Genomic DNA, 267,072 nt, shown 5'->3' with positions numbered 1-267,072 from the left:
AAAATCAAAGCACTTAGATGTACATGTTAAATTTATGAAACGTAGTTTTAAGAATCTGGTATTCTAGGGGCGCCTGGGTGGCTCAGTGGGTTAAAGCCTCTGCCTTCAGCTCAGGTCATGATCTCAGGGTCCTGTGATCAAGCCCCGCATCGGGCTCTCTGCTCAGCAGGGAGCCTGCTTCCTCCTCTCTCTCTGCCTGCTCCTCTGCCTTCTTGTGATCTCTCTCTGTCAAATAAATAAATAAGGGGCGCCTGGGTGGCTCAGTTGGTTAAGCAACTGCCTTCGGCTCAGGTCATGATCCTGGAGTCCTGGGATCGAGTCCCACATCGGGCTTCCTGCTCAGCAGGAAGTCTGCTTCTCCTGCTGATCTCTCTCCTCTCTCTCTCTTTCACTGTCTCTAAAAATAAATAAGTAAATAAGTAAATAAATAAATAAATAAATAAAATCTTTAAAAAAAAAAAAAAAAGAATCTGTGGTATTCTAGAGTCTGATAACACTTTGGTGGATACCCTTAATTCCTTTTCAACTTCTTTCTGCAGAGATGTGAAACAAATGCTCTTGAAGCTTGTAGAACTCCGGTCAAGTAACTGGGGTAGAGTTCACGCAACCTCAACATACAGAGAAGCAACACCTGAAAATGATCCTAACTATTTTATGGTATGCCAGCATTTACATTTTAAGTTTTGTTTATTGCTTGGATCCAATTTCAGAAACTTCTGGATGAGGTACATAAAGGTATTCTCAAAAAAAAAAAAAATCAGAATTTAAGGCCAGTAATTCTTTTCATTGGCTTAGGGTCACATGGCAGCCAGGAGGCCAGGTAAATAGAGGAAGAAACATGGAATCCTCTAAGGAAAAGGTAGATTAGAGAAAGATCCATCCACTGGAAAGGAAAATCGGTGACTTGAACAGAGTTGTCTGGGATTGTGGAAAGAAGTTTTCCCAGGGAATTTATAATCAAAGAGCTGCATCTCACACTTTGACTTTGCACTTTATAGTAAATTAAGAAAATAAAAGTGATCCCCATACCAGTAATGTCCTGAAGCTCCTGACATGACCAAGCATAACACAACAATGGAGAAATGCTCCTAAGACCCCAGCTTTGGAAATTCCTTAAAAAATGGTGGGGAGGGGAGAATCACAACTAAAAATAAGCTGACACAATGCTAAATCATAGCACACAGCAAAACAGTTCATCATGAGTGTGACTGACTAGATAGCAGGGTTACAGCCACAGGAACTTGAGAAAATAGAATAGAAATCTGAAAATCATACACTTTCCCAGTGAGATGAAAATGGCTATCAGGAAGCTTGTTTCTTGTGCGTGCTTACATTATTGAGTGCAGATGAGTGACCTTAGCCATGCCTCATTAATTAACGTGCTTTAAAAAGTCAGTTTTGAAATGCTTACGTATTTGTATCACTTTGATCCATCCTAGAATGAACCAACATTTTATACCTCTGATGGTGTTCCTTTCACCGCAGCTGATCCAGGTAGGCCGTTTCACAGGCTTTGCCCCCAATTTCTTGGTAATCTCGTGAATTCCAGAAAACCATACCCTCGCCAGTGCGGAGTTGTAGCTTTTTGAAGTGGGCACATTGTTCTAAGATGAGGGTAAATGTTTTTCTCCTATAGAATATTCTTTACAAGGACAACCACTTTGAACCATTACAAATGGAAAGTCTGACTGTATAGTGTCTTGTCACCCACACAGTGGGTCAGTGGGTTGGAAGAATCCCTCAATTAAACACAACCATTTTTGTTTTATATTTTCTCTAATAATTTCATTTTTATACTGTAAACTTTCAGGTAGTTAAGATAGAAGGGGAAGATGGTTCTAGCTCACTACATAGAGTACAACAGTCATTACTGTGGGTTAATACTTGCAGATACTAAAATTAGGGGTTTCATTAATAGTCAGTAGGTCAAAGTTAATTAAAATCTAAATCTCAGCACACTTCCCCTTCCAGAAAATGGCCATTTATAGAAAGATTGCTTTAATTGTGATAAATGGGACTACAGTATGAGCAAGGGAAAATTTTCCCATTTGATGAAAATTAGAACCATTTGTTCGGAATTTTCCCATTAGCTTCTTCTGGATAGAAGGCACTGACTATCCGGTTCCTAAAAGAAGGTGGAAAGAAGTACTGCTTAACTTTCAACTTTAAATTCTGAAACATTCAAAATATAAAAATCACATGGGACACTTGGGTGGCTTAGTCTTTTGGGCATTTGACTCTTGGTTTCTGTTTGGGTCATGATCTCATGGTTGTGGGATCAAGCCCTGTTGGGGAGATTGTGGGATCAATCTCCTGTGGGGAGATTTTTAAAATATCTTAAAATATATATATTTATGTATATAATTGTTATATAAACTACAAAAAACTGACTTTGATTCACTATGAAGGATAAACCAATGTCATTTTGCCAGATTAATGCACACTTTGGGTGTTTTTAAAGAAATAAAACCCTACAGATAACTAGTAAACCACTCTGTCTTATGACCCAGCCCTCACCCTCCACCGCCAGTCCTTCCATTGCTTCCCTCCCAGACATAATTACCATCCTGAAGTTGGGGTCATTGTGATGTCTTTTTACTTCCTATGTGTCTATAAACAGTGTAGTATAACACAGTAGCAGTAACCTAAGTGGTATCTTATCGTGCACATCTTTTGCAACTTATTCAGTGTTTTTGCTGTTTATTCACATTGAAGTATATATAGCTTTGGTTCATTTTAAATGCCAAAAAGTACTGCACTCAGATGAAAGCACCGGTTATAGGTCCCTACTTAAGGGTTGTTGGGTGGCTCACACTCGTTACTAGAGTCAGTACTGTACAGACCTCTTTAAGTAGTCCTTGAGCTCGTGGGCGGGAGGTTCTTCAGGGTGAAGAAGTACAGTTGCTACATTGTAAGTTATGTGCATCTTCTGCTTCACTAAATGTTGCTAACATGCTTTCCTGTCTGTCTGTGCCACATGCTCTGTCCCCAGCAGAATGGGAGGGTTCCTGTTTCTCATCCTTGGCAACGGTTGTTACCAGACCTAATTGTTGTCAGTTAGATTGTACGAAATTGTAGATTTTCATTTCCTTTCCTGCTGATAATGAATATCTTTTCATTTTTCTCCTGACAGTTGTTTTCTTTCTTTTAAGAATTTGCCTAGTTGTGGTCTTTGCCCATACTTCTATTGGATCACATTTCATCTCTGAACTGTTTTGTGATTCCGTACATAGACCAGAAAGTGACTCTGGGCTTCTCCCAGTATATGCTGTCTTTCCATTATGTTTGTCTAGTCTTGTAGAAGCGTCGAGTTTTCGTGTAAGTGTATCTGTTTTGTTCCTGCTCTCTATGGCTGAGAATGTTTCCATATTACCATCAAATTCTGCTTTCTTCTTATTCTTTTTTTTTTTTTTGGAAGATTATTTATTTGACAGAGAGGGGTCACAAGGAGGCAGAGAGGCAGGCGGGGGTGGGGGGGCAGGTAAGGAAGCAGGCTCCCTGCTGAGCAGAGAGCAGGACTCCGGACTCAATCCCAGGACCCTGGGATCATGACCTGAGCCAAAGGCAGAGGCTTTAACCCACTTGAGCCACCCAGGCACCCCATAATTCCATTTTCTTCTAAAAGTCTTTGTTGCTTTTTGTATTTAGGTCTTTAATCCATCTGGCTATTTTTATGTGCTAGAGTAGGAATTGAATATTCCCTGTTCTCTCGTTGCGGCAACTGGTATTGAGTTACCCACCCTCCCTTCTCAACGTAATGTCCCTCTGACGTGTACCGCGCCCCTCCTCTCTAAACTTTGATCTTACTCCTGTGTCTGTGCATGTGGGCCTTTCGTCTGTCTTAATACCAATACTAGAGTTTTAATTACTACTTTCCTTTATATCTTGCTGTGTCTGGTGAGACAAATTTTCTTATTCTTCAAAGTTACCTTGAATCATTTTGGTTCTTTGTTCTTTGTGTCTCATTTGTTTAACCTATTTGTGTTTTTGTAGGCTTTTTTGTAACTCTTGTTTATAGAAGTTTCTAAACATGCTTCTTTTTGTTTCATGTTTTTGTTATTTTAATTCTAACCCTGCTGTTTTTATTATCACATAAAATTTATTTTGATCTTTTTTTTATTGCAATCTGATATTTAACGGTCTTAAAGTTTTTTTTTGGAAGGGATCTCAAACTTACAGAAAAGTTACAAAAGTAAAAATTATACAAAGAATACCTGTCCACCCCATTACTCAGATGTACCTTTTGTTAACTTTTATTCTATTTGCTTTATGGCTTTTTCTGTCCACACTTTTCTAAACCATTTGAAGTTAAGTTATATATATTGTGGCCCTTTGTGACTAATCTCATGTTTTAACTGCTTTGCTTTTTTTTTTTTTCCTTCACGAAAACTCCTTATGGCTTGGGTTGTGGTAACATCTATCCCTGCCAAGGAGCCACTGGGGTAAAACTGATTTGGAACAAGTTTTCATTTGTCATATGTGGGTAGTAGAAATTTAAGGTGTGGGCCCATTATTACAAATTCTCTGAGGAACCCGTTTCTTCAGAGTACTATTGTTTCCACTTCAAACCCAAGAAAAGACAAGCAAGCTTCTTTGCTATCTCTCTTTGCCACCAGAGTGTTTTCCATTTTGTTTTCTTCCTGGTCCACCTCTTCCTTGAGATACCTACTCTTTGAAGGGCCACGATTCATGTAGAGAGAGGTGGGCATGGGCATGGGCATGAATTCCATCTCTGTTTCACATGGATCCAAGACCTTGCTTTCTGACCTTCTGTGGGTTTTTAAATCCAAGCCCCTTTGTTACCCAGAGCATGTGGTCTGCCAGCCTCCTGGCTGAAGTAGTTATGTATGATTTTCAGTTCCCTTTTTGTTGGTCATCAAGGGACTTGGTTTTCTTTTTTATGAACTCATCTGTGCATTTTAAAGAATGTTTGTCTTAATCTGTTACTCAAGTATTTGTTGCAGGAAGGTTCTACAGTTAAAATTGTCTCCAGATTGCCAAAATTGGATGTCAGAATATCACCAACCCTTTAAGCTGGAATTAGCTTTATAGAGACTGGTAATCTTGGGGGAAATATGGTCTAGCGTAATTGTTGAAATTTGAGGTAGCTGTTCACAGGAAACCCAATTTTAAGGTAACTAGTTTTAATACATACTGATTGGTTTTATTATTCAGAGATAAGTACTCCATATGGACATGCTAATCTTAAAAGATACTCAGTAACTCTGCCTAAGACAGTTGGCAGATGGAGAGCTATAAAATTACCCGTATTGCCTTGGAAGAATCCAACCAAGGGAAAGTTTATATAGCTGAAACATTTATCAGGTAGCTACCTTCCAGCTGTCTCTGAGGGAAGAAAAGAAAATCCCCTGTGCTCAGAACCTTTGCTAGGTTAGCTAATCTGATTGAGAAACAGGGGCTAGTGGCTGGTAGCTTGTAGCTACTACCTAGCTCCATTTACTTCCGTGGGAAAGAGTAAGGAGAACTAGAGGCCAGCCTATTTGATTAAAATCCTTCCTTGTGGAAGGAAGAATAGGAATATGGAAAAACATGTTCTTTCCCAACAACACAGATACATAGGTAGATACATGTATGTAGATACGTGTATATACATATATGTATAGTGTATGTATGCATGTGTATACACACACACACATACATATATATATATGTATAAATATATATTTAGTTTTATGGAAAGAAGCAGCAGGGAGTATCAGTGGCATACACGTTGGCTGTGACATGTGCTCTGGTAGATCTACAGTGGCCTTGAATTGTAGCGTTTAATTAGAATAGTACAGTTAAGATTTATGAGCACACAGGTGCAAAAGCAAGCCGATTAAAATATAAGTTTTGTAAAAGCTATTAAATATGCAGCTGGAAGCTTCCTGCTATTTAAACGTTGGATTTACTTAAAAATAATATTAAAAAGCATTTTTAGGATAACTGGCTATTTTACGACTTTTGTCAGCATTCAATTTTTAAAATTTTTTTGTAGATTACCAAGAGAAATACCAAGAGTTACTTGAAAGAGAAGACTTTTTTCCAGATTATGAAGAAAATGGGACAGATTTATCAGGGGCTGGTGATCCGTAAGTTCTTTTTAGCTATTAACTTTCTTTCTATGACCATAGTGTGTCGATGGAGTTTAGATTAGAAAAAGGCAGACAAAGAATGTGCATTTTGATTTGATGGTGTTACAGTAGTATGTATGTGTACTTGCTTGCCAAAAATTTTCAGGAAATTGTATTAGAAAACACAGACTATGATTCTGAAAATGTATATATATCTGGAGGGGGGAAAACTAAAATAGTGGTATACTCAAGCTTAGTTTTGTAAAAAAGATTCAGTTCAGCTCTAGTACTGCCAGATCTTAGGCAAACTATGCCTGTTCTTCCATCTGTAAAGTAGAAATAGTTGACCCCTCCTTGAGTTCTTTTCAGAACTAAGTGAAAATACATATATACTTAGAACCACCACCTGGCAGACAGTAAAAGACTCAGCTCTTGGCTGTTGAAGGATGAATTAAGATTAAAGAGAACATGGGTCACCACATAACAGTGTTTGGATTGATGGAAAGGTGTGAGTTACAGTTCCATTCACATCTTTCAATCCCTACCCTACCTGCCATTCTTTGTAATAAAGGAAACTTTTGCTACTCCCTTACCATCAGATTGCATTACACCGAGTTATAGAAGAACCAAGAACTTACGAGGTTTAGCCCCCCAGCTTTAGCACTTTATGTGAATTTGGACCAGTTACTTAGGTTCTCTTTCTTCTAAGTGGAGGAGGGAATAAATTAAATCTGACTTAATTTTTCTTACATCTCATCTGTCATGTATGTTGTAGGTTGAAAAAGTGAACCACTTTTAGTCTGTCTCCCATCTAGGTACATTTATAAGTCTGTTTGAGATCTAATGTTACCATATATTTTTTTAAATTATAATTTAAAGGTTTATTTATTGTCAGAGAGAGCGAGAGAGAGAGCGCATGCACAAGGAGGCAGAGAGGCAGGCAGAGGCAGAGAGAAGCAGGCTCCCTGCTGAGCAAGGATACCCTTGCGGGACTCAATCTCAGGACCCTGGGATCATGACCTGAGCTAAAGGCAGAGGCTTAACCGACAGCCACCCAGGCATCCCGTAATGTTACCATATTTTTATATTAGTTTAATTTAAAAAATATATGGGGATGTAAGGGCTCAAATCCAATTAAGAAAAAGGTTCAGCCCTGTCAGGTATACCACTGGAAGTTCAAGCTGTTCTTGGCATTGAATTTCAGGTTGTCCTCTGAAGTTCTGCTTGGTAAACATTACATGCTGTTGCCCCTGATACACTTGTGGCCATTTTAACACATGTACTGGAAATGGAGGAACAACGACAAAAAGATCCATCAGCAGTTGATAGGATTGTCAAGATAGTTTTGTCATACATGTAGATGGAAAGGATTATTGTGGGGTGGGGAGACCCTATAGACATCTTGTTATTGGAGAGGAAAAGTGTAGAAAAGGGAAATGATGGGCCCCCGGGTGGCTCAGTCATTAGGCACCTGCCCTTAGCTCGGGTCATGATGCCAGGGTCCTGGGATTGAGCCTCGGGCTCCCTGCTCCACGGAAAGCCTGCTTCTCCTTCTCCCACTCCCCCTGCTTGTGTTTCCTCTCTTGCTGTGTCTTTCTCTGTCAAATAAAGAAAATCTTTTAAAAAATAAAAGGTGGGGGTAGGATTTGGAGTCAGATTGTGGCTGTGCCACATATTTAACCCAAATCTTAGAGTAATCTCTTAACCTCCTTCCAGAGTCTTTTTTCTTTTATCTCTAAAATGGGGATGATAGGAGCACCTGGCTAGTGCAGTCAGTAGAGCATGTGACTCTTGATCTCAGGGTTTTGAGTTCGAGCCCAATGTTGGGTGTAGAGATTACTACCTATCTTTTTAAGATGGCTATGGGTATTCAGTAAGAATACGTATGTTTAATCCTTAATGGGTTCTTTAAAATTTCTACCCATATTTAACTGTGGAAAGCTTTGCTTTTCATCATTTTAGACTTCCTAATATTTGGGAAAATTCTGAGATAGATGATTTTGAAGTTAGCTTCTTGTTAAGAAAGTGATTCCAAATAGATGGAATGTGACTAAATTGTCATTTCAGGAATACATCTTCCTTCCTTTTTTCCTTCATTCCTTCCTTCCTGATTTGACAGCACAAGCAGGGGGAGTGACAGGCAGAGGGACGGGAGAAACAGACTCTCCACTGAGCAGACAGCCTGACATGGGGCCCAATCATTACCTGAGCCGAAGGCAGAAAATTAAGTGACTGAGCCACCCAGGCACACCTATCATTTCTGATATTAAGTAGATATAAAATAGGGCACTTGGGTGGCTCAGTCCATTAAGCCTCTGCCTTGGGCTAAGGTCATGATCCCGGGGTCCTGGGATCGAGCCCTGCACTGGGGTCCTTGCTCAGCAGGGAGCATGCTTCTTCCTCTTTCTCTGCCTGTTGCTCTCCCTGCTTATGTTTTCTCTGTCAAATAAAGTCTTAAAAAAAAAAATAAATGAAACTTTGCATTATTGGAGGTGAATGGCATATCTGAAATTATGTTCTAATTCTAGTGTGATTAAGGTGAACTTATGAACATACTATCAGTCTTGAGTCCCCAAATTTATATATTGAGACTTTGAATTCACTTTTAGATTAGGTTAAGAATTTAACATATGGGGGGGATGGGGCGCCTGGGTGGCTCAGTGGGTTAAGCCGCTGCCTTCAGCTCGGGTCATGATCTCGGAGTCCTGGGATCGAGCCCCGCATCGGGCTCTCTGCTCTCTCGGGGAGCCTGCTTCCTCCTCTCTCTCTGCCTGCCTCTCTGCCTGCTTGTGATCTCTCTGTCAAATAAAAAAAAAAAAAAAAAAATTGAAAAAAAAATTTAACATATGGGGGGAAAAAAAAGAATTTAACGTATGTTGGATGCCTGACTGCTCAGTCAGAAGAGCATGGGACTCTTAATCTTGGGGTTGTGGGTTTGAGCCCCACATGGGGTGTAGAGATAAACCTAAATATTTTTTTTTAACGTATGTCTAAAAGGATAACGGAAGCTTAATTTCAAACACAAGACACTGAGAGTCCAGTGTAAAATATAACTCCTCAGATTAAGCGTTTGGTTGGAGGACTGACAGGTATATAATTGTGAAAAGTGCTTGCATTCTGTAACAGTCTAAGAAAGTTATGTCACTTTTTTGTGTGGCTTAGCATCTTTGATATTTCTGAATTGGAAAACATGAAACTTATGAGTCATCTTTACTTCTTTCATAGATACTTGGATGATATTGATGATGAGATGGACCCAGAGATAGAAGAAGCTTATGAAAAGTTTTGTTTGGAATCAGAGCGTAAGCGAAAGCAGTAAAGATAAATTTCAGCACATCAGTTTTATAAAGCGGTTTAGGTTATGGTGATTTAGCAGAACACAGGAAAATGTGTCACACTTATACCAAATTAAGGATGTTGAGTTATGTTACTAATGTATGCAACTTTAATTTTGTTTAACACTATCTGCCAAAATAAACTTTATTCCCTATAACTTAAAATGTGTATATATATATAATAGTTTATTATGTACAGTTAATTCCACTGTTTTGGCTGCAATAAAATCGATTTTGAAATAAATAAAATGTTGAAAGTAAATTTTGGTAGTTGGTTAGAAGCTTATCCTTTAAAATCTACTTTTCTTGAGGGGAAAAAGTCTTAGCCTGGAAATACATATTATTGCAAAATGTAGCATCCTTTTTTAGATGAGTATATAGCTTTCATTTAGTTTTATGTTGTCTCAATGAATTGGGTTTCAAATATGAATCACAGTCATGAAATCTTTAGCACTGAAGTCTTAGACTGTACCATTAACAACTGATTTACATATCCAGATGCTATTTGATACCAAGGGCTTTTAAAATATCATTAAAAAAAAAAAAAAGACTTGAAACTCCCAACTAAACAACCAGGATTCTTCACTTCAGATTTATTAGAGTTGTTCTCTCCCTCCCTACCCCCACCCCTCAACTTCATTACCCTAAAGCGTGGAACATTATTCTGCTTTATTTATGGCTTTCATTTTTATTTTGTAGCATGAGTTGCATTGACTTTTTTACTAGAGAATTTTACTAGATCTTTGTCACTCAAGTTTTCACCTGCTTTATAATTGATACACCCTGAGGATCACTTTTCTAATACTTTTACTATAATGTAGTACCACCTTTGCCCTATTTAAAAATTATTTGTACCTAATGTCAAAGCCTTTTTCCAACTAACTAAAAGTAAAACTTATGTACAAAAGGATTGCTTGTAAATATGCATGTAAATAGTTCTGTTAATAACCCACTGTTTTACATTTGGTACATCTGTGTCTGCTAATACAGTTAGTTTTCTCATTTTTCTGCTTGTTTGTTCAGTCTGGATTAAAATTAGACTTTGAAAATAAAATTTAAATAGTTTTGTTTTCCTCTAAGTTTTTGGAGTGGTATCCTGGTATTTTAAAGAATTTCTGTTGAACTTTGATGTGAGAAAGTTAAGTGTTTTGAAATCAAACTATGCTAGGATAGATGATGTCCTATTCAGTGTGTGTTGAGTAAGAATTCAATTATGAGTCTACTTGGAAAAATTAACAAATATAAAACAACCTTCAGATTCCTTATTGTAAAAGGGAATGATACATATGATTGGAAGTTTTGGAACTTGTAATAGGATTCTTTTTTTTTTTTTTAAATGGCTCCTGTAATATGGTGGATAATTACCTTAACCTGAAGTTCTCCAAAGACTGTGCTTATTGTAAATCTTGGGGGTGAGAGGGAAGAGGTCTAGGGAAGGGGCAGTACATTAGACCAGGGGCCAAGTATATGATAACTGAATGTGCTTTAAACTTCTCACGGTTGCTTTGTGAATTAACCATCCAGCTTAGTCTGCTAACTCCTTGTCACCAGTCACTGCTGTACTCAGCAGCTACCAGCAGGTTCATCATGTGTTCCAGTTACTAGAGCTGTTTAACCGCCCAAATTTAGTGTTTTCAAACAATAAGCGTTTTATTATGCTCCTGGGTTCTGTGGTTCAGGGATTTGGACAGGGCATGGTTTTTTCTATTGTGCAATGTTTGATGCATCAGCTGGGGAAACTGGAGGTGGTCAAATGACTGGGAGCTATCATCATCTGGGGGCTTCTTCACTCGCACAGCTGGCTGGGCCGAGATGAGTGGAAGCTATCACTTGGCCAGACCCACCTACACATGGCCTGCCCGTGTGACCTGGACTTTTCACAAACATGGCAGCTGGATTTTGAGAGGGGGCGTTGTAGAAGACTCAGGAAGAAGCTGCATTTGGAAGCTGCATACAGCCTTAATTTCCATTATAGTCTTAGTTCTGAGTCACTGAAGCCATATCAGATAAGAGGCCACCAAGAAATGTGTGGATATGTTTTAGAACTGCAACGGTATATCCTGAAAGGAAGAGCTAGGCCTGTGTTGCGTTTGTTGGCCGTATCTTCAACAGAAACATGTGTCCTCAATCTCTTGTAAAGATTACTAGTACAGTCCAGTGAGCAAGGACACACAGATGTTAGTGCAGGTCATAGGCTTGTGTTCTGGTAAAGTACAAATATTTGTTTGTACAAAATCTTGCACTTGTGTCATTAACTCAACCTTCTGTCTTTATGTTGTCTGTGCCCTTCCAGCCAAAGACTACCAGGAACATACATGGACCTGAGCAGGGTGGGCTTAGTACTTTTGCACTAAAGCAGAATAGGCACATGGGGAACTGTGGGCTTGTAATAGGACTTGGGCTTTGGTTAGATAATTTGGGAGAGGGTATAAGAAACTGGAGGCTCATGTGTCCAGGCTGACCTAGTCCAACCGTGCATGGACCCAACTCTGTTGCTTCAACCAGGCAGCTGGAGGTCGTTTCTGGTAGGTTTGTACCAGTGTAAATTCATAATTGCCACCTAAGCTACCAGCACTGCCAATAATGCTACTGTGTTTATTACTTTGCTTATTTCAAACCCTCCACTCTGTTCCTCATGATTCACAGAAGAAATCGGGCAAATGTACACAAATGCATCTGCATTCATTTTTTCCCTCCTCTTGTACAGGAAGTATCCCTCCTGTTCAGGGCCAGCTACTCCACTCGTTCTCGAATCCCATGCCCTCTCATGAACTCTGCTGTTACTTGGTCTGTACGTTTTCAAATCCCTCTATTGGCCCTTTGCATGAGCTGTTGAACATGTCATTCCTCTCATCAGGAGAAGTCTGGCCCTCACATTTCTCTGCAGTTCTGCTTCCTAGCCAGATTGTTTAAATGTCCCATATTCGTTTTCCATTTCCTTCCTATTTTGCTCTTCAGACCTATAGCTTCTGCCCCTATATACAACAGCCCGTGGTAGAGCTGCCAAGGACATTTATGCCACAAAATCCAGTAGATACCTGACTCTAGCTTGTTCTCTAAGCAATATCTGACACTATCAAGGGGCACCAAAATTGAAAACCTCTAGGAATCTGGAATAGAATAGCCTTTTTTTTCTGGCTGTTCCTCAGTTTTTGTGGGATTCTCTTCTCTTAACTAATGTGTAAGTATTGGTGTTCCTCAAAGCTCAGTCAACATTTTCTTACGTCACCTATATCCTTGGACTATTTAATCCTCTCCTAAAGCTTCAGTTAGCAGCTATCAGTGTTGACTTCCAGATTTGTTTCTAATCTGTTTCTAGACCTTTGTTAATATATTTGAACTAAGAAGACTTCTAAAATTGAAGCACTGCTGGGGTGTCTGAGTGGCTCAGTCGGTTGAGTGCCTGCTTTTGGCTCAGGTCCTGATCCCAGGGTTCTGGGATCGATCCCTGCATCAGGCTCCCTGCTTGGCAGGAAGCCTGCTTCTCCCTCTTCCCTTCACTCTGCTTGTGTTCCCTCTCTCTCGGTGTCTCTCTCCACCAAATAAATAAAATCTTCAAATAAACTAAAGTCCTGCTATTCCCTAAATTCTCTTGTGTCTGTCTGATTGATGGCACTGCCCTCTATCCACTCGCTCCAACCAGAACTCATGGAACTGTTTTTAACTACTTACTGTTCAGTTATCTCCAAGACTATTGAATTTGATCTAAATATTTCCTGGAGCTGTGCTCTCCATCCTCACTGTCTAATCTTGAGTCTGAAATGCCGTCTTTCCCATTGTTTTCAAAAGACTACTGGGCTCCCCACATCTCTTTGCATCATACAATCCGTTCTTCACTCAGACATTCCAGGGATCTTCTAAAGTACAGATAGCGTCACAAAACCCCTTAGTAGTAGACAGTTAACAAATAGAAGATTCTTAGTCATTAGAGAAGAAAAAAGGGAACAGGACAGGACCTAAGTCAACGCGTGTAATACAAATTGATGTTACTGATCAATGAAAACAGGGCATCTACGGGTGGCTTTATTAAGTTTTACATAAGATTGAGGCCAATTTGCTTATCAGACTTTCAAAAACAAATGAATTTAAGGAGTTAGATTTCTTCTCATTCCTTGGTGCTGCTACCTTTGCTTAAAAAGTCCTTGATTGTCAACAACAGCCAAATTATGGAGAGAGCCCAAATGTCCACTGACTGATGAATGGATAAAGAAGATGTAGTATGTATATACAACGCAATGCTACTCAGCCATCAAAAAAAAAAAAAAAAAAATCTTGCCATTTGCAACAGTGTGGATGGAGCTAGAGTATATTATGCTAAGTGAAATAAGGCAGTCAGGGAAAGAAATTACAATGCTCTCACTTGTGGAATTTAAGACAGAAAGCAGATGAACATATGGGAAGTGGGAATAGAAAAAAAGGAGAGAGGGAAACAAGCCCCAAGATAGTTTTAAGGATAGAGAACAAATTGAGGGTTGATGGAGGGAGGTGGGTGGGGGATGGGCTGGATGGGTGATGGGTACTAAAGAGGGTAACTGTGGTGAGTGTTGGGTGTTGTATATAAGTGGTGAATCAATTCTACTCCAGAACCAATATTGCACTGTATGTTAACTAAGTAAAAATTTTCTAAAAAGCCCTTTAATAGTTTGCCATCACTTTTTAAGACAAAGCCCATAATTCATAAATCCATAATCTGGCCCTTGCCTATCTCTGAGTCCCCATTCAGGCTTCTCTTTCCTAAAAGCCTCTCCCTCCTCTTTAACCATTCTTAAACTAGCCTTTTGAGGGGGCAAGATCTTTCCTTTGGGCCTCAGGGTCTTAACACAGGCTGTTACCACTGCTTGAAACACTTTCCCCACATTGTACTTGGCTAACACCTACTTGCCCTTTGGATTTCAGTGGAAATACTTCCTCAGCCTCAGGTCTGTGCACTACACGGTCTCACAGACCTCTGTATTTTAGTTTAGGAACATTTAGCCACTACTGTGATCAAATTAGTGTCTACTCCTTTCATTCCAGTTAATCTCCAACCCCCACCCCTCGACCCTAGATCGCATTTCCTGCTTTATACCCAAGGTGCCCAGCACATAGTAGGTTCCCCATAAACATCTGATAATAAATTTAGCAGACACGCTGCTTGCTATTTTAGAAAAGAAGTGCAGAGACAGACTTGGTACCAAGTTTCTGTTTGGCTGTTTTTTTAACAGCTTGTTTGGATTATTTAATAAGCATTACTCCACTAAAATCCACTCCTGCAGTTAGCACTTGGCCGAACTGCGCTACAGTCCGAATCACAACCTGGTGGGACCTGTCCCAACTCGATATGAGAAGTAAAAATCAAGAGGGAAGCAACCACACTCAGGACTGGGAAAGCCCGCCTCCCTTACTTCCGGTCCCGCCTTTCGCTAGGAGCGCGACGGGGACTGGCCGCCGGAGCGGAGGGCGCGGACCGGGCGGGACTTCCTGTCTTTTTCCGGAGAGGAAGGACGCTTCCCCAGGTTGCGGGAAGATTTGAACTGCTGTTGCTTTCCTGTGTTTTGTTTTGTTTTTTGTTTTTTACGGGTTCATAGTTGGCGCTGCCGCTTCTCTCCCGCTACCCAAACAGGACGGACGTCTCGGCCAAAACACTCTCTCTGTGGCCTTATTCCCTTGCGGCCGTGATTGTTTTCTCTCATCAAGAAACATCACTTGTTGGTAATTTGTCAAATTCAAGAAATAACCCTCGAGAAACAGTCTTGGGCAGGCTTCAAGCATTTTGGCAAATTAAAGGGGCCTTTGGCCTCATTTCCACGACTTTTCATCTCAGAACTGCCGTGTGAGTCCAAGACGTTGGTTGTTTTGGTGAGGCCTTTTCACTAAGTATTGCCATTTGGAAGAATGAGCGCCATTGATAACAAGTACAGACTTGTGGCTTTTTTGATCGTTAAACACTTTGATGTAATGTACCGGGTGGTGAAAAAACAAACAGGAATAAGATGGTAGACATGAGGCTGAGATGTGGGTTGGAGCTGGCTTATGTTTTCTTATAATATGCCGGGAACTTTAGATTTTCCGCTGTTTCTTGTGTCTGCTTGTTATTTAAAATAAATAATTATATCTCAGTAACCTCTTTTTTTTTAACTTATTTGACAGAGAGAGAGAGAGAGAGAGAGATCACAAGTAGGCAGAGGCAGGCAGAGAGAGGGGGAAGCAAGCTCACTGCTGAGCAGAGCCCGATGCGGGGCTCGATCCCAGGACCCTGAGATCATGACCTGAGCCGAAGGCAGAGGCTTAACCCACTGAGCCACCCAGGCGCCCCACCTTTTTTTTTTTTTTTTTTAATTAAAAACTTGGCCGAACATAAAGACCTTTTCCCAGTTGGCAATCAGAAAATACAAATTTTCCAGCCTGTTTTTTTTTTCTGAAATAGCAAGTGGATATCTGAATTTATATGTATATGTGTGTGTGTATGCATTTATTGCTATGTATAAATACATTTATTGTTATGAATATTTATTGCTTGTGAAAAGAACAAGCACCTGAACAAGTGATGTGAACTTGGTATGGTCTGGATTGTGGAAAGTTACATGTAACAGCAGTACTGGAAATGGAGAGGGAAAAAACTGAAGAAGGTGCAAGATAGCTGCAGAAATGGAGGGGAGGGTTGACGGACTGAAATGGAAAAGGAGCCAGGTTCATAAAAGAAACCTGCCAAATCAGCAAGCTATGTTATAGGGGTGTGGAGAAAAACAGTGAAAAGTCAAATATTGCTAGCATTGAGATGCCATTAACTCAAATTGCAAATTTGGAGGAGCAGGAATTTTGAAATTCACTTACTTATTCTTTCATCATTAAATAAATATTTATTGCACCCTTATTATTTGCTAAGTGTTGTTTTAAATGCCAGCGATACTACTGTGAATAAGACAGATGAGGTCTCTGGTCTGATTTGAGTTTATATCCTAGTGGAAAAAGACAAAAAGCGGAGAAATTAATAGAATCAGTTTTGATAGTGACAGATGGTATGAGTAAAAAAGATGAAATGAATTAAAACGGGACTGGGAGGGATGCCTGGGTGGCTCAGTCTATTAAGCTTCTGCCTTTGGCTCATGATCCCAGGGTTCTTGAGTCCTGTATCCCACTCCCTGCACCGAGGGCAACCTGCTTCTCCCTCTGCCTGCTGCTCTCCCTGCTTGTGCAGTCTCTCCCTCTCTTTCTCTCTGACAAATAAATAAAATCTTTAAAAGAAAAAAAGTGATTGGGAGGTGGTTGGAAACAACTTTAATTGAGATGAACAAGTTAGGCCTTTGAGGAAGTGATATTTAAGCTTAAAAGACAAAGATCCAGCCATGTGATAAGCCAGGGAAAGGACGTATTAGGCAGTAAGAACAGTGCAAAGGTTCTGAGATAGGAAACAGCTTGTTTTGAAAACATTAAAAAGTTCAGTGTAGCTAAAGTCCTGAACAAGGAGAAGACTTTAGGAGATGACATTTGGAGAGGAAGATGAAGCCAGATTGTGTGGCTGTTATAGGTCACAGTTCGGAATTTTATTTAAGTGCAAAATGGTAGATTGTGAGCCAGGATGTGCTAGATCTTATTTTAATTTTAAAAGATCCCTCTGGCTACTGTATGTAGACTGGACTTGAGGGAGTTAATAGTGAAAGTGAAATTAGGAAACGCTATAGAAGTCTGCTTTGGTGGGAGTGATGATGTTGCATTTTAGTCATATTGATTAAGTTTGGTTTATCTCTGGCACAAGGACATGGAGAGAGGTCTAGCAGGCAGCTTGAAGTTCTGGGGAGAGGTCAGGTGGATTTGGAAGTTTTCTAGAGAGGGGAAATTAATAAAATTGTATGAATGTCCTCAGGAGAAACCATATGCTTTAATGTGTACTTCTAACATATTTTACAAAAGATTATAGTCATATGCACCTGATTACATACATTGAAAGGGGGTAAGATTTTTTTTTAAAAAGCAGGAGTGGGCATAAAAGCAACACGAATGGTTATAGTAAGAAGAGACGAAATGGGACTAAGGTCCTAAGTCCTTGATTTAAGAGAATGGTGAAAGGAAATGATTACACTAAAAACAGAGGTAGGGGTCCCTGGCTGGCTTAGTTGGTAGAGCGTGACTCCTAATCTCAGGATCATGAGTTCAAGCCCCACGCTGGGTGGAGTCTACTTAAAATTTAAAAAAATTAAACTAAAAACAGAGGTAGATGTAGTGGGAGAAACCATGGCACTCACTCCTTTTTTAAAAAAATTAAAAGGCAGAGGAAAAGAGAATTTGGTGCAGGGGAAGGTAGAAAACATTGTCACAGAGTGATCAACTTAGTAGGATGAAGACTGAAGTTACTGGATGTAGGAAGACTTTGGTGACCATAATGAAAAATTTCAGTAGAAAGGTGGAGGAAAGCTGGATTACAATGGATTGAAGACAAATGGGAGAGAAAGTAGACAATGAGTGGATATCATACTCAAGTTTTTTTGGTAGGCAAAAAGAGCATACTGGGGGAAGTTACTTTTTTCTGTCAGGTGAAAGTTGATCACCTGAGTAATAGGAGATAATGTTCTAGAAGAAGATAGGTTAGTGTTTAGAAAGGAAAGTCTTAAAAAGGATGATGTTCTAAGGGCACCTGGGTGGCTCAGCTGGTAGAGCTTCCAACTCTTGGTTTCAGGTCAGGTCGTGATCTAAGGGTCCTGAGATGGAGCCCGGCGTTGGGCTCCACGAGCAGTGGGGAGTCTGCTTAAAGATTTTCTCCCTCTACCCTCCCCACCCTCCCTCTTTTCCTCTCTCTCTCTCTCTCTTTCTCTCTCTGATAAATGAATACATTTTAAAACAAAAAAGGTTGGTGTTCTAAAGGGAGATGGATAAGTGTCAGAGAAGGTGGCGATGGTGTTAGAAAGGAATCATAAGATTTATTGAGCTGCAGGATGCCTGGGTGGCTCAAGGGGTGCCTGGGTGGTTCAGTCAGTTAAGAATCTGCCATTGACTCAGGTTATGATCCCTGCATGCTGGGGTCGGGTCCTCACTGGGCTCCTTGTTTGGCAGGAGCCTGCTTCTCCCTCTACCTGCCACTCCCCCTGCTTGTGCTCTCTCTCTCTCTCTCTCTGACAAACAGACAAACAAATGAATAAAAATCTTAAAAAAAAAAAAGATTTATTGGGCTCCTACAAAGCAACATTGCAATTCTGGTACTGGGATATGTGTTGTCTCGTTTGATCCCTGCAACAGTCTTGTTTCTGTGCTCCATTTTACAAATAAGGAAACAAACAGCCTGAAGCTTTAGCTAGTAAATGGGGGAGTGTGAATGGAATCCAACCTCTAATTCCCTTTCGGTCAAACCTATATGGAAAACACAGGTGATAACAGTCATTTTAGAGATAGGGAAGAGAAAATTGAATTCATTGAAATAAAAGTAAGTCTAAGACACTAGAAGGTTATTTAGCTTGCTCAGTAGTGACACGGAACTACTTCCTTAATTTCAGACTAGGAACAAAAATCCAGGAACACTTTTTCAGTGTTCTTTTTTCTTAGGCCTAATAGTTACTTTTGGGCTGCCTTTTGCATATATTACAAAGGATTTGCTATATTCTTATTGCAAAGAGGGAATTTGCTTGCTATATGAAATGACTTACCGAGCGTATCATTTACAAAAGTTAAACCTCAGGAGAACTAAAGCTATTAAAATTATAAAGGCAGTTATAACTTGGTGGGCTTTTTTCTCCCTCTAGTTTATCTTCCCACATTGGAGTAAAGACCTAGGGGTTAATCAAGGCATTCTGTTCAGGTTGTTAATTTCAGATCATTTAGAAGTATGTAGTAAAATAATCACTTCTTAAAATTTTATTTTAGAGAGAAAGAGGGTTGGGGGGTAGGAGCAGAGGGGCAGGAAATGGAGCGGGGGCAAGAATCTCAAGCTGACTCTGGGCTGAGTGCAGAGCTCAGTGTGGGGCTCGATCTCACACACGACCCAAGCCGAAACCGAGAGTCAGACGCCAAACCAACTGAGCCACCTGGGTGCCCCAACAATCACTTTTCCCCCAACAAAAATAAACGCAAGGGAAATGCATCCAATTTTTTATGATAGAACTTTTGTACCTTAAAAGAACTATTTGTGCTACCCTATTTCCTATTTCTTTCAGTCGTTACCTTGGAAGGACATTTTATCCCTAGTCCTAGTAATGGCAGCTGAAGTGTGGATGGTACTTTATGAAGATGATTCAGTGCAAGTGCAATATGTTGATGGTTCCAGACTGCAGCTTTCTCCGTGTGGCTCTGAATTTTTATTTGAAAAGCCACCTCCTATTTCAGCACATCCTTTAGAACAACCAGAAAGAATTCGGCAAAGGACACACTTTGTTATTAGCACTTACCGAGTGAGTAAAGATGACACAAAAACGGCTCTTTCTGATATCAGAATATTGTTAAGGTGGTTGGAATATGGAAAGTAGTTAGTATTCCAGATTACAGTCACTCTAAATTGATGTTCAAGTTATTTTACATTTTTGAAGATTACGTTTTGTATTTCTTTTTGTAGGAGCAACTACAGCGAGCTCTAGATTTTCGAAATTCTTTTGCTGTTTGCCCTTTTTTATCTGAAAGCATCATACCTTCTGAAAGAAAAAAGGTAATTTTTTAAAGTTTTTAAAATAAGTAATATTTGAGGGCAAGCAAATAGAAACAGGTAGTTTCGTATTTAATCTTTTTCTTCATGAGACTTGGGAATACACACCTTGCTATAAAATGCATAGGCTTTTATTTTTCACCAGACTAGGATGTTCTGGTATGTTAAATACTGATTGAGACTCTGAAGGTACATAGTTCATCTTCCTGCCTTTTTCTTTGTATCCAAAGATTCTACTCAGAACTTTTTTTATTGATGACTTTTTGATTCTCAGAGGTATTCAAAAGTAAGAAATTATGTGGCCATTTTTAATAGTTTTATGTGCAGTTCATGTGCAGTAGAGATGTGTAATTTATAGGTATACACATTTTTTTGCTTGTATTCTCTTTTGAACTTTTATGAATAATAATACAGTTGTCATTTATTGAGGATTTACTATGTTCCAAGAACTAGGAATGATATTTAAAATATTTAATAAGACCAGTCAGTATGGCATGGGTTCCTAATCATCAAAATGGATGTCCAGCCAGTCAGAACAGGTATATTCAGCCCCTTTTTACAGGTGAGGGAATTAAATCTCAGAGAGTTTACCTAATCTTGTTCATGGACATTTTCTAAAAGGCAATCAGGATTTGAACCCAGTGTATCTGACTCTGAAGACTCTTTTTTTTTTTTTTTAAAGATTTTATTTATTTATTTGAGAGAGAGACAGTGAGAGAGAGCATGAGCTAGGAGAAGGTCAGAGAGAGAAGCAGACTCCCCGTGGAGCTGGGAGCCCGATGCGGGACTCGATCCCGGGACTCCAGGATCATGACCTGAGCCGAAGGCAGTCGTCCAACCAACTGAGCCACCCAGGCCTCCCTGAAGACTGTCTTTTAATCACTTTCCACTGTTGTCATGATGGCAAAGGAGTCGAGAAAAATTGTAAGGTGTAACCTAGCCAGCCTGTAAGTTAGTACTACTAACTTTTGAGTAACTTTTTTCATTGAAACTGTATAGTTTGCTGTAGTAGGATTACTAGGTAATCTAATTCTAGAAGAGAGAATTTTTTAAAAAAGATTTTATTTATTTATTTGACAGAGATCATAAGTAGGCAGACAGGCAGGCAGAGAGAGAGGGGGAAGCAGGCTCCCTGCTGAGCAGAAGCATGATCCCTGGGACCATGACCTGAGCCGAAGGCAGAGGCTTAACCCACTGAGCCACCCAGGCGCCCCGAGAGAATTTTTTTTTAAGATTCATTCATTTATATGAGAGAGAGAGACAGAGCGTTGAGTGAGGGGAGAGGCAGAGGGAAAGGGAGAAACTGACTGACTCCCTGCCGAGCAGGAAGCCTGATGTGGGGCTCAATGTGGGGCTCAATCCCAGGACCCTCGGACTATGACCTGAGCTGAACGCAGACACTTAATCAACTGACCACCCAGACTCCCTGAAGAGAGAACTTTCATTTATTTATTTTTTTCAAGGTTTATTTTTTATTGTTTATTTATTTGACAGAGAGAGAGAGATGACAGTTAGGCAGAGAGGCAGACAGAGAGAAAGGGGGAAGCAGGCTCCCTGCTGAGCAGAGAGCCCGATGCAGGGCTCGATCCCAGAATCCTGAGACCATGACCCAGGCTGAAGGCAGAGGCTCAACCCACTGAGCCACCCAGGCGCCCTGAAGGGTGAACTTTCTGAACTGACCATCCTTACAGCCCAGCTTTGCCATCAGTGAACACTGTACTAACATCTGTACACATAAATAGCATATAAGATTAAGAGGCTTTCTTGACACTAGTTTTTGTGAATTTAAGGTTTTATATAAATGGAAGCTGAAATGTTTAACTATTGCCAAGATTAATTGATTAAAAGACTGTTACATGACACCTACTGTTTTTATCTTATATGAAGAGATGCTGTAGGCACTGGCACCAGTTACAAGTCTATTAGCTATTGGTCAGGATCAGTTTACCTTTGAGTAATTCAGGGTTTTTTTGTTTTTAGATTTATTTATTTATTTGAGAGGGAGAGAGGGTACATACAAATGGGGGAGGGGCAGAGGGTAAGAACCCCCAAGCACACTCTGCACTGAGTGCACAGCCCGACACAGGGCTCGATCTCATGACACATGAGAAGATGACCTGAGCCAAACCTAAGAACCCAATGCTCAACTGACTGAGCCACCCAGGCGCCCCTAGTAAGTCAATTTTTAAAAAAACATTGCTCTTTAAACTACCTGGAATTTATTTTAAGTTATGGTATGCCAGGTGCTACTTAGGATAGATACTTTATACATGTTATCTTAGTCTATTTGATAGCCCTTTGAGATAGCTTTTCCCTCATGCTATTCAGTAATTCCAGTACAATTGATTAAGTCATTCTCCCCTTCTCTCCTTGTTTTGAAAAGTTTATGTTGTCACATGTAACATCTTAAGATATGCTTGATTCTGTTCCCTTATTATCTGAGTTGCTCTGTCAATGATTTTTATACTAGTTCTACACCATTTAAGTTGTGATTGCTTTTAATGTAGTACATTGTGTTGTTTGTACATTGCAGTGCTGGTCTTCCCTCATTAATATTCTTTTTCAGGGTAGACTTTTGGGAAGGGCTGAAAATCTATCTCTGATCCATTGTATGTATGTATGTATTTATTTATTTATTTATGGTGAGCAGCAAAGCAAGGTTTATTGATCATCATACATTTCAAACAAAAATATGTCTAACACTAAATATAGTCAGGATCATTTTTTTCTTTTTCTTCTCTTTCATTTTTTATATGTATGTGTGTGTTTATTTTACATCTCTCTAAGCGAGATAATCTTAACAATATAAAATATTCTGTGGAAAAATGCTTATAGACCAACATGTGGCTCTCCGTTTTTCATTCTCTCTAGGTAGTAAAACACAAACCCAGCTTCAAGAGATTTCTTGCCCAATATGTAAGCATCAAATGTATGGAAACATTGGACTGTTGACAAAATACTCCCCATCTCTCTTTCTCCCCTCCACTCAGCTTATCTTCGTTGACTTCTCAGAAGTGAGATGGCCCAGTCCTGACACCGATGATGGCATGATACTTACACAGAGCGGCAGCGTGAAGATAGTATCATTGGATGGACACGCATACCTTTGCCTGCCCAGATCGCAGCATGAATTTACAGTACATTTTTTGTGTAAAGTAAGCCAGAAGCCAGACTCATCTATAGTATTGTCAGAAAAGAAGAATCAAGCCAGAAAGGACAAGCTAGTTGAAAAAGCAGGCAAAATCTGTACCTATGGAAGTTCACCAAGACAGAGACTGAAGAATAAAGAGAATGAACTTTATTGTCCGCTCACGAAATCCAAGGAAACTTTAGAGAAGGAGAGCTGTGCAGACGGAGCTGAAGGGAAGGAGGAGCCACCTCTGCCTGGTACCCGACACAAGTGTGTATACACGTGGGTGAAGCAGCGCTGGCCTGTGGCCTCCTGTCCAGAGGAATGGAAATATCCTTTGTCTTTAGCACTTCATTTTCATAATAAAATCAGCAGTATGTCGAGAAGCGAGGCAGACACCACCCAGAGTAGAACATTCACTTCTGAGATTTCAGAGGAAAGAGGAAAAGAGGTTTCTGTTCTTCCCAGGGCCCTGCTACTCAGCTGTCCTGTCCCCCACCTGCACAGGTAATGGGAGAATGGCTCCTTTGTCATCAAGCTCTTGTCAGGGCCTGTCCTTAACTAAAGATAATTTTTCTTTCTCAGTCATCTGCTGCCATTCATAAGGGAAGTTCATTCAGTGGTCCAAAACTTTGCTCATAACCGATAGTAGATCATTTCCCTAGCCCATGTATTTTGTAGGTCCCTTACTGTCTTCCCATGCGTTGAGTTTGTGCAAGGCTGACTGTACACTGCATCCTCTGTGACGCACAGAGACTGTGGAGATGACCAGGACACAGTCTCTGCTTCTCCGGGAGCTTAGACTCTATGAAGGTCACCGTCACTGAAAAGATGATGAAAGTGTGGTGATGGCACAGGGCTCTGGTGGTGAGCACAGAGGAACATCAGCTGCCGCTCCGTGGAGCCCATCACATGGGGGGCTGGAGCCTGGAGCTGACGGTTTGTGATCCTGGGTTCGTTCTTTCATGCCTAGTCTCAGAGGCCACGCCTGTCTTTGGTGAGCTAACTATAAATCAATTCATTGAACATTTTTGAAAAAAGCAGTGAACATTCCATCAACTAAGAGGTCAATATCCTCTCTAAGGAGTGCAGTAGTGATGGTAATAGCTGGCGCGAGGTGCCTACGTGCCAGGCACCCTGGCACTGCACCTGTTGGGTTAGCATAGGAATTGCATGAGGTAAGTACTATTACCCCATTTTATAGAGGAACTTGAGACACAGGAAGATTAAGTAACCCGAGCAGAGTCACATAGCTAGCGTGTGCAGAATTGGGCTTTGATCCAGATTGTCTCTTAGGATATATTTGTTATTTAAAGCAAAACAGGGGAGTGATTTTTCAGGCTTGTCATGATTATCTAGTTAAAATTGGAAGTTCTAGTATTTTAAGTACACACTGAAAGAGATTTAGCCTTCTGAACGAACAGTTTTCAATAACTTGCCACTAACCTCAGATTAAAGTCCATTTTCTTTAAACCTGTCTAAACAGGCCTTTCATTTTCTGATCTCTTCCTACATCTGTAATCCTCACCACTTCCCTTGCTCTTTCTACTCTTGCTCAACTGGCCTTTTTAGAATTTCTAGAATGCCTGTCCAAGCTTTGTTTCACCGCTGCATCTGCTCTTTTCTCAGCCAGGAACACTGCTTTCTTTTTCCCAGCTCGCTAACTTGTGCACATTTGCAGGTCTCAGCGGAAGCCTTTCTTCCTTTGGGTGGTTGTCCTAAAGTCCCCAGACAGGATTAGGTTCTTCTACAAACCCATAGCATCCAGTAACTCTCCTTTCTTTGTGTTCTGTGTCTACTGTTTAACATCCCTACTTGATAGGCATCTTCACTGAGGACAGTGACTGTGTCTGCTTTTTTGGGTGTTATATCCCTAGTGTTAATGACATAGATAATGCAGTAAATATATGTCGTTTAAATCCTAAATTTTAAAGGTTAGTAAAACTGTTAATTTATAAAATTGTGCTGAGATCGAATAGGGTGATTGTTAAAAATACTGAAGACAATACATGGAAACGTAAGAAAAGTTTTCGATTTCCTTCCTATGCTTTTATATTAATTTTTACTTTTCTTTGACCTAACAAGTTAAGCAAGAAATACATCTTGTTACAGTAGCACTATTTTGTTGACTTCTAAAGGTAATTATGTTGAGTGACCAGAATTGCAAGCTTGTATTTTGTACTTCACAGGTGGAATTTTTGTGACTCACTTTCACAAAGACAGTTGGGTGAAGAATATTCCTATCCTGAGCTGGTGAAAGTGGTTTGGTACAAAGGTGTAACTTACCGGTAAGGCACCTGTGTTGGAGTGGGAGCTCTTTAGCGATGTCAGAGGGGAGGGAGGCAGACAGACTCCCGCAAAAGGACACTTAGGCTGGGGCCATCATTCTTCTCTTTGGTCCTAAATTTTATAGGTCTCAAAACGTCGTTTTATGAGTGCACATAGGGGTCCTGTGACTGATTCACATTAACCATATTCACAGGATTTTTGTGACAACTTCAGAGCCAGAGAGGAGTAGTTTTGCTGGTGAATGAAATACTCATGTCAGTTAGGATACCACTTCCTAGCATTAGGGGATCTAGTTGTCTGAATTAGTCACATCAAAATATTGCCTGTTGAGTGTGGAATTAGAGAAGATTAGAGGCTCCTCTGTGTCTGCATTATTCCACTGAATTATTCCTACCACACCACAAAGTGTACCTCTCTGGTGACTAGAATGCTAATATTGGCTAGATTCAGGATTTCACTACTATAAATAATGCTAGAAGAGCCCTGCACAATTTTGTTCTTTGGGCTCTCCTTTTTTAGATGAAAGCCCACTCCCTCCTGACAACATATTCTTCATATATTTTTTTTAAATGGACTTGGCTGAAGTTTTTACACATTATATACCCAATACCTTGAGTGTAGTTGGCTGCCTCAGATGTGATTAGTCACCTTCTCTCAGAGGTGGCACCTTTCACACATGGCTAATGTCATTCATCAGGTACTGATTCTGCTAGTTTCATTATTGAAGAGTAATCCTATTTTCAGGTTCTGAAGTTGTCATATTTAACTTCTTTGCAGTGGGCATTTCTTTGGTAATCAGTATATGCTGGCTACAGTGATTGGCAGTGGGGATACCAGGATGATAAGATGCCTGACTTCCAAAAACTAGGCTCAGTTGTTGAAATAGGTATATTAATCAGTTCTATGTGTTCTAATTATCGTTTGCAAAAAATTAATTTAGCTGGTTGGGTGCAGAGTATGAAATTATCCCTTTTGCTGGATAGGCAAAATCCCATACTACTCTGTTTGTTTGTTTGTTTGCTCTCATTTATGTTTTAATCTCAATTGGGAAAAAAATTTAATGATTATTTTTCTTCCTTAGACTAAACCATAAAAATGTGAACTCAATAGAGATTTATCCTGGAGATGGATCTGTTTTCAAGTCTGAGGGAGCTTATTTTGGGAGGTATTTTACATATTATTCCATTCAAGAAGGATCAGAAGAGGTAAGCTGACAATTAGGTCTCAGCTCAAGAATTTGTATATAGCTGTTTCTAAATAATTTTGAATATATGTAGGAAATCTGATCTTTATATAACATTGCTTGCCTCCCCAGTCTGGAGAATTAATATAACCTTTTGCCAACATTATCACAATGATTACTAACCACCTTATTTTTACTGCATTCTTACCCTCTATTCTGCCAGTCATTTGCCTAAGTAATTCATGTTAAATTTTTTTAAGATTTTCTTCTTAAGTAAGCTCCACACCCAAGGTAGGGCTCGAACTTACAACCTTGAGATCAAGAGTCACACATTCTACTGACTGAGCCAGGTGGGTGTCCCAATTTATGTTTAAATCAGAAGTTAAATTTGAACTTCTCATGTCATAGAATTTATCAATAAGGAAACACTAAAACCAGCAGCAATACTTTGAATCAGTATTCTTTTTTGAATTAAAATATGCACATTAAAAGCACATTCTTTTTTTTCCTACCAGGTAACTGTTTGCATATTTAAAATACCTCTCAGCTTCTAAATCTTTATATACAACTAGAAAGTTGAACAAGGGACACCTGACCAGCACAGTTGGTTGGGCCTCCAACTCTTGGTTTTGGCTTATGTTGTGATCTCAGGGTTGTGGGATTGAGCCCCATGGTGGGCTCCATGCTGAGTGTGGAGTCTGCTTGGGATTGCCTCTCCCTCAGTCCCTCCCCACCCTCTTTTAAAAAAAAAAAGAAAGTTGAACAAGATTGTCCTCTGTTTTGAAAACAGTGAAACATAACGATATATTTAATCTATCAGACCAAAATGTAATCAGTCATATGGCTATTTTGTTAATTGTCTAAATTTGCTTGTTCCCAATCTGACATGTGACATCCACCGTTATGTAAGGATCAACATAGGATCACCTGGCTTTGCTTTGCAGGACGGAACATAATGAATATGTTTTCTTTCCATATTACAGAGGGGAAATTGGAGTGATAAATTATTTGTCAGTTTTTCCATCTATACTTCCCACTGTCCCCTCCACTCCCTATTTATATTTTAAGTAAATCCCAAATATCTTTCCATTCATTAATATTTTTATATATATAACATATATATAGGAACAGATTTCCCACTGGGTCTATTTGTAGGAAAGTATTCATTTATTCAGTACATGTTATTTGAATACTCCTAGGCAGACACTCTGTCAGGCACTGGGTACAATGAAGAGCTCCTACACTGAAGGGTTCATAACTTAGTAGTCAGATAGGCAAATGAGTAAATGAAATGAAATGCAAGTGTGACCAGTATTGTGTGTGTGTGTGTGTGTGTGTGTGTGTAGTGCATGAGACAATCAAGTAAACAGGCAAGTAGAATAGGTATGTGTACCTCTACTGCTGACTGCTATGTACTGGGAGTTTGAAAATGTACAAGATAAATACGGTATATCTTCCTGGAGCTTCAGTTTTACTCAAAGGTATAAAGGAGAGGGATGATCTTTTTTTTTTTTTTAAGATTTTATTTATTGAGAGCAAGAAAGCACGAGTCGGGGGAGGGAGAGAGAGAGAGGGAGAAACAGACTCCTGCCAAGCAAGGAGCCTGACACAGTGCTTGAGTCCAGGACCCTGAGATCTCAACCTGAGCTGAAGGTAGACGTTTAACCAACTGAGCCACCCAGGTTCCTCTGGGATGATAATTTGTATACTGAAGCAAATATATCAGGGAGGAGAAACATGAGCTTTTGGGATAAAACAGAAGGTCCAGATGAATTGTGCTTTTGTGGTGGACCGCTTTGGGTGGGCTTCACTCTCACACCTCTGTGAGCAACACTTCACTTCACCTCTGTCCATTGGAGTGAAGAGATTTAGAAATCCTGTCTTTTCGGGATAAAATTGTTGGCTCCTTACTTTAACCCATACTCGAAAATAAATTCCAGATGGGTTAAAGGGCTAAATGTAAGAAACCAAACTTTCTCATGGTTAGGAAAAAATATGGAAGAACGGGGCTTATAATCTCGGGAGAGGAGAGGTCTTCCGAAGTACAACACAAAACACTGGAAGGCATAAAATAAAAGCTTGGCAACCATGAAGTTTTCAAACTTATGTTAAATTTTAAATATTTAACTTCTGTTAAATGAGATAAAGCCAAAAAGATAAGCAAAGGCCTAGAAGAAAATATTCTGCATTACAAATCAGAATAAAAAGACCCAAAACAAAAAAACCTCTCATAGAAAAATGAGTGAACAGTAAGAATGGTTAAGCCATAGAAAAGACAATATAAATAACTCCTAGTATGTGGAAACATTAAGGTTTACTGGTTGCATCAAAGAAATGCAAATTAAAATAACGTATTTTTCACTCATGGAATTGTCGAAAGGTTGATAGTGTCTACTGTGGGCAAGGGAGTGGTGAAAAGGGTGCTTTCATAGTACTGGTTGGAGTACAAATTGATTCTTTCCTTCAGGAAAGACAATGTGATAATATCAAGTTAAATTGGCTAGAAATCCTGCCTCTCAGTATCTATCCTAGCAGAATATTAGCACGTATACACATAGAAATACGGCCAGGGATGTGGACTGTAGCATTGCCTGTAGTAACAAAAAACTGGAGGCAGTCGAAATGCATCAGTAGAGAAATGGTGAAATGAGCTGTGTGGTCAGATTATGGGAACGCTGTGCAGCAGTTTAAAGGAATGAGGAAGATGTAGATGCAGAGAGAGAGAGATATTGAAAGATCTCCAAGACACTGTAAAAAAGGAAAGTTACAGAAGAACATGTACAGTGATATCTTTTGTAAAGAACAAAAACCCCAAACCCAAATATGACTGTATATAGTACACATGTAAATGCACGGGGGAAGATCTGGGCAGATAAAAACCAAACTGAAGGGATACCTGGGTGGCTCAGTTGATGAAGCATCTGACTCTTGATTTTGGCTCAGGTCATGACCTCAGGGTTGTGAGAATGAGCCAGCATCAGGCTCTGTGCTCAACAGGGAGTCTGCTTGAGATTCTCTCTCTCCCTCTCTATCTGCCTCTTCCACTTATGCTTTCTCTTTCTCTCTCAAATAAATAGATAAATCTTTAAGAAAAAAAAAATGAACTGAAGTGGTTACTTTTGGGGAGGAGCGGGGGATTTTGTGGGGGAGGGAGAGTAGGGAGGGACTTAAATCTTGTATTTTTTTTTGTTTTGTCCCTCCCCAAAATATTAGTGATATATTGCTACTTGTATACCTAAATTTTTAAATAGGAAAGATATAATTACTTGTGTAGAGATAAGAACTTGGTGCTCTGGAACCACATTAGGAGGGGCACCTGATCCAGAATGGGGGAAAAATCTTCTGGAGGATGATATGGCTGAGCTAGGATCTATAATATACATTTTATTTTATTTTTTAAGTAATCTCCACACCCAATATGGCACTCAAACTCACAACCCCAAGTCAAGAGTTGGATGGATCAAGAGTTAGATGCTCTACTCTGAGCCAAGCAGATATATATCCCTAGACTTATAATTTTAAAGAAGGAGTTACACAGAAGAAGAATAGAGGTTGGAAGAGTATATAGCTGAGGGAACATACTTCTTCATTCCTTGCATGGCTGGTTTCTTGTTGGTAAAATTGCTATTTAAGTGTCACCTCCTCAAGGAGGCTTTTCCTGACTATCCAAATTAGAGAACCTACCTATGACACTGTCATGCTTCCCTCCTCTTTTTTTTTTCTTCCCAGCAATTAATACTATGCGACATTTTCTTACTGATTAATGTTCATTTACTAACTAGCCCACACTAGAAGTAAGCCCTGTCTTGTTCAACACACCGTTACTGCTAGAGCATGAAAAAGATAGATAAACGTCACTTAACTAGAGGCTGGGGCGAGTGTGGAGTGTTGACGGAATTGAAAATGCTATACATAGATGGAATGCTAGAGAGATCTAATGTTGGGGGGAATGTCCAGGGAAAAAACTAAACCACGAAGTTGGGCCAGCTCATAAATGGGGCATGGGAAACCATATTGCTTTTGCAGAGCCGCTGAAGGATTTAAGTAGTGAAATGGCATCCTATTTTTGTTAGGTCGTTTCAGAGGAAGATAAACTGGAGTGGGGAAGGGGTAGACCAGTTAGAAGACATGTATAGCAGTTCAGGGAAGGAAGTATGAGGACTAGGCAGTGGTAATGAGAATGATGGTGATGGGAATGGACACAAGAAATATTAAGGAAACAGAACTGATGACTGGATAGTGGGGATGAGGAAGGAGTTAAAAATGATGACAGATTATTGAATAAATCAGTGAGTGGTGGTGCCAAGCACATTATTAAGCCAAAATTTTATCAAATCTAAATTGTTTTGATGATGGCTGCTTTTTGATCTTACCAGGAGTCATCAATAAAACATTTAAATTCTATTAGATCTCAACCCCATTTGCCTAAAAGTAAGATACTCTTAATTATAAGGTATATCCAGATTTCAGAGGTGTTAAATTGTGAAAAATGAGCATCTTAGAATTGATGAAATGGAGGAGTAGAAAAGACAAGAACTCTTGGGATGCTTGGGTGGCTCAGTCCATTAAGTGCCTTCGGCTCAGGTCATGATCCCAGGGTTCTGAGATACAGTCCTGCATCAGGCTTCTTGCTCAGCAGGGAGCCAGCTTCTCCCTCTCCTTCTACTTCTTCCCCTGCTTGTGCTCTTTTTCTTCCTCTCTCTGACAAATAAATACATAAAATCTTAAAAAAAAAAAAAAAAAAACAGGGCGCCTGGGTGGCTCGGTGGGTTAAGCCGCTGCCTTCGGCTCAGGTCATGATCTCAGGGTCCTGGGATCGAGTCCCGCATCAGGCTCTCTGCTCAGCGGAAAACCTGCTTCCTCCTCTCTCTCTCTCTCTCTCTCTCTCTGCCTGCCTCTCTGCCTACTTGTGATCTCTCTCTGTGAAATAAATAAATAAAAATCTTAAAAAACAAAAAAAACAAAAAAAACAAAACAAGATCTCTCAAGGAACTCAGTATCCAATAGAGAAAGATATAAATAGTTAAAATCCAATAGTTTGAGTGCCTATCATGTGCCTTAGCACATTGCTGGGGATACAGAGGTCAGCAAAACAGACACAGCCTCTAGCTTCATGAAGTTCTATCCTAGCAGGGAAGACAGACATTAAGTAAAAAAGTATTAAGTTGAAATCATAATGAAAACCAAGAAGCTAGAGTGGAGGGTACTGTGCTTGTGGACATAACTAGGTTTTACCTAGTCTGTGGACCTCAGTAATGGCTTCCCTGAGAGGAAGGGAAAGTAGGAGTTAGACAAAGGGAGATGATGGAGGAGGGAACTGAGTTCCAAGTAGAGAGAACACACCACAGGTATATACGAAGTATAGAAGGAGAAAATGTGGATTTTGAAATGAAGTTCATTCCATTTTTTACATGTCAAAGTGAGATATCGAGTGGAGAAGCTTAGTAGAGGTTTAGATACTCAAGTCTACAGTCCAGGATAAAAGAGGAGGGACAATCTTTTGACGACCTACTGTATACTAAATTCTGCCCTGGGTGCTTTATCTCTGAATTATATCATTGATCCTCAGTCTAGATGGTAGGTAGTATCCCCATTTCATAGATTGTAGGCGTCGTGGTATATGAAAGCCTGCATAAGGGGCACCTGAGTGGCTCAATTGGTTGGGCCTCCAACTCTTGGTTTCAGCTGGGGTGGTGGTCTTCTCTCCTGGTTGTGAGATTGAACCTGCCTGTGTGGGGCTCCTGCTTACTGTAGAGTCTGCTCCAGATTGTTCCTCCTCCTTCTCCCCACAATGCCTGCCCTCCCTCCCCCCGCTGCCATTCCCTGCTCCGTGCACTTTCTCTCTTAAATGAATAAATGGATAAAATCTTAAAAAACAAAAACAAAAACAAAAATGTTACATAAACCTGCCTGTCATTACAGTTAGTAAGAGACATACCTGTGATTTGAATCCAGCTTTGTTTTAACTTCAAAGCCCATCTTCTCTCACTGATGGTAAAGTATGGATGGGCTATATTCTTTTGTGGTTCAAATTAGATCTGTGCTACTTTTTTAAAAAATTTATTTATTTGACAGATAGAGATCACAAGTAGGCAGAGAGGCAGGCAGAGACAGAAAGGAGGAAGCAGGCTCCCTGCTGAGCAGAGAGCCTGATGTGGGGCTCGATCCCAGGACCCTGAGATCATGACCCGAGCCGAAGGCAGAGGCTTTAACCCACTGAACCACCCAGGCACCCCATGGTCTGTGCTACTTCTTGGCCCTCAAATTTCGGTTTCCTTATCTAAAAAAATAATAGGTATTAATAGTTCTTATCTCAGAGTTGTTTTGAGGAGTAAGTGAAATAAACCATGTACATTACATAGCATAGCACCTAGCATATAGTATATGTTCAATAAATGTTAGCTGTTGATATTATATTTATTATGCACACAACTTTGGACTCTGCTGGGATTACCCAGGAAGAGTCAGGAAATCAGAAAACAAGGCTGAATACAGAACCCCGGGGAAACACAAATTTAATGAGTCTGAGAAAGAGGGAATTCAGAGGGAATAACAAAATTTTTTTCAATTCAAGAAGCTGAACTTATAAGGAATACATCTTCCACAAATTGTAGCAATAGTTCTTCCATTAATAAAATATAATAAAATTATTTATTTGTTCAACTAAAATAGTTTTTTAAAAACTATATGGGCTTTTTTTTTTCCTTTTGGTCTGAGGGGTAAAGGGGGGAGCTTATATGATAAGTTTTCTGCTAATGTGTAGGAAAATTAATGTGGTTGCCATATTAAGTACAGCCAAAATTTAAAGTGTGCAGTAAATTATAGGGCATTAGAATGCAACTTTTGTAACTCTCCAGGATGAAAGCTAGACTTTAAAAAATGGGAAAAAAGAAAGAGCATAAAATACCTTTAAAAATATACCTTTTAGGGACGCCTGGGTGGCTCAGTTGGTTGGGCAGCTGCCTTCAGCTCAGGTCATGATCCCGGCGTCCTGGGATCAAGTCCCACATCGGGCTCCTTGCTTGGCAGGGAGTCTGCTTCTCCCTCTGCCTCTGTCTGCCTGTGCTCACTCTCGCTTCTCTCTCTATGACAAATAAATAAATAAAATCTTTAAAAAAAAATATATATATATATATACCTTTTAAGGGCTTTTGATGAAGTTAAAATAACTGCTTGCCTTGTCGTAATATAAATACAAAACTGAAAAAAAAAATGATGGCCAGGATTTATTATTGAGCTATTTCATTTTAAATTAATTTTCAGAGAGAAGAGAAGACTTATTCAGTAAATAACCTTCCTCCTGATAGACCAGGAAGTCTGTTCTCTGTGTGTTCTCTCATTAAACAGGCAACCAGGTAAGTTCTTCACATTCAGCTGACTCATGTGTTTTGTGTTTGAGAATCCTGATACATTTTCTGGTGGTTAGGGTTAGATTAAGAATTTGTAGATACAGTGGAAGTAAGTGTTTTGGTGAAATCGGTCAGTTTTTCTGGTCTCTTCATTTATAAAATAAGGTAATCACATCATTATAACAGTTCTTCTGGCTTTGAAATTTAAAATTAAATATGGAGAATCATCCAAATATGGCAAACAAGTGGTGGTAGGAAATGAGTGCCTTTTTTTCTCTGGGTGAGTACAGTGAGTGGATCGTCATTGTGCCTTGGAATCAGCTGAGGATTTCATGATGCCTTTTACATTTTCATGCTTTTTTATCTTCAGAGTAATAGAGATTCTGAAAATGAAGTGTAGTTTGGTACTTTGGCTCATATGTTTTTAAAATTCTACTAACTAATCTGTGGCAATCAGAACCATGAAAGTATATTGTTGGATTAAATTTTTTTTTTTAAGATTTTATTTATTTATTTGACAGACGGAAATCACAAGTAGGCAGAGAGGTAGGCAGAGAGAGAGGGAGAGGAGGAAGCAGGTTCCCCACTGAGCAGAGAGCCCGATGCTGCGGGGCTGGATCCCAGGACCCTGGGATCATGACCTGAGCCAAAGGCAGAGGCTTTAACCCACTGAGCCACCCAGGCGCCGCTAAATTATTTATTTATTTATTTATTTATTTATTTATTTATTTATTTATTTTTAAAGATTTTATTTATTTATTTGACAGAGAGAGATCACAAGTAGACAGAGAGGCAGGCAGAGAGAGAGAGGGAAGCAGGCTTCTTGCTGAGCAGAGAGCCCGATGCGGGACTCCATCCCAGGACCCTGAGATCATGACCTGAGCCGAAGGCAGCGGCTTAACCCACTGAGCCACCCAGGCGCCCCTAAATTATTTATTTTTACAAATGTCTAAGCAACTTGCAAGCTAGATTTGAAAGAGCAAGATTGGTAATTTGATTTCCCACAGACAGTTGATCCACCTCCCTAGCACTCTGAGACAATAGAAAGGAGCACCTGAAAATTCTCTCCATTTGGAGTCATTTCATTGCTAAAAAAAAAATCAAAGGAACGGGGCACCTGGGTGGCTCAGTGGGTTAAAGCCTCTGCCTTCGGCTCAGGTCATGATCCCAGGGTCCTGGGATCGAGCCCCGCATCGGGCTCTCTGCTCAGCAGGGAGCCTGCTACCTCCTCTCTCTTTGCCTGCCTCTCTGCCTACTTGTGATCTCTGTCAAATAAATAAATAAAATCTTAAAAAAAAAAAAAATCAGAGGAGTAACCTTAACTATGTAAGATTAACACAAAAGAAAGCAACCCCCTTCCAGGGGAATAGAGGATTTCTGGAAGAAAAGTGTTCTCAACATATTTTAGTGGAAATGAAATTTAGTGGAAATGGAAATTTACTTGCCTAACATGTTGTAGAGTAGTGAGAATGCATTGCTAGAATTGGAAAATGCCATTATTTGCAAATGTTTAAGTACTGTTTTTCATGTTCACAGAATTCTTCAACATTGTACCAAGACAAGGCTTTCTTTAAGCCATAATTATCGTATATGCTGCTGGAAAATGGTATCTTAAAATTATTATTCTTATTACTCTTTTAAAGATTTTTATTTTTAAGTAATCTCTATACTCAGTTTAGGGCCTGAACTCACAATCCTGAGATCAAGAGGTCACATGCTCCACTGACTGAGGCAGCCAGGGGCCCCTTAAAATTATTTTAAAAGCAAGATTTTTAAATTGTTTTATTGTTTGCATACATACCTCTAAGTTCAAGTTACTTTCATCTAAGTCAAGTGAGAAATTCTTTGTAACATTAATATTGTTTTATTAAGAAAAATATCCACTTACTAGGAAAACTCTGCAAAGTCCAGCTTTTATGTTACACTTTGTCTGTAATTTGTGTTTCTTTTTTCTTAGTGGAGAAAGAGGGCAGGGGAATTGATTGGATTTGAAGTATGTGGAAACGTAGTTATCTTAAACTATGATATTACAGTATTCTATTGTATTTCCATAACTGTAAAAGTAAATTCTTTAACATTGACTTAAAGGAAATGATTCTCAGACTTTGATTTCTGTATCTGTACTAATTTAGTTACAAACCTATATGTTGCTGTAGTTCCTAATGTTTTTCTGTGTTCTACGTAAAATTCAGCAGAACCGTGACTTTCCAAAGATATTAGAACTTAAACTGCTTGTCATAGACTAATTTGGGTATCCACTTCTGGAAAAGTCAAAATATATGTAAGAATTCTACAGTATCCAACTTCTGAATAAAGTTGCTTCAAAATTTTGTAATTATTTAAGTCAATAATGGATAACTCTCTTTCCTGCTATTTTTATTAACTTGGTTTTAGGTACCTGGGATAAAGGATAACAATATACTGCCTTTGCTTTTGAGAGAATCATTCATACCCAGTGTGGGAAGATTTCTTGCATACTCTGATGACAAAGTACATGCTCTCTTTTTAGATGGCATTACTCTAACCCTAAATTGGAATTTCAGCTCTTTTATGGAAAAGAGTCAGGTGATTATATTTCAGACTGAAATCTATTTTTCATTTTTTTAATCTGTGGAAATAGAACAAAGAAAATAAAGTACCATACTATTTCAATTTATTTTTTGAAGTGTAAAATGCATTAAAAAGTTTTAGTGATCTCATTGGATTTCCTAGCAAAAACCAGAAAGGTTGACAAATAATCATTGTTATAAAGGTAACTGATTATATAGAGAAGGACTGGTATAGAGGAGTGGTTAAATAATACCATAATCCTTGTAAAAGATAAATTTTAAATTAATTAAACCTTTAATGATTCATCTACTTATTATTTTTTAAATTGAAAAATTAGAGAGGCTTTTGTTACATTTTATGTTTGTTTCAGTTTTGAAATTATAAAACTTACCTTTCCTCCTTGCTTCTTAAGGTAGATCAAGGTCTCAACTTAGGTTGGGGTAGGTTAACTTTTCCTGATGGACAAGATCAGTTAATTCAGATTGAACATCCTGGACCATATAAAAGGTACTGAAAAGCAGTTTTAAAAATTCTCCCCACCCCCCCCTTTTTTAAAAAGATTTTATTTATTTATTTGACAGAGAGAGAGAGAGAGAATAAGAGAGAACAAGCAGGGGGAGCGGCAGGGAGAGAAAGAGGGAAAAGCAGGCTCCCTGATGAGCAGAGAGCCCTACTTGGGGCTCGATCCCAGGATCCTGGGATCATGAACTGAGCTGAAGGCAGAGGCTTAACCTACTGAGCCACCCAAGTGCCCCTAAAAATTATTTTTATGATAATAATAACTTTTCCTCTTAGAGGGGAAGCATATAAACATTATTTAAATGTTACAGATATTTTTAGTTTTTCCAGGTAGATAATGTGCATGATGTTATTCTAGCAGGTTTCAGAATTTACAATAATACTGGCATCTAGCATAACTAAATAAATCAAGTCAGCTTTAATCATTTCCATTTGTATTCAAGTGGTTTGTCAAAATAAATGTTTTCAATATAACTGACTTGCTGTGGAAATTGGACTGTGGAAAGCTGTGTTACCAATTAATTAATTCTTAACCAATTTGAGGTAAGGTTTACACAAATAACTAAACTTGGGTATATTTCTATAAAGTGTAATAAAATAATTTGCTGATGCTTAAGATGGAGAAGATTCCTGAAATCAGCTTTTTTTTTTTTTTAAAGATTTTATTTATTTATTTATTTATTTGTCAGAGAGAGAAAACACAAGCAGGCAGAGTGGCAGGCAGAGGCAGAGAGAGAAGCAGGCTCCCCGCTGAGCAAGGAGCCCAATGTGGGACTCGATCCCAGGACCCTGGGATCACGACCTGAGCCGAAGGCAGTGGCTTAACCAACTGAGCCACCCAGGCATCCCTGAAATCAGCTTTTTATGAAATGTTTTTTTGCTTTTGGTTTATGTAATTTGTTATAACCAGTCAACTTGAACATTCTCAACATGTTACTGATATTACTTGAGAATATTCACAAAAGAATTGCTTTTTTTAACCTCACGAATTTATTTTTCAGGAGGGGGATTGGGATTTATTGCATTTTGGTTTAAATGCTCCAATATTCATTGCTGGCTTGAATAATTTGCATCAAAAATTTAGTGTCTTAGGGCCCCTGGGTGGCTCAGTTGGTGAAGCGTCTGACTCTTGATTTTGGCTAAGATCATGATCTTGGGGTTGTGGGATCAAGCCCCAAGTCTGCTTGAGATTCTCTTCCTGTCCCTCAGCCCTTCCCCTCCCTCTGCTTGCATGCGCACCCAAGCATATACTCTCTCTGTCTAAAATAAAGAAATCTTTTTAAAAAACTACAGTATTTGGCAAACATTACTATTTGTTTCAGCTCATCACTTCAGATCATTGATACTTGTTTTGTATATTCATTGAGTTATATATAATTATACATTTATAATGTATAAATTATAAATTTATGGGTGTGTTCTGGTTATAATTATATTTATATAAATATAATTTATATTTAATTTATAAATTATAAATTTATATAAATAAATTTATAAAAATTTATATATAAATATATAATTATAATTATACATTTATAATGTATAAATTATATACTAATGGGTGTGTTCTGGTTTAAATTTTATTTTTTTATTTTTGATGGGTTTCTTTATTTTTTTTTAATTTTAGAAAGCAAATGCTCACTTGTCTTAATGTGTAAAGACATTTTCATTATAAAACATAATGAAACTCATTTTACTTTGTAAAACTAAAAGGAGACTTTAGACATTTAAATTTGAGTTTTGAGTGAAATCCAAGTATCACTTTGTTCTGATTCTTAAATCTCATCTTTATTAATCATGACTATGAGTAAATCATTTTATCCTTGATGAATAATGAAAAAAACTTGCCTTTTCCATTTCCTTTAAAAAAGATTAAAAAAATTGCCCACTTGGGAATTTATCCTTTTCCCCCAAGTTGTCTTAATAATTTTTCCTTTCTAAAAAATGCTTTTATAAATATTACACAAGCTCATTTTTCAAATATTTCTTTTAATGTTTTCAATCTAGATATGTGACAGCAGTTATATCATGGTGCAGAAGACTGACCCAAACTAGTCAGAGAGAGATGCCCACACATCCTTCATCTTCTCTTGTTGAAGAAAATTGGTATGTATATTTCTTTTAAATTTCATCTGTGTAGGAGAGACACAAAAATTAAAAACATCAAATGGTAAACTCTAAGACTTCCTGATAGCTTAAGCTTGAAAATAATTTATCTTTAATCAGATATTTATTACATTTCACCATATTTTATCTGAAGGTCAGAAAATTGCATTGAAAATTTCATATCAAAATGCGTGATTCCTTTAATGTGATAAATTCATCCTGAAAACTTTATGGAAAAATTTAAAGGGTTTTTTTTTTTTTTTAAGTTTTTATTTATTTATTTGACAGAGATCACAAGCAGGCAGAGAGGCAGGCAGAGAGAGAGGAAGGGAAGCAGGCTCCCTGCTGAGCAGAGAGCCTGATGTGGGGCTCGATCCCAGGACTCTGGGATCATGACCCAAGCCAAAGGCAGAGGCTTTAACCCACTGAGCCACTCAGGCGCCCCTAAAGGGTTTTTTTTAAATTTTAGTAATATTAAGAAAAGTAAAATGTTGACTACATAATAAACTTTCAGAAAAAGTTGATTTTGTAATCATTTCTATCGTATTAATTACCTATCCCATATTAATTGGAAAATCAACAAATAAAGTATTTTAGTCCCTCTTGTGTGCCTTTCAGTGAGCAGGGGATTGGGCTTCAAAGGAATATTTAGGGAAGTTAAGTCATTTCAGGGAGGGAACAAGGGCAGAGGTAAAAAACATGTTTTGTCCTGTGAAGACAGGAAGAAAACAGTTTTTATGGAGCAGATGCTATCTGTTCGATGGATAGGAATGGATCTTGTGATCAGTAGAGGAGCTCAGACTTGATGGAATTACTAGTTCGTAAGTAGAACGAATGGCAGAAAGGTCATTAGGAAGGTTAGTATCACTGAGCGGATAATCTGAGTACACAGGTATCCCCTTTTCGAAAGTTTGTGTTATTACACCACTGCGCTTTTACGAAAGACCTCCATCAGTTTGTTCCCGATTTTCTCGGGACCCACCACCCTGAACACGCCTGTTCTTGTCTGATCTCAGAAGCTAAGCAGGGTGGGGCCCCATTAGTGCTTGGATGGGGGTCTGTACCTGTTTTTGCTAACCAAAAGAAATCCAAAAATGATTTTTGGTTTTAAGAAAAAAGGCAAAAAGTGAAAGTAGCATTCAGTATTTTGCCGCGAGCTCTTATAGAGGCAGCTTGTACCCCGAGCCGGAGAGTGGCACCTCCGAGCTCCTTTCCTGGGAACTACACTCAGCCTCTCAGCTTCAAGCCGCCAGAGCTTAGAATGTGGCTGGAAGCCTCTGTGCTTTCTCTCAATTTATTTTGTGCATCTATCAGCAAGATGAGTCCTCAGGTCTCAAAAAAAGGCCTAAGAGAGGTTATTTTTTGGGTGTGGGAAAGATCAAAAAATTGTCCATAAACATTAGTGGTAATTATTTTTCAACTTTATGCCATTTCAGTGTATGATAGTTTTCATAGGAACTCTGTACTTTTGGATAGTGGAGGAAGCCTGTGTTGGAAAAGAGGGATACCGGGAATAATTTAGGAAGCTTTAAGGTAGTTTGTAAGGTGTCTTAGCATTGCATGGTGAAAAAAATATAAACATTAAGCCTGATTCTTATCAGCTTTTCCTAAATTACTTAGAGAAAGAGGTACAAATCAAATCAGTAGGTGTTATTGGAATGACTTAGGTATCCTAAGGATTCAGCTTTCCAGATCTTCCATTCTTCAGCTACAGCCCATTTGGGGGCAGAAGAGTTGCCCAAGTAGCTGGCAAAAAAATGTAGTTGGGATGAAAGGGAAATTGTATGTGACTATAAGATTGGTCACTTCATCATTGCTCAGCTGGCAAGGTTTCAAGATGCTAGCCTTTTCATAGGAAGGCTTTGAAGAGGATAACTATTGAGACAGATGCAAAGCGAGGGCTTGAGGGAAGTGCATACTGGTGATAGTAGCTCTGGGGGAAAGCAGCGAGGAGCAGCAGAAAAAAGAGGAACCGAGGAAGAGTAGAGAGAGGAGATGCAGCCCCTGACAGTAGCTAGCTCCATTTCCCTTGCAAAGCCCAAGACATCTCCACTGTGATTTGTTTTCTTGTCAAGGAAGTGGGGGGTTGAAGGAAGAGAACGGATTGCACAATGAAGAGCTACCAGAATTCATTTCAGTATTTTTTTCCCAACTCACCTTCTATTATTAATTTACTGATTCAACTTTTTAAAAGGGATGCTAGTCAAAACATTGAACAGCAGATAGTTCACAAGAAGTTGGTTCATCATGTGAGCAACAGCATTAAAGGTAGTTTGTATTGTTTGCTTATGGCCAGAAAAATATTTCCTATGTAGGGGGAAAAAAAGTGTTTTGCAATGATGAAGAATCAGCAGGCTTTGGAGTAAATCATATCCAAGACTTTACCACAGATGCTTAAAGTGTTACGAGATCTCTTTCATTCTCCATCCATAGACTGGAGTACAAGGAAAGAGAGCAAGTTGACAAGGAGGTATATGTGTCCCACTGTAGTAAAGCCAGTAAGAAGACAAGTTCTATACCCCTTTGTGAACTGTGAAGACTATTCTAGAGACTCAAATAGAGAGATCTTTTAGATATTAAAGTCCTCATTAATTTTGCAGAGAGCTAGTTGAGTTACAGTATTTCCTAGTTGTGTCCACTACTCATATTTCATTCTAGCTTAATGAGGAAAAAGAAAGAACACACACATAAAAGAGTCTGCTGGAGTTGTACAAATTTAATCCTTTGCCCCATACGAGTTGCTCCAATATCTGTTTCTGTGGAACATGGTTTAAGGGTTAATGTTCATCATGTTAACCATTCCAATCAAGGAGAAGAGAATGTTTAGTATGTTTAGTATATTGTGTTTAAGAAAACAGTAGGTAGTCTATTCCAGAATAAATTTAATAAGAACTACTTATTGTGTTTTGGGGCACCTGGGTGGCTCAGTCAGTTGAGTATTTAACTCTTGATTTTGGCTCAGATTATGATCTTAGGGTTCTGAGATCGAGCCCCGTGTGGGACTCCATGTTAGGCATGGAGCCTGCTTAAGATTCTTGCTCTCCCTCTGCCACCAACCCTCTCCTTCTCTAAAGGAAGGGAGGAAGGGAGGGAGGGAGGGAGGAAGGAAAGGAAGAAGAGAAGAGAGGAAAGGAAAGGGAAAAAAGGAAGGAAAGAAAAAGGAAGAAAGGAAGGAAAGAAGGGAGGGAGGAAGGAAGGAAGGAAAGACTTACTATGTTTTGACACTTAATTCAACTGTGTAAAAGCTTAGCTCTCCAAAATTATCCCTTTCTGAAGAGTTCCATATAAATGAGGTCTCATTATATGTGCAAAGTACAGAAGAACAAAAACATCTTTTCCTCCTGAAAAAGACAATCTAGGTATGAAGATCAGAAAATTAAAGAGTTCAAGAGAAGGTATTGCAAATCAGTATATGATTAGTTAACATAAGGCTATAGGAATTCAAAGGAGGGAGCACTCCTTTCATAGAAGTGATAGGATTTTACTAGGTTTTTTTTTTTTTTTTTTTTTAGATTTATTTATTTGAGAGAGAAGGGAGAGAGTACGTCCATGTACACATGTGCAAGTGTGGGAGGGGGGCAGAGGAGGAGGGAGAGGAACAAGCAGACCCCCTACTGAGCATGGAGCCTGATGCAGGGCTCCAACCCCCCAACCCTGAGATCATGACCTGAGCCGAAATCAAGGGTCGGCTGCTTAACTGACTGAGGCACCCAGGCACTCCTAATTTTAGTAGGTTTTTAAAGTTTGACTAAACTTTGAGGAGGAAACCAGAGGTTATGTCAGGTTAGTATTAAAAAGTTATAGCCAACAGAACCTGTGGGTGGACAGACTTCTAAAGGAATGGGGCCTGGCACTCCAGCAGCATATGGGAGAGGGAGAACAGAATATGAAGGCCCAAACAAAAAGCTCTGATTTTATTTATGCTTATTGTATTTATTTTACTGTTTGATGTGATATCTGGGATTTCATTCTAGTTTGCTTTTGTCTTTTCTTTGGTTAGAAAGCAGTCTTTTAAATTCTTGCATTTTAGTGAGAAAGCTACCTTTTATGGATGTTAGCAGTTTTTGACCTAATATTTGCAAATGGTCTGTTTGAGCAGGTAAAATTAGGTAATACAGTGTTTCAAACAAGGAAACTTTTCCCCCTTTTTATTTCCTTTCTTTATTAACTGTGCAATGTCCCTCAGGTTATGGTAGTGTACCGTGTACCACTGAATTTCCAAAGTGTACCTTTTTTTTTTTTTAACTGTGTTTCAGATAAATAGAAAAAATGGGTTATTTAAAAAAAAAAAAAAAGAATTTTAGCAAGAATGCCCATTACCTTCAAATGTCAGTACTTGATTTAAAAGTCCTCGAGGTGGGGACTTTTATTCATTTTCCTTTTTCATTAAAAGCACTCAAGTAAGTTATCGGTTGAGTCAAGTTGATGTGTTGCTAAATAAAGCCAATATAAAGAGAATTCTTTTTTTTTTTTAAAGATTTTATTTTTAAGTAATTACACCCAACTTGGGGCTTGAACTTACAACCCCAAGATCAAGAGTCACACACTCCACTGACTGAGCCAGCCAGGCGCCCCTATAAAGAGAATTCTTAACTTCTGGCTCTTCTATCTACAATTCTAAACTTTATGAAAAAAAAATCAAGTATGATTATTTGAAATATTGTAGCTATAAAAGAATCAGACAACTATCATGAACTTACTTTTTCTTTTTGCACAGGTCTGTGGCCTCTGAGCTTGAAAAAATAAAGAAGTTTAACTGTATCCTTTAAACCAAATTTATTGTCCTGCATAATTACTCCCTTTCCATTCTAGGCTTAATTCATGAGTCTGTGCTTTATATTATATATTCTGAAGTTTTCTTGAATAAAATTTAAGATATATCTTAGCTATAGAAGGTGCATCATGTCAATATTTATACTTTTGAATGAGTTTAAATAGGACAAAGGGCAATGAACTAGGGATAGGTCTCCTACGGAGACTTTTTCACTTATATAATTATATTTTCTCCATATCCTCACCAAAGCTTATTATCTATTGTCTTTTGGATAATAGCCATTCTAATAAGTATAAGGTAATACCTCACTGTGGTTTTGATTTGCATTTCCATAATGATTAGTGATAATAAGCACCCTTCCATATACCTGTTGACAATTTGTAGGTCTTTGGGAAAATATCCATTTAGTTCCTCTGACCATTTTTTTTTTAAGATTTTATTTATTTATTTGACAGACAGAGATCACAAGTAGGCAGAGAGGCAGGCAGAGAGAGAGGAGGAAGCAGGCTCCCTCAAAGCAGAGAGCCCGATGTGGGGCTCGATCCCAGGACCCTGGGATCATGACCTGAGCCGAAGGTAGAGGCTTTAACCCACTGAGCCTCCCAGGCGCCCCCTCTGACCATTTTTTAATCAGAATTTTTTGCTGTTTAATTGTATGAGCTCTTTATGTATTTTGCATATTAACCTCTTATCAGATATATGATTTCAAATATATTCTCTGATTCCATACATTGTCTTTTCATTTTGTTGATGGTGTCCTTCAATGTGCAGAAGCTTTTTAGTTTGATGCAGTTTCATTTGTTTATTTTTGCTTTTGTTGCCTTTGCTTTAGGTATCAGAACCAAAAAATCACTGCCAAGACAGATGTCAAAGAGCTTACCCCCCGTTTTCTTCTAGGGGTTTTATGATTTCAGGTTATATGTTCAAGTCTTCAGTCCATTTTGAGTTGATTTTTGTGTATGATGGAAGATAGGGATCCAGTTTTCCCAACTTCTCTTATTAAAGAGACCATCTTTTCCCCATTGTATATTCTTGGCTCCTTTGTTGTAAATTAATTGGCCATGTATGCTTGGGTTCCTTTTTTTTTTTTTTTTAAGATTTTAATTGAGAGACAGAGAAAGAGAGCATGCAGGCTGGAAGAGAAGCAGAAGGAGAGGAACAAGTAGAACTCCATACTGAGCACAGAGCCCAGTGTGGGGCTCGATCTCACGACGACCCAGAGATCATGACCTCACCCAAAATCAGGAGTCAGATGCTCAACTGACTGAGCCACCCGAGTGCCTCCGTGGGTTTATTTCTAGACTCTCTATTATGGTTCATTGATCTATATATCTTTTTTTATGCCCATGCCATACTGTTTTGATTACTATAACTTCATGATATAGTTTGAAATCAGGAAGCATGATGCCTCCACCTTTGTTTTTCTTGAGATTGTTCTGGCTAGGGGCACCTGGGTGGCTCAGTGGGTTAAAGCCTCTGCCTTCGGCTCAGCTCATGACCCTGGGGTCCTGGGATCAAGCCCCGCATTAGGCTCTCTGCTCAATAGGGAGCCTGCTTCACCCACCCCCGCCCCCTGCCTGCCTCTCTGCCTACTTGTGATCTATGTCTGTCAAATAAATAAATAAATAATCTTAAAAAAAAAAAAAAAAGGTTGTTCTGGCTATTTGGGTTCTTTTATGGTTACACAGAAATTTTAGGGTTGTTTGTTCTATTTCTTCTTAAAATGCTGTTGGAATTTGATAGGGATTGCTTTGAATTTGTAGATTGCTTTGGTTAGCATGGACATTTTTACAATATTAATTCTTCTAATTCATGAGTACAAAATACCTGTCCATTTATTTGTGTCTTCTTCAGTTTTCATCATAAATGTCTTTCAGTATACAGATCTTTCACCTCCTTGCTTAAATGTATTCCTAGGTATTTTATTCTGATATAATTATAAATGGGATTGTTTTCTTAATTTGATAGTTTGTTATTAGTTATAGAAATACAATTGATTTTTATAAATTGATTTTATATCCTGAAACTTTACTGAATTTATTAGGCTGGTTTGTTTTTTGTTTTTATTTGTTTGTTTGTTTTTTAAGAGAGAGAGGAGGGGGAGAGGAAGAGGGGGAGAGAGAGAGAATTTTATTTTAGAAGATTTTATTTGAGAGAGAGAGAATATGAGAGGACAAGTGGTGGAGAGGGAGAAGTAGGCTTCCCACTGAGCAGGAAGCCCAATGCAGGACTTGATCCCAAGATCATGACCTGAGCTGAAGGCAGACGCTTAATGGACTGAGCCACCCAGGTGCCCTGAGAGAGAGAGAATTTAAAGCAAGCTCCACACCCAGCATGAAGCCCAACACAAGACTTGATCTCACAACCCTGAGATCATGACCTGAGCCAAAATCAAGAGTCAGACGCTTAACTGACTGAGCCATTCAGGCGCCCCTGAATTTATTAGTTCTGAGAGTTTTTTTGGTGGAGTCTTCAGGATCTTTTGTATATATTATCATGGCATCTACAAATAGAAACAGTTTTACTTTTCTGATTTGGATGCCTTTTCTTTCTGTTTTTGCCTAATTGCTCAGGCTAGGACAGTTATGTTGAATAAGAGTGGCGATAGTGGGCATCCTTATCTTATTCCTGATCTTAGAGGAAAAGTTTTCAGTTTTTTACCACTGAGTATGATGTTAGCTCTGGGCTAGTCATACATGGCCTTTATTATCATGAGGTAAGTTCCCTCTATACCCAGTTTGTTGAGAACTTTTCTGCATCTATTGAGATAATCAGATAATTTTTATCCATTTTGTTAATACGGTGTATCACATTGATTTTCATATGCTGAACCATCCTTGCATTCCTAGAATAAATCTCACTTGATCATGGTGTATGATCATTTTAAGGTATTGTTGCATTCCATTTGCTAATATTTTGTTGAGGACTTTTGCATCTATATTCAGCAGAGATATTGGCCTGTAATTTTTTAAAAATTATTTTTAAAGTAACCTCTACACCCAGTGTGGGGCTTGAATACATGACCCTGAGATCAAGATCATATACTTTTCTGACTGAGTCAGCCAGGCACCCCTGTAATTTTTTCTTGTAGTGTTTTTATCTGGTTTTGGTTGTTAGGGTAATGTTGGATTTGTAAAATGAGTTTGGACATATCCCTCTTCTATTTTTGGAAGACTTTGAGAAAGATTAGTATTAATTCTTATTAAATGTTTGTTGGAACTCACCTGTGAAACCAACTGGTCCTGGGTTCTTATTTGTTGGGAGGTTTTAGATTACTGATTCAATTTCCTTATTAGTGATTGGTCTGTTCGGATTTTCTATTTTAAGATTCAGTCTTGGTAGGTTGTATGTTTCTAGGAATCTGTTTCTTCTAGGTTGTCCAATTTGTTGGAATATAATTTGACTCATTTTTCTTATGAAATCTTTTGTTCTGTACATTCCTACCCCATTCATCTAATTTCTTTTATCTTGTGATATATCTGTAATCCTATTCAAATAATAAAGTAGCTCTGCATCAGAGGACAGGTTTCTTTCCACTCTATATCATTCATTCATTCATTCATGCTGGTGAGGGGCAGAGGGGGAGAGAGAATCTTAAGCAGGCTTCATGCCCACTATCAGTGCCTGGGCTGGGGCTGGGGTGGGGGGCGGGTCAGTCAGTTAAGCGTCTGGCTCTTGATTTCGGCTCAGGTCGTGATCTCCTGGTTATGAGATTGATCCCTGTATCAAGCTCTGTGCTGGCATGGAGTCTGCTTAAGATTCTCTCTCCCTCTGCCCCTCTCCCACATCCCTCTCTTAAAAATTTTTTAAGAATACACGGCACAGATTATTTATATTCCTCACTGTTTCTTTTATTCTTTTATTCCCATATCACTCTTCACTTAAAGAAATGTTGAGATTTAGTTCTTTTCTCCTATCACCAAACCGCCATTCAAATACATGTACTCTTTTTCCTTTCTTCCTCTCTTACATATGAACCAGTTTCCTCATCTTTAAGGGATAGATCTTGATAAGTTCTGAAGTACCAGATCTATTATGAATCCTAGAAATCTTCCTAACAGAGAAATAATATTTTAATATGGAGACCAGTCTTTCTGAAATTAAATGTACTTATATAAAGAAAAATGTGGAGGAAAACTCCTTAACTAAGCAACTTAAGTGCTACTGGAGAACAGTGGTATCCTAAACCAGATTTCTAACAAAAAAAACAAACAGTCTTCTGATCATTATGAATCAAAATCTCCAGAAACCTTGCTGGAAGAAGTTAATGAAAAGAGAGTATCAGTGGCATTGAAAAAAACCTCTGAAATCCTTCAGGATATTGACTGTCTTCTATCAAGTTCTAAAAGATGAAAAACAATTATTATATACCTTAAGGATGTTGTTTCAAGTGACTAGTATAAAATTATTAGTAAGCCAAGAAATTATATATATTACTTCTTTGCGATGATATGAAAAATGACATTTAACTTTGGAGGTTACCTAACTTGTAAATTTAAAAATATCTATAATGTACTTTATTAATAAAGAACTGTTTCTTAGAATTTTGAACAATGTCCGATTTCAGATTTATGAGAACATTTTATAAAATTATAGTTGCTGTTTTATCTTATGGAACATTCACTATTAATCCTCAAGGTTTTTTTTTTTTTTAAATATGCAGAATTGTGTGCATTTGGTCATTTACTATTTCGACAGAACTACCAAAAGAGAATTTGATCTTTACATATGTATACACAATATCACTTCAAGCTAAGAATCGAGCTCTTCAGCAAAGACTAAATTTTATCTGAATTGTCTCATATTTTCATTTCTTTTGAACATCTGAAAAAAATTTATACTATACAAGTGTGTGAAACTAAAATAGCTCATCAGAAATGCTGTTTATTGCAACCTAGTGCTGTTTATTGGGAAAACACAGAACCACACAAATAAAGGGACTTCAAGATTAGACCAATATAGCAGAAATGTTCTAATTAACTTCCGATTTCTAGAAAAGACCTGTTTCTTGACATGAAAGAAACAACAGGAAGCAAGGAGAAAAAGAACAAAGCAAGCAGAGCATAGATTAGGAGTGATAATGTCAATGATATGAATGGGCACAATGTTCTCATGTTGGCTTTCTCACTCTGGGCTCCTTGCTACCTTCAGGTTTCAGCACAAATTACCATTTCTTCAGAAGGGCCTCCCCTACTTAGTCTCTATTACATCACCCTATTTATTACCTTTACAGCACATACTAAAGCCATCCAATTTTTCTTTGTGGTCTAGATCCTCCACTAGAACTTGAGCTCCATAAAGTCATTCTGTAGCCTGTTACCATGCATAGTGTTTGGCACACAGAGCATTCAGTATGTGTTGTATAAATCAGTCAGTGCCTTTGGGCTTTAGGGTGACTACAGAGAAAATTGTGACAATTTTGTTGTTTTGGTTGAAGGAAGCCATCCATGTTTTCTTCAATAGTTCTAGAAAGCTTAGAGTATAAGACATGTACAATGCTGCTAAAAGGGCAATGCGGAATTGTTACAGCATTCAGACAGACAAACTGTCCTTAACATGACTAAAAGCACCCCATATTGTGGTTAATGTATTCTTTTTTTTTTTTTTAAGATTTTATTTATTTATTTGACAGAGAGAGATCACAAGTAGACGGAGAGGCAGGCAGAGAGAGAGAGGGAAGCAGGCTTCTTGCTGAGCAGAGAGCCCGATGTGGGACTCGATCCCAGGACCCTGAGATCATGACCTGAGCCAAAGGCAGCGGCTTAACCCACTGAGCCACCCAGGCGCCCTAATGTATTCTTTTTAATTAGCTTTTAAACTATGTGGGTTAAAATGTCTATCATTTTCCATCTCAGTTGAGTCTTTTCCACTGGCTAAAGACCAAGGGTGTGACAAGCAATGAAAAGTTCTATCACTGAGAAACTGAGCCATACTTTAGGGTTCTGAGAGGACTAGGAGTGTGCTTGGAATTGAATATCTCACTTTTTACTACAAAATTGTCTTTCTTTTTTTTTTTTTTTTTTTAAAGATTTTATTTATTTATTTGACAGACAGAGATCACAAGCAGGCAGAGAGGCAGGCAGAGAGAGAGGAAGGAAGCAGGCTCCCTGCTGAGCAGAGAGCCCGACGCGGGACTCGATCCCAGGACCCCGAGATCATGACCTGAGCCGAAGGCAGCGGCTTAACCCACTGAGCCACCCAGGCGCCCCCACAAAATTGTCTTTCAACTGTAAAATATAATCTCACTACTGCCCTTGCTTTCCCTCTCACCCTTGTTTTGAGAAACTGTAGGTAGGAAGAAGAAAAGCAATGCACATTTTAGAAACTATTCTTTTGCACCGTGCTTCCTAGAGCCAATGCCAAGCTAGACATCTTGGTGCTCAATCGGGCAGGAAGGCAGGTGGGACCTGGCCATACTCCCATTAAGAAGCTGCATTTTGAGGCCGGTTAATTGGCGTTATGCAGTTTTTTTTTTCCCCAACTCCTGTGCGTTTAGTAGTCATGATTAAATGGTCCAGCCCTGTCACTGCCACCGCAATAAAGTGTAGCCCCACCGTCCGCCAACAAAGTGGCAAAGAATAATTATCAAGAAATCCCCAAGGGGGCGTGGAGCGCTGCGAAAGAGCGGCGGATCTGCAAGATCGCGGGGTCCCTCCATCTCGTGAAAAACTCCGGGGCCCAACCTCAAAGACCCAGTACAGGAAGCCGGAAATTCCTCTCCCCCTTCGAGACCCAAGATGGCCCTTGGCTCCTAGCTCTAGCGTCTGGGTATAGCGCCCGTGCATCCGACATTAGGTAGTTACTTCTCCATCCCCAGCCGCCAGTAAGATGCGTTGTGGATATGTCGGCTGCTAAGTCTGGGGCACGGCGCCGGCAAAGCCAAGAAGGAATGCCCAGGTTTGATAGAGGAAACCAACAAGGGACTTATTCCACTGTCCCAAAGGTTTCCTTATGGGGCACGACGGGGAAGAATTCGTGGCAGCCACCACCGGCTCCAAAGAACACCGAGCTATCGGTTCTCGTCCGTTAGGAATGGGGCCAGTATCCCGGCGTCCTCTCTGCCGGCGTTCGGGGGGGGCTGGAGCCGCTCTGGCCGGCGGCCGGCGTCTCTATGGTGCCGGCCGAGGGGCGGGTAAAGGGGCGGGGCCGCCGTTCGCGCTGCGGTGCTGGGTGGAAAGCCGAAGGTGGGCGCGGCAGAGCTCCGGGAGGTCCCGGGCGGGAGGGGGACTTGAGCGGACTCCGTGAAACTGCGTCCTGAGGTGGGAAGCCATAGCTCCTGGTTCCCAATGGGGAGGGCGTCAGGGGCGGCGAACGCGCGGGGCCTGAGAGCCAGTGGGGTGTGCTTGACGGCCGGCACTGTCCGGCGATGCCGGGATGTGCGCAAAGCCCGGCGTCTTCCTTGGGCTTCGTGGAGCCTTCGAGATTCCACAGGAACCCTGTCCTCGCCTAGGCTCTGTGTCCCTGGCGTTTCCCTGGCCCAGAGAGGGGTGACGGGGGTCTTGCAGGAGTTGCCCATTGCCCTCTAACAGGCACGAGAGTCCCACGCGCCCCGGGTCCCTGGAGGCGTGAATACTCTTAAGTGTGACAGAGTAGTACCTTGCTTGCATGGGAAATGCGGGGTTCCTTTGACGCCAGGGCTTCCTGCCCTGTTTTCTTAATCGGCATTTTAAAATTATTGCATCACACCAGCCCTGGGCAAGAATGATTTGGGAAGTTTGCCGAGACTTGATATATGTTTAAATTGAGAATTGTTTTATTCCTAATGGTACATGTAGGAACTAAACATTTTATATTCCGGCTATAAAAAGTTTCTGTGAAACTGAGCAGGATTTGTGTTTCTATCCTTTGCAAATTACTGCGTTATATTTGGCATCTGCTCTGGGCATTATAGAATTAAAAATTTAAATATATTAGGGGCGCCTGGCTGGCTCAGTCAGTGGTGTGTGTGACCTTTGATCTTGGGGTTGTGAGTTCAAGCCCCGCATTCGGTGTAGGGATTACTTTTAAAAATTAAAATTAAAAAAATTAAATATATTAATTTCTACAGCACTGGCATTGAAAAAGACTTACTTGGAAAGCAATACTATAGGTAATCAGATTTTGAACTGCTTTTATCTCAGGTTTTTGTAAATATTTGTGTGATGGGCGAGTGAAGCAGGTGTTTTGGGGGCATTTGTTTGTTTTGGCAGAAATATTTGTCCAAGATTATTAACAAACTGCACAATAGTGCATAATTAAAGTAACTGGCTAATTATGTTTGTGGAGTTGAAGATTACTACTATGTATACTTAAAAGACCCCATAGTTGATGACATTCTACTATAATGGAATGCATTGTGGCAGTTTGACCATTGTACAAAGTGGCTGCAAGTCATAAGGACCTGTTATGCTATTATGAGATAAAATGTCATCCCCAAAGTAGTTTTAGTTCATAAGCTGAGGGTTGCTTACCGGCTTACCCCCTGTTTTAATGCAATGAAATATTTATTAAATACCTTCAGCACATTAGATTTTATGCATGAGAGGCTTAAAAGAAAATTATAATTACTCTTGAGGGAACTACCCAACAAAAGTAAGTATGTAGACTAAACAAAGTTATTTTACAGTTTTTGAGGTTTCAGGGTCCATTCTGTTTGTAGGGGAGGGAAGGAAGTGGCAAAAAGAAGAAAAAGGTGTGAAGAAAAATGGGTATACTTGGGTGTCTTAGAGACAATAAATAAAGGCAGTACAATTATTAATGTTCTCCGCCCCCCAAAATGTGTTTTTTTTTTTTTTTCTTATCAGAATCTAAGCCAAAGATGTTAAATCTATGCACTAATAGAGTGGAATAGATGTCAGAATTATGTTTCTGGAACCACAATTATACCTTTATAAAAATGGAAAGAGTATTGTGTTAGATACCTACTACTATATAACAAATCACCCCAAAACTTAGAGGCTTAAAACATTTAACAAATATTATCTTATTGTTTCTGTTGGCTCAGACTTTGCAAGGGCTTAGCTGGGTGATTCCAGCCCAAAGGCCCATGCAGTTGTCATCCAGATGTTTGCAGGGCTCTGGGCACCTAAAAACTTGACTGCAGCTGAAGGATCTACTTCCATGTTCACTCATTAGCTTTTTGTTCCTCCCTCATCAAGCAAACTGTTTTATACTTTCCATTTATAAGATGCATTTTGTGTTGTCCCATTAGATGTATGTGTTCCTCTTCACAAAGCATGATATATTTTTTAATTTTTTATTATTTTATAATTTTTTTTCTAATTTTTAATTTATTTTATAGAGAGAGATCAGAAGTAGGTAGAGAGGCAGGCAGAGAGAGAGGAGGAAGCAATACTCCCTGCTGAGCAGAGAGCCTGATGTGGGACTCGATCCCAGGACCCTGAGATCATGACCTGAGCTGAAGGCAGAGGCTTAACCCACTGAGCCACCCAGGTGCCTCAAAGCATGATATATTTTTATAAACAACAAGGTTTTCTTTTTCAGGTCACTAAATTTGGATCACCACTTAAGTACTTGAAGTGATCTTTTGATGTTTCACTTTGCTCATAACATATCATAAGCTCCCTCATTCTTTTAGAATCTGAACTTATGTAAAACACAAGGTTAGTAACATTTAAATATATTTGGGGGTGATAAAAATTGTTCCAAGAGTAAAAGAAGGTGGATGTCATGCAGCGGCTTTAGCGTGACATCATGCAATTTGCAGTTAAGTGGATAATGACCTCTTAATATTTGTTCCTTTCTGGGATAAGATTTGAACATAAATTTGTAATAAATACAGATTCGAGCATAGTTTGAATGACAGCAGAGCTTTTCTGTTGGGCTTTTGCGTAAGTGTGTCCAGCCTACATTCTTAGACCCATCCACCTGAATGGCCTTCTTTCTTCTTGGGGCTAAATTGTAGGCCACAGCTTACTGAAGGAGGGGAATGTTGCTGCTAGTGTAGCACCTCTCCAGCATGGTCATTAAGTGAGATTTGTGTGTCCCAGTTCCCATCCAGCTGAGTGGATACTGGCATCTATCCTTGGTGCAAAGGGATATTTTATAAAACTTAAAATTATATGCACTGAACCTTTAAACTAGTTGACTAAATCCATGCAAGGTTCAAGAGTTTATTTTGTAAAGTAGAAGCAAATGATCCATAATTTATGGAACTGTAAATCCTGAGGTTTATAGAAAGGTTTCATGACTTGGAGGTATCTTTTGCATTTTTTCACTTTGGTCTTGTTTGAAAGTACGTTGAACTCACTCATTTCCTCATCCTAGAAGAATCTGTACACTTTAACCTAATCTTAGTGCTTTTCAGAACAATTTTCATTATTGCAAATGGCCAAGAATTTGAGGATTTTGTAGAATCCATTATCATTAATAAAACTGTTGTTCTGTGCAAAGCAAGTCTTCATAATATGAAAGAATTAAAGGAATCTATAAGTTTATTTCACCTGCAGATAGAGAAATCTTTGGTGCAGACTTTGCCTATGTCAACTAATACATAAATATAAAAATAATTTTTATATTATCAATTTGGCTTATAAGAATTACATAAAATTTTTAGTTTATTGATGTTATATATTATTTTTATTAATAGATAATTTATAATGTTATAAGTATACTTCTACTTTTCAAAAATTACACCTTTAAGGGACTGACTTTCGCATCCTGGTCTTACTAATTTCAGAGTAGCTCTATTTGCTTTGTGGTCAGAATAGGAAGACATTGGAAATGTTTAGGGAATTATGGGCCCCTGGGTGGCTCAGTTGGTTAAGTGTCTGGCTCTTGATTTTGGCTCAGGTTGTGATCTCAGGGTCGTGAGATCCAGCCCTGCTTTTTTTGGAGCCCAGCATCTGGCTCCACACTGGGCTTGGAGCCACTTAAGATTCTCCCTCTCTCCTTCCCCATCTGCCATCTTCGCCCTTGCCCTCCCCCTCGCCCATCGACTCAGGTGCTCTCTTGCTCAAGCGCTCTGTCTCTCTTGGAAGAAGGAAAAAAAAAAGAAAAGAAAAGAAAATGTTTAGGGAATCCAAGAAAGGGGGAAAAAGTACTAATCATATGTAAGCCCATGGGTGAAATATAAAGCAAGTGGACAGTTTTCTGTATTTTTAAAATGTGCAGTATATGTACATATTTTTTAACAAAAATTAACATTTTACATATTTTATAGGCTTCCTTTTAAATTTTAATATGTTGAGTATCTTTCCACGCCAGTAAAGATGGGAAGAGTTACTATAGTTATTTTTTTAATGGTTGCATAATATTGTGGCATTTATTTCACTAGTCTCATGACTAGTGACTTTGGACATAACAGTTTCTTATTTTTCCTTATAATGATGCCATGCTAAATATCCATATGTAACTTTTTGTATTTAAATCTGCCTATTTTCGGGTTGCCTGTGTAGCTCAGTCAGTTAGGCAGCTGCCTTCTGCTGCTATCATGATCCTGGGCTCCTGGGATCAGGCACCACCTCAGGCTCCTTGCTCAGCGGGGAGCCTGCTTCTCCCTCTGCCTGCTGCTCCCCGTGCTTGTACTCTCTCTCCCTCTCTTTCTGACAAATAAGTAGATTTTAAAACTTTTTCTAGAAAATAAACTAAAAATGATTTTGACCTCCTCTCTAAAAGTCAAGCTAGCTGAACTATGTAAAAAAGTCTATTTACAAATTCATGTAAATATGCCAAACTTGATAACCAAACTGATTACCAGAGCTATCTAATCAGAGATATTTTCCAGGCAGCTAGTCAAGAAAACTGATTCCTTTCTTATTTTAATCAGGGAAATGTTCTATTATATTGCAAAACTCTGGTCCATGTGGATGTGACATTTTAAAACCTAAAGTTGTTTTCTTTTTTCTTTTTTTTTAAGCTTTTATTTATTTATTTGACAGAGAGAGAGATCACAAGTAGGCAGAGAGGCAGGCAGAGAGAGAGGGGGAAGCAGGCTCTCTGCTCAGCAGGTGTGGGGCTCCATTCCAGGACTCTGGGATCACGACCAGAGCCGAAGGCAGAGGCTTCAACCCACTGAGCCACCCAGGCGCCCCAAACCTAGAGTTTGATTAAACAACTCTACTGTATTAAACTATGCATTGCAGGTTGAACCCATGATCCAATCTCAGGTTTCATCTGAGGATTGACTCTCTCCAGTACTACTTAGCAATTAAAGCCTAACAGATTAACTACTAGCATGCACTCCTCTTCCTGTCCAGCATAGTGTATTTGTGAGTATGCTGTTCTTACACGACTGAAAGAAACAGACCCCACTTGCTACAATATGTGCTGAGAAGGCCAAATACTCTTTTCCAACCTCCCTTGCAGCTAGTCATGTGATGTAGGCTCAGCCAGTTGGACACATACCCTGTCCCCCTCTAAATATTATATGAAATCAAATAAGTAATACTTGAGATTTTACTTATTTATAAAACAGACAGAGATCACAAGTAGGCAGAGAGGCAGGCAGAGAAAGAGGAAGGGAAGCAGGCTCCCTGCTGAGCAGAGAGCCTGATGGGGGGCTCGATCCCAGGACTCTGGGATCATGACCTGAGCCAAAGGCAGAGGGTTTAACCCACTGAGCCACCAAGTGCCCCAAAATAAGCAAATACTGCCAACAGTCTTCCAAGGCAGCAGCAGACAGCCCTGTCTGCACTGGTGCAATGCCAGGGGTAATATCTGGTGACAGGTTAGGCAGTGGAGCTGGGCTCGGTTGTGGGGAGGTCTTCATGGGACGAGTTGTTAATGTCCTTTTCACTGAGGCGCTTGAGGCATAGCACTGAAGCCTGGCAAATCTGTGATTTCCCAATTCCTTTTTTTTTTTTTTAAGATTTCATTTATTTATTTGTCAGAGAGAGAGAGAGAGAGAGCACAAGCAGGCAGAGTGGCAGGCAGAGGCAGAGAGAGAAGCAGGCTCCCTGCCAAGCAAGGAGCCCAATGCAGGACTCGATCCCAGCACCCCAGGATCATGACCTAAGCTGAAGGCAGCGGCTTAACTGAATGAGCCACCCAGGTGTCCCTCCCAATTTCCTTTTAATGAAGTGTTTTTGCATGTACTGCCCAAGTGTTTTCTTTTCCATGCACTTAAGAATCCTAACCCATACAGGATTGAAGTTAAATAACAATTGTTCCTCTAATCGTTTAGTATTCTATACACATTCCCCCCAAATACACACACTGATTGGATTTCTGGTATTCACCTTTCAGTACTTACGTTACTCTGCTTTTCCAAGTTTATTGTCATTAACTCTCCCTCAATGAAGTTTAGAAACACTTTGTGAAGTTCCTAAAAGAAAAATCCCAGTATGATTTTATTTAGAATGATATTAAATTTATAGACTCCATTTGAGGAGAATAACACCATCAATGTTGTCTTCTTATTCAGTAAAATAGTCTGGCTATCTTGTGTTAGTTAAGTTCCATTAAAGAAGCAGAACTACTTTTCCTGCCAAAGACTGTGGGATTTATAGAGGGATTAGACATTCTATAATTGCGGGGGCTGAGAAAGCAGTCTGGGCAGACTCCTGCCTCTGAGTCCGTTGTTGAGCCTGAAGCAGTTATAAGTCAGGTAGACAGACACAGTCAAGAAGGGAAAGTGGATGTGGAGAAGAGCAAAGACCAAATGGAATCTGCACTGGCTTCTCACCAACTCCAGTTTTGATGCTGGGGGTGAACTACCGGAGAGGCTAGCACTCTTGACCCTGGGATTGCACATGCAGACCCAGGATTTGGAGAAGCTGAAGGAGGTGCAGGCCAGCCCGCTTCCCGTGCCAACAAGGTGAGCTAACAGATCATATGCAAGCTCCACATGCAATAAGACAAGAACTTCACAAGGAAGGGAATTCTGGAATCTGTGCTTTTAGCTAAGCTGAGCTGACATAGTACAATTGATTGATCTTTGTGTCCTTTAATACAGGTTTGTTGTTTTCTTCATAAATATTTCTTGTTTAGTTTATTCCTTGGTATTTGGGTTTTTACTACCGTTGTGAATATTCTTTCCCATTGATGATGGCTTGTCTGTTATATAGATTAGTTTAGTATTTATCTTGAATTAGCCACCATTCACAACTTACATTCTAATGATTTTCAGTGGATTCTCTTGAATCAGCAGTCATTTTCACTTGCAAACTAATGTAATTATCTTTTTGTTGCTGGTAAGGTAATGATACATTTTCTTTCCCCCTCCCTCTTCCTTTCCTTGCTTCCTTACATGGAATGAAACTGCCAGAACAATATTCTAATAGCTATACTATTTCTTTTTTTTTTTTTTTTTTTTTTTTTTAGATTTTTTTAATTTATTTGACAGAGATCACAAGTAGACAGGCAGGCAGAGAGAGAGAGGGAGGGAAGCAGGCTCCCTGCTGAGCAGAGAGCCCGATGCGGGACTCGATCCCAGGACCCTGAGATCATGACCTGAGCCGAAGGCAGCGGCTTAACCCACTGAGCCACCCAGGCGCCCCAGCTATACTATTTCTAAATTTAAGGTAATTGTCTCTTGGTTTTCATCATTTTGGTTTCTAGTAAACTAGTGTTTCCTCAATGTTTAGTGAATATAGAAATTACTTGGTATTCATACTTGCTAAAAATGCAGATCCCAGGAATGGATATTATATTTTGCTAAATGCCTTTTAAATTATTAAATATGCAGTTCCTGCTGGATAACAGATCCAGTGTATGAAGATTTTTTTGTGAATTCATTCAACACTTATTGAGCACTTAGTATGCATAAAACGTATAGTAGTGAACAAAGTTGACAGAGTCCTTGCTCTCTGAACTTTTGTTTTCCTTCCTAAAATGTGCATAGAGCATAAATACTTGAACCAAGTCTTTTGGCTCTAAAAGTATTACTTGAACCATCATTTAAGCTTGGTTTCTTTGAGCTAACTAGGCCACTTTATTTTTCTTTTTAACCAGTTTAAAAGTGATGAATCGTATTGCACTGTGGTCAGAGAATTTGGTCTGAACAGTTCCAGTTTTTAGATTGTATTGAAGTTTTTCTTACAGATGAGTAAATGAGTAGTTAACTTTTGTAAGTGTTTCATAGACATTTGGAATGTGTTTTCTGTGTAAAATATGTAATTTTAGACCTGCATATGAAATTAAACTTGTAATTATATATTATTTAGACTATCTATACCTATTTTTGGCTACTTGATATAATTTACATATTTTACTGCTTTGCAGTTTGTCATGTAAGCATCTTTTTTTGAAGGTTTTATTTATTTATTTTTAGAGAGAGAGCAGGTGCAGGGGGAGGGACAGAGGGAAAGGGAGAAAGATTTTCAAGGAGACTCCACTCTGAGCATGGAATCTGACTCAGGGCTCCATCCCATAACCCTGAGTTCATGACCTGAGCTGAAATCAAGAGTCAGATGCTTAACCAACTGAGCCACCCAAGTGCCCTGTAAGCATCTAACTTTACTGTGACTTGAATATTTTACCCCTTTTATCCCACTAAGTCTTTTGCCATGAATTTTGTATTTGATGTTAATATTATCATGGCTGCTTTATTTGGCTTCTATATTCTAGGTATATATTTTTTCATCTCTTTATTTTGTATATTGTTGAGACTTTTTGTTTGAGATATTTTCTTGTGAACAATAATTTGGATGTTTCCTTTTGTCCCAGTCTGTTTCTTTATAGATAAATGTAATATGTTCACATTTATTGTGGTATTTGTGTTTGATGTTTGGTCCCTTTTGCTTTTTTGGGAGGATTGGGGTGACAGTAAAGTCTTATTTTTTTTCCCCTTTTCTGTTTTGCTGTACTGATCAAGTTTTCTTTATTCCTCTTCTTTCTCCCTAGTAATTTAGTAATTTAGAAGTCTGTTCCTCCATTCTTTTCCCCCCAGAAATTGTATATAGCTGTTATAATTTATAAGGCAAAACTATTGAAATTCATGATTGTCACAGAGGTGTCGTAATTTAACTTAGATAGAATCCTACAGTCATGATCCTTTTCTTTCAGAGGTTTATTAATGTTGCCCCACAATATTTTGGCATTTATTTTTGGTATTAACCACATGCTGTTTTTGCAGATAACCTTTTTGGGTGAAGAGGGGCATGATCTCCATAAACTCTTGTTTTCAGAGTGCTCCTTTTACATGAAAGCCTGCTGTTGTTATTGATAATAAGGTATACACACACACACACACACACACACACACACACACACACACACATATTTTTAAAGATTTTATTTATTTATTTGACAGAGATCACAAGTAGGCAGAGAGGCAGGCAGAGAGAGAGAGGAGGGGAAGCAGACTCCCCGCTGAGCAGAGAGCCCAATGTGGGGCTCGATCCCAGGACCCTGGGATCATGACCTGTGCAGAAGGCAGAGGCTTTAACCCACTGAGCCACCCAGGCGCCCCTCTTTTCATTCTCTTAACATAGTCTTTCAAAGAGCAGATGTTCTTAATTTTGATGAAGTTCAGTTTATCGATTTTTAAAAAACAGATTGACCTTTTGATGTTGCTTCTGAAAATTCTGCACAGCCCAAGGACCCAAAAATACTCTCTTTCCTTCCAAAATTTTAATAATTTTATGTTTTACTTTTTAGTCTGTGATCCATTTTGTCTTAACTTTTGTATACTGGAGTAAAGTATGGTCTAAGGTTCATTATTTTTGTATGTGGATATCCTCTTGTTCCAGCACCATTTGGTGAAAGGAATGTCTTTTCTCTATTTACTTGCTTTTGCATGTGTGGACCTACTTCTTTTTTTTTAAATTTCTTTTTAAATTAATTGTTATGATTATTAAATAGGCTTGATACCCAGTGTGGAGCCAAACACAGGGCTTGAACTCACAACCCTGAGATTAAGACCTGAGCTTAGATCAAGAGTCAAGTGTTCAACCAACTGAGCTGCCCAGGATCTATTTCTGATCCCACTTTCTGTTCCGTTCCATTGCTCTATTTGTCTGTTCTTATACCAACACTGCATTGTCATAATTACTGCAGCTGTGTAAGACTTGAAGTCAGATGGTGTAAGTCCTTCAACGTAGTTCATCTTTTTCCAAGTTGTTTTCCTGTTCTAGGTTTTTTGTGTTTCCCTATAAAATGAGCTATGGGTAGTTTTTATTATGAAATGGAAATTGAATCATTCTTAATGATTTAGTCATTTAGTTATTCTTTAGTCACAGAATTAAAACAAAATAATACAAAACAAAAACTTCAGGTATCACATAATATTGATAACTTTAACTGGATAAGTGATTTCAGTATTCTATGCCAGTTAACTACTCAGCACAGAATTATGATTACCTTTTTACCAATTAAAGTTCTGTGATTAGAGGCAACAAAAGAAAAAGGGATTTATTGGAAGAATGCTGGGTTAGGTCATAGAAGTAAAGGGTAAGCTGTAAGAGCTAAGGAACTTGAAGATTGAACCTGAGGAATCGATGTCCTTAGGTTCTTTTTTTTTTTAGGCTGCTCCACGTAGTGGAATCCAGGTCTGTAAGAAGAGAAAATTCTAGAAGGAAATCTGATTGGTCCAGCCTGGGTCACCTTAATGACCAGACTATTTATCACCAGTGTAATCACTACTAGAATATGATAACTCATTAGTAATTGCTAACTAATTACTACTACTGATAAGAGAAACAGAGAATTCTAATTGACCAGCTTCAGAGTTTGGGTATTGGATGAGCAGTTTTCCTTAAAAAAGGAGATGCTGGGGGCGCCTGGGTGGCTCAGTGGGTTAAAGCCTCTGCCTTCGGCTCAGGTCATGATCCCGGGGTCCTGGGATCGAGCCCCACATCGGGCTCTCTGCTCAGCGGGGAGCCTGCTTCCTCCTTTCTCTCTGCCTGCCTCTCTGCCTACTTGTGATCTCTGTCAAATAAATAAATAAAATCTTTAAAAAAAAAAAAAAGGAGATGCTGTTTTCAGAAGTCTGGAAAATAGTTGCTGGGTCCACAGACACAATAGGTGCTCACTACCATGTAGCACGCATTCCTGAGCATAGAACTATTTGATGACCTCAAAGTAGTAGGTTGCAGTTGGGGGGCTTTCTTAAATTCACCTTGATACATACTAACATGTAAACTGTTGTTCCGGTAAAGCTAACCTATTCTCTTTGGGCAGCATGGCATATTGTTTATAACATGTAAAAGTACAATTTTGTTATATTTGAAAGTACTAGGAGAGTAGTCTTTTTTTTTTTTTTTAAGATTCTATCCATTCATTTTACAGACAGAGATCACAACTCTATTAATTATATCTCAGTGAGGCTGAGGAAAATAAAGTGAAATTACTGACAACTGTTAAAAAAAAAGAAATACCAGTTTTTACAGCTTGGTTTTCTTTTTTCTTTTTTTTTTAAGATTTTATTTATTTTATTTGACAGAGAGAGATCACAAGTAGGCAGAGAGGCAGGCAGAGAGAGTGGGGGAAGCAGGCTCCCCACTGAACAGAGAGCCTGATGTGGGGCTCAATCCCAGGACCCTGAGATCATGACTTGAGCCAAAGGCAGAGGCTTAACCCACTGAGCCACCCAGGCACCCCACAGCTTGGCTTTCTATTTGTGAAATTATTGCTGAGACTGTTTTGTTTAAATGTTTCATGGCACTAGGCTTTGCATGGTGGTGGTATCGTAGCCAATGAGCTTTATCCATGGTGTGATTATTGCTAATTGAAATGTTATATGGCATTAACATTTTCTTCTGTGTTCTATTTTAGGGTGACTGGGAATGTAAACAAGAATAAGCTGTTTCCTGATGGCTTTTAGTATATACTGACATACTGTCTGTGATGGCGTCTGAGGCTGAGAAGACCCATGCTTTACTCCAGTCTTGTAGCACTGAGTCTCTTATTTCCAGCCTTGGTCTGGGGATGTTCTGCCTAGTAGCCGACAGACTTCTTCAGTTTTCCTTAATTCAGCAAAATGACTGGCTTCGAGCCCTCTCGGATAACGCCATACATTGTGTGATTGGCATGTGGTTGTGGGCAATAGTCATTGGCGTCAAGAAGACAACTGACTTTGGAGAAATCATGTTAGCTGGATTTTTAGCCTCTGTTATTGATGTAGACCACTTTTTTCTAGCTGGATCTTTATCTTTAAAGGTAAGAAACATATATGTTTAATATTTCTGGTCTTTAATTTCTTTAGCACCGTTATATTGATCTTCATAGCATCCTTTTAGAGCTAGAGAAGATTATCCTTATTTTAAAATAAGAAAGCCCATTCATCCAGTTGTTTTTGTGAGCACTTAGTACTTCCCTGAAGGCAAACACATGTTGCTAATCAAGTCATTGGCATCACTAAGTGCCAAGGATGCATACAGAGCTAAGGACTCAGTAAATGTACCTGAGGAGTTCTGTGCTGACTTTACAGAGGATGGTAAGTCTTGAAGGACACATTAATTAACTGGCTTAAAGTAATGGGGATCATTCTCAGGGCTCTCCTGGGTCTTTTTCCACTGTTCTTTCTTCAGGACCACACTTATAATTTCCCCCTTATTCTTCATGTTTCACAGTTAGTATGTGGCTTCTTAGTGTTCCCTTACAAGAGAAGAGCTTTAAGATGATTCTTAGTACTGGGGAATGACTTCCATGGATTCATTCCCCAGTCCCTTGTGGGGCCAAAGGTGTGCATTTCCATGGGCTGATTAGGGCACAGTCCCTGGTGGTGAATGTTGATGAGTTTCGATGAGGTGTTTAGCTATACGGTGACCTGTTGGCTTTGCAAATGAACTAAGCCTGAAATACAGTTCAGATAATATTCTCTAAGTGTCAACAGATTTTCCTGTCTTTTCTGTGTTTATGATCTGTAAACACTCACAGAGCAAGGACTTTGCTTTATTCACCACTGGCCTGGAACAGTGCCTGGCTCATCTAGTAGGCATCCAGTAGATACTTGTTGAATGAATGAGAAATGATCATTTCTTCCTTTTAGGTGTCACATACCAGGTATTTCTCAGAGGTTGTCTTACTTATTGAAAAACTTAATCAGTAAGGAATCAGTAATTCCTGATTAAAGACAAATTAATAACATGTATTTGAGATTAGAATCAGAAGACGTGAATTTGAATCCTAGTACGTAGTGTTAGCAGAGTGCTTTCTTCAAGTCTCAATGTCCTCATCTGTAAAGTGTGGGTTCTGTCATTACTTACCTCACAGGGCACTCATGTGTGTTAAATGGGCATGTTAAAGGACAGACTCCGACAAATAGTTCACAGTCAATATTAGTAGAGATTGGGATAAGCTATCACGCATCATAAAAAGTGTGGTTCATAAATGCATTCATCTAGAACTTAGTGTAATTAGAAAAAAAACATTTAGGCTCCATACTGTATTTATTCTTTGATTCACTTAGAAGCAGTAGTGTTGAGAATATAAGCCAGAGAGACAAATTCAGTCTCCCCCTTACCCCCTGTACAACCTGGGGAAGCTACTTGGCCTCTGTGAGCCACAGCTTCCCACTCTGTGAAATAATCCCTAACTCATACAACTGTTACAGGGATTAAATGAGATAGTGCATATTAGGATAGCACAGTGCTGGTATTGATCCTTTTTTTTTTTTTTAATGAAATCTGAACATTTTTTCACCATAAGATTGTATGTGATCATTACTAATAAATACCAAAACTAAAATAAGCATTTATGATACTAAGTTGTTTTTTTTAAGATTTTATTTATTTATTTGACAAGTAGGCGGAGAGGCAGGCAGAGAGAGAGGAGGAAGCAGGCTACACAGTGAGCAGAGAGCCTGATGTGGGGCTCAATCCCAGAACCCTGAGATCAGGGCATGAGCCAAAGGCAGAGGCTTTAACCCACTGAGCCACCCAGGCGCCCCAATGATACTAAGTTTTAAGTGTCTGTTGTTCCTTCCATTTGTCAGTGATCTATTTTTACTTCCTTGATTTTATGATCATGTCCTTTTCTTCTTTCATTTTTCATTATTTTTCTATGAATGAAAAAATCTGGATTGAGATTTTACACATCAGCCAACAAACAGAAATTTGTTTCTTCTTTAGCATCTATTAATTTAAATAGACTTCACAAATGAAAGTGTAAAGAGGCAGTGTAACTCCAAACATCCAGAACATAACTTCAACTTCAGACTGTTGCTCTCTTCCAAGTAGGGCTTACCACAGGCTTCCTCGCCCTACCCTGCTGTTGAGGAGCCTGGTTCAGTGTGGCTGTGCGAGGAAAAACCAAGGTGGAGACAAGGTTGTGATAACAATATAGAAATGTGGGTGGTTCGTGATCCCAGGGTCAAGGGATAGAGCCCCACATTGGGCTTCGTGCTCAGCGGGGAGCCTGCTTCTCCCTCTGCTGGTCCCTGTTTGTGCTCTCTCTCTCTGACAAATAAATCAAATCATAGGAAAAAAACCTAACAATGCAGAAATCTTATGTGTTCTGCCAAAGTAGAAATAAAACAGCTAAAAATAGGGAGAAGGAAGAGGAATGTAGCATAAACTCTTTGATATTCAGTCAATAGGTGAGAGTTAAAGACACTGGTTTAAGGATCGTGTGACGGCACATGGTGGCAAGGTACAGCCTCTTTAATAGACAGATGCCTTGCATTTTAATGGTGGGAAGTTATGCCTCTAGTTTTTTGTTGTTGTTGTTTTTTAATAAGGACCTATTTTTTTTCTCTTCCTTTTCTTCTTTACCACCTAGTGTCCAGATGATTCCTCCCCCTTCATTTTTGCCGCCATCTCCCTCAGAACCAATGCCTTTTAAAGCCTTGAATTATGCACATTTTTAAGTCCTTGCTTTGTAGCCAGTGCTCTGATCAACTAGGACCCTTTCCAGTGTTTCTCTTTCCAGTGGTAATTATAGATCAGTCTTAGGTCCCTTCATCTTTCCTGGCTTGTAGTGGAAGTGTGAGAGAAAGTGCACTGATGTAGTCTGTATTTTAATACTTAAGAGTGTTTGAGGTTTTGGGCACCCTCTGACTTGTGTCTGTGCTGAGTGGGGTTTGGTATAGTTTTATTTGCCCTTGTCTGTAATGTTTTTGAGGATGTGTGGGGAGATTCGGTTTAGACAATCTTCACTGCCCTTAGCTTCCTTTTTATTTAAAAGTTATCTTATTGAAAATTAGCCTTTAGAGTATGTGAGAACAAAACCTCACTCAAGAATCATTCAGGGATTAACCCTGAAATTTTCATTTGTTTAGTTATTGATTACATTTTAAATAATGGTTTAACATTTTTACTGGAGTTTAACTCAACTTTATAATAATTTTTTAAAATAATACACTCTTTCTAAATGTTATAAGTGCATTCTGAAAATATTCAAGGCTAGTATAAAATGGTTACAACAAAAACATTTCCCTTTCATGTCTTTATTAATAGAAGAATATTTTATTCACTTGTGAATAATTTTTTTCAATGTTTAGAGGCCCCAGATAATTCCCTAAAACCAAATTTACACAAACCACACATTTGGGATATAAATTACATTTGTATTGTGACTTTTCTAAGCAAATAATAGGAAACTTTACAAAATTAATCACCATGTTCTTGAGATCTTCAGAGAATTTCCCACTCACTTTTCTTTGCTTTATAAGTAACTGATTTAATATATGTATTCAGAGGTGACACAGAAAATGTTTCCATTGTATTTCTAATAGACTCCTAGAAAATGTTTTAGAATGTTAAGAAGCATCTACCAAATTTTGTTTGCCAAGAAGGAAATGATGCTAGCTACTGCTCTCCCCTGCAGGCTGCTTTGACTCTCCCACGAAGACCTTTTCTTCACTGCTCTACTGTCATTCCAGTTGTGGTTCTGACCCTGAGGTTTACTATGCACCTTTTCAAGCTCAAGGATTCATGGTGCTTTCTTCCCTGGATGTTATTTATATCCTGGACTTCACATCATATCCGAGATGGAATTCGTCACGGCCTGTGGATATGCCCATTTGGAAAAACCTCTCCTTTGCCATTCTGGCTTTATGTTGTCATCACCTCCTCTTTACCTCACATCTGTTCATTCATTATGTATTTTACAGGGACCAGACAAATGATGTCTTCAAAACATGGGATCCATATCGATGTCTGAGCTAACCGTATGCCAGGCTTCAAGAAGCAGATGGTTCTGATAATGACAATTAAGGGTAGCTAACATTATCAAGTGAATTTTTAACAATATATTATATTAATTATTATAATTCCCGAATCCTCTTGCTCAGGAGGCATGTACACTTTTTAAAAAATTAAATTATGTATTTGTTGTAATTCTACTTCTCTCTTCTCTAACACTCTAGTACAATATGAGAGTTTGATTTATCCCATGAGAGATTTTGTTTGTTTCTTCTGTTTACCTGGCTCTACTAATAGATCCTAGTAGATTCAGATCCTGTTAAGTTTTTGGTATGCGTTTGAGGCAGTCCCTTTCAGGATGAAAAACAGATCAAATCATAGGGTGACTAATTTGCAAAAAGTCACCTTTGTAGCCACATTTTCCTGAGATACTGCAACAGTGCAACAGCCAACATAAATGAGATCGTGCATAAGATGTAGAGTGAACACTCCCATTTCTGTATTTCATGTATATTGGTCCTGATTATGGTGTGATTGGCCAGATACTTCAGCGCGTTGCGATTACTGCAGAATCCTTTTCCGCACCCTTGTGAGAAATCATTATAATATCCGTACGAGATAGTAACTAACCGTAGATCTAAGGTTATTGTTTCAGGAATCACTTTAGGAAATAATTACTGTAATATGTTGACTGTAGTAACATCCTGCTCAAGTATTATTTTTTTAGTATCTTTGTCCAAAAATCTCATGTGTTACAGTTTTAACTGTTCTGAAAAAGTAACTAAATTTGACAAAATATTTGTTAAAAGTTAACAAAATACTGATAATTGGCTTATAACCGTGTAATTTGAACTGACACAAAAAAGGACTTAACCAGTTTCTTCAAATGTAAGATCCTGAAGATGCCATTAAAATTGTTTTAGTTGCTGCCAGCTTGTTTACACACTATTTTAAAGTGTATCGGTTAAATAATTTTTAAAATACCTGCCTGATACTGAGAAACAAAACATAGGTTTTTCAAAATGAAGGATTTTTAGGAAATTTGCTTTTGCCTTCATTCTTGCAGGTTGATCTCTTAAAAATGATTAACCTTTATTAGAGAAAGAAAATTTAGTTGCTGTAAAATTTTACATTTTCGGTTTAATATTCCTTTGATATAAAAGTCAGTGTCCTAACAGCACTTGCTTTTTTTTTTCAGTATCCTACGTACCATTTGCTGTCTTTAGATTTTCTTACACATTTGTGATTTGTAATGCTAGTGATTGTGTGCCTTATTCTCCGAGAAATGCTGAAGCAATGCCTTATCCAAAGCATATTTTTCTTATTTATTAAGTTAAACAGAGCTCTGTAAATTGTTGTAAAGGTTCACATTCTTTACTTTTTCTTTTTGTTGTTAACCAGTTAGTTGCAATCAATTATGTTTTAGAATCTATGAGATTCTAAATCTGTTATCTTTCATGAGCAATGATTGTATCAGTTTGTTTGGTATAATGAATATTATATAGTGGGGGTAAATTTAAATAAGGTAGAGATTTTTTTAAGTATATAATTTCAGAAATCCATGGAAATAAAGCATATATCTTGTATCACCTTTTCTAAGTTATAAAACTACTTTTGTCTTTCTCCGTATCAAACCAGGGAATACCATTAAAATATAGGGCCTTATTTAAGAGTGTCACTCTGGCATTTTGGGGACTGTCCTCTAACTTTTTGTACTAGATGGGAATTCACTTTGCCCATGACTCCTTGCTCAAAACAATAACTACAGATTTTAAGTGTGGGTTTATCCTTGTTCCTTCCTCTACTGTCAGAAATGCTCCTTGTCCTCTAAATGGTCTATAATAGCTGTGGTTGTATCCTCTAGAAATAGAACAGCCAATTTCCCATGCCACCATTTTGCTTTTTTTTTTTTTTTCTTATTTAAAAAGTTTGTGTCAATACAACATTGTATTGAAAATTGGATTCTATCTTGTTTGCATGTAGGTGTTTTCTCCAGCCACTAGATGTCCTCCATTCACTTAATGGAGGCTGGTCCACTGACCTGACCTTACAATCTACTATTTTCTTGAGGCATGTTAGCTATGCTAACTACTCAGAAGAACTTCCACCATTGAACTGTTTCACTCATCCTCAAGCCTAGTTTCCGTTAAGTGGTGGGCTGAGTTAAAACTCCTATGTATCCTCCCTCACAAGGTCTTCAACCTGGGCAGCTACCATCACTACCTCCAATCAGGCAGACACTCCCCGGCTCCTTTTCCTTTTGACAATTACTTAGTTTTTCCCATTTTCCCAACTAAAGAGGAGAGGAAATAGGGGCTATTCTGGTCCTGGCTCACTGCTATCATGGCTAAACCTTTTATCCACCATAGGTATCAGTTTTCTTTCATTTGATATCCCAATATATTACTCATTCTCAATCCTATCCTCACAGGCTACTCTCTCAGACTCACTTTCACTTTCTTTGATGATATGAGCAGCTGGATCTCTTTTTTCCTTTTATTCCAACCCTTGATTTTACCCTCAGTCATCAGATGACTCACCTAAAAATTCCCTTCTTCTAACCACTGACTCATCACTGCATCACAACAGCCATGCACCAGTACAACAGTCCTCCGTACCTCTTTGGAGGACATTGCTAATTTCTGAGATCTCAGACATTGACTTTTTCTAGGTCACTTGTTCTCAAACTCTAACATACATCAGAATCATCTGTAAGACTAGTTAGAACAGGAGTTCCTTGAGACCTTCGTCCAGAGTTTTGACGCCATAGGTCCCAAGAACTTGCATTTCTAACAAGTTCCCAGTTGATACTGTGAAAGGTGAAATGAAATGGGGTCCCTTGTGTCAGGGGGTTTTAAAATGCAGCCGGGAGTCCATTAAGGACGTAGGCCTTTTGCACGTCCTTACTGGTGGAACTATGAACTTTTGAACTGAGCCAGACAGCAGATAGTCCAAGGACTCAGCCTGAACACCTGCAGCTTGCTATAGTAAGAGACTTTGCTTAGCGATAGCCTTAGTAACCAATTATATTGAGTTAAGAGTAGCTTTCTGCCCTCAAAACCAATAAAAAATTCTTTGTAAACAACCTATACAAACTTTACTTTTTTCCTTTAAAAACCTGACTTTGCTCTCTAATGGGACACTATTTGGGTTACTTCCCAAATTTGTGTACCTCGAATTGTAATTATTTAATCCCAAATAAACATTCTTTCTTAATTATTGCCTCCTAACAATTTTAGGTTGACCGTAGAACGCTGCTGTTCAGGAACCACACTTTAAGTACCATGACTCTAGACCCATCCTGTTTCTTTTTTTTTTTTTAAGATTTTATTTATTTATTTGACAGATCACAAGTAGGCAGAGAGGGAGAGAGGAGGAAACAGTCTTGCTGCTGAGCAGAGAGCCCGATATGGGGCTTGATCCTAGGACCCTGAGATCATGACCCGAGCTGAAGGCAGAGGCTTTAACCCACTGAACCACCCAGGTGCACCCCCATCCTGTTTCTTTAATTTCATTCCCTTTCTCCTCTTTCTTGAGCCAAGTCTTTGCCTTATCGATATCTTTCATTTTTCCTAGCCTTCTTTTGCCCCCAGGTCCGTCCAGTCCTGTGCTAGGTACATTTAACTGTGTTCCTGTCTTACCTACGCAGTGCTGGAGGTCACCGTTTACTGTTTCAACATTCCAATGCCCAACTGTCCTTGTGCACTATCCAATTAGCCAATCCAGAATAATCCACATAGTCTGCTTTCCCTAGTTCTACTTCAGGCCGCACGTCTCTAAAGTTGTTACAAAACCCTGCTGACTCAGCCTGCTACCTAACTTCAGCCGTGGATTTAATAATACTTTGCTCACTACGGAACAATTTTTTTTTTCAAATATGGTACCAGAAGGGACGAGTCTCAGAATATCTGCCCCTATTAGATCCAGCCCGAGCCAGGAAGCTCACAGCATTCCACTGATCTGAGAAATTCGTATTGATAGTCAATCTCCACAGTTAATTTGCACTTTGCATAAACCCATGGCATTGCCACGTGTGTCCCCTTGACATTTCTTTACTTCCCAGGAATAATGATGCTAATTTAAGTGTTTCTGAGGCATTTTGCTCTTTGTCTGACCTTGCAAGGAGTTTATTGGCTTACATACCCAGCAGCGCTAAGTAAGGTTGCTTCAACATCTGGCAACAAGAAGGGGATGTCAAATTCAAGCTCTAACATTCATTCGGATCCCCCTCAGTACTCTCTTAGATCTTTCAAAGAAAGCACCCATCTGAATTCACACCCCCTTTCTCATTATTTATCTATTATTATGAATATTTGAGAATCATTTCTCAAGTGTTCCTTTGACTTAATTCAAGCCCCGCCCAGGTTCCTAAGTCAGCAACATTGGTGCCATGCACATAACATGGAAAGGAAGATAGGACATTTTCCCAAGCTCTCTGGGTGATGCTAAATCAAGTATAATACGTGGGCTAGTGGTTATGAAACTGACCGCATGCAGGTATACCATGCCTAAATGACACAGGGCATACCTTGCTACCCTCAGCTTTTGCCCACGGTCACAGGGAACGCTTGGAGCTTCTTAGAGTCCTCATGAGAGACCCTGCTATAAGGGCCTCCTTGTGTGCTCTAGAGGCCCTGCTCTTCTTGGAGACCTGCGTGCAAATACCATCCTTCTGGCTTCCTGGACTGCCATGGCTGTTTGCCCAGAGTCTGCAACAATCGTCCCTCAGTGCTGGGCCTGGTCTCCTCGCCAGCAGCGACTCTAGGGTTTCTCTAGATGCTAAGCAGATTGGCACAGGACGGCTCTTTGTCAGTCTGGTTTCGTGAAGGGTGGCATGGAGCCCAGCCTAATCCTTCTAGAAAGGGCTCTGCCATTTCTCAGGTGTGAGACCCAGAGCTAATCCCTTTGTAAGCCCTCTGCTCCCATCTTCACCTATCAATCCGAGGGAGATGGGATTAAAGTAAACCTCAGGGGAACCTTCGAAAAGGTAAAAATACTACAAAAGAGTGAGAAGAAGGAATGGAAGAGAGATGGAAAGCCTGTCCACTCGGCCTGCTCAGGGTTTATAGGGTGCGTGCCTGTGTGTGTCCTGAATTAGTCTTCTTTTGCTGCTGTAACAAATTACCATGAATTTAGTGACTAAGTGTATTATCTACAGTTCTGCATGTCAGAAATCCAAAACAGGCCTCCGTGGGTTAAAATCAAGGCATCAGCAGGGATGAGGTCCATCTGGGTTCCTAGGGAAGAATCCGTATCCTTGGATCCTTCAGCATCCAGATGGCCGCCTACAGCCCTTGGCCAGTGGCCCCCTTATTCCGTCTTCAAAGTCAGCAAGGTTAGGTCAGTTTTCTTCTTCGCGTGTGTCTTTCTGATCATCTTTCCATTGTCACCTCTCTCTCAGGCCACAGCTGGGATGATTCTCTGATTTAGGGATGTGTGTGATTAGCTTGGTCCCAGCTGGATAATCCAGGCGACATACCCCATCTCAAGGTTCTTTATCACATTTGCAAAGCCTCTGCTGCCACGTAGGGTAAGGTCCATGTAGTCCATGTAGTCACAGGTCCCAGGGATTAGATGTGGAGCTCTTTGGGGGCTATTCTTCTGCTTATCCCTAGAGATTTTTAACTATTGTTTTGTTTTTAACTATTGTATTGTTTTAACTATTGTTTTGTTAACTATTGTTTTGTTGCTTTAACTTTTGTTTTGTTTTATTGTTTTAACTATAGTTTTGTAACTATTTTTAACTATTGTTTTGTTGTATTAACTATTGTTTTTTGTTAAAAATTTTTTTAACTATTTTTTGTGCTTTTGTTTAACATGAGCGGGCAGAACACCTCTCACATAGTTAAGACTGCTCTCCTGAATCCCGTGCACTGGACCAGAATCTAGCCTTGATGTCTTTGGACAAGTCCCGTGTCCTTTTTGAGCCAATGAGAAACAGGCCAAATGTCTTCCAAGACTCTCTTCATGCTCGAACCTTCTATAATCCCAGCTTCTTGTACCAAAAATGGTGGGGCTCCTCCAGTTCTGGGAGATAGACTCCAACTTGTCTCACCAGAGTTACATTTATTCTTGGGAAAATAATGTCCCTTTTTCCTTTGCTATTGACACCATGGTTCTATTTGTCATCCATTTTCTCCAAGTAGAACTGTTGAATCTTTGTACAAACTCTTTCTCTATTCTCCATGGAAAAAAAAAAGATTTAAATTTGTAAAAGCCTTGGCCAATTAAGCATCCCATAGTTCATTTGGGAGAAAATGGATACAGTACTTGCCCTCATACAACACTGGTTCAGTTGGTCCCTGAACAAGTGTTTAATGTTTCTACTTGATATCAGGCCTTGTATTAAAAAGTAATGTTCTGGTTGCCTGGGTGGCTCAGTGGGTTAAGCATCTGCTTTCATCTCTGATCATGATCCCAGGGTCCTGGAATCAAGTCCCACATCAGGCTCCTTGCTCAGCGGGGAGTCTGCTCGAGATTCTCTCTCTCCCTCTCCCTCTGCCCCTTGCCCTGAATGTTCTCTGTCTCAAATAAATAAGTGAATCTTAAAAAGTAAAACGAATTAGGACATATTTGGGCACTTACCACTTACAATCAGTTAAAGTAAAATGCTCAGCTGAGACAAGTGATAGCTTGGGATAGTAGCCCCAGGATATTGGTTATGGAGCAACCAGTGCAGAGATATGTTAATGGAAGGGATAGTACTGTCTCATCACACCAGCAGTTCAAATGGGAATTAATCTTTGGGTGCTGAACCACTTTGGCCCTTACCTTTCTTCCCCAACCTTACTGGTTGTTGAGTAGCAATACCTGGGCAGAGGAGGCAAGGACAGGGACGCAAATCTGCACATCACCACAAGGCACCTGTGAGGCTTGAGACATGATTATTTCTGTAGGAAGGTGCCAGAGCAGAGCATGGGGTGAAGGCATGCTATGGGGAGAAGGTTACCAAAAGGGAGGCAGAAGCAGGAAGAGATGGCAAATAACACCTGCCCGAGGATCCCTCTGAAGACCCAGGGAGAGGGCCCCGCAGGAGGCTTGGGGAACAAGGCCTTGTCCTGAGAAAGAATGGCTCACACAGTGTGTGTTCACTTTGAAGAAGAATGTGAGGAAGTACCAGGGAGATTGATAGATGAGTTACTCCAGAGGTTACTAGAATTTCTTGGCTTACAGTTGGTGTTCTTAATGTCAGGGATTTTTTCCCCATACCACTAGGCCAAAAGAAATATCAAACAGCTCCTGTTGTTTAGTTAGATCCAAATGATTAATAGTAGTTGGGTGGTGTCCAACAGACACCTGTAGTTTCCCTCAATAATTTAGAATATCCCACAACACCCCTAAGAGTTCACCTTAGCACCCTGGGGTGCCTTGGTACACAGTTTAGGATTTCTTAGTAATTTAAATGCAATGGCAGCCTTCTTTCTGAGGGTTGGGATTCTGGGAAGCATCCTTCCCTGACAAGACCAAGACCCAGCTGGAGACCTGTAAGGGGTTGTCTTGACTTTGCCCACTTGAGCGAGTAACAAAGGACTCATCCTGAGGGACAGAGAAAGATGGACCGACCCTACCACAGGAAGTAATATTGATATGGTTGTTTCTCTTTCTCTCTTCCTCCACCAGCATGGGTTTCTTGAGGGCAGGGTCATTGTCTACATCTCTTCTGTAGGGCTGTGCTCAGTGCAAGGTGGAAACTCAAACATTCTGTTGAATAAATGAATGACTGGATGATTATGTTTACTTCATCCTTCCCTATTTTCTTAGAAGATAAGAGCTGACATGTCCTAGATAGTTCTACCTCAGGAATCTTCCCTGAAATGTCAGCCAAAAGAAAGAAAACAAAATTATTCAGGTTCAAAGCCAGCAGCAAAGACCTGACAGGAGCTTAAAATTTCATTTGTTCTCCACCTTAAGGGAAATGTAAGGGGGAAAGGTGATCTAGGAGTATAAAAACAGGAAAAAGAAAGATAGACATTACTGTTTTATTATTTAAGATTGTGGACCTTTTTCTTGATGCTTTTGAAGAAAAGAATAGCTAAATTAATTGGGATGGTTTGAGAACAGACTAGCCCTGAGATAGTAGAGTCAATTGATTGACAATTTGTGGAAGATTGACAGCAGTATTTTAGGTCCTCATGTTCTTCTAAAATCTTACCACTCACCACTGAGAGGTGAAGTCTATTTTCCCTGCCTTTCAACCTCGGTAGGACTTTTTGACTATCCAGATTAATCCAACACAGAAGTGAACTGGTATAAATTCCAAGATAGGTCATGAAGGGCAGTGCAGCTTCTACCTGGCTCGTTCTCTCCCTCATGGGGCATTTGCCCTTGGAAACCCACCACCATGCTGTGAGGAAGGCAAACTCATCACATGGAGGGGTGCATGTAAAGAACAACTAAGGTTCCTGGCCAACAGCCAGCTTCAACTACCTGTACAAGAGTGAGTGAGCCCCTCCAGATGATTCTAACTTCCAGCTTCGAACCACTCAGGGTGATGCTGAGTGGACCAGATGTGAACCATCCTTCCCTGAAAAACGGACTCATGAGCAAACCAAATGCTGTGGTAGTTTAAGCTACAAATGTTGGTATATTTGTTGTTTAGCCTCAGACATTGGAACATTAAATTCTTTTTTACCACCATCTGTATTTGCCAAATGTATGCAGAGTGTGGCATGGAATGCAGAACTCTGGACATAGACTGCTTGGCTTGCATTGCTGGCTCCATCACTTAAAAGCTCTATGATCCTGGGAAACTATTTAAACTTGTGCCTCTGTTTCCTTACCTGTAAAAGGGAGGAAGAGTTCCTACTTCATAGGCTTGTCCTGACCATTAAGTGACCTAATATACACGAAAGGTTTGAAACAGTGCCTACTACAAAATAAGCTCTACGTAAGTATTAGATACCATTGCGGTGGTGATGGTGGTTTTATACGTGGCCATATTGGTGTGGTAAGCAGAATTCTAAGAAGAGCCTGGGGACTCGTGCTTCCCGGTATCCACCCACGCCATTGTACAATACCCTTGTCTTGAGTGCAGGCCGGACCTGTGATTTGATTCTAACCAATAGAATGTGGCAACAAAGAAGGAATTTTGCAGATGTAACTAAAGTCCTTAAAGTTGACTTTAAGTGAATCAAAGATGCGATTATCCTGGGTGGGCCTGTTCTAATCAGGTGATCTGGAGATCAGAGATTCTCCTGCTGACCAAGAAGAAATCACCATGAATTCAACAACTGCAAGGAAAAGAATGCCAGCTACCCCATGGGCTTGGAAAGGAGCCTAAGCCTCAGATGAGACTGGGGCCCTGGTTGACCCTTTGATTGCAGCCTGGTGAAATCCTTATCAGATGATCTGGTTAGGTCAGACTTGAACCCTGACCCATGGAAACTGTGAACTAATAAAGAAACAAATGTTGCTCAAGATGGGATCGGGAGGGAAACAAACCATAAGAGACTCTTAATTTCATAAAACAAACTGAGAGTTTTTAGGGGTAGTGGGGGATAGGGAGAGGGTGGCTGGGTTATGGACATTGGGGAAGGTATGTGCTATGGTGAGTGCTGTGAAGTATGTGAGCCTGATGATTCACAGACCTGTATCCCTGGGGCAAATAATACATTCTATGTTAATAAAAATAATTTTTTAAAATGCTGCATATAAAAAAAAAGAAACATGTTGTTTTAAGTCACTAAGTTTGTGCTAATTTGTTATTCAGCAATAGAAAACTAATGTACTTAATAAATATTCAAACAATAAAAAAGTACATAAGATGAAAAGGAGATTGCCTACCACCCCGGACCTTTACCCTTCACAGAGGCAACCACTAATAAGAACTTGTATTTCATCGTTCCAGAAATCTACATATATATAAGCATGCACGTGCATCTGTGTGTTGTGTGTATGTAGTGAAATTCTTACATCAAAGGATATCTTCATTTTAAATTGATATGTGTTGCCAAATTAATGTCCTAAGATTTTGCACCAATTTACACTCCTACTACCTACAAATGAGTCAGTACCTGCTAACACCACATAATATGAAACACTTCTCTCTTTGTCAGGCTTGGCAGGTGAAAAATGTGTCTCATTTTGTTGTTTCATTGGTGTTTAAGTAATTCTGAATAATGTCAAGCATTAAGAAAATGTGTATAAGCCTTTTTATTTCTGTGAACTACATGTTCATAATCATAGCCCATTTTCCCATTGGGTCACTTGCCCCTTCCTTATTAATATACAAGATCTCTTTGTATAACAGCCCTTTGTCTGTTGTCTATTGTCTTACAAATGTCCTCTTTCCCACACACAAGTTTTTTTTTCAAGATTTTAATTTATTTATTCGTTTAAGTAATGTCTACCCCCAGTGTGGGGCTCAAACTCATGTTGCATGTTCTACTGACTAAGCCAGCCAGGTGCCCCTCCCACACACAACGTTTTGCCATTTGTCTTTTATTGAGTTTTATTTTTCCATTATGGAATTTAACTTTTTTGTACAATCAAATTTTTCACTCTTTTATTTTTGGTTTCTGAATCTTGTTTTTTGCTTATAAAGTCCTTCCCTGCCCCAAAACTTGAAAAAAAAAATCTGCCATATTTCCTTTGGATTCTTCTTTAATTCTTTATACTAGATTTTAAATACATCTGAAATTTAAAGCTTCAACTTAATTTTTTTCCACATGGTTAACCAGTTGTTTCAAAACATTCATTGAATAGTCTATAGTCTTCCCTGATGTAGAATGCTAACTTTATTATATATTAAATTCTCACAAGCATTATATCTTCTGGATTTATGCATTGCAATTTTAGTTACAGTAGATTATATATATATATATGTGTATATATCTATATATACACATATATATATGTAAAACAGTATACTTCAGTATATTTTAACATCCAGAAAGTTACCCACCATTGCACTCTTCTTTTTTAAGATATTCCTGGGGGCATTCTTTTTGTTCTTATTAGATTGAGATAGTATTCTGCTCTATGATTCCCAATTTGTTGACTAATCTAGTTAAGTCACCTAACTTTTGTGCCTCATTATACTCAGTATAAAGCTAATAGCAATGATATTGGAAAGAATTTGGATTATGTATATATCTGGACAGCATGAATACTAAAAAAGAAAACAGTTATACATTTATGTCTGAAAAGGAAACTAAAATGTTAACCAGGAATAAGAAATTCAGTGCAAGGGAAATTCCCTACTTAGGCTCTAGGTTCAAACTCTGTTCCCACTGATTAGCCCTGCATTTTTTCTTCCCTGTTTTCTTTGGCATATCTGATGCCCAGCCCTATCACATGTTTAATTAACTACAGTGTAAATCATGAAACCATAGCTGGCTTGGCTCTCACTCTCCTAGAAATCACCGGAGCTGGAAGATGTTTTATCTTGTTTTTAAAGAATACAGATTTCTGAAATATCACACACACACACACACACACACTCACTGCCCTTGACCCTAGTTTCAAGCCTATAAACATAATTTTAAACCTAGTTTTAAGCCTGATAACATAAGTATTTTTATCGCTTATCATCCTCCATGCTTTAAGGAAAACTTTATGTATAATTTTTTTGTCTTGTTTTCTATATGGCATAGAAAACAATTCCTTCTGAGAAATGAACATTTAAAATATTACTACTAATTAGGCTATAGATACTCAGAAAAAAACAAGAGTACCAACTGTAGACTTCTATGGCCACACCAGCAAGATTTTGCCCATGTAGTAAAGGACTGCTTATCTGAATAATCCAATTCCGTATTCATTCAACAAACACTAAGCCTCTAATATTTGTTGAGCACCGAACCAGGCACTGGGATAGAAAGATTAATAAAATACAAGTCCTCCCCTCACTGAACCCTACTCTACTGGAGGATAGAGGCACATATAGGTAGGTGTTCACAGTACTGTGAGATAACTTGGCAATGTATATTAAAAAGTGATTTAAGGGACACCTTGGTGGCTCAGTCAGTTAAGCGTCTGCCTTCAGCTCAGGTCATGATCCCAGGGTCCTGGGATGGAGTCTGAGTTGGGCTCCTTGTTCAGTGGGGAGCCTGCTTCTCCCTCTGCCTCTGCCCCTCCCCCTGCTTGTGCATGTGCGCAAGGTTTCTCTCTCTCTCTTGTCAATAAATAAAATCTTAAAAAAATAAAATAAATAAAAAGCAATTTAAATGGGCATACCTGGGGTGCCTGGGTGGCTCAGTTGATTGAGTGGCTGCCTTCAGCTCAGGTCATGATCTCAGGGTCCTGGAATTGAGCCTCAAGTGGGGAGTTCCTGCTCAGCAGGAAGTCTGCTTCTCCCTCTCCCTCTGCTGCTCCCCCTGCTTGTGCTCTCTCTTTTGCTCTCATTCAAATAAATAAATAAATACAGCTTAAAAATAAATAAGTAAATGAGCATACCCTTTGAGAAGTTCCATTTCTAAGAATTTGTTTAAGAATATATTGAATTGAATGAACAAAGCGCATAGGACCTACTATTATTGCATTTCCATAATAGTAATAAACACCAAAAGGTAACATAACCAAACTACCTAAATAGCCAGCATTTGGGGAAAATCAAGGAAATAAATTACAGCAAAACCACATGATTGAATACTATTAAACCACTGCAAGAGAAAAAAATTACAGATCTATAAACATGGCTATAGAGGGCTATTTCTGATCTGTTAACTAAAAATGAATCTCACAAACAGGAAGTGTTTTATAACTCTGTTTTTGTAAGAATAAAATATACTACTACTTATGGACGAATAAAAAATATCTAAAAGGATATACATCCAAATGTTAAAGCGGAGTTCATATTTGATGGACTACTTGGTTATGAATGATTTTATCTTTTCATATAATATTTTGTTATATACATAATTATATATTAATATGAATTAAAATATTTTCTATTGATATGAATATTTTACAAAAAACTTTCTAAGTCAGAACAAAAGTTTATGAAAACATAAGGTGTTGAGTGCAGTAATAGTGATACTTTCCTGCTCTCAAGGTGCAGCCTGGACAACTAGGGTTAAGAAAGCAAACAAGGAGGGCAGGAAGCTGCACAGGGTGACTTTGGAGCTGTGTCTTAAAGAATGAGTAGAAGTTTTCTAGATGGGCTGAGAGAGAATGGGAGAGGATGCTTGTTCCAGGCAAAGGGAACGAGATCAGAGAAGAAACAGGAAAATCAGGGTTGCTGTGGACAGTTGTACAGTTTGTGCACTGTGGAAGGCAACCTGCTGAAAAAGGACTGAGGGGTGAAAATATAGTCTTTTTTGCTTGCCAAGTCATACACCCTAGTTTCATTTTCCCAGAGGGAAAATGGAAGACTCTGAGTTACAATGTTAGTAATTGTATGCTATCCCCATTTCCCCCCTTTTTTAATAGAGAAAAGGAGCTTCTTTTTTTTTTTTAAAGATTTTATTTATTTATTTATTTGAGAGAGAGCGAGAGCACAAGTGGAGGGGGGCAGAAGGAGAGAGAGAAGCAGAGTCCCCACTAAGTAGGGAGCCTGAAGTAGGGCTCAATCCCAGGACCCTGAGATCATGACCTGAACCCATCATGACCTGAACCAAAGGCAGACGCTTAACTGACTGAGCCACCCAGGTGCCCGGAGAACAGGAGCTTGTTTCTGCAAGTACCTCCTGCTTGTCTCACTGTGGGTTCACCCAGAGAGGGACACCTTTTCCTATTTACACAAGGTGCACTGAGGGCGTCACAGGTCTTGCACAAGAAAGTTTTTAAATCCTGACTTGGGAAAGAGATCAGAGGACAGAGCTCCCTGCCATGTGCTCTCCAGAACCATTTTAAAGCACATGATTTGCTTTGTATCATTAGAGCCATCATTGCAGGACACTGGAAAACTGTACAAAGTATTGGAGAAAAACATGTAGGTAAAATTTTCAGCTTAGCCTGAGTATGTATCAAAAGCCTTTCAAATAACTATAACCTTTAACCATGCAATTCTGCTTTTCAAAATTCATTCTGAAGAATCGACATAAAAGTTTGAATTATGGAAGTGATCTGATGAAGAATTATTGATGATAGTGGGAAAAAAATCCACAATCTAGAATAGAAGTTCAGTATTAAGAGGTGGGTTCAATAAAATACAATATCTCTGTATGATGAAATACTAAACTACGCAAGAGTTAAAAAGACTGGGTGGCTCAATCGCTTGAGTGTCAGACTCTTGATCTCAGCTCAGGTCTTGATCTCAGGATCGTGAGTTTCAAACCCTGCATTGGGTTCCATCCTAGGCATGAAGCCTACTTTAAAGGGGGTGGGGGAGGGCATATTTTCCAGCTGGTTCATTTCCAGACAGGGTGAAATGTCACTGCTCTGAGTGCCCTAAGCACTTGCCAGTATTGGCACCTAGCAGACTATTGTTATGGCTTGCCTAATAATCGGTCCTCCCTGCGCTAGAGACCATGGCCCCTCTACAACATCTTGCACATAGGAGAGTCCCAGTAAAAGTTTAGTCAGTGTATGAACAACTAGACCTTCATAGAAAGAAGACTGGAAGGATATGCACCAACAGGTTAAGAAAGCTTATTTCTGGATATCTAAACATTTTTCTTCCTTATATTTTTCTACACGCTCCAAATTTTCTACAACGGATCTAACATCATTTTGTAGTCAGAAAAGATAGCATACAATTACTAACATTGTAACTCAGAGTCTGCCATGAAATACTTGGACCCTGGTTTTTAATGAGATCCCTGTTTGTCTCTGCCCTGTTTCATCAATCCATTAAAAATCAGAACTCAAATAGCACACATATTAAAAGATGATTTTTCTCGATACCAGAAGATTCAATGAACCAGGAGGTTCATTTACAGATGAACTGTAAATTCTTCTGAGACAAGACATGTTGATATTGTCTTTTTTTTCTTTTTAAGATTTTATTTATTTGATGGAAAGAGAGAGAGCAGAAGCAGGAGGAGCGGCAGACAGAGGGAGAGGGAGACGCAGGCTCCCTGCTGAGCAGGGAACCAGATATGGGGCTCCATGCAGGGCTGGATCCCAGGACCCAGGGATCATGACCTGAGCTGAAGGCAGATGCTTAACTGGCTGAGCCACCCAGGTGCCCCTGACATCATTTTCAAAATAGTCCATCTATCTACTTATTTTCAAAACATATCTTCAAGAGAAGTTCACTGGCTTAATTTTATTTTGTGAAAGCTACTGTTTAGAAATTTTCATCCTCTTAATCCACTGCATTTTACTTACAGAGTGGATGGTATCAGGTATTTCTATGAAAGTCTGAGGTTTATACTTACTTTTCTTTAAGGTGAAACGATTTGTTTTTTCCTGGTAAAATTTAAAAGAGAATTGTTTTTTTAAAATTTGCATCCTGACATCCTTAGCCAGGGACGTTTCACAATGGAAAACACAAAATGATACATAGTTTTAGGTTACCCTGAAACCGTTTTGTTCTATGGCTCTACCCTCCAACTATCCCCTAGATCCTAAAGGCACAGTTCCCAGGCTTCTCCTCACTTGGTTTTATAGAAGCTCCAAGCCCAGATAAAAATACTTAAATAATCAAAGTTGTTCTGCAGTTAAATGCTCTACCACTGAGCTATACTCCCTCAAAGTTGTTCTGATCTCACTTTTTTTTTTTTAAGATTTTGTTTATTTATTTGAGAGAGAGAGATAGAGATCATGTGAGAAAGGGAGACCATGAGCAAGGGGGACGGGCAGAGGGAGAGAGAGAGAAGCAGACACTCCGCTAAGCAGGGAGCCTGATTCAGGACTTGATCCCAGCACCCTGGGATCATGGTCTGAGCAGAAGACAGGCTTAACTGACTGAGCCACACAAGCACTCCTGATCTCGCTTTTGAGACTCCTTCCAAGTAAATTCTGGTCCATGTTCACTACCTAGTTCACTACCTAGTTCACTACCTAGTGAACATCCTGTCACATATGTCACCCCATAACTGTAGCTTGTACCATGTGTTCCTCAGGCAAAAATTCCATCCTTCCATTTGCCCTCACTCCAATCGAACTGATCTGCCCAGCATTCCTCTCATTCTTGTTACATAACAATACAGCAGAGGGTTTACCAGTGGTTTATTGGTTCCTGCTGGTGGGTGTCAGGCTTGCCTTTTTTTTTTTTTTTTTTTTTAAGTAGCAGTGTTATTTACTTATTGTTTATTTTAATTTTTTTATTGACATATAATGTATTATTAGCCCCAGGGGTACAGGTCTGTGAATTGTCAGGCTTACACACTTCACAGCACTCACCATAGCACATACCCTCCCCAATGTCCATAACCCAACCACCCTGTCCCTACTCCCCCACTCCCCACCCCCCCACCCCTGTCCCGCACCCCTCAGTTTGTTTTGTGAGATTAAGAATCTCTTATGGTTTGTCTCCCTCCCAATCCCAACTTGTTTCATTTTTCCCTTCTTTACCCCCCAAACTCTCCACTCTGCCTCTCAAATTCCTTCTATTGTCCAGTGGAAAAAAGTCTTGCCTGTTAACAGCAGGCTGACGTAACAGCCTTACCCCAAGGCGGTTGTTCTGATGGTGGTAATTTCAGGAGTGCTGCCTGTCTGCCATACCACCATCTCATTGCAGTGGCTCCCTGGGGAAGAAGCGGGGAGGAGAGGGAAAATGCTAATCACCTGAGACAATTCAAGGAGGAGCCCCAGTATCGTCCAAGTGTTTGCATTCAGTCCCTCTGCCTTCTTCCTGGAAGTCCCTTGGTGACATTCCCTACCGGAAGAGCAGCACATAGTGAAATGGAAACTGTCCCATCAAATAGAGAAGCAAATAAGAACACAACGGTAAGTACACTGAGCCCAGCCTTCTTGTTGGATTATAAATGGAGCCCAGGGGCGCCTGGGTAGCTCAGCCGTTAGGCCACAGCCTTTGGCTCAGGTCATGATCCCGGGGTCCTGGGATTGAGCCCCACATTGGGCTCCCTGCTCAGCGGGAAGCCTGCTTCTCCCTCTCCCACTCCCCCTGCTTGTGTTCCCTCTCTCGCCGTGTCTCTCTCTGTCAAATAAGTAGATAAAATCTTAAAAGAAAAAAAAAATGGAGCCCAGCCTTCCTGTTGGATTAAAAATCTCTCTGGGTTATCCAATAGTCACCCTTCATTCTATCTGAACAGAGGCTTTTTTCTACTGTGGAGAAGCAGGTCACCTCCACAGGTTCTCTGTGCTGTTTCCTAGATGTGTGGAAGGGACCCCTTGCTTGGTGGCAGAGTCTGGAACTGCTGCTCTGCGGGACTAGGTCTTCAGGCTGCCATCTTTGCCTGGACCCATGTACTCTAAAGCTCCCATTTGCTAGTTTATTATAGCTCCCATCCTTTTTCTTTTTGCTTCTCTTTCTTTTTAAAAACTTTTTTTTATTTTTTAAAATTGAAGTATAACTGACCTTCAGTGTCATATTAGTCTTACCTGAGACTAATGTACAGAATGTTTTAAGAATTCTATACAACTCAGTGTTCATTGTCAGTGTGCTCTTAACCCCCTTCACCTTTTTCCCCACCTCCTTATCCATCACCCCTTTGGAAACCACCAGTTTGTTCTCTGTATTTTAGGAATCTGGTTTTTTGCTTATGTCTTATTGTATTTGTCTGTTTGATTTCTTAAATTCTATACGTGAGTGAAATCAGATGGCATTTGTCTTTCTCTGACTGATTTATTTCATTTAGCATCATACCCTCTGGATCCGTCCGTGTCATTGCAAATGGCAAGATTTTATCCTCCTTTACACCCAGCTGTTCTTAATGGTGAAACTGGAGCTTGTGTAAGTACCATGTCTTGACAGCTGGGGGACAATTCTGACCTTGCGCTCTTGACCTTACAAAGCAACTGCCCAATGCAAATATAAAGTAAGCTACCTACGTAACTTAAAATTTTCTGAGTAGTCATGAAAAAAATAAAAAGAAACAAGTGAAGTTAATTTTAGTAGTATTTTATTCTACTCAATATATCCAAATACATTTATACCCAATTACATTTCAGCATGTAATCAGTATGAAAATTAATGAAGTATTTCATATTTTTTGTACTAAGTCTTTGAAATCTGGTATGTATTTTGTGCTCATAGTGCATCTAAATTTGGACTGGCACATTTTATTTTATTTTTTTTTAAAGATTTTATTTATTTATTTGACAGAGAGATCACAAGTAGATGGAGAGGCAGGCAGAGAGAGAGAGAGAGAGAGGGAAGCAGGCTCCCTGCTGAGCAGAGAGCCCGATGCGGGACTCGATCCCAGGACCCTGAGATCATGACCTGAGCCGAAGGCAGAGGCTTAACCCACTGAGCCACCCAGGCGCCCTGGACTGGCACATTTTAAATGTACGGGGGCCACACGTGAACAAAGGCTACTGCACAAAACACAGCAATTATAGAGGAAGTATAGCAGGATTTTGGAGATTGTCCAGGCCGACTCCTTATTTACAGAAAAGTTAAGTACATACTCAGAGGTTATGCAACCAGTTAGTAAAAAAGGCAGAATAAGAATCCAATTATCCTCACCCTACCCTATGGTCATATTCTCAAAGCTGATTAGCAACAAAGTTGGACTAGAACTCACATCTCCTTATTCCTGCTCACACCTGCTCTGGACCTCTCTTTTCTACTAGGCAAGCCTAGAGGGAAGAAGAGTTTCTACCTGTCTTACTTTCCTCCTAAATAGACTAACAGCTCCACTGGAAATAATCTGGCTGTAAACCAAGACCAGAGTGAGGTTGAATTTTTCCATATCTTTCCACCAGATAATGTTTTTTTTTATGACTTGTCACCCTTGTCCCCGAAACCAGAAACTCTTAGTTTCACCAAGCTACTTAAAACATTTGGATTCCTTTAGGCCATGGTTCTCGATAGAGGTGTCTATCAGAATCACCTATGGAGCTTCCAAAGAACTTAAATGATGCCCCCCCTCCAATCCTGATTTATAGGTTTGGGGAGGAATTCAGTAGATCACTATTTTTTAATGGTTCCCATGTGATTCTGATGCACACCCCCAACTCACAATGGCCTCACCCACTGCCAGATCCCCGCTGACATTGCCGGACCCCCAGGAGTCTGACCAGGATGACCTCACCAGACCAGACAGGTCGGGTCTTAAGAACGAACCTGGTCTCAAGGAAAGAAACATGAGAAATAGGCATCCCAGCACCTCCGGGGGGCGGGGCTTCCTGGCTTCCTTTTCCTCCACATGTTCTGCTCCCAAGGCCACCTCCAGCCTCATTTCCTGATCATCTAGCCTCACCCGCAGCGCAGCCCTGGCTGGGGAGGCAGGCAGGAATGCAGCAGACAGGACTCGCTCTCATGGTCTTGGCCACCTGTGTGGCCCTTCCCAACTCAGAAGGTGAGTGGGGGTGCTGTCTCTCTAAGCCTCCAGGGGAAAGAGGGGGTACTGCTTCTCAAGATGGAGCTGGAAGGAGTGAGGGGCTGGCGGCAATGTGGGGCATGAAGTTCGATCTCCTCGGGCAGGAATTTGCAGTTACCTACAAGAGAGTGGTGTAGATTTAAGTTCTCGACCTTCAAGAAGGAAGAAACCTCATTTGAACAGGAATGGTAGTAATTTGCCACATGAAGGATGAGATTCTTCCGCACAGCCACTCTGAGCTGTGTTTCCTTTTCTGACAACAGTGTCTTAGAAAATCCCCAGGTAGAGGTTGGAGGAAAGCCCCTATTATTCATCTGTCTCCCCCCTCACCCTAGCCTGCTACACTGGATACAAGTGTGCATGTTCTGACAGGAAAGACAGACTTGACCTTTCTCAGTTAGGGGTTTGGTGAGCAACAAAGTCAGCCTGGTGGATGCTGAAAACCAAAACTTCAATCTGACATTGAAAAAGGGATACAGAAGAGGGGCGCCTGGGTGACTCAGTTGGTTAAGCCTCTGACTCTTGATTTCAGCTCAGGTCATGGTCTTTTGAGGTCTTGGGGTCATGGGATTGAGCCCTGCTTGAGGCTCTGTGCTCAGCGGGGAGTTTGCTTCTCTTCTCCCTCTGCAACCCCCCCCACCGGTTTCTCTCTCTCTCTCTCAAATAAATGTGTATTGGGGTGCCTTGGTGGCTCAGTTGGTTAAGCATCTGCCTTCGGCTCAGGTCATGATTCCAGGGTCCTGGGATTGAGACCCACGTTGGGCTCCCTGCTCAGCAAGGAGCCTGCTGCTCCATCTCCTTCCTGCTTCTGCTCTCTCTTGCTATCTCTCTCTCTCTCTCCAATAAGTAAATAAAATCTTTAAAAAAAAAAGTGTTCTTTAACAACAACAAAAAAGGATAAAGGATAAAGAAGGTTGAACCATACAAATTATATTAAAGGGAACTTAAATTGTGAATTGCTAACTTACATATGGAGATTATAACTGCATTTGGACCAGAAGCAATGTTTTCTACTGTACGTAGGAAAACCTAAACATAAGTACTTATTATTTCACTGATTTGACTCTTATCCCCTTTATTCTGAATAGATTCTCTAAATCCAGAACAGAGGTGAAATGTAAGTTTTGTTTGGTCTGCTTTGGAAAACATTAAACCAACATTCAAAAACAGAGATTTCAAAAAATAAAAAATAAAAACAGAGATTTCATATACACATTCTCACACAGACACACAAATTGGATTTTAAAACTTCTCTTGAAAAATCACAGCTGGCAACAGTGGTTCCAAGTCCCGTGACAAGAACTGGCTGGAGCAGACCAGTCTCTGTCCTTCTCTGAAGTTGGCTCTCATCCTCTTAACTGCCTGGTTCCTATAGGCCTTTGTTCAGAGGCCCCAGTACAGGACCCCTGTGTACTGGGTTATATGACTGAGTACAGAAAAAAATCTGTGTGATCTCTTCTTCATTTATTATTTTTTTAAGATTTTATTTATTTATTTGACAGAGAGAGAGAGAGATCACAAGCAGGCGGGGGAGGGGGGGGAAGCAGGCTCCCTGCTGAGCAGAGAGCAGGATGCGGGGCTTGATCCCAGGACCCTGAGATCATGACTTGAGCAGAAGGCAGAGACTTAACCCACTGAGCCACCCAGGCACCCCTTTTCTTCATTTCTATGAATCTGTCTTATCAAGACAAAGACACAGTGTGTCATTTTATATGTTTCTGTAAAATTCTTTCAGAAAAATGCACCATGGAAATTTTAGGATTCACTTTCACTGTCTCTCAAAGGCTTACCTGCTAAGGTCTTATTCCTAGTTGGCAATGCAAAATTTTTTTTTTTCTTCCCACATAAAACTTTGAAGTAAAAGTGTACATTTCTTCCTTCATCTTCCTGTTTCCAACAGTCCCCTCAGCAAGCCACGGGAGAGGAGGACAGGCAGAGGGGCAGGGGTAGTAAGGGACCCCCCTGTTGGACCCAGGGCCAAGCTTCATGTGGGATGGAGTCCTGACAGAGAGGGTGGGACCACAAAACACGGAGATGTTTGAAAAAGGCAGAGTTGATGAGGGTAAGAAAGAAAGAGAACGGAGGAGACCCCAGAGGAGACCCTGGTGACCTTCTGGATTATTCCCAGGACTTTTTTCCAAAGGTAGTTTGGGCCACAGGAAAAATCACATTGTCTGCGAAGCACCAACCCTCTGCCTAAAAATGAGCCATCCCTGAGAGCAGTTGTGGAACCGAGAGTGGCAATCAATGAAGGGCTTTCCATAAAAGACATCCACTGAGTACCTCCATGTCCCACGTGTCCTGGGGGAGGGTCCAAGGGATTCCGGCCTGGGAGCGGGAAGGCAAGAGAGGAAGGGGAGGTGGGGACGGGGGAGAACTGAGCAGGGCAGGGAAGGGGGAGCAGACAGCTTTGGCAACTGTCACAGGCCGGGGCTGGGGATCAGGAAGTGGCCTGTGCCAGTCTGAGACTTGGAGAAATACATTTTGTTCTTACAGGGCATCAACCGTTCCATTATCTTAGTGTTGCCTGTAAATGACCATTTCAATGTTATGGCTCAGTAATTGGCATTCCCAGAGTGTTATGCATAAATCAGGAAGCAGTTGACTTGCCTGAAATTGAAAGGCTTGGATTCCATCCAAAGGTAGGAGGGCAAGCCCTCTAGCTGCTGACGTGGCTGCTGGCAACCAGAACTCAATACTGAGTCCATAAAAATGTCTATCATCCACCCTCAGTGGCCCTGAGCCAGATTATTTGAAGCTGCAATCTAGGGCTTTGTGGGCCTGGCATTTTGACTGTACATTGAGACTAAGGCTCCGCCTGTGTCCAGCAGACTCAAGGTGGCAGATTTTTCTTCAGAACCCAAATTGACCTCTTCTTTCTGACAGCCTGTTTTCTCAGAGTAGAATGGCTCTTCCTTATGCAGATACTTGCTAGGGACTTGCTGCTGGCATCCTTTTTTTTTAGATTTAATTTATTTATTTAAGAGAGAGAGAGAGAGAATGAGCAGTGGGGAGGAGCAGAGGGAGAGGGAGAAGCAGACTCCCCGTTGAGCAGGGAGTCCCAACTAGGGCTCTATCCCAGGACTCAGTGATCATGACCTCAGCCAAAGCCAAGAATCAGCCACTCAACTGATTGAGTGTAAGGGACCCCCCTGTTGGACCCAGCTCAACCCCCCCTGTTGAGCTACCCAGGCACCCCGCCCCCCAAAAAAACCCCAGGGTGTTTTAAAATGTTCTTTTTATGTCATAATGAATGACATAACAGCAATCTTCTCAAATCAGAGTCGTATACAGGCCCCTTTAAAGGAAAACATTCTTTTTTACTCTCAGTGATGACCTTTAAATTATTTTACCATGTTACTTGATATATAAACATGAAACCAGTTATAAACCCCCAAATAAATTTAAAATTTAAATAAAAACACAACTACAAAGCCAAGAATATTTCGATATAATAATAATAATTTAAATTAATAGTTAATGTTTGGTCAAAACTAATATCATCATTCCAAACATGAATATAACACGGATTCTTAAGATGCAGATTTTGAGTTGTATGTGCATATATTACCACGTTCAGAATGAGAAGTGTTTTTTTCCCTACCACACACCCAGAGGCCCCCTCCTATGAAACCCAGTTTGAGAAATACTGGCCAGACTGGAAGAGTCACTTTGGAATCCAAAAGGCCAGGTCAAAATTCCAAATATATGAACTTGAGAAATTGCTTAATTGCTCTGAGCCCGTTTTCTTAGTAGTAAAACAGGAACAATAATGTCTCTCTTACCTAGTTATTCTCATCATTAAATGAGATAACATAAGGAAAGTGTTTGGCATAGAGGAGGTGCTGAATAAAAGTCAGTTTTCAGGGTGCTCAGTTAGTTGAGCCTCTGCCTTTGGCTCAGGTCATGATCCTGGGGTCCTGGGATCCTGGGATTGAGCCCAACATGTGCCTCCCTGCTCTGGGGGGAGCTTGCTTCTCCCTCTGCAGCTCCCCCTGCTGTGCATGCTCTCTGTCAAATAAATGAATAAATGAAATCTCTTTAAAAAGAAAAAAAAAGTAATAGTCAGTTTCCTTCCCTTTCCTCTCACCAGATTCTATCACCAAATTTTTAAATTAAAATTATGACAAGTCACACAAATCAAAGAATTTAATTCCTAAAATTATAAAACTAACACGTACTCAGTATAAATTTTTAAAATAGAAAATATAGCATCAAAAATATGAAAGTATCCTTCCCCATTCCTTTCATCCCTCTCCTCTATCCAGAGGTAATAACCCCTCTGGGTTTTGTGTATCCTTCCAGAACTCTCTCTGTGCATTTACAAATATGCATACAGATTTTTAGAAACATAAAAAGAACTATTTACACAGTACCTACTATTTTCTTCATTTAATTTTTAAAAAGATTTTTATTTATTCATTTGAGAGGGAGAGAGAGAGAGTACAAGCAGGGAGAGCAGCAGAGAGGGAGAAGCAGAACCCCCCACCCCCACCCCAACAAGAAGCCCAATGCCAGGATCTATCCCAGGGATAGATCCTGGGATCTATCCCTGGAATATGGGAACATGACCTGAGCAGAAGGAAGATGCTTAAATAACTGAGCCACCCAGGCACCCCTTCATTTAATTAACCATAGATAAGAGTATAACTATTTAACACATAGCCATTTCTTAAAAATTTGGATCACTCATCTTAAAAACAACATACAAAATTCTGGGAATAGTTTGAAATATTGAGGTTCCATTTATTTATTCATTATCAGCGAGAGTCTTATTAAGAGACAGAAACCTGACAAAAATTTGAACAAGGAAAAATTAATGTACCAAAAGATTAACTATACCAAGAGATGGGCTAGAAGGAAGCACACAGAGCTCTAAAGCGTATGGGGATGGATAGGGCTGATATTGGGAGGCTGAAGTGGAGTTTTGGAGGGAAGAGATCCTCCCCCTGCCCCGCCCAGCTGAGACCCTGTTGGAGAGGGCACAGCCACAGCTCACGGAATGGCCAAGAAATCCCTTGGTCTGCCCTCCAGACTGCACCGGGCAAGTTCTTCGCAAGGAAATGTCCCGCTGGAGACACTGTGCCACCAAACCGCCTGAGCGGGTGCGGCCAGCGGTCGTGCGCTACCAGCCCCTCCCTCCCCAGAAGCGGCAGCCCACCGGGGTGGGGCCGGCGTGAGCCCACCCAGGAGGAGCACCTGCCGCCTGGAAGGAGAACCCCTGCTTGCAGCAATGCCGTTCCGGGGTCCTCCATGACGGAGTTTAATGGCAGGCCAGCTGGTGAAGGAAAAACATTTAAAGGGCTCATGTTAATTCCACAGAACTGGCAATTAAGGACGAACTTGAAGCTGAGGGGAAATGGACAATGGGCACATTTCACAAACGCTTAATATTGACACTGGATACCCACTATGGAGCAGGCAATGCAGTTTTGTTTCTAGTTATTATTATTATTATTATTATTATTATTATTTTAAAGATTTTATTTGCTTATTTGACAGAGAGAGAGAGAGCGAGAGCGTGCACAAGCAGGGGGAGCAACAGACAGAGGGAAAGGGAGAAGCAGGCTCCCTGATGAGCAAGGAGCCCAGTGCAGGTTAGATCCTAGGACCTTGAGATCATGACCTGAGCTGAAGGCAGACGCTTCACTGACTGAGCCACCCAGGTGCCCATTGTTTCTAATTATTGAGTGTTTAACATTTGTCACTTTGTTCTAAACACTTAAGTATATAAACCCATGCAACCCTCATAACACTCCTGTGAGGTCGGTGCTATCACCACCCCCATAGGACAGATGGAGAAACTGACACAGAGAGAACGAAGTAACTCATCCAACATGAGCTAGTAAGTGGTAAAGCCAGGGATTGAATCTGGTTGTTTGTCTCCATACACTTAACTACTGTGCAGTAATGACTCTTAGCATGTCGCTTTGGCTCAAAATTATCCCCATCCCCTTCAGGATTATCCCCCAACCACTCCAAGTGTCCATGCTGTGAGAAGTACTAATGACCAAATGGCTTCATATTTAAGTAAAGGAAAAAGCCTCCTTCTCTCTCCACTACCCAAACATTATCCCATCATTCCAAAAAGGATCTGGGAGGATATTATTCAGGCATAGCAATTTCATGCATCAATGCTTGGTAAGTCTTTCCTGTTTCCTTGGTGTTAGCAGTGGGCACCTTCCTTTGTAGGCATCTGCAGTGTGATGTAGCTCCGTAAGGGGTGAAGTCCACTAGAATAGGGAAATGTATCCTTAACCAAACACATTCAAGACATTGTTTATTTACATATTGGCCTTCTTAAATGGCACTCACAAATTTGAGATACTGACAGCTGGCAAGTGAATCTTTCTTATTGTTTTGTTCTTTACCCTGGGAATCCTTTCTCTAATAGTAGCATAAAACTTTGCTTTGTTTCTATTTTACTGTGTTCTTTATACCAGTGTTTTGCAAACTGCATTTCTAATAAGCCCTCGAGTAATGCCATTGCTACAGCTCTGGGAACCACACTTTGAGAGGCCAGAGACTATACAATACATCTAAGTAAGAGAGGAGGCTGGTTCCTCATTCTATAATAACAGGATCATTTCCTTGAAACCCAGAATCTAATTTTTTTTTATTTTTTTTAAAGATTTTATTTATTTATTTGACAGAGAGAGATCACAAGCAGGCAGAGAGGCAGGTAGAGAGAGAGGAGGAAGCAGGCTCCCTGCCGAGCAGAGAGCCCGATGCGGGGCACGATCCCAGGACCCTGAGATCATGACTTGAGCAGAAGGCAGCAGTTTAACCCACTGAGCCACCCAGGCGCCCCCAGAATCTAATTTTTATATTACAAATTTGATGTGTAGTATTTTAGCGTTCATCTTAACAGATATTGAGCAGGAAATTTTTAAAGCCTTCTTACAAAATTGGATCACAGGCAGAACCAAATCATGGACAGACATATTTGGGAAATGACCCACCCAACTCTCTGACAATACTGGAAATATTACAATGACAAAACCCAAATCCAACAGACTCAATAACACTTTAATTAATGAGATAAACAGTCATACTTTTTAAATTAACATATAATGTATTGTTTGCTTTAGGGGTACAGGTCTACGAATCATCAGTCTTACACAATTCACAGCATTCACCATAGCACATACCCTCCCCAGTTTCCATCCCCCAGACAACCTATCCCTCTCCGCCCAACCCCCAGCAACCCTCAGTTTGTTTCCCGAGATTAAGAGTCTCTTATGGTTTGTCTCCCTCCCCTGTCTCATTTTGTTTCATGTTTTCCCTTGCTTCCCCCACGACCCCCTCACCGTGCCTCTTAAATTCCTTCTATCAGAGAGATCATATAATAATGGTCTTTCTCAAACAGTAATACTTTTTTAAATAAATTTTATTTTTTATAAACATATAATATATTTTTATCCCCAGGGGTACAGGTCTGTGAATCGCCAGGTTTACACACTTCACAGCACTCACCATAGCACATACCCTCCCCAATGTCCATAATCCCACCCCCCCCAACCACCCTCCCCCCATCAACCCTCAGTTTGTTTTGTGAGATTAAGAGTCACTTATGGTTTGTCTCCCTCCCAATCCCATCTTGTTTCATTTACTCTTCTCCTACCCCCTTAACCCCCCATGTTGCATCTCCTCTCCCTCATATCAGGGAGATCATATGATAGTTGTCTTTCTCTGATTGACTTATTTCGCTAAGCATGATACCCTCTAGTTCCATCCACGTCATCGCAAATGGCAAGATTTCATTTCTTTTGATGGCTGCATAGTATTCCATTGTGTATATATACCACATCTTCTTTATCCATTCGTCTGTAGATGGACATCTAGGTTCTTTCCATAGTTTGGCTATTGTAGACATTGCTGCTATAAACATTCGGGTGCATGTGCCCCTTCGGATCACTACGTTCGTCAAAGAGTAATACTTTAATGAGATACTAATATCTTTAAATTATCAAATATAATGGACAAATGATTTATCATATTTAGTTGACCCCTAATCCTTAAGAGACAGTGGAGGGATAATGTTTCTGAAAAGCATGTGTAATTTAAGGACATTTGGGACCTAAGACCTTGATCAAATACAGATAATCTTATCTCCTTTAAAAAAAAGGAAAATTATTTTAATAGTATTAAAAGGCTTAAAACAAGATACAATGAAATTAAGACAGAAGAGCTTAGTTCCACTTAGGAGACATTTATTTAGCATGAATACCAGGTACTGTGCTAGGTGGTGTGGTACAAATATATACTGTGGGTGCTCACAGTCTAAAGACACAGTCATAAACTCTTAATTTTATATATGGCAATGACAGGAAAGCACAGGATGTTGTGGGACCACAGATTCACATAAGAAAACAGCAAGACTAGGAAAAAGGAGATAATTAATGACATCTTGAACTTGGTCATTGGTTAACAGGGATGGAAAGGGGGGAGACAAATCTGAGAAATGTTAGAGTAAAACGTACAGGAGTTTGTGACTGGCTGTGGGGAGTACAGAAGGAGGATGGAATGACACATGGGTTTCTGGGTAGCTGTAAATGACCATTAAATTAGATGAGAAAAGGAAAGGAACAGATTTTCAGTGGTAAGAAATAATGCCTTCAGTTAAGTTTGGGGAGCCTGTGGAATATTTCAAGTGTATGTTCAACAGCAGTTGAATATATGTCAGGATTATTGGGGTAGAGGCTAGAGTAGACAAAGATATTTTCAAGTTACTGACACAGGTAGTAATTCAAAGTATGAGAAGATGTGAGTGGAAAGAAGAGTGGAGTGTCAAGGTGGAACTTTGAGGACTGCTAACTATTGAGGAGAGGGCAAAGGAGGAGGAGTTCAAGAGCAGAGAATGTAATTTCTCAGTATTAGGAATATTAGGAGAGATTAGTATCTTGTCAACCAGGGATATGGAAAATTCCCAGGAAGGAATGGGTTCCAATGTTACATGCAGCCAGGAGGACCGGAAAGATAATGTTAGACAAACATCTGCTATTGGAAGCATCCTGAGGGCAGGTACTTTGACTAATTTTTGTGTATTTAGTGCCTAGAACAATGAGAGACACAAGGTAGGCACTCCACAAATGCTTATGGAATTTTATTGACCTTGCAATCACTTTCATTAGTAAAATGATAAATTTACTCAAATGATTCAAACTCAAAAACGTTTGTGAGATGGTGTTGCTATTTTTCCAAGGGAGTTCTTCGACATAATCTAGGCTAAATTTTCAGTAAAAAATAAAACAAAATAAAGGAAATGTAGAAAACTTATCAGTCCAATGAAGGAAACGGGGAAAATGATAAAAAGAAAACAAAATAAGGTGTATAAGTAAATTTAACCACAAGGTTAGTGTCACAACATTAATATCAGAAAAGCATAATTTAGGCAAAAACTTGCAACAGGACTAAAGGAATGTTACAGGAGGATAAAGAGTATCAGTTCACCAAGAAGGTACCTATAAGACTGTCATGCAAGTGCAGGGTCCAATTTCGTTTTTATTTAAAATTGTAGTAAGGTTGATCCCTGAACATCCCAAGGTTAGGGGCCCCCATGTCACCACACCCTAGTGGAAAATCCCCACCTGACTCCCCAAAACTTTACTAGGAGTCTATCATTGAATGAAAGCTTTACCAATAACATACACAGCTGATACATATTTTGTATGTTACGTGTATTATATACTATGTTCTTAAAGTAAGATAAAGAAAATATTAAAATCATGAGGAAAATACATCTAGGGCACTGTATTTATCAAAAAGAAATCCCTCACAAGTGGACCCACACAGTCTAAACCCATGTTGTTCAAGGGTCCACTGTATTTTATTCATCAAAGATTTTTTTTTAAAGAGTCTTTTTTTTTTTAAGATTTTATTTATTTATTTGGCAGACAGAGATCACAAGTAGGCAGAGAGGCAAGCAGAGAAAGAGGAGGAAGCAGGCTCCCTGCTGAGCAGAGAGCCCGACTCGGGGCTTGATCCGAGGACTCTGGGATCCTGACCTGAGCGGAAGGCAGAGGCTTTAACCCACTGAGCCACCCAGGCGCCCCGCATCAAAGACTTTTTCTGTATAAACTTTTATTTTTAAAAAAATTGTCTAAAAATATTATTTAATCTCAATTACTGAGTTTTGGGGGCACTCATATTTTGCGCCTGCTGCACCTGGGTGGCTCCGTTGGTTGTCTGCCTTCGGTTCAGGTCAGGATCCTGAGGTCCTGGGATCCCGCCAATGGTCTCCCTGCTCAATGGGGAGTCGGCTTCTCCCTCTTCCCTCTGCCCCTCCGCCCAGCTCATCCTCTCTCTCAGGTGCTGTCTCTCTCTTAAATAAATCTTAAAAAAAAAAAATTGCCCCTGAGGCTAGTGCCTCACTCCGATCCCGGCTGTGGACAGAAGGGTACTTGTGTGCCTCAGAAAATATAACCCCAAGTGATATATTGCAAAATCGTAACCAAAAAATCTGACATAATCTCGACAATAGTGTTAGATTTTTAATATACTCGAATCAGACACTGATCAATCAAAAAAACTAAATTCTCCCCGCAGCTCTATGACGGGCAGGCGGCGGGAGGCCAGGCCGTGTTCGGCCCTCCGCGCTGTCCCTAGGACGTCCGGGCAGAGACTGGACTCGGAAGAGGCCTGGGGAAGTCCCACGCCACCCAGAGCAGGTGCGTGCACTTCCTCCCGGCCTTCCCGGAAGTGGCAAGCGCCTGCGGGCGACCGGGGCCCCTCCCCTGGGCGTATTCCTCATTCCGCTTGGGCCGTTTCTAGGTCATCGTCCTCTCCGCGCGCCGCGCGCCACTCACGGGCTAACGGAAAAGCCGCGGGACTTCGCCAGGTGCGGCAGGCCCATTGCGCACGCGCATAGGTCGGAAGAGAGGCGGGACGTAGCCCTAGTGTATTAAGGGAAACGCCGTCCGCTTCTCGTTGCAGCCTTTCTGCCCTGGGCTCCGGCCTGGGCTCGGGTTCCAGCACCAAGTCTTCCGCTTCCTGCCTTTCCTACTCCACGGCCGCCATGACCGCAGACACGTGAGCACGACAGCAGTAAAGCGCCGCGACGTCGTGCTTTTGTCTTTTCCCCATCTTTGGTTTGGTTTAGTTTCGTGATTTTTTTTTGCAGGTTCTTGGGTAGAACGTTTATTTTTCGTGCGTGTGTTTTAAATAAATGAACTTAAGCTAAGTTTCTATCTCACCCCTTGTAATAAGTAGTACTTCCACTTTTCAAATTAAGTATTGGGTGATTTTTTTTCCCTTAACCTATGAATCGAATAGTTCTTAGTTTCAAAACAAATTACATTTGTAAGTTTATAAATAGTTTGTATATTATTTAGACCCAGACTTTAAGTGGTTACTTTGCACAGGAACCTTCTCTGCAAACACTGTTAAGAATTACAAAAAAAAAAAATAAATAAATAAAAGCAAGCCCTAACTGCAGATAATGCTATGCAACTTTGTGATGTAGGGGAGGAAAAAAACCCTTTCTTTCTTCCTTTCTAGGTTGTTGACTGTGGCCCCTAAACAAGACATTAAAAGGGGTAAAGCATACAAATCTATGTAAGTTTTAGGTGGCATGGGAGCCTTCATAAGGAAAATAAGATCCAATGGAGCAGGTTGAGTCAACAATTACAAAGTTAGACGGAGTGATAAATTGTGAAAAAGTAACAGACGATGGGACATGGCCTAGGGTCGTTAATCATGAAAGTGACCAGGGAGATAAAAGTTAGTTTAACAGGGTTGGTTTGTACAGATTTCCCTTGGCCTCAGCTTCTTCCCCCTGGAGTGAAGTGACACTATCTCACTACGCTGAGAGGGGTGGAGTGCCGCCCTCTGGTGATAAAAGTGTCTTTCTTCCTCCACGTGGGAGGAGGGCACCTTTTACTTGGGAGTTTTATCTCCTGCTTTTAGGAAACTTAGAATGCCCTTTTTGCATTGCTGTTTTTTTAAGTTAAGTTTTTAAACTTAAAATCAATATGCCAGAGTGGCATTTCTGGGGAGGTGGAGTTTTCTGAATGCCTTCAGTGAAAATAAATTAGAAATTGTAGATGAAATGGGCAGCTTCTTAGAAAACTAAGATACCAAGATTGATTGGAGAAGATACAGGAAACCCCCCAGAAAAGCACATAACTATTAAGGAAATTAAATCAGAGTTGAACATGTTTCTCTCAAATAGACACCAGGCCTAGATGATTTCAGAGGTTTTAGGAAGCAGTGGAGGAACAGAATCCTCACCTTATACTGACTCTTCAAATATAGAATAACAGAAAAGCTACCCAGTGCATTGTTGAGATAAATATAACCTTAATACCAAAACATTCAAGATTGACATCAGGGGATAAAAGTATGGGCTACTCTTGTTTATGAAAATAAATGCAGAATTTTAAATAAATAGCAGATCAAACTCAGAATCATATAAAATTTAGTACATTATAATCAACTTTGTTTTAGCCCAGGAGGGCAAGGAAGAAAATAGATTAATCCATCATAGTAATTTAAAATTTGTGTATTGAGTTTACCATGGGCTAAGCACTGTTCTAAGTATCTAGCAAAGTAATGAATTAAAGGAGGAAAGCCTTGGATTTCCTGGCTGGCTCAGTTCGTAGAGCATGTGACTCTTAATCTTGGAGTTGTGAGTTCAAGTCCCATATTGGGTGTAGAGATTACCTTACATTTTTAAAAAAAATTTTAAAAAGTAAAGGAGAAAATCCTTTCATCGCTATAAAGAAGTTGAGAAGGAAGAAATAAAAACATCTGTTTACCAGAAAAACCAAAGAATATCAGCTCTGAACTATTATACCTAAAAAAAGTTCAGCAAAGTTGCTGGATACAAGATCAATATAAAACAATCCATAGCATTTCTACACATCAAAAATAACTAATTAGAAAAAGTAATTTTTCAAAAGACCATTAACAATAGCACAAAACCTATAAGGTACCTAGGAATAGATCTAAGATAAGATATATGACAATATTATTTTCTTCATAAAAGTCTGAAGGACATCAAAGAAACCTTGAATAACTGGAGAGATAATTCCACACTTACGGATGGGGAAAATATTTTTCAGTTGTCCGGTCTTCCAAAATAATTAATAAATTCACAATTCTAACCAAAATTTCAAAGATTTTTGTAGAACTTAAAGAGCAGATTCTAATATTTATAAGAATAGTAAAGGGCCAAGAACAGTCAAGACAGTTTTGAAGAATAAGTTGGGTATGGACACTTAATTGTGTTGGGTATTAGGATTAAAAAGTCCTTTCAATTGAGACAGTGGTGAATAGAGCAATGAATCCAGAGAAAGTTTAGAAACAGCCCTATGCATATATGGGAACACGAAGACTTAAGAAGTGTCTACGGTATCCGTGAGACTGGGCAGTTCAACTGTGAAAAGGAAGCTCTCCGGCCAACAGAAGATCCCTCTACTGATATAGACAAGAGAACACAATATATTATTGAGTGAGCATTAGCAGATTTACAAGCCCTTTGAAAGTGAATCTGAAGTTAGGACAGAATCGCACATATTTTATACAGGAAACAAGAAGCAAGAATAACACCTCTTCAGAAAAACAGAGGTTTGCAACTTTGGCAGTCCCCGTACCTCCTGTGAGAGACCCTGAGCTAATTCCAGAGGCATGTTTTTACATATCTAGAGGTTCTTTGGTTGGCAGTGACCTTAGATATATAGCTGTAGTATAACAACTGGAGACTGGGTTTAATCCTTAGGGAAATTTGCCTCTGTTGCAAAGGTTAGGATAAGGACTCAGATTTTCACAGTGTCTCTAAGGAAACATTCCTAAGAGAGAAGGGAAGGGGAAAATGGTCTCTTTGTCCTTTATAAATGGAGAAATAATTTTTATTTGCCTTTATGGTTCTGAGATTTTGGTTATCCTTATGCAGACAGTTCCTTTTCTGGCTAACAACATAAACAGCATAAATTCTGGGTGTAAAAGACAAAGCTTTTTTTTTTTTTTTAATTTCAAAATACTAACTGAACACCAATTATGTCCTGGACACCAAGGATATGAAGATGGATAAAGCACCGTCCTTTCAATCAAGGAGTGTAGATTCGCGCAAAGGAAATAGATCTATAAACCAAAACAATGAAGACTCTATAAGGAGGTAAACACTCCATAAGGAAGTATAGGGCGCCTGGGGGAAGCCTGTTGAGATTTGATGATGGGATCTGATGCCAGGTCCCAGGTCCTCAACTGGCCACCCTAAGATATGTTTGCAGGGGGAAATTGTCCAGGAGGCAACTTTAATTAAGGAAGGATTCACCCTGGGTGGAACTTTAGCCTCAAGCCTCAGCATGGAACCTCAGGCCTGGTGAATTGGGCTCTGTGGCGAGAACGGACAAACTCCGTTGCTAAAAAGCAAAGCTTTTAAAACAAAATGTTATTTTTATGACTTCTGGCTAGACAAGGATTTGCTAAATATGATATAATAGCGAACTGTAAAGAAAAACTTTAAACATAGTTAAGAGATGAGCTACCAAGTGGAAAAGAACAGTTTCTAATAAAAAAAGATTGGAATCCAAGATATTTTATGAATTCCTTTAAATAAGTAGTTGGGGGAGGGAACAAACTGTAAAAAATAAACAAAAAAGCTGGTAGAATAGGATTTAGCAATTTAAAGAGTTAATTTAATAGCCATTCACTCATATAGAAATGGTAAGTTTAGGCCACGTTGCAATATCATTTCAATCCCCCCAGATCGGCAAAATTTTAAAGTGATATTATGAAGTGTTGTGGAGAATGTACAGAAATGGAACTTGAATCCACTGCCGGTGGGAGTGTAAATGGGTATCATCACTTCGAGAGCAATTTGCCCATATCACATACAGGAGAAGGTGCACATTTCCTCTCTCAAGCCTTCTGATTTTAGTGTATGTGCTGCCAAAATAAGTATATCCTACAACCTAGCGATTCCATGCATAGGTCTGTTCTTCTAGAGCAGTGGCTCTCCAAGTGTGGTCCAGAACTGGCAGAATCAGCATCACCTGGGGAGTTGTTAGATGTGTGCATTTTCAGGCTTCATCCCAGATGTGCTGAATCAGAAACCTAAAGTTGGGGAAGGATTGACGGCAATTGGGTTTGTTTTATTTTATTTTTTTAAAAGATTTTATTTATTTGACGGCACATGAGTGCACGCAGGGGAGAGCAGACTCCCCACTGAGAGGGACCCTGGGATCAAGACTTGAGCTGGAGGCAGATGTTTAACCGACCGAGCCACCCAGCTGCCCCATAGCAGTTGGGTTTAAAAAGTCCTCCAGATGATTCTCATGCACATTTAATTTCGAGAACCACTGCCTTAGATAATTTCTCATACAGTTCTGGAGGAGACATAGAAGACCAAGCAAAGCTTAGCTTAGTAGTTTTAAAAAAGTGGTCTCTGGCTTCCAATCCCAGCCCCACCATTTCTTGTCCTGCCCTTTAATCTGGAGAGAGTTATGTAATGTTTCTTCTTATTAATAACCCATCTGTGAGGTGGGGATAAATAGAGTACTTTCAGCATGGAGTTGCTGTGAATGAATGACTTCGCATATGGCAGTGGATGGTCCAGAGTAAGCATCCAACAAATGTAACCTCTTATTATCATTAGGGTATTAATTGCAGCCGTGCTTGTTAACAGTCACAGGAAAGTATTGAAAACATATTTCTTAAAGGTAAGACTGACAGCAAACGTGGAAAAGGATTAAAATTGGTAAAATTTGGATGGTGCATATATAGGTGTTGTATCCTTTATACTTTCCTAGGTGTTATTTTGCAAGCAAGGGAAAATAAATGAAGTGTTATTAGTTATCCCTCCACACTTAGATTTCTACAGAAAATTGTTTAAGTAAATGATGATGTTAGAAATATTTCCATAGATGTTACTGAGCTTGTGTTTTTGGCAGAAGGTGTAAGGTATTGTGGTCCCAGCACACTTTTTGTATCTTCCTCTTACAACTTGGACTCATAATATTCTATAATCCCCACAAAATGTGCATAAATTCTGTCTTTTCCCACTTTTGTGCCTTTATATCCATTCTCATCCACATTTATGGCCCTATTCAAAGTCTCCATCTTCCAAGTTCCCAGCTCAAATCCACCTCTTTGATGAAGATGTACGTGGATCCCTGCTATAATTTATCTCTTCTGCCTCTTAATGTTCCAGACACTGATTCTTTCTCATAGAGCCCTTGCCACATTCTGCCTTCTCTCAGAAGTGTTTTCCTCTTACTTTTGTTTTCTCACTTCTTATGTAGTAACAGTTGCAGATCGTCTTTAGTAATGGGGCAAAGATCTGGACAGTCTACAAAATATTTGAAAGATGATACAGGGGTGCGTAGGTGGTTCAGTCAGTTAAACATTTGATTCTTGATTTTGGCTCAGGTCATAATCTCAAGGTGGTGGGATCGAGCCCTGCATCAGGCTCCGCACTGAGCATGGAATGGGCTTAAGACATCCTCTCTCCCTCTCCCTCTGCTCCCACCCACCTCGCTCATGCTCTCTCTCTTAAAAAAAAAAAAGAAAAAAAAAAGATTCAAACATTGACTTCAGTTCACTGAATACACACATCAGATGCTACCCATGGAGACTGTATGGTCCAGGCTTCACTGGCCAGTGAATAGAAATTATGATGTTCTGAGTCCTGGCCTTCCCTAGTCAGTCATTATAGGTGTTTTCCCAGGATCCCCAATACAGATATTCTTGATAATTCTCAAATCGTGGGTCATAGAGAAGGGTCCTTTCCCTCTAGGAGTCTGAGACAGGTGGTCTGATAGTAATGAAGGATAGTTAGAAGGCAGACAGGCAGGGACAAGGGGCCCCCACCCGAAGAGGAAACCGCTCTGAAAAGGATTTTATACCACCCTGGAAGGAGCCTTCCACCCTTTCCCATATGATAGAGAGATGACAAAGACCTGGTTAGATGGCAGGTGTGTGGAGGGTAAATCAGATTAGAACAGCCCACCAACAAGCCCGTAAGAACCCCTAGACTTAGAAACTCTGGTGGCAACCCTCTCAGGTCTCCTCTCTCTTGGGGAGCTTCGTACTATCACTCAATAAACTGCTTTGCTGCCCACTGCTCTTCATCTGGTCTACCTCTTCATTCTTCGAAGCAGCGTGACCAAGAACTGTGGGCAGTGAAGGAAAAGGAAATCCTGTAACAATACGTTCGGGAGGCTGAGCTCTCAAGTAACCAGTGCCCCTACCTGCAGGTTTATGGTGCCCCTGTTGGACAGCTGCTGTTGACCCACTGCTTTCCCCCTGGTGGTTGTCCCCTTTCCCCAGAGGAATGACCTCAGGCCAGCAGGGAAGTGCACCTGCTGTTTTCATAAGTCACCTTTCCAGAGAGATTCCCAGGTGGGGCCAACACACTGTGGAGTGACCTTTCCAAAGCAAAGGGGCATGTCTGGGGCAGTCAGGAAAGGGGGTGGAGGGGAGTGGTAAAAGCCTCACAGTAAACCTGAGACCATTGCTCATTCACACTTCTGGGCCCTGTGGTTTTATTGAGCCCAGTCGGCAAGACTTCTTACTTATTTGCAAAAATTTTCTTCCCATGTTTCCCTCAGGGAACCCCTACTCCCTGAGACAGGTCTGTGTCTGTGTAAAGTCCGGTTTGGGAACAAAAGCAGGTTCTTTACCATGGGATTCCTTGCTTTATGCAGCAGTGGACCAGCGTGGTGTTTTGGGAAGGCTTAGCTTTCTAATCTCTTCTCAGCTTGCTTTCCCAACCAAGTAACTGTATCAATTGAATTAAAGCTATTTAAATGCGGAAGAAAGGTCACCGGATCCCTTTTTTCAACCTTACTGTCATTTCTAAATCTTTCCTATCTGGAAATTCCGGATCAGCGAGATAGAGGAAATTCCTATCCACTCTTTGAAATGGAAATATTCCGGCAGGAGGCCGAATACAAAACCTGTAGGGGGCTGTGTTCTCCAGAAGAATCTTAACATTGCCCTGGCCTGAACTCCCCTGATAACGGTTTTAGTTGCCTGACCTTCTGAACACTCTTCAAAGGATTCCATCTCTCTTGGTGTTTTACATTTCCCGCTGCCTCTGGAGGGCACCAGTCACTTCTGCCAACACGCAGTAAATCTGGCCTGCCTCTTACCTTTCCATAGTTAATCTGTTGTAGTTTATGTGATCTCCAGGTGTGCCCGTCCTACCTTGATATATAAGAAATGTAATCCAGCTTAGTAAATGCATAAAGGTTCTGGGTGCTTTTCTGGCTTAAAACTATTCCTTGAATTGATGTCACCACTCAGATAACTCAAATTCCGGATCACACGTGCTTGCCTATGATTCTTAATTCCCACAGTGCTTCTGAAAGTCCATTTCTTTTTTTTTTTTTTTAATATTTTTTAAGATTTTATTTATTTATTTGACAGAGATCACAAGTAGACGGAGAGGCAGGCAGAGAGAGAGAGAGAGGGAAGCAGGCTCCCTGCTGAGTGGAGAGCCCGATTCGGGACTCGATCCCAGGACCCTGAGATCATGACCTGAGCCGAAGGCAGTGGCTTAACCCACTGAGCCACCCAGGCGCCCTGAAAGTCCATTTCATATTTTACAGCTGCTTGGGTCAAAACTAATAGCAGTGATCTGAGTATTAGCTCTCTGAGGCTAGAAACTCTTCATCTCTCTACTCCCAGGGTCTAGCATAGTGATTCACTATGTACGAATTTATAAGAAAAAAATATATATAGAGAGAGAGCGATCACTCTGTAAGAATTCATGGAGTAATCCTTACATAGTAAGATGATGAGTGAATGGATGGATACATGAATAAACCCAAAACTTTGCTTGGGATATTAAAATAGTTTGACTTGGAGAAAAGGCAGCACAGCATTGCTAAAGAAGTAATTGGTCTTAGGAAATGAATGCATTAATAAGTGTAAGGACAACCAATGTTTTGTTCTCCTATAGCACTTAAAAAATGGAAATATAATTCACATACCATAAAATTCACCATTTTAAAGTGTGTAATTCAGTGGTTTTTAGTATATTCACAGATTTGTACGACCATCACTACTCTCCAGTTAGCAGTCACTCCCCAATTCTGCCTACCCCCACCCTGGCAATAACTAATCTACTTTCTGTGTGGATTTGCCCATCCTGACATTTCCTATAAATGGAATCCTACAATATGTGGCCTTTTGAATCTGGCTTCTTTCGCCTTGTAAGCCCGTTCCACTTTGACCATCAGTCTGTGAACATGTGTTTTGCTGTGTTGTGATTATTTGTTTACCTCCCTGCCTCCCACTGGACTCTAAAATATCACAAGGACAGAAACTATGCCTTGTTTATTTCAACGTTTCTCATGCAGGATTCAGGACTGGGCACAGCGTGGACACTCAGTACATGTTTGCTTTTCCTAGTCCAGTGAATCTGGTTGTTCAGTGCTTGGGTGTTCCTCTCTGCACATTCGTCACACGCATAACAAAATGAAAAGCTCCTTACTGGGTCTAGATTGAGAGGAAAGAGGTGGATCCTTGTGGCATGACATGGCTTGCAGTGGGAAAGGTAAACATCTTCCTTGTTTGGGCTACTGCAGACTTGCATGACAGCTAAATTAAAACAGGAGTGAGACTGAGCAGGACCATTAACCCTCTTAATCACTTACGCGCATATATTTCAACTATATTAATTAAAATTAGTGGTTTAAGGGTTATTGAGGGGCACCTGGGTGACTCAGTTGGTTCCGCATCTGTTTTGGCTTAGGTCATGATCCCTGGGTCCTGGGATGGAGTCCCCCCGCCATCAGGCTCCCTTGTAGCAGGAGGTCTGCTTCTCTTCCTGCTTCTCCTCCCCCTGGCTTATGCTTTCTCTCTCTCTCTCAAAGAAATAAAATCTTAAAACAATAAAAATAAAAATTATCTAGGGGCATCTGGGTGGCTCAGTAGTTGAATGCTGGTCTCTTGGTTTTGGCTCAGGTCATGATCTCAGGCTCCTGGAATCAAGCCAAGCCCTGAGTCGGGCTCTGAGCTCAGTGTAGAATCTGCTTCCCCTCTCCTTTTCCCTCTGCCCCTCCATCTACTTGTGTGTATGTGCTTTCTCTCGCTCTCTTTCAAATAAATCTTTAAAGGAATTTAAAAAATAAAAGTTATTGAAGACACTCTTTTTTTGGTGAATGGATTTATGTAAATATAATTAATATATGTGGGGATTATGTATATATTTTATTTGTGTATGTGTGTATATATATGGGGATTGTATATGTATTTTAATTTCCCAAGAATTAAAAAAACATATATTGAGCTGATGCTAAGTTGTTACTGATCTATATCGCAAGCTGAGATTCTGTTCTAAATATGGCAGCATTGGGCTATTCAGGACCCATGATGGCACAGGAGAAGAAGGTAAAAGTCTTTCTTCCTGGAGGGAAAGAGCTCCGGCTAATTTTTTACAGATCCTTCTTGAGGCTCTGAGCCTCGGGCATTTTCTCTGAGACTCAGGCATTTCTGAGACTCAAAGCATTGAGTCTCAGAAGTCTCAGAAGACTCAGAAGACACCAGGTTCTTCTCGGAGTTTGACTCTAGATAGACAACTGAGAAAAGCATTCTTTCTCTTCTACCCCGGTATTCTGGACACGCAGTTCCTTCTTGGAATGTTCCATTTCCTCTCAATCAGGTGAATTTTTACTCGTCTTTTAAAACTGAGTCCAACTTCATGTCCTCTGATGCCAACCCTGTCTTCCCTACTCAGAAATATTGCATGCTTGTTGAAAATTTGCCCCCTGTCTAGAAATAGTCCTTGCTTATAAATTTGGGCATATATATTTCCATAATTTTTCCCTCTGTGTATCTGACACATTCTTTTTATATAAGTGGGATCATTTACAGTTCTTGGACTGAAACTTGCTTTTCTCACTTAACAGTAAATTGTGTTTCTTATAAATTAAACAATAAATTATGTTTCTTAAATTCCACATTCATTTACCTTAGTGTATATGTACATAAATACATCATCCTTTATTCCATTTGGATCTACTATTATATTGGTAAACATTTAGGTGGGCTCTAATATTTTGCTGTAGTGAACAGCTGTGTACCTGTCTGTAAGACTTGTGGGAGCCTTTTGGAAGGACAGAATTCCAGAAGTACAGTGGAGTGGGCCAGGAGGATTGTATCCTAAGCGTTTGGTTCCGTATGTGTCCTCCTTAGACATACATTCAGGGCCTCAGTAGTGTGATCTCTGTCTATCTTTTGAACCATATCTTCCGTCACTCACCTTCCTAACTACTCAGTTCAGACGAAGTGGTTGATTTTCTCCATGCCCTCAATGCATACGGGCATTCCTGTCTCAGAATTCTTGACCACACACTTCCTTTAGTTTTGACAAGTTGTCTTCATTTTTCTCCACCCGTCCAAATCCTTAAAGATTCATCCAAGTCCTTCCTTGGTAGGAAACCTAAACCTGCTCCAGGGGCCCATGTGGTCCTTCTCTTCTCAACTGGGTGGGACACTCACTTCTTTCATCTCTAATCAAGTCAGTCTTCAATCTACTAGCATTGTTGTCTGGAGCTATTTTTCATCTCTTCCCTATACTTAATGTTTTATCTTCCCCAAATACAATGTAAGTTCTGGAAGGAAGGAACATGTCCTGTCCCAGGTTTGCATTCACAAAACCGTCAGTGTCTTCCCTTTGCTTGAGTGGATTGGCATTCTGTTTCTCTGGAATCTGAGAGCCAGACAAGATATAATGAGCCCTGGGTGTTATATACAACTGATGAATCAGTGAACTCTACCTCTATAGCTAATAATATACTTACTGTATGTTAATTAGTTGAATTTAAATGTAAAATAAAAAAGGAAGAAAGGCCATTAGTTTTATTGTTGTTTTTGTTTTTAAATTCCAGTATAGTTCCACTGTGTACAATAAGTGATTCAGCACTTCCATACAACACCCAGTGCTCATCACAAGTGCCCTCCTTCATCTCCATCACCTGTTAACCTATCCCCCACCCACCTCCCCTCTGATAACCATCAGTTTGTTCTCTATAGTCAAGAGTCTGTTTCTTGGCTTGCCTCCCTTCCTTCCTTCCTTCCTTCTTCCTTTCTTTTCCTTTTTTTCCTTTCCTTTCCTTTCCTTCCCTTCTCTTTCTTTTCCATTTGTTTTGTTTCTTAAATTCCACATATGAGTGAAATCCTGTGGTATTTCATTCTTTTTGATGACTGAGTAATATTCCACGTGTGTGGAATACACATCTTCTTTATCCATTCGTCTATTGAAGGACACTTGGGTGGCTTCCATAGTTTGGCTATTGTAAATAATGCTGCTATAAACATAGGGGTGCATGAATCCCTTTGAATAAGTGTTTTTGTATTTTGGGGGTAAATACCCTGCAGAGTGATTACTGGATCATAAGGGAGTTCTATTTTTTTCTTTTTGAGGACCCTCCATACAGTTTTCCACAGTGGCTGCACCAGTTTGCATTCCCACCAACAGTGCAAAAGAGTTCCTTTTTCTTCACATCCTCACCAACACCTGTTGTTTCTTGTGTTGTTGATTTTAGCCATTCTGAACAGGTGTGAGGTGATCTTTCCTTGTGGTTTTGAGTGATGTTGAGCATCTTGTCATGTGTCTGTTGGCCACCTAGATGTCTTCAGAGAAATGTCCGTTCTTGTCTTCTGCCCATTTTTAAATTGGATTATTGGGGTTTTTAAAAAGATTTTATTTATTTGAGAGAAAACACAAGCTGGGGAGGAGCAGAGGGAGAGGAACAAGCAGACTCCGAGCTGAGCAGGGAGCCCAGCATGGGGCTCGATCCCAGGACCCCAAGATCATGACCTGACCGAAAGCAGATGCTTCACCAACTGAGCCACCCAGGAGCCCCGGATTATTTGTTTCTGGAGTGTCTAGGCTCTTGTCCTACGAACTGTGAGATGTAACATTTTCTTTCTTTTCTTCTAGCCATACTTCCCATTGCCTCCAGCTGTTGCACTGAGGTTTCACATCATATCTCGAGAAGGCTTCTAGAGAGAGTGAATCTGTGTCGCATCCAGAGAGCTGATGGGGACTGTGACTTGGCCGCTGTCATGTGAGTGCTCTTCAGCCAGGAGGGCTAAACCTGTCTGGGGTTCGTTTCTTGGCTCATGAGCAGTAGGTTAGCAAGGCTTTGTCTGATATGCAACATACAAAGAATCATTTAGACGAGGGAGGGGAGAGTAAATATTCCACCATTCCAGCCTCAGGCTCCCCAAGGTGAGCACAGTCTCCCGGGACTGGTGTGTCCAGAGCCCCAGGCTCGCCTCCGCGGCCCCCACTGCTGTGCTGTAATTCAGGATCAATACTTTCAGTTATTGGACAGTGTGTGTGACTTTCCAAAACAAAACTAGGGACATTCTGAGTGAAAAAGCAAAACAGAAGGAAGGTGTCTCTGTTCTGTTTTATGGCTTTACCTGTAGCTTTTTCCAGGCAAGTTTATGGGTTGCTGTCATTTTTTACTCCCTGAATTCATCAAGAATATATACAAGGTTCAAACGGAAGTAGATGTCTGTACCTGTCACTTGCAATCAAGCCCAAATGCCCATCTTTGCTCTTGATTCTGGGCTGTTGTCTTCTGGTGAACCTTTTCCAAGCTTACCTCTGGCTCAGTTATCAAACACTTTCGACTTCTGGGGCACCTGGGTGGCACAGTTGGTTGAGCATCTGCCTTTGACTCAGGTCATGATCCCGGGGTCCTGGGACCAAGTCCCACATCGGGCTCCCTGCCCAGCAGGGAGTCTACTTCTCCCTCTATCCCTCCCCCAGCTCATGCTCTCTCTCAAATAAACAAAACCTTTAAAGAAAAAAAACAACTTTAGATTTCTGTGTTCTTCATGTCCCCATAGAAACTTTAAAATCTGAAATTCATTGGTATGTAATAAATCTGGATTCTGACAACAATGCTGTGAGGAAGGTGTAAATTATCTCCATGTCACACAAGATAAAGCTGTGCCCAATGAGTATATAGTTAACCTCGTGACGCACAGCTAGAGAGTGGCAGAGATGGGCTGTGAACCAGGTCTCATTCAGAGCTCCATATACTTCAGAGATCTCTCAGAAGTGATGATGGGACCCACCATAAAACGCTCTCCCCAAACTTCATTGTATCTGGCACCTTCAGATCATGAGGACAGTATATCCAGCATCTCCCTGGTGTGCTGGTTTTAACGCCACTGGGGATGCTAATGAGCCCCTGGGTATATCCCCTTCTTGGGGCTACAAATAAGCCCGGTGCTTATGCCTGAGTTCCTGAGTCACTGAGAAGCCTCTTTATTTATTCAGTGAGTTCAACAAATAGTTATTGATTAACGTTTCTGTACCAAGCACCGTTCTATCCTTGGCTGTGCGGGGGGATGAAGCAGTAACCTAAGGGACTCTGCCCTCCTAGAGTCTCTAGGACTCTTCACTGAGTCCTGCAGACCGTTCTCTGAGATCTAAGATATATTTTGTTCCCTCTCAGAGGAATCCAACTATCACCCAACTTTGAGAAACACGGCTCCAAGACGAGATTCTTAAAATTTCAGAGGAAGAGTTTGTAAGATGTTCATTGATAGAGTTCCTTCAGGTCGGGGGGCTGTGAACTCCTTAAATTTGTGGGTATGAATGTATGAGCATTTTTTCAAGGGAGAAGGTTCACAGATTTTGTAAGATCCACAAAAGGATCTTAGATAGGATATAGTTTAAAAAGCATACTTGGGAGGGGAGCCGCGGGTGGCTCAGTGTCTGACTGGATTTTGGCTCAGATTATGATCTCAGGGTCATGAGACCAACCCCACATCAATGTGGAGCCTGCTTGAGGTTCTCTCTCCCTCTCTCTCTGCTCCCCCGCCCGCCCTGCTCACATGCTCTCTCTTAAAAAAACAAATCACACTTGAGGTTAGATTTGCAGAGGAAGATAATTCTGGCTCAGAGTGTTAATGAGCATGAGTATCTATGTGGCAGGAGGACTCTCCGCTTCTCCTCAGCTCCAGTCACCACACTGGGTCCATTGGCTTAGGTGGTTTCATCACTGGGAACCAGGGAGCACTTACCAATGAGGTACCCTCAGAGGGGTGCTTCAAGTTCCCAACTTCTCTGAAAAACTCTCTTAGTACATGGCCAAGATTCTAACAGTCTTTTACTTAATCTTAATAAATAGTGCTGGTAATAGTTGAGAGTGAGTATCTGTGGGCAGTTCATGGATAGACCACGTACTCTGGAGAATTGGAAACATCTCAGTGCCTGTATCGGCTCTACATACCTACCTTTCTGGCTGCTCGCAGAAACACCAAATGCTCAGCTGTCACTTCTGCCTCACTGGCACACATCACCTCAGACCATAGAGGCCTTTGAACATGTAAGGGATCCCATGGGACTCCCAGGAAGGTATGGGGAAAGACACAGAGAAGTTTCTCTCTGTATATAAGAGTAAGAACAGATCCTGGGAATTAGCAGGGGTTGCCAGGGGTAACAGGATTTCCAGAAAAAAAAAGGTATAGGAATAGAAATGTTCTCATTTTGATAAGGGAAAATATGATTTTAAAAAAGTGACTTCATTTTAAAAAGCACTTGATTTTAATTAAAGGGAAACTATGAAGCCAATCACTTAGATCAATCAATTATAAAAATAATTTATTCAAGTACAGATTTTAGATACAGAAAACATTGCAAGTGTTAGAAATATAAGTCCCCAAAAGCACGTATTATTAATCTCAACTAACAGATATAAATGAGCTTATAGTGAACTCACTAGATTTCTTTCCTTTTCCTTTTGGGCCTAAAATAGGTCCTTTGTTTCACGCCCTGTGGATGATCATTGTCATTTTTGTTCTCTGAGAGGGGAATTTGCTTGTTTAAACCCTTCTACAATGACTTCATTAAAGAGCTTCTGGCTATTTCTTAATATAAACACAGTGCAGAGTTGTTTATCTTGGGCAGAGCACTGAGGTTTTTGAAGTTCACAGATACCTGTTGGGAAAAAAACTTGGGGTTATTAAATAAAGTTATCTGGGAAGCTAGAGCACTTTTTCAAAAGTGATTGCTGAGGGGCTGTTGTGCTTAGGGGAAGGGGCAAAGAAAACAGGTTCAGGGAACAATTACAGGTTTAATGTCTGGCGGGGCTGTGCCTGTAGGTCCGTGGACCATCTGTAGCTACTCTCTTAGGGGCAAAAGAATTAGGGGATCAGCCTTATGGTTTCTTGGAGTCCAAAGTCTCCACCAAGATATACACAACAGGCTGGGTCAGCGCCCAGCAGAATACTGTCGAGTTGTGGGGGGTGGGGTGGGGGGTGGGGGGGTGGAGGAGGGATTGTGGGATAGGCTACCTCGTCCAACACGACCTCAACTCTTTTTATCCTGATGATGGCATACACCGGGGATACAGGCGCAGGTTTAAGCAGTCTTGAAACTTTAAGATTTGGAAACATCCTAGAACCTTGGACTTGGGAGCTGTGTTCTGGTAGCTGCTTTTTCCCCCTTTTATTTCCTTGAGAGTTTGAGGCCCCATGGGGCAGGCTTTTGCAAAGGGTCCTACATGGTAGCTGTTGCCCGTTTTCCTATGGCTCTCCACCTCCCTGGTCCTCTCCATGAGCCCCCCGCCCCCTTGTCCAGTGCTCACCTTCAGCTCCAGTGCCCCTGCCGCTCCCCGAAGCTCCTTGCTGCTCGTGGACTGAGGGAGTCCCACAGCTAATGCTGTGGGCTTAACTGGATGTCAGTGGAGCGTTTCTTCGCTGGGTGTCTGCTCAGGTTCTTGCTGGCCTTTGGGAATGATAGGAGCTTCAACTCCTTTTTGTTTCCTCCTCCTCTGAGCACTATGGCTGGGTGCTCTCCTCTAGCGGCCATTGGCAAACCAACCAGCTTCCCTTTGGGAGACTTCTCAGTGTAATACACTCAGAGAATGCACTGTCCTCCTCTCAAGAAGCCTCACTTCTTTCAAATTAACATTCCCGCCTGCTGGCTTTATGATGCCTAAGCTCACTGAGGCCTTCCCCAGGTTTTCCCCTCATTCCAAGAGTCCCCACATTAGCGAATGATTCCTCTTGGGTCATCTGGAAAAAATGGCAACCTACTCTGTATCCTTCTGGGTTTTTTCCCCAGTAACAGGCAGGGGCTTTGTTTTATCCGGATACAGAATGTCTGTGGAGAGCCAGCAGCATCGTGACATTTAGTAAGAGCTGGATGGCACCTGGGGGCAAATTAAAAGTCACAGTATCTTTTGTAACAAGAAATTCTTCCAGTTCCCAGAAATTGTGGGGGCTGCTTTATGGTTTTCTCACCCCAAGGTGAAAATTTAAAACATGAAAACATTTGAGAAGGGGTTTGAATCCATAGTATATTAAAATGTTACAACACCTAGAATATTTTAGTTGACTGTTTTGTTAAAAACAAAACCAGACTGTTTTAATTTTGAACAATTTTCGCTTCATGTCTATAACTAATTACAGAATTCCTACTCTGAACAAGGCCTTTTTTCAAGACAATTCTAGACCATTCCTCCTTCAAGGAGCATCACACCCCAGGACAAGGAGGTTTGAAACAAAAAGTCATACAAAAGACAGCACAAGCTAAATCCCAGAGGAGAGGTCATGCTGAGAGACTCAAAGGGAAAACAGGGCATTTAGCTGAGACAATCTAGAAAAACTGCGTGGAGGAAAGATGTATGAGATGGGCCGTGAGGTGTGAGTAGGGTTTGTTGGGCGAAGCTCTGGGTCGGGAAATACCATTGTTTTCCCTTGGTTTCTCTCCTTTCCCTCATTCCTCCCCTCCTCCCTCTCACTTTTTTTTAAAGATTTTATTTATTTATTTGGCAGAGAGAGAGCACAAGCAGGGGGGCAGGCAGAGGGAGAGGGAGAAGCAGGCTCCACGCCAAGCAGGGACCCTGACTTGGGGCTTAGTCCTAGGACCCCGAGATCATGACCTAGCTGAAGGCAGTTGCTTAACTGACTGAGCCACCCAGGCGCCCTTCTCCTCCTCTTCATGCTGTGTCTGAGGAACCTCCGGCCACGGGGAAGTAAGGATTCAACCTCGTGGGCTCCGAGGCTTAAGAATTCCAGTCTCGTGGGGCGCCTGGGTGGCTCAGTGGGTTAAAGCCTCTGCCTTCGGCTCAGGTCATGATCCCAGAGTCCTGGGATCGAGCCCCGCATCGGGCTCTCTGCTCAGCAGGGAGCCTGCTTTCTCCTCTCTCTCCCTCTGCCTGCCTCTCTGCCTACTTGTAATCTCTGTCTGTCAAATAAATAAATAAAATCTTTAAAAAAAAAAAGAATTCCAGTCTCGTGTCTCTCATTGGGAACTGTGTCTGAGTCACTAAGTTTTTACTTGGCCTTTCCTTCAGTGACTTTGTTTATCTTCCCTCCATGGCAGCCTTCATGTCAGGCGCAGAAGAATCTGTGTCAGCCCGCGCGGTCCTGTTATTAAGCAGTGGATAAAAGAACAAGCAGCCAAGAAAAACGCCAAAGGCAACATCTGCCACAAGAAGAAACATGCTGGCCAGAGGAAAAGTAAAGGAGCACATCAGGGGAAACCAGAAGTCCACAGCCATAAAACTCCTTATTAAGGCATTTGCAAATGAACCTACACAGACAGTTCCTCAACTGGACTTGGCCATGGTTGCTTGTAAATTTCTCTCGTGGAAGTTCCTTATTGGGAGTCAACAGGGCAAAACATACTATACATTTTAAAGGAACAATTATGCAGGATGCAAACGTAGCCAATAATATGCTCATCTGAAAATGAAATGAAAAGATAGTACTTCTCTTTGTATCCTATTTTAAGAGCAGCATACAGATCTAATTTCTCCAACTTTTTTATAATGAAGGTTTGCAAACCTACAGAGAAGTTTGAAAGATTTTCACAATGAACACTTATGTACCTTTCACGTAGATTAGTGATTGTTAATATTTTGCCACATTTATTTTCTCTCTTTTCTCTCTTTGAGTGCATGTGTGTATAAAACATTTTATATATAAATACATTTTTTTGCTAAACCATTTGACAATAAGTTGCAGATGTTGTGATACTTTTTTTATGTTATAACTCGACATTCCCCAAGAATAAAGACCTTTTGTATATAATCACACTATCAGTTTTATAACTAAATATATATATATACAAAATATATATATTCCACATTTAATTTTTCCCCAACTATTTCCAGAGTATAATTTTTGTATAGTTTTTTAATCAATCAAGGTTCACATACTGCAATTAATTGTTACATTACATTAGCAACTTTTATTCTAAGAAAATCTTCTTTTTTTCTTCTCTTTCTTCCCACGGCACAGACTTTTTATAAGAGAGTCTGGGGCAGAATCTGTCCCACATTCTGGATTTGCGTATTTTCTTTTTTTTTTTTTTTTTTTTTTTTAAGATTTTATTTATTTATTTGACAGAGAGAAATCACAAGTAGATGGAGAGGCAGGCAGAGAGAGAGAGAGAGAGAGGGAAGCAGGCACCCCGCTGAGCAGAGAGCCCGATGCGGGACTCGATCCCAGGACCCTGAGATCATGACCTGAGCCGAAGGCAGCGGCTTAATCCACTGAGCCACCCAGGCGCCCCTAGATTTGCCTATTTTCTAATGACTGCTTTCAGGTGGAGCAGTTTTGATAAGAATGCTATGTAAATTTGTGTATTTCTTATTGTATTACTTAGAGTTTATAAACACTGGAGTTTATTTTCTGCATAGAAAAGTCTTAGCTGTGTATCACTTTATTTTTTTTCTTTTTTATTTCTTTTCAGTGTTCCAGAATTCATTGTGCATATCACTTTAATATCACATCTAGTTTGAGTAACTACCGTTGCTGGATCAAGAAACTCTATGCTAGAAAAAAAAAAGTCTGCTTTGCTCAGGGAGCCCTCCAGCTCCCACAGTGAGTTCTTAGTGCACGAGGGAGGGATCCAGAGTTGGATGCCATGTGGGATGAGGTTACATTCTCCTAAAAAGAACCTTACATCTCTTAACTCCTGACCCATCTTTCCCACACCTTGTGGGTGGATCCTGTTGTGTGGCTTGTCTTTTGGCCTCCTTGTGGTCCACAGAATCTTCCAGATGCAGAGTAAGACCTAGGGTCACATGGAAGAGCTGAGCCTCCAGTAGGTTAAAATATCATCAAATGGCCTTTATTTAGTTCCCCTCATGGACAGTAAGTTAGCATGTGATTTTTTTAAAGCGATTTTTTAAAAAGATTTTATTTGACAGAGATCATAAGTAGGCAGAGAGGCAGATAGAGTTGCGGGGGGGAGCAGGCTCCCCGCTGAGCAGAGAGCCCAATGCAGGGCTCGATGTGGGGCTCGATCCAGAACCCTGGGATCATGACCTGAGCGGGAAGGCAGAGGCTTTAACCCACTGAGCCACCCAGGCGCCCCAGCATGTGATTTTTTATTCTTATCAACAGTCCTATGAAATTTGTGCTGATATTTCTACTTTATGGATGAGGAAATCTGAAGCTCATAGAGGTAAAATGACCTGCCCATGCGCCTACAGGAAGTGGCAGAGACAAGCTTTGTATCCAGGTCCCCAGACTTTCCCCAGTTCTGGCAGCCCTAGCTCTGGGCCTAAAAGGTGTGCCCATGGAGCTGGGGCAGAGGGAGAGGAGTTCAGATCAAGATCTCTGCACCTGGTGCATCACAAAGGGCTAGGGGATGCCGGCCAAAGGTTCTAGGTTCTACGGAAGGCTAGCTAGTACTGAAACCTGCTGCTACTGGCATTCAGGTGCTGACAGTGACAATAGCCACCTCCAGAAAGTGAAACAGGCCCCAACCTGACTTGACAGAGTTTCATACTCCTAGGCAGTGGAGGAAATTACACTCTATTTGTAACCTTTGTTTTGCAAAATCTCTCTCACCATGTTTTTCTTTTCAACATAAAGACAGATTTTATAAAAAAAACAAAACAAAACAAAACAAACAAAAAAAAAAAACCAGCATTCTTCCACTCAAGTCATCATGCTTTTTAATATAATTCAGGCGATCCTAACAAAAATGGTTCCTAGATGTCTTACCCTATTCTGGCCCCTGTAAGAACATGCCAGAGGCTGGGGAACTTATAAACAACAAACATTCATTCCTCATGTTTCTGGAGGCTGGGAATCCTGGATGATGGCATCAGCTGATTCTTCCATGTCTGGGGAAAGTCCTCTTGCAGGGTTGCAATTAGTGTTTGGTAGAAGGCATGTGTATACCAGGGTAGGAAACTGGTGTGGGGTGTGTGTGTGTGTGTGTGTGTGTGTGTGTCTGTAGGGAGTCAACTTTAGAATTCTTCCAGTTATGTTGGTTTTCAGTTTTTGAATCAATCTGAGATTCTAGACCAGCGATTCTGAACTGGGGTAGAGACTGATTTTTGCTCTCCTCTCCTAGGGAACATTTGGTAACATCTGGAGAACTGCTAATCCACCTACCATTATAGGTATAAGATTAAGAGAGTCCCCAAAATAAGTATCTAGCCCAAGATGTCAGTAGTGCCAGGGTTGAGAAACCCCAACTTAAAGAAAGCGTCAAGGAAAATTCTCCTCCTCCTTCCCCTCCAAATCCCCCTCCGCTTCCTTCTTCCCCCTCCTCTACACCTTATCACCCTCAGCCACATAGGCTAATGGATGGTATATGGTGGATGTATTATTCAAAGTTACAAAGATAAAGAATAGTCATAAAACTCAAGATGGGGAGGGAGAAGGGAAGGGAAATTGGGAGTAGTAAGGAAACAGTAGACATTGCCTAAAATTGATAAATAAAAAATACTGTCAGCATTTCATTTAAAATGGTGGAGGTAACCCCTGATGGGTTACCCCCAAATATGGCATGTTGAAATATTGACTATTTTAAGCTGAAGGACTTTGAGAAAATGAGACAAGCAAGAAGGTCATTCTGACCTCCCCATCTTTCTCCTTGAAGCAGGTCCTAAATCGCTCAGATATGAGATGAAAACTTATATTAAATAAATGTATATATTTTTCCTCTGTTCATGCCATTGTCAGCTTAAATTTTCAAACCCATTTAGGGACTCTAAGAGGATTGAGGAACACTTTCTTTCCCCTGTAACACCAGAAATAAAAACTTTAAAGAGATTTAAAATGGCCGTATCCAAGAAGTAGGTCTGGGAATAGGGAGGATACAGTGAGAGAATGTTTTTAATGATAAATTCTGCTGCACTTTTGATTTTTTTGTTTTTTTACTATGCACTTGTTACTTTATAAAAATACAACCTTAAAAAAACTTAGGGGGTTGGGGCGCCTGGGTGGCTCAGTGGGTTAAAGCCTCTGCCTCCGGCTCAGGTCATGGTCCCGGGGTCCTGGGATTGAGCCCTGCATCAGGCCCTCTGCTCAGCAGGGAGCCTGCTTCCTCCTCTCTCTCTGCCTGCTTCTCTGTGATCTCCGTCTGTCAAATAAAAACTTAGGGGGTTAACCCAGGTGATCAATTTGTATAGGAAAAGGTAACAGTATTGGTGACACAATAATGTTTTAGTAAGAGTGATAGCCTATAAAATAGGATTTTTTTAAAGAGGCTGCTTGCCCAGGTACATGGTCCTCATACAGAGTTCCACTTACATTGCAGTAAAATTGCATTTTAAAAATATAGTATAGAAACCTACCGTCTTTATGGTTGCCCCCAAAATTGTGTAGGATTATGGGTCTTCCTTGGAAACAGAGACAAAATTTAAAATAACCCAAGTTCTTGGTAGAGAGTCTTAGAGACCAATTTTTAAAAATTTTTTCTTGACTATATTCCCTATGCTGTACTTTCCATCTCCATACCTTTCTTATTTTATAACTGGAAATTTTATCTCTTAACCAATATTTTTATTTTATCTTCTCAGTCATGTTAATTATTATATTATTATTATTATATTATATTATTATTAACATAATTAACATAATTATTATGGTTTGTTTAAAAAACCTGTGATTTGTTTTCAAGTTACTCTCCTATTATTTTTTTTAATTTAATGCTGCTTTCTCCAGGTTTTGAAACCTGTCATTTTGAAACCTTGTCATTTGTCTTAATTTGCAAGATTAAGAAGGAATACTTAGTGTTCTAGTCTGAACACTAAAACCCATGTGTTGAAATCTAACCCCCCGAAGGGTATGGTATGGTATTAGTAAGTGGGGCCTTTGGGAGGTGCTTAGGTCCTGAGGCTGGAACCCTCAGGAATCATGCCTGATTAAAGTCCAGACAGGCACCTCCCCCCCACCCCCGCCTCTATCTTTTCCACCTCGTAAGGACACAGGGAGAAGTGTTGCAGGGAAGGTATCTTTCAGATTGTAATTAAGATCACAGATCAGAGAGGGTGATTATCTGCATGGTGTGACTTAATCACAGGAGCTTGCCAAGTCTGGGTCTAGAGGTGGGAAACCGGGCAATGGAGAGAAATTCAAAACATAAGGATTCTACCATGCCATTGCTGACTTTGAAGATGGGAGGGTGCAAGTGAAGAGGTTCATGAGAGCCCCCCCCTAACCCCTGCCACTCCCACTCCCAATGTGCCACGTTGGTATGTGGATTTTTTGACCTGAAAGCACTTGAGACCCTGCAGGCTCAAGAGAAATTTTCGCCCCTCCCTTAACTTCATAGAAGAATCTAAACCGGGGGGTCTTTCCCAAAAGAAGTGTTATTAACAGCGAGAGAAATTTTATCCGAGTGACCCATCTGTATGGCAGGGCAAATAGCTTAATTCCCAAACCTTGCTCTTCTTATCACCCTGTGAAATGCATTCCTCTCTTTTGAAACCCCAGACACCTAACCCCTTCTTTTCAGTTCAGAATGACATATATACCTCATTTTGCCTGTCTTTGGAATTTCCATGTCTATGTGGATTCCCCTTATGTACACTTACTAAAATTTGATCTTCTCCTGCTAATCTGTCTCATGTCTGTTTGATTCTTAGCCCAGCTAGAATGACCTTTGAGGGGACAGGAATTCTTGCTCCCCAATCCAAGTCAGGTGAGAGCAGCCTCCAGCTGACAGTTAGATACCAAGGAAACGCGGACCTCAGTCCTACACCCACAGGGAACCGAGTTTAACCAGGAACAAGGATGTGCTTGAAGCAGATTCTGTCACGGAGACTGGGAATGCAGTCCAGCCAATATCTCAGTTTCAGCCTGTGAGACCCTAAGCAGAGAACCCAGTCATGCCACGTCTGGACTTCTGACTTACAGACTGTAAGCTAATGAGTAGGTGTTGTTTGAAGTAGATAAGTATGTGATACTTTGTTACACAGCATTAGAAAATGAACTTAATCACTAAACAGCATTTGAACCATCCTATGTAAGTTTTGTTCTCTGCTGGGCCAAGTGGTGCGTTAGAGTGTAATACCCTTCTCTAACAATGAGCTGTGTAAATAATTCGCTATTCAGGCAACTGGAGTCTGATGAAATACAACTACTTTCTCTATTATTCTTTATTGTATAATATTTCTATATTATTCTATATTATAATTTTCTATATTAGATCCAAAAGATATCTTACTTCTTTCCCGAGATGGCCAGGCTTCCAGATTATTTATATCTGCTCTTCTTGTTTTTGTCAGTCACTCACTGGAGATATCAGGGTTCCTCCTCCTAATTGCAGAGAATTCTGCTTCTGTGTATTAGAAACTGTTCAAAGTTTTAAGTTTTTCAAATAAGAGGATACCTATCGGTTCCTTTGCTGGAGAGAGCAGTGCTCTTCAATAATGCCAAATGTCTGCAATAGGTCTATCTCCAAATACCTAAAATTTGGCAATGGCCTTTCTATCAGCAGAGGCCCTACTTTTCTCTTTCTGAGGTAAAAGTCTGCCTCTGTGTACTGGTCAGCCTGAAGTGGTGGATAAGTTTTTTATTTACCCCTTTTTATGGGAAGACTACTGTAGCTTTCGATCTAATCTAAGTTGAAAAGGATCTTCCATTTTGCAGAAACATGGATTTTAGGTAGCACCATTAAACATCCACTAAGTATTCCCATCCAAACTGGGTTGGCTAGAATACAATCTAGAATGCTTCCACTCACCACACCAGGAAGCTTGACCATCACATGTGGGAAAGTGGGTAAAGATGACCTAAAACTGGTTGAGAGCTGGATTTTTATATTATCATAGAACAAATACTACTATGGCATATATTCCACAATTTATATAACCATTTTGATCGTCTTTTGACAACCATAACACTTTTTAAAAAGATTTTGTTTTATTTTAAGTAATCTCTATACCCAGCATGGGGCTCCAATTTAAAACCCTGAGATTAAGACTTGTCTGCTTTACCGACTGAGCCAGCTTAGTACCCCGATAATAACATTTTTAAAAACACGTGTTTTCAAACGTGTTTTAGAATGTGATGAACCTGGGGTTCATCACATTCTACCCTAAATGCTGTGATTATACTCTTTCTCATAAATCGCTGGCAGATAATTTGGTTAATTGGCAGATTGTAGCTTTTCCATCTTGTTGCCATTCTACCTCTGCATAAACCACGGAATGAGTAAATATCTTCTTCCTTCATCCAGGATTTAGCACTTAGTAGGCACTCAATAAACATTTACCGATAAAATTTACATAGGCAAGTGACCTCTCATCTGGCCAGTTACGATGAAAACAAGACACCATAGAACACTCACGCCTCCTGTAACCACCCTGTACTGAAGAGTGAGAAGGGTACTAACGGTTAAATTCCACCAAGACCTGGCCTGGGAAAGTACATTAAATAAGCCCAGTGGGACAGGGCTCCAATGTTCTCAAGTTTCCTTTCCTTCCTTCCTTCCTTCCTTCCTCTCTCTCTCTTTCTTCGTTTCTTCTTTCTTTCTAGATTTATTTATTTATTTGAGAGAGTACACATGTGCAAACAGGTGAGGGAAAGGGAGAGAATCTCAAGCAGACTCCCAGCTGAATGCAGACCCCAACATGGGGCTCGACCCCACAGCCCTGAGTTCATGACTTGAGCTGAAATCAAGAGCTGGACACTTAACTGACTGAACGACCCAGGAGCCCCTCAAGCTTTTCTTAATCTCAGAATTTTTATCTTCTTTAACTCTCCCCTATAGCTCTGACATCAGCCTATCCATAAAATGGACTTTATCTCCTCCATTTTTTTCATTTTTCTCCCAGGGCATAATGATCTGTATCAGTGAGTTAAAGAACATTCTTTGTAGAAGAGGAAGGGCAGAAGAAATAGTTTCTGATGGATTGATATTGCTAAACCCAGATCAGAGTGCAGGCAAATTGTACAATCTGCCAGAAAAGCAAGATTTGGGAAGAAAATGGGATCATGGAGGCCTTGGGAATTATAAAGGGTGAAGAAAACAAATGAGTCCCTGTTTGATTCTCTACTTTCAGAGTTGCTCTGGACTATCAGAAGGGGTTAAATTAAAAAGATGAAAATACCAAGTGTTGACAAGGATGTGGAGCAACGAGAACTCTTCTATGCACTAAAGGGGGTATAATTAGTAAAATCACTTGGGAAAACTGTCTAGAAGTATCTACTAAAATTATATTACCTATGCTATGTCCCCAAATACTACACTTTAGTAATATAAGTAATATCCAGTTTAGTGACTATATTCACCAAAACACATGTAAAATAATGCTCACAGAGTGCTGGGTGGCTCAGTCAGTTAACCGTCTGCCCTTGGCTCAGGTCATGTTCACAGGTTCCTGGGATCGAGTCCCACATCAGGCTCCCTGCTCAGCATGGAGTCTGCTTCTCCCTTTGTCCCTCCCCCTACCCCCACTTGTGTACTCTTTCTCTCTCTGTCTCACTCACAAAAATAAGTAAATAAAATCTTTAAAAAAAAAAAAAAGAATGTTCACAGCAACCAGAAAATGGGAAACTACCTAAGTGTCCATCAACAACAGGAGGATAGATTTAGAATGTTACATTCATAAAATGAAATACTATCCATCAATGAGAAGGACAATCTATAACTTTTTTTAATTTAAAAAAATTTTTATTAACATATAATGTATTATTTGCTTCAGGGTTACAGGTCTGTGAATCATCAGTCTTACACAATTCACAGCACTCACCATAGCACATACACTCCCCAATGTCCATCACCCAGTCACACTATCCCTCTCCCCTCCCCCCCACCCAGCAACCCTCAGTTTGTTTCCTGAGATTAAGAGTCTCTTAATGGTTTGTCTCCCTCCCCGTGGCATCTTGGTTCATTTTTCCCTCCCTTCTCCCCACAATCCGCCCCCCGCCCCGCCCCCACAACACTGCCTCTCAAATTCCTCCTACCAGAGAGCTCATATGATAGTTGTCTTTCTCTGGTTGACTTATTTCACTTAGTGTAATACCCTCTAGTTCCATTCACATCATTGTAAATGGCAAGATTTCTTTTTCTTTTTCTTTGGATGTGGATGAATATGCATCTCACAAGCATATTCATGAAGGAACGGGACTCAACCCAAACAAATTAGTATCACAAACACTGGCAAGCAGCAGGCTGGCAGGTTCAGCTTTTTGCTTAACTTCAATTCACTCCATTGTCAGTTTTGGTTAGTGATTTGAAGATCTGTATGGGAGACATCAGAAATGCCAATTTCTAGACTTTATGGGTTAACAGACAGGAAATCAAAATTTCATAAAGAAAACATGCAATGTCATGAATATATAAAATATATTTATATATAACTTCCTACGTCATACACATACACACACCCAGACATTTTGCTTCCATGGAAAATTACTGTCCTTTCTTTCTCCCCTTCCCTCCCCACCCCCAAGGCATCACTTTGTTCTGTTTTGTTTTAATTAAAAAATAATCACACTTGGGGCACCTGGGTGGCTCAGTGGGTTAAGCCTCTGCCTTTGGCTCAGGTCATGATCCCAGGGTCCTGGGATCAAGCCCCGCATCAGGCTCTGCTCAGCAGGGAGCCTGCTTCCCCCTTCTCTCTGCCTGCCTCTGCCTACTTTTGATCTCTCTCTGTCAAATAAATAAGTAAAATCTTAAAAAAAAAAATCACACTTGATCTTGTTTATGGAATCTAAAAAACCCTGAACTTGTATATACAGAGAACAGACCGATGGTTGCCAGAGGCAGGGGGTGAGGGATAAGTGAAATGGTTGAAGGGAGACAAAGGTATGAAATTCTAGTTATGAAATAGATAAGTCATGGTGATATGACATACAGCCTGATTACTATAGTTAATACCATATTGTACATTTGAAAGTTGCTAAGAAAGCAGATCTTGGGACACCTGGGTGGCTCAGTCGGTTACACGTCGGCTCAGGTCATGATCCCAGAATCCTGGGATCGAGTCCACATCGGGCTCCTTGCTAGGCGGGGAGTCTGCTTCTCCTTCTGCCTCTGCTGCCGCTCTGCCTGCCGTGCTCTCTCTCTCTCTGACAAATAAATAAATAAAATCTTAAAAAAAAAAAAAAAAGCAGATCTTAACGATTCTCATCACAAGGGAAAAGATCCTAACACATGCGGTGGTGGATATTAACTAAATGTAATGTGATCATTACATCTATCAAATTATTATCTTGTACACCTGAAACTCATGCAACGTTATATGTCGATTATATCTCAGTTAAAAATAAACTCAATAAACTGAGATTATATCTCAGTTAAAAATAAGCTCAACGTTTACTAGCAAATACAGGCTATAAGTAAGAATTCTCTGGAGAATGCAGTGCTGTTACGGTTTCAATGATCTCAGCCTTTTTTTTTTTTTCTAGGCAGAAACAGGAAGTCACCGTGCAGTGGTGATTCGCTGGTCTCACTTGTTCTGTGAAGGGTTTCCCAAGTGGATTCCATTTGCCACATAGATGTAAGGTCAGTGGGTGAGGGCAAAGGGCACAGTAAGATCTCGCTTTCTCTCTTTATGGCTTAGCAGCGGTTTCTTCCACTGATGGAAACAACATTCTGGGGAAGAAGCATACGATGGGCCCAAGGAGGTCAGAGCATCCGGCAAAAAGGATCAACGCTCTCAGCTGAACTTCCGAAACCGGAGTTCGGCAAAGCTCTCAGAGTGACCTGCCCAAACCCACTGGCAGGCACGGTGCCAACTGTTACTAAAAAACAAAAACAAAAACAAAAACAAAAACCTCAGCTGAAGGACCTGATTCTTCCCCGCTGATGACTCAGGCTTGATAACAGAGGCTCGGTGTCTGGGCAGGGAGGTGGATTCTTCCTACCTCCATGTGTGGTTGGGAGCCCCAGCTCTCAAGACCCCGCCGCTCCAGTTGGAGCATCTGAGCCTGGTTGTGACCCAGGAGATCCGTAACTGTGGAACCAAGCAAAGCACAGAGCATTTCCGGAAGCTGCTCTCTGCGTCTGGGCCAGTCATCCTTCGGACTCCGCAGTACTGGGAAAGGCTCGTGAGGACAGAAGCCATGTCTAGCGTGTCCCCAGCTACACTGCTGGTGCTTAGCCAGCATCTGGTACACAGACGGTCCTCCGTGGATACTGGATCCATCAAGTTGCTAATAAAGCTACAGGCTCTGGGATACAGTAATAGCATCTTGGAGCAAGCACAGCAGCTGTGCTGGCCGATCTCTCTCGATCTGGTCTTTGGGAAGCAGGAATGCTCTGCTTTTGCACTGACTTCTCAAACTGTTCAGATGGAAGAGAGACAGAATTCTTGAGAAGGAAATACTCTCGTTGTGATGACTAAAGGTAAATTAACTTGCAATCCATTGATTGGAAAAATAAAAGAAATCTGACTGTATTTACATTCCAAGCCGGTGGAGCCAGTCTCACTGGTTGCATAAGATACCATTTCAGATATTAGAATCCTGTGGCTCTCAGACCTTCTGATTCCCTGAGAGGACATGCCCAAACAAGGCTTATTTCAACTGGGTTTGCCCTTCACACAGCCACACTATTTCCTTACCTTAGAAATAACTCCTCATTCCAAAATGGGCTCAAGTTACTCTATAGGGGTAAAAATATTTATCCCAGCACTTCTAGCTCCCCAAACCAAATCCTCAAATCAGGCCAATTTTCCCATATTTTAGGCTGAGAAATCAGAGGCCATGAAGACACAGCAAATACACTGTCTGGGACTAATATACTCACAATAACCATTATGTACATCATTCCAATAAAATGCAAGTTGTAATAGTCTTGCATGAGTTTTTATGGAGTTAAAAATTCCTATTTATAACATACACATGCAACTTACAAACTGTATGTGATTCTGTCTTTTGTCAACTAAACATTCCTGAAATACTATGAAATACTTAAAAACGATGTCAGTATTCGATTTATTACTGTAAGTTAAATTAAATTTTAAAAGGAGTATTATTTTTTTAAGAGCTAATGTTGATCTTTGATTTCTTTCTTTTTTTTTTTTTTGTGCCACATCATATGGTAGAAAAGTGCTGGATTGTTTTATCAGACCTTGCTTGCAGTCCTTCTACAGAATGTTGGATTGTTTATCTGTAAGGGGAGATAGGAAAACCTAGCTCAAAAAGATGGTGCAGCCAGAGAAGGAGATGCGACTCCTGAAGGAAGAATGGCCTGTCTCTGAGAAGAATGGTGACTTGCAGTGACCAAATCTGATCCCCTCTTGCTGGTTGAGAGCCTGGGGATAGGGCAGGGGAGGACTGAAGCCCACGCACGTGGCAGCCTCTGGGAGCTGGAAAAAGGCAAAGAAACTGATCCTCTTCCAGAGTCTCCAGAAGAAACACAGCCTTGGACACACCTTGATTTTAACCCAGTGACCCTCATCTCAGACCTCTGAATTTCCAGAACTTTAAGGTAACCAATTTGTGTTGTTCTAAGTCATTAAAAAAATGAAAAAGAATGTTTTGAGGATATACTATAAAACACAGTGCTTCACACCTAAGAGGTGCCTAATAACTATTGTGTTCTGAGGAAAATTGGATTCTGGCTTGTTTAAGGGAAGAAAGACGTCTGAGGTGAAGGTATTCTCCCCAGCTTGACTCTTGCCCTCTGATTCCTAACACTTGAGTTCCTGTGAGACAGTTAAACCTGGCCTCAGTTCTACTGTGGAGAGTTGGGAAGGGTCTGCCTTGTGCTTCAGAAAGAGTAGCTAAGGGGAGAGCAGTGTCCTCACAAGACCCGGGTGGTGACTCTGGGGGCAGTCACCAACAGAGCAGAGGATGTCTGTGCCCCTCAGAGGAGCAGCTTCAAGTGGGTCATTGGTAGCTAAGGCAGCAAAGGGCAGCAGGAAGAAGGCCAGAGCACAAATCGCCTGTCCCTGAGCACAGCTGGGATAATACCCTTGGGCCCGGGGTGGGGTGGGGTGTCACACAGAAGAAAAGTAAAACCTGACCATAAGTTTGGTAGAATCACACGATCTCTCCATTGAGCATCGAAATAATGCATCCATACCTTTTAGGTACATGCTTTATTTGTTCCACAGCAAGGAAACAACTTCTATTTCCTTAATTTGCTTTGGGCTGGAAAGAAGTTTGAGAAAATGTCACCCTCTACCCTTCCTTTATCCTTTCTTTATCAAGAACAACCCAGAAGTCCTAGATGGGAAGAGTTAGAGACAGAGAACACGATAGCAAAGGATAGAGTACAGCAAGAGCTCTTTGAGATAAGGGAGCCTGTAATATTTTTCTTTGTATTTGTTTTCCCTCTGCTTTCACTTTCACCAAGCCTGCTTCCCCATGGCCATAGCTGAAGACCAATGCCATAACTGGTATTGGCTTTCTTTGTTATCGGGAAGGAGTGGTGTCAGATCACTGAAGTTGATGTTTACCATGATCATCCGTGATATACTGAATTATTGGCCCCAATTCTTTGTCCTTCCCTTTAGCCACATGTGACTTTGCAGTTCCTGCCACAAAAGCCCTTCCCTTTGACTTTGGACTTGACCCCATGATTGACTTTGGCAAAGTAGCAGATGTGAAGCAAATAGGAGCTTAAAAAATGCTTGCATGGTAAGGCTGCACCTTTTACACTCTGTTATTGGAGAAGAATCCTCTATGCTGGGTAGCTTCTCCCTCCAGTCTGGGTCCCAGAATGAAAACACACAGAAAAAAGATCTGAACTGGCCAGAACTACAGCTTGAATGGTGCTTCCTAAATCAGCTAACTGCTGGTTAGCCTATGGACACGTGAACAGATAAAGGACTGCTGTCATAAATCACTAAAGTCTGGGATGATTTTGTTATACAGTAGTAGCTGACTAATATACCACATTTCTGGTGGAAGGGAGGGAGAGAGAAAGGAAAACTTTTTGAGAGGGATTCATCTGTCACAGGGAAGAGAAGAAAAAAGGTAATGGGGCCAGGGTGACAAGGGGGCTATAAGAAAAAAAGATAAATCTGGAGGATGAGAGAAAATAAAATCAGAGCAGTACCACCCCTAGGAATCTGGGTGTGGGCTATAGGAGAACTCTGTACAATATTTGCACTTTTCTGGAAACCTAAACTTGTCTAAATTTAAAGAATATTTTTAACAATTAGAAAAGTAGATTTTCTTTCCCCCCAAAGACTTTAAAAAATTTTTTTTGCTTTGATTTCACTTACTGGTACTGCTTCCTTCTCTTTCCTTAAGGCTTGGACATTCCAGTTCACTCACCTCTCTTTGAAATAGTGTATTTGAGGGGGCGCCTGGGTGGCTCAGTGGGTTAAGCCACTGCCTTCGGCTCAGGTCATGATCTCGGAGTCCTGGGATCGAGTCCTGGGATCGAGTCCCGCATTGGGCTCTCTGCTCAGCAGGGAGCCTACTTCCTCCTGTCTCTCTGCCTGCCTCTCTGCCTGCTTGTGATCTCTCTCTGTCAAATAAATAAATAAAATCTTAAAAAAAAAAAAGTAAAAATAATTTATAAAAAAAAAAAAAGAAATAGTGTATTTGATTTCTCTTCCTGCTCTTCATTTGCTCCCATGTCACCTGTTGTCATCCTAGTACATATGATCAGTTTTCCTGTTCCCTGATTTGTGGGTGTGGGTAGCGTGCCACCCTGGGCAGAGCCAGCCAGACCAGGTCAGGGAGGCCAACCCACCACTGTCTCAGCCACTCAAACTTTGTAACCTTAAAGACTGTATCTTGTTTCCTTTTAGCAAAGATTGTTTCTTTGAGGAACTGTGAAAACAACCCAGCATTCTCATCGTAAGCACTAAAAAAAATCTTAGAAATTAAGAACATCATAGCAGGAACTCTGATGGCCTACACCTCTCATTTTAAAGATGAAGGCCAGAGGGCGCCCGGGTGGCTCAGTGGGTTAAAGCCTCTGCCTTCGGCTCAGGTCATGATCTCGGGGTCTTGGGATCGAACCCCGCACCGGGCTCTCTGCTCAATAGGGAGCCTGCGTCTTCCTCTCTCTCTGCCTACTTGTGTGATCTCTGTCTGTCAAATAAATAAATAAAATCTTAAAAAAAAAAAATGAGGGGACGCCTGGGTGGCTCAGTTGGTTAAGCAGCTGCCTTCGGCTCAGGTCATGATCCCAGCGTCCTGGGATTGAGTCCCACATCAGGCTCCTTGCTCGTCAGGGAGCCTGCTTCTCCCTCTGCCTCTGCCTGCCATTCTGTCTGCCTGTGCTCGCTCTCTCTCCCTCTCTCTCTCTGACAAATAAATAAATAAAATCTTTAAAAAAAAAAATGAGGGCCAGAAAAAAATAAACAGGGTAAAGCTCAAAATCAGGTTTCCTCATTCAGACATGATATGTGCAGCTCATTACACGAACTTGTTAGAGAAATAATGACCCATATCAACTCCATTCAGATCAGAAAATAGTTATTAATTAGCTACCTTGGGCAAAGCACTTAGCTAGATTCTGGAGGCAAAAGAAACACGAGCCAGAAACTGTTTCTGCTCCCAGGGAGCTTCCGGTCTAGGGATGGGTAGGAAATAACACCTATATGCGGAATAGATAGGCCATAAACCAGAATAATGTATGCGCCAGAAGTAGTATAAGGGTGTGAGGAAGGGGGCATTATATCCAACTGAGGCTATCAAGGACGATTCATTGAGGGGGTTTCATTTGCGGTGGACTTGGAAGGATGGCTGATCTTGGTAGATGGAGTTGGGGGCAGAGGTGGGGACCGGGCAAGACATTGGGACCAAAGAGCACAAGCCACATCAGAAATGTGGGAAAGGATAGACTGCGTTTGAGGAAAAACAAACCACCGAGTTTGGTAAGAAGATTCTTCAATGGACTAGAATAGTATGATGGAGGGCTTTCAGTAGTATTTAATTGTAAGGAATAAAGGATGCCCGATTTGTGCCACTGGGAGTGAAGAGATGGGACTTTCCCTGGCTTGGTGTTTTTCACTACAGAGCGGTAAGGTCAGAGCCACACTTTCCTTCCGGCGTGGGAACGCAGGTATTCTATGAGGACACCGGGCTTCAGTGGAACGAGAACAACATAGCCAGTGACATGATGAGGGGTGAGTTATGCAACAAGATGAAGGGGCTGCTGGGAGGGTCAGGAAACTACAAATAGGAGTCTCATTTGTCTGGAATATTCTCTTATGCTGAGCAGCAAGAGGGTCCTTGAGGAAATCAAATTGGTATAATAGATACAAAATTCCAAAGGGAGGGCTAGAATAAGTTGCAGATTTTCAGAGGAAAGGCTCAAACACTAGTTTCATAATTCTAAAAATACCCACCTCGTAATAAGGGTGTCATGGTCAATTTTGTGTGTCAATAGAACCAGACTACAGTCCCCAGTCACGCAATCAAACACAAATCTAGGTATCGCTGAGGTCTTTTGTAGGTGTAATTAAAATCCAAAGTCAGGGGTGCCTGCAGGGGCGTAGACAGTTAAGCATCCGACTCTTGGTTTTGGCTTAGACCATGATCCCAGGGTGGTGAGATCAAACCCCACGCAGAGGCTTGGAGTCTGCTTGAGATTCTCTCTCCCTCTCCCTCTGCCCTTCCGGCTCATGCTCTCTCTCTTTCCAAATTAAAAAAGAAGTCTCTGGAAAAAAAAAATCCAATCCAAAGTCAGCTGATTTCCAGCGAGAGTATCTAGGTAAGCTGTGTGGGCCTGATTGAGTCAACTCAAGATGAAAAGCTTTAAGAGCAGAGCTGAGGTTTCCCTGAAGAACAAGAAGTTTCACTCGTGGGATACAGCATCGGCTGCTGCCAGAGATTTCCAGCCTGCCCTTCTGGATGGCCTGCCCTCTGGATTTGCCTCCACGATCATGTAAGTCAGTGTTTGTAATACATTTCTTAACATATATCCTAATGGGTGTTTCTCTGGTTGAACGCTGACAGATAGAATGAGTTGGAAGAGGGGTACTCAAAGACAATTTAGTGAGGAGAATTCCTTTGGACAGAGATGGGCTTTGAACCACCTTACCTCAGCTCAGGTGGGACTGTGATGGGACCCCCATGATTTTGACCTGTGCTCTCTGAAGTTGGGGGTAGCACGGACCCATAGCAATGGTTGAGGCTGAGAGTTGGTGAGCTCCCTCCCTTAGCCAAGGAGCCCCCAAAGCCAGGATGGAGACTTCCAAGTAAAGACATGAATGAAGCATACGTTGACATTTGCTTCCTAGCGAAAACTGACTAACATGATCACATGTGGGATTTCTCACAAGCCATACATCCATAAAAATAGAAAGCCCAAAAAAGAGACAACAGGGACAAAATTTTGTTGGCAAGCCGTGATCTTCCAAAGCTTCTAGTTAGGTAAGTCCTTCCTTCCTATCAGGGGAGGGGAGAGTAGATGAGGATGGAGAGCCCAGGAGAATGATACAGACATACCCTCCACATGCCATCCCTCCACCTCAACAAGGGCTATGCCATTTTTGTGTTATCTTTTTGAGTTTCACAAGGACCAATGTTAAAAAAAGACACAGACACGGTTGGATTAAAACACCTATCAGTTAAAATCCCACATTCATAATCTCTCAATAATAATACAGAGAATGAAATAACTTCAGAGGTTTTTTTTTTTTTTTAAAGATTTTATTTATTTATTTATTTGACAGAGAGAAAGCACAAGTAGGCAGAGAGACAGGCAGAGAGAGAGAGGGAAGCAGCCTCCTTCTGTGGGGTTCGATCCCAGGACCCTGAGATCATGACCTGAGCTGAAGGCAGAGGCTTAACCCACTGAGCCACCCAGGCGCCCCCAGAGGTTTTTTTTTTAAACATAAATTCAGCAAAGTACAATCAGTTCATCAAAGTACAACATAGAAAGTCAACCATCATAACAGACACTAGCTCTGCCCGGGATTAAACAGACAAGGGACTGATTGCAATGATATGGCGCAACTTGGAGTCCTTCAGGGAAGGCTAAGAAAGCAGGATTGGAAAATGGACAGAAACCAAAGAGGCTCGCTGGTCAGAAGGGGCCTGACATACCCCCTGCACTTGTGCAAGGCCTGTGGCTTGCATCACTGCTCTTGAACACACTTATGGCCTTTGGCCCCCAGAAAATGGATGGTGCAGCCACTGTCAGACTTCTCTCCTTGCCTTGCTTCTTGGCAACACTAACCTCAGATTCAAAGACCCAGGTGGGTGCATCTGACAGGCTTTAATCCAGGTCCCATGCTTTATCTTGGTTAGGTGATCTGGGAAAGTAACTATGTGCTGTTCTCATCTGATTGTGGGAGGAAAAGAATTCATGGGGAGTTCCCTAAATATGGGAAAGAGGTCCACACGCTAAGAAGGGAAGAGAAAAAGCAACAAATGTGCACTACAACAATTTGTGGCAGTAGCGCAAATAACCAAATGTATTAAAAATAGGTCAGAGCGAACCCCACAGTTTCATATTCTATAGTGCTTTCATTCTCAGCTGGAGAAATCAAACACAAAGGTCAGCTTATCAGGAATTAAAGCCCAGGGCTGCCTGGGTGGCTCAGTCTGTTAAGTATCTGCCTCTTGATTTCAGCTCAGGTCCTGATCTCAGGGTCATCCACCCACTCTCTCTAAAATAAATAAATCTTTACATAAAAAAAAAGAATTAAAGTCCACAAAACAAAATGTTACTACAACAATAAATCTTGGTCCCAACTAGGAAAATCAAGTAAGAAAACAAGAAATACTGAAATTCTCATGATCATTGCATCATATTTTTTCTACTTTTTAAACTGAAAGCATTCGGTATGTGGGTACAGTAATTTAACATCCTTTTTTTCTGTGAGAAACTGAGCCTCAAGCCAATATTTTTTAAAAGATTTTTAAATTATTATTTATTTATTTGACAGACAGATCACAACTAGGCAGAGAGAGAGAATGGAGGAGGAAGCAGGCTCCCTGCTGAGTAGAGAGCCCCATGTGGGGCTTGATCCCAAGACCCTGGGATCATGACCTGAACCAAAGGCAGAGGCTTTAACCCACTGAGCCACGCAGGCGCCCCAGGACTCTCGTTTTGAGAGTAAGGGTTTTCTGGAATATAAACAGTTACTATTTTATTTTTTTAAAATGATTCATTTGAGAGAGAGAGAATGTGCATGTGCCCACACAAGCAAGTGCGGGGAAAGGGCAGAGGGTGAGAGTGAACGTTTCATGCAGACTTCCCACTGAGCAAGGAGCACAGCTTGACTCGGGGCGTGATCTTATGACCCATGAGACCGTGACCTGAGCAGAAACCAAAAGCTGGACGCTTAACTGACTCAGCCGTCCAGGCGCCCCAAGCAGCTACTATTTTAAAACAACTTTTGCATAGTAGTATTTCATTTGCTCCATTGGAAACACTGAGAGTTGGAGCTCCCTGCACCCTACCCACGTAAACACATCAATCCTGGACAGGACGTGTCTGCATGCATCAAAGATATTTTCAAAAATATATCTTTAAACACGTTTGTGAATTGGCATTCTATATTCTTGATTATGTGTTTTACTTGCCCGCACTTTTCCAGGCCACTGTAGTTGGAACTGGCATTCTGAGTCTATAATAACAAGCAGCATAAACTTGGTTGACGTTGAGTGTACTTCTGGTTAAAGTCATGGTTCCCCTACTTGCTACTGTTCTCTTTGTCTAAAATAAATGACGATTATTCCCCCTCTCCAAGTCTGGCTGACACCTATTAGTTCCTCAAACTCAGTTGAGTCACACTTGTCTTTTGTTTTTTTCTCCAAACCAGAGAAGTTTACGTTTGTCTCAGAACCTTCATACTTGCTGTCCTTGGAACCCCCAAAGCTGCATAAGGCTGGTCCTTCGGATCATTTTGCAGCTCCACTGTCACAAGAAATGACTGTTTTCCTCACCACCTCCTGTGTCACGATCCTCCTCCCGGACAATAATATTCTATCCTATACTCTTGCTTTATTTGCTTAATAGTATTCTATCTGGAAATATTTCAGCTTATTTATGAATTTGTTTATATATTTGCTTACGTATTTCTCTGGCTCCTTCCCACCTTTAATATTGCGCTTTATAATTAAAAAATGTGTTTTGGGTCTGCGTCCCATTTCTGGCACAGAGCTCCTAAAACCCTTGGAATATCCTAAGTGCTGAGAGTGCTGAAGGTATCATTCATATCAAACCCCTTTCAACCACACCTGAGTTTATGTTGATGAGGTAAATTTTGGAAAGCCCCTCAGGGTGCTGGCTGGCTGTCAGGGCAACCAACGTTGTGTTTAGAGGACTGGAACTTTCAGTCCCCCTACCCAACCCGCCTCCCAGACCCCCAGACAGGGGAGAGGGGGTGGAGATTGAATTCGATCAATCATGCCTAAGAAATGAAGCCTCCGTCAACCCCCAAAAGGACAGGGTTTGGAGAGCTTCTTGGTTGGTGAACAAGAACCCACCCAATGCTGGGAGGATGGCGCGCTCCAAACACCATGGGGACAGAAGCTCTTGTACTTGAGACACTTCTGGATCTTGCCCTGTGTATCTCTTCATTTGGCCATTGCTTTGTATCCTTAAAATCCCTTGTAATAAGCCGATAATCATCAGTCAGTAAACCAGTTTCCTGAGTTTTGTGAGTTGCTCTATTAATGAAACCCGAGCTGGTGCTGTAGGCATCTCTGACGCATCGGTGGTGGGTCAGCAGCACAGGCAGTAAGCAGGACTGGTGACTGGGATCTGAAGTGGTTTGAGAGGAGGATAGACTCCTGAGACTGAACCTTTATCCTGTCAGATCAGATGCTATCTCCAGGTAGACAGTGTCCGAATTGAGTTAAATTGCAGGATGTCTAGTGGCTGTCAAAGAACTACTTAATGTGTGGGAAACCCACATGTCTGGTGTCAGAAGTGAAGGAGAATTCGAGTACTGAGAGGAGAGGAAACACATAGGAGTGTGTTTTTCCTTAGACCACCCCACTAGAAAGAAAGCTCTATGGGAATGAGGAGTTGGCTTGTCCGGTTTCCACCTGTTAACCCTGTGGGATGGGAATCTTGAGCAAGAAAGGTGCCTTTCTGAGAAAAATGCCAACACTGAGGAAATGATTCTTCAAAGTTGGAGAGCACTATGATAGTAAAGACATCAACTGACCTCTTGGAACCAGTTATCCTTGAAATAAAATCAACCTCCTAGATTTTTCATTATGTGAACGAATTGATTAAGCTTGTTTATGTTGGTTTCTGTTCTTTGCAACCAAAAGAGTATTGACTGATACATCAGTAAATGGAATCTCCAATTTAAATCAAGCTGCAACCAGTTAGGGTTTAAAGGGAGTGTCTTGCCATAAAATCCCACGTCTGGTAGGAAGAGTTCTGTGATTACTCAGCCACCAAGCAGCCCCCAGACCCCCAAAAGCCACATATAGGAAGGTGACTGTAGTTCAGCTCCCCGGCTGGGGACTCTTCCACAGGGCAGACTCAGTTCCTGCCTATCTTTTAGTCCTTTGCTCCATATTCCTTGTCAATAGAATCCAGAAATTCTTTTTAATTTTATTTTATTTTTAAAATTGTTTTAGAGAGAGAGAAAGAGAGAGCATGTGAGCAGGGAGGAGAAGCAGAGAAAGAAAGAGAGAGAGATTATCTTAAGCAGGCTTCATGCCTGATGCGGGGCTCAGTGTCGTGACCCCGAGAAGATGACCTGAGCCAAAATCAAGAGTTGGACACTCAATCAACTGAGCCTTCCAGATGCCCCAGGATCCAGAAATTCTTTTGGGAAGGCTGAAACTAAGTAATGATAATGGGATCCTCCCATCATGATTGATTTGAGAATGGGCATGTGATGCAATTCTGCCTAATGAAATATGAGAAGAAGTCTAGGGAGGCTTCTGGAAAAGTTGTCTTTGCTCTTCCAAAGGAATTTGGGGAAGGATCCCCTTTTTCCTTCTTCCAGCCTTTGGATATTGTTGGGTGAGGACATGCTTAGACCTGTTGCAACCATCTTGTGATGGGACTAAAGCCAACCAAAGCCATGGGGTTAGTGGAGCAAAACCATGGCAAGACTGGCCACTGGCAGTGGCCACATAGCTCTTGCTCCTTGTATACTACAAATGTTTTTACACGGAGCTGTGGGAACCTCTGAGGCTCTCTTTCATACACCCTGACACCTGTTGTGGTGTCAGGATAGGGATGGTCCTGTCTTCTTCCCAGGCACTTCCTCATGCGACTGTTCTAACATGTTTTCTTTCAAAAATCTATGGACCAATAGCAGACACTAATTTTTATATTTAATGTGTTCCTTCCCTCCCCTGGGATATATATAAATTCTTCTAAGAATTCTTCCTCCTTCCCCCAAAGTGTTCCTAAGGTGGGAGTGGGACAGGACTTTAGGCCCTACAGCTCAGCAATCATGTGGGGGGTGAGGGGTGGGGGGCGGGGAAGGCAATGCCAGTCTCCTCTTCCTGTGAACAACCTCAAATTTTGATTTAATCTGGGAGTAAAGAGAGAGAACCACCTCTTCTAGGGGGCAAGAAGAAATTGTCCTCTCCCTAGAATCCCGAACTCCTCTCTGGACTGATGTCTCTTGACCTCTCTCTCTTCCTACCCTCACCACCCCATCTTCTTTTCCATTATGGAGGTAGAGCAGGTGGTAGTTGATGGTAGAAAGGTTTTCTTTCACCAGTTCAACAACCTTTGTAGGAATGAAACCGACCTCAGTACGGTTCTTTACAGTGTGAAGTATGTAGTACCTCTTTATTTCTCAGCTTTGGACCTCAGTGTTCATGCCTGAGTTCGTGCTCCAAATCTAGGGTTACGCACTTGTAACCACATTGCATTACTCAGGCTATATGTGGGCTGGGCACTGTCTTAATACATTCCTTCCATACACTACTGTGAGGGAGTATGAGGGTCGAGTGTGCTTTCAGCATGTGGGGTCTTTAGTGAGGTGTCCCCGAAGGACATGGAAACAGGGTCATCTGCTGAAGAATAACCTTTAAAAAATTGTCACACACTGAAGCAGAGATAGAAAAAGTCCTTTTAAAGAAACCACATGTTACTCAGGCAGTTAAGACTAGACTTTAACTTGATTGATTGTACTGACTTGTTTAGAGAACAGACAGGGGAAGTAGAGATGGTCAGCCATGGACTCACAAAAAAGGAGATAGATACAAACACAAGCTGTGTCCAATTAATGATGGGTCACAGAATACAAGAGATTAGGAGTGGATTTCAAATATTCTTGAGTCAATGGCAAAGCCAGTCTGTCTTAAAGTGGCATGGGTGACATTCATTGGTAGTATTATGGCCTTGGCATATCTTCACTCCTATTGGGAAGACCATCCTATTGAAAAATGGATGCATAATGTTATCTTAACCTGATGAGAAGAAGAGCTTGAAAGAACTGTGTTTCTAATTTTCTTCCCAATTCCATGTTTACCGGTCAATGTTCTGAGGGTGACATGACTTCCCATGTTGGTTAACCTATAGGGTGAGTCATGTAGACTTCAAGGGTTGTGGTCCCTTTTGTACTATAAATAGTAAAGTGGCATTCTGATTTTATGCATTCTAAACTCGGTGAGTGTAGCACACCCCTCAGAGATGGACTTGTTCTTAGCAAGCTGATGAAAGAAGTCTGCAGAGCCGGTGAGCAGGCACCAAACTGTTGTGTGGTGAGAGTCCTCAGGGTAGTAAATGCTGTTCTCTGAGGCCTCAGGAGAAGTTACTTAACCTTCCTTTACTCAACATCTACCACCCACTCCAGTCTACTTTCTTTGAACACAACTGTGTTTTTGTATATAGAATAGTAGAAGGAACATGGGTTTTGACATCACAAGACCTGGATTTGAATTCATCTTTTCTACTTTGTAATTGAGTAACTTGAAACAAGTTCCCTAACCTCTCTTTACCTCAGTTCCCCTAGTAGCAAAACTGGAGGGTTAGTGTATAAAAGACACATACTATCATCTCTGAAAAACAGTAGATACTCAGGAAACTCTTATTATAAATGTTGACAGGTAAGAAGTAGATTAACCTCAGGAGCACACTCTGGGAAGAACATTCCATTGAACTCACTCCTCCTCCAAGTGGTAAGGGAAACCACCATATGCTGTTCTAATAGCACTCCTTTCATCTCCTACCCCACCCTCACCTACTCTTTACCTAGTGAGATAAAGGCCAGAAACCCAGCCTTTTGCTATTTTTACTTTTCTCTTCTCCATTCTTTACACTATGAACTCTTTGAGGAAAGAGTCTTTCAATGATCTTCTCACTGTCCAGCACAAATGGGAGCCACAGATGGAAGCCCATATAAAATTTTACATTTCGGGGCACCTGGGTGGCTCAGTCGGTTAAGCATCTGCCTTTGGCTCAGGTTATGATCTTGGGGTCCTGGGATGGAGCCCCACATAGGGCTCCCTGCTCAGTGAGGAGTCTGCTTCTCCCTCTCCCTCTGCTCCTCCCCCCAACTTGTGTTCAAGCTCTCTCTCTCTGAAATGAATAAACTTTAAAAAAATTTACATTTCTTAACAGCTACACTAAAACTAAAAAGAAACAGATGAAATTAATTTTAGTATTATATTTTATTTAACCCCATATAATCAAAATATTATCATTATAACATATATCAATATAAAGATCATGAAGGTGATATTTCCTGTTTTTGTGCTAAGTCTTTAAAATGTGGTGTGTATTTTACACTTCTGTCTTATCTCCCTTTGCACTAGCCACCTTTCGAGTACTCAGGAGCCACATGTAACTAATGCTTGTCATTGGACAGCAGGAATCTAGCACAATTCCTGCCACAGAGTAAGTAAAAAGCAAATGTTCAATGGATGAATTTATAATACTAAATGTTATTATTACGTCTTCCTGCCTCTTAATAAACTTGTTCCTTTCAAAGTAGAACAGAACAATAAACTGTATTTTGCCTTTGATGTATAGCATCTATACTGCATGACCACCATGACTTAGCATTAAATTTAGAAACTATAATAAAATATAGATCTTAATATGCACATTCTAGTAGGACATGGACTTCACTGTGCTTGTATAAAATTGTGGCTCAAAAAACTTGCAAGCCCTTTGAAAATAAGTGTGTATATTTTGTTTTCATTTGCATGGGCCATAGCTAGTATTTTTGCAGCCTTGTATTATCTGCTATCAGATTCCACAGAATCTCAGAGGCTTGTTTTTAAAAATTCAGTTGAGATGCTCTACGTCTAATTATTAACCAATTTCATTGTTCATTGCTTAGCTTCCCAGAACCATGCTCACTTTGCTCAACTGAGATTAATTTGATCAAAAGGACAGTCTGTGCCTTGTGGGACTTTCCTGTTATGCAAGGTGACCACCCTCACAGCTATCTGGCTAGTCATTTCCCACTATGAACTTCTGCAGCTGGAACTATTGGCTATCCCTTTCTAAGGACAAAGCTGTATCTTCTTTCTTGTGTTTGTCCTTACTGCGTTTCAGTATATTCTAATAAGTCAAGAGTGTTTAATTTCCCCCACACAATTGCTGATGATCACAACCAGGCAATTTTTCTCTCTCTTTATCATCCAGTTACTTTATGAGAGCATGAAATGGGCAGTAGTACTGCAGAGTGATAACCACTGAGGGGTCCGTTCCCATAGCTAACTTACACTACCACTCCACAGTGGTTCCATTGCCAATGTATTTTGCCACTTCATTGCTGAGAATGTCTCTTACTAGGTTAGTATCTATAGTGGATAATAAATTTTCTATAATGGTAGTTGTGTGATGCACAGAGTCATCAAAATGGGCTCTTACCAACAGCATTCCTGGGTCTCAATGAAACAGAGGGAGAGAGATACAAACAACTCTGAATCTCTCATGGTCCCCATCAAAGCTAAGTTTTATGGTTTCTCAGTCTGAGGAGGAGATGAGGTAGAGTCTAATTTAAAGCCATAATTGTCCTCCTTTGGATTCTCACAAACAGTGTTCCAGTGATGTCCTCCAGCTTGCTCCCAATTTCTGGGGGAGCTAGGCAGTTTATATTCTATGGGTTTGCTGTACCGACGATCATGGGGCCCCTTCCTTCTTTCAACAATCTTTTATTTGTCACCTACCACATACCTAGCTCAGAAGATACAGTGGGGCCAGATGGAGCCCCTTCCCTCAGAGTGCATGAGCTAGTAAAACTCCTAGAACCAGGATCAATTTCCCTGCTCCCGCAAAGTCCCTTACAGTCCTCACTGGTGTCTCTAACCCCAAACTATCTTGTTTCCAGTTTACTTAGGAAAAATTGTCCCAATAGCAGTCTCTTTAAAAATCAAGGTAGTTTTGAATGGAGGTATTAGGTATTTACAAATCGGGTGTTTAGAATATTTACACAATTTACAAACTGAGTGACATCCTGCACTGTAATGTTGGCGCCTTTGGCCGCTCTGGAAAATAGAAACCATTGAGACTGAATTCAAATAAAGTAATGTAGAAATCTCACAGGTGAAGCCCTGTTGCTAAGCAACCTGACAGACTCGCGAGTGGGGACCAACTTGCCTCCCACACTTGACCATCTCTCCCCAGTGGTGGGACGCGGAGACCTCATTGGCTCCCGTCTCCTCTCAATAAACTCCAATTGGTGGGAGAAACTCTCACTCCGTTCCCGTTGGCTCTCGCCGTCTCTCGCCGCTCCGTAATTGGCAGGCCGGCTCTCGGGCCACCGCACGTCACTCTCTCACCCCACTTCCTCGGCCCTCCAACTTTGTCCCCGCCCCTTCCCCCGCCCTTCCAGCCACGAGGGTAAACCCTAGCAAGAGCCCGCCTCCAGTTTTCTTCGGATTGGTAGAAGCCGGACTAGGGGGCGGGCGCTGCCGGGTAACTCTGCGGGCCGCGATTGGCTGCTGGAACCACTGTCCAGCCTCCCACCGACTCCCGGCGGTGCCGGAGTCGGGTGGGTCGGCAGCTATAAAGCTGGTGACGGCGGGGAGGCGCCGCGTATTGCCCCTCCGTGGCCCCGTCTCTTTCTACGGCCACCGCCTGGTCACATTTGGGTGAGTGCCCGGGCAGGGGGAGAGCTGGACTGCTGCGGCGCCGGGCGGGGTGAATACCAGGCGGAGGCGGTGTCCTTGACTAGGCCCAAAGGAGCTCCAGCTCGGTCCGGGTGGGGAGGAGGCATGGACCCAGCCGGGGAGGATGGGGGCGCCGCGAGTAGGGCCGTGCCGGGCCTCCCCTGCCAGGGGCTTGGGGCCGACTACGGCGGGTTTGACGAGGGGCTGGCGAGTCGCGGAGGGGAGAAGGCGAAAGGGCGTTGAGGGCCAGGGTTCTAAAGACACAACCAGGCGCTGGAGCTGCCGGGGACGTGGCTGTGATCCCCTTGAGGCGACCGGGGCTGGGGAGGCGCATCAGGAGGGGACGAGGAAGGAGCTAGGCTGCCAAGGCGTTCCCAGTGCTTTGGGTTAAGGGTGGGCGCCGAAGGATGGCGAAGATCACACCTAATTAGATGGAGGCTTGTAGGTTGGCAGGGGGTGTGTCCTCTTGCCGCCGCATCTGGAGAGTGGCCGGGGTGGGGGAAAGGGAAGTGGGCGAGCATAACTTTTCTTCCCCAGCTCAGGTGCAAGAAAGCATCAGACCCGTGGTTTAAGCTGGCCGAATACTTGGGCTGTTGACTGCTTCAGTCTGCTTGCTTCGCATCTCACAGATTCCTGCCTCCCACCTTCCCGCCTCCATATTTTTTACGCCCATATTAAAGAAAAAATGGGTTTTCTTGGTGTTCTGAAGTCCCTTACCCCTCCTTTCTGCTAAGAGCTTCAGGGTCATTCTCACCTGATGTGATGTAGTGGACAGGCCCCACAGGGCCTTCACACACAGTGGGTTTTGGGTTAAGGCAAGTATAGGGTGTCTTTGAAAAATGTGTGTTCTTCTTCGACCAGGGGTAGAGAAAACGATTACTCTGACCTACCCTGGAGGAGGGATTTGGACAACAGGTTGTCTCTGCTTGTTATTTGCCCCGTGGCCTTGGCCTTGGCCTTAGGCCATCACAGGCTTCTTTCACTGCCCACCCCTGCCACAGCTCCTTCCAGCTGCTGATGTTCGCGTCAGCCTGCTGCGGTGGGATGATGTACTCTGTCTGGCTTCTGCTGAGTAACATTTGCTCTATCACACTGATGAATTGGAACAACAATGGCAGGATAAGTGACAAAAGTAAGACAAATGGAAGTGTTTGTATAGTTAACAGGTTTTTTCCCTTCGGAGATGGAGTTTGGACGTCCATTGTACAGATTCTGTTAGAGGGCAGATTGAAAGTCCTTAACATGGATCTGTTCAAATAGTTCTTTGTATCTTGAGACCTCTAAGCAGTTTGTGTTCTTTCTTGGAGCAAAACTTTCTTTTTTTAAAATTTCGGTGACTTTTGTAAGGGTAAGGAGGCCAGGGATAGCGTATTTTATGGGAAAGAAGAAAGACTTTATTTTCTTGGTGTTTAACCTTTGTAGGTCTCTTTCTCCTAAATTTGTAGGTTTGCCCTTTATTCAGTACTAGTTTAATCAGTAACCCCAGTTCTTAGGAAGGTGTTTCCAGTGGGGAGAAATTATGGGATATTTTGTTTGGGACCATAGAAGGCCACGTCATCTGCTGGTTATTTCGGATAACCAGCAAATAATTTATTTGTTTTCTTCTTACATATTCCTCCAGAGTGCTTTTACATCTTGTTTTTCTTAACTGTGAGATGGATCTTAAGATTTTTTTTTTTTTTAAGATTTCATTAATTTCAGAGAGAGGGAGAAAATATGGGCAGAGTGAGGGGCAGAGAAAGAGGCTTTCTGCTGAGCAGGGAGCCCGATGTGGGGCTTGATCCAGGGACCGTGGGACCATGACCTGAGCCAAAGGCAGACGCACAACCTACTGAGCCACCCAGGCATCTCTGACTTGAAGATTTTTTGATTGAGATTTTAGATAGCTTTTCTGGAAGGAAGTGCAAAACCCTGATATTGATGTAACGTGTATTTCCTCAGTGACCTAGAATTATTTAAAAATGTAAAGCAGTGGAACTGAATGAGGGAAGATACAGTTGAGGCTCTAGTTTGAGGAATTTGATGGGCTATGCATCAGAATCTGTAGTGGAAAAGAACAGTCTTACAATTTTATGTTGGGTACTAACAAACCAAATACCATAGAAGAGTGTGATTTTTTTTTTTTTTAAGATTTATTTTTTAAGATTTATTTCAGAGAGAGAGTGGGAGGAGGGGCAGAAGGAGAGGGAGAGAGAGAGAGAATCCCAAGCAGATTCCCAGCCAACCACTGAGCCCTCTGCAGGGCTTGATCTCACAACCCTGAGATCATGGCCTGAGCTGAAACCAAGAGTTGGACGCTTAACCAACTGAGCCACCCAGGCGCCCTGTGTGATATTTTTATGTCTCTCAGGATGGTGGTACAGATTCAAAAGGTTGAAAACATGTTACCCGATCTAATGGGAGGATAGTAGGACTCAACTCTTAATAATCTAATCATTCTGAGGCTTTCGATACGTGGCGATGCTCACTTGCTGTCAATTGAGTGTGGTTAGAGCAGTTGAAGAAGAGCTAATTTTTCAGTCTTCATCTTTGCCAGTTTTGTGATTAGGGATGTGTGCATATGGGAATGATGATAAGAACAACCAAATGTCTTTATTCCATTTGGATCCCTTACATTTTTCAGTCGAAAGCCAATTTTCTTAAACACTTTCTGGGCACTCTTTGGTGCAGCGCTCATTTAAAAAGTGATAGCAGGGTCGCCTGGGTGGCTCAGTGGCTTAAAGCCTCTGCCTTCGGCTCAGGTCATGGTCTCAGGGTCCTGGGATCGAGCCCCACATTGGGCTCTCTGCTCAGCAGGGAGCCTGCTTCCTCTTCTCTCTTTCTGCCTGCCTCTCTGCCTACTTGTGATCTCTGTCAAATAAATAAATTTAAAAAAAAATCTTAAAAAATAAAAAATAAAAAGTGATAGCAAAAAGAACTTACTAACAAGGGCTGCTGACAGGTACTCAAATCTAAAAGGTTTGTCTTCTGGAATAACTCCAAATTCGGCCCCTCAGAAAATGGCAGTTGAATGACTACTTCTTCAAGATCTCAAAGGGATTTCAAAAGAATCAAAATACAGCCCTTCTCCCAGCAAGAGTCTAGGAATCAAGTGTGGCTAGGAATACTGCCCCTAACTAGCTTTCCATTTTTCTAAATTGCACTGTTTTTACTTATTTATTTATGTTAAGATTTTATTTATTTATTTATTTGTCAGAGAGAGAGAGACAGAGAGCGCACAAGTAGGGGGAGCGGCAGGCAGAGGGAGAGGGAGAAGCAGGCTCCCTGTGGGACTCAATCCCAGAACCCTAGGATCATGACCTGAGCTTAAGGCAGACGCTGAACTGATTGAGCCATCCAGGCGTCCCGACTAGTTTCCCGTTGACAGTAGACTATGAGGACTTCGTGTGGATGACATAGATCTGCTGTAGAAGTGCAGGGCCCTCATTGGAAACTTGAGGAAACCTTGGAAGAGGTAGCTTAGAACAGGGCCTTGAAACAGGAGTAGAATTTGTAAGCAGACCAGGAGCTCTGGGGAGAGGCAGGCATGTGTGTTTTTTCTGGAGAGAACTAGAGCCAAGGACGGTACAGGCATGGGCAAAGCCTTACCAGCAGTTTTGCTTGCTTGTTCCTAGGGAAGAAAGGTTGCCAGCCCTTTCTCATGAAAAAGGATGTCCTGATTTCTCTCCTGGTGCAGTGAAAAAGATGGGCAGGCAGCTGCTTCCTGTGGTCCATGTACCTACATGGCTGCTGGGCGCATTTCTCTGATGACTTGTTTGAATCAAGGCTGAGGAAGGATCCAGAAGAAGGAATTCAGAACTCTGAGCAAACCAGGAGGAAGCATCATTGCATGAACCTGGAGGCCCTAGCAGGCTCTGCAGTCTTCAGTTTTTATCTTTGCCAAGCTCAGGGCCCCTGTGCTGCAGCTCCAGGCACTCGGACATGCCTTGTGCTAACCTGCCCAGCTGCTTGCGGTTCCCTAACTGCTTCCTGACCCGGGTGGCCAGCCTCCATCCGATGCTCTGAAAAGACCTTCTGTTAGAAATAAGCTGATGACCGGCTGGAGACTTTGGCAGAGCAGTTTCAGTCAGGATAGAGAGCCCTCCTAGCAGCTGCAGAACAGGAGGGAAAGCCCGGTCCCTTTAATGGACTGTTCCCGAGAGTGGCGCTTACCGCCTCCGTTTCCATTCCTGGTCTCCAGGCCTGTCTTTCTCCTGAGAGCTTCGGTAACACAGCAGTCCTCTGTGAACCTTGGTTTTTCTTCTGTTTCTTTCTTCTTTGCTCTAATGCCCTCCTCTCCCTTTCTCCTTTTGCTTCTCCTCTCTTCCCCGTTCTGTCTTTACCCTCCTCTTCTTGCCCAGCTCTCCCCACATAAAGCTCTCTCCAGTTGAAATAATCAAAATTGAAAGAGGGAGTATTGGCAGTTCAGGAGAAATTTTATTGATGAAAATAGTATCAAATGCATATACATACATGGTTTCAAGAAGAGCTATTACTAAGTTATTTAAGTTATTTAGTCTCAGCATGGAGGGGGAATCATGTAGTCTCCGGTTAATCCGGCAAAGGCAGATGCTAAATTTACCAATAATTAAGTAGAGAGCAAAGGTAATTATGTTTTCATTAAACATAGAAACTGCTGTCTCAAGGAACAATCCTCCAGAACAGATGGACACAAAAAAATGTTCCAGTGTCCCCTTCCCTTTTTATTTCCACATAATTTAAATGATGCTAAAGCTTAATGCTCTTTTATCGTGAAATCATGTGCTTGTCTTTTTAATACAGTCACTGTAGGGAAAAATCATTTGGAAAAGGTTGGGGAGGGTGGAGGTGGACGCGTTGAAAAGTAGGAGCAGAAGATGAAATAAATGAAGGTAATTAGATCTTGTTACAGAGATTATTATTTTGTTTTAAAAATACTAAGGACCAGGATAATGATGTATTGGTGCTTTATATTACGAAGTGTTATTCACATATTTTACCTTCTCAACCATCCGGGAGGATAGGTATTAACTGCGTTTGATAGATGAGGAAACTGAAGCTCAGAGAGGCACACATTGCTAAAGCCACAAGCTCCTAAGGGTAGAGCAAGCTCTTTGTTTTGTTTTGTTTTGAGATTTTATTTATTTGAGAGAGCACAAGTAGGGGGGAGGGAGCAGAGGGAGAAGCAGCGGGGGCTGAGGACCCCAGGATCAATGCCTGAGCCAAAGGCAGACGCTTCACCAACTGAACCCTCAGGCGCCCCTAGAGCAAACTCTGGAATGTGGGAGTCTCATTACTCCGGAACTTGCTCGTCCAGTCCAACTTATTTATATTCCTTTCGTTCAATTCTTAATAATTCAAATTTAGTAAAGACAACTAACAGCTCTCCTGGCGTCTCATTCGGTTTCAAGCCAGAATCCGTGACAGGAGCTTCGTCTGGCAGTTCGTTACCAGGACTGAACCTACCGCTCTAACTCATGAAATAAGGGGGGGGGAGGTTTTATAAGCTTTAAGTATCATTTTTCTAAGCAGAGTCAAATTCTGTTCTATGCAGTGTAATTGGACAAGGAATTGTTTAACTTACTTTGAATTGGAGTCATTATTTGAATTTGTGTGGTGATTGATGACTTTAAAAGAAGTTCTTATTTGAAATTCCTAGTGCCTGAAGGAGGAAACACAGTGACAGACCTGGAGACTGCGGTTCTTTATTCCTCACACAGGTACGGCATCCTGTCATGCTGCTAAGGAACGCCTTCCTCTCTCATGGAAGGGGGAAATTTAATTTTTATCCCAGAGCCAATGGCCACTTGTGTGCCCCACACATTCTTAAAAACCTATTAACAGAGTTTTATATCTTTAAATATTAGTTAATGCCATAGTGCTTTGGGAGACTGGCCAGTTTTGTGATTATTAGACTGATGTTTGAAATCTAGAAACTAACTTTTTGACGTTTTTAAAGATTAAATTTAAAAAGGAAATTTGCACATTTTATTATAAATATAGAGTCCCCATTATCCTGCCTGAATTTTTTTTTTTTAATTGTGGATTCAATCCTCTTAAAAATAGTGAAATACCTTTTTATCAGCAAAAAGTTGAAAATACATGCAGGTAATTTTTTAAACCGTCAGGTTTTTAAACTATATTTGATTTAGAAATTTTTTTGCTATTTAGTGAATGACTAGAATGCCCCATTGTGTATGGAATTCATACTGTAGTGTGAACATCTCAGATCTTCAGCTGGGCTTTTTCTTTTTCTAAGTGTATCTGGCCTACTTCAGAGAGCATTTGAGAGGACAGGGTAAGAGCATACACTTAATAGGATAGTTAAAAGTAAAAATTACAGATCAGAAACTATATCAAACTTTTTGTTGTTTGAAATGCCATGGAAACAGTTACTTCCCTGTATTAATTTTCCGTTCTTTTCCAACTTAATCTTACTCCACCTTAATTTCAACCAAAAGCCAACTATTTCAAATTGCACAGCTTTTTATCAGGAATATAATGAGGACATCTTGGCTGTCAAAACTCCTCAGAGAATGAGCAATATTGACTGAATTAGAAAATGTAAAAATTTTTTCCACACCAAGCTCAGAGTCATGATTCACTTTCAACCTGTTGAGTGTGGGTTAAACTACGTTTGAAATGAAATGAATATGAAATGAAATAAGGCACTCACTTAACCTCTCAGAAGTTTAAGCATAAAAGTTATGCCTTGTATCTTAGGTACAATAATATAAGAACCTATCAGAGCTAGTCAGATTATGGTAAATATGGATTAATTCTGGAATCAAAGCCTTGCATTGTGGCCTTTAATAAACTGTTGAGAAGATTGTATGTACATTTTATTTCCAGAAGTATTTCAGGCCGCTGGGTGAGGGACGGAAGACCACACTGTCCTCAGTGTATTTAGAGCAGTTTGAAGAGTGGGAAGAATCCCAAGTGGTAACCTTGTGGGAAAGGCTGGGAAAGTGGGTAATACTACTGCCTCTGGTTTGGTGACTTAGAGGGTAGCATATGGGAGGGGTTCCTTTTTTAAGGATAAAGACTGGTCTTTGGTTTTTAACACAAGTTGTAGAGCTTTTTCCTTTTTTTCTTTTTTATTTTATTTTATTTTATTTTATTTTATTTATTTGACAGAGAGAGAGAGATCACAAGTAGACAGAAAGGAAGGCAGAGATAGAGAAGGGAAAGCAGGCTCCCTGCTGAGCAGAGCCCAATTCGGGGCTCGATCCCAGGACCCTGAGATCATGACCTGAGCTGAAGGCAGAGGCTCAACCCACTGAGCCACCCAGGTGCCCCCTGTATAGCTCTTTTTTGTGGATTGTGCAGAGAACTTAATCTTATTTTACTGTCAACTTAGAATCTGCCTGGTAACATTTAGGAGCATACCAGAGCCATGATGACCCGTCTCTGGTCTAGTTCTCCCGACCTACTGCTTGCCTGCTCTACTCACTGGGCCTCACGTTTCACTTCAGGAAATTAGCCCAGCTTTTCCTACGTCTTTGTACCCTGCCTTTTTTGGTGTTGTCCACCCTGTTGAAAATCTCCTACCACTGTTTGCTTCTGTAGAGCTTTACTGACTACTCCTTACTCATTCTGAAGATTCAGGGCAGCTCCAGTACCCAAGAAGCCTCTCTTCCCACTCCTTCCCTTGCCTCCAGGCTGGTTAGGTAGTTCTCATAGCATAATGTGATGTCTCTGTTGTTTTCCTTGGTTATTATTAGGTGTTTGTATCACCTAATAACACATGGAGATGGTGAATATTTGAAAGGGGAAAGCTTATCTTCTATGAAACTTATCCCACAATGAATCTTGGAACACTGAAAAAATTGAAAAAAATAAAAATAAAGAGGAAAAAAAAAAAACTTATCCCAAATGTTTGGCATGTAACATGTTGTCATTGTTTGAATAAATGAAAAAACATATAAATAAGATTCTTATGTTTAGAAGGAAGATTCAGTGGTATCCCTTGGGACCTTTAACTTAGATTTTGTGATTATATTTCTAGGTGCTTATTTTTTAGGTTTTAATATACTTACAACTTTTTTTTTAAAGATTTTATTTATTTATTTGACAGACAGAGATCACAAGTAGGCAGAGAGGCAGGCAGAGAGAGAGGGGAAGCAGGCTCCCCGCCAAGCAGAGAGCCCGATGCGGGGCTCGATCCCAGGACCCTGGGATCATGACCTGAGCAGAAGGCAGAGGCTTTAACCCAGTGAGCCACCCAGGCACCCCAATATACTTACAACTTAAAAAAAAAAATTATTTGTCAGAGAGAGGGAGAGAGCACAAGCAGAGGGATGCAGGGGGAGAAGCAGGCTCCCTGCTGAGCAAGGAGCCTGATGTGGTACTCCATCCCAGGACCCTGGGATCAGGACCTGAGCTGGAAGGCAGATGCCTAACTGAGCCACTCAGGCATCCCAGTACACTTACACCTGATGACCTGTGGGCTAAGCATAGATGACATGATTTAAGGATACCTCTCTGCTTTTGATGTTCTCTCAAGATTTCAGTAATTAATTCACCAAGGCAGTAGTCTGTAATTTCATTATACCTAATACTATACCAGAGTTTGCAGAGTGTCAGAGGACAAATGACATAAATATAGGATTGAACTTTTCATTTTTAGGAGTCAAAGTAGTAGTTGGTAAATGCTAAAGAACATTGGTGAACGAGCAGGACCCAGGTAACTCTCATGAGCCAAGACCTTTAGGCGAATGAAGACCTGAAATTCTGCCACATAAGGAGCCCCTTCCGATTAATGTGATTCCTAAAAAGGAAATTGAGTTGTTGACGTTTAAATGGGGAAAAAATTCTTTCTCTAAAATGAATAGGCTGTGTCATTCTTCACACCCTGACAACTGTATATTTCAGCTGGGTTCTGAGTAGACTGCCCATGGAAGTACTCAAGGGAGAGAGAAGATGGGAAGACGAGGCTGGCTTGTTTTTGTCAGCGGAGGCAGCAGAAAGGGCTGGGGTCGGGGGTGGGGGTAGTGAGGGATGGGGTTGGAGGGACAGGTCCGAGCTCGAGCTCAGCAGCAGAGGTGCTGGTACTGGTAGCTCCATCAGCTTCAGTAGGAGTGTGAGCTCGTGGGATCTAAATAACCACATTCCCCCTTGACTCCTCTGGCCCCGCCAAGTTTCTAAGCATTTCCCTATATTAAATTCTCCACTGTTGGAAGTATCTAGAATGACTTCTCTTTTTCTGATGAATACAGTCTCTAAAGAAATTGAGATGGCTCTGATAGGTTATGTGACTTGCCCATATACACATAGCAGTGTTCTTGAGTGGGTAGCACATTTATTTTACTGTTAGTAAATAAATCTAGACACTAAAAGTATTGACATTGTGGCAGCAGTCCTTTTTTTAGTGCCCTTTAAAAAAAAGAAACAGGTGGTTTTAAGAGATATTTTCTAGATGCCACACAAATAATATGTGGATTACCAGTTTTCAAATTTGAATCAGAGTTTGGCTTTTTCCCTGATTTAGAAACTAAGTGATACCTTGTGGTTCTATGGTCATTTATTGTCTATAGACTAGCTGTAGAAAGTATAGAATATTGGCATATGACCCTGTGATGAGTCCTGGAACTTATTTTTGCTTAAAATTTCCATCATTTGGGTTGTGGGTGGGGGACGGGGTCTTCTTTATAATAACAGGGGACTTGTGGAGATTTACTTGGTAGACTTCTATAGTGTGCCCTTTTTACTTGCTGAGATTGTGTAGATCATTAAAGAGTGACATATATTTATGATGACTGACTGACTGACTGATTTAAACTTTCTTGGATGGCCAGAAATAAATCAGGTACCTGAAGTCTGATTTGTGGGCCATATTACTAAATTGTCATTGTATTTTATCTTACAGTTTTTTACAATAGAAGAATCTTATTTGAGTTTTCTTTACCTTTAATAATCCCGTCTTAAATCTAAAGAGACCTAGGTGGGGTTTTTTGTTTGTTTGTTTGTTTTAAAGATTTTAAAGTACTCTCTCCCCGAGTGTGGGACTTGAACTCAAAACCCTGAGGTCAAGGGTCACATGTTCCACTGGCTGAGCCAGCCAGGCACTCCTGAAGAGGTCTAGTTTTAAGTAAAGTGCAAATCTTTTTAAAAGACAATAATTTTAAGTGGTAGTATTCCATTCATACTGTAATTGCTACTTTCACATATTAAAATTGCCCCTAATACAGTCAGTGGTATTGCAATAGCATATGATGACAGATGGCAGCTACCATGAGCATAGCATAATGCAAATAAAATATGCCATACACCTGAGACTAATGTAACATTGTATGTCAACTACACTTCGATTAAGAAAAATTATAAAATAAAGTTGCCCTAAATAAAATATGCTAAACTTCAGAAACTAAATTAACATTTCAGGTGGTAGTTGAACTTCTAGTGTTGATTTCTTAAGTTTGACAATCTGGAATTTGTAACCTAAAACAGTGTTTTCTTCTTTATTTCTTTCTAAAGCTCTTTCACCATGCCTGGGTCTCTTCCTTTGAATGCAGAAGCCTGCTGGCCAAAAGATGTGGGAATTGTTGCCCTTGAGATCTATTTTCCTTCTCAATATGTTGATCAAGCAGAGTTGGAAAAATACGATGGTGTAGATGCTGGAAAGTATACTATTGGCTTGGGCCAGGCCAAGATGGGCTTCTGCACAGACAGAGAAGATATCAACTCTCTTTGCCTGACTGTGGTTCAGAATCTTATGGAGAGACATAGCCTTTCGTACAATTGCATTGGGCGTTTAGAAGTTGGAACAGAGACAATCATCGACAAATCAAAGTCCGTGAAGACTAATTTGATGCAGCTCTTTGAGGAGTCTGGGAACACAGATATTGAAGGAATAGATACAACGAATGCATGCTACGGAGGCACAGCTGCTGTCTTCAATGCTGTTAATTGGATTGAGTCCAGCTCTTGGGATGGTATGTTACATGTTACTCCGAAGAGACGGGCTCCTTGAGGATATGTAGGCCCAGATGACCTTTTGGTGAATGCCTCATGCAGACCTACCAGTTATGCTTGTTTGAATATGGTCAGAAATATAGCTCTTTCAACTTACTGATTTATAAACTGGTTATCTTTATCACATAGGACAAAATTATAAAAATTTAGATTTTTTTTTTTTGCTTTGCCTAAGAAGGGAAAGCATATTCTAGGAAAATAGAAGACTTCAGTGTATACATATGATACTTACAGTGGTGATCACCTTCTTGTGTTAACAAAAATCTTTTTCAGGACGGTATGCCCTGGTAGTTGCGGGAGATATTGCTGTGTATGCCACAGGAAATGCTAGACCTACAGGTGGAGTGGGAGCTGTTGCTCTGCTAATTGGGCCAAATGCTCCTTTAATTTTTGACCGAGGTGAGTGAGTGGGAGAGCATTTCTTCTTTTATTAGCAGTGTATGCTGAGGAGGTTGAAAATGTAAATAGAAGCTAGTACTTACTAAGTGTTTGTTAAATGCAGGTACTGCCTGCTCAGTGCTTTATATGTGTTAGCATAGTTGGTCTTTATAGCAATTTTATGAGGTACATAATGTCATTCTCATTTTATAGAGCAGTAAAATGGGTTTGAGTAATAAAGAGTAACTTGCCCACAGTCACTCATTAGTGACAAGTTTACTTTGTTTTCAGTTCAGTAGAGCCCTTGTGATCTCTCAGTTGGAGATAGGAGACTTACATAAAATGTTGTATATCAAAGGAATTTTAGGCCTGTCTGTGGATACTGTTATGTTTCATTTCAATTACATGTCAGTTTCACCTTGTGATTTCCACGCTGCAAGTGGCAAGAGTTGACTAGACAGTTTAGGAAGGTCCCCAGATAATGCATTCTGCTGACTACCATACAGTCATCAAGGAGCAGAAGAAATACATGTCATCTTCCTTTTTTGTTCTAATAGGACTTCGTGGGACACATATGCAACACGCCTATGATTTTTACAAACCTGATATGCTTTCGGAATATCCTATAGTGGATGGGAAACTCTCCATACAGTGCTACCTCAGTGCACTAGACCGCTGCTATTCCGTCTACCGCAAAAAGATCCGTGCCCAGTGGCAGAAGGGTGGGTTTCATCCATGTGCCTTGGTTTGGGGGTCTGTTGAGGGCGGTGTGGTGGGCTGTCTTCAGTGAGATGCTGCTTTGTGGGCATCTTCATTAGTGTCCTCGGACTATATCTTCCTCACCCACCAGATTGCGTTTCCCCACGGATTCGGGGCATGTGTAATTCAGGGATACAGGGAAGCTTTGGAAATGAAGTCTATCTATGTAAAAACGCTTATTTAAACCTACCCTGGTAAAAAAAAAAATCAAAACTAGGGTAAAAGTAAGAAACTTGAATTTTTTTCATCTTTTGAGAGAGGAACTTTTACAAGGCTTTAGTTTGCAGCTGTGATCCAGAGCTGACCCTAGTGAAAATAAATTACTGAAGTGACCCCCTTTCTCCCACAGGCTGTTCGCAGTTGACCTGTGAATTCATACTTACTTTTCCAGTGTGCCCATTAATCTCTGTCTTTAATCCCGGAAAATTTGTTGAGATACTCAAAAGGACAGCATTTGAATTAGTGCCGTTAAAACACACAGTATCATATAAATTAGAATTTTTTTGTTGTTGTTAAAGATTTTATTTATTTATTTGACAGAGAGATCGCAAGTAAGCAGAGAGGCAGGCAAAGGGTTGGGGGTGGGTAGCAGGCTCCCTGCTGAGCAGAGATCCCTATGCGGGGCTCGATTCCAGGTCCCTAAGTCCATCACCTGAGCCGAAGGCAGAGGCTTAACCCACTGAGCCACCCAGGCGCCCCAGTTAGGCTTTTTCCATAGACGAACTTTGCTTTATAGAGATTGTAGGAGAGAGTTAAAGTATTGAATAATGTAATAAGATTCATAGTGGCCCTGGAGAAGCATTGTTGCCGTGTGTAAAGTGTCATACTGTTTGTCAGTATTGAACAGGACAGTGATTTTTCTAACGTCATTAGGCCCCACAGTGAGAAGTACACTCTACCTTGTCTGTGCGTGCTAAACTCACCCCCAAAATCATGAAATTACTTATAATGCCACAAGTTATGCAGTTCGCTATTTTCTATCCTATTCTATTTCATTTAAAAAAATATCCTAAAGTTAAAAAAAAAAAAAAACCATATCTGGCCCAACCCACTATATTAATTACAGACTCTTAAGACTGAAGTTTGAAAGCAGTGATGTGGGGGGGATGTTGTTCTATCCCTGGATGTCTTTTTGATACGCATTTTAAGTCCTAGAGATATTTCATTATACAGTAAATTTTTGGTTGCTATTTAAAGTCAGAAGAACATCCTAGCCTCGTTCTAAAATCAGACTGCAAAAGTGAGTGTTTTAAATGAATTTCATAATTTCTTTGGGTTTCTTTTTCAGAGGGAAATGATAAAGATTTTACCTTGAATGATTTTGGTTTCATGATCTTCCACTCTCCCTACTGTAAGCTGGTTCAGAAATCTCTAGCTCGGATGTTGCTGAATGACTTCCTTAATGACCAGAACAGAGATAAAAATAGTATCTATAGTGGCCTGGAAGCCTTTGGGTAAGAGTTTATTGGGATTTTTTTTTTCCTTCTGTGTGTGAGTATTTTATCTCTCTGTTAAACCATTCTTTTTTATAGATGTGAACATTTTAAAGTTAAAAGGATCTTAAAAGCCATCTAGTCTAAGCCCTTTATGTCATCAGTGAAGAAACTGAGTCCCAGAGAGGATCCCCATGAATTCTTTAGTCATCTCTACTCATATTTTCTGATTTCCTCCTGTTAGATCTATTCCTGTTGTCACCATGATAGCAGAGCCTCATGAGTCCCTGTGTTTACTATGACAGCCTCTGAAATCTCTCCCTGCCTCTGTAGCCCCTGTGCCCATCCTATAGCCACCAAGCTCAAGTCCTCTTTCCTGCTCCTTCCACATTTCCCCGCGTGTAAGGCTCCCTAACGCACTAGGCCTGTTAAACTCATTCTGTCCCTTCTACATTTAGTAAAATTCTTCTCAACTTTTTAAGACTTGGCTCCTGCAACATTCTGACTTTTATAACTAAATAGACATGATGACGGACTTGAAGTAGTAGTGTATGTTCTGTTGGATGATGACAGAGCTTTCGTGAGTTTATTGACCCATGAGAATTAAGTTGTCTTAACCTGATGATAAAAATCTTTGACAAAAAGGACCATATGTGTGCAACTGTTACATCTTCCATGGCAATTAGCATGTTGCTGCTTGGCTTTTAATAAATAGGGAAACCAGATTGTACGCACAGATTAGAATATTAATGACATTAAGTAATATAATAAAAACGGTCTTTGAACATTGTAAGATGGTCTTTTTTCTAAATCTTTCAGGGATATTAAATTAGAAGATACCTACTTTGATAGAGATGTGGAAAAAGCATTTATGAAAGCTAGTTCCGAACTCTTTAATCAGAAAACAAAGGCATCTTTGCTCGTGTCAAATCAGAATGGAAATATGTACACCTCGTCTGTGTATGGCTCCCTTGCTTCTGTCCTAGCGCAGTAAGTACCTAGTTCTGCTGCCTAACTCCTCTCATTTGGGGCTCCTAGATTTTGAACACCAAGCCTGGTGGCCTGCATGTTGGTGGCAGGTCACAGGGTGACATTTTCTTTCCAGGTTCTCTAGCCTACCGTCCGTTGGCTTAAAGGATGAGTGGGACGAGGCTATAGTTACTCCTGAGCTCTAACGTTCATACTGGCCCTCCTGGCTGCCCTCTGCGCTCGTCTCATTCTTGACCTGCACTTGAGCTTCAGTCCCTAGTTGACAAAGCCACTTATTCTGTGGCACAATAACTCTCATAAGCCCCATCATGCCCAAAGAGACAGAAGCTCTTGTTTTTAGTCTGCATATTGCAAAGCTTTAGGTCAGCTTCCTCAGGCTATGGGATGAATTTCTACTCCCAGCTTCTGTCTTCCCACACATTATAGTTTTGGATCAGTGAGACTTTTTATTGTTTTTTATTTTATTTATTTACTTGTAAAATTTAATTATTTATCAGAGAGAGAGTGGGCTCCAGCTGGGGGAGGGGCAGGCTCCCCACTGAACAGGGAGTCCCACATGGGGCTCGATCCCAGGACCCTGAGATCATGACGTGGGCTGAAGGCAGCCACTTTACCAACTAAGCGACCCAGGCGCCCCTCGGTGAGACTTTTCAATAGCTTTTCTTCGCCCTACACAGGTACTCACCTCAGCAGCTGGCGGGAAAGAGGATTGGCGTGTTCTCTTACGGTTCTGGTTTGGCCGCCACCCTGTACTCCCTTAAAGTGACGCAAGATGCCACACCAGGTAACGCCCACGCTGCCCGCGGCGTGTCAGGAGCCTGCTGTGCTAGGGGCTGAGGCTGATGCCGCGGGCTTCTCAGGGGGCGCTGGAACCTGTCCCGCAGAGTGTTCCTTTTGTGTCTTCTTCACTTTCACCACAGCCAGATTTTTACTCTCTGAGAATCTGCCGTGACTGAGTAAATGGCAGGGTTATGTCTGCGTCAGGATCTCTTCTTTCCTTTTTTCCAAGTCAGAAAAGAAGTGTAGAGTGAGCTTAAAAAATCTTTGTATGGCATTGTGTTCGACTTCATCAAGTCACTTTAATTTTTATCTTTTCTCTCATTCGTAAAGCATTGATAAGCAGGGAGGCGATGCGGGCAGGGAAAGGGGCCACGTCCGTGCGGTGCAGGCGGCTGATGGGCCTCGTCACGTGGCTGAGGAGCACCAGAGCTTTCCCTGTGGGTCCGCTTTTATGCAACATACCTCTTTTTTTTTTTTTTTTAAGATTTTATTTGTTTACAAAGATCACAAGTAGGCAGAGAGGCAGGCAGAGAGAGAGAGAGAGAGAGAGAGAGAGAGGAGGAAGCAGGCTCCCCGCTGAGCAGAGAGCCCAACATGGGGCTCGATCCCAGGACCCCGGGATCACGACCCGAGCCAAAGGCAGAGGCCTTAACCCACTGAGCCACCCAGGCGCCCCAACATACCTCATTTTTATGCATTTATGGTCCTGGCTGATATTCCTGAGCAGGAAGGAGCAGAAACATGGAGAAAAACTGATGGAAGACTTGGCATTACTCAAATACTGGGTCATGGATTGACCATGGACAAGTTATTTATAGTTTCAAATCCCATGTTTCCTCATTTGCTACTGGCTGGTACTGAGCAAATGTCTAGTCAGAGATCATAGGAAGCTGTTCAAACAGATACCATGTTTTCTCTTAGCTAAGCAGTATCCGGTAGTTCTAGAAGAAATGGAGACTTGTTTTCCTTTCGGCAGCATCTTGTTCCTGTTTCAGGGCGTGCTGCTTTTGTCTTTTTGTCTCCCCCCCCCCAAGATTTTGTTTATCGGAGGCATCTGGGTGCCTCATTTATTAAGCGTCTGCCTTTAGCTCAGGTCATGATCCTAGAGTCCTAGAATCAAGCCCCACATCAGGCTCCCGGCTCAGCAGGAAGCCTGCTTCTCCCACTCCCCCTGCCTTGTGTTCTCTCTCTGTGTCAAATAAATTTTAAAAATCTTTAAAAAAAAATAAGATTTTATTTATCCATTTGACAGAGAGACAGACACAGCGAGAGAAGGAACACAGGCAGGGCAAGTGGGAGAAGGAGAAGCAGGCTTCCTGCCGAACAGGGAGCCTGATGCAGGGCTCGATCCCAGGACCCTGGGATCTTGACCTGAGCTGAAGGCAGAGGCTTAACGACTGAGCCACCCAGGCGCCCCTGTCTTTTTTTCTTTTAGAGAGAGCCTAAGGGGTGTGGGGAGGGACAGAGAGAGGAGGGAGAATCTGAAGCAGGATCCACACCCAGCGCAGAGCCTGATGCGGGACTCAATCTCACTACCCTGAGATCATGACCTGAACCTAAGTTAGGGTCAGGTCATGATCTCATGACACTTAACTGGGCCACCCAGGTGCCCCTACTGTCATCTTTTAATATTGGGATTTACTGTTTCAGGGTCTGCTCTTGATAAAATAACAGCAAGTTTGTGTGATCTTAAATCAAGACTTGACTCAAGAACTTGCGTGGCACCAGATGTCTTTGCTGAAAGTATGAAGCTCAGAGAGGACACTCATCACTTGGGTAAAAATATTAAATTGTGTTTGAACATCTAGGTACACACCCAGAAGCCTACCGAGGGGCTGAAACACGTTACGTAAAGATAAGGGTGTCCAGGCCTTATTCAGTACTAATCCGATATCAGTGAGAATTGTGGGGAAATGGGCAACTTACGATCTCTGGTTTTACCGGCGAACTTGTAAATCATAACTAATGTTTCATGTCCTTTGCCTTTCCTTTAGTGAACTATATTCCCCAGAGTTCCGTAGATTCCCTCTTCGAAGGAACATGGTACCTCGTCAGAGTGGACGAGAAGTACAGGAGGACCTACGCCCGGCGCCCGGCCCCCAGTGAGGACACCCTGGGCGAGGGGGTAGGACTTGTCCACTCGAGCACAGCCACGGAGGTGGGTAAAGCTCTTAGTGTTTGCTCTCAGCCTCTGACAGGGTGAGAAGTTTCCATCCCCAGGTCTCAGGGCTCAGGGGACCTGCGACTGAGCCACGTAAAGGAATATGGATAAAGCAGAGTCCCTCAGAGCAAGGGCTCCGGCACTGGATTCCCACTGTGCCATTTGCTAATTGTATACAGTGCTTAGTGCTTAAATTACTAGCATTTTTAAAAGGTGGGGTTGATCTGCTCAGCACAGAGTGGATCAGTGCATCGTCTTGCTTCTTGCCCTTACACCAATTAGGCGGCTAGTCAGCCACCAGAGTCAGAGTGGGGAAAGCCAGAGTTTCAGTTGGAATGCCGTGCGTACTGTGTATGGTGGCTCGCGGTGGCCGCCTTCTCTCCCGTGTTGTGTGTTTGTGTAACTTCACTATAAAGAACAGCTAGTCCATTCCTTCCATGGAAAGCTCTAGAGAATGTACATTTAACATAAACCTCTCCACAGTTGTCCTTTCTCAGTTTTGTTTTTTTTTACTAGAACTCAGCACCATGACTCTTTAAAACAGAAACAAAAGAAAAACCCCTTTTTTCCCTTTGATTTTAGCATATTCCAAGTCCTGCCAAGAAAGTGCCGAGACTCCCTGCAGCAGCCGCAGAGGCCGAAGCAGCCGTCATTAGTAACGGGGAGCACTGAGACGCTGCTCTGAGCTCGAAGACAGCGGGGCGGGGCGGGGGTGGTGGTGGATGGGAACAGTTCTGGGAACGTGGGATGTCTGGGGACAATTTTAAAGGATTACATGTTGCGTAACTTTTTATGTGACTGACATGGAGCCTGGAGAACTGTCGTGTTCTTGGGAGAGTCTTTTTGCTCAATCCGCTGCCGTGCTTCCGCTTGTGGTCTAGCCAGTGCTCGGTGTCCGGGAACAGTTAAGGGCTCTGGAAACATACCTCTCTGGCCATTTGTGTGCATGAAGCTTAATTTTTCAGTGTGGTGTGGTGAATTGTATGCTTCAGGCGGGGAAAGCAGAGGTACTGGTCTCCAATTTTAATTTTTTTAAACATAAGAATTTTGTACTTTGAACAAACAAGCTTACTGAAAGTACCTGCGGTTTTTGAAAAGAACTTTCTAGTTTCGGGAATGTAGTCTTCAAATGTGTTATGCACAAACCCTGCTTAAAAATGGCAAGACGCACATGCTCTTTTTCTGTAATTTAGAAACCCTAAAGAGGGAGAAGTGGTGGGATGGTAACACTGGGTCTGGAAACTGAAATGCCACTACAAATCCGGGCCAGCGGTGACGAGTTCTTGCAATGACCTCTGTGAACAGAGAGACGCTGGCATCGAGCAGACGTCTGCTCAGACCATGAGGCACATTGGGAAGCTCCGGATGTCGCTCTGGTCTGCTTTGGAATCCCTGGTCCAAGGTGGAGATGTCAGTGGAACCGTGTATGAGGAAGTTGTTACAATCCTTCTTTGCACCTTATTTTGAAGAATAAATAAGGCATTTTTCCGGCTGCCTTTTGAAAATTTTAAAACAAAATGGAAGGATGGGGCGCAGGGCATCGTTAGGTTACCTCTGATGCTTTAGTGTTACGCATTCGACTTACAGACTGACAGCCGAAATTCATGGTGTAAGTATTCTCTTTCCTTGAGTATCTTTTCAGTGAACATTAAAAAGTACAACCCAAGTTTTGTATGACCAGCCAAAAAAAGTATTCCATTTCAAGGTCTGGAAGTAGGATTTATAAAGCATTTTTTCAGACTTTCACCTTAAAAAAAAAAAAACAAAAACAACAACAAAAAACTATCACATGGGATGAATAAGCAGACTGGTTAGACAGTTTTGTAGATCTTCTTGGTGCTGAACTATGACATGAGCCTTATAGACTGTAAAATAGAGATAGTTGGAACTAATGTACAGAACTAAATTTTTTAAACTTTATTTGCTGTTAAATTCTGTGAAGTTTCAGTTATCTAAAATAAACTTAACACGAATACGAACTGTAATGTTTCAGATTGCAAGTAATACGTAATGTAGTGTTTGTAAAATACTCTTGTCTAATATTAACTAGTGGTATTTTGATTTGTACAGTCATAATTTGTTAAAATGACTTCATTTTAACATCCACTGATGTAGATTAATAATGTAAGTTCACATTTAAAGATTAATGGGGAAATGGTGCATGTAATACTTTCACAAGTATTGGGAGTTTGGTATGTTTTGAAAAGAGTAATTTAACTTTTGGGTGTCAGGAAATGGGTTTTTCTCAAAGTCCATTGCCGGCAATGGGCAAGCCTAGTAATATTGGCACAGAGCGTTAACTGTACACCTTATTAACAGTGAGGTGAATAACTTTGAATAAAGTTTTAGAGAAATATTTCAGATATTTGTGTGTTCTTTTTTCCTCCTCAACTAACAGTTTAGGCAAGAAATCAGCTAATAGGCTATTTTGTAAATATGGGTGTTTGTTTCATTTCTATTCATTCATTCACCCATTTATATTTTTTTGTGTGTAAGATTTTATTTCTTTGACAGAGCACAAGCAGGGGAAGTGGGAGAGGGAGAAGCCTGCTCTACGCTGAGCAGGTGGCTCTGTCCCAGGACCCTGGGATCAGGACCTGAGCTGAAGGCAGCTGCTTAACTGACTGAGCCACCCAGACACCCGTATTCACTCATCATTCAGCGAACATTTGAAAACCTGATATAAGCAAGGCACTCTGGATTAAAAGAGTTTTAAGACATATGGTTTTGCCTTCAAGGAGCTATTCATCTAGTATAGAAGAATTTATACTGAGAATTTATTATTCTTACACTTCAGACACAGACATTAGCTCCCAAATCAGGTAGTAAACATGTATAAACTTTGCCATAGGGGTACCTGGGTGGCTCAATGGGTTGAGCCTCTGCCTTCAGCTCAGGTCATGATCTCAGGGTCCTGGGATCGAGTCCCACATCAGGCTCTCTGCTTGGCGAGGAGCCTGCTTCCTCCTCTCTCTCTGCCTGCCTCTCTGCCTTTTGTGGTCTCTCTCTGTCAAATAAATAAATAAAATCTTTTAAAAAAAGAAAAAATAAATAAAAATAAACTTTGCCATAAATATTTATGAAGAGAATTACTATGTTTTCCTAAAAGCAACCTAAGATTAAGAGTTACCAATTAGGGACGCCTGGGTGGCTCAGTTGGTTAAGCAGCTGCCTTCGGCTCAGGTCATGATCCCAGCGTCCTGGGATCGAGTCCCACATCGGGCTCCTTGCTTGTCCGGGAACCTGCTTCTCCCTCTGCCTCTGCCTGCCATTCTGTCTGCCTGTGCTTGCTCTCTCTCCCTCTCTCTCTCTCTGACAAATAAATAAATCTTTAAAAAAAAAAAAAGAGTTACCAATTAAAGATTAAAAGCAAATCTAAGAGTCCATATAGAATGGCCTATTATCAGCAAGAGCCTCCAACCTAAGAGCCACATGTTTTAAGATTGATTTATTTGAAAGAGAGTGAGCATGAGCAGGGGAGAGAGAGAGGGAGACTCTCAAGCAGAACCCAACTGAGCGTGGAGCCTGACCGGGGCTCGATCCCATGACCGCATGAGATGTTGACCTGAGTCAAAATCAAGAGTTGGACACTCACCCAGCCGAGCCACCTGGGTGCCCCTAAGAGCCCCATGTTGCTGGTGCTCCCAGGGGTTTTAGAGTTTTTGCAGTGGTGGTAAAACTGGACTAATCACCTCTAAGAGCCCTAAGAACTCTCAGGATTGTATGAATTAGGAATTAACCCTTATTATCTTCTAGCCCTGTTCGCTCATATCATCATGTCATGTGTAGATTCAATACTTAGTGATAATTTATTTTCTGTCCCTCTGGGTCATTTAGAAAATGGGCTAGTGTTCTTTCTGTAAGGTCATTTTTGCAAATTCTTCCATCCTAATTAATGCTTGTTGGAATTTATGCTCTATTTGGGCACTTAATTTTTTTTTGAACATTTTGGCTTTTGTTTTTATGAATACTAATGAATAAGTTTAAGATTCACAGGAGATAAAACTCACACAGCTGCAAACAGCTACTTTTGATACTCCTGTGACTCAATGGAAACACTTCATGTCATGTCTCCTTGAAATGTTGTGAGAGAAACACTGAAGGGGTCAGTAAAGCACGGAACGTAATAAGATCTTTAAATAATTTAGAGCTAGGTAATCTTGACATAAAAATGAACACTTTCGGGGCACCTGGGTGGCTCAGTGGTTAAGCCTCTGCCTTCGGCTCAGGTCATGATCTCGGGGTCCTGGGATGGAGTCCCGCATCGGGTTTTCCCCTCTGCAGGGAGCCTGCTTCTTCCTCTCTCTCTCTGCTTGCCTCTCTGCCCGCTTGTGATCTCTCTCTGTCAAATAAATAAAATCTTTAAAAAAAAAAAAATGAACACTTTCTTCAAAATTTCTAGCCACTACTTTTTTTTTTATTATTACTATGTTCAATTAGCCAACTTAGAGTACATCATCAGCTGAATGGGAAGAAATCTAGCAACTACTTTTAGTTAAACCCTGAGTTCTTCATTTTTTTCCCCTGATTGTTGGTCAAAGTAAATAGTTGACCTATGATTCCTCTCCCCCACAAAAAATTATTATAAAGGTAGTAATTTGATGCTGAAAATTATGGATACCAATCCTCAGGAAGTTTATAGATCATCAGGGCTTCAGCTTTTTTTTTTTTTTTTAAAGATTTTATTTATTTATTTGACAGAGAGAGATCACAAGTAGATGGAGAGGCAGGCAGAGAGAGAGGAGGAAGCAGGCTCCCCGCTGAGCAGAGAGCCCGATGCGGGACTCGATCCCAGGACCCTGAGATCATGACCTGAGCGAAGGCAGCGGCTCAACCCACTGAGCCACCCAGGCGCCCGAGGGCTTCAGCTTTTAATAAGAAACAAGTTTTCATTTTAAATATTTAGAAATAAAAAAGAATTCATCTTTTTCCTAGTTCATCATTGCATATGCATCTATAGTTAAAAAGAGAATAAAAGTTTTGTTAGACTAATTTTGCAAAAGCGTCCCCATGCCTCCTTGCCTTCCAGATGCTGTTAAACTAGCACTTCCAACCCATCTTAGCAAACTTTGTTGAACTTTGGGGCCTCGTCTCGAGAGCTGCTTCCGCCTTGAAGGCTGACTGGACCGCCTTACTCTGCAGTGAGCACATTTCACCCTGTGTGTCACGTTTATTATTCAAATAGGCTTGCAACCTCCTAGGGGATCTGTTCCCTGCCTACTTCAAGTCAGTACCACACTCACCAAGGTTTACATCTACCTGTTTTCATCTACCCTGTCTTCTCCATTCCTTACATGTGTCCAGTTCATTCGTCCAGCCTTTGAGCCTTTGGTTTATGTATCCAAACCCCTGGGCCCCAAATCAGATGCTCTCTGGCCTGCCCTCAGCTCCAGCCACAGGTGTGGCAACTGTTTCCATTCAGTCTTCAACCAGGATCTCAGAGAATACCCAGCACCTTCCTTTGGATTCCTGCTATGTACCTTTCACTGTACCTTCACTGCGAGACTCCCACAGAGTAGTATAATTTTCACAGCCTGGAAGTACAGTTCCCATGGAACCACCCTTAACCAATGGTGGACATTTGGCTGGCGGATAAGTGTTTCCTCCTTTCATCCCTTGGGTAGACAGTTCTGAGAAGCATTCCAGAAGGTTCCTCTTGGAGATCCTACAGAATCGACTACCAGTTGCCCATGGCCAATTTGGCAGTGTGTCCCTGCATTGGCTTCCCTCTTTTCTGTGTAACTCCTGCACACCTTCTGCATCCTGGGCTCGTTTCCCAAATACGTGAGTTGCATGTAAGCTTTTGTCTCGGGCTTTTTTTATAATCCAGGCGAAGACAATCGGTACCCAGAACAGCTCTGTTCTGGATCTGGATCCTCTGTTCGAGGATCTCGAGTGCAGATCCTCGGGATAGGTTGGAGCTGGTTTACTCACCTGTCAAGGCAATCAGCACCACTACCATCTGTAATCGGCAGAATGTTGTAGCCATTCGACACCAGCCCCCCACCCCCGCCCCCAGCCCCGCCATCCCCGAAGATGACTACCTCTGGAACTTGTGACTATGTTACCTTACTTGGTAAAAGCAAATGTGATGAAGGTTAAGGATCTTGAGATGGGACAATTATGCTCCATTGTCTGGCTAGGCCCACCCTAAGCATGTAGGTCCTTAAGAGCAGAGAACTTTTCTGGGCTGTGATCAGAGGGAGATGTGAGTACAGACTGAGGGCCAAAGAGATGCAACACTGCTGGCTTTGCAGAAGGAGGAGGGCGACCATGAGCCAAGGAACGTGGGCAGCCTCTAGAAGCACACACAGTGAGCAAATGGATTCTTCTCTAGATCCTGCAAAAAGGAACCCAGCCCTGATGCCACCTTGGTGTTAGCGCCAGGGAGACCTGATATGGACTTGTTTCTACCTCAGAACTGTCAGATAGTCATTCGCGTTGCTTAAGCAGCGACACTCGTAGTAATTGTTAACAACAGGACATAAGGGGCTGTTGCTGAGCAGACGCTGACCGGCCCCGGCATGTGGGAACAGCACAATGGCCACCCAGACTCCTGTCTCGGTGCAGGTGGATGAGGGCTGGCGGGCTCTCCCAGCACCCATGGCACTTGACCAGCAAGGGCCCGTGAGAAAGACTGTGCGCTTGGCTAGTTTTTATTAACTGCTCGGGAAGCCTGGGGTAAAAATACAGGCCTAGGTCAGCCACCTCCCACCTCCAGGCCCACTGGGGCCGGGGTTGAGGAGAGCCTGACCTCCCGAAGCCCAGGGAAAAGTACCGGAAAGAGACCTGGGGTCTAATCGGGCGGTTGGCTGAGCTGCAGATGGGATGAAACACTGTCCTGACAGTTATCAAAGTCAGAGCCTGAATAGGAACAGATTGGGACACTGGGGCCTAACTTAGGAACAACAGTGTAGGTGTACCCGAACACACTGATGTGTTCAGGTGTTCAGACGTGTAAGGCCCCTAACGTGGGGCCGGCAGGAGCAGCAGCCACTATCTCGCACCGTACTTACATGGTTTCTCGTCAGTGCCTTTGTCCAGCCCTGGAACATCCTGCACAGGGGAGCAAGGGCCCAGCCCGTCCCATTGCTCGCTCTTTCCTCCACACCTGGAAGAGTGCCTGGTTAGTGCCTAGGAGGCACTGGTTAAATATTTCTTGATTACACAAATGAATGCTTGCTCGAGGTTAAGAACAAGAGAACAAATCTAGACTTTGTTGGAAGGGGGGGGAGATGCATATCTTACATTTAAATTTATTTAAAAATTACAAAAATGTCTCCACCCAAGTTGTCCATGAAAAAATTTAAAAGCAGCAACAATGCTCTTGGATAATGACCAGCAGTTTAACGCAATTTATAAAATTGAACAAAACTTAGATGTGTGTCTTATGCCTCTATAGACACGGGACCCTTTCTTTAGGTCCCTTTCTTTAGGGTCCGGCAGCAGCATTATCGGGACGCTTTCCAAAGCCTTCTTCCTTTGGACTCTGTGCAGGACGATCCGGTAGACGCCCGTGATGGAGCTCCGGGCGTCTCTCCCTTGGTTGTCGCGGATGTGCTCTTCCGTAATACCCAAATGTTCTAGAGCGCTTTTGACCTCATTTTCTTCTTCTTTGAGGGTGCCGGTTTCAGACAGATGTTTGGGGTCCAGCTGGAAAGGTTCCAGAGGGGTGGGGTACGGCACCCCCTGCATCCACTCGTTGCTCATGATGGAGTCGATGCCATGCCTGTCGGCGGGCACGGGCTGGAGGACCCCGCGGATGAGGCGGAGGCAGGGCGCGGACACGTGCGGGGGCACACTGTACGCGCCCTCCAGGATGCTCTTCTTCAGCTTGGCCACGGTCTCTGCCCGGAAGGGCATGGTGCCGGTCACCATGAAGTATAGCAGCACCCCCAGCGCCCAGATGTCCACGTAAACGCCCACGTAATGCTCGTCCCGGAAAAGCTCGGGCGCGGCGTAGGGGGGCGACCCGCAGAAGGTGTTGAGCATTTCGCCTTTTTTACTTACGGTGCTGAATCCAAAGTCACCCACCTTCACGCAGGTATTATTGGCATAAAATACGTTTTCTGCCTTCAGGTCTCTATGAATAATTTGGTTCTCGTGCTGTGGAAGAAGACATGGGGAGAAGTCATCGTTTTCAAGGTAGAATACCAACACGAAAATAATAAAGGCGTCAGTTGCTCTGATGTTTCACTGTTGTGAGGTGATGATGGGGTAATAACAGCAGTTCCACAGATGTCAACTTAACTCAGACCTGTGAAATCCCCCACCCCCCACCCGCCTGCCCGGTCCTGACCCTTAGCAAACATGACACCCCCTCGAACACACCAAAGCTTCTGTTCTTCCATGGGACAATGGCAGGAGTCTGTCCCACACATGGGACTTGGGAATTAGTGCCAGAAATGAGGCCTGGATCTTTCAAAACTGCATGTTCTGAAACACAGTGAAACTAATCATTCCTATTTGAGGCCATAAATTTTTTTTTTTTTCCTGGCTGAGCAGTCTCTTGACCAGGGCCAACACCAAGACGGTTCAGAACCCTTCCCCAACTTTTCAACCATGCTTCTTTGTGGGGGGCCGGGGGGGCTCCTTTGTCTTTATAGAATTCAGTAGAAAGAAAGAAAGGCTATATTTGGCAAGGTTCTAGCAGCAGGTCCCACTGTGGGTGGCAAGCACATGCCCCACCCCCACTCTCACGTTCTGGATCCAGACAGACAACGTTGGGACCCCTGACGTCCTTAGTCCCCAGGGCTCTTGGGAGTTGGTTTAATGTTACTTTGCTGGGCTTCCTGGGGTAAGAATCCAGGCTTTGGAGCCTGGTGGCTTGGTTAATTCTGGGTTCAACAATACAGGCTGTGTAATATGTTTTTTTCTCTGTAAAGTGAGACAGAGACAGCCACCTGCACGAGTGCTGCATCTGAGGTGCTCAGCAGGGTCCTGGCACGGGGTCAACACACTCAGCGGAACCCGGATCTACATCCATGATCCTCCCTTCCTCTCTTCAGAAACCAGGCAGCTGGGAGAAATGTCAGGGCACAGAGCTACAGGGGACTCAGCCTGATTCTCTTTAGCTCTCCCACCCGATTTCCTTTCTATGGAGGATGTAGAAGACTCTTCCCATCTGTTCTGTTGTTTGATGTGTGTCCTGCCCACTCCCTGGGCCTGGGAAAGTTCACGGCAGCACAGGGCCACTCGAATGCCACCCGTGGCACTGCGAGTCTGAAACACCCACAGCCATTACAGTCGGGCTCTTCTCTCTTGCTCGTTTTTCCCCTCCCCTTCTCTCTCCTGATGCCTATCTTGGGGCTCCAGGTCACTAATTTCCCTCAGGAAATTAATCACTAATTTTGGTCAGGAAGTCTCTGGTCCCAGCCTCACCCCACAGAGCCCAGTCAGAGGAATGAACTCGAAACAGGTTCTCAGCTCACACAGTCCCCAGACAAGTGTTTCTTTTCTACCATCTGGGTAAAGAGGACAGCTCAGACTTGTGGACTAACGGAGCCATGGAGGTGGTGGTCAGGCCCGTGCCTCAAGCTCCTCTGTGTGCGCACAATACGGCCAATGGTGGAGAGGGAAAGTGAGAACCAGCTCTTGGAGGAGCTGGGGGGTGTGGTTTAGGAGTCCAGATTTACCTAAAGAAATAATCAGGGAACTAAGGTAAGAATAGTATCACCAAATGTTAATCGGAAGAGCATGGAGGCAGCCAGAGCTGGAGGAACTCACCAAAGGCAGGAAGGATCTGCATGAGCTGATGTGAGATTGAAGAATATTCCAGAGAGAGGGAAAGCTGAGCAGAGACATGAAGGGTGGATGGGATTTGGAATGTGACATGGTTAGAGGGGACAGAGCGTCCTACACACCCACAGACATGAAGACAGGGCCAAGCAGCAGAGAGGAGCTGGCTCTCTGGTAGTGGAGGACAGGTGAGAAATGGCGGTGGCCAGGGCCTGATGAGGGTCATCTCGTTACTGGAAGCGACTCCTGCCAACTGCCCCAAAAGCCAGGAGGCTGCCGTGTAACTGGAGATCCCTGGGTGTTGCTTCAGAGGCGAGTGTGATCTCATCCAGACATCCAGACTCTTACAGATGGGACGCCTGCCAGCCCTCCTGGGACTAAAGCCTCCCGGACGCCCGGCTGGTGGTGAACCAAAGCCCATGCTCCACTGCGAGGAGTGTGGGAGCAAGACTCCTCACCCCCACTCACCATGTGCTTCACGGCAGACACAATCTGGGAGAAGATGAGCTTGCTTTCCGGCTCTGAGAGCTTCCCTTCGGTGCTAATTTTTCCAAAGAGTTCCCCACCCCCTGCATACTCCATGACCAAGTGGAGCTTGGACAGGGTCTCCACCACTTCGTACAGACGGATGATGTTGGGATGGTGCAGTTTTTCCATGCTGGAAATTTCACGGGATAGTAGCCTTTGGGTTTTCTGGTCTAGCTTGGTCTTGTCCAGGATCTTAATGGCCACCTTTTCTAGGAGAAAAAAAAAAAAAAAGTCAAAGGATGTGCCAGGGTTCATAGGCGCATAGAGATTTTTTGAACGGGGAGGGAGCTAGATTGGCCCCTTTGTTTCACTAGACACGGAGGGTGAACGGCTGTTCCCAAGCTCACAGAGCTCTTCAGTGGTGATGACAGCCGTTCTCAATTTGACATCAGTCCTCGTCCCTTGGGTCAGGGTGAGTCTTCCACACACAGATTTTGAGGCCAACTTCTGCCTTCCAAGGAAGTTTCAGTTTGATGCTATTTATCTAATTTCCTGGATAAAGTGAAAGATTTTTGCTTAGCCCAGACAGGCCCTCCTGATCAGACCCAACCTATGTCCTCTGCCTCGCCAGGCATCACCCCTGTCCACAGTTACCCCTGCCCCACACAGAGCTGTAGTCCAACCATTACACAACCGCTTGTTGTTTCTGAAAAGGGACAGCACATCCCAGTCTGGGACCTGTCCCCCATCTGGAACATTTCCTCTATCTGGCTCGCCACTGCTTCCCTGTTCTTTACGCAGGTAAGGCCTGATGAGCCTTGTGGGCCAGCCTCTGAACCAGCCTCTTCCAGGACATTCTGATGTTCGTGTGTTCTCTGTATGATGATCTCAGCACACTGGCCTCTACATGTTGATTCCTCCTCTGTGTCTCCCTCCTACTCCTTCTCTCGTGGCTACATTTTATCTGACTTTGTTCATGCCAGGCACATAACATCACTGTGCAGTCCACACCGGCGCTCACTATGTGCAGAGTCCCAGGTGGGCACGAGCCAGGATGTGGGATGGGTCGCCAGTCTGATCGTTCCAAACTGTAATTTGCTATTACGTATTGACAGTCCTCAGAATGGCTGCACATTTTGACCTAGCCATTTCACCTTTGGCAATTAATCTTTTTTTTTTTAAAGATTTTATTTATTTGACAGAGAGATCACAAGTAGGCAGAGAGGCAGGCAGATAGAGATGGGGAAGCAGGCTCCCCGCTGAGCAGAGAACCCAACGTGGGGCTCGATCCCAGGACCCTGAGATCATGACCTGAGCTGAAGTCAGAGGCTTAACCCTCTGAGCCACCCAGGTGCCCCGACCTTTGGCAATTAATCTTAAAGAAATCATAATCGTCTGACATGTGTACAAGACTAGACGTGGAAGGAGACTTCTGTGATGTCAGGAACAGCATCCAGCCAGAGAGAGGGTTAAAATGATGTCTGGTTCATATGTCTCTGTAACAGTAGACCGAGCAGCTAGCCACATGATGTGGATCCTTATTAAAATGAAGAGATGTTCAATAGAGAACAAGTGAGGAAAAAATACAAATACACATTTGCATACATATACACTTATACAAAATACAAAAGGATCTGGCAAGTAATGCACCAAAATGTTTAGAACAGTTATTAATAATGGGATCATGGGTGGTTTTTTAAAAAAAATTTTTTTATGTATCTATATTCTCTAATTTTCCTACAATTAATTTATACGATTAACATAAATTGTGTAATAGAAGTGGTCAATGTTTGAAAATGATGAATGTACTCCAAAGTAAAACAATTCATTTTTTGGTTCGAATTGGACTGGACTTTCTATTAGGTAAGGAAAGAAGGTTCCAGGAAAGTAAAAGAGAAAACAGGATTGCAGGGCTCCCTTTGACCCACTTGCAAAACAAGTGTTTTGAAGAACTTTGGCACAGTGGTTGTGGGCATGAAAACCGTTGCGGCTGGCTTGAAATCGGAGCCCTGCTGGTGCTGAAGGTAGATTCACTAGGGCTTCTGGAATGGAAAGGGGCAGGGTCCACTGGCATCTGATGTGACCCCACCCACTCTGGTGGAGGCAATACTGGGGAAGAAGGCGATGAGCCATAATGGAGAAGAAACCCTTGGGGTTTGTATAACCTCTGCAGGCAGCGAGTCCCAGGGACGGACTCCCACCACTGAGCCCGGAGGGGCATGCCACTGCCCAGCTTGCGGCTTTTCTACCCTTCAGTTTTTAGGAGTAAGATTCACTCGAGCTGCTTTCCAGAAACAGGAGCTTTAGGTTTGGGTAGCTGATAGCTGAGCTGCTGTTGTACGAGCTGGAATAAAGAGCACCATCCTTGAATCTGGCAGATGGCCTGCAGAAGAGCCCGTCCTGCTCTCCCTTGATCCTGACCCCAACGTCTGCGAGGGTGCGCGTCCCCTCTGCGGCTTGGCTGGCAGCCACAGCCAGCCTCCCACACTGTGGGCACCCAATGACCAGGTCATGGAGCGGTCAGGCTGCTGTCACAAGCCTTCCTGGATCACAAGCCTCCCTGGAGCACAATCCTATTCTTATTTCTGTTCAACGTTTGAGTGGCTGTTGGCAAGGCTGGTGTCCCAGGGTCTGGGCTAGAGTAAGGCAGGAGAGGGACTGTGGGGGCCGGGGGGCGGGGGGCGGAAAGTGGAGCTTCTTTACACTCCATGCCCTGGGCACCCCGGGGCCTCGTGCTCCTCCCCACCCGCTCCCTCCACTGTGTGTTAAATCAGACGCTTGCCATGCTTCATACCATGAAGGGATAATCCTAGAACCCACTGTAGAAGCCTGGGTACTGGGAATGGTCATCAAATGGCAGAAACTGCCCTCCCAGGAAGAGTGAGGTCTCCACGTCCACTCCTCCGGCGGGCGGTCAGCGAGCGCAGCGGAGCACCCGCGTGTACCAGGCAATGAAGAAGACACTGTTCCTAGTCCAGTGAGGGACAAAGACTGAAAAAAGCCCCTATTACAAGTGCAGCCCAAGTGAGGAAGGAGTACGCCTTTCCGGGAAAGGACCCTTGAGCTGTGGCCAAGAGGTGGGCTGGGCCTGGGCGAGGGAGGACGTGTGTGTTCAAGGACGTGAGGGGAGCCCACTATCCTGGACACAGAGAATGAGGGGAGTGGGCCCAAACCAGCCTTGTGTGGTCAGCAGCAGCAGAAAACCCAGGACCTTAGAGGCTTTTTCAAGAAAGGCAGACCTTATCTGGTGGACAGTGGCAGACAGTCTGTGGGTTTCAGGGAGAGTATGATCATCTGATTTCCATGTCAGAATGAACACTCTGGCTGCACTGTGGGAAGTGGATAGAAGACCTGAGAGCAGCCTGGTGGTTTAGGTGGTGATTATAGCAATCCCACAGAGACGACCCTCTTGGTGCAGGCACGGGAGCGAGAGAGAGAGAGAGAGAGAGAAAGAGAGCAAAGAAAGTAACCCTCTCTTTCTCCAAATCTAGTGGAGAGTCTGACACAGGTCCCATGTAGTGGGCAACACATTACTTAAACTAGGACTTGCACGCTCCAGTATCTCGAGGGGGCCAGGGTGGAGATAGGGTGGCACACTTATTGGAAGGCAATAGGGATTAGTGGGGACTGTGGAGTGCTGAGGAGTACATGCCCCAGTGCAAACTCCACTCCAGACAGTTATCCCTGTTTAGAATGGAGACTCAGTGTTGTCAGATCTGAATTTTTTCAAGAGAAGTCAGACACCATTTTTATGCAAATGTTCCAATTGCTAAGTATCAGCAACAAATTCCCATTTTTAGACCTAGAGTGGACCAAGCAAAATCTGTCTGTGGGACCAAAGGGACAAGGGGGGAAAATAGATATCAGAACACAGAGTGCCGTGTAGAGAAGTTTGCCATGAGAAGAGCTGAGAACTTCCTTCCAGACACTCAGCCAAGCTGAGCCAACCTTACCGTGAGAGGCTGGGAGAATAGAGATCAAACCTCCCTCTGCTTCCTTTGGTCCCCTGCAAGAGACCAAAGCCAATGGCACCCAGAGAACTAAGGAGACTTGACACAGCCTGGGACAGAGAGCAGAATGAGGGTGGAGAGTGGATCTGGGGAGGAGGTAGAAGGTGGCCCGCACAGCAGGGTAACAGGGGACCGGTGTGAGAGGTAATGTGGGCATAAAGCAGCAGGCTGTGACCCTAGACTGGGGTCAGTGAAGACTCGTAGGCCTTTCTCTGGAATCTGTTAGCTAGAGGAAAGTAGAGGAGAGGCGATAAGAGGAGGTTCTAATGGTAGGGACGTGTAGGAGAGATCTCGAACCAGGAAAGACCCTGATACCCTAGGGTATTGGTCTATATAGCTTCTGATTGGCTTTATCAATAAAACACCTTCGAGCACTACTCTAGTATATATATTTAGACATTGTATGCATGTACTACTAATACACACATTTTAAATACATGTAAGCATAGATATTAAAAGATAGAATGACAAACATAAATGGCAATTCTAATATTGTCTTCCGTCATCCAGTGAATCATGTTGGGCATCCCCTGGGGAATGCAGACCCTACTCTGGAGACCACTCAGGGTCACCAGGGACCCCCAAGTTGCTAAAACAGATGGTCAGTTTTTAGGCTTTATCCCTCCCCCTTGAAACATTTTTTTATCACTTGGTTTCTAGGGCAACACACACTCCTGACATTTCTCCTAGCTCTCTTTTGTCTTTTTATTACTGACGTGTAGTTGAATATTGTTATATTGGTTTATGTTACAAATATAAATATGAATATGATGTTATATTCGTTAGGTGGATCCGTAGTGGTTCGAGTCCCACACATGACTTAGCGCTCACCTCCGTAAGGAGTCACCATATGACGTTATTACAACATCACTCACTATATGCCCGTGCTGTGCTTTTCCTCTCCGTGGCTTATTGTATAACTGGAAGTCTGTACCTCTTAATCCTCTTTGCCTCTTTTGCCCATTCCCCTACCCCCTTGCCTCTGGCAACCACCAGTTCGTTCTCTGTATTATTTCATTAATTAATTAATTTGTAAAGACTGATTTATTTATTTTGGAGAGAGCGAGAGCATGTGTGCAAGTGGGGGAGGGGGCAGAGGGAGAGGGAAAGAATCTCAAATAGACTCCCTGCTGACCGTGGAGCCCAACGCGGGACTCAACCTCACAGCCCTGAGATCATTACCCTGAACCAAATCCAGAGTCTGATGCTCAACCGACTGAGCTACCCAGGCATCCCGAGTTCTCTGTAGTTAAGAATCTGTGTTTTGTTTTTAGATTCCACCTATCAGTGAAATCACATGGTATCTCCTGCTTCTCCTACTTCCAAGTCTCATTGCTGTGTCCTTTCATCTCCATAGCCTCTGAATGTTGGCTGCCTGAAGGCGTCATCCTTGGACTCTTTCCCTCCAATCATTTCCTTAGTGATTCCAGATGTATAAACACGTCTGCCTATATGATTTCTCCACTTACTCATCTTACTTTGAGTTCTGCCTGAAGCAGAGCCTGAGGCGGGGATTCAGGTGGACAAAGGAGGTAACCTGGGAAATACGGGTAGAAGAATGAGGAACAGAGATAGGAAAGAAAAGATGGCCAGTAAATGGTGTGTTACTAGGCAAGTTAGCAGTCATCCTACTAAGAGTTACATGCCTAAATACCACGAGAAGAGCTGGGGTATTTATACATCAACTACTGCCAGTGATGGTTGTCAGCTGCTCAGGGGATATAAATTCCTGTTTATTTCTGGCCTCCCGTGCATGTGGGAAGAGCAGGCTCCAGCAGCGAGAGAGCCCAGAGGCTAGGAGATGGAGAGATTGGCAAGTGGGGGGGTCAGGCTTGCACGCACTGATGTGGTAAGGTGTTAGGAGACATGGGGGAGGGAGGAGGCACCCTCGGCCGTGTGTGTGTAATAGATGTGTAACAAGCATGCACAACAGAACATGTTCAATACTGTGCTCCCGATCTCCCTCTGCCCCAAACCTGGCCCTCCCACAGTCTCCCCGGTGTCAGCAAGTGGACACTCTACTCTTACACTTGCCCAAACCACAAGTCTTTGAGTATCTGAGTCCTCTTTAACATTCCGCTTTGAATCCGTCAGCAGATCCTGTTGTCTCCACCTTCTAGACACAGCCGGAATCCAGCCGCTTCTCCGCACCCCACTGCTACCTTCCTGCTCCGAGCCACCGTTCCCTCTTGCCTGGATGACTGCACTATGCTCCTCACTGATCTCTCTCTTTCTACCTTTGACCCCTTGCAGTCTATTTTCAACCGAGCAGCCAGGGTGATCCTATTAAAGCATAAGCCAGATCCTGTGAGGTCTCTGCTCCCTCAGAGGGCTCTGGTTTCACTCAGAGGAAAAGCCAGAGTCCTTCCTACGACATAATGACCCCACACGATCTGGTCACCGCTGCCGCCTGGCCTCATTCCCCTGGCCATTCCCAGAGTACCACAGGCGTCCTGCCTCCTCAGGCGTGCTGTCCCCTCCGGCTGACGACGCCCTCCCCCACATCAGTGGCCAGAGACCATATTTCTTTCAGATCAGTGATCGCCCCCTCAGTAAGGCTGTCCTGGCCAACTTACCTAAAATGTGGCCTCACTGTTCCCTATCCTTCCCCTCGATTTCCCTCTTATCACTTGTCACTATGGAACAGAGTGAGTACTTTCCTGGCACCTTTGTCTGTCTCTCCCCATTGGAATACAAGCTCCATAGGACAGAGGTTGTTGTCTGATTTGTTCATCATTGTACCCCCAGTCCCTAGAAGAGGGCCTGTTACAGAGGAGGAGCTCGACAACTAGTTGTCGAATGAATGCTCTCACCAGCCCCACAAGAACCAGGTGAGGAATATTATCACAGAGTAAAAGCAGTTTGGCACTGAACTTTTTCATTTACTATTTTCTTAGCAGAGTCGCACAGCGGAAGCGTGCTGAGCCCATTTACTATTTTCTTTGTTCCAGGCACCTTCCATGTTCTCATGGACTCTTCATAGTCCTGATTTTTAATGGCTGTATCACCTTCCATCCAGTGTATATGCCTTCATTTACCTGACCATTTTTATATTGTTGGATCACATCGGTGATTTCCAGTCCTTTGCACTAGAGATAACACCATGGAGCATTTTTGGGTTCCAGTATTTCTATTATTGGACTTATTTTTAGGATGGGTTCACCAAAGCCACTAAGTAACCATTTTTAAAATAAGAAAACAAACTTTACTTGCTGTTTTAATGAAGGTTGTTCAAGAGGAGATATTACTTCTTTTAAGGCTGTGGGCCTTCTCTGTGAAGCTTGACTGGAGACTGCATTAATCTCCAGTCCTGTCTGCCAAGAAGGGACCGCAGAGAGGACCTACCAGAGGACACTGCTATGCACTGCTTCCTCGAAAATCTCTTCTCTGCCACTGCTGGGGTTTTATGAGACGTTCTACACTAATTTAATTCACCAAATACTTGTTGAAAGTTATTATTTATAACTACTGGGGAGAAACTCTAAGGATCAAAATGCTTCAATGACACCAAGGAGCCTATAACCAGAAGACCCAAGATTTTCACGATCCCCTGAATTTCTTAAGCCCCAAATCTTTATTTCCTATTCGTACTTTCTTTTGAGCTCCAAGCTGGCTGTTGGACTCCATGTCAGTGCCTCCAAATCTTTAGTCTAAAATCCCGTTTCTTCTCCTATAGTCACTCTCCACTGCTGAGTCATTAAAGCTGGAAACCTGGGGGTCATTTTCAGTACCTTTTCTCTTTTCCTGCTCTCACCCATGCAACTCACCACAGGCTGTTCCAGTATCCTGAAATATTTCTCAAATGCTTCCCTTTCCCTCCATCCTTTCTGTCACTTCTTTGCTTTGTTTTTTAAATTTTTTGTGAGGAAGACAAATCCTTTTTTTTTTTTTTAAAGATTTATTTATTTTAGAGAGAGAGTGAGAGAGATCAGGGGGAGGGGCAGAGGGAGAGAGACTCTCGGGCAGACTCCCCGCTGACCATGGAGCCCAACACAGGGCTCGATCCCACGACCCCAAGATCATAACCTGAACTGAAAGCAAGAGTCAGACGTTCCACCAGCTGAGTCACCGTGGTGCTCCTCTGTCACTTCTTTAGTTGAGATGGACATCGTCATTCATCTGAACCATCAGACTAGTATTTTTTCTGACTTCTTTGACTTTTGTCACACTTCAATTTGCTTTCCTCACTGAAAACTAATCCTATTAATCACCTGTATGAATTTCTTGCTTACAGTTCCTCAGTGGCTTCCCAATACCTAAATGACAAACCCCAAATGTGCAAGAAGACTCTCCAGGGTCTCGTCCCTGCCTGCCTCACCCTCTGGGTCTTGCTTGCTTTATTCCTTTAAAACCTCCCATGGTTCCCCTCCCTGGCTCATAGGTCCTTGCCCTTCATAAACCTCAAGGCCTACTGCAAGCCCGTCCTGCTCAGGACCCTCTCCTGCTGCCCTCGGGTGCACGGAGCACACCCTTTGGCCTTACCCTGTGGCAGCTCCTACAATTACAGCCCGTCTCCATGACCTACCTCGAGTTCCCAACAGGCTAGAACTCTGTCTTACTCATCTAAGGCCCAGAACAAAATATGGGCCCAGGAGAGTTTATTATATTTTTAAAAAGGAAGGGTTGGGGGATTATGAATGAACAGATGAATAAGTAAATTGAGAGAAAAGAAGGGTTCTAGAAATGTGAGACCAGACTGACAAACAGGAGGACCAGGGAAGAGGAGGTCAGGAAGGGCAGCAACAGAGAAAGGGACAGGCACCCGTGGCCTCATTTACTTTTGTTTGTGACAACAGATGGAAAATAAAATATTCAGAAGCCGAGTGCATCATCTCTTTTGAGAAATTTCTAATCAGCTTAAAAGGGGACTCATAGCTGCCCTATCATCTTGCCAGGCCCAGGGAAATCTGAGCTGTTAGCTATAAAAATAAACTCCAGCCAACAGGGGCCTCTCCTGGAGCCTTCTTCCTAGAGATCCATCCAGAACAGCTGGGACCCTTTAAAACTACCGTCCTGGGGGGCACCTGGGTGGCTCAGTGGGTTAAGCCTCTGCTTTCGGCTAAGGTCATGATCTCAAGGTCCTGAGATCGAGCCCCGCATTGGGCTCTCTGCTCCGTGGAGAGACTGCTTCCCCCACTCTCTCTGCCTACTCGTGATCTCTCTCTCTCTCTCTCAATCTCTCTGTCAAATAAATAAATAAAATCTTTAAAACAACAAGAACAACAACAACAAAAAATACCGTCCTAGGAGCTGCTCCCGTACCCAAACCTTCTGCTTTCCTGAGAACCCCTCCACTGTCGCATCTAGGTTGCCCACACTTCCTAGAAAACCTGATGACAATTCTGGGCCAGCTGGCTTTATATGGGGACCACATTCATACAATCACTGTCCATGTGACATGGTCTGATGCGGCCGGGCAGTGGGACAGCTGTTTGAAATGCCCAGCGTGGCTTTCTAAGCTGCTCACTAAGCCACTTCCATCTCTCCTCTTTCAGAAATGAAGGTTTTGGAGACATGGGGCATCTGTCTTTCCATTCCAGTCAGCTCAAGGTGGCCAAATGTCCCCCCCCTCCTTCTCTCAGGCCATCTCCCAGTCCAAGACTCCATCTCCCAGTACCTGAGCCCCCTTTCTCTTGCCTGAGCCCTCACATCCGTCGGCATATGGGCTCCCCACCCCAACTCCCTTCTCAGCTGCTTTCATTGTCACCTTCCAGCTGCTTCCTAACTAGGGGCCTCACCGAAGGCAGAACCGCAGAAGAGAGGTGGGTGCAGCTCTAGGACCAGGCCTTTACGGGATGGGCCTACAGGGGGAGGCCCAGGAATCATTTTTCAGTTGCTCAGTGACCTGTCCTTACATTATCTGTTGCTTAAACTGTCTCATTGAGTCAATTTTCCCACTGCCTGGGCTTTGGGCCTTCCTCCCCTCTTTTGCATGTATGTCCCATAGCCGGAGGGTGACAGCCAACCTCTGACCCACGGGCTCCGCTGGGGCGGCTCGGCAGTGCGGAGCACATGTGGGTGAGGCCACTGACGCCCCAGCTTGCACAGAAGGAAAAGGTCATGTTCTCTGGAACTCAAGGAGCCAGAACTCAGTTTCGCAACACCGCCGCCGCAAAGCCTGTGGTGATCGAGCAGGCAATGATCACCTAAATCCCATTTCTGCTGCTCATCTCTTCTGCCCTCCTCACCGAGCAGCCTGTCTCCAGGCTCACACTTTCTGGCTCCTGGCTCGTGCTGATTTCTTGCCTTGGCCGGTTATTGTCTCCGTGGCGAAGTGTCCTTCGATTTGCTGCGCTCTCTACTACTCTCCCCTCCCGGAGACACCGGTCAGGACCTCAGACTGCTGACACGGTCGTGGGGTCATAGGACGCGCACCCTAGAGGCTGCAGCTGACTTGACGTGGGCGTGCCCTTGCACTCAGCGGCGGCCTGGCGTCAGCTGGCTGGGGAGCAACGGCATTCTCGGTCAGATGTGAGCTGGCACAGGACGAGGCTAGCGTACGGAGACGGGTAATAACGCCCGGGAGACCGTGCAGACGTGGGATCAGCAACAGCCATTCCTGGCCAGGAGTCTTCTGATAGCTACGCGGAGAAAGCCGCTCTGCGGAACGAAGTCTGAAGATGGAACACTTTCATCAAGGGAAGTAGAAATGAAAAACTGTGAGGCCCCGGAGAAAGGAGGGGTGGAAAGAGTAAGAGCTTGCAACTTGCTCTGCTTCTCCGCTGTGGACGCACGGAACTCCCCGGTCCACGATTTCCCCCTTTTCACATGCGCTAATGTGAGTGCGCTTCTGTTCCATGAACCCAGGGATGTGTGACTCCACAGGCCCAAAGAACCTAGACTTTTCTGAAATCAGACTAATATTAGCATTTAATGAATACTTACCGGGTGCTCTGTCTAAAGCACACGGTAGATATTCAATATGTCACATGTTTAAGTTTTACTCATGAAGACACTGAGGCACAGAACTTGTTTAATAAAAAAGATAAAAAAGAATGGGAGGGGCGCCTGGGTGGCTCAGTGGGTTAAAGCCTCTGCCTTCTGCTCAGGTCATGATCTCAGCGTCCTGGGATCGAGTCCCGCATCGGGCTCTCTGCTCAGCAGGAAGCCTGCTTCCCTTCCCCTCTCTCTGCCTGCCTCTCTGCCTACTTGTGATCTCTGTCAAATAAATAAATAAAAATCTTTATATAAAAAAAAAAGAATGGGAATTCCACCCAAGTCTCACGGATTCCAAAGCTAGTAACTTCCCAGTATTTAGTGCGTGCCCTTCTGCTACTTAAAGACGCAACTGTCACTGAGGCACTGAGCAGGGAGACGGACTGGCAGGAAGGAGGCTGCAAGACGGACCCGGGCTACTTCCGCAAAACGAGAGGACCAGAGGAGGTCAGTGCTTCCCGGAGGGGAGCATGTAACACTCGTGGGGGTGCGGAATGATTTTTGTGCAGGAAACCCGCCTTAGCCAGCCCTGAATCACTGCCTAAAAACACCATTCCTGTTAGAGTTAGTCTTTAATTCTCCTGAGTAACACAAATAGAAAGTCTCAGATTGGCTATTGGCGTGGTTTACTTTCTATTACTTGGCGATTTTGCCTGAAAACTTCTTGAAAGTTGCTGATGAGTGAGAGTCAATCGTCAAAGTTCTCACCATACACAAAAAAATCCTAACTCTGTGAGGTGACAGATGTTTGAAGCAACTTCATTGCAAGAATCATTTTGCAACATATACAGATATAAAATCACTATGATGTATATCTTAGCCTGCCCAATGTTATATGTCAATTATGTCTCAACAAAACCGGGAAAATACATAAATAATAGAACTTTTACATTTGTTTGCATTATACCTATTTTTACCATTACCTCTACTCAGAACAAGTGACATTGGTTTTTCATTATATAAATAACATTACATTTCTTTTTGAAATAAGTTTATTTGAATAAAAATATTGAGTTGTACCAATGATGGCTACTATGTGCCATGTACTTTATATATGTTGTTTCTGATTTTCCCAACAATTCTAAGAATCATTCTCTCTATTTTAAGGCTGAGGCAACTAGGGACCAAAGAGGAAGTGCCTAGTAAGGGACTGAAGCAGGATCTAAAACAAATTTGCCTGGTTCTGAGGTGCCTAGTCCCTCCACTGCCCCCACAATGTCTCCTCGCCGCTGGAATACAACACCTGAACCCACACTCGGGAAATGGCTCCAAGTTGGCCACACCCGACGGCCTTGGCTCGGACTTCTGCCTCACGGCCTGTCTGCTGCACTGGACATGTTCCTCTCCCGGTTTGCCTTCACCCACCTTCTCCTCTCCCCTTCCTGATCATGTCTTCTGCCTCAATTTCTGGCCTCTCTCTCCCCATGTCTTAGCCATGTCTCTCATTCTTGCTCCAGACCATGGGTCCCAATCAGATTCTCGTTACAGCACTAGATCTGCTTCTGCGGGTCAAGTCAGATGGTCCCCGGCTGCATTCTGTACGTGAGGAAGCACAGTCTCCCAGAAGTACTGGCATTTACCAGGGCAAGTCGGGAGAGTAGCCGAGACGTGAGGACGTGCGGACCCAGACACCTGGTCTCCGAGCAAGATGGAAGGAGACTTGGAGCCCCAGTGACGTGGGAATACATGTGCACATGTATGTGTATGTATGTGCGGGTGTTTTTACATAGGGGCCAAATATAGGGATGGGATTGGGGGTCCGAGAAAAAGAAAACCAAAGACAACTCTAATATAAGAAAAGAGGGGCTCTGGAGATACGGTAGTAGGCTGGGGCCAAGGTGGGAAAATGTCGGTACAGAACTCGCGGGGACAGTGTGGAGTCCGTGGACTTTAGGAAGTTGGTAAATTATACCAAGTTGCAAGTGTACTTTTCCTGCCTCCCAACTCCCTTATGAGCATCTCCAGGCTTCAGCTAAGTTTCAGGTGACACGGAGAAGTGCCCACACTGGGCTCGGCCAGCAAAAGGCTGCTGGGCTTTCTGCATAGTTCCTCCCTGAGGCCAGAGTGGCGGGCGCTGCTGGTCTGGGGTCCAGAGTGTCCAGAGCCAAGCCATCACGAGTCTTTGGTAGAGAGCAAGGAGCCAAGCAACAATGAGGGGTACAGAGTAGACGGGAGCAGAGGTGGTCCTGAGATCCAAAGCCTTTCCTCCAGATATAATAGAAGTAGCAGCCTTGGGGAAGGAGGGGAGCCTGAACCCTCCTATTCATGGACAGTGGTGACCTGGGAGGTCTCCTGTGTCATCCTGTCACTCACACACACACACACACACACACACACACACACACTCACTCAGGTTATAAATAAGGACTTGGAAGATGAACTGCCCGGGAACCAAGCCACACCCACCCCACTTCTCCAAGGCCTGCCTGGAGAGGACAGAGACCCCTCACATGAAATGAGTTCGTCCATGCGGTACGGTGGAAGAGTTTTTAGAGTCAAAATCTTTCAAGATTGAACTGCCAAAACAATATTTAACCTCTTTTGATCTCAGTTTCCCTATCTGTAAATGGAAATAAAAATACTGACCTCACAGTGTTCCTATGAAAATCCACTGAGGTAATAATGGAAGGTGTGAGGGGACAACGCTTGTGACCCTCAGGGCCTCGGTGATGTCACTTCACCCACTGCCCTGGCCCTGGCCTCCAAACCCCTGCGGCAGACGAGCTCCCGGTACCAGGGGAGAGGATCCTGGAAGGTCAGATCCTACCTTTGGTTAGGGAGTGAATCCCGAGCTTGACTTGGGAAAAGTTCCCACTTCCAATCTCCCCTCGGATTCGGTAGAAGCCAATCCGTTTCCCCAGCGTGATCTCCCTCAACACCTTCTCATCTTGGGACATGTCCTGCATCAGCTTCTCAAAGGGTGTCGGCTGGCGGGGCTGCCCGTCCTCCTCGTCCTTGCTGCACTCCGTCTGGCAGCCGCTTTCCGCGCTCTCCCGCCGATCCCACCTGGCATAGTGGGGGGTCACCAGGCCGCCTCCATGCGCGTACACTGCGGTCATCGTCCACCACAGGCTCGCATCTCCGTCTCGGCCGAGAGGCTCCGATGGAAGGCAGGTGAGGAGCGGCGCCAGGGCCAAGGGGGTGGGCGAGGGGAGTTGGGGCCGGTCAGAGCCCCGCGTCCTCGACGGCAGGCCTGCAGAGCACTCAGTCCCCTTCGAGGCTTCAGGGAGAGGAGGGCAGAGGCGGACAGGCCGGCAGAGCCTGCCCCGCCAAGCCGAGAGCTGCCCCCCTCACTGCGGACATCTCACCCCTTCCTTCACGGTGCACGGCCCAGCGCTCACTGTCCGGCGCGCACACATCCAGTCACCGTAACCGCTTTCCTGTCTGGGCTCCAGGAACCTTCCGGCGGCCCATGCGGTCTGATGCTCTGTGGTAGGTGCCCGCGCCTGAGACAAAGGCTCCAGTTTGCTATTTCCTTTGACGGCTCGAGAATCTTCCACTCTGGTGTGTAAGGGCCCCTCGGAGGCCCCCAGGTCCCTGCTGCTGGCCTTCAGCTCCGACCCCCTTCATTTTGCACTTCTCCTGCCGGAGAGTTGCAGGGCCCCGGGGACCCAATGATCTGGACCCCAGGAAAGAAGAAACTTGCAAATCAGCCTTCTGGTCACACGGGCTGCCGGAGAAGGATTAAGTCCCTGCCACGTCACTTTAGCTGGCCTTTATTTAGATGAGCCTCCCTCTAAGCCGCGAGCTGTCTCAAAAATTTGGCCGGTGCTGATTCATCCTGAAAACAGAGAATAAGAAAATTTACTTGCCTATGCTAATGTACTGTACAAGATTTATAGTGAACATGAAACTGCCTTATAATACTAAGAAGAAAATGTACACACACACACACACACACACACTCCTCAAGCTACATTTTAGAAAAACCTTCACAGCCTGTAAATATTTTTAGCAAAACTATTTTTCTGTTTCTTGACATTTAGGAAAATATGCATGTTGCCTTGAATTGTTTAAAGCCAGACTTTTAAAATAATAATATAGCACTAATGATGATAAAGATTTCCTATTAATACCAGTTTTCCAAAATTCTTACACTGATTTAAAAAACAATGTGTGTATTATATTTCCTGTTACACTGTATGTTTTTGTACAGATTTTCCTAGATTGGTTGCTCCCACTCTCTTTACTTGCCATTTTATGACAAAGGCTGATTTTTCTCCCAGCCTTATTTTCTGGGGATTTCTGATCAGGTTTTAGCTTCCAGGCCTGAGAACTCATTCTGAAGGTGAAGAAACAGAGGGTAGTGTTGCTGGAAGACAGAAGCTTATGGCATCCTCAGTGAAGAAATACTGTCCAGCAGGAACATCGTCATGACTCTCCTGCACCCTCCAGGAAGAAATAATCTCTTTCCACCACACTCTGTGCATTTTCCAAAATGTCTTATCTCCATGAAGTGGGCACATGGTGTAATTCATCTGTATGTCTTGCTTTCCTCCTCTCTCCCTCAACATGTCCTATATAAAGAAAGTGCATTGAATTTGATTTTTGGACTGGATCATGGAACTAAAAACCCAAGAAAACATGAGATTGCCATGGAAATGTAAATTTTGAATTCTGTTTGATATCACATTATTACAATTAAGTACAGAGTTGCTTATATTATTATTGTGGTTTAATATGGGGTTGCCAAATAAAGATAAAGACAGGAAAGAGTAAACTGCCACCCAGCTCTGTTCCTTTGTTGGGACAGGGTTTGAGGAAGCTAGAAGAAGGGTAAGGAAGAAAGTTTTAAAAGGGACCAGGTATTAGCAACCACACACACCTCTAGGTTAGAGTTTGATTAGGATGTCTTAAAAGATGTTCTCAAGATAAAATATCCTTAATTAAGTTGAGGAAAATCTACTCATTGGTTCTTAAGATTTCCGGGGTCACATGCTCCTTTGAAATTCTCACAGAATCTATGACCCTATCCCTTAGAAGTTAAAAGCATGAGCATATAATTTGCATCCAATTTTAAGGGGTTAACAGACCCTCTGAAACCCATCCTTCAGATTAAGAATCTCTAGGAAGATCAAGTGGCCCTAGATTCCCTCAGATCCCCGGCGAACAGTTTCCACACAGATGAGAAGCGCAGTGACATTCATTATAATTCTGACATTATAAGTCTGCGGCTTTACCTGTATAGAGAGAGCAAGGATTTTAGACAGGAACCAGTACTTTAACATCTTGTGCTCCAGTAGGCCATGAAGAACTTCTTGGGTCTGAGTCCTTCCTGGGCGTCTCTGAGAGCACCTCATGGCTATGCTGTCTCTGCCGCTTGCCTACCTGAGCCCCAGCTGATGAGCAACTGCATGGCAAGGACCTGCACCTTATTCTAGCTCCCAGAGCTCAGCACATTCCCTGCCACTTATCTGATAAATGTCCGACGAAGAAAGACGAATTAACTTACCAATTTATTGGTAATTTATTGACTGTTACGTTTGGGTATGATTTAGTAGAGGTAAATATTTTTAGTTATAAACGAATCACGCTGTCCCAACATTTACTTGAATATCTCAGAAATCTTATTTCAGTCCATATTTCCAAGGCCAGAGGTCCCCTCTGCTGGCTGTTGGGATTCCTGGTCCCACCTTCTTCAATAGGTGAAAGCTTAGTCAGAATTCCACCATCCCACAGCAAATTGTTAGGGGGCTGCTTAGAAATGCACTATCTCCCCCATTCTTGCTCCTTCCAAAGGATCAGCTCTCCCCAGTCACCCACGCCTCACTCATGCCTCCTGGAACCTGTTCTCTAACTCCCCACGCTTGGTCAGGTCTTCTCTGCTTTCCTGGAACCTGTCCCCCAACCCCAACCCCCTGCCCAGTGCTCCTGATTTGGGCACTGTTTCTTCAACTCTGTTCAGGCCTGGGATTTACAGTTGGGTTTTAGACTCGATACCCTCGTTAACTTCAGGCGCCCCCAGGAATTCCTCTCCTCTCCTCCTAATTTGACATAGAGAGTCAGGCACAATTGTCAGGCGTCAGGCTTTATCTTACATTACATACCCTCTACCTACAACTTAAATTTCTTGCATAACGGCCTTGAAACCAATTGTCTTGCCTTCATGGCTAGGGAGATAGTTAATCTTCTGTTTAGATCAGATAAAGAAGTTTTTACAATTTTGAAAATGTTGTGGTGGGTTTGTATTGAGGATGAATGGCGCAACTTGTTGAAACAGGCAGCAAGCCAACTTGAAAAAATTTGAACCCCTAACTCATCCTACTGCCAGATAAATTCCAAATAGGTCACTGCGTAAATGTAAAACAAATGAAACCAGAAAATACTAGAAAAAATTTAAAAAAAAATTTTTTAGAGATTTTATTTATTAGACAGAGAGAGAGAGAGCCAGAGAGCATAAGCAGAGGGAATGGCAGAGGGAGGGGATAAGCAGGCTCCACACTGAGCAGGGACCCTGATGCAGACAGAACTCGATCCCAGGCTCCTGGGATCATGACCTGAGCTGAAGGCAGATGCTTAACTGACTGAGCCATTCAGGCGCCCCCCCCCCCCGCAAAATTTTTTTATGATCTCAGAGAAGGCCAGAAAAGAAAACATTAAATTTGAGTACATAAATTGATAACATTGTTTGCCCAAAGGTGTCAAAAAGAAATAAAGCAAATTATTATTATTTTTTTAAGTAGGCTGCACACCCAGTGTGGAGCCCAATGTGGGACTTGAACTCGTGGCCCTGAGATCAAGACCTGGGCTGAGATCAAGAGTAGGACATTTAACTGACTAAGCCACCCAGGCACTGCAAATAAAACAGATTAAACAACAAACTGGAAAAGCTTGCCAACATATATGATGGACAAAGGTCTGAGTTTTAGATAAATAATTTTTACAGATTGATTAGGAAAATACCAATATCTCCAAAAAGTTGGTAAAGAACATGAGCAGACATTTCACAGAAAATCCAAATGGGTCTGTAACGTAGACAAAGATGCTCAGCTTCACTTACAACCAAAGAAATGCTCATAAAACTACACAGAAATTAGATTTTTAAAAAACCAATAGATTTGGAAACTATGAAAACATTTTTTTAAAGGTTTTACTTATTTATCTGACACAGAGAGAGAGAGAGAGCACAAGCAGGGGGAGTGGCAGAGGGAGAGAGGGAAGAGCAGGCTCTCCCTGAGCAGGGAGCCCAACTCATAGCTCAATCCCACGATCCTGGGATTGTGACCTGAACCGAGGGCAGACACTTAATCAACTGAGCCCCAGGTTATCCCTACAGAAACGTTTTCGGTGAAAGAAGGTTTGGGAAACAGGGATCCTCATTCATTGCTACTGAGAGTATAAACGGGTACAAGTGCTTGGAAGGCAGCCTGGCATTAACTAGGGAAGCGCGAGCGCATGTGCCTTTGCCTCAATGATTCTACTTCTAGAGTTAACTTATGCACGCTGCACAAAAATATACCTATTTCTAGTATAAGGATTGCTAGACTGAGATTCATGACTGCATTGTTTTTGCAGCAAAAACTAAACACTGTTTTTGTGGCCATCAGTAGGGAACTGGTTAAATAAATGACAGTCCGGATTATTATGCACTTACGGAAAAGAATGAGTTACAATATCCAACAGGAATTGTTAAGAGATCAGAAGAGTGTATATAAATGTGATGTCAGGAGCGTAAGAGAGAGGAGGGCACCCCTAAGGACCTGACAATAATTATTGCGCCTGGGGAAAAGGATTGGACTGGGGGGCCGAAGTGAGAGAAAGGTGTACTTTTCACTATTTACTCTTTTTTTTTAAAGATTTTATTTATTTATTTTACAGACAGAGATCACAAGTAGGCAGAGAGGCAGGCAGAGAGAGTGGGGGGAAGCAGGCTCCCTGCCAAGCAGAGAGCCCAATGCGGGGCTCGATCCCAAGAGCCTGGGATCATGATCTGAGCCGAAGGCAGAGGCTTAACCCACTGAGCTACCCAGGCGCCCCTACTCTTTTATCTTATTTACATTTTCCCCATATGCATGTACTTGGACTTAAAAAGGAAAATAATTAAAAATATGTAATGTGTTGCCATCATACCCAATAAGTTTGCTTTATTTTGGTTACGCAGAGAAATTACAAACCTAATTCTCTAATATCCAATGGATTGTTTTTGAAGTCAAAACAAAATTAGGAATTCTGATTAAATACGGAATATTTTGTACTTTCATTTATTTCTGCTTCCGTCCAAAAACCCACAATAGGAATAGGAGGAAAAGGGGCATAAACAGCCAACGTGAGATGTCCACATGGTTCTATGGGGTCCAAAAGCAAACTGAGGAGCAGTGAGTTACTTGGCAAAGACAGTCACAAAAAGTGCAACATCTACCTCATTGGCATGCTACCAAGATTCATCTTTCAAAACACTCGAAAGACTTCAAACTCTGAGAGACCAAGTGCCTCTATGTTTGGAGGAATGAAGCAGACCAAAACACAACAGGAACTGTTTGAAATGTGGAGCAGTAAGACCCCCGGCTGTTTCTCAAAGACAGCTTGTTATTTTCTCCTCCCATCCACAGCCCAGCTCAGAGTGCAAGGCCCAGGACAAAAGGTACAGTCAGACTCTGGGTTGTGGGATCCCCCATTCCCTTCTCTCCATACCCTCGCACTCTGAGTTTCCAGAATGGAGGGAAACACCTGTATAATCTTCCAGGCAGGGAATTCCTCTCTCATTCTCTCTCTCTCTCTTTTTGTATTAAGTAAACTCTATCCCCAGTGTGGGGCTCGAACTCATGACTCTGGAATCAGAAGTCACATGTTCTATTGACTGAGCCAGTCAGGTGCCCTGGATTCCTCTTTTGGATAAACCAGATCCCTCAAGAGGAAAGATCTCCTGAAACCAGTATTTGCAGATTCTTCAACACAAAAGCTGTCTGACCACCTACTGTGCAGTCCTCCAGGTGTCTGGCACTTGATGGCAGCGGGCTTCCAATCAGATTTTAGTGCCTTCTGCTTTGAATGAATGTCAAGTGGCGAAGCACCAGACACCTGAGGAAAGGCTCCAAAATCAAAGAAAGAAACCATCCTTAACCAAAACAACAACAACCCAAAGGAACTTGAAAGAAACAGAGAGCGATGCAGGAAGCAGAAGACCAAAGAAAAGATATTGCATCTATAAAAAAAAAAACAGGACAAAATGCTAAAAGAAACAAACATAAGCCCTCAGAGAACCAAAAAGAGTTCTTTTCAAAAGTGAAATTAAATAATTCGATTTAAGATTTGTAAAAAAAAAAAAAAATCTAGAAGACATGAGCAATAGAGAAAAAATAAGAAAATTAGGTAATCAACTCAGGAAGTCTAACATCTAATTATTAGAATTTCTAGAGTTACATTATTGTGTCCCCAGTAAAGACATATGGTTCCTCTTGTACTTGAATTGCCAACGAATTTCAGCAATTTCAAAAACCGTAATGAATAAGGGAAAACTCCAGATTCTCAAATATTCCAGTAGAATAAAAAAGGAGAAGAAAAAAAATCTATTGGAAAGATAAACCCCATTTAGGTATGTGTATAACGAATACTGTTTTTATTTTATGTAATTTTTTCCCCTAAACTCTTTTCTTAGATGTTTGGAAATAGGAATCCTGATTATAGGTTGTGTTGTGGGGTTGCTATAAATAGCTTATATTTAGATTACCTTCTAGGAGGGTTCCAAAACATCAAATTACATCATGCGAAAAATATGCAAATGATGGAAATGACATCACCCTCTTCTCAGACGCATTTGTTGGGGGCTTTACCTTTACCCTTTTGATTTTGACCAATTTTTATGGACATAAATGAGCCAGCCAAAAACATGGAGTCACATCACTATAGATCAAAGTTTCTGGAGGAGGCAGATTGGTCCTTAATTATTAGCTTACTGTTGCTGAATAGCAATGCATTAAATAAGATTAAAGAAAACAGAGCTTACTTAGTAATTCCTTCTCTTGACTTGCAACCCACTGGGAAGAGTATATCAAAGAAAACCATCTGGCTTATGTTCTCTTTGTCTGAGTTTAAATTACAGAACTTCTGAACCAGGCTTTCAGACAACCTTTTTATTGGTTGGCAAGGGCAGGCACTGGTTTGCTTAGAGGAAAAGCTGGGTTTTCTCTGTGTGGCAACAGGACGCAATGATAGACAATCCCACTGAATCCTTTCTCAGGCATGGTGCACCCTCAGGGAGGATCTTTAGGGAATAAGTTTCATTTAAAAGTATTTTTTACCACTTAAAAATCATTTGCACTGCCTTAGCTTTTGACCTTAGCTCTTTATTTCTCAAAACACATATCCAGATCTTCATGGGGAGGAGACCACTGGGAAATTTTGAAGCAAACGGAAAATCAGCATAAACTGGGTGTGCCCTAGTGAAGAAAGGCAGTGTTGTTCTTTTTTTTTTTTTTTTAAAGATTTTATTTTTATTTATTTGACAGAGAGATCACAAGCAGGCAGAGAGGCAGGCAGAGAGAGAGGAGGAAGCAGGCTCCCCGCTGAGCAGAGAGCCCGATGTGGGGCTCGATCCCAGGACTCTGAGATCATGACCTGAGCCGAAGGCAGCGGCTTAACCCACTGAGCCACCCAGGCGCCCCGGGCAGTGTTGTTCTTAACACTACATCTCACCCTGCCTGACCTTACAGGCTCCTTCACTGGCTACTCAGCGCAGGTCTCCCCCATTCCACTTAACATCCTGTCCATGCCCAGTCCACCCAGTCTGATGAACTTACACACCAGCTCGTCCCACACGGAGTTCTACCACACTTGAGGTCCCCTCAGCCATCAAGGTCAGCCTCAACCATCAAGGTGACAGATTCAAATACCTAGAGGGCCATGCAGGTGTTCTATGGGGCTTGGAGAAATGCCCGAACCTTGCTTAATGCCCATCCCAAGCATGATGAAGAAGGCTACACTCAGTTCCAGCCAGAGCAGCCCTGCTAGAATGCAGGCTTCTTTTCACCTGGCCTTTTGTTTAAAAGCAGCTGGAAATCAAGAAAGTTTTGATGAACTCTCTCAATTTTTAAATGGTGGATTAAATATTTAAAAAATACCCTGTGGCCAAGGAAAACTGAAATATCAGGCCAGATTTGGCATTCAGGTTGCCAATTTGCAGTCTGCTCTAGGTTTTCTAGGAACATCACCAGAAGAAAAGGGGAGGGTCATCCAAAGGTCCACAGTCAAGGTCAACTGAGAGTGGCACATGTGATACCACTCAGGGATCTGTGTTTAGTACCTTACAGTATTGTGGTAGATAACACACACACACACACACACACACACACACACACAGACAGAGTGTCTTGCTCATTTGCTTGTTTAATTCAGTGTTCATAAATCTTATTTAACCATCTAATTCATCCTCACAGACTATCTTTTTGTCATTGGTATTTTTCTTTTTAGATTTGATTTATTTATTTGACACAGAAGAGAGTGTGTACAATCAAGGGGATGGCAGGGAGAGGGAGAAGCAGGCTCCCGCTGAGCAGAGACCACAATGTGGGGCTGGATCCTAGGACCTTGGGATCATGACCTGAGCCAAAGGCAGATGCTTAATAGACTGAGTCACTCAGACTCTCCATGTCATTGGCATTTTTCTTACAACTCTGCCCACAAAGTTAGACAAAACTATAAAATATTCAACTGTCCATTAAATATCTGTAGGAATTTGGGTCCCAAGAAAAAAATTAGTAAAACTATTCAGTATAGAATAAAACATAAAAGGGATTTAGTTGAGTTTAATCCACAGATGTGACAATCTAGCTGGGAGATGCCTACTTCTGTAACATCTAGAATGACACAATACTTAGCAATCAAGTATCTTTTAACCTTGGGAAGATTTATCGTCAGAACCAGAAATGTTTAAGCGACTCAAATCCCATAGTATTAATACTTTTGTTTTGATGATGTATGGAATGGTATTTTAGGTACTTGTAATGTGAAGAAAATCTAGCAGAATAAATAACAAAAAGCTTGGTGATTCTAATTTTAAATGAAGAATTGAATAATTGGTTTAGATTTATGGTTTTGAGTTGAAAATTTATTGTTCATAAATAGCATAGGAATATATTTAAGAAAATATAAGGTTCACCCTGTTTATATGTTTAAATTATATTTATAAGAATTATTAGTATTTTAGAAGCATTTTGTTAATCAGATAAAATATTTAAAAAGAAATGAAATCAGTTATACAGTAAAAAATGTTTAAAAAGTTTTAAAGTTTTAAGTGGGATCAAACACTAAACTTTAAAAATGATTTTTATTTATTTTTTTTTAAAGATATTAAGATACTTTATTTTTTTTATTTATTTTTTTTATTTGACAGAGAGAGATCACAAGTAGACAGAGAGGCAGGCAGAGAGAGAGAGAGAGAGAGAGAGAGAAGCAGGCTCCCTGCTGAGCAGAGAGCCCGATGCGGGACTCGATCCCAGGACCCTGAGATCATGACCTGAGCCGAAGGCAGCGGCTTAACCCACTGAGCCACCCAGGCTCCCTAAAAATGATTTTTAGATGAGAAACTGGACCACTTTCCTATACCATGTACAAAAATAAAATTAAAATGTATTAAAGACCTAAATAAGAGACCTGAAATCATGAAACTCCTAGAAGAAAAGGTAGGAAGTAGTTTCTTTGACATCGGTCTTAGCAACATTCTTCTAAATATGTCTCCTGAGGCAAGGGAAACAAAAGCAAAAATAAACTGTTGGAACTACACCAAAACAAAAAGTTTTTGTACAGTGAAAGATACATTAACAGAACAAAAAGTCAACCTACTGAATGGGAGAAGATATTCACAAATAAAATAAATGATAAGGGGTTAATATCCAAAATATATAAAGAACTTATACAATCGAACACAAAAACAAACAAATAATCTGATTAAAAACAGACAGTAAACCCGAATAGACATTTTTCCAAAGAAGACACACAGACGGCAGACAGACACAATGACAAGATGCCCAGCATCACTCATCATCAGGGAAACGCCAATGAAAACCACAATGAGATATCACCTCACACCTGTCACAATGGCTAAAATCAAAAGGACAAAAATTGGCAAGGAGGTAAAGAAAAAGGAACTCTCGTGCCCTGGTGGTAGGAGTGTAAATTGGTGCAGCCACTGTGGAAAACAATATGGAGTTTCCTCTAAAAACAGAAATACCATATGATCCAGTAATTCACTACTAGAATTTTACCCAAAGGAAACAGAAACACTAATTCAAAAAGATATATGCATCCCCAATGTTTATTGTGGTGTTATTTACAGTAGCCAAGATATGGAAGCAACCCAAGTGACCGTTGATGAATGAATGGATAAAGATGTGGTGTACTTATATAATTATTAAGCCATAAAAATCACTAAACCATAAAAAAGAATGAGATCTTGCCATCTGCAACAACACCAATGGACCTAGAGGGTATAATGCAAAGTGAAATAAGTCTGACAGAGAAAGACAAAAAACTTACAATTTCACTTATATGTGAAATCCAAAAAAAAAACCCCAAAACAAATAAACAAACAAAAAGCAGAAACAGACCCACAAATTGATGGTTGCCAGAAGGAAGATAGGTAGGGGAATGGCTAAAATGTGTGAAAGGGAGAGGGAGATACAGGCTTACAGTTGCAGAATGACTGAGTCACAGGGACAAAAGGTACAGCATAGAGAATATAGTCAATAGTATTGTAAAGATATGACAGATGGTAGCTACACTCATGTTGAGCATAACATAAGGTATAGACTTTTGAATCACTATGTTGAATAGCTGAAACTAATGTAACACTGTGTGTCAACTGTCAGTTAAAAAAAAACAAAGTTTCAGAAAAAAAGATTGCTAGATGAAATGATATGTTTGGGGTGTGTTTCAAAATAACCAGGAGTGGGGGAAATAATGGAAATTTAAATGAAATAAGATTGGCCATGAATTGATCATATACAAAGCTGGGTGATGAGAATATGGAAGTTCATAACATTCTTTGCACTATTTTTGTATCTGCTTAAAGTTTTCTAGAATGCTATTTTTAAAAAGATTGTCAAAATTTACTAGACCAAAAATATATTTGTAATTTTAAAATGTTAGGTATTTCACAACAAATGACAAATTTGTGTCATTTGACACAACAAGTGACAAATAGACAGATGAATGACATGACATGACAGTCCTGTGGTGGGGGGTGTTGTCATCCCCTTGTCATAGATCAAAATAAAAACAAAACACAAAACTAAGCCTGACTAAAGTTAAGAAATTGCTTTTGCCAACAGACCCATGAAAAGATGCTCGACATCACTCATCAGGGAAATGCAAATCAAAACCACAGTGAGACATCACAACACAACACAACACCTCAACAACACAAGAAACAGTGAAGTGGAAGATGCGGAGAAAAGGAACCCTTGTGCACTGTTGGTGGGAATGCAAACTGGGTCCGCCACTGTGGGAAACAGTATGGAGGTTCCTCAAAAAAGCTATAAATAGAACTACCCCATAATGCAGGAATTGCACCAGTGGGTATTTATCCAAAAATGCAAAACAAACAAACAAGCAACAACAAAAAATCCCACTAATTCAAAGTGATACATGCATTCCATGTTTACTGCAACCTTATTTACAACAGCCAAATTATGGAAGAAACCCAAGTGTCCATTGATGGGTGAATAGATAAAAAGGATTTGGATAGATATGTGTGTGTGTGTGTGTGTGTGTGTACACATATATATCACTGAATAATAATCCATCATTCAGCCATATTATTGAATATGTATGTGAATATTACTCAGCCATAAAAAAAAGAATGAAATCTTGCCATTTGCAAGGACATGGAAGGAGCTAGAGAGAATAATGCTAAGTGAAATAAGTCAGAGAAATACAAACACCATATGATTTCACCCATATGTGGAATTTAAGAAACAAAACAAATAAGCAAAGGTGAAAAAAGAAAGAGACAAACCAAGAAACAGACTCTTAACTACAGAGGAAAAAACTGACAGTTATAAGAGGGGAGGTATGTGCGGGGTGGGGGGGAATAGAGGAGGAGGATTCAAGAGTGCAGTTACCATGGTGAAAAAAATAAAATAACATTATTTTTTAATGGAAATATGTATTTAAATCAAAAATAAAGAAAAGAAAAAGGAAGTTGCCTTTGATTTCTTGACTATCAGCTCCATGAGCGTGGAGATTGTGTAAGCTTTGTAACATGTGGAACCACAAATTTCAAACACATAAGGAAGAGAATGTTGTCACGCTCCAATCAGGGCATAGCAGAAACCCGAGGCCTTCCCTGTAAAGATTTTGATCTCACACGTAATTCATTTCCAAAACACAAATCTTCCCATCTCCTCTGAGGGACTTTGCGGGCCTCTAAACAAACAAGAAGGGACATTAAGGTCCAGGGTAGATAAGGAATAGCATTAAAATACAGGATGGAATCCTGGATTGACTCACAAGCAGGTGGCCCTGAGGAGAAAACAAAATGTAGTCTTCATCTCCTCACAAATAATGAATTTAGGAAACACAGTGTGGGGACGTTCATGCCTATTTGCAGCTCATAGCTTATTTTTAGGGGTCTAAAAATATTTGTGAGTCAAAGCAGAAACTGCTCTTTTGCTGCCTTAGAACTTTCTTCAACTCTGATATAGTATATTCACTAGGAAGCAGGGAATAATGTTTGAGCGATGGCCCCAGGAGAAGAGAGGAAACATTGTCCTTTGCTATCTGAGCAGAGCTCAAGAAAGCTAGCATGACAGGACGCTGCAGGGTGAGGGTCAGGGAGAGGGAGAACAGTGTTCCAGAACAAAAGTTCCGACAGTTCAGGGGGATTTGAAACCTTTATTAGGAGCCTCCCACACCTCAATGATCCCTTCACACTGAGAAGTAAGTCAGTGGTAGAAGTAAGTCAGGGTGCTGATGAAGGAACAGGAGTTACCAAATATGGAAAACTGAGCTTGTGTCAGCGTATGAGAACAATCTGAAATAACAGAACAGAGAATTTTAAAAAAAGATCTCACGGATTATGGAAATTTCCTATGTAATAGACATAGCATTCCAAACCACTAGTGAAAGATAAATGATTCCATACATGATGCTTGTGGAGACTGAACCAATATGGGGTTCGCATAGGTCTTTGCTCTCCCAGCGCCCCAAATTCTCCTACCAGATTAAATATAAACTTCCATGCAAAAAACCACACAGGCTGACACCTTTTCCGTTAAGATCACTATTCCAAGACCCATACATATAGAAATTTGAGAGTCACTATTGGGTGTTTGGACACGCGCATATGAATATATGTGTCCATTTGTGTATCCACTGGAAAAGGTCTGGAAGAATACAGATTGAACTACTGGACAACCCGGCAGGGGTGGAAACGGGGAGTGGGTGGTACAGACGATTGTTTTCTGATATTTCAAAATATTTCAAATTATTTATGCCTTCATACAAAGAAAATTCACAAATACTTATTGAGGCCTGGTTGTACGAAAGAAACTAAGGTGTGATACGAATGACTTTGTCACTGTTTTTAAATGCACTATAATTACTTAAGGTACTTATGAGGAACAAATTAATTTCAATAGAACAATACCATCCACACTTTCCAAGTGATATTGTTAATCTAAATTTCATTGGTTGAAGTTTTGTTTGTATTTAACATGATAAAATTTGTTTTGCTTTATAGCTGTATACAAGCTATAAGGAAAAAGACTTAGGGTTAAAAAGAGGTTAGGGTCGGGGTGCCTGGGTGGCTCAGTCGGTTTAATGTCTGTCTCAGGGTCCTGGGATGGAGCTCCACATCAGGCTCCTTGCCCAGCGGGGAACCTGCTTCTCCCTCTCCCTCTGCCTGCTGTTCCCCCTCCTTGTGTTTGTGCTCTCTTTCTCTCTCTACCCCCTCCCCATCAAATACAAAATAACAAAAATAAAATCTTAAAAAAAAAAAAGTTTAGGGTCTAGACCTTCCCACTAAATGTGTCACCTTAAGCAAGTCCCTTCCCCTCTCGGTTTCAGGTTTTTTACTGGCAAGTGAGAGTGATGGACCCATGAGGTTTGCGGAATCATGCCCTGACCAAAGATTCTTGATTTTAACAATATAGGATGAATTCCAAAGCATCTGTGAAAAAAACCCCTCTTGAAGTCCAAGTGTCATATTGCCCCCTTCTGGACCTTTATAATATTCACACAAATGAGATTATTAAAAATCCATAAGCCGACATGGACATGCCGAAATACTGTAGCTCAACTCCTTTCCCCTCGCAAACAGTTTAGAATGGCCAACTTGAATGTTTTCCAGTAGAATTATGACAAAACCACCCAGGAAATGAGAAAGGGCAAAAAGCATCAAAAGAGTAGGTGTTGACATAGGATAGGACTGAACCCAGGGGAGTTTTACGTACAGTAGTATCTCCGTCTCCTCCCCCAATATGATAAATGTTATTGGTTGGCCTTTATCAGATGTCTACTATGTACAAAGAACTAATTTTTTAACCAATTAAAAAAATTCTTCCAACCACTCTTCCAGCCAGGCCAAGAATATCTGTGTCCTGAGTCGGTCCCGGTTATTCCCATAATTTTGCCCTTTTTCCTCTAAGTTTTCCCATCCTGTGAGGATGTCTCCCTTCCCATTTCCTGCTAGAAGTAGTCTTTGACTAATACTCACTGCGCTGCTACTATCCTGGGGGCACTTAAGACCTCCATCTTCTTATCTGGTCCTCGACTTCATGATTTTTCCACTTCATGTGAGTCAAGATTTCTCACAAACTTCCCTTGGGAACAGAGTCCATGTGCAGGGCACCATGTCTTCCTCCTACCATTTCTCCATTGCCTAGAACAGTTCTGCTCACACTGGGCTTGGCAACTCACAATAGGACTATCTCTACCGTGTCCTCTAATTACTTCCTCTACAGAGGAAACTGCTTGTATTTTAAGGAGTAATCTCTCATATTTACTCTAAAGTAGCTTCTGATTTTCTTCTCTAAATGTACTTCTCTTGCACCTTGGTAAATGACAACACATCCTTCCATTTAAAGCCCAAACCCTGGGCGCCTGGGTGGCTCAGTGGGTTAAGCTGCTGCCTTCGGCTCAGGTCATGATCTCAGGGTCCTGGGATTGAGTCCCGCATCAGGCTCTCTGCTCAGCAGGGAGCCTGCTTCCTCCTCTCTCTCTGCCTGCCTCTCCATCTACTTGTGATCTCTGTCAAATAAATAAATAAAATCTTTAAAAAAAAAAATAAAAATAAAGCCCAAACCCTGATTCTTCTTACTACCTTATATCTCGTGTTCAATCTATCAGTAAATCCTATTGGCTCTACCTTCAAAATATGTCCACAACACAATCATTTTATCCCATTTTACCCACATCGCAATCACCCCATTATTACCACTAAGTCCAAACCACAATCAGGTTTAACTAGATTGTAGTAACGGTCTTTATAACTGGTCTCAGAGCTTCTGTCTTTACTTGTCCGTGCCAGTCCGTGCCATCCCCCAATATGGTCTGTCTCAGAGCATCTAGGAAGGTCCTTCTAAAAGATGTCAGACCATGTTACTATTCTACTCAAAACCTTTTTTTTTTTTAAGATTTTATTTATTTATTTGACAGAGAGAGAGATCACAAGTAGAGAGGCAGGCAGAGAGAGGGGGAAAAGCAGGCTCCCTGCCAAGCAGAGCGCCTGATGTGGGGCTCGATCCCAGGATCCTGAGATCATGACCCGAGCCGAAGGCAGAGGCTTAACCCACTGAGCCACCAGGTGCCCCTACTCAAAACCTTTTGATGGCCTCTCTTCTTCATCAGAATAAAAGCTAAGACCCTTAAAATGGCCGTGCAGGCTCTGCTCAAGGTCGTCTTCCCTGTGGCATCATCTCCTTTAGTCTCTGCCTTCCACTCACAGCACTTCAGCCACACAGACCCCCTCACTCCTCCTAGAAGCCAGCACGCCCTCCCCCCACCTTCCTCAAACTCCTACGGATCCTTTAATGTCCACTGTAAGCATCATCTCTTTGAGGAAGCTTCCCTACCCACCACACCACACCGTAAAACCAAGGGAATTCTCTTTTGTACTTCAGCATCTGTGACTAGCACTGTGATTTTCTCTACTTTTTTGTACAATTATGGCTTCTACATCAGACTGTTTATCTTCTCAGATTATAAACCCTGTAAGGGTAGTGATTGTGTTTGACTTTCTTAGACTATATTTATGAGAGCTACAGTAATCAAGATGGTAAGGATAGACCAGTACATCAAAATAAAGAGTCTAGAAATTGATCTACATATATATGGTAAATTGTTTTTCCACCAAGGCTCCAAGTCAATTCAATGGAGGGAGGGAACACTTCTCTTTTAAACAAATGGTGCTGAGTCCACTGGATATCTGTGTCAATGCATCCGTGACTTTTATCCTATACCATCCCCAGAAATGAGTTTGAGATGGATCACTGAACTAAACAAACAAACAAACAAAAAACTAGGACTATAAAGTTTCTGGAAGTATACATAAGCGAATAAATCCAGAACCCTGAAGTAAGGCAAGTGTTTTGGACTAGATACAAAAAGCACAAACCATAAAAGAGAAAAAAATTTGAATTTGACTTCTTCAGAACTAAAAATTTCCAGGTATAGAAAGATACCATTAAGAAAACCAATAGACAAATCCCAGAATACACTACAAATCTAGGGGTCTAAACAGTATCTGACACAAAATGCTCAATGAAGAATTTGTTGAACAAATGTATAAAAGACCTGCCTCCTTCCTTTCACAACCCACAGCTATTTCAATGGGCACAGCCAGCCGAGAAGTCAACCTCCTGCGGCTTTTGAGGGGACACTGCTAGCTAGAGGGAAACTCTATTATATTGGAGGAAAGAAAAGTATCAAGGTTTGTTAGTAGAAATAAAATGTGTCAAGTCAGCAAACTCAAGAGATTGTCTACAGGTTATGAGGACTTATAGTGAATCAGACAAGATAGGGAACAGATAATTATAGAACATTCACAAAAGTAAATTAGCTAAAAGTACAGGTAGAATTTTACCAAATTGAGCAGAAGGCATATACCTCATTCCTCATTGCCTCAGTGATGCTAACGATTTTATAAGGAGAACTATACAGGCTAAAACTAGCAAATGAAGGTGGAACGAACGATGTTTTGCCTAGAGGAGCTGGGAGAAGTTTTATCACAAAAGATAGGGTCAGGAAGGGAAAAAATTAGATAAAAAGGATTAAACTGATCCTACATGCTGGAGTGTGCTTCTGGGCATGGCACAGACCCAGGCCAGCCAGACATTCTGGTTTGCCAAAAATTGTCCAAATATTTCCCAATGTAATCACTATTAGCTGCATTTTCACTCTCGGAGTGTCTTTGTTTGCATGATATATAATGTGATCACCCTACTTCTACATGTTATTTCTTCCTTTTACTTTATTTTTTCTTCCTCTTTCTCTGCATAGTCCCTGAGGATAAAAATAATTGTGTAGTTGCATATCCATCGTGTTGTTTTACTTGTTAGCATCACTCCCTGGAAGGAATCTCAGGCCAAAAAAGTGTGAGTTTTCCTTCTCCTGACAATGTATGGTTGGGCTGAGCAACTGCACAACCTGGTGTTCAGACCGCTTCCCTGCTCCCTCCTGTAACCAGGTGAGTTGGACAGTGGGAATCTTCAATGTCACAAGTTGAATTTAATATAGTTCTCTTTTCTCCTAAGAGCACCAACTTTTTAATTAATATTTTAATCGACAATTTCATTTTAAACCACAATATATTAATCAATACTCTTTCAAAGACATGGAAACCGAGGCATGGAATGATCCAATTAAATGACTTGTCTGTGATCATTCAGGATAAAATTACCTAGATGAGACTCCAATTATGATCAATTTATTTCCAGTTTACCTTCACCACAATCACTCATCCATTTAACAAACACTTATTATGCACCTATAATGTGCCATCACTTTCTTCTCCACATGATGTGTTATTCAGGAACCCAAAGGTCTGGACATCACTGCACATGCATGACTTAGCAGAGGCAATCTGCTGCTGAGAAAAGAACCTCAGGTACTCACGTTCAATGTTTGAAGTAAGTTCTGTGCTTCTACTAAGAAAACAGTTGACTGAAGGGAACCTGCTGTTCTACAGTCAGACAAATCGTAATTGTGCTCCTGAATTGTTCTTTGGGGGTCCAAGCAATAGTGAGTTATGGAATGCCTAGATGGGGAGAGGGGAGAGGTTCTGCATACAGTGATGGAAAGAATCATTCAACCTTTCTACTGTATCTTTCCGAAGTTTTTTTTTTTTTAACCAAAAAGAGTCTTTCATGATGCTGCTCTTTTACATGATAAAACCAACTAGGAACAGTCTTTAATTAGTATTCTGAATGGCTCGTACATTTAGAGTAGAAACATCACCTTTGGATGCCTTTGATTCCTAAGCCCATTGATCTGTCACCACTTTGAAATCTCAGTTGGGAATTCATTCATATTGACTTAATTTGGGGGGGGGAAAAAAGGAACTTCTTTCCAGCCCTCTGAATTATCCATTCAGAAGGTTCCCTTCTCTTCTGGCAACTTCTGGAATGGAGCTGGCTTTCAAAGGTAGAAAATACAAAAAAAAAAAAAAAAAAAAAAAAGGTAGAAAACTGCTCTTTGCTATAGTAATCATTTAACAAAATGAAACAAACATAGATAAGAGGGTTGTTCCTTTTTAACAGCTCCAGCCTTTAAATAAGTAAATCTTATGTACATAAATGGCTGCTACTAAGAAGATTTCTAGGTAGCTAGGTACTATGGACAATGGGAACTCTAAAATTGTATTGAAGTTTACTAGATGACCTCAATTAACTATTGTGGTCTTTAATAATAATTGTTATGTCAATAATAGTAGTTAGCTCTTATATATTATTTGTTATGTGGTAGACATGGTCCTAGGTGCTTTATGTGTGCTAACAATTTAATCCAGCAGTCTGGAAGGCAAGTACTAATACCTCAATTATACAGGAAAGCATAGGGAGATCATCAGGTGACTCCACCCAGCTGGGATTCAAGCCCAGGCAGAGACGTGCCAATCTCGGACATCTTAGCCACTGTAAAAGACTATATAATTATTTCCAGAATATTCTTACTACAATGAAGCAAATTTCTTTATGCCTCTGATTTAATATTTGGTATAAGGAAAGTCCAACACTTTGTTATACATATCTCCAGACTAGTAGAAAGCAGGTTTTCTATAGGTGTTGTGCGGGAATGAAAGAATTAAATAAGTCTAGACTATCACGGGCTTTCTCTCAGTTGTCTCAGTCTATTACCAATAGTTTTCTTCTTCCTCTTCTCATGGGCCATGCTCCACCCTTCCAACTTGGTTAATGATAAATTGATCCTGTCTTCCCTTTGCTAAGTCCTAACCAATGGGCTCGTACTTCTCTTCCTTCAGTGACTGGACACCCTGATGAGAACACACAAAGGGAACTGACAATCTAGTGGGGATGTGGGACACAAGGTGAGAACGCCAGGAGAATCACCAGTGTAGAGCCATGGTCACTGAGAAGAGGCAGAGAATGTGTCCATTTGGAGAGCACAGGAACGTCTAAGACTAAAACTCTCTTGCCTCATCCCCCAAGATCTGCACTATCCATGGGATGCTTCATTTATTCATTCAACCTTTCCTGAGTATCTACCAAATGTCAACACTGGGCTAGGGATCAGATACATGACACTGAATAAGAAAGACATTGTCTTCTTACTTTTTTACTGTGATTATTACCTCTCCCACACTACCAGCAAAATCATGCAATCTTATTCTCTTAATTTCTTCATTATTTACTTCCCCATCTTTTTGGGATGCTCTCTCTCTGTATGGAGAGCATTATTTATTGATTTATATATTAGGTGAGCACCTACTATGTGATAAACACTATTCCGGTGTAGGGGATATGACAATGAGCAAAACAGAGATCAATTCTGTACCTAAAGTTCTCCTAATAATACCCAAGTCTATCTATACTTGCTATCCTTCCTTCTCTGTTTCTTTAAAGGACATAAAAATTATACAAAGCAATAATTATAACCATATGTTATATTTTTAACACATATAGATGTAATATATATAACAATAATAGCAAAACAAAGGGGAGTTGGGAATGGACCTATAAAGGAGTAAAATTTCTAGATCATACTGCAATTATGTTATAAATTTAAACTGGTTCTGATAAGTTAAAAAATATATTTTAAGTCCTAGAGCAACCACACAGAAAATAACTAGAAATATATAATTAAAAATAATTAAAAGTCTATCTACATGCAGAAGAATGAAGTTAGCCTCCTACTTCACACCATAAACAAAAATTGACTCAGAATGCATCAAAGACCCAATTGTAAGAGCTAAAACTATAAAGCTCTTAGAAGAAAACATGGCCATAATAAATCTTCACAACGTTGGGTTAAGCAAGGATTCATTAGCTTTGATACCAAAAGTATAAACAACAACAAAAACAGACAATCTGGCATCATTAATCACAAACTTTTATGCTTCAAAGGACACCATCAAGAAAGTGAAAAGACAACATACAGAATGGGAAAAAATTTTGCAAATCATGTATCTGGTAAGGACTTATATCTAGAATCTGTAAATAAAGCTCAATGATAAAAAGATAAATAGTCCAATTGAAAATGGGCAAAGGTTCTGAATAGACATCTATCCAAGGAAGATATATAAATGGCCAATAAACACGCAAAAAGATGCTCACCATCATTAGGCATCAGGGAGCACAAAACCACAAGACACCACTTCGCACCCACTCGGATGACTAGAATTAAAAAGACAGAGAGTAACGGGAACCCTGGTACACCGCTGATGGGAATGTAAAATGGTTCAGCACTTTGAAAAGAAATCGGTCAGTCTTTAAAACAGCTGAACAGCAGCAGTTCTTTCTGCCTCCGGGTCCTGTCCCCGTGCCTTAATAAAATCTCCTTTTGGTACCATAAATTAAAAAATGATAGATAGATAGATAGATAGATAAAGGCTGAATATAGTTATCATATAACTCAGCAATTTCACTCCTAGATCTATACCTACAAGAATGAAAACCTGTCTATGCAAAAACTTTTATACAATTGTTCACAGCAACATGATTCATAATAGCTAAAAAGTAGAAACAACCTAAGTATCCATCAGCTGATGGGGGAGAAATAAAGCCTGGTGTACACGGACAATACAATATCATTCATCGATAAGAAGAAATGAAGTACTGATACATACCACACGAGGACAAACCTTGAAAACATAGGCTAAGTGAAAGAAACCTGTCACAAAGGACCATATATTCTATGATCTGATTTACCGTTCAGAATACACAAATCTATAAAAACAGAAAGTAGATTGATTAGTGGCTGGCTGAGGTTTGGGGAGGGGGTGGGAGTGCTGCTAAGCTGAGCAGGGTTTCTTTTTAGGGCAATGAAAATATTCTAAGATTGCAGTGAGGTATCCACAGCTCCGTGAATACATGAAAAGCCATTAAATTGTATATTTTAAATGTCTACTTTTAAATACATTTAAAATAAGTTAAGATGTTACACTAGAAAATACCCACTTCGTGCAAACTACCCAGCCAGCTGCTTCCAAATCTTTTCTGTAATAACCTTGACCATGCTTTTGCATTAAAAAACCTTCTCTGGCTGCGCTTCTACTCCTGCTTACATTCCTACAGCTTTCTCCCCTTCCTTCCCTCATGGTCTTTGCCCAGACTGTCCAAAATGGCTACAACAAGGAATTACGCAATCCTGGAAGGTCAGAAATGGAAGATACCTTAGTGCTCCTCTTCTCCCACCTCCTCGTTTTTAGGGATGAGGGGTCAAAGGCCCAGAGAGATTACATGACTTGTCCAGGGTTCCCCAAAATACTTTGTCCTTGCTCACCTCCTCCAAAAGCCTTCGTTCGTAAGCAAATGTTTCCTTATCTTTCTACCCAATCTCGGATACATTTCTTTACTGCAATTCTAAAAGGTATCAAACGCATTGATCTCAAGACATCGCTCACATTTAAACTCCAATCTTGCATTCCAGAGGGAAAAAGCAGTCCTTTCATCTCCGTGGCCACTACATCTGATCTAAGCTGCTGCAACTTCTCCTCTGTTGTCATGAAGAACAACACAAAATTCGTAGAAGTTTGGCTTAGCACCAGCCGCAGCAGACACAGGGACAAACGCCCTGTCTGGTTTCCATAAAGGACTCCCCCTCACCTTACCTCACAGAAAACCATTCCTAAGGTCTTCAGAAAAGAGCAGTTTAGTTCACATAAAATACAGCCTCTCTACATTTTTAAATGCTCTCAGGAAAGAAAATGATTACGAAGGGCATTTACATGTCTTTATAGGTTTATACCTGTAAGTATTCCAGGATCAAAGATTAAGTTGATTTCTTTTTTTTTTTTTTTAAGATTTTATTTATTTATTTAACAGAGAGAGATCACAAGTAGGCAGAGAGGCAGGCAGAGAGAGGAGGAAGCAGGCTCCCAGCTGAGCAGAGAGTCCGATGTGGGGCTCGATTCCAGGACCCTGAGACCATGACCTGAGCTGAAGGCAGAGGCTTTAACCCACTGAGCCACCCAGGCGCCCCTAAGTTGATTTCTTAAAACAAAAAAAAAATATTCATCTGGATGGGAAACAGAAAAACCTCAAGGTGAGGGTGGGGGTGCAGGAAATTCATAAATCAGGTAGTCACTCTGGCTTTCATGTGAAAAGAAAAATCATCAAAACCTAACCGGCCTTTCATCTATAGGAAGCCTGGTGAATAATGACGTAAATCCATTGAAGAGCGTGAATGGTGACATCAAAGCTCACGCAGGCCTACCTGGCTTGGAAAAGCAAAAGAAACGGCTCTCTAAAAGGAGAGGCCGGGCCTTCCCATGTCTGGCTGTGCCTTTATTGCTCCAAGAACTGCCTGGCACAGGTGTCCACTCACAGGACCTTCGCAACTGAGGAAGAGAAAGGCAAATGTAATTAGAGACACTTTGGTCCCCAGAGCGGGCACCATCCTGGGCCTGACTGAAGACGTGATTACACGGTGCTGAGGAAGCAGTTTAAGTGCTGCCCACCAGGGAACCTGGAGGGTTTCAGAGCCAGTTCTGAGAATTACATACTGTTCCACAGCTCTGGCTAATTGACCCGGCATTTCTGGCTGAAACCATTTCCCCAAGGAAGCCAGTCAAAGTAGATAATGAGGACCTCCCATCTCACCGGGCAGCTCGGAAACAAAGCTTGAGCTCTGGAGACTAGATAATATTTCAGTGCATAAAACTGCAAAAAGCTCAAGGATTAAACATGAAAAGATTCAGAAGGGTGGGGGCACCTGGGTGGCTCAGTGGGTTAAAGCCTCTGCCTTCGGCTCAGGTCATGATCCCAGGGTTCTGGGATCGAGCCCCACATCAGGCTCCCTGCTCTGTAGGGAGTCTGCTTCCTCCTCTCTCTCTGCCTGCCTCTCTGCCTATTTGTGATCTCTGTCAAATAAATAAATATTTTTTTAAAAAAAGATTCAGAAGGACACATCAAGGTTTCCACTGTGATTCTCAGGCTGCATTCCCCTCTCCCCACCCTGTACTACTTTAGCTTGCATTTTATGAATTACTTGTCTTTGTAAGTATAAGGGATTATAGGGGAACAGCCTCAGGGTCCATGAAATGTGCACATTTCTGAGAGCTTCCTGAAAATAGGCCCTATTCACTTAAGCAGGGATCTATGCGTGTGTAAGGAAAGACAGCTGCAAAGTACAGGAGAAGTTCTGGATGCATGAGTTCCTAACTGTTGACAGGGAGGAGGGAAATGAAACTGGGGTGAAGGGGGGCAATGCAGAGAGCTCTATCATGTTTTCCTCTCCTCCTGTATGTGCCTTTGTTGTTGGGGCTATTTTGACTATGATTACAACAGATTTTCTTGGCTTAATGGCTAGAAATACACATTTATCTCTACTAATTCCTGGGCCTGGGGCCGGTTTCTGATGACCACATATGTAAGAGTGACTCGTCCCCGTATGGTACACTGGCCCCCCTGACTGAGATGGTCTAGTCCAGGGCCCCAAAGCTGAGATTTTCTGAAGCTTTGAATCCAGAAATAAGATGACTTAGAAACGAAACCTGGCACCACATTAAATCAAGCAGCTGAAATGGTGACGTAGTTACCAACTGACTACAGAATGTCCTGCCAAGCAGAAGTAGACGCTCAATCACTGGTCGTGAAAATCAACGGCACTACTAGGGCCTGACTCTTGCCCTGGGCATGGAAGAACACGGAGAAGGAGCTAAACCTCCATTTGAGACTGTGTCTGTAAATATTGTTTTGTTTCTTTGGGGGCTGGGGCTTTGGGAATCCTGAAGAAAATGGTGCAGTGAACACTAGGCGCGGGGTCATAAGGAGAATTGTCTTTGCAGTCCTTGACACTTCAGAATACTCAGGAACAATCTCAGAGATACATTTGGCTGTTGCCTGGGACTTTGTTCCAGACAGACTTGGGTGCTGGGTGGGAGTGGGCTAATTATGCTTGACACTGGGATAAAGACGCTGTATCTTCTCTTTTTTGTCACCGAGCTGCAGTCTCAGTGAGTAAGGGGACCAGGTGACCTTAGCACGGAGGAGCACTAGCAGGGGACCACAAGAGATGGGTAAGGGGACTGGGAGCTCCTGCTGAGCCCTCCTGTCCTGAGCCAAGCTGTATCAGGATCCTCATGACAGACCTGCACTGAAATGGTGCTTATGGCAGAGGCTGAACCTGGTCCTGAGGATTCGAAAGTCCATGAGGAGTTTGCTTGGGGGCTCCAGAGGAGGGCATTATAAGTGCAATACATGGAGGGGCTCTGCAAGCAGAAGAGATGTGGGAGGCGTGCCTGCCTTGGAGGAGGCCTCTGCCAGACGTCGGGAATGATGGGAATGAAGCGTCTAGCAATCCAAAGGCAGGACGTGGCCAGTCTCCTGTCAGCCACGTCCAAAACCTAAGTGCCATCCCAAGTTTCTCTTATGCCTTCACCTCGTCCTGCAAATCCTCCCACTTCAATATCCCCCTCTCCTTTCACCCATCACCCTGTGGCTGCCTCCACCGGGCGGGGCCGGGTCCCACAATAGGTAGACATGCACATGCTTTAAGCACCAACAGGGAGGAGGCAATAAAAGGCTTAAAAGATTTTGATATTTGATATATGTTTTTCAAGGCATCTAAGAAAAATCAGAATCTGTGTTTTATTAGCTATCTTATGGTTATCTTTGCTTAAATTCTAAATTGCCTCTTGGACCGACAGAGGCAGGAGCCTCTAGCGGGCTTAATCCCATGCTGGACCTACTTGGCTAAGCGGCCACCTCGCTTCCTATCTTTCCCAGCTCAACTCTGTCCTCCAGGAAACCGGCTGCAAGATCTTTCTAAAATGTAGGTGTTACTGCTCCGCTTAAACTAACTTCGTTACATTGAATATTGGATAGAACTCGGTCTCCGTTGCATGGTCTAGAAAGTTCTCCAACTTCTGGCTCTTGATTTCATGCCTCCCCTCATTTCTCATCCTTGCCTGCTCCCACTTGCCTTCCCCCATGTGCCCTGATAGGGTTTGGGGCGTGCCGCCCAGTGACACCTTGATAAATTGAATATTTTAAGCAGGAGAGTCAGTCTGACTTCCTTCTCCCCTTGCCCTTCTTCCCTGAAACATGTTATAAAACCCTCAGGAGAGAGGTCCCCTCCCTATACATGGAGGAAAGGGGCATCCTTATTTCTGAAGACAAGGGGCACCAATAGGGGGACCAATTAGAACCCTAACAAATGGGCCTTGCTAAGCTTCCCCCAATTTACCAAATTTACCTTCTATGGTAGTCCCCCTTATCCTTGGGGGATATGTCCCAAGACCTCCAGTGGATGTCTAAAACCGCAGATCGTGCTGAACCCTGTATGTACTATGTTTTTTTCTATACATGCATAAGTATAGCAAAGTTTAATTTATAAATTAAGCACAGTAAGAGATTACTAGCAATAACTCACAATAAAATAGAACAATTATAATAATACACTGTAATAAAGTTATGTGAATGTGGTCTATCAAAACGTCTTATTGGATCACACTCACCCTTCTCATGACGCTGTGAGATGATAAAATGATGATGTGAGATGTGGTGAGGCGAAGGATGCAGGCGTGGTGGTGGGGTGTTGGGCTGCTAATGACCTTCTGACAATAAGTCAGAAGAAGAATCCTCGACTTCTGGGCCCCATGTGACCTCAGATAACTGAAACCGTGGAGAACAAACTTGAGATAAGGGGGGGGGCGAGGGTAATCCTTAGTTTATCATATTACTCTGTGACGATCCACTCCTCATCAAATAGCATAAAGTATTCAAGTCTGACTGCTTATAAAAATAAAGGCAAATTTTAAAAACAAAACCCCAAAACTCAAGTGTTCTCTCCTGAAACAAGGGCTGCTTATAAAGGCTCCCACGTCACGAAACCTATTGAATACATGTATATGTTTTTCTCCTGTTAATCTTTGTCAATTTAATTTTCAGACCCAGCCAAGGACTCTAAGAAGGTCCAGGAGCACTTTTCCTCCCCTCCATGGAGCCCTGTATCTGAGCCATAGCGCCCTACTTCAGGTCTCAGGAGCATCCCATGCTGCTTTGTGCCTGTATGCCTTTGTACTTGGCACTTCTCCTACAAGGACGGTTCTCTTCAACCCATTCCCCTATTGGCCCTCCCAAACTCTATCCCACTGTGAAGTCTTCCTTGCCTCCTTTAAGTCCAAGGAACCCTAGAGTAGTTCATGCACCTCTCTGTGGACATCTGTCTCTCGTGTGCACATCTGTCGATCTGTGTTGACAGTGAGGGTACTGAGGGAAGGAACGAAGGATGTTCTATTCACCTCTCTCTCTAAATGATACCTGGCACATCGTAGGTAGTCAGTACTTGTTTATGGCATAGACGAATGAATAAACAAAACAGATTTATTTTGTTTTTAAGCATAACAGTTACTTTAAATTCTTATTTTACAAAGATTCATTTCATTGTTTTTCTTATTTCAATTATCTAATGGTTAAGATTCTACTTGTTCAAATTTAGCTGAAATTCTCTTCTCTTCTCTTCTCTTCCTGGTACTTCAAGCAGAGGTCAGCTCCTCCTCTGGTATTTCCCGCATGAACTCTGTGTTTTCCTTGAACATCTTCAAATTCCGCCTACTGTTTGTGTTACTTGTGTACACATTTATCCTCCCCACTGGAATGCGGGTTTCTATGGGGCAGGTCCTCTCAGTCTTATTAACTTCATCATTCTGGACACCCAAGTATCCAGGAAGAGTTCGTAAATGCTGCCTAAATTGATCTGAGTTGTACAGATATTATTTTATTTTTTAAAAAAGATTTTATTTATTTATTTGACACACAGAGATTACAAGTAGGCAGAGAGGCAGGCAGAGAGAGAGGAGGAAGCAGGCTCCCCACAGAGCAGAGAGCCCGATGCGGGGCTCGATCCCAGGACCCTGGGAGCATGACCTGAGCCAAAGGCAGAGGCTTTAACCCACTGAGCCACCCAGGCGCCCCTGTACAGATATCTTAAAAGGTAGTATGGATCCCAGGAGATACAGGAATAGATATTTCTTTCATATCCTCCTCTGGTAGAAAAACACCACCACCATTACTAACAACTGTTCTATGATAAAGAAAAAATAAAGGCAAATTTTAAAAACAAAACCCCAAAACTCAAGTGTTCTCTCCTGAAACAAGGATTGGTTTGTTTGTTACAAGCGTCCCTAACCAGAACACCTCTGGCTGGAAAATTTTTGAAACATCGTGGGGTTTGGTGCGATGCCCTGTTGCTTTTCTACAACACTCTGAGGCTCCCAGTGAAGCACACCTCCAATGTGGGTAGACATTCCTAAGAAGGGTGTTTGAATTGGAAGCATCAGAATGTTTACACGCCAGCATCTGCTCCAGCCCACAGACAATAAAAACAACTCAATTATGACTTCCCTTTGGAAGGTTACTGAGGTTAAAATGTTCACAGTAAAACTGAAAAAGGCTCCATATCCCTTTGTTTTTATTTTTAGGCTGTGATATGTTAGCAGCCTCCAGCAGAATTTGCTTTATTTTAAAGCATGCAGAATAATCCCCATGCTCTTTTCAAGACCTTCCCCGTACTTCCCAATTCCTCTGAAACAGTTCTGCAAATATACACATCCAGGCACTTGCCTTTGCCTTTCTCCTGACTCCTTTCCTTTATGTTTACACTTCTCCAGGGGAGCCAAAACCAACACTAATTAACAGTGAATTAAATCCTCCCTCTAGGACACTAGACGGTCAGTGCTTGCTGGGGGTTCCAAGGTATCCCTAGTCCCCTTCCCCAAGCTCAAAGACTCAGAGCTACATATCCAGCCCTGAAGGGAAGTTCTGACTTAATTCTGAATTAATTATGCAATTTATTCCTAAAGTTTTACCTTTCCTGTCATAACGTATCTTTTCATGCCTGGGTAGTTTTATATACGCAGCTTGGTTGGCCTGGAACACATTTGCTCCTTACATTTTTCAGCCTTTAAGACCCTACTGAAATATCACCTTCTTATTTTCTTCTACTTAGCTAGACAGTTAGTTGCTTCTTCCTCAGTAGTCCCCCTGAACTCATATCTTTTTTTTTTTAAAGATTTTATTTATTTATTTGATAGAGATCACAAGTAGGCAGAGAGGCAGGCAGAGAGAGGGGGGAAGCAGGCTCCCTGCTAAGCAGAGAGCCTGATGTGGGGCTCGATCCCAGGACCCTGGGATCATGACCTGAGCCGAAGGCAGAGGCTTTAACCCACTGAGGCACCCAGGCGCCCCCTGAACTTATATCTTGATATTCTCATATCTTATCTTATACGCCATCTTGATATTTCACATCATATGTTCTATCAGTTCATATTCTAATTGTGTTTGGTCTCTCTAGATTGATCTCTGCTACTTATTTCTCACATACCTTCAATACTCCCCAGCCTCTCGTCCTAGGATATGGGAGGCACCAAACAAATATTCGTTAAGGGGCGCCCGGGTAGCTCAGTGGGTTAAGCCTCTGCCTTCAGCTTAGGTCATGACCTCAGGGTCTTGGGATGGAGACCCGCATCGGGCTCTCTGCTCAGCAGGGAGCCTGCTTCCCCCTCTCTCTCTGCCTACTTGTGATCTCTCTCTCTCTCTCTCTCTCAAATAAATAAATAAATAAAATCTTACAAATAAATAAATATTTGTTAAAAGGAATTAAGACAGAATGAATACATGAAAGTCACTATAACATAAACTTAAAATCTACAAACTAATAACACCTTTTGTAGGACATTTGAAAGAAGCCATATTTTTAGTTGGTGTTAGGATATTATTGTTACCATTGTATTCTTTCGAGCAGTGAAAAAAATACTAAAAGCTACTTTCATTAAGCATTTGAAATATACCAGACACTGTGCTCTCTTATTGATTTAATCATTATAACAAACTCTATAAGACAGATATTAAAATTGCCATTGCACTGATGGAATAATTAAAATTTTAGAGGGGTTAAGGAATTTGTCCAAACTCAAAGTTGCAAGGCTGGCGTGCCTGCCAAGCCTGCCTGATTCCACTCGCTGCTGTGTTTGGTGGATTCTGCCGTGGAACATAGTGCTCTAAGGCACTGGCAGCCACCACGATGTCCAAGCTTGGGCATGACAGTAGCCAAAGCAGGCAGGAGAATCAGAAAGGAATATTCCTTTTTTTTTTTTTTTTTATTTGAGAGAGAGAGTGTGTGTGTGAGAGAGAGGGAGAGATCATGAGCAGGGAACAGAGACAGAGGCAGAAGCAGACTCCCCACTGAGCAGGGAGCCCAATAAAGGACTTAATCCCAAGACCCCAAGATTGTGACCTGAGCCGAAGGCAGACACTTAACTGACTGAGCCACTCAGGCACCCCTGCAGACACAGATTTTAAGCATAGAAAATGCCAGAGCCTCTACTCATAAACCGTTAGAACTAATTAGGTTTAACAGTGTGCTGGAAACAAGATTAGTACAATTCAATAACATTTGCATTCACCAATAATAATCTGGTAATAATAAGGAAATAATAAGAAATATTTCATTGACATGAGTAGCAAAAAAATTCATGAGATACCTAAGCATAAATCCAACAAAGGAGTTGAGACATAAATTATGAAAGTTGTGAAAGCTTATTGGAAAACATAAAAGAAGATCTAATAAATGGAAAAACAGATCATGTTTACTAAGGGAATACTCACTATCATAAAGACATAAACTCTCTCCCAAGAGAATCTATAAATTTAATGGATTTCAGCTGGAATCTCAACTGATCTTTGTTTCCGTGTGTGGAAATGCTTCAAGTGGTATACTTAGTCTTGTATTTCCATGCCACCCACATACAAGCAGACCTGTTGCAATTTCACAATGTACACTGGTACAGCAAACATCTCTGTGCCTTCTAAAAGAGGTATGAGCACAACTGCTACCTATGAGAGGCTGAGAATAGCCACAGAAGCCCAGTGCTTTGAGCAGTCTTGGACAAGGCAATGAGTTGTCCGGGGAATGGCACAGGGAGGAATCCTTTCCAACATTTCCATCAGTTAGCTAAAGTAGGAAGTGCTCAGCAGTTGATTCTAAATTTGACAAGTGAAAAGTTGTGAAAATCAAAATCTACCTAAGGAAGATTTCATAAAAAGAAACCACCTTTTAGGAATGGGGAAGGTAGGATGCTGAGTGTAGTTCCCAGGGAAGGAGCCAGGAGGGGCCTCTGCCACTGCTCAGGGGGCACGGCCTCTAGAATGGCTCACTGCAAAACCAATGTTGAATGCATGTCCACTTTTTGCCTCTTTTCATAAAAGCCAAAATCCTCTTGGGCGTTCACTTGGTTGGCGAAAACAGATACCAATGTAGATCTTTTGTAAAAGCGGGTTGGTGTCCTGTGGACTCTGAAAAGCAGGGGATACCTGTAGCAGCAGAATGGGAGTGGGAGGGCTGGTGTTGGACCACCACCAGTGGACCGTGTCAGAATGATTAGACTCATGATGTGCCATTAGAACCTCTCAGGACACAAATCCAGAAACAGGTGAGCTAAACCTCACTGCTCTTTGGACCATGTTACGTCACTGAATGCTGTAAGATAGCTCAGGACTTGGAATAAAACAAGTCTTTTCTTTCCTTGTCTTTCTTCCCTCCAAACCACTAAGTGCCACTGACCTTCCATGATGCTTAGAAAATGCCTTCCTTCTGCCAGAAGTGAATGTAGCTTGCGTAGATGGGCATTCAGGCACTTCTGCAGTCTTACTTCTTACCACCTCCTTAAATCAAGGGGACCTGAAGCTGCAAGCAGAGTGGCTGTTTCGTGGTTTCCCTTGATACCCAAACATACTCACGGACTCCGAAGGACGCAAAGTAGAGGAGCCACAGGATTATTTCATCTCTCATTTTGTATTCGAAAAACAGATCCAGAGAGGAAGGAGACTTGCTAGTTAGTGGCCAGGGACAAGACAAGAACCAAATTTCTTCCCTTTGTTTATTTCCACTATGTCAGCCCACCAAGCAGCCCAACAGAATGAACGACTATGTAAAACAAATTGTTGGGATTTTAGAACCAAGCTAAGGAAAAAATAAATAAATAAATAAACAGCTAAGTAAATATTTTCATTTCAAATCAACTCAAAAGAAAATTTGGAGAAAAAAAAAGAAAAGAAAATTTGGTAGCTACAAATACAGTCTCTTGATTAAGGACTTTGTTACTAAACAGCTCAAGGTCATACTCAACTACATGCTCCACAAGATAATAATCAAGAAACTAATGTTTCTTCACATATGCAAAATTTCTCTGATAAATTTTGTGATGGAAGAAAAGTATATTTGACTTAATATATAAATGGCTTTTTATTTTGTGTCATAAGTCTTCGAAATACTTTAGAACAAATCAATATCTCAGTATTATATCCCATATTACAAAGTGTTCATCACTCCAACAAAGGCAGCATTAAAACCTATTTGTTGTTAGTCTTTTTTCTCTTTAAGATGTTATTTATTTTACAAATAGAGCCAGTGAGCATAAGTGGGGGGAGGAGCAGAGGGAGAGGGACAAGCAGACTCCACACTGAGCATGGAGCCCAACACGGGGTTCAATCTCACGGCCCTGAGACAACAACCTGAGCCGAAATCAAGAGCTGGGCCCTCAACCTACTGAGCCACCAAGAGCCCCTGGTGTTAGTCTTTTCAAAGCAAATCCTGGCACAGAAACTTTTCCATCTTTCCAACTGCATCCAATCCATTTATTTTTCATGCAATGGTGTCACATCTCCCCCTGTACTTCTTCCCCCTGTAGCAGCTCACCTCAAGTCATTTGCTGATTCACTCATTTCTCTTTCCCGTAAAACCTACACATCGGCTGCCGGTACCACACAGGCACTCACCACATGTAATCTTGGCTTATTATTTATCTTATGGTTACATTCTATCATTTTTATTAATAACCACTATTTAATAAGAGCCTACAGTAAATAGCAAGTGCTCAATAAGTAGAGTGAACATAGAATTTGTCATTCAAACCAGGATGCTTTTGAGAATAGAAGGGGTTGCTATTAATAACCACACTGGGACAAAAGGTGTAAACCAGGGCTGGCCCTCACATATGGGGACATATGGGCACCCTACCAATAAGTGACAATGTGGCAAACATTACAGGCTGACTCACTCAACATCTTTACTAAGTCTTTTCTCCCTTCCTTGCCTTCTTCTGCTATAGACGCTGGAAAACCTATTTTCTCTTTCTCTCTCACAGCTAGCGCTGGCCAGGAGCCACAGCTCTGGAGAAGGAGACCTTAGTAAGGGATCTCTGATAACTTGTGCTTCCTGATAAAACAAGGCATGACACTTTTAAAGGTTATTATATAACAGTGCTAAGTAAGGAGACTCTTGGCTTACACCAGGTAACTAACACAGCTCCTTTCCCTTTCCTCCTGTGTGGACATTGTCTCAAGGTGTAGAGGTCACTTAAAGACAGTGAAGGGATAAATATGAGAGCAGGAGGAAGAATGGCAGAGCAGAGAGTCTCCTTACTTAGCATTTATTTCTATGTAGTAACCTCTGAAAGAGCGATGTCCTGTTTTCTATAGATATTAACCAATGCAACTGTTGTAGAGCTTGGGCAAATCTTTGTTACTGTCCTTGGTGGATAGTGATCACCAAACCACACAGAGTGGTTTCATGTGGATGAGTCTACACAGAGTGATTCTTAAGGGAGCCTGAGTTTAAGCTACACAGAAGCACTCCTCTGTACCTTCTAAATTACCTACGAATGTCTCTAGCCGAAGCTGGCCACCCAGCCCACTTCCTTCTAAATGTCGTCTCTGCTTCCTGGGGAGACAGCAATTCTCTGGCATGTGCAACCTAATGGAACCCAAAACCAGCTTAACACGACTTCGCCGCAGTGCGTCACTGAATGCGCTTAGGAGGCATGAATCCTCACTGGGGCTGCTCAAGGCTTAATTCCAAAACCCTGAAAGTGTTCCTAAGTGGTTGTTTCTGACCACACGTGTCCTGTGTGAGTAAAGCAGGCAGGTGACTGTCATGGATTGTGGAAGCTCTCCCAGGAGGAGATCAATGCAGGCCAGCCTTCAGAAGGTGTCCACACACGGAAGCTTTCTCACTGGCTTACCAGCCTCACCTAATCTCTGAGGTTGTAAGGATAGACCAAAACATCAGACCTACATTTGTTTTGGCCTTTGCTATGCAGTACAGAGACTCACACCTCCCATCTAGGAGCCCCACTGAGTCATCCCTCACTACTTCTATTCTGGTTCTTGGCCCTGTCACCTCCATGGTCCTCTGTCATCTTCCCACATGAGTATTCATTCATTCTGCTGTGTCCACACTTCAGGTGACATTTCCAGAATGTTTTTATGCATTGGAAAAGATAATATCTGGGCGCCTGGGTGCTCAGTGGGTTAAGCCTCTGCCTTTGGCTCAGGTCATGATCTCAGGGTCCTGGGATCAAGCCCTGCATCAGGCTCCCTGCTCAGCGGGGAGCCTGCTTCCCCCTCTCTCTGCCTGCCTCTCTGCCTACTTGTAATCTCTGTCTGTCAAAAAAATAAATAAAATCTTTAAAAAAAAAAATCTATCTTAGTTGCCGGGGGGGCTTCTTAAATTCAGGATATCAGGACCTCTCTTTACATCTATCTGTCCCAACCCCAAAGAGTTCAGAAGAAGGTTGGCTTCCCAGACAATTAGTACTTACTGAGAACATAATTTGTAAGTCTCTGTCTCAGGATCAATACAGAAAACAAATATGCCATACAGAGGAATATTGACTATCCAACATCCAAAAGCTCAAAACATAAACTGGAAAGAGCAACAAATAAAATTGTATGTACAATATCTCATTTTTTTTTTTTTTTGGCTTTGTTTTTAACTACCAAAAAAAAAAAAAAAAAACAACTCTGAAATGTTAACCATGATAATCTCTCTGGGATTAAAGATAGGATTAGAAACAGAATTATAGATGATTATTTCTTTCATTTTAACATTTATTTTTGTATTTTTTATAATAATACTAGCAACAATGACATTTACTGTGTGCCAGACACCATTCTAAGAGCTTTACCTGAACCAACTCATTTAATTCTTACAATAATCCTAGAAAGTAGATGCTATTATTATGCCAAAGAAAAGTGAGACACAGAGATCAAATTACGTGCCCAAGGTTACATACATAGTAAGTGAGTCACAAAGCCAGAATTCAAACGCAGCAAGCTATTTCCAGAATGAAGATTTAACCACCTGCAAAAATAAACTATTGGGACTACATCAGAATAAAAAGCTTCTGCAGAGCAAAGGAAATAAACAACAAAACTAAAAGGTAACCTACTGAATGGAAAAAGATATTTACAAATGAGGTGCCCAAGAAAGGGTTAGTATCCAAAACATATAAAGAACTTATACAACTCAACATCCAAGTAACGAATAATCCAATTTATAAATGGGCAGGAGACATGAACAGACATTTCTCCAAAGAAGATATCCAGATGGCCAACAGACACATGAAAAGATGCTCATCATCATTCATCATCAGAGAAATGCAAGTCAAAACTACAATGAGGTATCACCTCATACCTGTCAGAATGGCTAAAATCAACAACACAAGAAACAATAAGTGTTGGAGAGGATGTGGAGAAAAATGCACTATTGGTGGGAATGCAAACTGGTGCAGCCACTCTGGAAAACAGTATAGAGGTTCCTCAGAAAGTTAAAAATAGAGCTACCCTATGATCCAGGAATCACACTATTGGATATTAACCCCCCAAACACACACAAAAAAACACTAATTCAGAGGGATACATGCACCTCTATGTTTATGGCAGCATTATTTACAATAGCCAAATTCTAGAAGCAGCCCAAGTGTCCATCAGTAGATGAACAGAAGAAATAGTATATCATACACAATGGAATATTCCTCATCCATAAAAAAGACTGAAATATTGCCATTTGCAACAACGTGGATGGAGCTAGACAGGATAATGCTAAGTGAAAGAAGTCAGAGAAAGACAAAAATCATATGATTTCATTCCTATGTGGAATTTAAGAAACAAAACAAACAAGCAAAGGGAAAGAAGAGAGAGAGAGAGAGGCAAACCAAGAAACAGACTCTTAACTACAGAGAACAAATGGTTGGTTACCAGAAGGGAGGTGGGTGGGATGATGGGTGAAACAGGTGATGGGGATTAAGGAGTGCACTTACTGTAATGAGCACAGGGTGTTGTATGAAGTGTTGAATCACTATATTGTACACCTGAAATTAATATAACACTGTATGTTAACTATAAAACATTTTTTAAAAAGTAAATAAGACTTAGGGTCCCTGGGTGGCTCAGTCATTTAAAGTGTCTGACTCTTGGCTTTGGCTCAGGTCATGATCTCAGGGTCATGGGATCCAGCCCCCTGTGAGACTCAGGGGCTTAAAAGGGAGTCTCTTTGTCCCTCTCCCTCTGCTCCTTCCCTGGCCCCCAACACACCCCTCCCCCAGCTCGGGCAGGCTCTCCTGTGTGTGTGTGTGTGTGTGTCTCTCTCTCTCTCTCTCTCTCTCTCAAATAAATAAATAAATAAACACAATTTTTTTAAAACATTCTTTAAAAAAACGTAAATAAGACTTAACCACTATTTCTTGCTATCTCTAAAATATGTACTGTTTTACAATACATAGTTCATAATAAAGAAGTATAATCTTCCCTTTTTTAAAAGACTTTCTTTACTTATTTAACAGAGAGAGCGTGCACAATTAGGGGGAGCAGCAGAGGGAGAGGGGTAAGCGGTCTTCCTGCTGAGCAGGGCTCTATGCAGGGAGGGCTTGATCCCAGGACCCCAGGACCTCAGGACCTCAACCTAAGCCGAAGGCAGATGCTCAACCAACTGAGCCACCCAGGTGCACCTAATCTTTCTTTATAATAAAGAAAAAAGGTTTTAAAAAAGAAAAGGAATATAAGACAAGGTAGTCAAGGAGAGAGAGGGTGAAAGAATGAGTGTTTAAAAGGGAATCAAGAGAGGGGCTCCTGGGTGGCTTGGTTGGGTAAGTGTCTGACTCGATCTCAGCTCAGGCCTTGATCTCCTGGTGTGAGTTCAAGCTCCACGTTAAGCTCCATGCGCAGCATGGAGTCAGGAGAAATGACCCTACACTTAGTATCTCTGGATTTGTTACCTCACCTGCAAAACAAGGGGGTGAACAAGACTACATTCTAGAGAAATAATTACCTTGCGCGTTACCAATAATTGGCATGAAAGATGCCTCATCATTTTAGACGTGGCCATCGCATCATTGATTAGTCTATGGCAAATTTGTTGTCTTTGTGTTTTAATTTACACTTTAAAACCCGCATGTCCCATAAAGCAAATGCGCAGAATATAAATAAAAACTCTTAGTAGGGCTAAGGGAATGACCCTGTATGAATGAGAGCACTGATCATTTTTAAAAGACAGAAAGTGGTAAGAAAACAGAAATGGAATGCAAAATGGCCTGGCAGCAGGCATGATTCCAAAGAGCAGCAACCAAGTCATTCAAAAAAGGCCTTGTCCCTGGGAGCTCTGGCTTTTTACCCTCCCACTAGACTTACCCCCTGACTTACCTACCCATTCCCTTGTATTAAATCTAAATTACTCAAACAATGGATGCTAATCTGTGAGAGCAATTCCTCCCTCCTCCTTGATCAACTATTTCTGACACTAGCTCAACTTTGGCTGATCTGGCTAAAGTCCTACGAAATACTCAGCCCTGCTGTCCCGAGCCAGATGCTCCTAGGGCTTTCCCATGCCTGCCATTTTCAAATAAAAGGTGATGCCTGGTTGATTTCTTCCCACCAACTACGTTGCAAAAATAACATAGAAAGGGAAGTTGGAAAGGGTGGAGTGAGAGAGCTATACCCACCCCTATAATAAGATAAAGCATGAAGATTCTGTCTAAAACTGATCAATCAAGACCAGCTACATATGCAAATTATTTAGAAATAGGGAGGTAAGTAATTAAACAGCCAAGAGCCAGAGCAGCCAAACAAATGACCCCGGTATCCAAAGAGGGGGAATGATGATTTGGTTAGAATCTTTTAAAATGCTCTAATTCATAAAATTAGATGAATGCATTATTTGATAAATATTAATGCAATTTTTGAAAGTCAAAACTTGTAATTTAAAGTAAAAAATTACAATTACATAATCAAGTGTGTCTACAAACTGACCCAACTAAATGACCCCAACAAATGGAGATGTAGGTTTTCTTGGTGACTTAAGGACTGGGAAGACAGTATGGTGACAGTATGGAGATGGGAAAACTGCTTCATCTCCTGGCCTGCGTGCGACAGGAGGCAATGGGCCAGTGGGCAGCCAGATCTGCCGCTCAGGCCTGCCTTGGGTTCTCTGACTCAGAGGAGTTTGCTAACTGGGATACCTGAGTTTTCTGGAAAACCATCAAGCTCTCTGTTCTCCTTGGAAGATGAAGAATTCTTTTTAGTTTCCTGCTCTCTCTCTCTCTTGGTTTCCTGTGTCTGTTTGTTTCTCAAATCTCTTTGCATCTGACTTTTTCTCTTTGACTCCCTTTCCCTTAATCTGTGTGTTTTCTGCTCACTGAGCACTCCATTTCCCCTACAGTTTTATTTTTCTCTCTACTCTTGAAGTCTTCTTACCATTCCTACCCTCTCTTCCCCTCCTAATTTTTCTCTGTCTTCGCTGACTCTCTTGTATTTTTGTCTCTCAATTTTCCATGTGGTTAGCTAAAATGACTTGAGTCTTTTGAATGCAACTTGCTCATCTGTAAAACTGGTTAATATCCCTGAGTGTCCTGTGTAATACTGGCTGAGTTCTCCATCTTTGAAGTTCTTGGGAGAAAGTAATTTTAGGAGCTGCAATTTGCTTAATCAAATTTTAGACTATTACCTTCATAAGTCATTTGAATATTTTCTTCTCTTGAAACATATAACTTCAATTCTAGAAAACTTTTTCTAGAATGACAATAGGAAATGATAACAATAGAATGAGACTAATTTTATAAACAACTGGTCCTCTCAACAACTGAAAGAAATCAGCCAATGAACTAAGGCTTTTTAGTCCTTAGTGAAATACTGCAATAAGATTCAAAAAAGGAAGTTGGATTTCACATTATATTTTAATTTTTAAATTTCTCAAAATGAAACTATATATTTGACTGAAAACATTAACCTACTAGGAAGAAATATTTTTTTCTTTTAAAATTCTAAATCTAGAGGCTTTCAAATTTTCCAGTCATGTTCCATCAATGTACAAAATTGATTTTATAGGGTACATTGCTCAGGAATTGTGGATGTATAAAGAATTATAGTTCTTAAAAGACACCAGCATTTGCTAATGAAACTATCTGAATGATGCCACTGCTGCCCCCAGATGAATCCATCTTAACTGAAAACCTAAGGCTTAAACCAAGAGCATAGAGGTCTCTATGGCCTATTGTAGTTATTACCAGGAAATTTAGATTTCATACAAGCCTGCCTTTATTTTAAATGCAGTTTAGTTACTAGAAAAAAGCACACAAATATCAATCCACTAAACTAAATATCCAATCCACATTTTTTCCTAACACAGAAGGAGGCCTCTCTGAAGGGTTTTCCAGGCTTACCACTGAACAGTGGTCAAGCCAAAAATAAACCCAGGAGGCAAATTCAACAGCACACAGAACAGGAGTCCATGGAGAACAGGACTTAGCTTTTCCTCCATTCACCTCCTTCTGGGACCCCCACCCACATTCCCCCATCTCCTAATTAGAGAGCTAATTAGGACTCCAGATTTAAATGCTAAATGGGGAAGGAGATCTGGTGCCAGGCCAGGATTCCTTTAACATCAAACACTCTCTTCCTTCATCCTTCTCCCCTCAGCCCTGTGAGTTGTGGGAAGAGAGCTGGCCCAGCAGGGCTGATTGGCTGGAGGGCAGTGTTTACACTTAGTTGTCCGAGAGGGAAGATCTGTCTCTCAAATTGCAAACTCTGAAAAGATAAAACTTAAAAACAACATGCCCAGGCTTTTAGTACTTTAATGAAAAGAAACAAGTATCTTATAAGCTCAATTATTATTACCATGGTGACATGGGGGGGACGTGAGGAGATCTCAAGAACAGTTCCTGGTTCCAGCCAGGCAGCGTCTCAACAGTGCGGGGCGACTTCTTCGGTTACCATGGCAACCAAAATTAGAAGTGCTTTTGCAACACTAACAGAAACCATCTTTTTAAGTGCTTCTGTGAATCACATTGAATACTGATGATGCAAGCTTGAGGGATACATATATTTCAAACATTAACACGCGCGCGCGCGCACACACACACACACCCCATATTGCCATAAACAAATATTCTTTTTAGATTCCCCCTTGAAATCTTGACTTAACTTGGAATAGATTTTTCGGTCTGTTTTTGTTTCCCTTTTGGATTCCCGCGGTCTCAAGTGCAAACGCGATTTGTTTAATTTCCAAACTTGTCTGAATTGCGCGGGTAAGAGCTCAGAATGTGGCTCATTTGCTCCCATTTTGAAACGGGATGAGGAATGGGGTGGAGGAGGGTGGGTCTAACAGAGAGCCCTCTTGTCTACCTAACTCCGGAGAACGAAAACGGGGGGAGGGTGGGGTGGGGTAGGGGGAGGAGAGGCAAGGAGGGGAAGGAAGAGGGAAGGAGGGAAGGGAAGAAGAAAGTGCGGACCGCTGAATCTTTGCTGCCCTAAGAGCACCTTTATCTCCATCTGCCCAGACGTTGTGTCAGGCACACAAAAGCTGGCCAGAAGTGACATTTTAAAGACCCCGTTGCCATCCTTTCCTGGTCATCCCGGAGCTCCTAATACTCCTGAAGGGACATCCGCGAAGAGGCGACGAGGTTCTTCCTTACTTGTGCCGTCTTCAAAAGCAGCACGATTCTTTAGGGAGCATCGTGGTGCGGGGCGGGCCACAGCCCTTCGCTGTCACTGCCCTCACTGCGAGCCCCCAGCACTCGGCACGAACTGTCCACACCTGGGCTCGCGCCCGAGGGCTCGGGCTCCTGCGCCAGGTGTGCGCCGGGCGAGGCGCGAAGCCGTTCTCCCGGGCTCAGGTGCGGGCGCGCACACCGACGCGGGGCCCGCACGGCGCCGGGACTGGGGGACACACGCGCGCCCACACCCGGGGCGCCCCCCGCGGCGCAGGCACCCGCCCGCACGCGCCAGCGCACCCGCGCCTCCGGCTCCAACGTCCTCTGCTCGCGCGCGCCGACTGCCCGAGAGGGGCCGTCCCCCCGGAGCGCCCACCCTTCTCCTGACCCCAGCTCGCCCCCCGCCCCGCCGGCAGTCGTGTCTCCGTTCGCCCCTCGGCTCGCGGGGGGGCACGGGCGCCGCTCGCAGCCCCAACCCCCCGCCCCGGGTCGGCAACCTGGCGGAGGAGAGGCGGGCGGGGCGGGGGTGCCGGCTGCGAGCCCCGCGGCCCTCGCTTACCTTCGTGGCGAGCCGGGCTGACGGGCTCGGCGGCGCGGGGCCAGGAGCTGCGGGCGGTTGGCGCTGGAGCGCGCGCCGCGCGGTGGGTGCGTGGGTGGCGGGCGCCACGGCCGCGCGGGAGGCTCCCGGAGCTGTCAGGGGCGGCCGCCCAGACCGACAGCGGCCCCGGCCCGGGCTCTGCGGCGGGGACAGAGGCGCCCCGCAGCGTTTCCCGGAGGACCAATCGGGAGCCGAGGGCTGGCCCGGGGGAGGGGGCCGGGGGGCCGGTCAGGCGCCGGGACGCGGGCCCAGACCTTGTAGGCCGGTTTCTATGGCAGCCAGGAAGGAGGGGCTGGAGGGAGGGGGTGCGCGGCGCGGGGACACCCACCGCAGACACTGGAGGAGAGGGGTTTGGCGCTCTCGCAGAGAGAGTCCCTCCTACTGCACGGATGGGAAGCGGCGACACAGCCAAAATAGGGTTGACACAATCCTCGTCAACTCACGCTTCCTACCGAGCCGCTCGAGCCTCTAGATCAAAGATTTCCGCGTCCTTGGGGGGACCGCGACCCAGTAATCTTCCCAACAGAACAGGGTTTTCAGCAAATCACCGTGACAGCTCTTTCGGGTGAGTCTGTCAGGGTTTAGGCTCTGCAGGAAGAAGTGCTAATGCCACCCTCTACCTGGGTCCCTCGCAGACACTAGGTCCGATCCCATTGGTACCACTTAGGCAGTGATTCCCTAATCTCCCGCCTTCTCCCCAACTATAACCTTCCGGCTCATGGTAGGTGCCAGATATTTTTGGCACGGTTTACAAACAGGGAAGCCAAGTCACTGAACTGAGTGTTGAGCAGGGAATGCGATTCACAGAATAGTAAAGGTATAGAGGTTATTTACTGAAGTTAAAGTACTTCATTTTACGAGGAGGAAAGTGAGGTCAGAGAAGTCAGTTAACAAGGGTCACACAACTCGATTAATGCAAAGCCAAGAGCAGCATCCCAAGTCACAGCTCAGTGAGCACTCTTCCCACCTCCTCACACTCCCACATTCTGTATTCCTGATTGCCAGGGTAATATTTACAAAAGCAAAAGTGCTAAGGAGACAAATAACTTTAGTTTAAAAATCTACCTATGGTAGAAATTAGGGAAGCCAAAGATTCCTTTTTTATTTGCCAGGCTCTATTACAGATACTTTCACAAGAGTAACTGATTAAATCCCCAGAATAACCTTGTAAGTTAGGTGTTCTTGTTACCGCTCCTGTTTTGACAGATGAGGAAAGTTAGGCCCAGAAATGTTACTTGACTGCTGGAGATCACAAAGCCATCCAGGGCTGGTGCTGCTCTTGCTGACTCTGCTGCCTCTTGATGAAGGGGGCCAGGAACGGGAACAGCAAGAAACAAAACCTTGGACAGCTCCAGGGTCTGGCTATTGAGATTGCCAAGGAACCAAAACAACCTGGAATGATTGCTTCCTTGGTTGATGAGAGTGGTTATCTCCTTGTGTAGGGAGTGGTTATCTCCTTGTGTAGGATAGAAGTTCTCTGAGAGAAAGGTTTGTCTTTAAAGGGAGGCCCTTTCCAAAAAAGACAAAAGGTTGTTTTGGTTTTTTTTTTTCTTTTAAGAGCAATCTTTAAAATAGTACATGCCATCAGTTGGTTTTGTTTTGTTTTGTTTTGTTTTTTAAGATTTTGTTTTTGGGTAATCTCTACACCCAAAGTGCGGCTCGAACCCACAACCCTGAGATCAAGCATACTGAGCCAGCCAGGTGCCCCTTGTTTTCTTTCTAAAGCAATAAAATACAGGGTAAGACTTTACATGTTTAAAAAATATAAAATGCTCCTTGAACCCTATAACATGGCTGTACATAGGATAGGAGTTCATAAAGAAATTGCCTAGAAGCCAAGAGCCTCAAACTCACAACCTAACATAGACCTTCTCTTGTAGACCTCTCATCATGCCCCCATAAAGCACCATAGATGCTAGATTCTAATGGCTTGTAAGGTGACTGAAGACTTCAGGCTATCCCAGAAAAGGAAAACTTCATCATCAGAGACCACTTTCAAAGTCCATTGGCCAGATTCCATTCCAGGAGCCTCCCGTATCCCTATTTCTCTGGCAGCCATTCTGCTAGGGCTGATTCCCTTGCAAATCAGGACTTTTCCTTCATGCTTTCCCTTCCCTTGGAAGTCCTGGGATCCCCAGGACTTTATATATATATATATATATATATATATTAATGTCACTTAATATGTTAAGTGAAATATATATATTTATATATTATATAATATATACTTATATATAATATAAATTTAATATTTATAAATAATTATATATAAATAATATAAATAAATATAAACATTATATATATATATATATATATATATATATATATATATATATATATTTAGGACTGACTTCTCATTCAATTTCTTCCTCTTGAAAAAAGTGTCATTTTTCTTCTAGACTGGGCCATTCAATAAGTTGATTACACTGTAGCAGTAGATAGAAGTATATAGAAGTTAAAATTCTTGTTTGGAATAGTACGGAGTATTTTCCAACATATTAAGTGGAAGCAAAAGTTACAAAGCAGAATGATACAAATTCGTGATATGTTTGAGTAGAAGGAAATACACTAGATATTAATGTTTTTTGTTACCTGGTGGAATCATAGGTAATTTAAATGATCTTCTTAATAGTTTCCAGCATTTTTTTTCTTTTTTCTACAATGGACATATGTGTCAGAATTCTATTTTTTGAAAGAATTGATGAAACAGTCCGACCTAGTCAATGTAGGTCGTCTCAGTTTTCTAACCCCTGCTCCATTGTGTTGGCAGAAAATAAGTCAAATACAGTCTTAGGAACAGTCCTGCATGGTTCTAACACAGGAGGTAGTGGTTCTATGCTTTGAGAAATACTGGCAATGGCTGAGAGTTTAGAATCTTGAGACATAAAGTTACAACTTGCCTCCTAGCTCTGCCACTGATTAGCTGTATGAATTGTTTTGGTTTCAATCATCGTCTAACCTCAGGTTCTTCATTTGTGCTCTGGGAATTGTGAGAATTAATGAGATAAAGTTTCTGGCAAACAGTTAAATTAGGCTGCCTTAAACTAGAGTCCATGGGGTTGGGGTCGTTTGTAGGAGGTGAAAATATGTTAAAAAACACTTTCATTACAATCTTTAAGTAGTTGGGATTGCAAACAGGTCAGTACTTCTTCTAGTAAGTGCTTAATAATAATAGTTATTATTACTATCTCACGTTCTGAAGGATTGTTCCACGTTAGGTTCTATTCTAGGGCATATAGGGACATTCTACTTTTCTTCTGGACATTGTTACTGGTACACTGCGTCTCTTTGGGATGTGAACCTGGACTAGGGTTTTCCGACCCCTACTTTTCCTTCCTCTTTTCTTCCCATAGGGATATCTGGCAAATCTTGGAAGAGGAGGTGAGGCAAAAGTTCTCTAAGCTGCATCGTGGTGTAAGGTTGGATCTACAACTCAAAAGGCACATCTTTTTCCAAAAGAAATTGTCTTTTAAAAAAAAATAATTTATTTATTTGCCAGAGAGAGTACACACAAGCAGGCAGGAGGCAGGCAGAGGCAGGAAGAGAAGCAGGTTCCCAGCCAAGCAAGGAGCCCGATGTGGGACTCGATCCCAGGACCCCGGGATCATGACCTGAGGTGAAGGCAGAGGCTTAACCAACTGAGCCACCCAGGCATCCCAAGAATTTGTCTCCTTTATCCTGCTAGGGTTCTCTGTGCTTCCTAAGTCTGATCACTCATGTCTTTCAACAATTCAGAAAAATTCTCTATGACCCCTATCTCATGTTTTACCTTTCTTTTAGAAATTCCAATTGGATATTTTTTATGGGTTATGTATGTCTCATTCTAGCTCATGTCTTTTCTCGTGTTTTCCAGATTTTTACCTTTGGTTTAACTTCTTTTGTATTCTGGTAATTTCTCCAGATCGATCTTATATTTAACTAATTCTCTTGAGCTGTAATTAATGAACTATTTAAACTGAACACTGGTCTTTATAAACCTTGACAGTGCAAATATAACGAAATCAGGAGGTGGAAATATGAGAATGCCAAGTTCATCCTTTCACAGCAAAGGGTCAACTGACAAGTTTAAAACTGAATCAAAATTAGTATTTGTTAACATATTTGTCCTTCACTTCATAAGAATCTTTTGAGAACTAATATTTCTCTTAGTAAAGAAAGATTTATCTGTGCCTTACTATTTTATTCTGCTTATTTGTTAAATTCAAGCAAAATTAAACTGAAAGAATTAAAACGATCATGGCAATGCTCTTTTAAAAAGTACCTCCCACATCTCTCTCCCTCCTCCTTTTCTGCCGCCGCCTTCTTCTTCTCCCCATTCTCTTCCTTCTCTTCCTTCTCTCTTTCGTGTATGTGTGTGTGTGTGTGTGTGTGTCTAGCTAGATATTTACATATTTATGTAATGTTAACAATAGTTATTTCTGGTTAATCAGTCTTAGAGTGATTTTTTTATTTTTTTCTTTCTTATTTCCTAAAATATGTGAATCTTTTACTTGAGTAGGTGTGATTTAACATCAATAACCAAAAATGAAGAAAAAAGAGGTTAACCCTCTTTCTTCGCTTAAGAAAGAGGTTGACCCTCTGCCTTCGGCTCAGCTCATGATCTCAGGGTCCTGGGATCTAGTCCCGCATCGGGCTCTCTGCTCAGCGGGGAGCCTCCTTCCCCCCCGTCTCCCGCCTGCCTCTGCCTACTTGTGATCTCTCTCTCTCTCTCTGTCAAATAAATAAATAAAATCTTAAAAAAAAAAGAGGTTGCAAATTTCAGTAGCCAAGGGGCCACTACCTCTCCCTCTGCCAGTCAGCTTAAATTCTATTGATATTCTCGATACTTACAATTCACTTCAGATCTTCCTATCTCATTTACTCTGATGTTCAATATTGAACTTTCTTCCTGAAGATAAAATACAACAAACAGTGAAGAGAGAAAAGAATTGTGATCTTGAGAGATTTTCATTATAAAATCTGAGTCCCTGAGATCCTCACTATAGTAACAACTGTACTCCAAACTTTTCTTGACTGTGCAACCAGCCATGTATAGCAATTAGTGTAATATGTTCTCATAATTGTCACTTGGGTATTATTTACAATCGGGCGATGAAGAACAGCTTAAGAACCGTGGGCCCACTGATACTTAAGCAAAAATTATCTCTTATGAAAATTTATAAAAATAAAACGTGACACATTGCCTTTGTTTGAATCCTTAGTTTTTAATGGGCACCATTTTAATGGGACTAGGGTTCTGAACCCATAGTATTCCTTCCACAGAATTTCACAGCTGTATCTAATAGATAACTATCGTTTCACAGGACAGTTTCTGTCCTAATATAGGCGGTCTACCAGACCACAAAACCACAGCTAATGACCAGCTAGTCTCTTAAGTGAATTCATATATTGGGATTTACTTTTCAGCAGATACTAACATTTTGTATCTAAAGTATATTTGGGTTACTCAGAAGAAGCATAACTATTCCTAGTCAATCATTCTGATTTTGGGGGTTTTTAAGATTTTATTTATTTATTTGAGAGAGCGAGCACAAGCAGCAGGACCAGCAGCAGAGGGAGAGGGAGAAGCAGGCGCCCTGTTGAGCAGGGAACCCAATGTGGGGCTCATTCCCAGGACCCCAGGATCACAACCTGAGCCACCCAGGCAACTCTGATTTTTTTGGTGTTTAGTTTATTATTATTCTCTAACATTTGTCTTTGTAGCATTTTCATTTTAGAAACAGGAACAATTGTTTACTGAGAATAAGCAGAATGTTCTTGCTTGAAATTAAAAAACCTAAGACAGCTGCCTTAGCCCGGTCCTTTATTTGAATGATAAACATGAACAATAAGTAACAAGATATTTTTAGAGTAGCACCTGGCTACACTATAAAAAAGAGACCATCGGGGTGCCTGGGTGGCTCAGTGGGTTGGGCCTCTGCCTTTGGCTCAGGTCGTGATCTCAGGGTTCTGGGATTGAGCCCCGTGTCGGACTCTCTGCTTGGCGGAGAGCCTGCTTCCTCCTCTCTCTCTGCCTGCCTCTCTGCCTGCTTGTGATCTCTCTCTCTGTCAAATAAATAAATAAAATCTTAAAAAAAAAAAAAAGAGACCATCAGAAAGGTCCACTCCTGGGGCTACTCGTCTGTGCTTCCCTGAAGTGATCTATGCCTGTTGCTCCCTAATTGGCCCTGGTTCCAGGACTAAGGGTGTTAGTATTAGCTGGGAACCGTTAGACATGCAATTTTTGGGACCCTAATCCAGACCAGTTGAATCAGCAACTCAGAGTGTGGGGGTCTAGCAGTGTGCGTTTTAACAAAGTCCTGATGCACACTAAGTTGGAGAACCATTGCCAAGACCATGTCGTCTCAGAGCAAGGCGATAGCAAGCAGACATCAAAAGACAATTTGCTGCATGTATCTTGCCAGCTTTTCTGATCTCCTGTTCCCTGCACCCCCAACTCCATCAAGGGCTGATGTGGATTCCAAAAAGAAAATAGATGTCTCAGCTTTTGCTCTGTGCAATCCAGTGTCGTCAGCCACAAAGAGATCTCATACAAAAGTTAACTATTTCAGTGATCAAGATTGTAGTCTGTGGAGTCAAGTTCCCTGGTTTCAAATACTGGCTCCATTCTTTACCAGCAGTTTCTCATCTCCTCCATCCCTTACTTTCCCCCATTTATATTTACCTCAGGAGGTCATTGAGATGATTAAAATATTAAATGTTCAGCATATGATAAGCAATTCATAAATGATGCTATTATGTCATGACATTTTTCTATCCTAGGCCATATTTTGGTACAATGCTCATCAAGGTGGGCATTGATTCAGGTGAATAATTATGTGGTATTAGGTTTTAGGAAAGGTAAGAAGGAAAAAATATTGAATTCACAGCCTGCCTTCCTATTTACCATGTCGACAGCATTAATGAAGTAATGTTTATACAACACAGTAATTTTAAGATATCCCCATAAGCTCAGGATACATTTGTAATGACAGCCTCTGTTTACCATTTTAAAGCCGTACACTTCTAGGCCTCCAACTATAAGGGATCCTATTAATTGGAGGTGGTGGTGAGGGTTTAAGTTTGAATTCCTGCTGCTTCTCATTTAATTCTTTTATAACAAACTGCGTAAGAGCTATAGCACAGCTCAGCACGTTGTATCTGAAAAACAACCGAGCTTGTTTCCCCCTCTCCTAATGTAACTAGCAGTGCTAACCTCATGAATGTGAAACTATTAAAAGTTTTGTCCAACAGAATCAAGCTAAACTTTTAAGGTCAGGCATTTCCTTATAATTTTGCATGGCATTGTTATAAAACATTATTTCCAGGTGAACATGTTAATGACCATCTGATCATGGGTTTAAAACAACCCACGTTAAATTTAAGATGGACATTAAAACGGACTTGATTTCCTGGTAGACTTTATATACTTTTAGGCCTGTCAGTACTGTTGGCTTATTCCAGTTATAAAGTGGGTAAATAGTCTAGACCTTTAAAGACCCTTCCAGTATTGAAATCTTTAATTTCAAGTTAAATGTAGCAGAAACAGAAAAAAAAAAATTTATTTCCACTAAAATATTCCCATTTTAATAGTGTATGAGGATGGCAGTCCTTGTGTTTTTTAAAATATTTTAATTGCCAGAGAAAGCTTAAGCATGCACAAGCAGGCAGAGAGGCAGAGGGAGACGAAGAAGCAGGCTGCCCTCCATGTGGGGAGCCCGATGTGGGGCTCAATCCCAGGGCCCTCGGATCATGACCTGAGCCAAACGCAGACGCCTAACATACTGACCCACCCAGGGGCCCTGATGGCAACCTTTTTAAACGCCTAAGACTGTAAGAACCTTCTATTTTCGTACATATTCAAAAGACTTCTGGGCTTTAAGTGTATTCCTATTAGGGTTCAGTTTAGGTCTCCTTTGAATCTGATTGTAGGTGTGGTATAATTAAAATAAATAAATATATATATATAATATATACATATTATATATATATAGTATTCAGTCTTATTCTTGGCACAGAGCTCTTAAAATCCTTGGAATTTCCTGAGGACACTTGTCATAAGCTTTTTGCCCATACCTGAGTTTATCCTCATGAGGTGATCTTGACACTGGTCACCAGAACCAACCACATAATCAAAGGGCTAGATTGATCAACCACACCCCGGAGAGGTGTGGAGATACTGGAGAGTGAGTTCGATAATCAATGACCAATGATGTAATCAAGCACATCTAGGTAATGAAACTTTAGTAAACAAGGTTAAGGGGTTAAGAGAGCTGCCAGGTTGGTGAACACATCCATGTGCAGGAGGGTAGAGCATTAGGAGGTCATGGAAGCTCTGCCCACCTCCCCATTCAGCTTCCCTTTTCCCCCAGACAGCTCTTCTATTTCACTGTTCCTGGGTGGTTTTTTGTTTTTTGCTTTTTAAGAGATTTTTTAAGTAATCCCTACACCCAACATGGGGCTAGAATTTAAAACCCAGAGAAGAGTTGAATGCTCTACCAACTAAGCCAGCCAGGAGCCCCTGCTTGTATCCTTTGTAATAAAACTATACTTATAAATGTAGTACTTTCCTCATCTTGGAGTTGTTCTAGTGTATTAAACCTGACAAGGGTGGGAACCCCTCATTTGTAGTTGGCAGGGCAGAAGTGCAGGTATCCTGGATACCTCATTTTTGGCTTATCTTGTGGTACTGATCACTTAACTTATGGAGTCTATGCTAATGCTGGCTGGTGTCAGAAGAAACTTGATGGGACACCCAGGTGGTGTTAGGGAATAAAAGTACTACTGTCTGTAGGAACAGCAGAGTAGGGTAGACAGAAGAGGCTCTCCATTCTGCAGTGCATGTGGGATTCCTGTGATAACCAGTGCCTGGCATTCTTTTTTTTTTTTTTTTTTAAAGATTTTATTTATTTATTTGACAGAGAGAGATCACAAGTAGACGGAGAGGCAGGCGGAGAGAGAGAGGGAAGCAGGCTTCCTGCTGAGCAGAGAGCCCGATGTGGGACTCGATCCCAGGACCCTGAGATCATGACCTGAGCCGAAGGCAGCGGCTTAACCCACTGAGCCACCCAGGCGCCCATTGCCTGGCATTCTTAAGGCCCAGCTATCACTGTAAGTAGACCTAAAAACCCCACTAGGAGTAAAATGGAAGGAATAAAACATTCAGTTCAGTACTTAAATATACATCATGGTTTTTCATAGTTGTTTTATTATATGTAAAATGTCTTTTGCGAACTGCAAAGTGCTAATCAACATAAGGTTTATCACCAGTAGGTAGCTTTCCTCTCTTGCAATTAAATTTACTGGCATTCAGGGTACAGCCTTTGTACCTTTTGGGGAAAGTAAAATAAACCATACCTGTCCCTCAAACCTCTTTTGAAAGGCCTTGCCAAATCTGAAAACTCAAGTGTTAACACCTTGTTGTGCCTCTGTCCCTGATCTCTACCTTGTGGTCAGAGCTCTTGAAAGACCATGTTTAAAAATAAACCTCGCTTCATACCTTGGCTTAAAGGGTACATCATGAGCTATTTTCAGCATTCAAAATTTACTAGATACTAACTAGTAATTTACATACTTAAAACCACTATCAGGGATTTTTTTTCTTTTCAAACTACAATTAACTCAGGGACATGGACATCTTATGGCAAACTGAAAATTCCATGTAATATAATTTAACTTGACCATCAGTATTTTCTGACTTCAAAGAAAAAAAATATAAACACCCAACGGCCAAGCAGAAGACCTAGAAATGTGCATACAATTTTTTGATCTTAAAAACTCAACTTTCTATTCCTGTTATCTCTAAATCTGTGAGCTCTCCAGTTGTGGGAAGCCATTCTCTTTCAAATAGTTCATAAATGTGATACCATTTAATATTAGGATTACCAGATGAGGATAAGCTGAGTTGATCTTTTAAATTATCATACTACGGGGCACCTGGGTGGCTCAGTGGGTTAAAGCCTCTGCCTTTGGCTCAGGTCATGATCCTAGGGTCCTGGGATCGAGCGGCTCTCTGCTCAGCAGGGAACCTGCTTCCCCTCCTTCTCTCTCTGTCTGCCTCTCTGCCTGTTTGTGATCTCTGTCAAATAAATAAAAATCTTAAAAAAAAATAAATAAAATACATTACCATACTAGTAGTAAGTGGGAAAAGTATATTAAAAATAGGCTATATTTAGAAAATTCCATTGGCTGTTTGCCCTTCCATGGAAGAACTGCAAATGCCAACCTCTGCCTCCTTCCATTCTTTTGAATTGATTTTTGGGGATTAGAGGTGAACATTGAGAATTATATTAGTTCATGTATCAGTAATGTTAATACAAATAAGATCTCTGACCACAAACCAACCTCTACACTTGTAACCAAAAGGGGGAAAAAAAAAGAGTCATGAACACATAATTTTAAGCTTTACTTTAAAAATGTAAATATCTCCCAATATTTAACAGGTAAAGAAAATAGCATATTGGTTTATTTTATGTGGTTGTTATATTTTATTTTCCAAGTAATACTGATTAAAAATATTTACACACCTACTTTTAAGTCCACAGTTTAGCACTCTTATTTGTATGGCTTTAAAAGTTATAGCACAAGATCTTTACATTAAGGATCGGGGGAAAAAGATTCATTCAAAACAAAGCCTGATATATTATATACATGTTTTTCTCTGTACTTTATTTTAAATACATTAATTTTTAAATGATGCTCATCTTTTTTTCATCTGGTGGTAAAATATTAGTGCAACTTTTCATAAAAAAAAAAAAAAAAAAAAAAAGGTTTACCACAGATATAAATGAATTTTCCCAATTGGAAATGGCCCTTCAGTTGCCATTAAATGAAACTTCTCAACCTAACTTAAGTTACCAAGAAAAAGAATTGGTAGTTGCCATTATAAGCAAAAACATAAACTACTACAGCATCACCTATGTTGCTCCTTACAACACAAACTTTGAAAGAACCAGAGACACTTTATAGAAGTTTTGTTGGTTTTGAAAAGGCACATGGGTGTGGTTTTTTGTTTTTTACATTCTAGAAATTTTGCCACCACCACTCTGTTCCTGTTGCAGAGATGACATCCATGACTATCAGTAAAGACAAGAAGGTTGTTCAAACTAAAGCAAGCCAGAAGCCAAAAATTTAACTGCACAGTAACAATGTACTTTTCTTCATGCAGCCTTGTGTTTCCTATATATTCAATTTTCTAACATGCATTAGAATACATAAATTTGTATTCTAATGATTTTACGTTTGATTTTACAACATGGAAAAAAATCTAAGAAAGGACGTGACCTGGGAAAGAGAGAAGGGAGAACCCTTATCACAATGAAAATAGATACATTCGTACCCAACCATATAGTAAGAATATAATCCATTTAAGTTTCCAGAAATAATACTACTCAAAGCTTCCCATTCACTTATGGGAAAGATATATCTCCTCTGTGGCATTAAGTGGGGGGAAATCTGTTTCAACAGAAACAGTTCACAACAGGAAAGACTTTAACTTTGGTCCACTTGTCTGTTAGCCCAAGGACAGTCACACTGCCCAACATCAGTTCGAAAACCCAACACATAAATTTAAAAATATATTCATTTGTTATTTCATTCTAAAACAGGCATAGGTGTTCTGTTCTCATTCCCTGCCCTTTCAGCTTGGGAATCCACTGTTGATTTGGTCTCTAAACCATCAGCATCTTCGTGATCTTCCCTGGCAGCCTCAGCACAATCTGCTTGGGTGGGCTCTCTCTCCTCCTGGTTCATGATTTCAGGAGTCACTTGTTCCAAGTCGGCTTCTAGAAGTTCAGTCTGTACTTCTACTGGCATCTGATTTACCCGCTCGACGTGCAGCTCCTCCACGTGTACTTCAGTACCTTCTTCAGTCTGAATTCGACCCACTTCTAGATAACTCACCTGGACCTGCTCTGGAAGATCGCTCATATGTGAATCATGCACTTGGCTGTCCTGGAGCAGATCAGGATGGACCTGTTCCACAGTCACTTGTGCTGAATCCACCTGAACCTGAAGCAATGGTAACACATGCACCTTCCCAACTTGTTCTATAATAGTCATTGACGTCACAGGTTCAGTCTGCACACGTGTTTCTACTGAAAGAACTTCTTCAGTTACTAGACGCTCTGAAATATTGTGAGTATCACTGAGATGCCTCCTTAATTCATTTCCTTGCATAAACCACAAGTCACATAAAGTACAATGGTTGGGTTTATCTCCAGTGTGTATTACCAAATGATCTTTGAACTGGTCCCAGCTGTTAAACACACTGTTACAGACCTGCAATAACCAAACACATGGTTTTAACAATACTAATATTCAAGCTGAAGAAAACATGAATGTATTTCTCTTTAAGGAAAAATTTGAATTTTTCTGAAAAATATGATATAATATAATGTGGTCTAAGATTTCATAACTGTTTTCTTTATTGGATCTTTTAGCTGATGTAGCTAACAACTGAAATACACTTTGGGAAACATTTTAACACTGCCTTCATTGCTTAAATGTCATATAAATTCAAAGAATATAAAGTACCAATACTATAATTTCTCCCATAATATCATTACTATAAGAACAATTACATTATTTGGGTTATATACACACTAATCATGGAAGAGCTGATCACAGCTTGTCAGCCCCCCACTGCCTCATTCCCAAATTCTAATAATTGCTCAATGGTTAAGAATAACCACAGTTTCAGATTATCTATTATTTAGGACATAATTTTATTGACATTGGTGTCATCTTGAGTTAAAAAAAACAACACCCTAATCTTCGTTCTAAAGTCAAGACAGTGATGTTCTTTACTCTCATTCTTTCCAAACTATCAGCCCTATACATTTAACTCTATACTCTGCTACCCTTTACTTTTAATGATTTAAAACACAGACCATATTCCTTTGCTAAGAAGAGAATACACCACACATACCTGACATTCATAAAGCTTCTTTCTTCCCTTTTTTGCCCCTACGCCAGTCTGGCATGCAGTCAGATGACATTTGAGGGTGCTATTTCTAGCGAATCGTTCATGACAATTTGGACATTCAAAAGGTTTTTCACCTATTACAATAGAAAAAAATTATATTGACAAATGAAGAAAAATAGAAAAAGCAAATTTTTTTCCTTTTGGTTAATTCTAATAGAACCTTCTTGAAAGAAGATCTGAATTTATAATTCAGATGTTTCCACCACATCCAAAAGACTCTTCTAGAGGTGGAAATAGTTGTATTTGTGCTTATAACTGTTGTATTTGTGTTATAATTGTATTTGTGCTTTGAAAAAGAAATAAAATTTGGATCTGAGTTCTGTTTCATGTTTTTGCTATTCTTAAAAAGCTGTTTATTTTTCCTTAGATTAAAACCAAGATCAATCTCTCTTTTTGGGAAATGCACCCACAAGCATTTTTTGAGCACTTATTATGTGCCAGACCATGTGCTAGGTGATGAAGATAAACTCTCCTTTTTAAAAACTCTGTATCACAGGCCAGAGTGTTTTACGAAGGTAAATACATAGAAATGAGCACCTGAGATGTATCACGGAAGGCCTGTTTCAGAAAAAAGGGCAATGGAAAATGTACTGCAGCAGCACGAAAGGAGTATTGTGCCTGAAATGAAGAAGAGAAGAAGGAAGTTTATTCTAGGCAGAAGCATAGAAGTATAAAATAAGATGATGGGTGAAGAGTAAGGAGGAAACATATCAGTAACGACTCCCAGATCTCTGGCTTAGAATAACAACCGCATTAAAGAACACAGAAATCCAAGTAGGTTTGGAGTGCAGTGTGTTAGGAAAGATGATAGTTTCATCTGTTGACTTGAAGGTACTCAAAGTGGAATAGTCTGGTAACAGCTATATATGGACTAATCTGAATCCAAATAGAGGGTGGACTGATACACAGATTAGGAATTACTTTAGGTGGTAATAAAAACCTCGGATGTGTTGTGTGATAGAAGAATCAAGGACAGAACTCAATGAAATACCAAGTTAAAACACAGGTAAATGAGGCAGCAGATAACAGAATCAGAACAGCCAGAAGCAGAAGAAAGAACACTGAGGGAAATTAAGAAACTTCAGGAAGATGAGGCCAGTAAACAGTGTCAAACTGAACAGAGATGTCAGGTAGGACAACAACAAGGGATTGTACTAACTCAAGTGAGAACAGTGTTGAGTGATATGATGGTGGGGTTAGAAGCCAGATTACCATGGAATGAGAGGCAAGTCAATGAAAATAGTACAGAAGTTCTTCCCAAAAAGGCCTGGAAGTAAAGAGAATGGATGGTTTTGATAGATGACACATATATGTCATCTGCTGAGGCAGGGTGTGGGCAGGGTCCTGAGTATTGGACTGAAGGTCTAGAATAGCAATTTGGCAAAGAAAAATACAAATCAGGAACCAAAAGGCCTAATTTAAGGTCTGATATGATTTTTTTCCAGAAGTCCTCAGTGAGGAGTAGAGAGTGTCAAATGACTGCAATAATTCCAGGATTTTTTTAAAGGGTTTTTTAGAGCAAGTGGGTTGAAAAACCAAGGGAATTATGCTTAGCATGCAAGAAAAAGTGATTCAAGCTGTATACAAGGACGACAAGATAAGATAGGTCAGAAATTGGGGCGATAAGGTAGGTGGAGAGCGATGTGGAAGGACTAGCAGGCTACCTGAAGTAGACTCAGAATAAGGGAAGGAGGAGGTTTCAAGGGAGAGCATGATGCTTGCAGAGAACAGGCGCCAGTGATGAGGTCCTAGTTGTGACCTCCACACTAGTTATTTTGAGTTGTATTTCTTCTTTAAGATTTTATCTGTCAGAGAGAGAGTGCACGCACAAGCAGGGGGAACCACAGGAAGAGGGAGAAGCAGGCTCCCCACCAAGCAAGGAGCCTGATGCGGGACATGATCCCAGGGCACTGGGATTACAAGCTGAGCTGAAGACAGCCATTCAACTGACTGAGCCACCCAGGCATCCTGTGTTTTTTCCCTGACCAAAAAACCTAGTTTATTCTTTGTATAATGTTCATGAGATAAAAAAAAAATTAGACCTTAGAGTCTAGAATTAGTGTTGGTCCAGAAACTCCTTTTCAACTTCTCAAATATTGGGAGATACTGCTCAATAAAGAAATTAAGTTTTGTGATTTTAATAGTGTATAATTTTTCACTCTAAATATAAGTTGGTATAGCTTCTTTAAATGATAATTTCATGATATATACCAAGATTTAAAATGTATATATTCTTTAACTTGGCAATTCTGCTACTGGACACATACAGAAAGATATAAGCACAAGTATGCCTACTACAGCATAGTCTACAATAGCAAAAGACTAGCAACAATCTAAATGTGTATCAACATAGGTAAATCACGGCACACCCATACACTGAAACACCAGGCAGCCACAGGGCGGGGGGGAGGGACAAAACAAGTATAGATTCCTGCATTTTCATTTAAAGAGTCTGAGAGAAAGGTCATGACACTGTACTGCATGTCTCTATTTATTTTCCCCAAAAAACTTGTGTGTTCATCTGTGGTGACTCAAAAATGCAAAGAACAGACGGAAGGATAAGTAAGACAATGATGGCAATAGTTGGCTTCTGGAGAGATCTACTAAATTTCTCTCTACTGATCATCGCATGTCATTTCAGCTTTTGTCATTTGAGCTTTTGCTATTTAAAAAATTAGTAAGTCCAATAAAATCTAGAAATATCAACAGATTCTGTTTTAGATGTGTAGACAGCACAGTTGTCAAAGTGCTTTTACCGTTTTATTTTACTGGCCATTTCCCTGTAAAGTAGGTATCATTACCCATATTTACACAGATGAGGAAAGAGGCCCGAAGATAAAGTGACCAGTCAAGTTAATCAGACTGGCAAATGTCAGAACTAGAGCTGGAATCTAATTCTGATTTCCAGACCCACATTCTTTCTATAATTCCATACGTCCTCTCTGGGAAACAGGTAACATTTGAAGACATGGTTCTCCTCTTCAGGTTCTCTCTCATACTAGGTGTTCCACATGCAAATCCATCAATATGTCTGGCACCGCCTCCCACCCTAAAGTGCTTACCCTTCTATATTTTTCTAAGTTAATTAACCTCCAATCCTGTAAGGCACCCAAACCAGAAAGCTGGGATTTATTCCCATATTTCACTGGTCACCAAATCCTGTTGATTCTGCCTACTTAATGTTATTCACATCTCTAACCCTCTTCCACTATCACTGCCTTTACTCCACTCTTCATTCTTGATTAAACGTTCCAACAGCTTCCTAACTATACCTTGAAGGTTTAACCCCACTCCAATCTATCCTGTCAAGTCATCACTCTCAAACATAAATCTAATCCTGGTTTAAACTTCTTTAAATGACTCAATCTTTCAAGATAAAATCCAAATTCATTTATGGCATTTATGAAAATAACTATATGATCTTGGCTTCATCTTCCATCACTTTCTCTCCCCTGCCCTTGTCCACGATGCCTAAGTTTGTGCCACCTGGTCAGCCTTCCTAACTCTTCCAGCTATATCTCCTGTCTTTCCTTCACCTGGACCCAATCCTCCAGCTGTAATAACCTATTAGCAGTGCTCCAAACACACGGTTATCTCTCTTTCCTCTGTACCTGTGCATGCTTCATTTCTTGTGCCTGGAATGCCCATCTCCTGGCTAACTCCTTTTCCTTTGGGAGTCATTATAGGGTAAATGCTCTAGGAAACCAACCCTGTCTCATCCATCATAAATAAACAGCCCAGGCAGGCATTCCCATAAGACGGTGTGCTGACTTCTACCAGCCCTCAGCCTGTCACATTTAACGGTGTCTGCTTGTCTCCCCCAACATAAGGGTAAGCTCTTTGAAGGCAGGGACTCTAACATTTATCTCCATGACCAAGTAGGATGGCATTACTATTTCCCAAATGGAAACAAAATAATTCAGAAGACAAGTAACAACCAAAACTTCGCAAATCAGGGCACCTGGGTGACTCAGTCATTAAGCGCCTCCGTTAAGCAGGAAGCCTGCTTTTTCTCTCCCCCTCCCCCGGCTTGTGTTCCTGCTCTCACTGTTATCTCTCTTGAGGCCAAATAAATAAATAAAATCTTAAAAAAAAATTTTTTTTGCAAATCAAGCTTTAAGACTACTGAAGAAACCAAAGCACTAAACTAGTAAAAGAATGCAAAATATGAAACTGAGGGGGATTTATGTATATTTTGAGGACAGGAAACAGGAATGGGATTGTTTCCTCATCTTTACACTGGGACCTCTATAAGCAAGAAATGATCCATTCTTCATTAACACAAGCACAATTTAAAACGATTTACTTATGCTCCTCTTGAATTCAAGTCACTGATCATATCTGCAACTATCTTGTTACTAATTGCTAGTACAGTTAATTGAGGTTAAATGCCAACAAAAGTTCAGCTTGCTTTATGTGTTGAACTGTTTTCCCAATGGACATGTAGTTCTATATTTTGTAACAACTACTTAAGTTATCTCACATAATTATAAAGATAAAGACATACAACATAGTATGCTTTAGCTCTAAATTCTGCTGTTTAATCCAAAATACAAAGGATAGGATGTGGAAAGCATATTTTAAAACTTCTAAAATAATCTGTGTTGCCTGTTTTTCAGTAGGTAAGTCACCAGGTAATGTTTTGGGTAAAGAGAAAATTGCTTCTACTTTTACATTACTAGAAGATAAAGGTGACTGACACCTGTTGGGATACTAGAAACCCTTATCAAAGGATACTAGGGGTGCCTGGGTGGCTCAGTGGTTTAAAGCCTCTGCCTTCGGCTCAGGTCATGATCTCAGGGTCCTGGGATCGAGTCCCGCATCGGGCTCTCTGCTCAGTGGGGAGCCTGCTTCCTCCTCTCTGCCTGCCTCTCTGCCTACTTGTGATCTGTCTCTGTCAAAGAAATAAAATTAAAAAAAAAAAAAAAAAAAAAAAAGATACTAGTTACCAAGTAACATTTATTTACTAATTTAATGTGCTGCTGGTATAGCAAGTGTTTTGCAAAACTAAGTTACATTAAAACAGATGGGTATTTAGGGGCGCCTGGGTGGCTCAGTGGGTTAAAGCCTCTGCCTTCGGCTCAGGTCGTGCTCCCAGGGTCCTGGGATCGAGCCCCACGTCAGGCTCCCTGCTCTGCAGGGAGCCTGCTTCCCTTCCTCTCTCTCTGCCTACTTGTGATCTCTGTCAAATAAATAAATAAAATCTTTAAAAAAAGAATTAAAAAACAAAAACAAAAACAAAAAACAGATGGGTATTTAAGGACCAAAAACTATTACTACAGGCAGTTTCTAAATATATAATTCCTAATACAAATATTCCTTTATGTCTGAAAATCAGATAGCATTTTCCCAAAAGATAATGCCTATTAGTTACCCAAACTAGTACCCAGAAGCTTTTTAAATCCATATGAAGACTTAAGTATGAGATTCTGGGGGCGCCTGGGTGGCTCAGTGGGTTAAGCCGTTGCCTTCGGCTCAGGTCATGATCCCAGGTCCTGGGTTCGAGCCCCACATCGGGCTTTCTGCTCAGCAGGGAGCCTGCTTCCTCCTCTCTCTCTGCCTGCCTCTCTGCCTACTTGTGATTTCTCTCTGTCAAATAAATAAATAAAATCTTAAAAAAAAAAAATATGAGATTCTGTTTCATGTAACCACTGAATATTGATACCGACATTTATTCAGTCCCTGAGTATTGATACCAAGCATTTAAAAGTGAGGGATACCATACCACATTTATCTGAATCTACCCCTTTCCTCAATTTCAAGCAGTACGCAGAGAGGAACTAAGGACAGCAAAAGATCTAGGACAAAATTTCTTCGAAATTTTCCAAACTCCAGCAAAGACAAAGACTCAGAATGGTATGGAATACCTATGTTGTATTCACTGTATTAAACAATCTAAACAGCTTTAGCCACCACACAGAACTTGGGGGCAAGTATCTAGAGTCTGACACTTAGCACACCATATCCACTGCTCTCCCCCCAACACACGATTCAAGTCATAGCTAGTAGCTCCTGTGTGTGACACAGGAGACTTAACAAAGAATGCTTGGGAGGTGGAAAGACAGAGACTCTGATGGAGGGGAAAACAGGCATAGGGGATGGATGCAGAACTCTTAAAACCCAGAGGCCCACAGTGGGCATCCCTGGGATTGCTCCTGCATGCCTGGGAGGGCTCCCAGGAGGAGGGAAGTAAAAGACTTTACCTTTCTCATCTCCTGGCTGCCCATCAGTCCTGACACTGGGTGCTCTTGAAGAGGTGTGGGAAGATGAACATATACTGCCTACCTAGCTACCACCTTGGTACAGGTGACCAAATGTACGCAAAGGTATAAACATGCCAGGGATCGTTCGTAAGTGTACAGATCTATGTAATGTATTAACGAGAGACGGGAAATGTAAACAATAGTAACAGTGAAGTTTCCATATAATTAGGACTTCATAATTTATGATCCTTAGTAAATAATCACAAACTGTTTTGTGTATTTCTTTAAAAATACAAAAACTGGCAAGGCGTTAAGAGTAACAACTACTTTCCAAAATTATTATGATTTTTGCTTTTAAAGTATGAATATTTCAATAAACTAGTATCAGAAGAACAGTGTGAGCTCAGCCTGCATATTAGAAAATACAGGAGATGGGTGCTGTGGTATTAAAATAAAAAAAAGAATCAGACGCTCAGACTTGCAGTGAATGTGGAAAAATGCACTTTTAACATAAAGATTTGCTAGTTACCTGTATGTTTTCGAAGATGCTCTTTAAAATGTCCAAAGTGGTCAAACTGTTTCTCACAGTATTGACATACGTGAATTTTTTTCCCAGTTCTTTGCTTCTTACTGACTCCACCTTCTTCGAGGTGGTAACAGTTGAGGTGCTGTTTCCATGCGCTCTCCCGAAGATACCTTTTATTGCATATTTCACACTTGAAACTCTCAGTGGAGTGTGATTTCATGTGTTCCTTAAAATGGTAAAACAATTTAAATGAACGGTTACATTTCTCACAATGGAACAAGTCCTTCACATGTGACAGCTGAAGTTCCACAATTTCAATACCTTCTACCTGTTTGCTTGTGGGGTCAGATGCACAACCATCTTCTTCTTTTATCTGCCCTTTTCTATCACCTTGCCGGTACTTGCTGGTAATATCTGCCAACAGTGCCAGGGCGGAATCATCAGAGGACCCTGTGCTCTGAATGTACTTTATGGACTGCTTGGCAGAAGCCACTTCCTCCAACGTTTCGATGCCTTCATCTTCCACTTCAATTGTGCCTTCGGCAATCTCCACCTCAATTTCAACAGGTTCTGATTCTGCAGAGGGCAATGACTCAGTGATAACATTTGAAGTTTCTGCAATCTTTCTTTTTTTTGCCTCACTTTTTCCTGTGGTATTTTCCTCTAATGGAGCGGAGTTTTCTTTGTTCCTGAAACACATAATGTATGGATTTAAAAATCTGTAAGGTCAATGGAAATCCTAGCAGGCTTTTGGGAAGAAATTGATAAGTTCATAGAAAAGTTTATATGAAAAGGCAAAAAACAAAATCGGAAGACTTATATAACCTGATTTCAAGACTTACTATAAAGCTACAGCAAGTTAAGACACAATACTGGCGACAGACATGAAGATTAATGGAACAGAGTCAAGAAACAGACCCACTTGTTCAACTGATTTTTGAAAAATAAAGGTTCCAAGATAATTTAACGGAGGAAAGAACTTTTAACAGTGGTGCTGGAACAACTGGTCTTTACATGGAGAAAATAAACCCCAACTATCACTCTTCAATCATACACTCAAATTATTTCAAAATGGACAACAAACTTTAATGTAAGAACTAAAACTATTAAACGTCAAGAGAAAAGCAGGAGAAAATCTTTGTAAAATTGGGTTACTGAAAGATTTCTTAAATAGTACGCAAAAAGCAGAAAACTTAATAGCAAAAATTGATAGATTTCATCAACATTAAAAGCTTTGTCCTTTGAAATAGTTAACAAAACGGTAGGCTGCAAACAAAACAAAACAAAAATCAAGCCACAGACCCAGACAAAACACGTGCACACATATATCTGTCAAAGGTCTGTACAGACAGTATAAAAAGTTTTCTTACAATCCAATACCCTAAATAAGAGAAGACAACTATTGGGAGACAATTATCCATGAGTCTCATGTTCCTGCACATCTCCTGCACTGACAGCTGCTCTTCGGCACACTCTTCAAGGCTGTCTGCAGGACAGCCAGCAGTCTGGAAAGACAGAGCGTACGGCTCCCTCTGGGCAATGGCTGGGCAGGTTTGCTTGCAGCCCATCATCTAAGATGTGGGCTTCCTACACTGGAGATGCTTCAGCTGTGATGTAAACTAGACGCACTGCATTCACCTGGGCCACTCTATGTCACCCCTCTGGGGGAGAAGGGAAAACTGGCACAAATATAAACTCGTGCTGCTTACTGTGCAAAAAGTAAAATCTTTCTGACTTAAATATCTTTTACCAGCATCCGTAAAACTATGAAGGATAACTTGTTGCCTTCAAATAGGGTAAAAATCTCAGATCCGCCACACTTCTTGCCAGGTTTTGGCAACAAGGACAGGATGCCAAAAAAGACAAGGTTTTCTGGAGGACAAAGGATAAGGCCCCACAGAACAAGTAATGGGATGTGAGGAAGTCCACTGGAGCTGGCAGCAAAAATGCTGACCAAATTGTATGGTCAACTAGGCAATGCATGGTCTTCCACTTAACTGCCTACTGTGGGAGTTAAACTGTGTCCTTCAAAGATGTGCTGAAGTCTTGACCCCTAACACCTGTGAAAGTAACCTTATTTGGATATCAGTCTTTGAACATGTAACTAAGTTAAGAAAATTGGTCATGAGAGTGAGGCCTACTCTAACACAGCTCTGTCTTTATAAGAATAGGTACATTTGGACACAGGTACACACACAGGAGAGAGACAGAAGACAGCAATGGGAATGACGACGGAGGCAAAAATTGGAGTCATGCTGCCACAAGCCAAGGAACACCTGGGGCTGGCAGACGGTAGGAGAGGCAAGGAAGGATCCTCCCCTAGAGGCTTCTGAGGCAGCAAGGCCCAGCTAACACTGTAATTTAGATTTCTAGCCTCCAGAACTGTGAGACAAGACATTTCTGGGTCCCAGTTTGTGGTACTTTGTTATGGCAGCCTCAGAAAACTGAAACACCTATAATGAGGAAAAACTGGAAGTTGCAGGATTAGTAGCTAGCGGTAAGTTCAAGGACAGCTGCTAGAATGGTTCCCTGGTGTTGCAAACTCTCCCAGGGTTGGGGGAGGACTTCCCTGCCAACCTGGTAGTCAGCCTTAAGTCTAACCTATCAAAACAACTAAGATTCACGGAGGGGGCAGGGAAGAAGGCCCTGCCCCATTACAGATAAGTTACCTAAACTAAGGGTGACAGGAGGGAAACTTGCAACTGCTACTAACAGAAATGAGTCATTAGAACTTCGCCTAGTCCACGTGAAAGATGAGGGGGCAGGGGCCTGGGTGGCTCAGTTGGTTAAGCCTCTGCCTTCGGCTGAGATCATGATTCCAGGGTTCTGGGATTGAGCCCTATAACAGGCTCCCTACTGCTCCCCTTGGTTGTGCTCTGTCAAACAAATAAAATCTTAAAAAAAAAAAAAAAAAAAAGAAGAAGAAGAAGAAGAAGAAGAAGAAAGATGAGGCGGAAACATGATGCTCATCAAGAAGAATGGCAACAGCTGGGCCATCACAGGGCTCAGCCTCTCCTGCAGTGTTGTCTTGTCCATCTTAGATCCATGTGGAAAGGACTGTAAAAGGTCTCGGGGGTTTTTCCTGCAGTACTGTCCTGGCTGTCATAAGGGTGCTATGGTGCTCTTGGGGAGATTTCTTTGATACAAACTCCTGTGGTGAGGCACTGACTAGTAAATCTTCCTGCCAATTAGGTTTATAATGCTGATGACGATGAGTCACTGGAGAATGAGGAAAGAATACAAAACAATATAAATTCTTGTGATCAGGCCTCCTGTAAATCCCAACCTTAATGTTAAACTAGGTAAAAATATAAGAGTTGTTATCGTGACAAAAGGGCACCAAATATCCAGAATTAAGGTACACTCTTTTTTAAAAAGCCACCAGTGTGTAAGTCATCTGAATCCGCCAAAAGGCATGTAAATCTTATGGCCACGGGTCCCTGGGTGGCATAGTGGGTTAAGCATCCACCTCTTGATTTCCACTCAGGTTATGATCTCAGAGTCCTGAGATGGAGGCCCATGCTGGGCTCCGCACTCAGAGGGGACTCTGCTCAAGATTCTCTCCCTTTCCCTCTGCCCCTCCCCCTTGCTCATGTGCTTGTGTTCCTTCTCTCAAATAAATACATACATCTTAAAAAAATCTTATGGCCCCAATTTAAAAGCAATGTGGAGGGGCACCTGGGTGGCTCAGTGGGTTAAAGACTGCCTTCGGCTCAGGTCATGATCCTGGGGTCCTGGGATCAAGCCCCGCACCGGGCTCTCTACTTGGCAGGGAGCCTGCTTCTTCCTCTCTCTGCCTGCCTCTCTATCTGTGATCTGTGTCTGTCAAATAAATAAATAAAAATCTTTTTAAAAAAATAAATAAAAATTTAAAAAAATAAAATAAAAGCAATGTGGACAAGGCAGCTTAATCAAGGAATTCCCCAAAAGGAAATAGATGGCATCAGTAATGATGATCTTGCTGGCTGATAGAGGGCTTTTGATGGGCCGAAAACACTTGAAATTTGTTTAGTCAAGCCACACGCAGCTCTCATCTGCTTGAAATCAAAAGTAAATATGCCTTGCTCACTGGCATGGAGTCACTTTCTCTGTCTCTTCCTCCCCTCCACACCTTGACTTCATCTGCTTGGAGGAAGATAACTAGGGGTAGAGCCAAGGTCTCCCTGTCCCCAAGGACAGGGTATAGTGAAGACACCATATACCCAATCCAAGGATGCAGAGGGAAACCCAGGAATGGGAGAGACTCAAACTTTCATAGCTGTTAGATTCAGGTGTCCAACTCACCATTCTACCATGGGGAAAGGAAGAACTTTCATTCAACCCATGGGGTTTGGGCAAGGTTCACAGCAGGAAAGGGAGGCTGTCTTAACCCTGCAGATGGAAGCTGACAGTACATACTGTTGTTGCTAAATCTGAATGTACAGCAGGAACTGCTATGGCATTTACACTGCCCAATTCTGTAGGTATCAGAAATGGATCGTCCCAAATGGAAAGAGCCACAGGTAGAGAAGAGCTACTGTAAGAAACTCCCCGACAGATGGCACCAGCAGCTGGTCAGGTTTAGCACAAGTGTCTCTATCTTGTGATGTCTGAAGTTTACACTATACTGATGTCCTGCTGACTGGCAAGCTAGAAGTCTGTCTCAAAGGTCCCGACCACAATGTCAGCACACCTCCATGAGCAGGTGTTGATGAACCCTCAATAAAATTCAGAGGCCTGCTCATCAAGTCGAGTTTCGTGGGACTAAGTCCAGTAGATTCACAACACTCAATTCCTCCAGCAATAAAAGAAAAACTATGCTTTTTTACCTCCTCTCTCTCCCTCCTGAAAATAAGGATTGTTACCTTACTGAAGTTTTTTGGGTATTAGAGACAGCAGGTACCTCTCCTGGGCATTCTACTTTCTTCTTTATATCAGCTAATCTGCAAGTCAGGATCTTTTAAGTGGTGCTCCAACCAAAAGGCTGCTCTGGAAGTTACCCATCAAGCTGGCACAGTCTCCATTTTGGGGGCCCTACAACTCTTAACAGCCCGTTTGAACTAGAACTCTTTGATATGGATTCTTTTGCAGATTAGAGCTTCTGGCAAAGGGAGCCAGACTCTACCCACAAGGTGTACCTTGGGTTTTGTACCTCCGGTTTTATACCTGCCACATCTACAAGGTACAATCCCTTTGAAAAGAAAAGGATTAGCTTGCTGTTGGGCTCTTGCTGAAACCCATTCAGGCTTCGAGGCTCTCCCGCCTGATACTGCCATTTGGAAATGCATCAACTAAGACTAAAACATACCCACCAAGTCTCACTTCTCAAACAGAAATAAGACACTCAAGGAGCACATGTGTAGCTCAGATGATTGAGGGTCTCTTGGTTTTGGCACAAGTCATGATCTCAGGGTCGAGGGATGGAGGGAGTAGGACTCCATGCTCAGCGGGAAGTCTCCTTAAGATTCTCTCTCCTCCCTCTGTCCCTCCCCACCACTTGCTCACTTGCTCTAAAATAAATCAATCTTTAAAAAAAAAGACACTCAAGAAAGCAGTTGACGTTTTGGCTTTACATGGGGGAAAAAAAAAAAAAAGGAAGTTCCCCCAACTCTGTTGCCCAAAGGAAGCCACTAAATTGATGAGGTCTTTTTTTTTTTTTTTTTTTTTAAAGATTTTATTTATTTATTTGACAGACAGAGATCACAAGTAGGCAGAGAGGCAGGCAGAGAGAGAGGAGGAAGCAGGCTCCCTGCTGAGCAGAGAGCCCGATTCGGGGCTCGATCCCAGGACCCTGAGATCATGACCTGAGCCAAAGGCAGAGGCTTAACCCACTGAGCCATCCAGGTGCCCCTGATGAGGTCTTTTGATTCACTGATGCTTTGGCTAAACTCAAGACTGAAGGTATTCCCTGGACGGCTGCAAATGCTCAGCTTTAGCACCAACTACACAAAAGTGGATGTGGTCACTGAGCTCAGAAGGCAGAACTCAAAAGCTTTCTTCACAGCCCTGGGAAACATTCTCCACAATGAACCATATTGTATTTTATTGACTCCTGGGCTGCTGCCAATGACCTAGCTATTTGGAAGAGCTGGAAATCTTGGAAGATTAAGACATCTATCCTCAGGACCACAATAGCAGTTGCTGATCAAACTTTTTGCATCCCTGATTCAGATGCCCATGATAAGGGCCTGTTCTCTAATGATACTAACGGGAATGAAGGTGCTGATCAAGACTGCATTGCCTAGACTTCCATCACTTACCCCCTAGACCCAGTATTATTCTGAACATGCTGACATAGCCACCATCAGAGAGAGCATAAAGTAAAGTACCCACGCTTCTGATAGAGAAGTTGCCACTGGATGCCAACTTGTGACACCCACCAAACGCTGGCCTATTTATCTTGTGAAGAAGGCTACACTGCCCAGGGCACTGTCTGACCGTTCTTGAAGACTGACTAGACTGGACCTCTGACCCCATCCCAGGGCTATCTGTACCGTCTCACCACTGCTGAACCTTTTTAAGGTTATACTGCTGCTTTTCCAGACTGATCTGCTGGTTCTGGCCACACCACTGTGCCCTTGAAACTAATCTGTGTCGTGTGTTCAGCTGTCTGGATCATCTGCAGTCTGATCATTCTGTGCCTAAAGCTACTCAATAACTGGCTGACAGTCAAGGTAGTGATAAACCCTGCAAGCTCCCTACCATCCAGATCTAGATAATATAGAGCACTACAAAAGCCTCCTTCAACACAGACTTCGGAAGATTTCTGACTCTACTTCCCTTATCTCCTCTTTGTCCAAAAATCTGAGTAAGGCAGTTTGGTCATCGAACTCAGCCATCCCCAAAAAGGGACCATCTCTTCTCAGCTGCTTCCTGGATAATGATCAAGACAAAATGGGTAGGAAGTTATAGAAACTGAATTGGAAATTTTGAATTCTGCCCTAACCATTCTTAGACACAATCCTTTTCTTTCCCTTGCAATGGCAATCCTGGCACAGCCTGGCTGGTGTTTCTTCCAGGTGACAGTCCGGTCAAAAGTGGTCTCAGCAATTATCATATTATCTCCCTGATACGAGGAAGCGGAGAGGCAATGTGGGGAGCTTGGGGGGTAGGGAAGGAATAAATGAAACAAGATGGGATCAGGAGGGAGACAAACCATAAGAGACTCTTAATCTCACAAAACTGAGGGTTGCCCGGGGAAAGGGGTAGGGAGAGGGTTGGGTTATGGACATTGGGGAAGGTATGTGCTGTGAAGTGTAAACCTGGCGATTCACAGACCTGTACCCTTGGGCCTAATAATACATTACATATTAACAAAAAAAATTTAAAAAATAAAATAATTTTTTTTAAAAACTGGTCTTAGAAGATTCAAACTTGGGACGCCTGGGTGGCTCAGTGGGTTAAAGCCTCTGCCTTCGGCTCAGGTCATGATCCCAGGGTCCTGGGATCAAGCCCCGCACCGGGCTCTCTGCTCAGTGGGGAGCCTGCTTCCCCCTCTCTCACTCTGCCTGCCTCTCTGCCTATTTGTGATCTGTCAAATAAAATCTTAAAAAAAAAAAAAAGGAGAAGATTCAAACTTAATTCCAATTCAGTCATCTGGATTCTCTTCTTGAACTGACATCATCTTACATCCTAAAAATCATGACCACTTGGTTGAACATACTGCTTGCCAGGTACACTTAAGAGTGGCTCTTGTGGGTGCCTAGGTGGCTCAGCTGGTTGAGTATCCAACTCTTGGTTTTGGCTCAGGTCATGATATCAGGGTCCTGAGATCCAGTGCAGAGTCTGCTTATTCCCCTTCCTCCCCCTCAACACCACCCCTGGCTCATGCTCGCTTGCCTGCTCTCTCTCAAATAAATAAAATCTTAAAAAAAAAAAAAAAAAGACTGGCCCTTTTGAGTCAAAATAGAAGAGATGATGGGTTTCTTAAGTTTCATGAAAATGCCTTTGTGTCCCTGATCATCCTGGATGAAACGTCTGGGCAAGAGGAGGGGATAACTGGAAAAGGGGTGAAGTTACAGCTACTAGAATGGGACACAGTGATTCTATGGAGGTGAAGAGAGAGCAACAACCCTGAAACCTGCAAGAGAAAATCTTAGACTCAAGAGGTATGAGGGAGGAAGGTATTAATGGTCTTTGTCCTTTAGAACTGCCCCTATGGCCTTCCTCTGTAGGAAAATGCACTGATGCACCTCTCCCCTACTGTTACAAGCAACTTTAAATCAACTGCTAGATCTACTCTCCCCTGCCCAACGACTCTGACCATGATTTGATGATCATTTCCCTTAACTATACCCAGAAATCTTTTGGAAACAGCAGGGGATGGCCAAGTTCCTACATGTTCCATATTGCCCCACTGCTATTCCCAAAGCTGAGGTTCAGTTCATGAGGTGGATAGTTACCACTCAAGTGGCATTCAGGTGCATAAGACAAAGAATGGTTTGAACTGACTGCCTTCAGACAATCCCTCCAAAAAAACAATGACCAGGTTCAATTCAGGAAAGGCGGAAGCTTTTGAGGCTTCTGTCCCAGGAATGATGATGGTCCTATTCTGGGCACAAACCATTGTAAACAACACTTTCTTTCCAACTCACCTATATGCCCTAGGGAACATACTTCTTGTACTAGAGCCAGGTACTAACTTCCCTCCCCAAAAGTATGATGACTTGTGCTTCAGGGGTGGGCAGAAGAGATCATCTAGTTTTTAAGGAAACACCACTAACAGATCAGTTTAGTTCTCAGATGACAGAAGTGATGATCTCTCCAAAAACAAGGCAACTTTTGGGTACTTGGGGAGTTTCCTGGAAGAATAACTGACTTGTTATTTACGTGTGCTCCTTGGGTAGTTTTTCCTACAATGGGAATCATCCAATTAAAAAGGTGATACAAAATTTGTGTCTGATTTAAGCCTATGTGATCAATGATACCACTTGGGCCCTGGAAGTCATTCATGTAAGCCTCAAATCACTGGTTAGGGTTATTATGGATGATAGACGCCCTAGACTTCCTCCCAGTGGGCCAATGCAGAGACTGTGCAAGTGCGAAAAGATCTTGCTATACTTGGATTAATGCTTACCGCTAAGTGGAAAAGTCAACACAAAGACTAAAGATAAAAGCTACCTGGCTTTCTAAGATGGTTGAGTCCAGGACCTCAGGGGAGTGAGTGGATGGTTAAGCTCAGCGCTGCAGGGTGACCACATCCTGTTGCTTCAAGTTCTGTTGATAGCTGCCTTAATTAAATCCAGTGTGGAAAAAAAAAAAAACAACTGAATGGATTAGGACCAGTCCCTATTGACCAGATTAATCAGGGGGTCACAGAGTAGTACACTCCTGGAAAAATTTACCAGAAGCTAAAATAATGTAGAAACAAGTATATTGTTGGAAGATAACTCTCCATGGATCCCTCCTGTTTCTGCAAGTCTTGTAAACAAAGATACCTTTTGTTCTGGATCTTTTCAAGGTTGTATTCACAGCAAATAGCCTTAGAAGAGAATGCTCATCTTCTCAAGTGGAGGGCAGTTTCAATTATTGCCCAGTATAATGAAGATAATGGTCCCTCTAGGCAGGTTTGCTTGCACCTCATTATAAAAAAACTTCTGTTTCCTAAAGCCAGGTGCTCCTCAAATGTGATGTAAACCACTATGAATACAAACGGCACACACCTAGGCGACTGCTGTTACCCCTAAGGGATTAGGGGAGGGCGCTGAGAAGGGCAAGAAAAGCTGGTATAAGCATGGATTTCATGCTGCTCCTTATGCTGTAAGAGAAATGAAGGCCCTTCTCTCTGGCTCAGGAGTCTCATGTCTTCTGCCAGCATCCAAAAAAACTGGCAGGCCAATTTATAGCTTGTGAATAGGATAAAATCTCAGACCCTTCACAGTTCTTGACAATAACCCAATTTAAAAATGGGCAAAAGATCTGAACAGACACCTTGCCAAAGAAGATAAACATATGGCAAAAAGGCACATGAAATAATTCTCATCATTAGTTGTAAGGGAAATGCAAACTAAAACCACTATATACCTATTAGCACAGTAAAATGAAAAGGCCTGATTATACCAAGAATTAGCAAGGCTGTGGAGCAACGGGAACTCTCAAATACTGCGAGTTGGAATGTAAAATGGCACAACAATTTGGAAAACAGTTTAGCAGTTGCTTAAAAAAAATTAAATATACCTACTATACAACCCAGCTATTCCACTCCTAGATACTTACTGAGAAATGAAAGAATAGCCACTTTATTTGTAATAGGTGGAAACACCATCAACAGGTGGTACAGCCATACAATTGAATACCACTTGGTAATAAAAGAGAACAAAATACTAATATCCACAACACTGACAAACCTCTAAAACATAACGCTAAGTGAAAAAAGTCCAACACAAAAACTACACTCCATTTATATGATATTCTAAATAAAATACAACTACAGTGATAAAGATCAAATCAGTGGATAACTGAGGCTGGGGATGAGGGCTGACTAAACAGTCATGAGAAAACCTGGGATGATGGAAATGTTCCCATGTCTTGATTATGGTAGGGATTACACCACTGTATACAACTGCCAAAATTCAAACGCGGTATTAATCTGGTGAACTGTTTTACATGTAAATTGCACCAACAGGCTGGAGAGGAAAAATCTATAAGGCAACTGCTGCTTCCAAACAAATTATCAAGAACTCTGTCCTACACAGTTTCAAACAAACAATAATGCAACTCCAGCAAAGCAAAATAAGGTCCTCATACTTTCCTCAGTGTCATTCAAAAAGATGACACTATATTCCAAAAATACTTGCATACTGCGAATGTGAGCAGAGCACCTAATTCACCTTTTGAATCTGCAAAACATTATATAATAATCTCAATACAGAGTTGCCTTAATCAGTCAATTTAACCACAACTAAATTAATTTTTATTTCTAAATTGCATTATTATAAACTGCCAATACATAAAGCTGCTGTCTTCCTGTTTGTAAAGAACTCTTCAGAGTATACTGCATGCCGAACTGGTTCAAGAAACAATTCAACATGTAACTGTATTTATATTGAAAGCATTCACTTATGGTTTTAATTACTGTAAGGATCCCACTCTTATGATAATCTTTTGAAAGGTTCTAAATAGGCAGGCCTGGGAAAACAGCTGAGCCCAGTTGTTCTTACCTTCATCTCCCAATGACTATACACATGAATTCAATTCCTAACCCTCCCAAATCCAACCTAGGGTATTGTCAGAATATGTTCCACTGTTCTGCTGTCAAGGACTTTCCCCACAGTGAGATACTACTCACTACTTTGAGCAAAGGGACCACACAGATAGAACATTTTTCCAAAAGGTTCTCATCCAGAATTTAACCACAAATCTGATGTTGCCCCATCCATACTGTATTCCCTTTACTTGCATTTTGAAAAAGTATGGCATCATCAGATATATATCCTCAACACACCTCAATTTTGTTGCACATGTCTCAGCTATCCCTACAGGAGAGTGCTGATCCGGTTTTAATCAGCATGCACCCATCCATCCATTCACAAATGTGTACCACACACCTACTATGTGCCAGGCACTAGGCATCAGAGAATACATACACACCAAGTTCTTGGATTAATCTTGAATTCTGTCATCAAACTAATTAAAATGGAAAAATGGTACTTATGGATGATTACAGTTCAATTATTTCTTAGAATTATTCTAAATTACATCTTTTGACGGAACCACACCAGTGAGTTGGACTAAATCATGTTGCCCTGTTTCTTTTTTTTTTTTTTTTTTTTAAAGATTTTATTTATTTGTCAGAGAGAGAGAGGGAGAGAGAGCGAGCACAGGCGGACAGAATGGCAGGCAGAGGCAGAGGGAGAAGCAGGCTCCCCGCCAAGCAAGGAGCCCGATGTGGGACTCGATCCCAGGACGCTGGGATCATGACCTGAGCCGAAGGCAGCTGCTTAACCAACTGAGCCACCCAGGCGTCCCACATGTTGCCCCGTTTCTAAGTGAGTTCACCAAACTGCACTTTAGTGTTATGCCAATGACTATACTAAGGTCATAAGAAACAGAGCCAGGAGATATAAAATTTTAAGACCAGTTCAATTTGGAATACTATATGCCAGATACCATGCTAAGTACTTTAGATGCATTAATTCATTTAACCCTCACAAATAATCCTATGGTAGAAAGGACCATTATCCCCATTTGACAGATGAGGAAGTGAAGTTGCTGACAGGTCGAGTAACTTCATAAAGGTCACACGGTGGTAGAGCTAGGATACCACCCAGGTTACCAGACTCGAGAACTCTTGTTCTTAGTCACTAAATTACGGTGCCAATATTCATTATGTAAGATATTGGAAGTCTTTATTCGTTATATCATTTAATGTATCACTTAATATATAATCTCTATGAAAAATTTTGTCTTAATACCAGGAATTGCTTCTAAGCAACTGGTTTGCTCTCATAACCATGCGTAATGTAACTTAGGATTTTTCTTTCCTTTCTCTTTGCACTAGGTGCTTTAGAGTTCAGAGCGAGATTTAGCCCATCTAGCAAATATAGACTTAAACGGCAGGTGTACTGGCTACCAATATTTCTAACTTCACTGATTATCGCCCCATCTCGTCTATTAATCTTCATCCATTTCCTCACTTTTTTTTTTAGATTTTTTTTTTTTTTGGACAGACAGAGATCACAAGTAGGCAGAGAGGCAGGCAGAGAGAGAGGAGGAAGCAGGCTCCCTGCTGAGCAGAGAGCCCGATGCAGGGCTCGATCCTAGGACCCTGAGATCATGACCTGAGCCGAAGGCAGAGGCTTAACCCACTGAGCCACCCAGGCGCCCCTCCTCACTTATTTTTAAACAGTATTAGGTTAATATTGGTAAGCCAAACCTTTTTTAGAGTAAGGCTTCATGCAATTAATAACTCAAATCCAATGGAACAGTTTACAGGGACCCAGATAACTCCTTAAATGCTGCCTAGTCCTCCTCACTAGACACAAAACATGCTACTTTAGTTAACCTTAGCAGTTTTTACATAAGGACGAGAAATCAAGTGTGAGAGAAAGAGCAATCAGTATCCAGAATTTTACAGATCCTTAAATAGTCTTAATTTTAAAACGTCAGTTGTTTATGGCATATAATAAAATCTTGACTAACAAGGTGTACACGACTGAGTATAACTGTGTCACTAAGAAAGTAATTACCTGACTTCAAGGGCTTTGATAGCTTCTAGCATTTGTAGGAACTCTGCTGCTTTCCATACATCATTGGCTTCTTCTTCTCCTTGTATCATTAATTTTGCTGTATATGTGAACTCAATTAAATGACGGAAGGCCATTTTACTAACACCTGTAGAAAAAGAGATGTCCATTAGCATGTACTCACATTGATTCAAATGTTCTAACATTAGCGAAGAAAAAAAAGCACAGTGTTCAAAACCTGATTAGTATCTAAATTTTGGAAAATTATCTCCTGGTGGAATTTTCATTAATGGTACAGTAAGACTGTACCAAGTTCCAGCAATAACTACCAAAGTGCTTTAAGATCTTTCCCAAAGATTTCTAAGGCCCTTATGACCTACCTACCTACTCAAATACATGAATGGGCTATTACAGGACAGACATGGTACTTTACTGCAAGGATCTCTCCATCAACTTAGCTCTGAATCTTCAAGGGCTTTCCACAGTTCAGCAAATAAAGTTCCATACCTCTCTGCCTTTATTTCAAGGTACTTCACATTATTTCTCTATTTACCACTATCTTTCCTTCCAAATTTTAAACTCTATAAATCCTATACTATATACTGATCTTCAAATCCTTCACTTCTAAAACTTGTCTTTATTAACACGTACCCTCCTTTCTGAATGCTTAATCACTTTATCTTTGTACAAATCCTACCACCCTTGAAGGCTCAATTCTAATGCCACATACTAAATGAAACTTTAATGGTCTACCCTTCCCCCCAACCTCCAGGTGAACTCTGTACTTATTCGGACAATTGCAACTCATGGGCATCGCTTGACTCTAAGTGAGAGGGAAATGATTTTTGTCTCTGTACACTCACCTCACAGTATCTAACACAATGCTCCCTAAAATGCAGACACACAAAGTAGGAATGAAGAAGAGCTAAAGTCACTTTTAAAATTAAGCTTCCATAATTCCAACTTTTCTTTACACGTTTTAGGTTTAAATGTTGGCCCAAAAGATACTCTATTTCTTTGTGCTCTTCAATGCTATATATTATTATTTCAATCTGCTAATGCAGGGCTACAAAAATCTACTGAAACAAAGAGAAAACTAGTTTATTTTTAAAAGACTTTTAAATAATCTCTACACCCAACTTGGGGTTTGAACCTACAACCCTGATATCGAGTCACATGCTGCACCATCTGAGCCAGACAGGTGTTCCAAAAGAAAACTACTTTTAATACAGAATTTTCACACTAAAAAATGCCCATGTCCAAACTGCATACAATATACACAACTACAAATATAAAAATACTTTTACGTTCTTCCTATGTACTTTATATACCTGAATAAGCAAACTAAAATAACTGGATTCTTTGAAGGTTACTTTTGAATCTCCTAAATCTTTTTTTCCTGGTTATTCTTTTGACCATGTTATTCTTTATTATAGGAGTAACTAAATTTTTTTAAGGAGTTTTAACCAAATATTTAAAAGTGCAAAAGTCTGTTCTAAAAATGTGTAAATTTTTCTTGAAGTAGAATGAGATTTTGATTTTTAATCAAACACACACACACAACACTACAAATACCAAGCACAACTCCAAACACCTCACAATTACTAACTCAATACTCACAACAATCCTATAGAGAACTTTATTGTAACCTCCATTTTACAGATAGAAAAACTGAGGCACAGAAATTAATAATTGTGACTTTGGCAAGTTACTGGAGTGATGAAAACTAGAATCAACCCCAGATGGCCCGACTTCTAAGTTCAAAATAAAGATGTATACATTAAAAAAAAAAAAAAAAAAAAAGATTTTTACATAAGATGACAGCAGGAAACCTTCAGGCTTAGAAGAGTTTGAATACCTATGACTTCATTCACTGCAGGCTCATAATCTCTCTCTTTTTTTTTAAAGATTTTATTTATTTGACAGAGATCACAAGTAGGCAGAGAGGCAGGCAGGGAGAGAGGAAGGGAAGCAGAGAGCCCGACGTGGGGCTTGATCCCAGGACCCTGGGATCATGACCTGAGCTGAAGGCAGAGGCTTCAACCTAGAGCCACCCAGGCGCCCCAGGCTTATAATCTCTTACTCGTAATTCCAAAGTCCCCCAAATCTCTTAAGACCGAAGTTTTCCCATAAATTTGGAAGGAAATTTTGATTTGAACTGACATGGGGCTATTTATAGTCTTTATCCCACTTAGAGTAAATATTAATATGCTACTCTTCCAAAATACTATTTGGTTATAGGATGTCACCCTAGACCCCACTGGGAGTATCACATTACACAGACTGCATTATCTTTAGAAAATTTGTAATTTCAAGAAACATCTGGCCTCCAAGGATTTGAATAAGGAACTGTAGACTTAATTCCCAATTTTGGTTAATCAGAATCATTGTAGACTTAATAAAAGGATGGGTCTCTGATCTCCAGAATCAAAAGTGGGACACGCAATTTTTTTTTTTTAAATAAGCATCTTTAGGTGCTTAAGTTGCCAGTCCAGCATCAGTTCTAGGAATAAATCACTGATCTGATCAGCTAACATGAACTAAACTGGTAACACCTGCCCAGGTAAGTGACATGGTGACAGATGCAATTATGAAGACACTATTCCCCATCAGGACAAGTCTGGTAACTTTCAAATCCCAGCCCACTTACTAATTAATGCCTTGCTCCTTTTATAACAGAAGTGTGCATGAGAACACAATTTTTCTGAGTATCTAAAGAAACTGTTAATATGAACACCTTAACCTGAATCTTCCTTTTTTCACTTAGGAAGAAGCAAAAAAGGGTAGCATTCTAGATCTATAGAGTGAGGTCATTATTCATATTTCAGAGATGGGGGTTCCAATTCTAGCTAAGAGGAAGAAAACACACTCATCCATTCCCCACACTCCATCTTGTCCACTGCTTACAATCATAAGTCCTGGGAAGAATACATAAAGCAAATGTATTCTGGATACATTTGATAAGGATTCTGAAAGACAAACAGAAACAAGCAGAGTGGGGAGAGAAATCAAAACTCAAAGAACAGCAGTGAGTTTCCTGGGATTTTATTTTTCCTCCCACATATCCCAACTTGACTTGAAGGCAGCCCAAATCCCACTCCTAGGTAGCAGCAACAGACAAAAAAGCTGCAGAAGAAACTCTTTCTGGCTAGAGAACCAGAAAAGGGAATGGAGAGTATAAGCAGGTCCGGAAATACTTGGTTTTTATTCCTCTCAGCCCTGCCTCAAAGCAAGTTCCAGTTCTGATGCTGCACACTGGTGGCTGGTGGCCGGTGGCCACCAAGCAGGTACTAATCCTTAGAGAAAGTTTTTCTTTCTGACAGAGCTAGGAAACATACTATGATCTGAAGAGCATGGAGAGAAATCTTAATTTTTTTCTCTCACTGCTTTGTCTTAGGAAACAGATCCCACTGTGGGAAGCATATGACAGCACACGGAAGCTAAAACCCCAGTTTTCTAGCCAGACAAGCAGGAAAAATTACTCCTTGGAGGTAAAGTGCAGAAGTCAGAAGAAGGAACTAGAGAAAGGTCCTCTGTGAATAAGTTCTGCTCTAGCCACCGAGCTACTCGTGTAGAACTGAGCTGAGGCAGCACAGCAAAGGGTCTGAGTACTGCACTATGATGCTGACTACCACCCAGATGCTGAGCACACCTGGGGCCTGAACACAAGAAAAGTTTTGAAAACAAAATTGGAATTACATCCACAGTCTACATAAGGCAGTCTGAACCTAAAGCAGGTTGACTGCCTGCTAGAAACAAAGCAAACCCAAATCAAAACAAAATAAAATGTATTCTTCAGAGGATTTTAACAGCAGAGTATCATAAAATTCAAAATGTCATGACATAATGCAAAATTACTTGATGTATCCTATATATTAAAATATATATATATTTTAGCCAACATGTCCAAGCTTATACAAATGACAACAGTAAAGGAAACTTGGGTTTTCAAATTACATGCCCAGGCTTTTTCTATAGCCAGGTGACCTAGACAGGTTGTACAGTGATTCCAAAGTTAATGGCTTAAAAAAAAACTGAGCCAAAATGATTTTTTTAAATCTGAATCTGCCAAGTAACAAAAACAAAAATGTTCTTACATTGTTTTCTCATTTGTCCATAAAGCTTCTAAGTGAGATACTATAATGAAGATAGTAGGTCAGAGGCGCTAAAAGGCACAAGAAACAATCTCAAGGTGATCAGTCTCTAGAAGAGAAGATCCTATTTCTCCAGATATACTCTTTGCTCCAAAAGCAATGCATATTCTAGCCTGGGCCACTTGTTGTTGTTGTTTAATTTTTTTTTTAATTTATTTTTTTAATAAACATGTAACGTATTATTAGCCCCAGGGGTACAGGTCTGTGAATCGCCAGGTTTACACACTTCATAGCACTCACCATAGCACATACCCTCCCCAATGTCCATAATCCCACCACCCTCTCCCTCCCCACCAAGGGCCACTGATTTTTTGACTGTTTAAGATTCTGCCTAAAAAGCAGAAGTCAGGGGGACCTGGATGGCTCAGTCAGTTGGGCGTCTGCCTTAGGCTCTGGTCATGATCCCAAGTCATGGGATCAAGCCCTACATCGGGTTCCCTGCTCCATGGAATCTCCTGCTTCTCCCTCTGCCACTCTCCCTATTTGTGTTCTCCCTTTCTGTCAAATAAATAAATAAAAAATCTTAAAAAAAAAAAAATTAAATCAACTCCTTTTTAAAATTGTTCCTCTCTCTAAGGTAGACCAGATTATTCATTCTCTCTCCTCAGCTACATCACTCCACAATAAAAGTGTCTGCAACACTTTTGGTATTCCTTTCTATACCTATTGGTCACCTGTGATTAAATCTGCAAATTCTTTAAGGGCTATCTTATTCATCAGTTCTTCACTTCCTGATTCTACTACAGTGCACAACACCTAACAGGTATTCACTTTGACAAACAGACCCAATTTATAAAGCTTTGACAATGCATCAAACACTACGCTCAGCACTCTGCATATGTTATTTCAATTAATCATTATAAGCCTATAAAGTAATAAGGCCTCTGCAGATGAGGAGGAAAATATGCAACTGAAGTAAAATAACTTGCATGGCATCACATAGTACCTCAGGTAAATGAATGGATGAAATCTTGCCCTGTAATAGAAACCAATAGTGTACAGGCAGCTAGATTCTCACTTTAGTAAGCTTTGTGGATTTCCATTATGCCTGTGGCTCTGTCCATCACAGATAATGAAAAGATTATCTATGGATGTATCAGCCAGAATGTTAGATAAACTGAAATGTACCCAAAAGAGGAACGTGCTTAACTTTTTCATTTTCTTTACTCCCCAGGGCACCAAATTTCCCCAAGGGAATAGCGTTTCTAGGCAACTCATTCATAACAAAGAATATATACACCGTCAAAAAGATAAAAATCCAAGAACACTGAAAGAACTAAAATTCTGTATTTATGTAGGCAAGCTTATTTAATTCCTACAGTTTTGAACAACAGGGAGGGATAGCTAATGTAGCAGTATAAGCCAAAAGCATAGTAATTAATAGCGTCAAGTGAATCCCTTGCTAGCTGGACAATGCTGAGCAACTAACAATTTATAGCCTGTTCCCTGATGTGTAAATTGGAAATAATACCACTTATTTCAAAGGATTGCGGCAAATCTCAGAAAAGGCACACAAACGCAAAGCACTATAGCTGGCACTTAGGGAAGCTATTATTATAAAAAAGTCAAAATCATTTTCTACTTTAAGGCCGTATCTACTGAATGATTCCTTCCATCCCTGACTCTAACCACTAGAGCTTCTGAATGCGACTTCATCTTTCCTAGCCTTTTCCGTATTATGGCAGCCCATTTCATTCTGTGCGTGTCATATGTACCTTTGCTAATAAAGAACCTTCTACTGTAACCTGCAGCATCCCAACCAGTCTGAAACTTTGGCCCACTGAACAAAGATGGGATTCACTTTTAATACAAATTTTCCAAAGAGAGTGACCACTGGTTTTAAAGTGGAAAAGACTCCTTTAAGAGACCAACATCTACCATCTAATGTAAGAGTTTTCCTGACAGATCATTTTACCAAGAACTTTACTAAAACTAAGAATTCTCAAGTGTCAAAAGAACAATTTATCCAGTCACCTAATAGAAACCATTGATGCCTATTTCCCATGGTATCCTGCTAAATTAACTAACACTTCTTCAACAATTATAATGTTTGCTAAGTATTATATTTAAAATAAGCATTTACCTTCTATCTCCACCAAAGGTTCCTGAGTAAACTCCTGAAAGAATTTGTAGAAGAACTTACTGCAAGCAGCCAAAACAGCCTTGTGGGCCTTAAAATGGTGTCCTAGATTAAAAAGAAAAAAAAAAAAAAAAAAAAAAAAAGAAAAGAAAAAGAAAAAAAAAAAGAGAATCACATATATTCAAAAATCAAAAGTAAAACCAAAAAACAAAGTAGGAAATTATATAAAGCAGACCTTTCTCCATAATATAATCACAATACTATATCAATTACTGAACTAAAGTCAGAATGTTCTTAGTAGCTATCTCGACAAACTTCAATTTTAATTAGACACGAAGACAGATCTTTACCTCAAAGACTTTATTAGGTCAGTTTTATAAAACCCAGTTTACAAAACTAAGAGAGGTACGGTACGGAGCTTCTTACCACTTAAAAGAGTCCAAAGTAAATCCTATTCATGTAAAACTCCTAATTATAAACACAACCCAAAATGTTACATACATCACTTGGAAAGAGAGAAGAAAAAGCCATAGAATAAGCATAAAGCTGGATGTATTTGCTCTGGAAAACATAATAATGCCTAATATTTGGAAGCGGTAGACCTACAATACAGCAGATCTATAATAAAGAATAGCCTGCCTTGAGATGCCTATTTTCACTAAATAGAAAAGATACCCAAGCTGCGTTTGCCTCCATCATAAGGACAACTCCTAATACTGGTAAAGACCCCATTTGATTTGAGGTTTCCCAAAGAGGGTACCAGTGCTGCAAAGGAATCTCACATTCTCCCTCCAAGACCATCTGGGAAACTAGAAAGAATCAACACTTCCCAGATGATTGCTGTGAAAGTCTCCTCAAAGCAGCTTATGTACGGAAGGCTATAAACCAAAAATTTAGAGATATTCTCCCTATCTCCAACACCATCATCTTGCACTCAAGGGTGCAGTGGGAAAACATACAAAGGCGGCAAAGAAGCTGATTATGTTGAAAGCATGACCAGCCAACTAGCCTTCTGCAACATGGTCTACAGTGAGTGGGCACTGACAAGTCCCTGCCAGGTCCCAGCGCACACTCAATAGGCACAGGCCATACAAGGGGGGTATAAAAGGCGGGTGGGGGAAGGGGAGATAAGAACGGAAGCCACAAATTCGCTGCTCTGCCCACCACTCTACTCACCGTCGACAATCAGGGTGATGTCAGTAAACCGATCCTGCTCTCGCTGTTCATTCAATCGGTCCAGGATCATTTTATGATGTTCCGGGAACTCCTGAAGGCATTCCATCGTCTCTTCGGCCTCCATGGCCGTCGGGTTGCTCTACAAAAGAGGAGCATGATAATGTACACCCATGAGCTCAGGCTGAGGCACAAAACCCCTAAAGCCTAAAACAACAAAAAACAAAACCCCAGCTACATGAAAAGAAAGGGGGGGGAGGGGGAGGCAAGAAGAGAGGAAGGCGAGGGAAGAAAGAAAGGCGAGCCGGGTGGCCGCCGCGCGTTGGGGGCCGGAGCCGCGGCCGCGGGACTCCGAGCCTGACCTAATTGGAGTCGGGAGACGCGAGCTGAAGCGGAGTGGGCAGAGCGCCGGAGGCTCCGGGCGCCGGGGCGCGCAAGTCCGGCAGAGGAAGGGACCCGACAGCCGTGGCGGCCCCCTAACGGCCCGCCAAGCCCTTCTGCCCGGCCCTGGCTCCCGCCGCCCAGGGACCCGGTCCGGCCCGCGGCCCACAACGACTCCCGGGTCGCCTCTCCCTCCCCCGCCCTCCCTCTTCTCCCCCCGCCCCGACCCGGCCGGCACTCACTCAGGGAAGGAGGAGCGGCCCGGGTCTGCGCGTCACTTACGTCGACGTGCTGCGTCACGCGCTGGGCTCCGGCTGACGCGGACGCCGACCAAGCGTCGACCACTGAGGAAACGGGCCCCACCCCCACCCGCCCGACTAGTAGCGGGCGGAGTCAACCGGGGGGTTCGACGCTGGCCGAGGGTGAGGCCGCGGCCGCTAATGCTAGAAGGAGGAAGTCCGGTCGGGGGGGGTGGGCTGGGTCAGCCCTGAGCCCGGCTGTAACCGGGGCGGGGTTCCTAAACCACCGCCTTTCCACCTCCCCACCGCGGGCCCCCGGGTGTGAGCGCTTCCGACCCCGACTTCGGAATAAGCTCGCTACTCGTTCCCGGTGCGCTTTTATTCCGCGACTCCTCCAGCCCCGCCCCCCTTTCCTCCCAAGCTTTAGGTTGGCCAGCGTTACCTAGCTCGTGATCCTCCCTTTCTCCTCTCCGGCCGTCAGAGCTTCTCCTTCCTCGCTCTCCCCTCTCGGGGCGAAACTCAGCCCACACTGTTCCCTAGCTCTGAACAGCGCCTCGCCCTCCATTTCCTCGCGAGTGCCCGGACGCTGCCTCCGCTGGGTCTGGCCGGCGCACGTGCGCTCGCTCCGAGACCCAGACGGCCGCGCCGCGGCGGCCTCGGGCGCGAGCACGTTCAGGCCGCCTGGGACCTTCCTCCCGGGTGCCCGCCCTCTCCACGCTCCGCAGGCAGCACGTGTTTGCTGGGCTCAGGACCTGGATCTTCTTGGATTATTTACGCGTGATGGTAGTACTCCAGCTCTCCGCTCGCAACCACCGCGCTTAAAGAGGCCGGGGACTTACGATCAGCCTAGCTTGGCTGGGTCAGTCACTCATTCACCTGAAAACAAAAAATGCTCTTGGAGGAGAACGGGTCCAGAGGTGACTTTCTTCTCTCAGAAGAAAATAGAGTGGGGAATTAGGGGAAGACTCAAATAACTAGCTCTATGCAGGAATGAGTGTAATTATTTCAACAGACATTTATTGAGAGCCAACGCTGTGCTGGGGACTGGGAAATCAAGTGGTGAACAAGGGGTGGGTGGTTTCTGCCTTCCTAATCTTAGTCTGATAGAGGAGGTAGATATTTTGTACAGTTCATTGCCTGGGTGCAGAGTTCCGAGTGTTAAGAGATGTGAAGAACAGGGGTTGGTTAAGGAAAGCTAGTGACCTGTAGGAAGCAATATGAAGTCTGAGAGTTCTTAACCAAGTGTACAGTACATTTAGAGGCAACGAGATTATAGCATTTTGAGAACTAAAGAAATGTGAGACCCACCCACAGGGGCCTTGTAAACAGTGTTAAAGATGATAGATTTTCCTATGATCGAAAAGGGAAACCTTGAAGCTTGAGCAGGCTGGTGACATTTTAAGATTTACTTACTTTTTAGAGAATTCTAGCCCCAGTATGGACGATAGACTAAATGGGAGAAGGTGCAAGGAATAGAGACCAGTGGGAGGCTGTTAGTAATCTAGATGAAATTATGGTGGCAAATGGGATTAGACCATTAGGTGGAATCCAGAAATAGGATCAACGTTGACTGGAAAGCATGTCATGGGTACTAAATAAATGTTGGCTATATTCATGGTGAGAGAAAAGAACACTCAAGAATGGCTCCTAGATTTCTGGCTTGAGTGGGTGGATTGTTGGAACAGTTTTACCAAAATGGAGACTATAACTGGAGAAAATGATTGGGGAGAAAGGATGAAGAGGGAAGAGATCATTTTAAGGAGACAGCTAAATACAGATGATGTCAGGGTGCCTAGGTGGCTCAGTCATTAAACTGCCTTCAGCTCAGGTCATGATCCCAGGGTTCTGGGATCTTACCGGTATCAGGCTCCCTGGTCAGCAGGAAGCCTGCATTCCCCCCTAGTGTCCTGTCTCTTGCTGTGTCTCTCTGTCAAATAAATAAATCTTTAAAAAAATAATCAACACAGATGATGTCAACAAAGCATTTTATATATGGATCTGTGTAGAATTCAGGGGAGACAGTTTTAAGGATTTGGAAATTTTTAGCATAAAGTGGGTATTGAAGCAATGAAAATAGATTTTTTTTCATCCATCCTATTGCAAAATTAAGATTTTAATTCCAATATAGTTAACGTACAGTGTTATATTTTCAGGTGTACAATATAGTGATTCAGTAATTCCATACATCACCCGGTGCCCATCACAAGGGCACTCCTTAATCCTCATCTATTTCACCCATCCCCCACCCACCTTCCCTCTGGTAACCATCAGTTTGTTTTCTATAGAGTTAAGAATCTGTTTCTTGGTTTGTCTTTTTTTCCTTTGCTCA

General features: G+C 41.8%; 7 protein-coding genes and 1 long non-coding RNA gene across 33 annotated transcripts in view; 6 read left to right on the top strand and 2 right to left on the bottom strand.

The window, feature by feature from the left end:
• Positions 1-10,039, top strand: part of PAIP1 (poly(A) binding protein interacting protein 1) — a 31,798-nt gene extending 21,759 nt beyond the window's left edge. For all 3 annotated transcript variants that reach the window (XM_047729799.1, XM_047729797.1, XM_047729798.1), the window contains exons 8-11: positions 540-657; positions 1,440-1,494; positions 5,999-6,092; positions 9,300-10,039. In XM_047729799.1, coding sequence (XP_047585755.1) covers positions 540-657; positions 1,440-1,494; positions 5,999-6,092; positions 9,300-9,393 — 361 coding nt within the window. In that variant the 3' untranslated portion in view covers positions 9,394-10,039. The remainder of the gene's footprint in view (positions 1-539; positions 658-1,439; positions 1,495-5,998; positions 6,093-9,299) is intronic.
• Positions 10,040-14,854: 4,815 nt separating this feature from the next.
• Positions 14,855-48,648, top strand: C5H5orf34 (chromosome 5 C5orf34 homolog). 3 transcript variants are annotated; one of them, XM_047729795.1, is made up of 14 exons: positions 14,857-15,247; positions 19,531-19,764; positions 19,926-20,015; positions 23,003-23,649; positions 25,332-25,430; positions 26,513-26,636; positions 33,878-33,969; positions 35,500-35,569; positions 35,921-35,956; positions 36,358-36,528; positions 36,926-37,020; positions 39,040-39,138; positions 43,856-43,896; positions 48,072-48,648. In XM_047729795.1, the coding sequence occupies exons 2-14, from the start codon at positions 19,570-19,572 to the stop codon at positions 48,263-48,265; spliced, it is 1,953 nt and encodes a 650-aa protein (XP_047585751.1). In that variant the 5' UTR covers positions 14,857-15,247; positions 19,531-19,569; the 3' UTR covers positions 48,266-48,648. The 3 variants fall into 3 exon arrangements, 2 of the variants coding, with proteins under 2 accessions (XP_047585751.1, XP_047585752.1); XM_047729796.1 differs by lacking the exon at positions 35,921-35,956 and having other exon boundaries at positions 14,860-15,247; positions 48,072-48,646; XR_007127423.1 differs by lacking the exons at positions 43,856-43,896; positions 48,072-48,648 and having other exon boundaries at positions 14,855-15,247; positions 36,930-37,020.
• A 1,972-nt stretch (positions 48,649-50,620) lies between these two features.
• Positions 50,621-68,844, top strand: TMEM267 (transmembrane protein 267). 6 transcript variants are annotated; one of them, XM_047731084.1, is made up of 4 exons: positions 51,042-51,171; positions 53,396-53,514; positions 62,567-62,950; positions 66,560-68,838. In XM_047731084.1, exons 3-4 carry the CDS (start codon positions 62,639-62,641, stop codon positions 66,893-66,895), a joined length of 648 nt encoding a protein of 215 aa, XP_047587040.1. In that variant the 5' UTR covers positions 51,042-51,171; positions 53,396-53,514; positions 62,567-62,638; the 3' UTR covers positions 66,896-68,838. The 6 variants fall into 6 exon arrangements, with proteins under 6 accessions (XP_047587039.1, XP_047587038.1, XP_047587035.1 ...); XM_047731083.1 differs by lacking the exons at positions 51,042-51,171; positions 53,396-53,514 and adding an exon at positions 50,621-50,707 and having other exon boundaries at positions 66,557-68,844; XM_047731082.1 differs by lacking the exon at positions 53,396-53,514 and having other exon boundaries at positions 50,759-51,096; positions 66,557-68,844.
• Positions 68,845-86,044: 17,200 nt separating this feature from the next.
• Positions 86,045-115,226, top strand: CCL28 (C-C motif chemokine ligand 28). 5 transcript variants are annotated; one of them, XM_047730880.1, is made up of 4 exons: positions 86,045-86,189; positions 88,707-88,739; positions 109,105-109,231; positions 114,517-115,226. In XM_047730880.1, exons 1-4 carry the CDS (start codon positions 86,126-86,128, stop codon positions 114,707-114,709), a joined length of 417 nt encoding a protein of 138 aa, XP_047586836.1. In that variant the 5' UTR covers positions 86,045-86,125; the 3' UTR covers positions 114,710-115,226. The 5 variants fall into 5 exon arrangements, with proteins under 5 accessions (XP_047586836.1, XP_047586835.1, XP_047586839.1 ...); XM_047730879.1 differs by lacking the exon at positions 88,707-88,739 and adding an exon at positions 96,759-96,880 and having other exon boundaries at positions 86,108-86,189; XM_047730883.1 differs by lacking the exons at positions 86,045-86,189; positions 88,707-88,739 and adding exons at positions 97,062-97,241; positions 105,575-105,714.
• A 25,905-nt stretch (positions 115,227-141,131) lies between these two features.
• Positions 141,132-161,094, top strand: HMGCS1 (3-hydroxy-3-methylglutaryl-CoA synthase 1). 4 transcript variants are annotated; one of them, XM_047730113.1, is made up of 11 exons: positions 141,148-141,287; positions 146,923-146,983; positions 151,740-152,197; positions 152,511-152,636; positions 153,173-153,337; positions 154,663-154,828; positions 155,627-155,797; positions 156,475-156,581; positions 158,228-158,353; positions 158,572-158,735; positions 159,321-161,094. In XM_047730113.1, the coding sequence occupies exons 3-11, from the start codon at positions 151,750-151,752 to the stop codon at positions 159,408-159,410; spliced, it is 1,563 nt and encodes a 520-aa protein (XP_047586069.1). In that variant the 5' UTR covers positions 141,148-141,287; positions 146,923-146,983; positions 151,740-151,749; the 3' UTR covers positions 159,411-161,094. The 4 variants fall into 4 exon arrangements, 3 of the variants coding, with proteins under 3 accessions (XP_047586070.1, XP_047586069.1, XP_047586071.1); XM_047730115.1 differs by having other exon boundaries at positions 141,161-141,287; positions 146,818-146,983; XR_007127468.1 differs by lacking the exon at positions 141,148-141,287 and having other exon boundaries at positions 159,321-159,712; positions 159,744-161,094.
• Positions 161,095-165,717: 4,623 nt separating this feature from the next.
• On the bottom strand, positions 165,718-224,004 carry NIM1K (NIM1 serine/threonine protein kinase). Of its 4 annotated transcripts, XM_047731147.1 has the most exons (6): positions 223,822-224,004; positions 208,959-209,115; positions 200,939-201,080; positions 182,658-183,671; positions 168,945-169,213; positions 165,718-166,844 (listed from the first exon to the last, which is right to left on the bottom strand). In XM_047731147.1, exons 4-6 carry the CDS (start codon positions 182,947-182,949, stop codon positions 166,095-166,097), a joined length of 1,311 nt encoding a protein of 436 aa, XP_047587103.1. In that variant the 5' UTR covers positions 182,950-183,671; positions 200,939-201,080; positions 208,959-209,115; positions 223,822-224,004; the 3' UTR covers positions 165,718-166,094. The 4 variants fall into 4 exon arrangements, with proteins under 4 accessions (XP_047587103.1, XP_047587104.1, XP_047587106.1 ...); XM_047731148.1 differs by lacking the exon at positions 200,939-201,080; XM_047731150.1 differs by lacking the exon at positions 223,822-224,004 and having other exon boundaries at positions 208,959-209,232.
• On the top strand, positions 169,691-176,765 carry LOC125100745 (uncharacterized). The gene is made up of 3 exons (XR_007127643.1): positions 169,691-169,745; positions 176,181-176,541; positions 176,604-176,765. It is a non-coding gene; the product is annotated as an uncharacterized LOC125100745 (long non-coding RNA).
• Positions 224,005-234,225: 10,221 nt separating the features above from the next.
• ZNF131 (zinc finger protein 131) lies at positions 234,226-265,454 on the bottom strand. 7 transcript variants are annotated; one of them, XM_047730426.1, is made up of 8 exons: positions 265,186-265,453; positions 264,747-264,947; positions 264,127-264,265; positions 262,954-263,055; positions 256,720-256,864; positions 243,557-244,242; positions 236,768-236,898; positions 234,226-236,118 (listed from the first exon to the last, which is right to left on the bottom strand). In XM_047730426.1, exons 3-8 carry the CDS (start codon positions 264,248-264,250, stop codon positions 235,432-235,434), a joined length of 1,875 nt encoding a protein of 624 aa, XP_047586382.1. In that variant the 5' UTR covers positions 264,251-264,265; positions 264,747-264,947; positions 265,186-265,453; the 3' UTR covers positions 234,226-235,431. The 7 variants fall into 7 exon arrangements, with proteins under 7 accessions (XP_047586382.1, XP_047586380.1, XP_047586383.1 ...); XM_047730424.1 differs by having other exon boundaries at positions 264,787-264,947; XM_047730427.1 differs by lacking the exon at positions 264,747-264,947 and having other exon boundaries at positions 243,557-243,779; positions 243,882-244,242; positions 265,186-265,451.
• Between the last annotated feature and the right edge of the window lie 1,618 nt (positions 265,455-267,072).

This window comes from Lutra lutra, chromosome 5 (genome assembly GCF_902655055.1).
Source record: "Lutra lutra chromosome 5, mLutLut1.2, whole genome shotgun sequence".
NCBI classification, from domain to species: Eukaryota; Metazoa; Chordata; class Mammalia; order Carnivora; family Mustelidae; genus Lutra; species Lutra lutra.
This window is presented reverse-complemented; position numbering and strand designations above follow the sequence as displayed.

Coding starts and splice junctions, on each gene's coding strand:
- CCL28 (XM_047730879.1), top strand. CDS start 96,763: ATGACGGGCAGGCGGCGGGAGGCCAGGCCGTGTTCGGCCCTCCGCGCT. Junction 96,881..109,104: donor TCCCACGCCACCCAGAGCAG/GTGCGTGCACTT, acceptor CTTTTCTTCTAG/CCATACTTCCCATTGCCTCC. Junction 109,232..114,516: donor TGTGACTTGGCCGCTGTCAT/GTGAGTGCTCTT, acceptor CCTCCATGGCAG/CCTTCATGTCAGGCGCAGAA.
- NIM1K (XM_047731147.1), bottom strand. CDS start 182,949: ATGACCGCAGTGTACGCGCATGGAGGCGGCCTGGTGACCCCCCACTAT. Junction 169,214..182,657: donor GATTCACTCCCTAACCAAAG/GTAGGATCTGAC, acceptor TTTTTCTCCTAG/AAAAGGTGGCCATTAAGATC. Junction 166,845..168,944: donor TGTCTGCCGTGAAGCACATG/GTGAGTGGGGGT, acceptor CTTCTTCCACAG/CACGAGAACCAAATTATTCA.
- HMGCS1 (XM_047730114.1), top strand. CDS start 151,750: ATGCCTGGGTCTCTTCCTTTGAATGCAGAAGCCTGCTGGCCAAAAGAT. Junction 153,338..154,662: donor CCGTGCCCAGTGGCAGAAGG/GTGGGTTTCATC, acceptor TTTCTTTTTCAG/AGGGAAATGATAAAGATTTT. Junction 158,736..159,320: donor ACTCGAGCACAGCCACGGAG/GTGGGTAAAGCT, acceptor CTTTGATTTTAG/CATATTCCAAGTCCTGCCAA.
- C5H5orf34 (XM_047729795.1), top strand. CDS start 19,570: ATGGCAGCTGAAGTGTGGATGGTACTTTATGAAGATGATTCAGTGCAA. Junction 23,650..25,331: donor CCTGTCCCCCACCTGCACAG/GTAATGGGAGAA, acceptor TGTACTTCACAG/GTGGAATTTTTGTGACTCAC. Junction 25,431..26,512: donor TACAAAGGTGTAACTTACCG/GTAAGGCACCTG, acceptor TTTCTTCCTTAG/ACTAAACCATAAAAATGTGA.
- TMEM267 (XM_047731083.1), top strand. CDS start 62,639: ATGGCGTCTGAGGCTGAGAAGACCCATGCTTTACTCCAGTCTTGTAGC. Junction 62,951..66,556: donor CTGGATCTTTATCTTTAAAG/GTAAGAAACATA, acceptor TGCTCTCCCCTG/CAGGCTGCTTTGACTCTCCC.
- ZNF131 (XM_047730426.1), bottom strand. CDS start 264,250: ATGGAGGCCGAAGAGACGATGGAATGCCTTCAGGAGTTCCCGGAACAT. Junction 244,243..256,719: donor ATCAAAGCCCTTGAAGTCAG/GTAATTACTTTC, acceptor TATGTGTTTCAG/GAACAAAGAAAACTCCGCTC. Junction 236,119..236,767: donor AGAAGCTTTATGAATGTCAG/GTATGTGTGGTG, acceptor TGGTTATTGCAG/GTCTGTAACAGTGTGTTTAA.